Below are 231,136 nucleotides of genomic sequence, written 5' to 3' on the forward strand. Positions count from 1 at the left end.
AAATATAAGCCTTCTGAAACCCAAAAAAATCTTTGGATCACCCCGAATCACACACCCCTGAACTCCAGAAACTGTCCCCTACAAGAGGACATGTGCTGGTGCTGATCCAGTCTCTGGTTCTGGACCTAAGTCCTCGAATGTGGCCTCCCTCCAAGCACCCTGTATTAGACATGGCTTTGAATAAGGAAGTGGTGAAAATATAAGCCCCCGTAACCCCAAGTTGGCAACTACTGTAAGGAGGTGCTTCAGACTCCCCAGTTGCCAATACCCAATACCACCATTGTCTCCAATTTAGGTAAAATAGGACATATGAAGTTCAGCTGAAATGGAAGGAGATCTCCAGGTACGGCAATCATAATATGGAGGGTCCTCAGTGGGGTATAATTGCACAGAAGCCACACTCCAAAGCCACCATTGTGTTTGAGATAATTTAAACTTGTCATTTGAAAGTCATTTGTAACTCTCAGAGTTCTCTAGGTTGGTTGACATCAATTGTCAGGTAGTACCTATGTGGGGTATAATTCCACATAGGCCAGCCTAAAAAGCCTCCATGTCTTGGAGAATGTTAAAATCTGTCATTTGGAGATCAGTTGTAATTTGTGGGGATCTCCAGGAGGGTTGGCAACCACAGTGTCATCAAGACAGGTGGCCTTAGCATGAACCTGCCTGCTGCCAGACCTGCCACTGTCTCCCAAAGAACCCCAGGAGCAGCGAAGGCTGAGGGTAAGGGCAGAGGCATGGACCAAGCACAGGAGCGCATGCCTGGCAGCCCACGGCCTTCCCCCTGCTGAGGAAATGTCAGGAGAGCCAGTACAGGATCTGATCTACTCCTCTTGAGTAGCAGACATGAGCCAGCTTGGAGAAAGAAGCTTAATGAACCCAGCCTCACCTGTAGGAGAAACTCCCTTTATAAGGCTGCAGCTAGCATGGGATTAGCTAGTCACAATTGTGGTATTCCGGACTTGGCTGTTGGTGAGCTCTTTGGTTCTGGCTGCCTGAGCCTTGGTGGGTCATAGTCTTTGATTTGGGAATCTGTTACTTGACCATGGAGTTTGACCTGAGAATCTTTGTTGTTGGCCCTGTTGTTGTCAGAACTTGCCTCCAACCTAGTGAGCAGGATACTTTTAATCCTTCTGCTCCTATTTGCTGCTCTTCATTATACTCTTAGGATATGTTGCTGCTGTTTCTGTGGGTTTGTCATGAAAATATGGTTTCGAGCACATTATACTAAGTGATACATGTGTATTCTAAAGAACTTTGTTTTAGAATTTCATTAGGCTGTCTTGGCTTGGGGCATAAATTTAGCCAAATGTGTAAGTTTGGTTTTCTGTAGTGCCTTTAATAAATATGAATCTGCATTTCGGATCTCTTAGTGTATCTTTACATTGGAAGGGTAAATATTTTTATTTTGCCCTTCCAACATAAATCTTAAATTTCAGGCATGGGAGAGACGGAGCTCTTTCAATGTGCTATCATTCTCTTCAACACCGACACCACACCCTCCGCTTTTCTCCATTTCTCAGCTTCTTCTGGTGGTAGCTAGGATAATTCACCCCATGAAGTAGGTTCAGGTATTTCTGCTGTTCTTAGTGCAGAGGTAGTCAAGTCAAGTTTATTATTACAGTCTGTGACCAGTACATATAAAACCATTTGCAAATCAGTTTAAAAACAGTTGAGACTGGATACAGGGGAAGAACGATGAATAAATATAAGAGTAAAAAAATAAGATCATCATACATTAGTTGTTTAAAAGGTTAAAATACATTCAGTCTGCCTTATGCGATTTACGTTGCTTGTAGACCTGGCCACAGAATCTTGCTACTTGATGTGTTGTCTGGTGATTCCGATCAGACAAAAGATAATCAAGTTTGATTTTATTTGAACTTCCAGGGCATCTTTCTACTAATGGACTGATGGTTTCCGCTCTAATTTTACTATGACTTGGGCAGTTAAAGAAGATGTGCTCCATTGAGTCAATTTCTCTTAGGGGATAGGAGCAAAGCCTAAGAGAGTAATGGACAGCTTTAAACTTTCCTTCCAGAACGGCAGAGGGTAGAGTTGAACTTCTAGCCCTTCTGAAGTTACTGGATTCAAGAAAGTAAAAGTAGGCTGCAGGAGCGGCAATATATTTAGTAGTATCTGAAGAAATAAAACCTGGTGCTCTAAGTAAATCTGTTTGTCTTTCAATGTCTGTCGCTCTCTGCTTAATGAGTGATTTTGCTCGGTCTAACCCCATGACTAGCAGACTTTGAGGGGAAAGACCCAATTTTCCCAGGGATTTCAGAGTCGCCTTTTGTCAATTAGATTGAAATTTGTCTTGGAATAACAGAGGGAGCAGACCTTGCGGGTTTAGACGTCCTGACAGCCATTTGAAAATGGAAAGGATGGTGATTCTGGCCTCTACCCTTAACATTCCTGTTTCCAGTCTAACCCATGAGTTAGGCATGCATTTGGGCACTTGTAATAGGGCTCTAAGGAATTTGGACTGCACTCTCTCAAGTTGAGAGAAAGAGGAGGATGGCAGCCCTAAGAATGATCCGTATACTAATTGGGCCAATGGTTTGGCTTTAAACAATCTGAGTGCAGCCGGTACATACTGCCCCCCTTGTGATCGATAGAATTTCAGTATACTGTGTGCTGTTTTTTCTCCCACATCAGCAATGAAGCTGCTATGTGTTATTTTGGTACCTGAGGCTTGCAAAACTACACCCAAATATTTGAAGCTGGTAACTTGTTCTAACTGATGCCTCTGAAGCTCCCATCGTCTGATCTTTGGATTTTTACCGAAAGCCAGGATCTTAGTTTTTTGGTAATTAGTTAGAAGGTGTTCAGTATCAGAGAATTGGGAGAATTTTTTTAGGGCTCGTTTCAGCCCTATGGGGGTCCTAGAAAGTAATACAGCATCATCTGCATAGAGCAGTATGTGAATGTGCCTATTTGATAATTTGGGAGGGTGCAATCCAGGGTCATTCAAAACGTTTACCAAATTGTTGATGTAGAAGATAAACAGAAAGGGGGCTAGAAGGCACACCTGCCTGTAAGTTTGAATGGGGTCAGTCAAATGCCCAATTCGGCTGCACCTTACTCAGGGCAGTTTGCTCGTGCATAGCCCCAAAAAGGAACAGCAGTCGCCTATCAATAGAGGAGGCCTGCAGTTTCCTCCAAAGTCTATTTCTAGAGACTGTGTCAAAAGCTGCTTTTAAATCAACAAATGCCTGGTAAAGTGATGCTTGGTCTCCTGTAGCATATTTCTCTACAAGGTGTTGCATTACTAGGCAGTGATCTATTGTTGACCTGCCAGCTCTAAACCCAGCTTGCTCATCAGCAATTATATCCTCCTGTTCTAGCCAGTCTGAAAATTTCTTCAGCAGATGTTTTGTAGACAACTTGCTTACAATGCTTAGTAAGCTGATGGGCCTATAATTGGATGGATCCTCCTTCTTTCCCTTCTTATGGAAGGGGACTACTATAGCCATTCCCCAATCATTGGGGATGTAGCCGGTTTCATCAATATAAGTAAATAGGGAGGCTAGGAAAGTTGCCCACCAGTCCTTATTTGTTTTTAGTAATTCTGGAGATATTCCATCAAGCCCAGGGGCTTTTGCATTCTTTAACTGGCTAATATAAGCGTTTACCTCTTCGGCATGAACTGGGGGGCATTTGGCCAGATTTTCTATTGTTAGGGCAGGAGGGGGTTGAATAGGATCATTATACATTTTTTGGAAAAAAGAAGTCCATTTATCTGGGGGGATACAGGAAGCCAAGGAGGAGGCGGCTGTGGAGGCGCGGTTTGACACTAGTTTCCAGAACACCACTGAGTTTTTGCTCGTAGCTGCTTCAATTATATTGGCCCACAGTTTTCTGGTATGTTTTTTCTTACAGTGGGCAACCAGTGATTTATATTTCTTTTTTAAAAATGAAAGAGAACGATATGCATCCTGTCTGGTCTTTTCATCAGCTCTCAGTGCTAGCTTATAGGCATAGATTAAAGCATTTTTAGCACAAATACAGCTTTGATCAAACCAAGGTTTAGATGACAAATTGGACTTGACCAGTTTTCCCTCTTGAGCACCTACCGAAAGTGGCCTTAAAGATTGGACGAGGTCATCATAACTCTTTAAAGGATTTTCAGATTTTGAGGAAACCTTAAAAGCTTGACTATATAGTTGTAGGTTCTAGTGCAGAGGTATTTTTCCCTGCACTTGTTCCTCTGCAGCAAGTATGCTCTGCGCATTGCTACAGTAGAATTTCCCTACTTTCCTCCCTTTTATTGCAGCCATGAAGCTGACTTTCTGCCCATTTCTTTCCAGACACAGCAGAATAGCTGTGAAGATTTAGTGTTTTCCACTCTGCCGCTTCTCTTGGTGTTGCTGGGATACAGTTTGCTCTATGAAGTGGGGTTTTTTCTTAGCTCTGGAGGCAGTTTCCCACCTTTTCCCTTTTGTTTTCCTTCTCACTTCTTGCTTGGCTTCCTCAAGTTGCTGAAAAGTTTCTTTTTGTAGCATTGGAAGCTATTTCCCCACCTTTTTCCTGGCTGGCACAACAGAGTGTCTTCTACTCCCACACCCTTCTCATGTTTGCTGTGAGACAATGAGAGAGAGAATTGTGTTGTACTTGAAAAGGAGATACTTTTGTCTGCAGTTACTTTGTTTGTTTGCTTTCTTCTTTTTAGCTGGCTCTCTGGAGAGCTAAAAAGGAGTAGTTTCAGTAAGGATTGTTCCTCTCAAGTTGACTGAGACTTCTGAGATAACTTTGAGTCTCCTAGACTATTTTGAGATGCAGCAATGACTGGCAGTATTATCTGAAAGCAGGATGATATAACTCATAAGGTTTGCCTTTTTTGAGAGTTAATGATCTCATATTGCCTATCCAAAGCCATACCATACTGCTGTTATTCAAAGAACAATATACACGAATCGCTAGCATCTTTTTCACCTTAATAATTACTTCAACTGGTCCAATTGGTTGGGGGAAAAGGTTAAAAAATAGCTTTTCTTCAGAGGTGCAATGGATCTTGAATCAATAGAGAGTCAGCACACGAGTTTAGCTTTTAAAATCATTTACTTCTAAAGGGAAAAGGTTAACAGGATTGCCTACAAAATAACAAATGCCTGGAGCTACATTCTCACTACTGGTTACAAACAAAGAGCTGGGATAACTGAATGGAGAATCTTCTTATTCCTCTGTCTTCTTGACCCTGAAAGAAAATCACCTGACCTGTTGACCAATAACAGTTTACAAACACTCTCAAGTTTTCCGGGCTTGCAGATTATTGGCTTTGAGCCAGGTTCCCCTTCCAGGTCAATCTAAACGATAGCATGGTAGGTAAACACATTAACCCCATAATGACTGAATCTCAGACCTTGCAACACACATATATTCCAACACATTTATGGTACAGGTTTCTCATATTTGTTTTACATATTGGGAAATGTCTTGTTGGGGTAGTGGTGCTCATTTGAGAGTCTTTCTCCATCAGGCTGCTCCCCTTGCCAAAGATTGCTGGCATTGATTGTGTGGGCCTGGTGTGGGATGCCGAGGAGAGTATAGCCATCTGTCTGGCGTACCGATCGCCCAGTGCACCAGCAGATGCTGTGCCAGGCCTGTTAGAGGCGTTGGCTGGCTGGGCCTTGGAGTACCCCAGGCTTCTGGTCTTAGGGGACATCAGTGTCTATGCTGATGATGCTACCTTCTCACAGGCCATGGACATGATAGCCTCCATGGCAGCATTAGGACTCTCCCAGTTTGTATCAATGCCCACACATCGAGCAGGACACACACTGGATTTGATCTTTGGGTTCGGGATACAGGTGGATCTGGATGAAGCTATAGCAGTGCCATGGTCAGACCATCTCATCCTGAGGGCTTGTCTGGGCACCATGACCCCCTCCTGCTTGGGCAACGAGCTGATTTATGCTCGCCCGTGGAGTCAAATGGATCCAATTGAGGGGGTGTCGTGCGAAGATGGCAGACGTCTAAAACCTCGCTCCGCACCCTAACGGCCTACCGCGGCTTTTTGCAAGCGCCTATACAGCAGTAAGCTTCTAAAAATTATGGGAAAAACAGGAGGAGGAAAAAACAAGCCCACAGATCAAAGCGGCCCTTCCCTAAAATCCTTTTTAGAGCAGATAGAAGCTAAACAAGCCCCGGTGGGAAATTGACAAGGGCCAGCTAAAATGGAGACCGCCAAGCCAGCAAAAGACCCTGATGAAGCTCAGGCTCTAGAGGGAGAAATAACTACTGCCCTGGAACGGCTTGAAAATAAAATAGTTACAAGGCTTGAAAATGCAATTAAAAATCAGACTTGTGAACTTAAAGAGTCAATTGATCGGGTTGCACAGACTGCCGAAAATGCTAAGCAACTAGCTATAGACAACCAAAAAGAAATCCATGATCTACATGCAATAAATGAACAGCTTCATGAAAAAATCTTAGATCTTGATAATAAGCTAAGATCTAATAATATAAAAATCAGAGGTTTTGATGAACATGAAGAACGCAATACAGATCTCTCTATATTTATAGCAGAATGGCTTAGAAAAGAACTAAGACTGGAGGATGGTATAACCCCCCTAATATCTCATGCCTACAGAGTGGGGTCACTAATCAATACAAGATCAAGACAACAGCAAAGAGATATAATAATAAACCTCCCTGACTACAGATCAAAAGAAAAGATCATGAAGGAAGCTAGAGTGAGAGGATATTTCTCCTATCAAAATAAAAAAATATATATATTTCAAGATCTCTCTGCAGAAACACTAGCAAAAAGGAGGGAATTAAAGCCGATCATTAACAAACTGAATGAGGCTGAAATGAGATACCGCTGGGCTCCATCAACAAGAATTCTGGTACATTGGCAAGGGAAGACATACCAAGCTCACGACATGGAAACTGGCACCAAACTACTTAAAGATCTACAACTAGACTGGCAAACCACCTCTCCAAGCAAAACTGCTGTTTACAACGCAAGAACTTCACTGAACAACTGGAGCAAAATACCAGTAAAAAAAGATGATAGAGGTCCACGAAAGGAGTCACCATGAACAAACCAAAGAAGAGTTGCAGAAGGTGGCAAGACTTTCTGTTTTCTGCCGGAATACTACTTTTTCCCACAAATGAAAAAGAAGCGAGAAGTTTCCTTATAAACAATCAACCTTTCTTAAATGTCACTCAGAAAATTACTTACTTTCTCTCCTGTTTCGCTGTATGGTCTCTGATTTAGCTTAAAATGCAGCCGGGTAAGGTGGGAGGGGGTGGACGGAAGTGAGGCCTAGTTGGCTCTCTAATTTAGTTTAAACCCTGGATACTGGGTTGAAAGACCAAAACCCAGTTTCAGTGCACACGATTCTGAATATATTGTTAGCAATCCCTTTCCTACTAGGGAAGGTTTCCGGTGGTTTCCTCCTTGAAAGTACTAAGGAGGTTAGGGTTCTTATACCTTGTTCTTTTTTCCCTTTCTTTTTTCTTTTTTCTTTTTCTTTTTTTTTAAAAAAATCTTCTTTCTATTTCTTTTCTCTTCCTTCTCTCTAAGAATTTTCTCTTCTCAAATCTCTTCACATCTCTCAGCTACTCTCCATTGAGGTTTTCTCCTCATTTTATATTCTAGCAAATTGCAATTAATACGTAATAGTTGACCAGTTCTTGTTATAGTTGGGGTAAAACCTTGAAATTCAAAAGATTGTTTGCACCTTACAGTCATATAAACCCTGTTTTATTGACTTCTTTTTATTTCGCAGGAAATGGAGTTTAAAGTTCTTTCTCTAAACTGTCGGGGTCTAAATAATGTTATTAAATGCAAAAGGGTCCAGGCTACACTGCTGAAACAGCGTCCAGATTTTTTGTTACTCCAAGAAACACATCTTTCAGCAAAGGTGAAACAGGTATTCAGATCTAGCTGGTGGAACCACCAATACCTAGCTCATGGTAACTCCAAATCCAGAGGGGTGGCAATTCTTATTTCGAAGAATGTTAGATCTGAAGATATAGTAGTAGAAAAGGACCAGGAAGGTAGATACCTATTCCTTAAGGGTAATTTTGACACAAAGAAACTGACACTTGCGTCAATATATGCTCCCAATTCTAATCAGATTTCATTTTTAAAAGAGACCTTTTTCAAACTTAAAAGTGTTTCAGGAGGGGGACATTTTATTAGGGGGGGACCTAAACTTAATAGCTGACCCTAAACTAGACCATTCAAAACAAAACAAAAAAAGAAAATCCAAATCTACTTCACTTGGGCTAAATTCATCTAAAAATAGTCATCTTGCTAATATCCTAAAACAATTAGATCTAGTTGATGTGTGGAGAAATCAACATCCTACTGAAAGGGACTATACTTATTTTCCCCCCAGATTTGAAACATATACTAGGATTGATTACCTGCTGGCATCTCCAAATCTACTACAATATATCTCAAATTCAAAGATAGGCCCAACGAGGTGGTCTGACCACTCATGGGTAGAATGCGCATTAAAGCCCTCAGAACAAAAAACCAAAACACCAAATTGGAGTCTTAACAAATTTCTTTTATTTGATGCTGCAGCTCAAAAAGACATATTAGAAGAAATACAAAACTACTTTAAACAAAACTTAAATTGTGGTGTTCCAATTGAAATAATCTGGGATGCAATGAAGGCTGTGGTTCGGGGCAAGTGTATTGCAATTGCTTCAGCCTACAAGAAAAAGAAAGAAAAAACTAAATTGGACTTAAGGGAGAAAATATCTTACTTGGAAAAGGCCCATAAAAAAACATGTAATAAGAAAATCTATAAAAAACTTTTAAATGAAAGGAAAAAATTGGAAGCCCTAGAAACCACAACTATTCAGAAAAATCTAATCTTTCTAAAACAAAAATATTGGCAAAATAATCCCAAAAATCTGAAATTACTCTCTTGGAAAGTGGGGGGGGGGGAAGAGCCACAAGACTAATAAATCAAATAAGAGATGAGGATGGTCAAATTCAAGTAAAATCAGAATCTATTCTTGCAGTCTTCCAAAATTTTTATAAAAATCTATATAAGTCAGACACTCCAAATTTAGAAACTGTCAATAACTACTTGGGAAAAGCAGGGCTGCTTAATAAGATTACAACAGCTCATAAATAAATGGTTGATCAGCAAATCTCAATTACAGAAACTCAAGAGGTGATTAAAAATTTGAAAAATAATAAGTCCCCTGGTAACGATGGATTTCCTGCTGAATATTATAAAAATTTTTCACAACAGTTGGCCCCTCATCTTACTAGTGTTTGTAATGCAATATTAGAATTTGGTGTAATGCCTCCCTCCTGGACTGAATCACAAATGGTGGTTCTCTTAAAACCAGGAAAGGATGCTACTAATCCTGCTTCGTATCGCCCTATAGCTCTATTGAATCAGGATATGAAAATATTCACAGCCATCCTAACAGCCAGATTAAACAAAATAATTTCTAACTATATTAAGGAAGACCAATCTGGCTTTATACCAAACCGCCAACTAACAGATAACATAAGAAAAACACTGAATATCATTAATTTTGGGAAGCAAAATAAACTTAACTCTCTTATTTTGGCGTTAGATGTGGAAAAAGTTTTTGATCGCGTGGAAATCCCTTACTTTATGGAACTATTACGGAAAATGAATTTTGGAGATACTTTCTCAGAGCAATTCAGTCATTATATGCTAGCCCCACTACCTCCATCAAAATTAATGGTCATAAGTCGGGGAAAACTAATCTACTTCGAGGCACTAGACAGGGATGTCCGCTATCCCCACTTCTTTTTGCTCTGGCTATTGAACCATTTGCAAACCATATTAGATCATCTCCCAACATAAAAGGCGTTAATATTAATAACAAAGAGTACAAACTTTCTCTGTTTGTCGATGATATGGCACTTTACCTTTCAGACCCTGTGTTTTCAATGTCTGAATTAGAGACAATTATGAAAGAATTCTCAAAAGCCTCAGGCCTAACCATCAATAGCAACAAGAGTGAAATTTTCCCAATATATTTACAGTCAGACTTGCCCAATCTCATCAAAAGCAACTATCAATACAAACGGGTTAAAAAACATTGGAAGTACCTAGGAATTAAAATACCTATAAATTTAAATGATCTCCTGAGCATCAACTTTAGCGAAATCAATCAGTCAATCAACACTATATTAGAGGAATGGGGGGGGAAATTACCTAACCTTGCTCGAGAGAATTAACCTAATCAAATCATTTATTTTCCCAAAATTTCTATTTATGTTCCGGGCAATCCCTATCGTAATACCAGACAAAAATGTTGATCAATGGCAATTTAAAATTAGTAAATTCATTTGGAATAATAAAAAACCCAGAATATCATTGGAAACTTTAAAAAGAAAAACCAGCAGAGGTGGACTAAATCTTCCAGATCTGAAAACCTACTATGAGGCTAATCATTTGAAAAATCTGGTGGTAATAGCAAATGATTTAATTGGACTAGATTGGAAAGACATTGAACAGTTACCTGCAAGGAAGTCGTTTAAGTGAATGCATTTGGAACACGAATTTAGAACGCCCCTCTACATTAAAAAGCAATCCCTTTTTATTAAGCAATATTAAAATCTGGGACAGAATGAAATCTAAATTAGTCCATCCATTCTCTGTAGTCTCATCGTTTGCAGGACAGCACTGGTTCCCACCAGCTCTCAGCACCCACTCATACAGATGGTGGAGGCTGAACAATAAAACTAGAATAATAGATATCCTTGATAAAAAACAATTACAAGAAAAAGCAAAAATAGAACAAGGCAACACGACAAGAGCCCCATGGTTTGAATATCTTCAGATCAAGCATCTCTTTGAGTCGCCAAAACTCAAAGAATCTATAGGCAAGCCACTAACAAGCTTTGAAAGAATCTTAAAAGAAAGATCAGTAAGACAGAAGGGTATCCTGTCTAAAATCAATTCAATTCTATTGGAAGAAAAACAAAAATGCAAAATTTTGTCTTATCAAAATATTTGGTTCAAGGAATGCAAAATTGACCCTTCAAATGATACATGGAACATGATTTGGAACTCAAGTAATTTCCGTACAAATATAATAAACATCAAGATGCAAACCATAAAACTGATTTCACATTGGTATATGACCCCAATCAAGCTCCATCATGTCAATCAATCTCAGTCAGCCACCTGTTGGAAGCAATGCGGTCAGCTGGGCACATATTTTCATTGCTGGTGGGAATGTAAATACATCAGTTCTTTTTGGGATAAAATAATTAAGGAAATTGAGGTCATAACAAGTTATGTGATACCTAAGTCTCCAGAAGTAATATTATTAAGCTATTGGGAAAATCCTGGGATTCCTACTTCTAGCCTTAATACTATATTCTCACTTCTGGCACTAGCGAAATTATCAATAGCTTCCTTCTGGAAACAAAAATCAATCCCATCCATAAATAACCGGAGAAGTCGCATATGGGATCATTTTGTCATGCAGAAGATTTCTGACCAGCTGGCACAGAGAGAAAACCCGAAACGTAAGTCTTGTTTTCTTGAGCAATGGCTACCAGTACTTGATTATTTAACCAAAGATGAACAATGGTCTAACAACAAGGTGAAACAAGACTTCTACTATTCCTTGGCCTATCTTTAAATATTACACAGTTTTATTTACAAAAGCGTTATCTGACCCTTACACCACTAGGCAATTTATAACCTGGTCACTGCAAATCAGAGATGTGTTTTCAATAATTGTTACATCATTTTATTTGTTTTAATTAACGTTAATGTTCTTGTCTAGACTAGATAGTAGTTTAGACGTTGATAGTTGTTGGCTGTTACTGAAAAGTACACTATTAATTTGTTTAAAATTGAAGTTGAATATTTTCTGTTAATAATTTCCAGATGTTGTATTATAAAAAATTTGAAAAACTTAAATAAAATACAATTTGAAAAAAAAAAGGATCCAATTGAATTGCAGAACGCTCTGCAGGATCTGATGCCCCCTGGTGGCTCATTGGATGAGCTGATAGAGGACTGGAATGCCCGTTTCTCTGAAGCTATTGATGAGATCGCTCCCCGTCGCTCTCTCCGCCCCCGAACTAGAGTAGCTCCTTGGTATACTGATGAGGTACAACAAATCAAATGGGAGCTGAGACGGCTAGAGCGAGTGTGGCGGCGACTTCATGATGAAATGACAAGTACATTTTATAGGACGTTTATGAAGGCCTATGAGATGGCACTGAAAGCTGCAAAGAGAGGCTACTATGCAGCTTCCACTGCGTCCACTAGTTCTCACCCGGCACAACTCTTCAGAGTGATTTGGTCTTTAACATCCCTCACGCATGGGACAAATAAAAATGTAAATTCGGTAATAAGCTGTGAGGCTTTTGGAGACTATTTTGCGGATAAGATCTTGTCACTCCGCCGGGATCTGTCCACCACAGTTGATGCAGTATGTGTACTGGAGGCCCCTTGGTTGTCCTCAGGGTTGATATTAGATCAATTCAGGCCACTCTCCCAGGAGGAGGTGGGCAGGGTCCTTCATGCTGTGAAACCTACCACGAGCTCACTGGTCCTATGCCCATCATGGCTGGTGAAAAGTGGTGGTGATGGGATTTGGGCACCATTAGCTGACATCAATAATCTTTCTCTGAGTTCTGGGTTTTTTCCAGACTCACTGAAAGAGGCAGTGGTGCAGTCCTTATTAAAGAACCCATCACTGGATCCTGCTGATCCAGCCAATTATCACCCAGTTTCGAATATTCCATTCCTGGGTAAGGTAATTGAGAGGGCGGTAGTGGAACAGCTGCAGGTATACCTGGGTGATGCCTCTATCCTGGATCCATTCCAGTCCAGCTTCAGGCCTGGCCATGGTACAGAGATGGCTCTGGTTGCCCTCACAGATGATCTGCAGCGACACCTGGACCGGAGTGGTTCGGCACTGCTGATACTTTTAGATCTTACAGCAGCATTTGACATGGTCAGTCATAATCTTCTGACCCACTGCCTTGCCGATGTGGGGATTCATGGAACAGCCCTGCAATGGCTGAACTCCTTCCTTCACAATCTAGGACAGAGAGTGGCACTCGGGAAACAGATGTCTGCTTACCGTTCTTTGGTATGTGGCATCCCTCAGGGGGTGATTCTTTCCCCGATGCTATTTAACATCTATATGTGCCCCCTTGCCCGGTTAGCCCGCAGCTTTGGGCTAGGTTGTCACCGGTATGCGGATGACACTCAGCTCTATCTGCTGATGGATGGTGTTATGACTTTTACTTTCTTTAGGGTAGATTTTTCTTTTAATCTATCCCTTAACCCTCTGGGTAGTCCGCTGCCACCAGGAATATTTTATTCCAAGATATTTTATTTAAATTTTCCCTTTGGTAACGTTCCTAAGCGTCAGGCTCCTTCGTGGTACTATGTGGCCCTGAAGATAGGAATGGGATATAGCAATAACAGCTACACTGGGATATAACAAAACAAAAATAAACGTTTATTTAGTCAAGAAGCGTATCGGTTTCATAAACGTAGTTCTTGGTTCTTAAAGTTACTTCATTTACTCTCATTCACACAGCTGGCCTCTCTTTCCCTGACTGAGTGTCCTTTCACAAACATGCTCAGTTCAGGTTCCACACAGGTTATATTTCTCTCATAAACACTTCAACATATTCAGGCAGCACACAGCTAGCCTGTTTTCTTCTGACTAAAAATTTTCTCTCTACTCTCAGTCTCAAACTGCATTCACTCCGCCCACCCTCTCAGTCCTCAACCAATCATATCACTCACTCATCCATCTCCTTCACCCGCCACTCTTCACCTGTCTCATCAAGGATTTAAAGATACATTTACTTGGAATCATTACAGATGGCCAGTCCAATCTTGCTTTGGATTCCTTGGTCAAGGGTCTTGAGGCTGTGATGGTATGGTTACATCAGAGTCACCTGAAATTGAATCCCCTGAAGACAGAGGTTCTGTGTCTGGATCATGGGGCAATCAAGCTGGGAACCGGCTCCCAGCCCTCGATGGGGTAGAATTGAAACCTTCACTGATGGTGAGGAGTCTGGGTGTGACCTTGGATGCCACACTTTCAATGGAGGCCCAGGTCATGACTGTTGCCAGGTCTGCCTTTTTTCATCTTTGACAGGGCAGGCAACTGGCGCCCTTTGTTTCACCCCAGGACCTGGCCACAGTAATTCATGCAATGGTCACCTCCAGGCTAGACTACTGCAACTCACTCTATCCTGGACCGCCCTTGGGCCTGACCCGGAAGTTACAGCTGATCCAGAATGCAGCGGCACACGTTCTTACCGGAACGCCCATCCAAGCGCACATTCATCATGTGCTGTGCCAGCTGCACTGGCTTCCAGTGGAGTTCCAGATCCAGTTCAAGGTGTTAACCTTGGTATTTAAAGCCCTTCATGGACTGGGACTTCCATACCTGCGGGACAGCCTCCTCCATTACGTCCCCTGCAGGGTGTTGCGCTCTGCAGACAAGCAACTCCTGGTGGTCCCTGGCCCAAAGGACATCCATCTGGCCTCAACCAGGGCGAGGGCTTTTTCTGCCCTGGCGCTGGCCTGGTGGAATGCTCTCCCGCTGGAGATCTGGGCCCTGTGGGACCTGTTACAGTTTTGCAGGGCTTGTAAAACGGAGATGTTCTGCTGGGCCTTTGGCTGAGTGCCAGCGAGTGTCCTTCTTCCATCTAAGACCACCATTTCTTCCGGAGCTGCCCTCAGCCATCTGCCATGCCTGTATACGGACTCCCAATATTTGTTTAAATAGCCTGCTCCTGGACTATTTTAATCATTTAAAAAAAAAATTATTGATTTTATGTTTCTGTGATTTTAATGTATTTTTTAATGTTAGCCACTCTTAGGCCATCTGTGGGGAGGGGAGGGTATAAAATAAATAAATAAATAAATAAATAAAAATGTTACCGTGAGCTTTTGAGCTGCTTGATGTCTGTGGACAGGACCATTTAGGGGGTGCTCAATAGGTTTTCTCAGTTGCATTTTTTCAAGAAAGTAATTTGTATAAAACTATGCCCCTCTTGAGGTCTGTGCCCAAGGCGGCTGCCTAGTTGGTCTAATGGTAGCACCAGCCCTGTCTATAGTTATGGCAAAAAGAAGTTGGGAAAGGGGACAGCGATGGAGATAAGTGTCACCACTGATCTCTATCCTTTGGTGCTACACCTCTGAAGATGCCAGCCACAGCTGCTGGCGAAACATCAGGAACTACAATGCCAAGACCACGGCAATACAGCCCAGAAAACCCACAACAACCACCATTCTCCGGCCGTGAAAGCCTTCGACAATACAAAGGGGACAGCCTTGTCTAGTTCCCCTTGCTATATGGATATCTATCAAATGTACATTGCTGGTCCTAACTGTAGCTTTTGTAGAAAGATAAAGAGCATTAATGGCATTTTAGAATTGGTCGCCAAAACCCATTTTTGAAGTAAAAGTTTTAGATATGGTATTTCCACTTAATTGAATGCCTTCTCTATATCAAAGGCCAGAAGTAATGCAGGGATTTTGTATGCTTCACAGAAATTAATTATAGTTAAAGTGTTACGTGCATTGTCAATAAGATTCCTTATTGGCATAAAGCCAGTCTGGTCAAGGTGAATGTAGTTGGTTATTTAAATTTAGACAATCTTTTGGCAAATATGCTGGTAAAGATCTTTTGGTCTTGATTCAGTAAGGGTATTGGTTGCAAAGATTTAGTATTTGTAATATGGTTGTCCTTTTTTGGAGTAACTACTATTTCAGCCTCTGACCCAGATAGAGGGATGCTACCTCCTAACATAACAGAGTTGCATGTGGCAGTTAGTGGAGTTGAAAGTAGGTGAATGTATTTTTTTGTAAAAATTTGGCAGGGAATCCATCCCTGTCTGAAGCTTTGTTATTTTTTTCAAGGATTTGATAGTGACTGTAACATCTTCTGTTGTGATTGGTTGGTCAAGATATTGTTTATGTTCTTGTGAGTATTTTTGCAAATAATTTCCTGTGACGATAAATAATTTAAAATATGATTAGTGTCAGGATTGTCTGATGTACAAATGGTTTGGTAGTATTTACAGAATTAGTTTGAGTTTTTCCTGGGCGCCTTTAATAGCTTGTATAGAATGTGAGGAGGTTTTTTCCTTTAATTTTCAAGCAAGTAAGTTTATAGATTGGGTGGCCTTTTTTGTGTTCATCTTCTAGTTTTCTTATTCTAGATATCATTTCATTTCTAATGTTTTCTTTTTGCTCTTCATGACAGGAGGCAATGGAGATGAATTTCCCTCTAAGTACCACTTCCATAGCATCCTAGACGTGGATTTGAGGAATGCCACATAGTTTGTTTCTATTGTTTAATTTCTAAAGAGACTTCAGAAGAAATTTATTTATTAAATAAAAGTGATTTATTTAGTTTTCAATTTGTTTGATGTCATTTATTCTCAGTGTACATTCTGTCCAAGCATAGTCTGTCTACAACTTGTCACCAATCCTTGATGTAAGAGTTTGACTAATTAATTTAGGAGATAAGAATATGTCATTTAAATATGTAATTTAGAAGATAAGAATATGTAATTAATCCTGGTGTATATATTGTGGATAGAAGAGAAGTATGTATAGTCTGTTACCAGTGGGTTTTGAAGATGTCACTAGATCAATAAATAAAGCCTAAGAGCCATTAATTGATCTTAGCAGCTTAGTAACTGTATTGTTAATTTTAATTGCTTTGACACAATAGGAAGTAAAATTTAAAAGTTCATTCAGAGAGGAGTGATACAAATGTTTACTGCTGCTGACACATTGATTTACCCATGCTGAACGAAAGCAGAATTGAAAGCCAAGAGAATCAAGTGCACTCTACATGAAGACAGCTCGCCAGGTTGTTTTGATCTACAAGCAGCTCTCCACACTGAAAGCAGTGAAAGCAGCTTTCTCAGTAATCATGCTTTGCGGTATTATCCAATAAAAGTTTGTATATGTACACTCACACATTATGCAATGCATTTATATTTTGTATCACTTTCATATTTATCAAAATACTTAATTTCACAGGTCAAGGGATGGCGTCATGGAAATATAAATAATAATAATAACTGTGCTTATATACCGCTCTTCTACACATATTAGTGCCTCACCCAGAGCAGTGAACAAGTTAGTGTTATTCTTATCCCCACAATGGAGCTGGGGCTGAGAGGAGTGGCTGACCCAAGGCCACCTACTGAGCTCATGTCAGTAGTGGGATTCAAACCAGTAGACTGCTGATTATGGTTTAGAACACATACTTAGTGAAACATATGCATTCTAAATAACGCTGTATGAACTTCACTGTAGTTCTTTTTCTAGTACGGTGTATAACTGGTGCTTCTTTATCTTTGACAGCCAATTAAAAATAGTGAACAGTATCAGATAAATGTTCTGTAATTGTTAGCAGAGACCAAGGATGACCTGGTCATGTAACTTTTCCTGTCATTTTTACTATCCATATCTCTTACCTTGCAGCTGGGCATAGTGGTACTTTTGGCTAGGTAGAATGTCACATGATTGGAAATAGTAAAAAAGAATTAAATTATGATTGTTCTTATATTTATCTATGTTATCATATGAAAAGATCTTAGATTTCCGCATAAGATAATATATAAGAATGGTAATCCAAATAGCAGATAAGGGTTTTGGCCAAAAGAAATCTCATGAAGATCTAGGCAGGAAACTTACCCTTGTAATATGTGCTACAGTAACTTGAATGCATTTCATCGTTAATCTGACTGAGTTAGATTTCATTAAAAATGTTAGGAAACATAATTCTTGTGTTTATCTGTTCTATTTTTCTATGTTTTATTTAAATAATCATTTGTATTTTGATACCTCACTTAATGAAAAAGACTAGCATTTGTTAATGAAAGAAGCCATTAAACTCTTAGGAGAAGTCTGTCTCCTGGTTGGGAGAGTGCAACAAAAACATCCATCCTGTTTATTTTGTACTGACAAATAGTTTCTCTAAAACAGAGAAAAGTGTTTTCAGTTATCACTTGAAGGTTTCAAGCTGCTCAAGATTTAAGATAAAACTACCGAGTATATAATACTCTTTATTTAATGATTAAAATTTATGTTTAATATTTATGCCTAATATGATTATAGAAGCAATACTGTTTGAATTATATATATACTTATTTGAGTTGGATTGTTAGTAAAATTACAATTTTATGAAATTTTAACCTTTTTATAACGGTGGGTGGCGGGCAGACGAAGACGAAGACGAAGACGAAGACGAAGACGAAGACGAAGACGAAGACGAAGACGAAGACGAAGACGAAGACGAAGACGAAGACGAAGACGAAGACGAAGACGAAGACGAAGACGAAGACGAAGACGAAGACGAAGACGAAGACGAAGACGAAGACGAAGACGAAGACGAAGACGAAGACGAAGACGAAGACGAAGACGAAGACGAAGACGAAGACGAAGACGAAGACGAAGACGAAGACGAAGACGAAGACGAAGACGAAGACGAAGACGAAGACGAAGACGAAGACGAAGACGAAGACGAAGACGAAGACGAAGACGAAGACGAAGACGAAGACGAAGACGAAGACGAAGACGAAGACGAAGACGAAGACGAAGACGAAGACGAAGACGAAGACGAAGACGAAGACGAAGACGAAGACGAAGACGAAGACGAAGACGAAGACGAAGACGAAGACGAAGACGAAGACGAAGACGAAGACGAAGACGAAGACGAAGACGAAGACAAAGACAAAGACAAAGACAAAGACAAAGACAAAGACAAAGACAAAGACAAAGACAAAGACAAAGACAAAGACAAAGACAAAGACAAAGACAAAGACAAAGACAAAGACAAAGACAAAGACAAAGACAAAGACAAAGACAAAGACAAAGACAAAGACAAAGACAAAGACAAAGACAAAGACAAAGACAAAGACAAAGACAAAGACAAAGACAAAGACAAAGACAAAGACAAAGACAAAGACAAAGACAAAGACAAAGACAAAGACAAAGACAAAGACAAAGACAAAGACAAAGACAAAGACAAAGACAAAGACAAAGACAAAGACAAAGACAAAGACAAAGACAAAGACAAAGACAAAGACAAAGACAAAGACAAAGACAAAGACAAAGACAAAGACAAAGACAAAGACAAAGACAAAGACAAAGACAAAGACAAAGACAAAGACAAAGACAAAGACAAAGACAAAGACAAAGACAAAGACAAAGACAAAGACAAAGACAAAGACAAAGACAAAGACAAAGACAAAGACAAAGACAAAGACAAAGACAAAGACAAAGACAAAGACAAAGACAAAGACAAAGACAAAGACAAAGACAAAGACAAAGACAAAGACAAAGACAAAGACAAAGACAAAGACAAAGACAAAGACAAAGACAAAGACAAAGACAAAGACAAAGACAAAGACAAAGACAAAGACAAAGACAAAGACAAAGACAGCCGGGCCCCCGGGGGTCGCGGCTGCGCCGCTCCCCCCGACGCCCCCCGCCCCGCCTGCGGCGGGCCGGGGGCCCCCGGGGGTCGCGGCTGCGCCGCTCCCCCCGACGCCCCCCGCCCCGCCTGCGGCGGGCCGGGGGCCCCCGGGGGTCGCGGCTGCGCCGCTCCCCCCGACGCCCCCCGCCCCGCCTGCGGCGGGCCGGGGGCCCCCGGGGGTCGCGGCTGCGCCGCTCCCCCCGACGCCCCCCGCCCCGCCTGCGGCGGGCCGGGGGCCCCCGGGGGTCGCGGCTGCGCCGCTCCCCCCGACGCCCCCCGCCCCGCCTGCGGCGGGCCGGGGGGCCCCCGGGGGTCGCGGCTGCGCCGCTCCCCCCGACGCCCCCCGCCCCGCCTGCGGCGGGCCGGGGGGCCCCCGGGGGTCGCGGCTGCGCCGCTCCCCCCGACGCCCCCCGCCCCGCCTGCGGCGGGCCGGGGGGCCCCCGGGGGTCGCGGCTGCGCCGCTCCCCCCGACGCCCCCCGCCCCGCCTGCGGCGGGCCGGGGGGCCCCCGGGGGTCGCGGCTGCGCCGCTCCCCCCGACGCCCCCCGCCCCGCCTGCGGCGGGCCGGGGGGCCCCCGGGGGTCGCGGCTGCGCCGCTCCCCCCGACGCCCCCCGCCCCGCCTGCGGCGGGCCGGGGGGCCCCCGGGGGTCGCGGCTGCGCCGCTCCCCCCGACGCCCCCCGCCCCGCCTGCGGCGGGCCGGGGGGCCCCCGGGGGTCGCGGCTGCGCCGCTCCCCCCGACGCCCCCCGCCCCGCCTGCGGCGGGCCGGGGGGCCCCCGGGGGTCGCGGCTGCGCCGCTCCCCCCGACGCCCCCCGCCCCGCCTGCGGCGGGCCGGGGGGCCCCCGGGGGTCGCGGCTGCGCCGCTCCCCCCGACGCCCCCCGCCCCGCCTGCGGCGGGCCGGGGGGCCCCCGGGGGTCGCGGCTGCGCCGCTCCCCCCGACGCCCCCCGCCCCGCCTGCGGCGGGCCGGGGGGCCCCCGGGGGTCGCGGCTGCGCCGCTCCCCCCGACGCCCCCCGCCCCGCCTGCGGCGGGCCGGGGGGCCCCCGGGGGTCGCGGCTGCGCCGCTCCCCCCGACGCCCCCCGCCCCGCCTGCGGCGGGCCGGGGGCCCCCGGGGGTCGCGGCTGCGCCGCTCCCCCCGACGCCCCCCCGCCCCGCCTGCGGCGGGCCGGGGGCCCCCGGGGGTCGCGGCTGCGCCGCTCCCCCCGACGCCCCCCGCCCCGCCGCACATGCCCCCTAGTATCTGCAGTTCAGGGGTGTGTGATTTCGGGTCATCCAAAGATTGTTTGGGATTTCAGAGAGCTTATATTTTACCACTTCCTTATTTAAAGCTATGTCTAATACTTATATCCAGACTTATATCCAGAACCAGAGACTGCATCAGCACCAGCACATGTCCTCTTGTAGGGGACAGTCTCTCCAGTTCAGGGATGCATGATTGGGAGTGATCCAAAGATTGTTTTGGGTTTGTGCTGGTGATGATCCAGTCTCTGGTTCTGGATCTCAGGCCTCACATGTGGCTTGCTTCCAAGCACGCAATATTAGACTAATACAAGGTTCTTGCCAGCATGCCACATAGGAGGGCTCAGCTCCAAAACTAGAGAATGGATCAGAAACAGCAAATGAGCTGCGGCGGGAGACAGTCTCTGGAGTTCAGATCTCAGTGATTTGATCCAAAGAATATTTGGGGTTACAGGGGGCTTATATTTTCACCAGTTCCATAGTCAAAGCCATGTGTAATAATGGGTGCTTGGAAGCAGGCCACATGCAAGGCCTTAGGTCCAGAACCAAAGACTGGATCAGCACCGGCACATGTCCTCTTGTGGGGGACAGGCTCTGGAGTTCAGGGGTATGTGATTTGGGGTGATCCAAAGATTATTTGGGGTTGCAGGGGGCTTATAATTTCACCATTTCCTTATTCAAAAAAAGTCTAATATTGCGTGCTTGGAAGCAGGCCACATGCGAGGCCTTAGGTCCAGAAGCAGAGACTGGATCAGCACCAGCACATGTCCTATCATGGGGGACAGGCTCCGGAGTTCAGGGGTATGTGATTTGGGGTGATCCAAAGATTATTTGGGGTTGCAGGGGGCTTATAATTTCACCATTTCCTTATTCAAAAAAAGTCTAATATTGGGTGCTTGGAAGCAGGCCATATGCGAGGCCTTAGGTCCAAAACCAGAGACTGGATCAGCACCAGCACATGTCCTCTTGTGGGGGACAGTCTCTGGAGTTCAGGGGTGTGTGATTTGGGGTGATCCAAAGATTATTTGTGGTTGCAGGGGGCTTATATTTTCACCAGTTCCATAGTCAAAGCCATGTGTAATAATGGGTGCTTGGAAGCAGGCCACATGTGAGGCCTGACGACCAGAACCAGAGACTGGATCAGCACCAGCACATGTCCTCTTGTGGGGGACAGGCTCTGGAGTTCAGGGGTGTGTGATTCGGGGTGATCCAAAGATTGTTTGGGGTTGCAGGGGGCTTATAATTTCACCATTTACTTATTCAAAAAAAAGTCTAATATTGGGTGCTTGGAAGCAGGCCACATGCGAGGCCTTAGGTCCAAAACCGGAGACTGGATCAGCACCAGCACATGTCCTCTTGGGGGGACAGTCTCTGGAGTTCAGGCGTGTGTGATTTGGGGTGATCCAAAGATTATTTGGGGTTGCAGGGGGCTTATATTTTCACCAGTTCCATAGTCAAAGCCATGTGTAATAATGGGTGCTTGGAAGCAGGCCACATGCGAGGCCTTAGGTCCAAAACCAGAGACTAGATCAGCACCAGCACATGTCCTCTTGTGGGGGACAGGCTCTGGAGTTCAGGGGTATGTGATTTGGGGTGATCCAAAGATTATTTGGAGTTGCAGGGGGCTTATATTTTCACCATTTGCTTATTCAAAAAATGTCTAATACTGGATGCTTGGTGGCAGGCCACATGCAATGCCTGAGGTCCATAACCAGAGACTGGATCAGCACCAGCTCATGTCCTCTTGTGGGGGACAGGCTCTGGAGTTCAGGGGTATGTGTTTTGGGGTGATCCAAAGATTATTTGGGGTTGCAGGGGGCTTATATTTTCACCACTTGCTTATTCAAAGCCATGTCAGGGTGCTCGGAGACTGGCCACATAGTAGGGCTTAGGTCCAGAACCAGAGACTGGATCAGCACCAGCTCATGTCCTCTTGTGGGGGACAGTCTCTGGAGTTCGGATCTGTGTGATTTGGGGTGATCCAAAGTTTTTTCCTGCTGCAGTTGCTGCCCCTTTCTTCTTATTGAATTGTTCTGGGGGGATCCTATTTTGAAGCTGTTTACTCAAGAACTGGGTTTTGAAGGATGACCCAGCATAGGTCCACTTAGAATGCTGAGTCTTGTGAATATGAAGGTGTATAATATGTGCCCCTGCAAACTTCATTTTGGAGTGTAGAGCTTTTCAGTTTTCCCACAATATTTTTCTTTGGCTTTGCGAATAACGAATAAGGAATAAGGAAGTGCGAATAAGGAACTGGGAATAAGTAACCAACTTCAGCTTCGTGTCTAGTGAGTTGAAATGGCCTGTGAGGAACCCTTTGGCTTAACTTCCGGTGTGACTGCTTTGTTGTGTTCACGTCCGCTTTCCGGAAGTTGCCCGTCCCCATTCAATAATTCAGCTGCTAAGAAACCTATAAACCAAGAGGCTGTAGGAATATAACCTGGTGCCGCTCGCTGATAGTAGCAGACAAAGAGTCTTTACATAGCAAAAGCGTTTGCAACACTGGAGATCAGTGGCCTCTGAGCGGCCCTGACCTGATTGATCTGTTTGCTGGGTTGGTGATGCCTGAAAAGTTCAGAGGCAGAGCCCGGGTGTGGGAACTCACAGGTCCTAGGCATTGGGCAAGAGCCTCACAGAGCTTCACAGCATATTGTAGATGCCCCCCCTCCATTTTCCTCCCACTCCTTGGTCCACATTCCTCCACTAGCACTCTTAGCATGTTGCCATCTCTTCCTTCACCAACTGGCCAGCATATAGCATCTCCCTGGAGATACAAAATTTCTGGAAAATTAGAAGCCGAAGAGGTTTTATTTGTGGAGGAGGGGGGAAAGAAATTTCAGGGGAAATTTAAATATATGCAATACTTACTTTCCTAGCACAACTAAACTTATTCAATATCCTAAAATGCGTTATTTATAACCTCATTAGCATATAAAACTATACCATTTGGCATACTTGTGGAAGTTAAATGTATAAATGGCTTAGTTTTTCCTAAGAAAAAGATAGAAATTTACACAATACCTGAGAGTTGCAAACTGCTCTATCCTATGTTACCTCAGTAAACATACCTTAAATTTCTGCCAGCTGAGATGTACAGAAAAATTAAAGTTGAAGGTAGTAAACAAAATAAATTGTATTATTTGGATAGAAACACTCTCATACAGTCACTATATATAGGACTGCCAGCACATTTGGATATCAGTCCATTTATATCACTGGAGACACAGCTCTTTAATAATACATTATAATTAAAAATAAATAAATGAAGCAAATAAACAAAGATGTATTTCTTATACCAGTTTTTCCTCACAGTTTAATTTAGTATAAATACATCAATGGTTCCCCAGATGCCCTTCCAATTAATCTCAATTAGTACTAACTTTAAATATTTTCCTCATTTTTAACATAGTTGGGAATCTCAGTTTCACTACAATGTTCCACATTTTAATGAGTAGAAAAGAGTAAGAGTGCAGTAGTATCTATAAGACTAACAAAATTTGTGGTAGGGTATGAGCTTTCACGAGTCACACAGCTCACTGAAGAAGTGAGCTGTGATTCACAAAAGCTCATACCCTACCACAAATTTTGTTACTCTTATAGGTGCTACTGGACTCCTGCTCTTTTCTACTGCTACAGACAGACTAACATGGCTGCCCATCTTGACACATTTCAATGAATCTATGATAGTGAATGTGATATTGTTGTTACCATAAATCCCTCAATCTTAGCAAATACACAAAGCAAACCTCCATTTGTCCTAACCTGTTTTTTTTTATAAAAGCATTGTATCTAAAAAAAATCAATGGCTAACAATTGCCCCTCCTGTCTTGAAAACAATGGTAACCTGTGTATCCTTTATCCAATTTATTTGTACCATTTCCCTGTTAAAAAAAAACAGTTCTTTGCTTCTATTATAATTCATATTACCCATCCTTGGTCATCACTCCCTTATTGGCTGGGTTAACTTGCCATATCCATGTGGGAGAACGACGACCTTGGATTGTTTGGGCCTGTTTAGTCCTCCTTGTGGTGGAGGAGTGGCTGGTTGCTTGGAGGGGTTTGTTTACACCCACTCTGGTGGGGGGGCACTGAAAGGCTCCCCTCTCCTTCCCTTGGGTCTTCTGAATTTATCCCAGGTGTTTTTGAGAAATGAGCATCAGCAATGGGCTCAGAACTCAAGCAGACAGCTGTGAATTTTCTAAAGTATCTGTGGGGCGCAAGATCTCTCTCTCTCTCTCTCTCTCTCTCTCTCTCTCTCTGATGAGAAGGACTGAAGCTCCATCTTTTGCTTTGGCTATTTTGTGGACCCTTTACCAGGGATTTTTGCTTGCTGTACTTGAGAAATCAACTTGCTTTGCCTCCTAAGAATTCAGTGTGGTATGCAGAGCGTACTGCTGTAGATCTTTTTTTGTTTGTACTCACCTTGTGTCTTATATGTGATAACCTTGCACTTTGATTTAATAAACCTTTATATTTTTACCTTGTGTGGGTTATTAAGACTCTGAAGCCTCACTGCTATAAAACCTTTGTTGAACTCATCCTGCGTATGCTTGAGATCCACCTACCAAATAACTCTTCTTTGGCTGTGAACACTGCCTGCAAGCTTACCCTTGCAAGGTAGACTTTGCTTTGGCTAAATTCCCTAATAGGCTCTGGAGCTTTGCTCCCTAACTCCTTAGCCTAGGGATAGACTGGGGAGCTGTTGGCAGCTTATCTGGTTTGCTATTTGCAACAGGACCTTCCAGGCAGCCTGTGTCCCTTCCCCTTGGCTGGGCTGAGCCCCAGGGGTCTGGAACTCCTTGACATGGATCTGAAGTTTGGTGACATGGATCTGAAGTTTGGTGGCAGATTTAGTACCCCACAGGTGTGCCTCCACCTGTGTTCCACCCACATATTTATACAGAAAGCCACCCACGCACTCTCAAACATCATTTGCGGACCTTCCCTGTGCTTGAGAGAAGTTAGCGGCATGTAACCATATTACATACTCTTTTCACGCATTCTGCTGTATTGCACTTTTTAAATAGAGACTGGAAAGTGTGTTTCTTTAAATGCTAAATGAACATATTATTGGTATATGAACATGGGAGGTCAGAACCGAGGCAGGTAAATTATTAAATGCACAGAATTAGCATGAAATAAGGAATTTGCATCTTCTGTTTGTCCATCTGTTTGTTGTTTTTGAGGATATGTGGCAAGGTTTTGTTTGTCCAAGCCTTATTTGATGGAGTGGGCAAGCTGACTTTGTTCTTTGGCTTCTTTATTTAGTTTAGTGACAGCATTCGAAATTTTCTGCTGGTGTCCCAAAAGACTCCTGTTTCTTCAGGAGTTTTAGAGTAGAGAGATGTTCAAAGCAAATCTAGGGTTGAAAACCTTCCCTTTTGCCAACCTAGAATTGGTAGGAGAGACGGATGGGCCATTCTGATAGTGTTGACTTGGCAAACTCAGCTTTCTAGCCCTAATGCCTCTGTAACTGCAGCCTTCTCAAACAGACTGCAGTAGTTCCTTACTCACTGGTCTGCAGTTGACTGCCACATAGGATAGAAGTTCCCAGTTAGAGATGGGGGCAAAAACGTAGAAGCTCGATCTGTTTATTATGCAGTTTTTAAAACCTAACGCAGGTTCTTTAACATTAGAATTGTAGGACATCAGTCCGATCGTCATTTCTATTGGTTTCATTTCCAGAGGTAACTTTGCTTCACCCAATTAACCAGCTGACTCAAAATTCTCAGAGATTGTTCCTCACACCAACGCTTGGGGTTCATAAGAGAAAATGTCTCTGTTTATTTTAAGTTAATTAAAATTCATACTTGCAAAGCAGATACAAGGTGAGTGAGGAGTGTGTGTGTGTGTGTGTGTGTGTGTGTATGCCTTTCCCAGGATTCACAAGCAGGGACCAGAGAGCTTGCGCAAGATGGAGGGTGTGGGCAAAATAAACTAATTGCTCCCATCTTTTGTGCCATTCCTTGCCGCGCTTTCTTTTTCCCAGCTTTTTTCTCCTAGCTGGACTGATGGTAGGTATCTTGGAACCTTGCTGAGGGAAAATATGCATTGCACAGTATAGTGAGGTGAAGTACAATTGATGACAGGAAAGCCCTTGCCCATATACTTCCGTTTTGGTGAAAAATAGAGCCCTCCAATTTACGCCTGAATTGGACTCATGCATATCAGAGAGGCTACACATCTGTAGTTGGCTTAAATATAATAAAGAGCCTAAAGAGATCTCTGACCCTGAATCAGCAGCTCCCTGACACAGAAAGAAGATTGATTCTGCAGACCCCTGGTGGTGGGGGGGATCCCCCACCCCCGCTCCCCACCCCCTGCCTCCACTTACCTGAGCAGTGGGGGGGGGTGCACCTTTCTTGCACGTTCCCCCACGACACGGCGTGCTCCTGTGTGCTGCAGCCGCTGGGATTGGGCCTGTTTTGGCCTGGATCGAGGCTGCTGTGGAGCGCGGAAGCGCACCTGCACTCTGCAGCGCTCAAAATGGGCCTGCTCCACAGCAAACCAGGCCCGTTTTCAGCAGCTGCAGAGCGCAAGAGTGGTCTTGCACTCCGCAGCTCTCAAAACGGGCCCTTCGGCTCAGATTGGGCCAGTTTTTGAGCTGCTGCGGAGTGCAGGAATGCTCCTGCGCTCTATAGAGCCCAAAACGGGGCCGTTCTGCCACGGATCAGGCCCATTTTGAGGCACTGTGGTGTGCAGGAATGCTCCTGCGCTCCACAGCGCTTCAAAAACATGCCTGATCCACGGCAGAATGGCCCATTTCTGGTGCTGTGGAGCGCAGGAGCGCTCCACAGTGCCCGAAAATGGGCCTGCCCAGGGGGTGCGCAATGACGTCACTCCTGAAGTGATGTCATTGTGCCTGTGGGGGCACGCGTGCACGCGGTCTGCACGTGCACACACCCCTCTCCCCAAAGGTAAGTGCCAGGCCCCTGTCCCCCACCGGGAGGTTGAGGGGGCCTGGCAACCCTACTCATCACTTATCCTTCTTGTGTCATCTTAGCATGTGTAATTGCTGATTATTATTGTATGACTGTGGGGAGCTTTCCATGCTATCAGGACAGCATAGCCCCCTGCCTCTGCTCCCCCCTGTCTCTGCTGTTCTCTGCCAGTATGTGCAAGCAAAGTCTCTGCCTCAGCCACCTGTAGGGCACGCAAGCTCTCTGCCTACTATGAGAGAGGCAAGCAAAAATCCCCAACAGTTATCAGGGCATGAGCGCTGTCTATCACTGGAAAGGTCAAAGCCCAGTAACACATGCCAGCAGAGTTGTGCTGCTTTGCCCTGCTGTATATTTGTTTGTTTAAAACATGTATTAGCCACCTTAGAGGAGAGCAAGGCGGCTTACAATATAAAGAAGAAACAAACATAAAAGTACATCAAAAACACAGTTAAAATTAAAGTGGCTAAACAAAAGCCATTCCAAGCAAAATGTCTTCGGCTGCCTCCTGAAGATAGTGAGGGGGACAAGTGCCTTTCCCTGGGGAGATTGTTCCATAATTATGGGGCTGCCACCAAAAAGGCCCTCTCTTGTGTACCCACCCACCAAACTTCATTGGCTGATGGAACAGTCAGGAGGACCTTTCCTTGTAGATCTTAATTCCTGGGCAGGAATGTATGGGAGAAGACAGTCTTTCAGATCCACTGGTCCCAAGCCATGTGGGGCTTTACAGCTTCTTATTATTGAGGGGTGGGGGTGGAAATGTAGCCTGATGCTTAGCATCTATTTTCTCCTCTGCCCACCTGTCTATCCTATCTTCCTGCAAAGCCTTTTCTCTTGCCTAACAGTAAAAGAATTAATTCGCTTATGAAATGCATTTACAGACTGTAGAATTGCAAGGCAGTTTCTGCATCTGCATGACAGCTGGTCAGCAAATGGCCTGTTAAGCAGCTTGCAGTGATAGAAAAGCTGGCCTAGAACAAGAAAGTGGGAAAGCAGACCTGGCCCAGCACTTGGTCTCTCTCCCTTTGGGGGTGGCTACTTGCAAAGGCCACAGAGAGACACAAAGACCATAATGAGTAAAGGACTGCAGTGAGCAGGCTAAAAACACTCATTGAGTTCCTGTGTTTCCCACATCCCCTTCGGGTGTTTCCACATGAAGTCCGCCTTTCTTGTGGAGACTCGGAGCAGCTCAAAAACAGTGGAGTAAGAAACAGTGTAGTGCATCCTAAGAGCATGTTAACCAGATCACAAAATTAGAGAAAGAAAAAAAAAGTTCCGTAGTATAATTGGGCTAACCTCCACCATAGTTGTGAGTGTGTTCTGGACCCATCTACGCACCCTCAAACTGCACATCTGAGCCCCCTTCTCCTTGCCACGAAGTACTGGTCATTCAAAACCGCTCTTCTCTCTGGACACCCTCTCCCTTCTGGACTGTTAACTATCACCCAACCCTATACTCCATATATATCCATCTCTCTCTATATATATTTAAAGACAAGTGTCCTGACTGACTCATCAACGCCCAGCCCAAACCCCTGGACCTAGAAGCGTGAAATTTGGGCAGGATGTTCCTTTTGTGGTGCTCACTAAGAAGGGATTTTAAGAAATTTGCCCTCTAAGGTGGTAAAAAAGGGTAAAATGTGTTTTTCTATAGGGATACAGTTTCCCTGTGTGGCTGGCAGGGTCCTCCCCCCTGCCCCAACTGCCACTCTTCCCTGAGGTCATTTACATATGTGGCCTTGATTGGTCATCTCTCCAACATTCTAAAGAGTATATACTTGCTTTTGGGAGTCACTGAATGTATCCTGAGGTAAAAATACACCTCTCAGTCTAGGGTTGCCAATCTCCCTGTGGGGCCTGGCTTTCCTGTGTGGCTGGCAGGTTAATGGGTCAGCTGTGGAACTCTGTGTTCTGAGGTAAAAATTAGGTAAAGGAAATTGCAGACAGTTGAAGAAAGACAGTACAAGACTCCTGAAAAGGGATTTTATATAAAAGTCAGTATGGCAACTGAGTTTTTAAATGTTCATGGGGAGATGGTGCACGACCTTTCTAGGGGCCATTTCAATGTGAACTGCTCACATGAACCTGCCAAAGTGCCCACCACACCACCCCTCCCTCAGTCCAACTCTACCTCACACCCCTTGCAGCCATCATCTCTTACTGCCCCCAAGAAGCCTCCTGGCAGATGTTGCGCAAGATATACTGATGCTAAAAGGAGGAAGCAACTTAGAAATGCGGCAAAGAAATATGCACATGGTACTCATTTAATTAATTAATTTATTCAATTTATACTCTGCCCTCCCCACACAAGTGGGCTCAGGGCGGATCACAACCAGGCTTAAAACACATTGCACAATTCAACCATTATTACCATTAAAATCATAAAATACTACATACCACAATTTAAAATACCACTCATGAGGTGCACTGAGCAGCAGTGGCCAAGTACCAGCAAGTCCCGAGTCCAAGGGAAAGGTGACGATCCCTGCAGGCCTGGGCAAAGCAGTGACGGCCCTAGCAGACCTAACAGCCACAATATACCCTGATACCACCACTATCAGGGAGTAGTCCATGGATGGGCTGTGCAAGCATGCCATTCTGACCCCCAAGAATGACAAGGCTGCCATATTTAATGAAACACAACTCCCTCAAAGGGGCAGAAATGGAGTACAGATCTGTGGACTCAGTGGTGCAAATGGATGATGCGGTTCCTCAACATGCTCAGCTCTCCTGTCTTCCCAGCCCACAAGCTTCTCCTCAAAGTGGGTGGGGGGCTCCAGTGATGCTGGTCCAGAACCGCAGCTCACCCAAACTCTGCAATGGCACCAGACTACGAGTGAAAGCCCTCCACGGGAACATCATTGAGGCCACATTGTTCATCAGCAGTGCTCAGGGGGAGTCAGTGTTCATACCACACATACCATTCATACCATCAGAGAACCCCTTCGCATTCAAGAGACTGCAGTTCCCCCTCAAGGCCTGCTTTGCTATGACAGTCAACAAGTCCCAGGGACAGATACTGAAGGTGGCAGGAATTGACTTGAGGGAGGACTGCTTCTCACACGGGCAGTTCTATGCGGTCTGCTCCAGAGTGAGCTCACCCAGCGGCTTGGTGATCCTGAGGGGAAAACCACCAATGAGGTGCTTCAGTAGAAAAAAAAATGTTGTATGTATTTTTCACTTTATTTCTTGCATTACAATCTTTTCCTTTTAAAAATCTCTTCATTAAATGTTACATTTTGAAATTCACTTCATCAGTTTTAGGCATCAACATGCTTCGCTTTGTTCAAACACTTTTGTAAAGCTCGGGTACTATGCTATCATACTACAAAACCAACTTAACCCCCCCCCCCAAAATGTTACATACCCAAACTGGATTTAAAGTAGTTAAATCCTGTAGCAAAGCACGGGCATCAAGCTAGTCCATATATATATCCACCCGATATATATCCATTTTCTTCCCTGTTTTCTAGTTAGCTCTGTGTGTATGCTGTGTGTTCTTTGTGTATTTTCCTTGCTATTTCCCCTTAATAAAAAAAACTCTTTTAGTTGAACATCTGCTTGTTTATTAAAGAGTTCTCTGGAGGAATAATCCCTGTATACATTGGTGGAAGATCTTGCTCAGTTACCCCCTCGCTGCCTCTCCTTGTATGCTAATTCCCCCAATTCGCAAGGAGACCATCCATTTAGGTAACATGGGAATCTAGATGCCTATTCAGACACAAGGACTGTGTAATAATATATGACTGTGTAATGTGTAATAATAAAGTCTTGACACCAGAGTGTGCTAGCACATTTTAAACCAAACACTGTTTCATTCTCAGACTTCACTCAGAAATCAGATTGAACCCAAAGATGAATAGACAATTTTTATCTTTGTTGCTCTTTCTTCTCTTTTTCAGTGTTTCAGATACGTGGTGATAAAGTTGTGTAATAAAAATGTAGCACCTGTAAATATTTGTTTAAGTATATAAATATGTTTCTTTGCTTGACTGTATATACTCTCAGTAGTAACTAGCAAAGGTCCCCTATGTTAAATTTAAACCGTAAATTGGTCTCAATAAGTCCTTTTTAAATTCAAAGTGCAAAGTGTGCAAACATTACATCCAAAACAATTAATTACAATTCATTACTATTAATACAATAACATTTCACGAGCTCACAAACGCATATAATCCATCAGCGCCGTCTGGTGCAATTTGGAGCAATAAGTACAAAGTTAATGTCCCGCTGTAAATATAAGCACTAAAGTGCAAGAGGTGCTGTGCAAAAAGCAAAAAACAAAAGCCAAGGCTTCTGTTTGTGCTGTCTACAAATGATGTTCCTGCCCTACGGACAGTCGGCCACCTCCGTTTCGCACGTGATGCTCTCACACCGTGCTTCCTCAGGGGCAAAATCCAATTCTAAATAAGAGAAAACAAGCACCCAAATACACAAATATCAACACCTTTCCCTCCCACACTTGGCTTAGTAGCAGTCATTCTTACTTACAGTACAGGTTACAATCAATTATGCCACTGCGTTACTCCATTGGGTTACTCCATTTCGGCTCCACCAATTCATTAAGGTCAGCGTAATCACATGTATCAATTCTCTGGCTTAAATCCCATTCATTTCAATTAGAATCTGTATTCTTAAAGGGAACCTGTTCACAAGAAACATGATAGGTCCCATTCATTGTTTAAGCCCAAAGGGCTCATTGTATTCAGATCAAAGATCCATTTTGCCTCCCTCTGCAGCAGCATCCTTTGGGACGAATGACTCCCCTGTGTGCTCATTACTTCCAAGACTGAAAAATTAAGATCCTCCACAGCGTGTTTCTTGGCTAGCCAATGTGAAACCAGTGGAGCCTCTCCAACTCCCCTCCTGATTTTTGACACGTGTTCTTGAATTTGAATCCTAACCGATCGTATTGTGCTGCCAATATACCATAGAGAGCAGGGGCACTTGATGATATAAACTACCCCTGCCGTACTGCAGGTGGAGAAATGCCTTAATTTGATCATGTTATTTCTAGACACTGTTAGCACCTGCCCTGCAATCACCAATTTGCAGACATTGCAATGACCGCAATGGAAATGTCCCGTAGGTAGTGTGCCGGTGGCCCTGTTCTCCCTCATGTCTGAGTGCACCAGGACGTCTCTCATGTTTTTGGTTCATCTATAACCAATAAACGGCAAAGTTTCACATCTCGGGAGGTGTTCTATCAGATACCAGTGCTTCCTGACAATTTCACTAATGGCTGGAGCCCTGTTTGTATATTCAATGGCCCAAAACAGTTTATTGCTCTGATCCCTGTGTCGGTCCTGCAGCAACTCACTCCTGTCTGTTCCTGCTGCTCTCCTGCTCTCCTGCTCAATAATCCTCTGGGGGTATCCTCTCTCTCTAAACTGTTCACTTAATACCCTACTCTCCCTGTCATAATCTTGTGCCATAGATGAATTGCGTTTAATACGTAGGAACTGACCATATGGGACATTGTCCCTCAGCCTCTTTGGATGATGGGATTAATATGACAGGTAAGTGTTGTGGTCAGTTTTCTTCTTGAAGGGTCTAACTGCCAACTTCCCCTCCGAGCCACCGTTACATCAAGGTAACTGACGCACCGCTGGTCAATTACATGAGTGAACTGAATGTTAGGATTGAGTGTGTTAATCCATTCACAAAATGATTCAGCACTAGCCCTGTCTGTCATAATCACCAAAAGGTCATCAATAAAGCGTTTATACACCATGATCTGTTGGTGAAAAGGATTTTTTTGACTATCCAATATCAGTTCCTTTTCCATTTGCAACATGAATAGGTTCGCAATGCTGGGCACCGCTGCACAGCCCATGGCAACTCCACTAACCTGCATGTAGAAATCCTGTCTATACCTAAAGTAGTTCTTTTCAACCACAATGTCGAACAGTGATAGCAGAAAGTGTGTAGGTGGATTTTTTATGCTCCTTGTGTCCAGAATGCCCTCCACGACTAGCCTAGCCTCCTCCTGAGGGATCGAGGTGTAAAGGGAGGCTACATCTAAAGTAACTAGAGCTGCTCCCGCCGGCACAGCCAAACTCTCAATTAGATTAATCAAATGTGCTGTGTCTTTAAGATAGGCTGGGGTGCCTTGTACTAGGGGTTGTAAAAAATTATCAATATACTGGGATAAGGGCTCCAGTAGGGAGTTATTCCCAGAGATTATAGATCGCCCTCTGGGTGGGCGTTCTGGTTTATGAATCTTGGGTAAAACATAAAATATCGGTACCTTGTAATCCTGTTTTATCAATGTTTTATGCAAAGCAGGGAGTATTTGTCCCAAAAGCAGTGCTTCATCAACCACCACCTTGATTAGATGTGCAATATGTTGACTAGGATCCTCTCTGATTTTCTTATAATGTCTCTGGTCCCCAAGTTGCCTATAAACCTCTTTATCATAATCCGTCATATCCATAAGTACAATCCCGCCACCCTTATCCGTGGGTTTTATGACTATGTCTGGGTTGTCAGCTAAAGATTTAAAGGCCCGTTTTTCCTCCCTAGTCATGTTGTACCAGCTTGCTCTCTCATCTTTTCCCATACCCTCCACTTCCTTAAGGACCACTCTTTCAAAAGTTTCGATACTCGCATCTGTGACTCCAGGGACAAAGGAAGACCGAGTCCGGGGAACAAATTTATTGCTTTCTCGTGCCATAGTGTTGCCAAACAATTTTTTAAGCTTAAGCAATCTGACCAATTTATAAATATCCACCCTGGTCTGCAGAGGGGAGTAGGAGGGTGTGGGCACAAAACTTAAGCCCTTATTCAACACCCTCTTCTCGACCTGACTCAAGACCCTCTGCGAGAGGTTGAAAACTAGAATCTCCATCACCCTCTCTGGTTGGGAGGGAACCGTTGCTCTCGAGGAGGCTCTAAAAAAGGCTTCCTACTATGTGGGGCAAACCTACTCCTCAATTCCCTACCTGCATAGTTCTCCTCACCAGAAGATTCTGGTTCTGATGGTACAGATGTCTCTGTATCTGACCCCCCCCCCCACCGGAGCTTTTGTATAGGCTTTCCTATCCAGTTTCTTACGGTCTCTTCCCTCCCACCACGGGTAGACTCTACCGGTGGCGTCGTCCCTGGAGTCCCGCTGGAACTTGGACATCTTGTATTCATTAATCTTTTTTTCAAACTCCACCAACTTATTGTCCAAATCCTCAGTAAGTCGGGTATATTCTTGTTCAGTATGGGCATTTTTCAGGGAGCTGGACACCTTTTCACTTTCCGTATTCAGCAGTGCTATCTCACTCTTAGAGGTTCTCATAATGAGCAACATGAGGTCCAGTGAGCATTTGTTGAGGATCGCCATCCATTGTTTTTTAAAATCCTCATCGTCATTAAACATGCGGAGGCTTATACATTCTTAAGCCCCTCGGGATCATGTTGTTCTTATAGTATTCTCCCAAGGATGCCACATGCAGAGTCATTCTGATACGTCTCTGATATAAATTTTCTAAGAGATTCCAATCGTCATTTGCTGACGGTCCCTGATGTCCCTTGAAAGTAGGGATATCCGCCAATATCTGGTCTCTCTCTGCGTCTGAGGACGCAAGGACACTTTTAAAGTGACTCATTATGGCCTAAACCACGTAACCAAATACAAAAAAGGCCAAAGAATAGGGGATATATATGAGCTGCTAAGAATGCTTTTTTGAGTTATGCCATGTTTGCAAGTTGGTCCCTTATTTAGATTCTTCAGACCTGGCCACACTGATCCATGCCCCTACAACCTCCAGAATGGACTATGTGGGGCTACCTTTAAAGGTGATTTGGGAGCTTCAATTATTACAAAATGCTGCAAGAATCCTCTTAGAGAACAAATTACACTAGAGCTGATTCCGCACATGTTGGATAATGCACTTCCAATCCTCTTTAGAGATCATTTGGAACTGAATTTTTCAAGTGTGAAACAAAAAAACCACTTCCAAACGATAGCTAAAGGGCATTGAGAGTGCATTATCCAATGTGTGCGGAATCAGCATAGGACTAAGTCAGTTGCACTGGTCACCTATTTGCTTCTGGACTGGATTCAAAGTTACCTTTAAAACCCTTCACTGCCAGCTGCCCTCATATTTATCAAACTGCATGAGCCAGGGCACTCCCTCATGCCAGGTAAGCTCTTCAGACAACTTGCTCCTTGTACCCTCTATAGGTACTCAAAGAAGGAGTGCCTAAGCACGCAGTGGCAAAGACGCTGTGTTATAATATCAGACTTCAAATTACTCCCACATTTCAATACCATCTTTTACAGTCAAAAATAGATGGAAATACTTACATACAAATTTCAACAATTCTTACATGCCGGACAAAGCCTTATATAGTTTTATATAAAGGAGACAGGCAGAATCATGTCTTGTATGAAGAAAGAGCATAAAGTGAAATAACCAGAGGCCTACCATCTTATGCAAGGATAAACACTTCTTTAGCAAGAGAGACCTATGGAGCGCTTGTAAGATTATAAATGCTGGAATTCCTGTGAGGCATTATAAACTATAATAGATGTTCTGAACACCCAGAGACTTCAAAAAAATTAATTAATATTAAAAAAATACACAGGTTCCTATGTATTTATAAACATTCCATGAAGACTCCCAACAGTTGTCAAATGAAGTTTCTCATAATAGGTTAGAAATTGTGAGTTAAATTTATAGAAGTTTGAAAAGCATTCCTTCAATTAATTAAACTTGTTGCAGGTGTACATGAACAAGCTCCAACCAGAAAATGTAAAAGATTAAAGGGATACTGCTACATAAAGATCCAAGCTTCACAATATAAATACTATTTGATAAAGATCCATGATTTACAATGTAAAGTTACAAAATTAAATTAATTTAACTATGGCATTCATAAACATCCAGTACTCACAACATGTACATGTAAATAATATGCAGACAATATACTTACACCAATTTTTTTTAAAGGGACAAGCACTACTTATTCACAAATCAGTTCTTTTTCAAAGACATGTTATTACAGCCAGTTTACTACTGTGATGATATCAGGAATTCATCTTTAAAGAGTTGATTTAGAAAAAAAAAATGCTTAATTCAAACTTGAATTGAGACCGTGTAGCTCATATGATTTTCAACCTATACATCTGTGTTGCCTCCCTGCAAGTTATAAATATTCTGAATATAAAAAAATAAAATGCTTGATCAGCACCACGAAGTGTGGGTTACAGCTATGTGGCATCCTGGTTGCCTCCGCTGCGGATAACCCCATTTTGGCAGCAGCCATGTCCAGTGTTCTGGCCAATTTTGTTGATCTTCGTTTGCATATTAACTGTGTTGATAGACATCAAGCTGCTCCCCCTCCGCCAGTGTGCCGTTCCAGTAATTAACACTGCAGTCCTAAAACAGAGTTACACCCTTCTAAACCTATTGACTTCAATAGATTTAGAAAGGTGTACCTCTTTTTAGGATTGTATTGTAAGAGTTCTGATAGCATCAACTGAGAAGTTCATCAAATATGAAGTATGCTTCCTTCCACTTGTTTTTAAAACTGAGCTTGTCCATGCTGTACAAACATCAACCAGTTTAGTTGTAATGAGGGCTTTTTTTTCAGCTGGAATGTGGTGGAACGGAGTTCCGGAACCTCTTGAAAATGGTCACATGGCTGGTGGCCCCGCCCCCTGATCTCCAGACAGAGGCACGGAGGGCAATCTAAACTCCCCTCTGTCTGGAGATCAGGGGGTGGGGCCAACAGCCATGTGACCATTTTCTCTGAGGGCAACCCACTGAGTTCCACCACCTCTTTTCCCAGAAAAAAGACCTGCTTGTAACATCTTCCCAGCCTGGGCCATGGCTTTGTTTTGTTCATTTTGAAGTTTTGTTAGGATGCAAAGAACTTTCTGCTGGAGTCTCCCATGGCTTAACCAGAAAACCACAGTGCTCGCTTTTGTCGAAGGAAGTTGATCATCCTTATGTCCTTGGAGCACTTTAGTGTGTGAGGTGTAAATCACATTTCAGGCTGTCGAAAGCGTTGTATGCAAATCATGGCCAATATAGATCTTACATTTGCATTGCTAACTGATTGCAGCATGACCTACTTAGTGGAGCAGGCATTATTTCCATCATGGCTCAGGGCAACCCTAATAGTTGCCACAGAGAGCGATAGAGAGAGAAGTTTCATGTCCATGCCCCCACCCAGTGCCCCTCCAAATCTGGGACTTTTGAACTCAGTTATTCATCCACAAATAGCTGACCAGAGCAATTATTCTAAACTGCAGAAAGAGGATGTCAAGTCTTGCCAGGTATTTTCCTCAAGCACTTCACTGCGTCACTCAGGTGTATGAGTTAAAGTTACTTTATTAAAGAAGAATACCAGTATCAAGATGGTCTAACAGGATCATTGGCTCAAGTGACTCAAGGTAGCAAAGCAAGGTTAATTATAGGACAAAGTCCATGCCACCCAGTGGGAAAGAAAGTCTGTTAGGATTTTGGTGCACTGAGCCAGGGAGCCAGGAGAGAGGGGAGGAGGGAAAGGATGAGCTCTGCTCAGTCTCTTAGGAGGTTGGTGCGGTCTCGGCTGGAACTTCAAGGCCACGTTCTCAGGCTGGCCAGGAAATGGTAACCAAAACACCTGCAAGATAAGCAGCTAGCAACCAGTCAGCAAAACAGGTTCCCTCTGCATGTTCTCAGAGGTACACTACACATTGCAGCAAGAAATCCAGAGCCCATGACAAATATGCTTGAGGCGTATCTGACAGAGGACAAGACGTTTTATTAATTCATTTGTTATTTGCCTTGACCTGGATGGCTCAGGCTAGCCTGATCTTGGAAGCTAAGCAGGACCAGCCCTGGTTAATATTTGGATGGGAGACCATCAAAGAAGTCCAAATCTTGGCTGCTAAGCAGCATCAGCCCTGGATAGCACTTGGATGGGAGATCACCAAAGAAGTCCAGGTTTGTTTTGCAGAGGCAAGCAATGGCAGACCACCTCTGTTCCCCTCTTGCCTTGAAAACCTTCTGGGGTTGCCATAAGTTGGCTACAACTTGATGACACTTTATACAAAATATACAAAAGAAAATCAATTGGGCAGCACAAGACATTCAACCGTCAATGCAATAAAGGACTAGGATTGTGTGTAAAGTGTTGTCAAGTCACAACTGGTTCATGGTAACTTCATAGGGGTTTCAAGACAAGAGATGAACAGAGGTGGTTTCAGAAGTACTTAGATGGCGAAGCTGTCGTAGTGGAGTATAGCAGGAGAGGCAGCCCTGCACATATGTGTGTCCAAGGCAATTAAGGGCTTTGTAAGTGATGACCAGTCCTTTGAATTCAGCCTTGTAGCTGATTGGTAACCAGTAGACTTCCTGCAAAATGGGAACGGAATGTGTGCACTGCCTATCTCTGGATGGTAACTGCAAGCTAAACTACATGTGATGCCTGGCACATGTAAAGTGATGCAATTTTACCTGGGAAGTGTAGTTTTAAAAGAGCTGCTCGGGATTGCTGTGGAGAGGAAGGTTGAAAATACAAGCAAAATTAGGTTAGAGGCATTTTTATAGAGTACTTAATGGGCATAAGCCTTTAGTCTCCTACCCCATTCTAGGTGGAATATGCCACGTCTTAAAATAGAAGTTTTTACAGACAGAGCAGACAGAGCCGAAAAATGCTTCTAACTTAATTTTGCTTGTATTTTCAACAACAGTAGTTTAGCAGCTAAGGAAGGAGTTAAGGAGTACACTAGCCAAAAGATTCTTTTCTTTTTTCATCCCTCCCTCCCAACTCCTTGTTTTACGAAAACACATCATCACAGCAATCCCAAGTGGCTCTTTTAAAACTACAATTCCCAGGTAAAATTGTGTCACCTGGCACTTAAGGAACACGTGCCAGGCGTCACTTGATGTTTAGCTCTAAGCTGCAGGTATTTTGTACCAAATGGAGTTTATGAGTTGACTTTAAGGGCAGACTCATGTAGAGCCTAATATAACAGTCTAGGCTAGAGGTTACTGTGGTATGGATCTATGTGGTCAGACTACAAGAAAGAAAGGAAAGGGACTTTGTTGAGTGACAAGTTCTCTAGTACTGGGAAATCTTAAATGCAGGATATGGCAAACTGCAATCTTTTCCTCTCCTTGGAGCAACGTGTTCACAAGACCTTTGCCTCTCTAGAATTCTTGATGTTTAAAAACAGCTGTGTCGTTTTCGCCTTTAATGCATCTTAACTGAGTGTGCTGCAGTGGTTAGAATGTTGGATTAGGATCTGGAAAATTCAGGTTCAAATCCTCACTCTGCTGTGGAAGCTTGCTGGATGAACTTGGGCCAGTCTCATACTCTCAGCTTAGGCTATCTCATATGGTTGTTGGAAGATAAGATAGAGGAGAATGATGTAAGCTGTTTTGGGTCTCCATCGGAGCATCCAAAAATAAACCAAGTAAACAAGTAGATTGCTTGGACTCATTGCAGTACCACCTCTTAAATATTATCTATCACCAGCAGTGCTGAGTTCCTCATTTTATAAATTTATTTCAATTAACTCGTGCTAAATCACAAGACTTTATTCCTCAAAATCTCACCTTTTGAACTATTGGAGAGATATTCCATAATCCATCAGAAAAGCTTGCAGAAGGAGTTGGCAGAGCAGACATTTCCTTGCCTCCTGCATCCCCACGCAGCTGACTTACTACCCTACATTCTCCTACAAATGGACCTTGAGCTTGTTTGGAGGTTCTAGCAGGGGAGTGCAGCTATCGTATACCCTTGACCGAAGAACGGTACACTCCTTCTATCTGGGATGGTCGTCCTCTTCCACCGAACGCGCAGCTTTGGGAGGGACGCACATGGAGCGGTGAGGGAGGAAGGGGAAACCTGCCTAGCCAGCCAGATCAGCCGAATCAACCCTGGCGATCAATGGGGTGACAGATGTCGCAGCCAGATTGCCCTCACATCCCCACACAGCTGACTGTTTGGTCTGAAAGTCCCCTAGGGACATCAGGAGACCCTTATGATGGAAATGGGTGGGGTACTGCCTCAATGAGAGGGCATTGGGGGAAATTGCTGGCACTTGCTGTCCGCAGGCAGTTTGCCTCAATAGAGGCAGTATCTATTTTACCGCAGCACCCTGTCCTGTGGTGGGTTTTGTTAGTGAGGCTTTTTGGGTCAAATGGCCGGCTGCTGGAAGAAGAGTAAGTGAGGAAGTCTCTGCTCTTCCAACTCCTGTAAATTTTTCTGCTGGATCCAACCCGTTTTACCATAATCGATGGGGCTACTTGCTCATTTTTTAAAAATCTCTCATCTTTTATCTTTTCTGGTAAAACACATCTAGAAACATTTCTCTTTCCTTTTTTGAAAATACTTCTTTATATAGCTTCTTAAGAGAGTATCCTACCTTAGGCTGGAGGAACCGTCTGGAACTTACCCTCGCCTAAGGAGACGTCTTCCACTGCAAGAGCCACGTAAATTGGTGGAAGCCTTCTAATGTTGCATAGTGGAATGGCAGGATTTAGGTCACTGAAATCTGTATTAAGGACAGTATTGCAGACTACATGGGCATCATTTTCTACTGGGTTTATAATAAGGCTGTTATAAATAATTTCATTTTACTTGTGTAGTGTTATTCCTGGTGGCTTTATTTACACATGTAATTGAAAGCGCCAACATCCATGCCAAGGTATCCCTTCCAATCCTCTCCTTTCCTTACAGCCCTACAATTTGATGGATGTAAATGCATTCCCCCATGGCAGGATATGACTGGGTCACCCCCCCTGCATTGCTGGATACAGTGAAGTTGCAGAGATACGTTTTTAAAAGGCCTGAGTGCTAAAAATGTTGACTAACAGAGAAAACTGAAGAAGCTCCTAGGATATTAAATAAGACATGGTAAGGATGCATATTGTGGAAGATATACATGTATAGAATCCACGTGTTGACTAGAAAAGCATAAATATCACTTCTATCCAGGGTTTTATTCTGGGAAAAGAGGTGGTGGAACTCAGGACCGCACAATGACATCACTTTGGGTCAGCTGGAACAAGGGGGAAGTTTAAATTGCCCTCGGCGAAAATGGTCACATGGCCAGTGGCCCCGCCCCCTGATCTCCAGACAGAGGGGAGTTTAGATTGCCCTCCACGCCGCTGGAGCAGCATGGAGGGCAATCTAAATTCCTTTCTGTCTGGAGATCAGGGGGCAGGGCCACCAGCCATGTGACCATTTTCAAGAGGTGCCGGAACTCCATTCCACCACATTCCTGCTGAAAAAAAGCCCTGCTTCTATCTTTGTATTTATGAAGTGACCAAACGGTTTTCCACATAGGCCTTTGTCGGGGGTGAATTCTGGCCCCATATGCTTTGGATTATTCTCTGATTTCAGCACATTTTCTTGTACCTTTAGTATTCAACCTGCACCTCATCCCTTTTCTGGGTCTTCTAGAACTACATTTACCCCAATCTTTTAAAAATATTGATTGGAGTCACCTTTTAGCAAATGGGTAGGTGTTTTGGTATGCAGTAGAAGGTGTGAGTCCAGTAACACCTTAAAGACCAACCAGCAAGAGTTCCCAGGGTATACATTTTTAAAAGTCAAGTTCCCTTTGAAAGATATGAATACGAATGGAGACTGGAGTCTTTTTTAGCCCCGTCAGAAGGTGGGAGGGATGTTGCAAAGAAGTAAGATAGGATTTGGAGGTACAATGTGAAATATAATTTACTTGATTAGAGCAGGGGGGGGATGCAGATGATTAGTGTCTATAGTGAGAATCCTATGTCCCTATTCAGCCTCAAGGGTTCCATTGTTCTGAATTATTGCATGAATTCGGTTTCACCAGTCTCATGCTGTAATCTTCCTTTGAAAGTTCTCTGTTTGAGGACAGTTACTCTTAGAACAGCAGTAGAACCTTCTACTGAAAATGTTCTTCCACTAGTTTTTGAATCTTATGATTTTTAATGTCAGATTTATATCCATTTACTCTTTTGTGCAGGGACGGACCTGTTTGTCTAATGTAGTGAGTGTAATAGCATTGTTGGCACTTGTTGGCATATATAATGTTGAAAGATAACAAATGAATGAACCTGAGATGGTATGGCTGGTGTTGTTAGGCCCAATTTTTGGGTGAAGTTAGGGTGAATATGGGGACAAAGTTGGGGTTTTTCTGCAGGCCCTGTTCCCAGAGTCTGTGACCATGTTAGGATGTGCAATATTGAAAGTGAGTTGGTGAAGGTTAGGGGGCTGTCTGTGGGCAAGAAAAGGTTTGCCTCCCAATGCCTGTGAGAGAGGGATATCATTGTGCTGCATAGGCTGCAAAGTATCAATGACGGATTCAACTGATTTAAGGAACATGCACCTGACAGTTGTGTATGGGTTGGAGCTGTTCCTGAGGGTGCTTCGTTAAGCCTATCAATTCCAGATCGAAATGGCAACCAGATGAAATTGACAAACCAAATCATTCTGCAGGGGAATTTTTAAAAAAAGTCTTGTTTTGTCTTTTTCAGTAAATTTAAAAGGCACAGCAAGAAGACAGCAGTCCAAACAACAATTACAAGGGACACAGAGGGCAAGACATAGGGCTGGGATTAGCCCTTCTCTAGTGTTATATCAATATTCTGATATAACACATGCCCAAAAAATAAAAAAAGAAAGGGTTTGTGCTCTGATGACACTAATGACAATACCAGTGATGACAGCACCCTTGGCTGGATTATTTAAGACCCGGATTATTTAAGGCATATCTGGAAGAAAATTAACCAATTCCACACCTGGAAAAATGCAGGAGGACAGATGTGTGGAAGGACCATGTCCAAAATGATTTTGATGCTTATGGATCAACTGCTCAGAAAACCAGGAATAAGTAGTGCATGCAGAAAACTCCCGATATGTGAAATTGGAGATAAATGTTATCTGGAATAGTTCACATCAACGTTAAACAATATGGGCCACTGCTGTCTTTTGCAACACTCCAAACATTAGTCATTTTGTGTAGCAAATGCCTGTATCTGCTGCACTCTGGAAGAAGCTAAACATAGTGTCCTTGTGATGAATTATCTAATTCATATTCAGTTTGGGAGTCTGCACCATTCAGCCCTGTGAGATTTTTCCTCATTAGCTGAATCACTGTAGAATCCTTATCAGATCTATGTAAGATAAACTGTCAACGGGAGATTTACCTTTTAGAGCACAATAAAATTTGAGGGGTCTAGGTGTCTGATTTTTAACCAGCAGAACAAGCTGAGAACTTTTTCGAGTTTATTTGAAATAAGAGATAATACTTTGGGGGGCAAGAACTTGAAAGGTAAATTCAGATGCGAATGGATCCTATTATCAGAAAAAATACATGCAATACAAATCATTTCTCTAACTTTACTAAATATATAAATTTAAGACAAATCTGGTTTTATCTGAATGGCAGGATGCTATGCAAAGTTTTGATGACTCGTGCACACACGCACACACAGGTATCTCACTTGAAATCTTCTCTGACTGAAAGCCACCAGCAGAATCCTCATATAAGCCCTTCACATGTCACTTTTTATAAAGAAGGTGACAGGAACAGAAAAAGTTTCCTAACTTTAATGAGCGATTGTTCTCTTAATAAAATTATTGGTCCCCAAAGTGATATAAGCGAACAGGCATCTTGATAATGCTGTAATTTCTCAAAACCAAGTTATAAGGCTAAACTTGGTACTTGTTTGCAGTTAAAAGAGCAAGAACAGCGCAATCCTAAGAAGAGTTACTCTAGCCTAAGCCTATTGATTTCAACAAGCTTACACTGGAGACACTCTTCTTAGGATTGCGTTGGAAATCTGCTATTTCTTCAGCTACATTAATGAATGATCAGCTTTAGAGGCAGTTTTGAACTTTTCCTGCCCAGTTGCTGAACTCTACAAAGGTTTTGAAAACAACATTGGAATGAACATGATTTACATGAATATCTATGATTAAATGCATGTTTATGCAACATCCAGAGAACTGCAGAAGAGAGAAGGTTGGAAGCAGGGTGACAAATGTAAATTAGATTTAATAATGATTGATTAAACAATCTTTCCAGCTGCCTTCTTATTGCTTTCACTGTGAGGATGGCATTTGATCTCCCCTGTTACTCAACGGGCACATCTGTGTCGCAACAAACAAATCTGGCAAGGAAACAGAAATGCAGGCACGCCTCTTACACAAGAGGTAGTGAGTTGTAAACTCGGGATGAGAGTAGGACTGACTTGGACAGCTAGTTAAGACACCATGGATGACACAACCTTAGCCCACTCAAAAACTTTGACTGTTGCCATACACAGACTCATGAGTAGAAACTCTACTCTGTGGTTCATATCTCTGTCTGATGATCTCTTGAAAGTGTTTGTGAAAGATTGGCAGGGGAAGGACTAGCTGAGGGACTGTGGGTATTAATTACTGTGTTTATATACTGCTCTTCTAGACAGATTAGTGCTCCACTCAGAGCGGTGAACGAAGTCAGTGTTATTATTATCCCCACAATACAGCTGGGGAGCTGGGGCTGAGAGGAGTGGCTTATCAAGCTTATGGCAGTAGTGGGATTTGAACCTGCAGAGTGCTGATTCACAACCCAAACATGAATCTATGAATCTATGACTGCGAACTCTCCTGCATGTAAGGACAGCAATGTTTGTAAATAGGTTTGCTTGCAAAATCTCCATCCCCACCACTGATGTCTTCTAGGGGGCTGCTGACAATGGTGTAGTGGCTCTCTCAGTAGTAAGACCAATCCCCGTGGAAAGTTGGTTGCAAACATGATTGTTGCATGAGCCTCCACAGCCCTGGCACCTGTGAAACATAAGTTTTGGGTGCCCTCCAGCTGATCACTGGTTTCTGGACATTCAGCTATTTCATGAAGCCAAATCAAACTCTTAGGTTGGTCAAATCTACCTATCAAAACTCTGGCTATCCCACAATTCCATGGAAACATCTCAAGACCTTACTCCTTTGTTCTTTGCTTACCATGTCAAAGTTATACCTCAGTGTGTGCAGTTCATGGATGTAATTGTGCATATTTACTTTTAGTTTTCTAATTTTTAAGGAAAGATAAACTTTGCTGTATAACCTTGAGATGGTGCAGTGTGTCTGTAAAGGAAGCTGCTGCAGGGTAGAATTGAGGCAAGAAGGGGAAGCTGAAAAGGAAAAAAATGGACTTCTGGCTTGGGATCCATGAAGGTCTAATGCAGTTCAGGGAGCTGAGCTGTCCGTGCCGCTGTTTGTAGGGGCTGGAGGGGCGCAAATTGCCCATAGCCCCCTGTTCTCAGGCAGAGAACAAGCAAGTACGCTCAAGACCTCGAGAGTGCATTGATCTCGGGTGTGAGGGGGGGTCTACGCAATGATCCCCCACCCACCCTTGAGGTCTCACTCAAAGACAGGCAGCCAAGATCTCTGCAGTGGCTCTGGAGTCATTTTCTGACATAAGACCCTCATGACCAAGCTTCAGCAACACAAAGAAGCACTTTGAATCGATTGGATAATTGAAGCAGTGATTACAACCCAAGAGAAACGTCTAAGAAGGTAAAGATTGCTATCTCTCAGTACGGGACAGATTACAATAAGAAATAAAGTGATAAAGAGAATTAGAAAGCTGCGAGAGACTTAATAAATAATTGAGAAAGTTCCGGCAAATAAATTGCTAAGAAGTGACTTTTTAAAGAGAAGTTAGAGTGGAGAAACGAATATTGTTTACATACCTGCGGCTTGGAGGAGATAGTGGACTGTGAGAAAGTTTCAGTATCGCAAGAGCTGCTGTGCAACGGAGAGGAACAGGAAGTGTGTCACAACCATAAAGAGACGGGCGAGAAGCGGCTTGTAACCAACGGAAGTGGCATATCGCCATTTTGAAGAAGGGCAGAGTTTTGACTTCAAGGAAAAAGGAAGTAGGACATCTTGGACAAGGGTAAGGGCGGCTGCCTCAAATAAGATCATAGAGAAAAGACGCCCGGCATTTTGGATTTAGTAAACACTAACTTTTGGAAAAATAATTTAAATTCGGACTTTTAAAAATAAAATAAAAGAACAAATTTGCGCCATGGAGTTAAGGAAAAGAGTGGACTTGTGGGAGTGAAGTAAAGCTAGCCCCACAATGTCAAAAAAGGACTGGCAGATGGCGCTGGAAAATTTAGATAGAAAAGTTACAGAGGGAAATAAAGAGATGGAGAAAAAAGTCATGGAAGGAAATAAAGAGCTTAAAGATATGATGCAAGAGATGGCAAAAAATTTGAAGGACTTTAAAGAGGCATTTAAATCGGAGATGGCAGAGCTATCTAAAAATATGGACCAAGTCCAAAAAGACCTACAAGTCACACAGCAGAGAGTTAATGCAGTAGAAAACGCGGCTGACACTTTGGCAGAGGTGCACAGAACGGAGATGAGAGGAGTGAAGGGAAGAATGGCCGTAGCTGAATGTAAACAAATGGAAAAACAACTCAAATTTCGTGGAATCCCAGAAGTTTTGGAAAAATCAACCCAAGAGCATATTACAGAAATTTTGGCAGGTTACCTGGACAAAGAGGAAGTGGAAATAGCAGCTTTTCTGGATGTGGCATACAGGATTAATTCAAAATTTGCGGCTCAAAAGAACCTACCAAGAGATATGATTGCGCAATTTACAACTAGAAGCATCAGAGAGTCAATCGTGAGTAAACAATTTCAAGATCCATTAGAAGTCGATGGGAAAGCAGTGAGAATCATGAAAGAGCTGCCCAGATTGGTGTTGCTGGAGAGGAAAAAGTACAGAGAGCTGGTCCAGATGTTAAAAGACTTGAAAATTAGATATAGATGGGAAATACCCGAAGGGCTGGCTTTTGAATTTGGTGGAACTAGGAGGAATATCAGATCTGGTCAGGAGATGGAAACGTTTATTAAAGACAATGAAAAAAACTTACCAAAGAGTGCTAAAATTTGATCATGGAGTGTAAAATTATATCTTGGAATGTAAATGGACTAAATTCACCTTCTAAACGCAAGATTATATTCCACTGCTTTTAAAACAAAAATGTAATATAGTGTGTTTGCAAGAGACACATATTAAAAAGCAGGATGTAAAATATTTAAAACTTGCAAAACTTGGAAACGAATTTGCAGCGGCTTCCAAAAAGAAGAGGGGAGTTGTATTGTATATAAAGGAAGAGCTGCAGCCTAAATTAGTTTTATGTGATACAGAAGCCAGGTATATAGCAGTGGAAATAATTTGGAATTCAAAGAAGACCTTGGTGATTGGAATTTATGCGCCTAACGGTGCAAAAGAAAATTTTTTCAAGGATTTACAGAAACAGTTAGACGAACTGACCTATGATCAAATAATTCTGGCAGGTGACTTCAATGGAGTTACAAACTTGGAAGAAGACAAGAAATCTAAAAGTGCACATAAAAAAAGAGGACTTTTGCCAAAATCTTTTTTTGCGATTAAAGAACAAGAAAGTCTGGAGGATGTATGGAGGAGACAAAACCCCCAAAATAGACAATATACATTTTATTCAGTAAGACATTTTACATTATCAAGAATTGACATGATCTGGGCCTCCAAGGAACTGGCGTTATGGACTAAGGATGTGGAGATAATGCCCAAGGTAGGTTAAGATCACAATCCAGTTATGTGGAAATTTGGGGAAAATACTAAAAGAAGAAGATGGAGGATAAATGAGGATTTGCTGCAGATAGAAGATAATAAGGCGTTGCTACGAAGAGAGACCAAGTTCTTTATACAATATAACGTGATAAGGACGTGCCAACTCACAAGGTATGGGATACATACAAAGCTGTGACAAGAGGAATATTAATGGACTTAAATGCAAGAGACAGAAGGAGAAAGGAAGAAAAGAGACATGAAATTATGGAAAAAATTAAAGCCAAAGAGATACAACTTAAGAAAAGACCAGGGAAGAAGAAAATATACCAGGATATAAAAATTCTGCAAGAACAACTGACGGCAATGAATAATAAAGAATTGGAGTGGAATTTGAAAAAAATGAATCAAAAACTATTTGAGGGTGCAAATATCTAGCTTGGCAATTAAAAAAGAAAAAAGAGAAGAAAACTATAATTAAAATCCGAGAAGAGGATAAAATACTGTTGGATCAACCAGCTATTAGTAAAGTTTTTAAAAATTCTATGCAAAATTGTACCAAAAAAAGGAGGTGAACAGAGATTCAATAGTGGAATATTTGGAGAAACGAAGCTTCCAATGATGTCAGAGGAATGGAAAGAAAAGTTAAACAGAGAAGTGACAGAGGAAGAAATAAAAGAAGCTATACAATCAACTAAATTAGGGAAAGCACCAGGTCCGGATGGAATAACGGCAAAGTTCTATAAAATGATGGCTAATGAATTGGCACCTTTTTTTAAGAGAGGTAATGAATGAAATCTTGCAAGGCGAAAGGATTCCTGACTCATGGAACGAAGCCAACATATCGTTGATTCCGGAAGACGGACAAGATCTGACTAATGTTAAAAATTATCGGCCAATTTCGTTGTTGAATAATGATTACAAGATATTTGCAAAAATTTTGGTGGAGAGGTTAAAGGGATGGCTGTTGGAATTTATTGCAGAAGAACAGGCTGGATTTTTACCTAATAGACAAATTAAGGATAACCTAAGGATAGTAATAAATGCTATTGAATACTATGACAAGCATTATGATAGGGAAGTTGGCTTCTTCTTCGTGGATGCGGAAAAAGCATTTGACAATCTGAATTGGGACTTTATGTTTGCCACTATGGAAAAGCTGCAAATGGGAGAAAACTTCATACAAGCAGTGAAAGAAATTTATAAAGACCAGTGTGCAGCGATTGTAGTGAATGATGATTTGACCAAAAAACTGAAAATAAGCAAAGGTACAAGACAGGGCTGCCCTTTGTCTCCATTGCTGTTTATTCTGATTTTGGAAATATTGTTGATTCAAATACGAGAGGACGATACAATTCGAGGCATAAAAATAAAGGAATTTTCCTACAAAGTCAGAGCATTTGCGGATGATGTAATGGTAATAGTAGAAGATCCAATAGACAACATGCCCAAAAGAATAGATAAAATACAGGAATTTGGAGACTTGGCTGGAAGAATATGACAAAGCAAAAACAGCAAGAACTAATGGAGATAACGGATTGTGAGGTAACCAATAAAGTGAAGTATCTAGGTATTGAGCTGACTGCGAAAAATATAGACTTATTTAAAAATAATTATGAGAAACTGTGGTTACAAATAGAAAGAGATTTGATAAAATGGAATAAATTAAACTTGTCATGGTTGGGAAGAATAGCAGCAATCAAAATGAATGTGTTACCACGTGTGATGTTTTTGTTGCAAACAATCCCAATTATCCGAGACTTCAAACAATTTGATAAATGGCAAAGGAAAATCTCAGACTTTGTGTGGGCAGGCAAGAAACCCCGTGTGAAAATGAAAGTATTACAAGATTCGAAAGAAAGAGGTGGACTGCAACTGTCATATATAAGATTATACTATGAAGCAATATGTTTGGTATGGTTAAAAGATTGGATAATGCTAAAAGACCGTAAATTGCTGGCTTTGGAGGGACATAAAAAACTGTCTGGATGGCATGCATATCTATGGTATGACAAAGTAAAAGCGGACTCTATGTTTTTGCATCATTATATTAGAAGAAGCCTTTTCACAATCTGGAAGAAATACAAGGACTATATGGAAGATGGTATCCCCTCATGGGTGGTACCATATGAAGCAATAGATCCGAGAGCTGTTTATAATGAACAACAATGTTTAACCTATAAAGAGATAACAATAATGGAACATAAAAGATTAAAAATAAAAATGCAAGAAGAGTTATCTCCTCATTCTGGATGGTTTCAATATAGGCAAATAAGAAATCTTTACAACTCGGACTGTTCAAAAGGAGGAATAAGACTGGAAAAGTCGGAATTAGAAGAAGTGATTTTACAAGAAAGTAAAAAAGAAATTTCAAAAATTTATAAAATACTTCTAAAATGGCACACGGGAGATGAAACAGTTAAAGTCCAGATGGTGAAATGGGCAATAAATTTTCATAAAGAAATAACAATGGAAGCTTGGGAGCATTTGTGGAAAAATACACTGAAGATTTCAACTTGTACAAATATTAAAGAGAATGTATATAAAATGATGTACAGGTGGTATCGAACACCAAAGAAAATTGCGCGAGGAAATTTCAATATGTCAGACAGATGCTGGAAATGTAAAAAGCATGAAGGATCATTATACCATATGTGGTGGACTTGTGAGGTAGCTAAGCAATACTGGGGAGATATAATTGAAGTAATTAATGAGGTTTTGCAAACCCAAATAAGTAAGAACCCAGAATTGCTGCTACTGAACTTGGGAATGGAAGATGTTCCAATGCAGTACAGAACATTGTTATTTTACATGACTACAGCAGCAAGACTTTTATATGCGCAGAAATGGAAAGTACAAGAAATACCAACTACAGAAGATTGGATCTACAAATTGCTGTACATGGCTGAGATGGACAAAATGACAAGAAAACTCAAAGACCTTAATCCAGGAGAATATATTGCAGATTGGGGGAAATTGAAACAATATCTAGAAAAAAAATGGGATGTGAAAGGAGGACTGTGGCAGTTTGAGAACTATTAATTTGTGATTTCTTAAATAGAAGAGAGAAGTAACTTTACCATTAATGGGAAAATTTAGCTATTAATTAACCTAAGCTAGTACTACTATTAAGAGAATTTATCAAAAATATACAGTTTAAACAGTGATGTAGAGAATGGATATATTAGTGGATTTGATAGAGTATATATAAGAGAATTTGAATATGCTTAGAGTAAGAGATATAATACATATATGATTTAGAAGAATTTAATGGAAAATAAGTTAAGTAATAAAATAGGTTAAGGGTTGGAAAGCTGTTGGAAGTCTACAAGGAGGGGGGAGGGAAAGGGTGGGGGTTGAAATAAATTAGGTATGATGGGGAGTGTATGTAATAATTATGTACTCACCGATAAAAATTAAAAAAAAAGAAAAGGAAAAAAATGCAGCAGCAGATAGACATTCCTTTTGAGTTGGAACTGACTTTCACGGGAGTCATTCCTTATTACAAGGGGCTTACAAAAGGGGTCACATCTGGTTTGCACACACAGAGACATCAGAAGTGTCTATTTGTGATTTAGAGGGATTTATTTTATTTTTTCCCCTTTGATAATAGAACGTAGGTCCAGGAAATAATGAAAAAAACAGCAATCGCTCCACACATCCTGCCCCCGCCCCCCAACATACCTACTAACATTATAGAAACATGAGGTTATCCTGGGTTAAGTTTAGTTGTTGTTTTTTCAAAATGACTAATATAATTTCAGGTAATCAGTTTTATTCTCCCTTGTTAAAAAAAAAAAACATTGTGCACAAACTGTCAGATAACATTGTTTATGTTGTGCTCATCGAGGAACACAGAGTTGGCCTCGCTTATTTTTGGCTCTCCGCGCTGCGGTATAATGGCGTGGCTGTTATGTGCTTGAAGAATGAGAGTCCAGCATTTCACAACGAAAGTTCAGCATGACAGCTGGTGAGCAAACTACCCAATATCGCAACACTCTCCTGACTTTACAATATCCCGCAAAGAACAGCCGACTGACGTTGCTGAAGGAAAACTAGTTATGGGGCCACGAATGGCAGATTGGCACGTCACAGACCTGAGTTCCGAATTTGTTAAGAAACTGTAATCTTATATTACCTTGCAGAGGAGTTAGCCGTGTTTGTCTGTGGTAGCAAAATCAAAAAGAGTCCAGTAGCACCTTTAAGACTAACCAATTTTATTGTCGCATAAGCTTTCGAGAATCAAGTTCTCTTCATCAGATGCATGGTACAGAAACCAGTTTCTGTACCATGCATCTGACGAAGAGAACTTGATTCTCGAAAGCTTATGCTACCATAAAATTGGTTAGTCTTAAAGGTGCTACTGGACTCTTCTTATATTACCTTCTCTCTGAAATGGTGTATTGGACCAAATCATATATGATTTTGTGTTTGTTTCAGTTTTTGCTATTTTTGCGAGACAACAATAGTGAGTTAAGAGAAGCTGTTAGCAATGTGCTCTGGGTTTCACCTTCCTTCTCAAATGAGCCTGAATCAGAAATCAGCACAGCCCCTCTGGTAACGGTGCTCAGAAAAGCCTTCGAGCAAGACAGGGCCCCTTGAATACAGGCCAACCAGAGTCAAGGCTGGCGATAGCAAACTCTATTAGAGCTGTTCATTCCAGGAAGGACTAGGGCTATTTATGGAGCCAAGTTAGGGATCCCATGTCCCACAGTGGGAGCGGATGATCTCCCACTCCCAGCCTCCACCCCTGCCACCACTCACCTGACCAGCTGGGGGTGGGGAGGGAGAAGGCAGGGCAATAGGCTTCCTGGGCATGCTCCCGGGACTACTTGATGACATCACTCCCAGCAGTGATGTCATTGTCCCACCCCAGGAGATCTCCCGCACCCTTGCAGCGGGCTGATTTGGGTCCCAAACAGGACAAATCGGGTCCATTTGGGGCCCAAATCATCCCACGGCAAAGCACTGGAGTACTTCTGGCTTCTGCGCAATGACATCACTTACTGGAAGTGATGTCATCATTACACCACTCTGGGAGCACATGTGCACTTGGCACACATGCAAAGACATCTAAAAAGGTGCGTGTCAGGTCCCTCCTCCTACTGGGAGGGTAAGAGCATCTGGCAACCCTGAGGCGAGTGCACACAGCATGCACCAGGGCCAGAAGCCTGCAGGTACTCACAGCTGGCCTTATTTCATCATCCTGCACAACCTGATGATGTCTCTCGAACGTCGCAAGGCTGGTAGGAGGAGACGCCCTGAGCAGCCAACCGGGTACTCTGCCTCCGGGGATGAGCCACTTCTTGAGCTCTCTGTCTCCTCCTCTCTCGGGGCCCTGGAGGTGCCCATGGGATCCCTGGCAAAGGGCTGGTTTCAGTGATGGGCTTCCATGTCTGCCTCCTGTTCACGAGCCCTTTGGGTTTCTGGCCTTGTGGTCTCAGCAGGTGATCTATGCCAGTTCTGGGTGTCTGAGGGCCCCGAACCTGCAGGGACTTCCAGGCCCTTTATCTCTTCAGGGTTTGCTGCTACGACCCACTTGCCTTCTGAGGCAGAGTCACGAGGCCCAATCCTGGCATAAAGAGACGTTCGTGTTGTCCTGTGCTACTGAACTTTGTATTTAGCCCCCGATTCTTTTCAGATATCAGCAGAGCTGATCCTGGTTGGAGGTCCGCTGTCAGTATTATTGAACTCTTGGGTGCCCTCCCTCCATCTGCCTTCCTAGAATTACTTAGATGTCTCTGCTGTAACAGAGGCAGGAAGGTTGCCTCCCTGTGAGGTTTGCCTGATGGTAGCATTTTCCTTCACTTCCTTTGCCCTGTTTATAAGCCCTTTTGAGGGAATACCAGTTTGCAGCATCAGTGCGGCCGCTTCCAAAGTAGGTTGGAAGTAGGCAGCTGTTCCTTTTGCTGCGAGCTCAGTTCTCCTCATGCTGAGACATGCTTGATTCTCTTTGCCAAGGGAGACCTACAGGCAGCTCAGCTGTTTTGATGTCTGTTAATTTGGTGCCTGCCTCAACGAGACAGTTTTCTGCGTTTTCATTCATCAGTTAGTGAAACGTCCTCTCTACTAGACTGGACAGCTTCTTGCTATGGTTTTAAAAGTGACCCTGAGATTGTCTGGAATGGGATGGTAACCAGGGTGGAACAACGGCACCTGCAGCTTTCGTTTGCCCCAGCTATCAATTTTCTGGAAAGCAAACTTCAATTCATTTCATGAAACTTACATTGAAAGCAGGTGTTTCTTTTTTAACATAGAAAAATGAAGGTTAAAAAGGTCACTAACAGCTACTCTCCCCCCCCTCCCCCGCATCCACCAACCTGGTTTCCACCATGGCATCTTCATTCATCTGCAGGTGCCACCTTACACGTTCAACAGCTGCCTGGACCTGTGCATTCTCTGTGGTGGCCCCACCTTATGGAACAACCTCCCTGAAGAGGTCAAGAAAGCTCCCACTCTCCTGGCTATCTGCAAGCGATGCCAAACTGAATTATTCAAGAGGGTCTTTTTACTGAAATAGGAGGGCTGTACTGCAAGGAAGTGGTCTCAAAAAGATGCATCTGTAAAGAGACAGAGACCATAGACTTTACTACTGTGTGCTACTATGTGCTTTCTGTTGCTTTGGGTATGATCCTACTGGGTAGTTCTATATTGTTTAATGTATACATCTTAGAATTGCTTATGCTCTGTTTCCGTATTTCTTCAGCTCTGTAATGGATTTCTGCTGGTTTTAAATCTTGTAAATATGCATTCGTAGACCGACCCTATTCCATTGTTTATTCAAATGTCCTTGACTATACTAAAGGACCACTGTGTAGTCCACCTTACTGAGAAAGGTGGACTGTAAATAACATAAATAAATAAATTGTCCAGATTTGCCCAAGACTCCTGTTTAAAACTGGATTTTGTGAAAGATAACTATCACTCTTCTCATGCTTTAAATGATCCTCTGGGAAAACAGCTGAGCGTGGAAACATCCATAAAGGAGGAAAGGAACACCTTCCTTTTGACAAGGGAGATAGACATACTAGTGTCGAGGATAGCCAACTGTTTCTTTGGCCAAGCTGCTCAGGGCCCAGATGTTGGTTCCTCCCATGAACTGGGAAGGCCTTCCCCCATCCCTAAACTGAAGATCCTTATAGTGCTAAAGGAGGGGATGCCTGGCTTCTCACAGGCAACAACATTCAATTTATATACCGCCCTTAAGGACAACTTAATGCCACACTCAGAGTGGTTTACAAAGTATGTTATTATTAGCCTCATGACAATCACCCTGTGAGGTGGGTGGGGCTGAGAGAGCTCTGCGAGAGCTGTGACTGACCAGTAGAGGAGTGGGGAATCAAATCTGGCTCTCCAGATTAGAGTCCTGCCACCACTACACCAAACTGGCAAGGGGCCCAGTCAGCTGGAGGAGCTGACCAAGGTTTCATAAGGTCCTCTGTTCTATGTGGAGCTCCAGCTGAAGGTTGTTTGCTTGAAATGCAAGACAGATTCAGGTAGAACAGGAGAAGGATGTTAACTATAACAGTATGGTTTACTAAAGTGAAATGATGGGCAAGATTATGAAATTATTGCAAGTCCTAGTTGCTTATGAAGCATTTTTCCATTTCTTTCATAACAGAATGTCATGCAGGTTCTGTTGGCTGGTCTGTCTTGGTATTAAAAAGAAAGAGTATCTTTCAAAAATAAACGGTTGGAGCAGGAAGACTGCCACTGCCTGTCACCATCAAGATACGGAATGAATGCAGAGCTGGGATGAAAAACATATTAGCGGCGTCCATGCTTGCTTCTAACTTGCTACACACAAGTAAATTTTCAAGTTAAACTGTGAATAATTTTGGTTGTTGTGGATTTTCCGGGCTGTATCGCCGTGGTCTTGGCCAAGACCCGGAAAATCCACAACCACCATCGTTCTCCGGCCGTGAAAGCCTTCGACAATATGTGAATAATTTTGTCACAATGGCTTTGAATTTTGAGCCATTTTTTTCCCTGGAAGTTAGACCCTCTGGGAATCAAAGGCACAGATTTATGGTGGTTTTAACCAAGTCAAGAGACCAAGGTAAGGAATTAAATGAATTAATGTTTGTAGACAGAATGTGGATCTTTTCCAAATCACCTGGTCTGCCCCTGTCTGCCTTGGGGGCAAATCCTTTCCCTGCTGTTTTTGCAGCTTGTAAATGTTTTGGGACAGAATTCAAAGCTAGTGGTACTTTTTTGTTTCCGTAGCAGCAGGTCCTTTCTCCAAATTTCCGGGGCTGTTTTTCTCACACAGGACAGCAGAAAGGTACAGTTGAGTAGCACTCTTTCTGGCCTAGAGGGCTGGAAGATTCATTTCCTTCACAGCAGCGGGACTGAGAAAGTCAAGGAGCTCAACCACATGGTGTTCTGCCAAGACTGGTTTTTGTACTACGTGCTTAAGCAAAATGGTAATCACGTGGTAGATAGGTGCCAATAAGAACTCTGGGGAAACAAAACCCAGAATAATTTATCAGTTTAATCATGTCTTGCAAGGACTGTGCAGACATAGCACTTCATGGGCACTGTGTTATTAGGTTATCTCCTTCTAATATTAATCTAATAATAATTAATGCAAAGCTAAGCCCAAACCACAGAAAGGGTAAGGAAGAATCCCTCACAAAGCAGGGTTTAGGATCACTCTGTTTCTTGATCCTAGCCAGTATTCCTAAGTAACAGCAAGCCAATCTGCCACAAATATCATAACAGGAGGCATTCTGAAACAAATGACCTTTAATTAGTTTTTAAAGCAAACAAATCTTTGTGCTTTTTCACAGATTGTAACGTAAGGTTACCTTCCCCTTTCTCTCTTGTTGTGCAATTGGAAAGCCAGACATTCTGACTGAATCTCCAGCACTTGACTGCTTTTCCTTTTGTGATGTGGAACAAAAAGAAACCTGTAAAGGACCACACATTCCAAACCTTGGTGTGCCCCTGAAGAAATTCCAATCCTGTCTGGGGTGTGTTACTAGGAAGAATGGAAGGAAAGAAAAATCCTGTCACAGATTATGTTGTTCTTAAGCCATGCAGGTTCTTCATCTCCATTTTGGCTCTAATGAAAGACTTGGCCCTCATCTTCTATACCTGGCAATACAGTAGGTACAATTTATTAAATTAGCAGGATATTTATTTATTAAAGTATTTTTTTTACCCTGCCTTTCCTCCTGGCTCAAGGTGGCTTCCTTTTGTGGTAAATATAACAATTACCTCAAGATAGTGGCACTAAGCCAGAACTCGTTTTTAAATCAAGCATTAATTAAACCCGGGTGCTGCCTTAGCTCAGCAAATAATTGAGGCAGGATGAGCATTGGTATAATTTATTCCATGATTCCTGGACTGCTTAACACAGAGATGTCTTTTTTATATATTCTATCTACTGAATTGAGGGGTTCCCTCCTGAGCAGAATACGTTCAGGGAGTTGGATGGCTCCATTACCAAGCCAGCAGTACCTACAGACCTTCATCTGGTTTTTCCTTCACCTCAATCCAGCACCAGTGTACTGTTACCACAGCTTGGTTACATACATTCTACTGTGCTGGAGGAAACTTTTATTGCCTCTGTTTGTGTTAAGCGGTCCCCCTTCTCTCCTTGTCTGAATAATAAATCAAGGCTTCGAACTGGGTGACCTTAGGGTCAAACCACACAAGACAAAATACACTTGAATTACACTCAAATTACACTCAAATACATTCAAATTACAAAATACACTCGAATTACCCATGTAATAGGCCTGACGCACACACTATTACAGCAGGGTGTATGCCAACAAACAGGTGGCACCTACATTTCTACCGTCACACAGCCATGATGCAAATAAACAACAATTGCTTATTACAAGATGTGAGGCCCCTCCTCCTCCTGTCATGAGCCCCTGGCTTAGCGAGACCCAGTGGGGCATCCCAAGCCTCAGATAAAGAGAGTAGGGTGAGTTGTCATTCCACCCCTTCCATCTGTCTGTGCCCCTTCCCCTTACGCACTGGGTGGCCGGGAGACTGCTCCCCTGGTGCTTGCAGCTGGCCCCTGCCTCGGTCGGGTTGGAGGTACCACAGCCGGGCTGCTGGCCGGGACTCTGCTGCACAGGCAATACAATAGAGCGGGCCCTACCTGTTCCTGTACCGGGGCGCTGCCCTGCTCCCATGCTGGGGTGCTGTCCTGGCTTTCCACCCTCCTCTGTCTGCCCCCTGGGGTGGGGATGGCCTGCCAGTGCTGCCTCCTGCTCCCTCCGAGCTGTGGGCCCTGTTGGTCAGCACGGCGGTGGGGCCAGTGGTCACAGGGATCCTGCAACTGCCAGGAGGCTGGCCTGCTACTCCACCAGTTGCCACCCCCTCTGCTCTCTCAGGTGCCACTGGCTCTCCACCCGTTGTCACAGTTTCCCCAGCCCTTTCAGGTACCACTGTCGCTGGGTAAGTATCCCCCTCCCCCATGTTGGGCCATGTTGGTGAAGCCACTTGCGGGTTGCCTAAGGCACATGACTCCGAGTGAGTTCCTACGGCTGGTCCTGACATTGGACACAAGGGCCGTTTTCACAGTACTTACTTGCTTCCGGAACATGGCGAAACATAGCGCAAAACCCGCGGAAGATAGTGTCTTCTCGTGAGAGTTTTTTTTTTTTTTTTGAAAAATTTTTATTGGGTTAGAATCCATTATTTCCACATTTACATTCAATTTTCCCCAATTTTTTCATCTCTAACCCCCTCCCTTTCCCCCCCTTTTTGTTGACTTCCAACAGCTTTCCAACCCTTTGTCCCCTTTCCCTTACTTTTATTAACTTCCTCTATCTAAAACAAATATCTCGTGAGAGTTTTGTGCGACATTGCGCAAAGCACTTGACTGCTTTTCCTTTTGTGATGTGGAACAAAAAGAAACCTGTAAAGGACCACACATTCCAAACCTTGGTGTGCCCCTGAAGAAATTCCAATCCTGTCTGTCTAACCCCCTCCCTTTCCCCCCCTTTTTGTTGACTTCCAACAGCTTTCCAACCCTTTGTCCCCTTTCCCTTACTTTTATTAACTTCCTCTATCTAAAACAAATATCTCGTGAGAGTTTTGTGCGACATTGCGCAAAACTCTCACGAGAAGACGCTATCTTCCGCGGGTTTTGCACTACATTTCGCCATGTTCCGGAAGCAAGTAAGTAGTGTGAAAACAGCCAAGAATATATAAAAATCAAGTGAATGTCACATGATATTCAGAACATGATAGGTTGACAGGTTGAGATTATGGCTGATTCCGCACATGTTGGAAAATGCACTTTCAATGCACTTTATCAATCGTTTGAGGTGGATTTTTTGTTCCGCACACAAAAAAGTCCGTTTCAAATTATCTATAAAGAGGATTAGAAGTGCATTATCCAACGTGTGCGGAATCAATGCATGTTTCCTTTCAGGTCATGTAATATAAATTATCAGAAAAAACTTTGTGGTTATCTCTACATTGCTGAGGAAGAACACACCCAAAGCTGAGAACAGGGCAGGAAGGAAACATATATAGCCTTCATTTGTTCTCAGAGTGCACTGCAAACTGACTGTACACAACAAGGCCTTCATGTTATTACAACCAAAATACAGGATGGAATGAGGGGTGATAAGCACACAGAGAGAAGAGTTTTATTCACAAATTCTATAGTCAGTTTAGACCACAAGAGTCACATATGGAAAACAATGGAGCACCCCCAAAATTCCCTAGCATACTGCTGTATCATCATATAGCATAAAGGCTGAGGGTATTGACAGATAAATGGCATCTCTTTTCAGAAGAGCAGGAGTCTCATTTTGGAGGGCTTTAAGAATTCTTGGGAGTTTACCATCTTCCAGCAATTTGTCAATTTTCCTGAGAATTACTTCTTCAGATCCCTTGACATACCAGACATGCTTTTCTAAAGAGTTGGGTTCTCCACAGCAGCTGTGGGGAATGGCTATTAAAAATAAAGCAGAGCTGTTTGGGCTTGGAATGCTGCTTTGAGTGATGAAGGACTCCTACTTGGAGGCAGGAGCCATGCCTTCCCCAATAACAAGAAACAGCACCATGCGGAGCAGGAAAAAAGGGAAATAACTCCCCCCCCCCAACGGACCCAATTCTTAAAAAAAAAATAAAGCAAATGTCTAGTTTGGCACGGTGGGGCTGAATGAAAAGCCACCTTGTCTAAAGTGCCTCGTGAGAGCATAGCTTAGTTGAACTTTAATCAATAACATCTAGTGGAAGGTCTCCTTCTTCTTAGTCCCACCTTTTTGCCTTGGAGATAGGAGTCCATTGGGGAACTCTATCCCCAATCTTTCCCATGTGTTGAGGCAGCCCAAAGGAAACTGAGAGCCAAGCTACAAGTGATCTCCACTTGATCAAGTGGAGCACAATTGAATGGCAAGTGAACAGGGAGGAATACACGTGAGTCTGTTCACTTGCCAGGTAAGTGTAATTCATCACTTGTAGCTTGGATCTGAGGTGTGAGGAAGCCTACCTACCCTCTGCTCTTCCCTCCATCAGTCTCCCATTGGTCCCTGCTATCGCTGGCCTGCATCTCTTTCTAGCTGTGGCCCTTTCCTTGCCCCTCTCTTCGCCCGTTCCTTTCTTTCTAATCTGTGCTGCCGTTTTGCATATTTTCTTTTGACTTTAGCAGGAGATACGCCTTGCAGTTCAGGTCCTGCCGCTTTATGTTTTGTGTACTTAAAAATTTAATTCCCCTTTGAGAGTTTCTGATTCATCTGTTTTCTCTTAATGTGTGTTATTGACTGAAGTTGTTGCAGGCATTTCTTTTACCCATCTTACGTGGACTGAAATGTGGATCTCTGTTTCTAATATGGTAATATGGGATAGTCCCCCAACCCTCTGCCAGAGCAATTAGTACTGTTTTTAGGTAGAAAGACCAATTGGTTTGGTTTGTTTATTCTATTCCTCCTCTCTCCCTTTATATTTATTTAGTTTGTTTAAATACACACACAGTGCTGCCTTTACGGTGTTCAAAGTAGTTTAACAGGTATTAATCAAAAGCATAAAACCCCAATACAAGCAGTAACCAGCGAGTTAAAAATAATCTCAACTGCAGAAGAGTCAAATAAGCCTCATTCAGTGAATGCCAAGCAGAATACAAATGTTTTGCAGGGCCTGTGAATGGGTCATAGAGTTTTGCCTCTGTACCAGAGAGGGAACACATGACTTGTGATTTGGATTTAACAAAGCCACAATTTTATTGACAGAACACTGCATGGTCCAGAAGCGCCCCCCACCCCGATACATTACAAGAGAGGTTGTCACCTTTTTTGAGCCTGTGAGCACCTTTGAAATTCTGACACAGGCTGGTGGGTGCAACTACAAAGTGGCTGCCACAAGAGGCGAAGCCAAACACAAAATGGCTGTCACAGGAGGCAGAACCAAAAATAAAATGGCTGCCATGAGAGGTGTAGCCAAACACAAAATGGCTGCCATAAGAAGCAGAGCCAACCAAAAAATGTCAAGGAGTGAGGTCATAACTCTAATAGTAATCCTTCAGCATTTCAGGCAGAAGCTCTGTTTAACGGGATGCCTTTCTAAATGAACATATTGTTTGAAAATATTTTCTGGTGTACACCTCTAGTCACACAGTGAAAATCCTTGTGCTGTGGTGGCAGCTGCTGCCCACGCAACTTTTTAAAAATCTACACAGCCCGTCAGATCTCCAGTGGCCTATCAGAAGCCCTGCCAGGCAAAAGCCTCACTTGGCCACACTCACTTTCTAAAACTCTTTGGCAGGCTCCCGGAAAGGTGCTGGTGGGTACCATGTTGCGGACCCCTGCATTACGGCATTGTGGAGATTAGAGGCTCACATCTGCCTCTTTGGGGCAGTCAGAACCAGCTGCCGTAAATGTGTTAGAACATTGGGTCCCTGATCAATGGGACCCAAATGCCCATATGCCACATTGGGCTTCCCTCTGACCCATCGGGATGTCTGGTGGAAGATGGGTCTGGTGAAGCACCCAACCTGGACAGGGGCCATATTCAGTGCTCCTCTGCTCCCCAGCGGTCTGGTAACACACAGCAAATCCTGCCCCACCTTTGTTCTTACAAACGTGCCTCAAGGCAGCCCTTTAGCCTAATCTAGCATCCTGATCAGCTTCCCTCCTGGCTCTCAGTTCTGTGATGGGTTCTAATCAGCTTGTCTGGCAACTGAGAAGGAGGAGTAGCCCAGCTAAACAATACAACTTTCCAATGGAAGGTATGGGATAGTCCCAAGCAATTAGTACTGTTTTTTTATTGCTTCTAAGAGAGAGATGCAGCTTCTTACTATCCAGTCCTGATTCACTGCTTAGGTAGAGAGATCAACTGGTCACAAGTAAAGAGGATGATTACAAGAGTCCCCCTCCCAGGGCCTGCAAGCAAAGCCTCCCCAGATCCCAAGTACTCAACCAGTTGTGGTATCCTTCCACTGCTATGTTTGCATCGAGTGTCAAGCTAAATGAAACATCTTACATGGGTTTGAACCTGTGCCTGTATTCATACGTACCTGCCCTCCACTTGCTCATGCAGTTACACACATCACCCAATCACATGCCTCATAGTGATTGCTTCATTGTGCATCCCATGGTTAACCTTGTTTCCCTGCATGTGTGGATTCCCCACCCACCCCCGTTTTTAATTTCAATGAAAATGTTTACTTCTACAACGAGTGGGTAAACCACTCAGAATGCATCCCAGGAAATAAAGGGCAGTTTTTTTGTTAGCTTTGGCTAAAATACAACAGTGACATCTCCAAGTTGGCCTAAGAAAAAGCAAGTGACTGAGAGGAAGAAGAAGCTGGGTAAAATCAATGCTTTGAGCAAATGACTCTGTGTTTTGCTCACTGAGCGCTGAGAAATAATACCATACATGCTGGAGAGCAAGTGAAAAAAAGAGCCATGTGCAAACCCCAGAGACCAGCAGGCATAAGAAAGTAGGCCTACACATGATTTTGAACATGTGATCATTCATATGTATGGTGTATCGCCTGGCTTGACCTTGAGTCTTCGCTCCTTCCTAGGCTGAGTCCATTGGTAAAGTGGAACATGTGGAGTGTACCCAGATGTTAAATGCCCTCTGGCTCTGTGCCCCCCCCACACTGCATGTCCTGCCAGCCAGCCTGACAATTGCCTGTTCCTCCACTGGAGGCAAGCAAAGCAACCTTCTCCTGGCTCATTAGCTGAGAGAGCATTCACATCTTCGCAGGAAACAGATGCCACAAAACAGAAGGTGTGGCAGAGTTGTTGCCGCCAGAGTTGTTGCACAGCTGCTTTATGAATCTTGTGATTTCTCCTTCTTTTGGATTCCAGGCCACGTGATTGTTTTGTTCAGCTGCTATTTTGGGCTACTGTGTATCGTCCTTTATCTAGTTTTCTAATGTTGAGGTTTGGATTTCATCTTTTTCAGCATCTTCTTTGGATTTTATATTATTGGTCTGATCCTGACACTTTTCAGTTTCTTGCTTTTCCTGGTGCCTTTGGACTTTTTCTTTCTGCTGCAGTCAAGTCATTGTGCATTCCTCCGGATTTTTCGAATCCTCTCTGTTCCCTTTAAGATCACCTTTTCCCTTTTATTTTTCTCCTTCATTGACTCTTCTCCTTCATTGACTGTTCTGTGTGTTGGTATGAAGTTTCCACTTCTGCTCGCATTTCTCTGCTCTGCCCCTTCTACAGAATCCCCTATTGATGCTCCCCTTCTGTACAGATTCTCTTATCTTTCTTCTCCTACCGAGCCTTGGCCTCATGTTCTCTTTGCTCAGCGACTGTTGCTAAAATAGCATCCAGGTTCTCATTGTTATCATTCTGGGCTTTTGACTTTTTCCTCTGGCTTCTTTGGCTAACGGAGTGTTATCTCCCCCCTCCCAATTACTGTTGTTTTTGTCTTCACTTTGTCTTCTTCTCCTTCTTGTCCTCTGTTTCTCTGCCCTCAGGTTCTTGCACAATATGTTTGGGATAAGTCAGTCCGTCAGTTTCTTTTCTAGGCAGTTTTCCTCCTCTGTCCATTCCTTGGAAATAAACAGGGCCTGCTGTAGCATAGTGGTTAAGAGACTGGACTGTGAATGAGCACTCGGCTGGTTCACATCCCACTACTGCCTTGAGCTCAGCAGGTGGCCTTGGGCAAGCCACTCCTCTCAGCCCCAGTTCCCTGGCTGTATTGTGGGGATAATAATAATACTGACTTTGTTCACTGCTCTGGGTGAGGTACTAATATGTCTAAAAGTGATAAAGAAGCCGTTATTATTAGCCCTGCTTGTGCAGGAATCCCATTTGTACTTTCAATTAAATAAGATTTAATTTGAACACTGTTTGTAGTTTTCAGATCCACACGGCGTGTGTCATCTCTATTGCCGTCATAGCCTGGCAAGTGAACAGACTCACGTGTATTCCTCCTTGTTCACTTGCCATTCACTTACTCTCCACTTGATCAAGTGGCGCGCAAGTGGAGGGCAAGTGAACAGGGAGGAATACACGTGAGTCTGTTCACTTGCCAGGCAAGTGTCATTCGTCACTTGTAGCTTGGCCCTAACAAACTGAGCAGTTCTACTTGTAGGTCCAAATTTCACTTTCAATGTGAAACGAGGCTAGCTCCATTCTTTCCCTCCTGGCCTCTCCATAGTGGTGGAAAATGGGCTTGACTAAACGAACCAGGGGCAGCTCAGGCACTTATTGAGCGTGTCCGGGGAGGGCCCAACATATCCTGCCCATCCATTAGGCCCACTTTACAGCCTTTTTCATCAGACAGAACCTTAAGTCTTTTCACCTTTCCATCAGTGGCTCCTGTTGCTGCTTTATATCCCTCCCAGACAATTTGTGCATATGAAAGTGGGGAGTCGGGGGGGGGCAGGGAACCAAACTGGCTCTACCGGCTTGACAAGCTGGCGCTTTGCTCATTTCTTTTTTGAAGCTTCATCTGCAGGCAATATGTGTAGGCTGTTAAGGAGTTTCTCAATGGGGAAAGGCGTGCTCCTTTTGCTTCAGCCGAAGCATCTTTTTAGAATGCCACCCATTTTATCACGCTCGGGAAGGGGGAAAGGCAGCATATTATAATTAACACAAGCCGGTACAGGCTGCAGCGGCGGCGGCTGTTCCGGTTCCTTTGTCGCTGAAAGAATAACCTGTTGCATTTGCTAGGAGCGATTAGAGTTGGGAAAGCATCTCGTTGTGTGGAGGGCAAAGCAGGTGGCTGTCCTGGCCGCCTTAGAGCTATGCTGCGGAGAGTTTGCTCCTACACCAAGTGCTGCAAGTCCTGCTGGGTTCCAGCTTAAAAGTTTTGGCCAGAAAGAGGAGTCTGGCTTGATTTTACCCGAGCTCTTCCAAGGATGGCTTCGCTCTTCCAGCACTTGCGAGTGCTGCTGTGGAAGAACTGGCTGAGCGTCAAAAGGCAGCCTGTGAGTATATAAAGGAGGAAAAACTTTACATCTTATGAGGTTCAGGGTGGGAAATTTTGCCGTTTGATACCACGGAAGGAGAAGACTATGTGCCAGAACCTGACAACTCTGTGGCACCATCAGCCAGAGTTCGGGGATGTCCTGTTCCTAAGTAACCAGCCCATGTGCTGCTCTTGCTTGCTTGAAAGGGGATGCTCCACGCTGGCTCAGTGCCGGAGCTGATCAAGGGACTGTCTCAACTCAGGCCTGGTCTCTTTAACAGTTTTGCTGATGTCTATGGAAACCTGCAGCTGAACGAGGTCATCAAAAGCTGGCATGATAGAATGGACTGCTTTATGGCAGGCTGCAAAATGCATTTTCAAACACAAATAGGAAAACCAGCATGGCAGGCAAAGAGATGGGCTAGAATGCATCTCCCCGATACAGCCCATTCAAAGAGGCTTTATTTGCAGGGAGTTTTTGATACGGGGAAGCCATTCGAAATTGATGTTCTCCATCTGCATTCTGGAGTGGGTAGTGGTACAGCTCATCCTCCCACCTCATTCCACTGCATGTGAAAATTAGATAAATTGAAGATTTTAAAAAAATTAGCAGGTTATTGAGACAGTTCCTGGCAGATGCTTCAGTGAAATAAATCAGCAACTAAATAAATCAATAGTAGAAATGTACATGAATTTAACACGGATTCTTTTTAAAAAGCCAGAGCCTTGCTGCCTCTGTTTCATAGGTGCAGTACAGTACCACTCTAACACTGTCCCAATCTGTTTCTGCCTTCTGCAATAGGTTTGTGCAAGAGTCTGAAACAGGTTCGTACAATAGCCTGCTTGAGAACGGTAGAATCCGAGCAAGTCCAACTCTTTAACAGTTTTGCTGATGTCTATGGAAACTCTATTTTGTGTGACCTCATGTTCCATGTATAGCAACATATCCATGTATGTTTGGATATTTAAAGGGCTTTGTTTTTAAGGGAATAATTCAGCAATACCTTAGAAGCATTTCAGCAAAGAGGCTTGTTTGATTCTTTTGCTCTTGAGTTTCCGGACTGATCTTTGAGATCTGGGGAGTAGACGATCTTGCCTTATGACACAAGGGTGGGCTTCAAGTTTCTTCCGACTCTGGAAGTTCTAGGAAACCTGACTGTTAGAAATGTCTCAGTAGTTGGTTGCCTGAATGTTTAGCAGAGCATTATATCAACAGGAACATCATATTCTGTATTGTTCAGAGAAAGGAAGGATGCAGAGAGGCAGGCACTAGGACCCAAAAGGATGAAAGTATGCATTAGGGCAGGGATTCTTAGGGATTTTGGGGTTACCCTATTTTTGTAGTCTTAGGAGTCTTCGAGCTGCAGTCTGGACATTTCCAAATGCAAGTCTTATATAATCACTGAGCCTTTCTTCCCACGGTCTACATTAATGTGTGATCCTAATTAAAGTAGGCATTTGTAATGCAAATGAGCACTTTGGCCAGCATAGGGTTTACATTCCCGTTACAAAACCGGCTGACACATGAACTGTTTCAGCCTCACTTGTGAAACAGCCCATGACTCAGGGATGAGTCACTCCAGAAGCCATTTTGTTTCCCCCTTGCTTTCCGCTCCTGATGCCCAGTCTGTATTCTCCACTGAGTTTTGGTTTACTGGCATCTGTAGCGATCATTTATGAATCTTAGAATTTTATGCATTCCTTGTGTAAAAGTTTTACATGGCTGTGTTGTGGACCCACACATCAGACACATTTTATTGTTAATAGTATCAACAATTTTTTAAACTTGTATTTATTCAGCAGTTGCAACTTGTATCCCAATACCTTCAGTATGCCTGCATGGGAAACATGACTTCATGCACTTTTCCTTGAGGTATCTTTACCTTAAAAAACATTCTCAGTTTTTAACCTCTAGATCTCCTCCCTAAACACACACACCAGACATATATTATGCTGACCAAAGAAATAAAAGGTCAAAATGCAGCACTGCTAACAACAACAACAGCAACAACAACTGTTATTACCACTCTTCTAGACAGATTAGTGTCCCATTTAGAGCAGTGAACAAAGTCAGCGTGATTATTAACACAGCTGGGGAACTGGAGCTCAGAGGAGTGGCTTACCCAAGGCCACCTGCTGAGCTCAAGGCAGTAGCGGGATTCAGCCCAGCAGCATGCTGATTTGTAGGCCAGCCACTTAACCACCATGCTACAGCAAGGCATATCCTTGAAAAACACCTGTTCACATTGTCAATATGCTGCTGCAGTGCCATTTTAAAGTCTTTTTCTCCACCATGTGATTCTGTAATGATGTGGCTGTCTTTGTGTCCCCGTCTCCCCACCAAGATAGTGGAGCTGACACTCTCTGAGTCTTTCTACACGAGACACCTGAGACATGAAGAACATGTGTCAGGAGATGCAATGGTAGCTGGGAAGGGTAGTTTAAAAACAGAGGCAAAGGCTTTGCTATACACTGGGGCTGTGTAAAGGGGGTGTGAAATGCCAGAAGGGAAGCTTCATTCCATTTTAACCTCTCCAGGTCTAAGCCCGGCTCTGATAGGCAGCTTCAGCCCGTTTCCATTCTTTGCTGCCCTCTTGCTGCCCTACACAGTTTTAGACTTGAGAGGTGAAATTGACAGAGACTTTGGGGAGGCGGAGATGAAATTAACAAACCCTCTGAGGAGCGATCTCTGCAGGCTCTGTCTTTTAAAACTACGCTTCCTGGCTAACATTGTGTCTCCCTACACAAGATGAACACGAGTCGAGGCATCTCGTGGGGAGAGACTCTCTGCCTTTTGTCCTGGTGGTTTCATTGCCTGCTTGTACTTTCAGGTGAGACTTTTGCCCCTGATCCAGTGTAATCATGCCTTGGTTCCTTATGACTTATTGCAGAAAGGTGGGTGTGTGCTTAGGTTTGCGTCTGAAGGCACATAAAGTGTGGATGGGCAACATCCGCCTTGAGATGCACCCCGGGACGCTGATGTTATCCTCCTGCCTGCTCATTCTCCACCCCTATTCTGTTGCAACTAGCCAAATATAGGGTGACTGAGTCAGGTAAGGGAGCCTCAGCCCAACTGCCTTGGCAACAGAGACATGTCCCATCTTGTGCCTCCCTCAAGCACTTCTGTGTCACAAATGAGGAGAAGCTTTTGGTTAGGGGGGGGGGAAGGGTTCATGAAGAAGCATTCTTCTTCTCTTCCCTCCACCATCCTCTTTAATTTCAGCACCAGCTTCAGCGGGACCGGCAAAAACATGTCAAGGGATTTTTAAAAAAACATCCTGAGTAAAATAGAGATTTTTTTTTGTTAATTGAAAAAGCCTCTCACGTTACCTTCCACTGTCCTCAGCCAGAGAAGAAACTCTCAGAACTTGCACGTGGGAAGTTCTATGGACTCTGAAACAGCAAGACTATGACAGCTGTAATCCATTCACACGTGACAGTGCTTACCTGAGTCACTCACTCTCTTGTGCAAACAAAGTAAATATGGGCAAAGCATTTCTTGATTTATTTCTGTATAGACGGCTATCCTTCTACTTTGCAGAGTGCAGGAAGACAGATTGCTTCCCCCAATAGCTCCCGTTCCCAGGAGGTGGAGGCAGGGATGAACAAAGAGGAAAGAGTTCTCTTCCTTTCTAGACAGTTTAGGTGGGTGGCCATGTTGGCCTGCAGTAGAATACTATGATCTGAGTCCAGTGGCACCTTGTGAAGTATAGATTAGTTTCACCCATTTTATAAAAGTCTCTCCAAAATTCATATCTTCTAAAACCTTAAACAGAAAGATCCAGTTCAAACTGTCAAACACTTTCTCTGCATCCAAAAAGATCAAGGCAGCTTGTTTTTCATTTATGTTTTCCAAAAGACTCCAAAATGTCTAAACCATTTTAACATTATCCTTCAGCTGTCTTTTAGGTAAGAACCCACTTTGATCTCCATGAATATATTCTTGCGGAATCATTTTAAATTTTTCAGTCAAAACTGTTGTGAATAACTTATAGTTGTTATTCATTGATGATATTGATTTGAAGTCAACGTCAGGTCTTGTCCATCCTTCGGTATTAATGCTATGTTAGCTTCTTTCCACATTTCTGGCGTTGTTCCTCCATGTAAAATAGAGTTCATTGTATTTTGTAGATGTTGTAAAATGTCATCCTCAAAACATTTATAATACAAACTCGATTATCCATCTGGTCCAGGAACTTTTCCAGGTTTAATTTTTTTTATAGCTTCTACAACTTCTCTGATTGTTATAGGTCCATTCATAATTTGTCTTTGTTCTTCTGTCTTGTCTTTTATACAAACTGGAATAGTACTTTGTGAATAGCAGTTATTTCAGTATCTCCTTTTAGTAATTTCATTATAATTTTTTTCTTAATTTTCTTTTTCTTAGTTTATATGATAATTTCATTATCATTTTTTTCTTTTTCTTAATTTTCTTTTTCTTAATTTATATGCCAACAGTTTTCTTGGTTTATTTGTAGATTCAAAATTTCTTTGTTTTACATAATTTAATTTTATTTCCATTTCTCTTATTGTTAACATAGATAACTGTTGTTGTAAAACTCTTATTTGATGAGAAATATTTATATTCCCTGGAGAGTTTTTAAATTCCTCTTCTTTTCTTTTGATCTCATCCAAAATATTTTGTAATTCCTCTTTGTCTCTTCTTTAAATCAAAATTATGTTGGCTCAAATGGTCTCTGATAAAGGCTTTACTTGCATCCCAAACCATTCTGAAATCAGTACTTTTATTTAAATTAATTTCAAAAAATTCCTTTAGTGTTTTCTTTCAGTCCTCAACAATTGCTTCTTTTTGCAACAATGCTTCATTTAATCACCCTCTAAAGGTATTAGATTTCCTTTTAACAACCAGCTTTATAGAATTATGGTCTGAAAAAGTCTTTGGCAAAATCTCTGCTTTAGATACTTTAGTAGCGAAGATCCAAAGGAGTTAGCTGTGTTAGTCTGTAGTTGCAAAATAGTAGAGTCCAGTAGCACCTTAAAGACTAACCAATTTTATTGTAGCATAAGCTTTTGAGAACTACAGTTCTCTTCATCAGATGCATCTGACAAAGAGAGCTGTGGTTCTCAAAAGCTTATGCTACAATAAAACTGGTTAGTCTTTAAAGTGGTACTAGATTAGTAGCTAAATCTCTAGAAGTCCAAATCATATCTATTCTTGAAAAGAATCTATGTCTTTCTAAAAGAATAAGTATACTCTCTTGAGCTACCATTTTTCTATCTCCATAAGTCAACCAATCCCAAATTGTCCATCAAATCAAAAAGAAACTTTTGGCAATTTACCTTACATAATTTAATTTTTTTACCGATAATTTATCAGTTTGCGGAGAAATCACTTTGCTTCAATCCCCCATAAAACATCAACTTTCATAAGAGAGATCTACTATTTGTAAGTTGTAAAGTTGTAAAAAGATCCTTTATCTTCATTCAGCGCATAAAGTCCCCAAGTCTTTACTTCAAGTAAATTAATTTTTGCCCCTATAAATCTACTATGTTCATCTGTCAATACCAATTTCAGTTTCAATTGAGGGTTAATACAACTCCATTTTTCTTCTTATCTCTCAAAATAAATTATTCACCTAAAGCTTTATATGCCAAGAACAGTGAGAGTGTTGAAAAGTTTTGGTGGCAAGGGGTTGAATAAAAGTGCAGGGGTCAAAGTTCAGAGATAGAAGGTGTTCGGGACCTCACTTTTGGAACGGTCTTCCCTCTTGAGGCATTCCTTCCTTTTAGGTGCCAGATAAAAATATTTCTCTTTACCCAGGTTTTTAAAGAAAGGGGCTTTACTTGTTCCTAGCTCTTTTGTTATCTACATTTAGCCTGAGGACTGTTTTATCAACGTTATTTTAGACTGCTCTGTTTTATGTGGTTTGGTTGTATTTATTGTCATATATTTTTATTATTGACTTGGATTCTTTATTTATATGCTTTTGTTGTTAGGATTTGTTTTATTGTCTGCTTGGTTTGGTCCTGTTGTGAGCTGCCCCGAGCAGGCCTGAAGAGATGGCATAGAATCATAGGGTTGAAAGGGTCCTCCAAGGTCATCTAGTCCAACCCCCAAATGCCCGTTTTTCAAATAAATAACAGAGCAGAAAGAGCCAGTTGCAGAAATCAAAGCTAGAGGAGGCCAGACCACGAGCAAAAGTTTGCATGGAGAACAGGAAGTCCCTCTTTGGTTAAAGAAAGAGGGATTTGACAGCAAACTGAATATGGGGAATAAAGGAAGACTTGCACAAGATCAAGGTATGACTTTGTGTCTGTTGGTTTGAAAACCAGATCCTGCCACTCAAGGCAGCTTACAATAACATTAAAAACAGGTAACAATTAAAAACAATACATGCAGCAAAAATAAAAATGCCCAGAATTTGCTCATCAGCTCAAATGGGCAGTAGTGCTCAAATACTAATATCTTGAGCAACTGAATGTCCTTTGAGAGTTGTCATACTAGGATATGAGAGACCCAAGTTTGAATCCCCATTCTGCCATGGAAATTGCACGGCGATTTTGGACCAGTCACACAAACTCTCAGCCTAACCTACCTCAAAGGTTTATTGTTGCCAGGATAAAACAGAGACAGAGATTGATTTTTAAAGGGCTTTGCATCTCTAACCGGGGAGTAAACAAGATTATTTTACATAGCCTTATTTTTTTTAATTTTTAAAATTTGTAACTCAGTTTTTACCCTGATTGAGGACCCAAAATGGCTTTTCACATCATTTCTTCCTCCGCCACTTAATCCTCACTACAACAATCCTGTGAAGGTAGGTTAGGCTAAGAGATTGTGAAGGGCCCAAGATTACCTGGTGGGTTTTCATGGGTGTCCCAAGTCTTAGAGTTAAAACACACGAGACAAATTACATGAGGGAGACACAATGTTAGCCAGGAAGCCGAGTTTTAGAAGACAGATGGGAAGGCTCTGTCAATTTCCCCTCTCAATAGAGCCATCCAGATCGCTCCTCAGGGGGCTTGTTTATTTCATCTTCATCTCCCAGAAAGCTCTGTCAATTTCACCCGACAGAACTTTCTGATTTGTCTTTTAAAACTCGGCTTCCTGGCTAACATTGCGTCTTCCTTCACTTGAGCATCCTCATGTAATTCATCTAATGTGTTTTAGCTCTCAATCCAACACTTGAACCACTATGCTACTCGAGCTACTCAGCCTGCTGAAGATCATGAAGGAGGGGACTTGCATATGCCTTCCTAAACCATTGCATCAAAATAGAGCAATGATGGAGAAGGCCCAGTTTGAAACACTGGTTCAAGACTGCAATAGATGCTTCTGGAGGCTTGAACTAGATGTCCTTAGCATATTGGCGACACCCAGCCTCAACGTAGTGGATGGCCTCATTTTGTGCCCTGATGTAATTATTAAAAAGCCAAGTGAATGCAAAAAGCCCTCGGGAACACCACACTAACCACAGTGTTTAGGGCTGTATTGTTAAGATCTGAAACAGATGACCTAACATCCCCGAAGGAAACTAAGTGAGAGTGAAGTAACTCCTGTGGCCATTTTTTCTAACCAGGGTAACAAAATGGAGTGATAAACCCAAAATGATCAATTGGAAGGAGAATATCTTAGACCTTTGTCAACAGAGATCATCCACAGTGCTGAGATCAGGTTGGAGGGTGTCAAGGGCAAAAGTACTCCACCCCTACTCACTCTGTCATCTTGCCCCCAAAGCCTGCAATTGTCTGGCTGATCCTTGACAAGGGCAGGATTACGGGAGGCGGGGATTCCATTCTAATAACAAACCTTTAAACAATTCTGGCCAAGGGCTTTTTTTTTTTTAAATTATCCTGACCAGATTTAATTAGCCAGGAAGAACAAAGATCTATTTGCAAGCGGTGGTTTTCACAATCGCAAGGGCCCATTAATTAGGCAGAGCCATCTAAGACAATCCATGCAACTCTAACAAGAGAATATTTCTGTTATCCCTGGCACACTATATCCCCAGTACAGTAGAAAACTTGAAATCCAAGTCTGACCAGGTGAGCAAGCGAGAGAGATTCTTAGCAGCTAAGGATTTAGCGAAAACATCACAATAACAAGGCTAAACACCTTCCTCTTCAGGGTGAGATCTACATGTTAAGAGATGCTGGACCACCACTGGACAAGATTCAGTGGATATAATGGCGGTAGAGTAGTGTCCAAGTTTATGGAATGTGTCAGAAATGTAGTAGGACATACTGAGTTTATGGTGACGAGACATCCAAGTAGAAATGTCAGACAAGCAACTGGAGATGTAGGATTGCACACAGAGAGAAAGTTTTGAGATAGAACTGCACGTCATCATTAGAGTAGATGGTACTGAAAGCCATGGATTTAGTGAAGTTTTTCGGGAATGCTGTGTAGAGAAAGAATAAAAGTGTGTCAAAGCTCAATCTCTGGGAAACCAGAGTGGTGAGAGGAAGAGTGGAACCACACGAGATGCACGGGTGCATGTCGGATCCTGCAAGGATCCCTGGGAAATGTAGATTTAAAAACAGCCGCTCAATGTGATTCTCAGTGGGGAGAATCGCAACTGAAAGGACTTTCTCTTTAACACTCACACATTCTCTCTCTCTTTCAAAAATCCTCTGGGAGCTTTGGATGGGGGTGGGGAGGTGGGGAATGACGTAACAAGAGGCAAGAAAAAAGCTGAGGTGTTTTGCAAGCAAGAGAGAAACCCAGTCCCTCCCATTCTTCTTTTCCCAGCAGGGAATTGCAGTGGGGATTTCTCCCCCCCCTTACCCCTATCTCTGAGCTCCTGAAGGAAAATCAAAGTGAGTGGATTTTTGAAAGAGAGAATTTCTTCAGTCGAGCAGCTGCTCTTTGTAAGAAAATCCACTTGGATTTTTTCCTCCAGGAGTTTGGGGAGGGTGGAGGGTAAGACTACCACTCCCAGGGAAGCTTGTGCGACGCAACCCGTGCTCTTCACGTGTAACTTGTCTCATGTGTTTTCACCTTAAGAGCTAAGGAATCATTGAATGTAGGCAAGTAGTTTTAAGTATAGAGGAGTAGGAAAAAAACAAGCTGAGCCTAGACAGGCACCTCAGATGTGAAAAGAGGCAAGCAGGTCTGATTAAGCATATCAAAGGCAACAGAGGGCAGAGAAGAAACAGGAAGAGTAGACACTATAGGCGTTGGCAGTAAGAGTTTGTAATTTTGATGAGGGTAGTTTCAGTGGACTGCAGAAGAGTAGAGAGGAGATGCAGGCCAGAAGTCTGGAGACAAAGGTGGAAGGGAATTGGGCAATAGTCAGAGAGGGGATAGAGATCAAGACAAAACTTTTTGAGAATGCAAAAACCAGTTGATGTGTTTGAATGCAGCAAGGAAGGAGTCAGAAGAGAAGGCTGAGTGGATCCAGCTTTGAGTCTCAGCAAGAAATAAAAGTAAATAAATAAACCATGTGCTGCAGAGGAGGGAGATTGGTGGGGAGGGGGAGGGCAGCCAAAAATTAGAAGGGAATAGGATCAAGGGAGAACTGGGAGGGTCTAGATGAGATCAGCAGCTTCAGTGGAGAGAAGGGAGACAAAGTTAGTTAACTGTTTGTGAACATTCTTTTGGCCTTGTCTTGATATATAGATCAAGGAGAAAATGTTGAGGCCTCCAGGAGTAAGGAGAAATAAAGTGTTAAAATATGATATTTTCCTTCTTCTAATTCCATAGACTTTTAACAGGATTCTTGTAAGATATGAGTTGAACCTGTAGGAGCAAAAGGCTGGTACTAAAGTTCTGTGCCTGCCATTTTGTGCCTGCCATTTTGTGAGTCGTGATATAGATGTGGTGTGGTGGTTAGAATGTCAGACTAGGATTCGGGAGGCCCAGGTTCGAATCCCTACTCTGCCATGGAATTTTGCTGGGTGACCATGTCACATGCTCTCAGAGCCAAACTAAAAGTGACGTCTTACACAAGTTGGACACTAGTCGGCTTCCCTCAAGTTTTGATGGGAAATGTAGGCATCCTGGTCTTGCAGCTGTAATGGAGAGCCAAGCTGTAAAACCAGGGCACCTACATTTCCCATCAAAACTTGAGGGAAGCCGACTAGTGTCCAACCTGTGTAAGACGTCACTTGTAGTTTGGCTCTCAGCCTCTCCTGCCTTACAGATTTGTTGAGAGGCTAAACTGGCAGAGAGAAAAATGATGTGAGGTGCTTTGGTTCCCCACTGGGGGAAAAGAAGGCAATGAAGAAACGAGAAAAAACAATCTGGATAGCTTGTTATGTCTGTGCTTTGGGACTCAGTGTGTAACTTGGAAAATTGTTGTTTATATGAATGGATTAATGGATTAATTAAATGTACTATTGATTGCCATTCTCTATTGGCTATTAACAGATTACAAAACTATTGCTGTGGTATTATAATCTGCGTAGTGAATATTTTGCAAAACAATCATTATGAGGCTTTATTGATATACACACGTAAATATGAACTTTCATTGAATTTGTACACAGTAGCACTTTAGTGTCTTTATTATCACTAAGGCTATAATGCACCAGGGATCAGGTTCATCAAAGACTTCTTGGGGAATCAATGGTACATTTTTCTTTGCTGATGTGATGGAGAAATCTGGCTCATGCTAGGACTGGGACCCCAGTTGCCTTCAGTGTGGGATACCAGCACAGCTGCACTCATGTTGCCTTTCCTCTTATTATGAGGCACAGTGGTGTTGTTGTCAAGTGCCCACTGGGGGAGTTCTGTTCCTTTGTATGGCATAGCAAGGAGTGAGACGGGCTTGCTGTTGTAGCACAGTGGTTAAGTGGTTTGGCTGTGAATCAGCACTCTACTGGTTCGAATCCCACTACTGCCATGAGCTCAGTAGGTGACTTGTTCACTGCTCTAGGTGCGGCACTAATCTGTCTAGAAGAGTGGTATATAAGTGCAGTTACTACTACTACTACTTGCTAGGTTAGCCTTGCTCAGCCCTTCTCTCAGTAGCTTTGGCTGTCAAAGCAGCGCTTTTAGCCATTGGCGCCTCCTATCCCATTCACAGGCAGATTTACTTCTGGATCTGCACCCACCTTGTGAATCTTTCCTGTGCAGCATCCCCTTGCCAACCTCCAGGAGGTGGCTGGAGATCTCCTGGAATTACAACTGATCTTCAGGCCACAGAGATCAGTTCCCCAGGAGAAAATGGCTGTTTTGGAGTCAATGGCATTATACCCTCCCCAAACTCTTCTGTCTCCAGGCTCCACCCCCTCCCAAATTTCACAAGCTGGAGGGTAGGACCTCCCCCTTACCTTGGACAGAAATGCAGCATTTGCACGGCTCTTACATCTGATACCATCCAAGCATTTTCATGAGAGAAGCTTCACTTGCTTTCAGCATCTTTTTTCCTGGTTGTCTCTTCCTTGGTTTCTGGAAGAGAAAGCAGAAGAAACACATTTCTAAATTGGAAGGAAATTATTACTACTACTACTACTACTACTACTACTACTACTACTACTACTACGACTACTACACTTCTAGACCGCCCTCCCCATCAGACAGGCTCAGGGCATTTCAAAGCGTTTCAGGGCATTTCAAAGCATTTGAAATGTGCTTGAGAAAAATCTGGACCATATTTGTTTTATGTTTGCAAGCTGGTTGACACACAAATTGTCTTATATATGAAGACTTTAGCGGTATCACCCTGACCCTCACATCTGTAATAGGTGACAGTCGTGTAAATCTATTCTTCCATTAAGGGATATAGTAAAGCCACTTCAGGAAGCAAATGTGCTATTTTCATATTTAAAAGCCGAGTTAAGTATCGTAGTGAGGGTGGGGGAGGGCTGTTTCTGTCCACTGGCACTACTGTTTATATTATTTACTTATTTTATTTCTAGCTCATCTTTCTCATTGACATTCAAGAGGGGTTCCCAAGAATAGAACAGTCAAATAGCACTACAGCGTGAGGTGTCTAACAACAATTGGACTAGGATCACCAAAAATTAGGGAAAAAATCAGACACAATTTGTCAAACAGTCCAGAAAATGGAATCATAGAATTAGAACACAGTGCAGTAAGAGGGGCATAATACATACTGTAAACAGTGGTGTATAAAAGCTCCTTCTCAAACCATTCTGTTGTACTATAGCCTTATCCCCTTTGTAAAAATGTCCTTCTGAGCAATCCTGTTTTCCATAGGAGCCAAGAAGCTGCTTCTCCTGCCGGCCTCCCCTCCCCCCACTTCTGCTTTCAGGTGCTTTCACTCCTACCCTGAAGGCATGGCTGTTCCACATGCTGTTCCACACGCGCCCTGGCTGCCACATGTTGGCCATGACAGTCAGAATTGGCTAAGGCTTTGCCCGCGATCATTCTCTCTTTCTGCTTGCGTGGCTGTACATTAGATAACTGTCACAGGCAATCAGTTTGCACTGGTTGTGGTTCTGTGACAGAAAAGTTTTCATGTACCACAGTTCCAGATATAATATTGTACATTGCCATAGATACAAGTGCAGGACAGCGGGAAAGGATAGCAGCGGAGGGGCAAGATGTGACTCCTTGGCATGGAAGAGATGAGAATTGCCTATAATATGTGTTTGCTTCTACAAACAGATAGGACAACAGAGCACTATACTAGAGGAGAATGGCTTTGAAATCTTTTTTGAGGCATGGACTCAGGCCTAGACTAAGGCCTAGACCTCACTGTCTCACACCTGTGCTTTAGGTATCGTTTCAGATATCTGTTAGAAACACTCCCACAAATACACCCTTATGAAAACTTTCTTCCTGGAATACTAGTTTTCTCTCTGCAAGGTGGCTGCGTTTGTACAGAGGGGCACACATAAGTGGAACTTCAGTCTGATTCAGGCACAGGGTTTCCCTCTCAGTGCGAACTAGGCCTCAGCAGGTTTGAAGCAAGTGACTATCTCTTAATTTCCTTTTACATCTTGCCTTTTGGCCACCTAAACTTGGTTATAGCAGAATTAGGGTTGCCAGCCTCCAGGTAGTGGCTGGAGATCTCCCAGAATTACAACTGGTCTCCAGGCCACAGAGATCAGTTCACCTGGAGAAAATGGCTACTTTGGGGTGTGTGTGTGGGGGGGTGAACTCGATGGAATTATGCCATGCCAAGGTCTTTTCCCTCCCCAAACCCCACTTTCTCCAGCTTTCTCCAAGTTTCACCCCCCAGATCTCCAGGAAATTCCCAACTTGGAGCTGGCAACCCTAAACAGAATAGGGAAAGCAAGTAAAATATCCTGTTCAAATTTAATTTAATTCCAATTCTTCAATTTAAACTAGGATTGCCAACTTCCAGGTGGTAGCTGGAGATCTTCTGGAATTACAACTGATCTCCAGGTGACAGAGATCAGTTCCCCTAGAGAAAACGGCTCCTTTGGACAGTGGACTCTATGGAATTATAACCAGCTGAGCTCCTGCCCCTCCCCAAACCCCACCCTGTCCAAGCTCCACTCCTCCAATCTTCAGGAATTTCCCAAGCCAGTGTTGGCAACCCTAGTTTAAACACATTGCAAATAATAAATCTCTCTGTCCCTCCCCGTACATACCTTGAAAAGCAGCCTGAATTTAAACAACGATGCTTAGAGCTTTGGCCTGTTTCCAGGAATGAGTGGGTTAAAAACGCTGAGGGATTCTGGCAGAAACCATAGTTGCCTTTGTGCCTTTTCTGCTCAAGCAGGTTTAAGGTTGTGAGAAGAGGGCTGGCATTGGGCCCCAACACACTTCCTGCCAACACAGCATTGGCAACTGTTACTGTACTGGCAGAAACAACTCTGAGGCAGAATACTCACATTTTTGGACAGTGCAGTATCACAACAATGATGTGGAAAGCTAGAAGCAGACAACTTCCACCATGTTGGATTATCACAGAAATATTTATTTAGATAGGGGATGTATGTGCCTCCAAAGACCCTGCTGAAGGCAGTTTGACAAGTAAGAAACTGTAAGGAGCTCACTGGATAATTGAAAGAGTTATTTTCTTTGATATTCTAATTGTTTAACTAGTACAGTGTCCAAATGATCGCCAGAGATTAGTTCCCACGGAGAAAATAACTACTTTGAGGGTGGACTCTATGGCATTATATCCAACTGAGGTCCCTTCCTTGCCAAACTCTGCCCTCCCCAAATCTCCAGGAATTTCCCAACCCAGAGATGGCAACCCTAAGTCTACCTTACTGACTTTTAAGCACCAGTCCAAAACATTTATTTTTATCCAAGCTTTTAATTGAGGGGTTTGTATTTTTATCTGTTTTTATGGTCTGCTTCTAGCCTAAGAACTGTTTTGTAGCTGGGCTGCTCTGAATGTTTTATGCTATCTTTAGCAATTTTTATTTTGTGTATTTTATGCCTTGATTTTATGCTGTGGTTATATGATTTTTATCCTACAGTTTTATTTTGTGAACTGCCTCAAGCAGGTCTCTGGAAAGGCAGCGTGTACATTTTCTAAATTAATATATACAGACATAAAAACTGATACCGAATTTGTTTCAAATGTATTTATCTCTTCAAAGGCTGACATTTTCTAGAGAACTTTATATGGAGCCTTTGGATGTTTAATAATAATTACTTAGTAAGACAAATGGAAGGATGGCAACAAATGAATATTTTTCTTGTCGTTATTTATGGGATATTTAAAAAAGAAGATATCAGCAGAACTTGAATTAGACATTCTGAGATATGCGCATGACTCTACTACTAAAACTTAAACTGACTTGGAGAGGGTTTTTTTCTACATCGTTGATATTTATTTTAAATTTTAAGGAATAACAGTAAAACTAAAGCAAAACCAATCTCCCATTTCCTTCTCTTCTCTCCCACAGCTCTGGTCACTGACGTTAGTTGCTTGGCCGGCATTTACATTCATCCTTGTGGCCATTATTCGACTCAGTTTCCCCCCTGAAGCTCAGCCAAATTGTGAGTAATGGTTTTCTTTTTATTTCGTTGGGTTTTCACTGCCACTTCAGAGAGGAACGCATATCCTAGAAACAGTATCTTCCTATGGATTGTTCAGTGGACTTTAACAAATATTTCTCCCCTGCTTCACAGTTATCTCATTGTTGCCCCTTTGCCTGCTACTGGTGTGGGCTGCACAAAGCCACTTATTTTGGGTGGGACAAATTGCCCCTCTGTCTACCTGCTAGATGGTTGTGGGGAAGTGGTACCCTGAGGCATTAAAGACACAGGATATCATTGTTGGAAGAGGAGGATTCAGCTGTGTCCCTTTCCTCAGGTTTCAGAGGGGGACAAACCAAAGAGGTAGAAAAATAGAGAGGTCAGGGCACTCTGTTTACTGCTCTGACTATCCTTTGATAAGCAGATTGCTATTCTCAGGATTTCCTCCTCCTGACTTCCTTCCTCTTACTTCTTCTCTTCCTGACATTGTTCCAGGCAACATCTCTCTCCTTCTCCTCCCTCCGTCTTGGCAGGATGGATGCAGGACTTGTCCTAGCATCCATGCCCATCCTTAGACTAGCTAGGTAGTTAGGATCTATCTCTCCTCCTTGCCTATCAGAGTATGGAGTTCCTACAATAAAAAGCTCTTATTTACTTTCTAAGTATAAGCAAGTGTATGCTTTGTTATTTTTTCTCCTGCACACACACCAGCCAGCAGAACTAGCTCACCTCCACCTATAATCACGCTTCTACTGCTAAACGATAGACTCTGCTAACGGCCCAAACATGGAATCCTTTAATTAGGTTTCTGGGGCCAACATACTATTTATTTATCACTCATGAACACATTACGTTGTCTTATACTGAATCAGACCATCAGTCCATCAAAGTCAGTATTGTCTACTCAGACTGGCAGCGACTCCCCAGGGTCTCAGGTCTTTCACATCACCTACTACCTGAGCCTTTAAACTGGAGACACTGAGGATGGAACCTAGGACCTGCTATGTGCCAAGCAGATGCCCTGCCACTGAGCCATAGTTCCTCCCCCCAGATTCATCTCTGGGACATCACAGGGCAATGTGTGAAGACAAAGTTGCCAATGGGAGTTAGAGCGTTATCCTACCTGTGAACTGCATATGAGTTCCAACTTCTAGTCTGTAATGGTGGCAGAAATCTTGGGAGCTCGTCTTGGGGGAAATGCTCATGTTTTGGCAGTTACGAACCCATATTCTTGCACAGGTTGTACAGTGAATAATGTCTGTGAGTAGTAACTGGATGGAGTGGGTGTTGTCTGGAAATCCAGTCTTTAGAAAAATGGATGGAATTGTCCCCTGTTGATATAGTAAAGGCTGTAATTTGCTTCACTGAAAAAATAAATTTTGGCATGTCGTTGTCTTGTAGTGACTTCCATGGTCATAGAAAGCAGAAACCAGAGTTAATTAAAGCACTTTCATCAAACCAGACCAACAAATATTTACATTCAGATGACAAAACTATTTTCTCTATTTTTATTTTAAAACATTTTTATCATGCCTTTCCACCCAAATTGGACCCCCCAGGGCACTGAACATTTGAAAAGTCCAGCCAAGTTGCAGAAGTTATATGGTAGCAAGTTGCTCAGGTGATCTGTGGTGGCTACTGCTGAGCTTGGCCAAGTCACACAAAAGTTGCGTGTAGGCTGCCACTAGGCCCAAGCAAGTTTCATGGCATTAAGACATCAATTGAGATGTTCAAATTTCATGGGCAAAAGTAGCCCAGTGATTGCTGCTGTGCCTGTCCCTGATGAGTCTTTTCTCCAGGGAAGAGGGGTGGGGGGAGAAAAGGGTAGACTAGAAGGTCCAAGTAGCACTGGAACAGGCCCTCCGCCCTGTCTTTTACTGACAGAAACCAAGGTTTGAAAGCAGTCAATATTGTTGTGGTTTCCTAGCAACCCTCGAAATGGCCACTCAGATCTCAGAGTACATTTATATTTTAAAGCTACAAGTGCTGCTTCTATTATGGGGGGCGGGGTTAACTCCCCCATATATATATATTTTTTTTACATTTCAGATTTTTTTGCAAACCTGGGGCTCTTCTCAGGATTGTAGAAAGATCTATCTTGTGTGTTCATAGCTCCAGTCTCCAAGTATAAGTATGCACAAAATGGAGCCATGTTGAGAATTAAATATATTGATATGCATCTCAGTTCAGCAGTAGTGAGTCCATCATGTGGAGCTACCATTTTTTCCTTCTTCTATTCCCTGGATGGCCCAGGCGAGCCCAGTCTTTTCAGCCCTCTGATCTATAGTGTTCAGGGCTTTTTTTCAGGGGGAACGCAGGGGAACGGAGTTCCGGAACCTCTTGAAAATGGTCACATGGCTGGTGGCCCCGCCCCTTGATCTCCAGACAGAGAGGAGTTTAGATGGCCCTCCGCGCCACTGAGCGGCACGGAGGGCAATCTAAACTCCCCTCTGTCTGGAGATCAGGGGGCGGGGCCACCAGCCATGTGATCATTTTCTCTGAGGGCAAACCACTGAGTTCCACCACCTCTTTTCCCAGAAAAAAAGCCCTGATAGTGTTCATCTGTGGCTTTAGCCTGCCTTTCCCCTTAAAGGATGGTGAAAGGAAAGACTCTCGCTGCGCATTAGTGGTCACTGCCCCAGGCAGGTTGTTTCCTCATCCCTGCCCAGAACATCAGTATGCCCGTTGTTTTCCCCAACCAACCTACGATCAGCATATTTAAGAACCAGTTTTCAGAGAGCTTCATGCTCAGTTTATAAGCATGACTTGGGAGGCTCAACCCCCACACCCTCCCTAGCTCCTTTTTCCAGGAGATACTCGCTTGTTTGTGAAATTAGGAATGCCTAAGAGCTAATCTGAATTCACTGTATTCATGGCCAAGTTGGTGGAACCTGTTTGCTTGGAATGTTAATAGTTGCTTCAGCATCTTTTAAAAATGGTGCTCATGGAGAACAAGCAGTTTCCAATGTTCTCTTAAGAACTATGGAGGCAAGCAGCAATGCTTGTAGCAGTATGAAACTCGTTACACAAGATACTTCTCCTCTTGGCCAATATTCTCTGCTCTGCAAGATATTAACAAAGAAAATAAAAGTGAAGCCTTTTATTGGACCAAATTCAGATAATGGAAGAGAAATGCATGCAATCTAAGTGGACAGAACATTTTATGAGGGTGAATGGAAATTCTAAAGTACATGGAGGGGCTAGTCAGAGTTGAGCTTGAACAGGTTTTAGGAATAGGCCCCCCACGTGTATGTTCTCCACCCCTTTTCTGTCAGGAAGGATCTCATGAGTAGGGCCTCCATACTTAAGGATTTATGTCTGTATATGTACATGGAGTATGTATGAGTCTATATAGAGAGCCAGCATGGGGTAGTGGTTAGAGTGTTGGACTAGGATCTGAGAGACGCAGGTTCAAATCCCCACACTGGGTGATCTTGGACCAGTCGCATACTCAGCCTAACCTACCTTCCAGGATTGTTGTGAGGATAAAATAAAGGAGGGGGGAACGTTGTAAACTGCTTTGAGTCCCCATGTGAGAGAAAAGTGGGGTTTAAATGATGTAAGCAAGTAAATAAATAAATGTCTAGACAATCTAGTTTACATTCTAGGCATGGTGTGTGTGTGTGTGTGTGTGTGTGTGTGTGTGCAGGGGTGGGATGGGGGTTCTGACCAAAGACTCGCACCTATACTTCTTAATTCCCCATGTCAGGCATGGAGGCCCCCATGGAGGCCCTTAATCTGGGTTTGTTTGGCCATCAGTTGGGGATCCTATAGTTGAGAAACCCTGCATGGAGCAGGGGGGTTAACTATTTATTTATTTATTAATTGACAAGACAAGACAGAACCTTTATTGGCATAACCGTAACAGTGTCAAAATGAGTACATAATTACTTATTTAGAAAATTTCTGTGCTATCTCTCCAGAGAACCTGCTCGAAACGACCTACAAAAATAAAGCAAGTCACCTAAAAGTGGCTAACAATTAATACACTATTTAATATTGAACAACAGCTTAAAACGAGTCTCTTAATACAGTTCTCGAGCTAGAAAGCAGACTATAAATATGATGTTAAAAAATAAAGCCCTTAATCAAAAGCTTAGGTAAAAGGAATGTTTTGGCGTGGCACCTAAGAGAATAGGGTAGGTGCCAGGCAAGCCTCTAGGGAATGGCATTCCACAGGCAATGTGCCACTTCTGAAGAGGCTCTGGTTGTCACGCACCTCCCCTCTGAAGGTATAGAGAGCAGGGCTGTGAAAGAGATCTAAGATGGTGGAGTGGGCTAAGTGTTGCCGGGTCATGGCCGGCAACTACTGGGAGAAAGGGGGGGGGCATGAGAAGTGTTGGTGTCATGTGCGGCGTGACATCTTTTCTGGGGGAAAACAAAAGTTATGTTATGTTGCTCTAGGAGTTACCAGAAACTCTATGGCAAAAACAGTTCCCCCTAAAAGTGACATCGCAGCAACCACAATTCTGGCAGGTTTTTTTAAAAAAATTCTGCCACTGCTTCTCTGAGTGGTGGCAAGCAGTGAGTAGCTACTGACTGGAGGTCACTTGTGGTGGGGAACCTGGCAACCATTGCTGAGCAATATGAGAGGAGGCAATATGACTAGATGGCTTCCAAAATCTCTTCCAAATCTATGACAGCTTGATGCTGGTTAGAAAGGTAGACTCAGTAAGGGGACTAGGTTTACCTCCTTTGAATGGGCAAAGTTATCTCTGTTAGGATAAAGATCTTAGGAGTAATCCTTGATCCAGCTTTGCTCCTGGAAGAGCAAGTAGAATAGCAAGACATACCTTTTATCGCTTTCATATGGTTTCATAAACTTGTCTGCCTTTTAGATGTTGATAACCTTGCCGTGCTAAGCTATACATCTATAACTTCTCATTTGGATTGTTGCAGTGAGGTGTAAATGGGGCCTCCCCTTGGAAGTATTTCAGAAACGGCTGGCAGGTGGCTGCTCGAGACAGAGTTGATGGGAGCTTTGTGCCACAAACAAATTTAGCCAATATCAAAGCAACCTCATTTGCGGCTTGTGTGTTTTCCAAGCTCAGTTCAGGATGCTGGTTATGACTATTAAAATTCTTCATTGTCTGGGACTTGTGTAATTGAGGGACTGCTTCTATCTTCCTACTCGCCAACTGAACTCACTAGATAAATTATTGCTAGCGATTCTGTTGTATGCCATCAGCTACTCGGTGGAACAGCTCACCAGGGAGGGTCTGGCTCTTCTCCCTCCTTCTGGGCCTATCAAGAGGTTTTCTTTTGAAGGGACTTTGGCTGAGAATCTGCTGGAGAAACTTTGCTGGGATTATGCTGTTAGTTAGTTCTATTATGGCATTTTTTTCAGGCTGTGAATTTTGGGTTTATCTTTGCCTTTTATTGTAATTTTCAACCAGTTGTTTCTTGCCAGCTGCTTTGGACAAATGTGGAAAATCTAGATATAATTTTTTAAAAATAAATTAATAAAATGTACATTGCACAGGAACTGTATTGAACCAACAGGCGTGTGTTGATTTGATCTATCTATCTATCTATCTATCTATCTATCTATCTATCTATCTATCTATCTATCTATCTATCTATCTATCTATCTATCTATCTATCTATCTATCTATCTATCTATCTATCTATCTATCTATCTATCTATCTATCTATCTATCTATCTATCTATCTATCTATCTATCTATCTATCTATCTATCACTGCTCTTACGACTATTGCCTTAAGCAGAAATTAAAATGGGAAAAACCTTACTTAATGTCATTTCTCTGGTGTTTAATTATTGCCCCTACATATTTTGCTACAGAAAGAGTAACGGAATCATTTGTATCCAATAATAACCATGTCACCTGTGCTCTCATATTGGGTAGTTCCATTGATTTGAGTCAGTTCAGCTGGTAGATGGTGTACTTAGACACACTTAGGTAGAACGGTGCACTGGAACAGAGTGTTGGGATTTGAATTTCTAACCTCAGCTCATCTCTTGGCAGCATAAATTAAGAAAAATCACTCCAAACACCAAAAGGAATGATAAAAATTATTCATATGATAAAAAGTATTCATATGATTTCAGTGGCTGATTCCACACAGCTTACCTGAAGCCGGGACGTTGCGGAACATTGCGGATCATGTGGGAAAAAATGCGGAAGATCGGGTTTTTTTTTTTAAAGATTTTTATTTTTTTTATTAGCTACATTGACTAACAATACAGAGGGAAAGAAGGGGGGCAAGGGAAGGAAAGAAAAAAAACAGCAACATATAACAACACTACACTAGACATAATGCTTTCCCTTCATACTGCCATTATTAAAGAATTAAAACTTTGTATGATATTGATGGAGTGGTTGACCTTGCAAAATACAAATTACAATTCAAATTAAGTCTTCCTCCCCCCCCCCCCGGGCCTTGGACGCAATTCTCTCTGAGCAACTGCAGCCGCAGTGCTCGTTCCCTCCCCCCCCTCCCCTTCAGACTTCGCCTTTTCTTCTTGCTTGGTGTCTTGCTGAAATTCTTGATTTTTGTCCTCAAAGTCCCTTAGTTGATCTTCTGATGTTATCTTGTAAGCTTGATCTTTGTAACTGAACCAAATACCTTCCGGAAATAGCCATTTGTACTTTATTCCACGTTCCCTCAGAAGAGCTGCGAATTTTTTATACTTAAATCTTCTTTTCCGAACTAAAAATGGGACGTCCTTCAGTATCTTGACTTTATTACCCAGAATGTCCAGATCCGCATTATATGAGTTGTATAGGATAGTGTCTTGGATCCTTTTAGATAAAAAATCGATGATGATCTCGCGAGGCAGCTGATGCTTCGTTGCATATTTTGAAGAAGCCCGACGGACTTCCAAACTGGCGCTTTTTACCTCTTCTTTAGTTGCCCTCGCGGGTGTCGCCAATAGTTCCGAGGCCAGACCCCATAAATCCTCATTTTCCTCCTCTTTCACGTTCTGGAGGCGCAAAATTGTCTGTGTTCGTTCCACTTGTAGCCCAATCAGCTGGTTCTCCACCAGCTTTAACTCTTTATTCATTGCCCTCATGAGTGACGCATTTTCCCGGGCAGACTTCTCTGCCCCCCCCCGCTGCTTCCTTAATGGTTTTCACTTCGCTCTCAATTAAGCCCACCCTTTGATCTGTTTCATTCAGCTTTATGGCTTCGATAACCGACCTCTTCACCAAGTCCTCGAGCGACTCTCCTTTCCCCTGCAGGGCAGCCGAAATTGACTTGCCCAAAGCGGGACTCTGCTTTTTCACTGCCATTTTAGGGGGGGGCGCCAACCAAATTCTGAAATTCAGCGAGGGGGAAGAACAAGCCTTCTTAGCTTCAGATCCCACCACTCCTTCGCGTGCGCTTGTAATAACAGAAGGGATTCGCTTACTTACAGGCTTCCGCCTAGTTCTGCTCTTTGCCGTTTTCCATGGCCCGGCAGCACTCAAGGTGCCACGCACGTCTGCCGGCCTCCATAGGGACAAACGAGCAATTTACCCCCCGCATCAATTTCAGGGGGCTCTTCCCGCCGCGTCCCGGACCCTGCCTCCCTCACTGGGAGTCCTGGGGGCTAATCTTCGCAGATCAGCCGCCCGGTCAGGCTGCTCGGGTGCTTCCTCCCGGACCTGCGGAGAGGAGCGTCCGACATGGCCGAGAAAACGAAACCGAATCCCCGGAAGATCGCGTTTTCTCGTGCAAAACTCACGCGACGTCACGCAAAACTTGTGCGAGAAAACACGATCTTCCGCATTTTTTCCAGCATGACCTGCAATGTTCTGCAATGTTCCGGCTTCAGGTAAGCTGTGTGGAATCAGCCAGTGTTTGTGGCTGTTGAAATAATCAGTTATTCCTATTTTGTACCCATTCTTGTCCCTCTACCCCCCAAAGGAAACTCAAATTTATGGTCAAAGTTAATCAAGGTAATTTATGTTCATTAGTTTCAGTTATTTGAAATTGTGGAATTTTTAGTCGGAGAGTGCCAGGATAGTGTGTGGTGAGCACATCAGGAGTGGCACAGCTGTAAAGGAAAATGTCTGGTTATGAGGTAGACTTGGAAAGTATTTGGGCTCCATCTTTATGAAGAAAGTTGTTAAAAACAGCCGGATGAGTCCCCGCAGAAGTTAAAAACAAGCACAAAATCCATGCAATACCTTTTATTAGGACCAACCAAACTGACATAAAACATTATGCAAGCTTTTGAGCTCACAGAACTCTTCAACAGCTGTGGCCTTGCTAGGCCTTCCTGGCACAGCCAGATTGTGACACAAACTGATATTACTATCTTACAAAATGAGTATGTGTGGTCAAATTATCAAAATATTGTGAAGCTGGCAGTTTACTTAACATCCCTAGAAATAAATGGTTTCAGAAGAGCGTTTACCCTTGCAAGGTGCCTGGCCCTTCCTTCTGCAGTATTGGAACGCAGATATAATAGAATCCCTTATCTCGAAAAGGCCTGTTCCTATCCATTAAGAGAGGTGGAAACTATAGAGTGTATGTTTTTTAGCCGACCATATTATAAAGAAGCACTTGATGAGACGATCATACCATTATTAGGAAACATTTCTGGTCTCACTGAAAAAGCTAGACTTGATTATCTTCTGTCTGATAAGAATGCCAAGATTACCTGTCAAGTAGCCAGATATTGTTTGGAGATATTCAGGTCTTGGAAATCATATTTTACTGTAACTAGATATTCACTCCAAATTGTTTTATTTGTTCTATTCTATGCTTTGGACTCTCTTTTTAGTGCAATGGTGTTACTTGATTGGTCAAATGATCGTAAATAAAGAAATGAATGAATGAATGAAAGGGACCTCCAGGGTCATCTAGTCCAACCTCCCCTGCACAATGCAAGAAATTCACAACTACCTTCCCACCACACATACACCCCCAGTGACCCTTGCTCCATGCCCAGAAGATGGCAAAACACCGTCAGGATCCCGAGCCAAACTGTCCTGGGGACAGATCCCTAGCCAAACTGTCAGGTAAACCTGACCCCAAGGTGGCAATCGGCATTATCCTGGGCATGTAAGAAGGAGCTGCGAGAACTAAGCACTGATGTAACCCTTCCAGCCCTCCTTCTCATGATCTGCCTAGGTTCACAGAATCAGCACTGCTGTCAGGTGGCCATCTAGCCTCTGCTTAAAAACCTCCAAAGAAGGAGAGCCCACCACCTCCCGAGGAAGCCTGTTCCACTGAGGGACTGCTCTGACTGTCAGGAAGTTCTCCTTAACATTTAGACGAAAACTCTTTCAGCACATATAAAATGTTTATCATTGCCATTGAGTTAGTCTGTTATGGCAAAATAAAGTCCTGTGGCACCTTAAAGACTAACAGCTTTTATTTCAAAATGAGCTTTTATGAGTTATAGCTCACTTTCCCAGATACGTGGACGTATGAACATGATACATTCTGCAGCCTTAATTTTCATTTTGTGTTTAGTAGACAGCTGTCCCCCAAAGAAGTTCTTATTGACAGGGGCCGTTTTCACATGGCTTACCTTATTCTGCAAAATAGCGAAATCTCACGAGAAGATGCTGTTATCGCGTCTTCTCGCATGATGACAGCGTCTTCTCGCGAGATTTCGTGCGAGATTTCGCTATTTTGCAGCATAAGGTGAGCTGTGTGGAAATGGCCAGAGAGTGAGAGGCCCTGTTTTCAGGCCCTTCACACTAAAGGGAATGAAGGGATGATGGGTCAAGTATGAACTTCGGAGAATTGCCTTAGTTTGCTACATGCTAAGGGTTAGATCCAGAAACCATTAGAGAATGCCATCCTTCCCAGAATTTTGCAATGTTCTGCTGTCATGCTCCAAGTAGGAACACCTGGCTTTCTGGGATGCATGAGAAACTTTGTGCAGGAGGAAGCAGAGGGTGTGGGATGAAGTGGGAGGAAATTGCAGCTTTCTGATTGTTCTACAGCATCACAAATAGAGATGAAGAAATTGTGAATATTACAAGAGTTTAAAGCACAGAGATGAAAGACTGGGAACCTGAGCACATTTCTAAACTGCGCCTTTAATTCAGTGTGTGTGGTAAGATGGCAGAGTGCAGTAGTTCAGCAATAAAGGAAGTGCATTGTGCACAGAAGTTATTTTTGTTCATATATATGCACTAAATTGGGGTTAGGAAGGCTAAGAGAAAGCCTACCTGTTACAAGAAGAGGGAAGAGATTTGTGCAGAATTGCTACAAGCAGGGCTTTTTTTCTGGGAAAAGAGGTGGTGGAACTCAGTGGGTTGCCCTCGGAGAAAATGGTCACATGGCTGGTGGCCCCACCCCCTGGTCTCCAGACAGAGGGGAGTTTAGATTGCCCTTTGTGCTGCTCGGCGGTGTGGAAGGCAATCTAAACTCCCCTCTGTCTGGAGATCAGGGGGCGGGGCCACTAGCCATGTGACCATTTTCAAGAGGTTCCGGAACTCCGTTCCACCGTGTTCCAGCTGAAAAAAAGCCCTGGTTACAAGGAAAGATCCAGGGGACCAATTCTTGATTAGATCCTAGCGGCAGAAGGAGGGAATTGGGATCATCTTTGCCAGCCGGTGCTCTGATTTTTCCCTTCATCTCCCTCTGTAAAGCTCAGGCCTGGCTGGAGGTGAAAGTTCCTTTGGCTTCTGTTCCTTTGGCTCTTAGCCTGCGGCTTGCAAACCGTCACCCTTGATCATAATTGGCTCAGACTATTCAGGGCCAGGTTATCATAGTTTTGTTTATTCTAGGGGCCCATAAGAGAGAAATGCCTAAATAAATCTAAATAAATAAATAAATCTAAATAAATACCAAAAATAAATAAATAGAATATTGTGTATTAGAGAAAAAAATATTTTGTGGTTGTAGCTCTCTGGCTACATAGGCAGGTATACTATTTCTGGGTCCACAAATAAAGACTATCAGAATGAGAAATGGCTTAAAACAACTTTACTATAAAGAGCAACAAAAGCATCTTGAACAGCAGTATTTAAGCACTTATCTAGGGGTAAAATTCTCTAATCCGGTTCAGGAAGACTAGAAAATCCTAGATTTATTTGGCCATCATTTTCTATGGGGAAACGTATCTAGGGGCTATCCAGAGGCCTGGAGGGGGGCTCAATTTTCAAGCAAACACCACCAAATTTGCTGGGAACCTACTTCTGACTGTCCTCTAAATAATTCACATGTTTCAGGAAGATTGGACCTGGGGGACCAATTCTCTGGGTCCTGAACAAGGTGCCCCTAGCCACTCTCCATTGTTTCCTATGGGAAAAAAGTCAAAGCTGACTCCCACTGTAGAAACACACTGGGGCAAGGCTAACATGTCCAAGGCACATTCCCAAAATGCAAGCTCAATGCACAGAAAGCCTCCTGAGCAAGCTGCCCAGCCACTCTTCATTGTTTTCTATGGCAGGAAAGTTTCCAAGCTGGCTCCCAGGGAGAAACACACAGGGGCAAGGCTTCCACTGGCGAGAGGCACACTCCCAAATGCAAGCCCCGAGAAAGCCCAACAGAACCAAGCTGAAACAATAGAACAGAATCCCCCCTGAATCAAAGTGATCAAGGGAACGAACAACCAATATCAAACCAGAGAATCATGTCAAAGCAGCAATTTCCACCCAAACTGAAGCAGGGGAATGGATGGAATCCTCCCAGAACCAAAGTGAAGCAAGCAGACCAACCTCAAACCAGAGAATCATGTCAAAACAGCAAATTCTAGCCAAACCATACTGAAGCAAGGACACTGTTGCATATGAACGAGAGTCACTCACAGAAGCTAGGCAGACAGGAGAGCTCATACAGTGATTGACCACTCGCTCCCCCGCCTCTCTTGCCACTGCCTCCTTCCCCCTCCCTCCCCCTCCCCTTTTGGAAAAAAATGTGGGAGAAGCCCAGGAAGGAGCCAACCTGGGCCAACCTTATCCAGGGGTCCGGATCCAGGATTCTCTGATTTGATTCAGGAAAGCTGAATTTATCCAGATTGGCAAAAATCTGGCTTTCCCCCCAAATCTCAGATCTGAATCACACACCCTTACACTTGGCACTGTAGAGTTTAAGAGAAGTTACAATTTAGAAGCATCACATCATTACATCTTCTTCCTTAACTATTATTCAATAACAGAGTAAAATATTATATACATTAAAAATAATTTTTTCGTATGTAAATTGCATAATTAAAATATCTTGGCTTGGATCCCTCCTAGAAATTCTGTAGGTATATTTGGGGCAATATTTGCTGATTTCTCTGGATTCCTGTTAATTATTCCCCGAGACCAGTATTTGGGGTGGTGTTTTGTATTGGCCACATGAGGACATATCAATGATAATCCTTCACCTTGGCAGTATCCAAGCATCCAAACCAGAGTCACTCACAGAAGCTAGGCAGACAGGAGAGCTCATACAGTGACTGACCACTCCCCCCCCGCCATTCTCTCTTGCCACTGCCTCCCTCTTCCTCCCTCCTCCCCCTCCCCTTTTGGAAAAAATGTGGGAGAAGCCCAGGAAGGAGCCAACCTGAGCCAACCTTCACTATGATGCTGTGTTCATACATTAACATATCTCTTAGTCATTCTGAAGGTTTGGTCTTTCTAATTGAACACCTCAATATTTGTTCATCATGGATATTTAATGGGACTTCCTGTTGATAGTCAAATTCCTCTTGATTGCACGTATTATATATCAGTTGACTGAAACTAGAACCAGTGCCTTCTGAGACCTCTGGGGAACACCCTGGGATAGGTCTTAAGTCACAATGGTTACAGTTTCCATTGGCAGTCTGGATCACGCAAGACCTTGGATATGGCTGTACCACATCTATCTCTTTTTGTTGCAGCGATGGTTTAAGTGCTACTTGATCACGTACTTGCTTGTCATAATATTTTTGTTTCAGCTCCTGAATTCCCTACATCCTGCTCATTATTAGATTTTCGTAAATCATGAGCTATAGCCATATTAGGTCTAATGCACCTTCCAGTTAAAAGCTGAACACAGAAGGGACCTCTAAGGGTGCATTCCTGCAAATCAAAAGTTATACCAAATCACTACTACTATTAAAAGCTTTCTTCATCAGATTTTTGATGGTCTGGACCAGAGTTGCCAGGCCTCCCCTGGCAACTGGTAGAGGATGGTTGCAGGAGGGCTCACCAGCCATGTCCTCTTGTCACCAAATATGAGCTAGTGTCACTCCAATGGGCCCTGAAGTGACATTAGTGTGTTGCAAGAGGACACCGGGGATGCTCTGATGTTTGGTAAAACTCTATGATTTAACCATAGATTTTTGCCCAAATACCAGCATGTCCCAGACAACATGCTGATGTCACTTCTGCCTCATGCACCCAGAAGTGACAACAGTGTGTCAACAGGGGACACTCTGGTATTTGGATAAAACTCTATGGATTAACCATAGACTTTTGCCCAAATACCAGAGTGCCCCCAGTGGTGTGCTGATGTCACTTCTGGACTCATGGGAGTGACATTAGCATGTAGGGATGCTGCTGGTGTTCCCTTCATTTCCTGCCACCCACCCCCACCCCCTGGCAGTTGACAAGTGGTGAAAAACACCCCCTGGCAGCAGGAGGTGCCAGGAAAACTGTGGGGCATTATCACTGAAGACTCCCTCTGGAATGTCATGTCATGCAAATATTCCTGTTAGACTTATAGTAACTGGTTTTCTGATGTTCATTGTTCTGGGTATAGATAACAGTTTGCAAATATTAAATAATCTAAATCAGTGTGTACTTTCTGGAAAAACGTGTGTACCCCGTGGGAAACTGGGTGTGGATTCCATGGCTCTGGTTGTTGACGTAGCAAGTACAATTGTTTTATACGATATTTGCTTTGTGCTGATTAACCCCTAGCCAACATATCACCCCAAGCTTATTTTTTTACACTTTTCAATTTTTAGGTAATCATAAGGGATTTTTTGCATTTTCTGTTTGGATGCTTGGTAGCACCACCTTGCTTTCTTCAAAGACAACTCCATCCATCACTGTAAACTCATGTCTGCACATTCCAGTTGTATCTGGCTTTCAGATGATAGGCATCTTTGGTTTGCGGCCATTGACCTATCACAATTTGCATTGGCATCAACAGTTGTTCTTGAACATGTTGCAATTTTTATTTCCATGGGGAAGTGATCATCATGTCCACATAAACTTTCATTTCATTCTTCAAAGACTTTTCGATCACCATGAGAAACTTTGCCTTGTATAGTTCCCAGCTAGATCAGATGTTTGTAGCATGTTCATCATAATTTGGACCTGTAATATATTTGGTAATGTGCTGAATAAAGTTTTAAGGGCCCTGTGATCTGTTTCCATAGTACTGTCTGTCCATAAACATATTGATTAAAACGTTTATAAGCAAATGAAAGACTGAGTAGCTTTTTCGCAATCGGTGTGACCAGGTTTCTGCATCAGTGAGAGATTTGGATGCATATATCATTTGCCAACACATGTTGTTATTTTGTAAGAGACTGCACCAATCTGGTTTATGAGGCATCTGCTGAAATGTTGATGGGTCTCTTTGGAGTGTGGAATTTAACACTGGCAGCTGCATCAAGTACTGCTTTAAGACTTTCCAGGATCCCTCCATTTCTGCATTTCAGCACTATTCTTTTTTTTTTTCTTTCTGATCACGAAGTCTCTGCAGAGGGGCTGCTGTTGTGGACAAATTAGGAATACATTAAGAACAGATCACCCTAAAAAACACCAAACATTTTTCTTGGACTGTGGCCATGGCATCACAGTTACAGCTGACTTTTTAAAATTTGGTTCCAGCCCTTCAGCAGAAATAACGTCTCCTACAAATGTCAGCTCTGTAGCATCAAAATCACATCCCCCCCCCGTTCAGTTTTTTACTTTGCAGATCTTATAGCAGTCACGCTCTTCTTAGTCACCCCCAATCGATATTTCATCTGTGGATGTACCCACCCCACTGATAAGCTCATATAGCAAGGGTATGTTCTTGTGATGGATATCTAGGCCATAAGTCATGCCAAAAGGCAAGAGTGAATATGCATACCATCCAAATGGAGTATTAAACATACATGGGTTTGGGTACTTTAATCTTAACTTCAACTGCCAAATCCTGATGAAGCATCCAGCTTGCTAAAAAATTGGCATTTGCAAACTGGGCCATTATTTTCTCTCTAGTTAGTGACTCTCTCTTAGACATGGGCACGAACAGCATTACGAACAGAAAAAACCAATAAACAGCCTAATCTGCTGTTCTCAAACAAGCTGTTCGTGAGGCCCCATCCTAAACGAACAGGTGGTCGTTGCAAGCCTCATTCGTTGCCTTCGGCAGCTGTTCGGCAAACCAGACAGTCTGGCACCTGCTGCAATCAATCCCCTTGGCAACCGGAGGCAAGGAGGGACTGAACTCTGTCTGAACTCCTTCTGGCTTTCCTTCTGGCTTTAACCCTTCAAAGTACTTCCAGCAGACAGTCCCATTTTTGCCACTGTGAATAGAAAATGGCAGCCAATGGGGAGACCCATGGATCATGCTTTTCCTGGGGTGCAAGCTCTCTGAAACTTGGGGGGTCTTCAGAGGACAGTGAGGACTATGCCCCCTGCAAATTTGGTGGGTATTGGACATTGGGAAGGTCAATTTGTGGGGTGTTTAAAGGGCCCTGCCCCTTGCACGTGGCAGGAAATGGCCCTTTAAACTATCAGCTGGCAGGCAGCAGGGGGGAATCCCCCCGCCACCTGCCAGCTGATAGTTTAAAGGGATCTTTAAAGGGCCAGGTATGTGGGTTTGAGGGGAGGGATGGCTAAGTGGGGTTGGTGGGGTGGGTTCTGGCCCCCACGAACAATGAACAATGAACATGTCCGGGAACAGTTCATGTTTGTCCATGTTCATTGTTCGTGGATGGCACCGAACGACATACAGGGTGTTTGTGGGGTTTTTTCCGTTCATGCCCATGTCTACTCTCTCTGTTTGCTTCTTTGATCCTTATGCACAACTGGCCATTAAGCTCTAGAAGTTCTGAATCGCTTATCCAGCCTGTCAATTTCTTCAGTTGCTTTTTAAAAAATTACAGGCAAGTCTTCCATTCTTCTGAGTTCAGCACCATTTTTTTTTAATCCAATGAGCAAATGGAACTTTCCTGCATGGGTAATTCATCTGAATGAGCTGGCACACAGTCCAGACTTATTCACGAATACTGGGATTGTGTGACTGCCTCATACCCTTGGTTACTGTAGTCCTGCAATGCAAATGCACATTTGGCAGATTTAGTTTTTCATAAGCTGCTAGGCCCAATATGGGTATCATATTTTTGATGTGTAACACTTACACACAGAAATTTTTACATGTGACATTAGCAGTGAGGCTTGGGATATTTGTACCAGCATTTTTGATTTTTTTAAATCTCTTCCTGGCAAACTTTTCTCCTCCTGTTCAGATAATGGCCGTTTTCTCACTGCTTACTGGCCATGGAACATCATGCCGAGCTTCTGGAACAACAGCGTCTTCCTGACGCGATTTCGTGCGAGAACTGCCGTTCTCGCACGAAATCATGCCAGGAAGACGCTGTCGTTCCGGGAGCTCGGCACAATGTTCCGTGGCCGGTAAGCAGTGTGAAAATGGCCAGCATGTTCACTTGAACACCAGTGTCCTGTTTAAATGGAATAACTGCCTCGTTCACAGATTCTCTTGAACTGGCAAAATCCAATCATCAGTTTTCTTGTGTGTACTAAATCATCATAAAACTCCTGATTCAGAGTATCTATCACGGTGTGTGCATGATTTTTTTTTTTTTTTGGGTTCTCTGACTTGGAAACATCTTGCAAAATGATTACGCTTCTCATAATTAAAACAAAGTTTTCTAAATGCCTTGCGCTAATGAGGAACACGCAGTCCACACATTTTTTGCATGCTTGGTTTTCTTTTCCATTTCTTCCCAGCAATGATTTATGATGAAGATATTTCTCTTTTTGAAGACAACTGTCTTGCACTTTGCTACTTTAAGTCAAGGGCATGGATCAGGTGAATTCAGATCTTTGGCCTGCACCTTCAAACGCTCTGAGGCCCTGCAAATCTGAACAGCTTTGTCTAGGGATGAAGTTCCCCATGAAGCAGCAGTTGTTCTCTGAGGACATTTCTCAGATGCCACAGACAATTCTGTCCCTTATCAGAGACACTTTCAAGCTACCAAAGCAATTTTTATCGAGCCTTCTTAATGCTATAGCATTACTGAGCCTTCTTAATGCCATAGCATTACCGAGCCATAATTTAATCTGCTTATGGCATACTTCTAAAAACTTATTTTATAAATGATGTGGAATTGCTTGGGGGGGGGGGGGGCGCAGTATCGTGGCCAAGTTTGCAGATGAGACCAAGAATGGTGTAAAGTGCTCCAGGAGAATTTCTCTGAATTGGGTGAGTGAGAGCAACAATGCGGCAAATGAAATTCAATCAAAAACTGAAAATCAAAGAGATCTAGTGCTGTAGTGTGGAGAGCTGGATTAAAATGTCACATCAGTGGGAAAAGGCAAGCTCCACTCAGGGGATTATTAGGAAAGGGACTGAAACTAAAATGGCCAATAATGTAGTGTGTTGCTTCAATGCACCACAAAGCTGTGAAGAAGGAGGAAAAGCCTATATGGCTTAGGGCTGCCATACCTTAAGGACCACCTTCTCCCATATGAACCTAGTCATCCATCCTGGTCGCCTTCAGAGGCCTTGCTCAGGAGCCCCCACCATCTGAAGCGGCCACCTGAGAAAGGGCCTTCTCAGTAATGGCGCTGAAACTTTTGAACTCTCTGCACAGGGAGATTCGTCTGCCTTCCTCTGTCACTGTATTCTGCCAGCAGGTGAAGACTTCTGTGTTCATTTGCTGTACCCCCAGTAAACCTTTTCAGGTTGTCAGACTAGATGGACCGCTGGCCTGATTTAGGAGGGCACCTCTGATTTTCTTATGTTCTTCCACAAGTTTCATTCTTCTTAGGCGTGCAGTTTTTTCCCTTCAGTCTTATTCATTATTTCTTCTTACTTTCTGCAAACCCAACATTATTAAAAATGCCCCAAACCTCCTCTCTAGCAATATGTAGAAAAATGAAGTACTTAATTTTATCATTTTTCTCTTTTGTTCCTATTGGAGCCAGGTACAGCTGATACCTTTGTCTAAACAAATATTTATCTAAACCACAACATGGTGGGCACCATGGCGCATGCAGCACCTTTCCTGGCGCCTGTCAAGTGGTTTCAGAAAGTGGGTGGGGTTAGGTAGGGCTTCTGAATGGCGACTGGTGATCTGATTGGTTACGCCCACTAACATCACATTGCTTCCGCAACAGCCGCCACCACAGCATTGGTTTCATTCTCTCACTCATCTTTCCTGGTCCCTGCACTTGGACTTCCTTTGGAAGTGTGTGGCTCTGCCTCTTGTGGCAGCCATTTTGTGGTTGTGCCCACTACCCTGTGTCAGAGTTCTGAAAATGCCCACAGACTCAAAAAGGTTGGGGACCCCTGGTCTAAACAAACAGGAATAGTTTCCCTCAGGAGATGGTGGATTCTTCATTGGGGGAGGTTTTTAAGTATCAATTAGATACCTGTTTGTCAGGGATATTATAGTTGCAGCTCCTTCGTTGGTAGGCAGTTGGACTAGATGACCATAGTGCCCCTTCCAATCCTCAGGTCAAATAAATAAATATCCCCACCCCCATTATCTGTAACATCTGCTGATAACTGCCAGCTTGTGTTTGTAACATATCCATATTTGCTATGTTTCTTTCTAATTGACTTTCTTGCTTTTGTTGGGTATAAATCATAGCCCTTCCCTTTCTTCTGATTCTAGCTGTACAGGGATCATGGTGTCTTCCCTTCAGGGTAACCACAGTACTGTACTAACTGTTCAGTTCAACCCAGTGCACTCCCATTCTTCACATCTGACACCATATAATATTTCCAGATCCACTGATAAGGGTTACCAAAATGACTTAAAACAACTGTACTAGCAATGGAAATATCTTGTACAGCAGTCTTGAGAGCTTGTTCTAGATCAAATTATGGTCAGTCCATTCTATGTGGCTTTGCTTAGGAAGGCTTCTTGAGTTTTCTGCTTTGCACACATTGCATTACATCCTGTTTGCTGCATGCTAGTAGACCAGAATGTTGGCCCATCCCACAGTCCTATCTTGTCAGTCAGGCCATACCTTTGCGTCATCAGCAGCTCTTTGAAAAACCGTTGTTCTAGAGAAAGGAGTTCACGACATGTTGCATAAGAACACGTGCTGATAAACAGACCATAATGCAGAGCTAGAACAGATCCCTAGTGGATAGAATTTGGAAAATAAGTTAGGAGCGAAGCTGGCAGACCTAAAGTAGGATCCATGCAAAAGAAAAAAATAAATAAAGCGTGGCTTTGAAGTTTCTGATACTGGTATCTTATAAGAATGTGATTGGACAAGTAAAATAATGGATATTTGGCAACAGCACTTGCTCGGAAGGGGGCAGAAGGCTTCCCTGTACTGGAATTTCAGTCATGCTAATGTTAATCTCAGCCAGTGATGTTTATACTTTCTTCCCCTCCTCCTCCTCCAGTAAATGTTGACTTATTTTGTGCACATGTGAGCTAACACTGTAAGTTAGGCATGGTCGTCAAACATAGAAATAAACCTATGTGTGGAAGGGAAGCTCTACATTTTCAAGTTCATATTTGCACAAATGTATGTAGGCTCTCTGTAGGTGATACATACTCTCAATTTTTACAGTGAATGGAGTGTGCATTCTCAATTTATGCTTTTATGCTCCTGTTTTTCAGGTTACCTTGCCCCTCGGAATCTTCCTAGTGCAGGTTTCTTCCCATTTCTCCAAACGGTGCTCTGTAATTCAGATGCCATGTGCAAAAGCACACCATATACACCAGAGGACCTCCTGCCAAATCTGACTGGCCTTTCACCCGTACGTCGGTAAGGAAGTAAATGGCACTGTGGTTTCTGAAAAGAGTTTCCCAAACCCTCTCTAGACCTCCACAATGTGCAGAATCGCTGCTGAGGCAGGAAAGGAGACTGTGTCGCACTCTGTACCCCGATATACATGCCTATGAAGCCTTTGTACATACAAAGTGAACAAAGCATGCTCCCTCAGTGTGATCGGTAAACTTGAAAAAGCAGGATTTGGTTATACAGAAAAAAGTTTATCCACTTCTCTGTTATGGGCTCTGGAAAAAAGCATTGCCATAGACCAAGAAAATAAGCGAGCTCTTTCGTAATCACATCTGTACCCTTACTTAATCACCCACAAACTCGAAGAAATAAGGGCTGAATTGCATGTGACTCTAGAATTTTATAAATGGAAGTAGCCAGGGCGGGGCTTCATCTGAGCAAAGAAGGATTTACCATGACCCCCCTACTTTTTCCACACTCAAAAACGTCCCTTTTCAGCAGGGGTCATTTTGTAGAAAAAGAGCTGGAGGAACTCATTAGCATAACTCATTAGCATAACTCATTAGCATATGGCACGCCTCTTGCCATCACTGGAAGTGTGTCATTAGTATAACTGATTTGCATATGCCACACCCCCTGACATCACCTATTCTGGTTGTTTTGGACCCAATCCTAGCCATTCAGGGCTGAAATTGGGCCCAAAATGGCAAAAAGGGGCTGAAAATGGCTGAAAAGGAGCCCAAAATGGTCAGGATTGGGCCACCGATGAGCGGGAGAGTGATCCACCACCCATCAGAGGCCTGATGTGGGCCATTTTGGCCCCAATCCAGACTGAAACAGGCCCAAAATGGCCGAGAGTCAGGTGGGCGGGGCCACCTGACATGTGACCTCTTTAGGGGACTGCTGGAACTGCGTTCCATCACGTTCCCCCTTGAAATGAGCCCTGCTCTTCAGTCAAATTTAAGTACAGTAGGGGAAAAAGCAGGCACAAAACAGTCTTTTTCCCTACCCAACTTTAAAATTGCCGAGGATGGCCATTTTTATTTAGAAATTGATCTGCTTGAGCCCACCACTTCAGGCTCTGTGAAGAGCTGTAACTGACCCAAGGCCACCCAGCTGACTTCAAGTGGTGGAGTGGGGAATCAAACTTGGTTCTCCAGATTAGAGTCCCGCCGCTCTTAACCACTGCACTAAATTTGCTTTCATTATGAGCTAAGCTCATAATGTTATACTTTTTCATTTAATTGCAATATGTACATGTGGATTTTATGGCCCAATCTTTTCCGATGCCATTAAAGTTGTTTCAACTGTGTATGGCCGTAAAGGCTCAGCCATGCCATAAAGATGCTGTTTTGCTTTTCTTCTTCTGAGGAAATTTATTTTAAAAGTGCCTTTATATTTACTGGAAATAAGTTCAAGTTATGTGCAGGAACTGGCCTAAATAAAAATTCCATGCTGAAATAAACTTTAAAGGATCCATATCCTGATATGAACTCAGTCTGAATTGGTTTAATGTAAAAAAAAAAAAACAACCCACCTTCAGAGGGAAGTAATGAGGATATAAGATTCTTTTCACTCCTTTTTTCTTATCAGAAAGCGGAGAAGGTCAGCTAATCTGGAGAAGGACAGAAATCCATCATCCCAGAGCGCTAATGTTACAAAAAGGAGAAATGGTTCACTGGGTAGGTGATTTAACTCTATTTGCATTTAGCAAGCTTTCTCAATTTTCTATAAGAACGGCACAAATTTCTCAGCAAATGTTTTTGGCAATCAAATTCCCCCTGTTTGATACTCATGATTGGACTGTAAACTGATCAGAGATATGTTGATTACATCAAGCGACTCATGCAGCTGAGGAACAAGTTTGCAGCTGCCTGTTGGCCAGAAGCCGATTCTGGGGGATCGGCTGGGAGTCGGGTTTTTATTTATTTATGTTTTTATAAACCACCTTTCTCACTGGGATTCAAGGCAGATTATATAGTATAAGTCAACACAGTCAACAGCTGGGACATTCTACTAAAATGTGCAAACAAGCAGTACAAGCAGAAATCCAGTAGAAAGAAAAACAATGTTTTTTCCAGCGCAGACAGTACAGTGTAGTACAGTCTACAGTCCTATCCCTGTACGAATGCATCCCACTGACCTGTTTCCTTATTGCTTGAGTAAAAAAGCCTTATGAATAATTCAGTTTTGCCCAGTTTGTAGAAAACTAGGGGAGTGGGAGCTTTCCTGACCTCTTCAGGCAGGCAGGTCGTCCCATAGTTCAAGGGCCAGAGAATGCACATGTACAGGTTCTGATCCACACCACCGCTTCAGCAAAATAGCTACTCAGTGAAAATGCAAAGGGGAGAGATAAGAGCTTGTTTCTCTTCTCTCCCCTCCAGGTTAGTAGGAACAGAATCAATCTCTGCATTGCAAAAAGGAGGCTGGAAAGAGCTGGTTTCTTTTCCCACATCTTTTAATGTCTGCATTGCAAAAAGGAGAGGAGAAAAAAACCTAATTTTCCTTTCTCCTTCCAAGCTGGATAGGGACAGAAGCAATGTTTTTAATCTCTGCTTGGCAACATGGGGAGAAGAAAGAGCTGGTTTCTCTCCTTTTCTCAGCAACACAAGCTGTTATGGGCGGGGCTAGCCCAAGCAGAGTAATCAGAGTGCGGTCCAAAGTCAGAGCACGAGTCCAAAGCCAGGAGTAAGTCCAAAGTTCAAAAGCCGAGTCAGGAGGTCCATAGGTCAGTTACTGGTAAGGTCAGATCTAGATGCAGGCAGAGACCAGGTCCAAAAGCTACAGGAGCAAGGCAGGGTTCCAGGGAGTGGCCGCAGCAGCAGCAGCGGCAGGAATCCAACACATTACTTCCACACCTGGCAGTTCCTCTAGACTGGCTTTTATGGACAGGCGTGGTTTGCAGCCAGCTGCTTGGGCTCTGTCCTGATGTTAGTCATTATCATTATCCCCAAGCAGCTGGTGTCAGCTCAGGAGGTGCGCAGTGTGCCGTCTCTCCTGCAGCTCCACTCTCTGCCTTCGCCTGCGGTGCTCTTTGGGTGGGGGTGGAAGCCCCTCGCTGGGCTTCACCTGTGATGTTGGAAGTCCTTGGCTGAGCTTCCTCTGTGGTGTTGGGGCTGGAGGGGGCTGGTGGCTCTGCCCCAGCTGCTGGCTGTGGACTCTGATTAGCCAGAAGGTATTCTTCCTAATCACCAGCTTCTGCTGCGTCGGGGCTGGCTGCATGAAGCTCCTCTTCTCCAGGGAGGAGTCCTCACTTTCACTGAGCTCAAACTGGCCCATGACACAAGCCACCATCTTAGGGCCAAGCTACAAGTGACGAATGACACTTGAACGGCAAGTGGATTGAGTGGAGAGCAAGTGGAGGGCAAGTGAACAGGGAGGAATACACTTGCTGTTCAAGTGTCATTCGTCACTTATAGGTTGGCCCTTAGAGAGAGGAGAAGAAAAGGCCTTCTCATCTCCCCTGCTAATTTTGCTGCATCTCAGCAAGTCTGGGAGGCAGCAAAGTTTCCATGATGGGTGATCAGAAGAACCAGACTTCCAGGTGATTAGCTGGGAGCGGAGTCCTGCCCCCGCCCCCAAGCTTTGCTGCTTAGAGAGCAAAATTTCTCCAGTAGGAGGTAAGAAGACAATTCTTATCTGATCCTTCACCACCAGGGAGTCAATTTCTGACCCATAAACAGGTTGTAAACAAACAGCCCATCAATTTACTAGCTGCCTGATTCCCCCTGGCAAACAGGAAGGGAGCTGAACTGGCAGGTGTTTGAGCATCCCTACTTTTCTTCAGGTGAAATCATGGGAAACTCTCAAGATGAAAGCCCAGGACAGTTTTACTAAAGCATTTGCTTGGTTTTCTATAGATGCGCGGTTGAATTTTCTTAAAATGGTAAGAACAATTACAGATACGTAAAAATAAAACAAAAGTAAAGTAAATTAAATAAAAGTAAACAAACCCAAATTTTAATCTTTTTAAATCTACAGCTGATAGGTATACAGCATCCTTCCTCCTCCTCCTCCTCCTCCTCTCCGCAAGGCCTGCTCCTTACAGCAGAGAACTGGCTTGTGATAATCCCCCTTGGCTACCCTACAGCCCTTGAAATAGGGCGTCCTTGGTCTCTTGCTGGAGCTTTCTGTCCAAAGGAAGGTTAGGGGTTGGATCCAAGATCCATGTGACCCTTTCAGGTCCCAGCTGACAGCCATCAACCCACTGGCTCGCTGGGTGTTTCCTGCACCATGCTACTCTCGGTCCTGTCTTTTCCACTTATTGATGGCCCGCTGAGCAGACTTGGTGGCCTCAGCAGCCTGTCATATCACTGTCAGGGCTCTTCTCATTGTTGATACCACTTCAGAGGCTTCCAAGGCTTTCCTGATTGTTGGTACCACCCGTACTAGTTTGGTCCTTCCAGAAAAGCTTCCAGGTAAGTCACCGTCCCCAGACAAATGGGTTCTGGAGGATTAGAAAACTTCTCATAAGTCTGATTTCCAGGCACTTGCCCTGCTTCCAGATACCCAAAGGCTGGTTAAAGTTCAATCAAAATGGGTCAAGAAAACCCTATGTGCTCTAAGGTAATCTAGTAATTAAATATGTTGTATTTAAGGAGATATACTTAATAGTTATATCTTATATCATTACAGGTGTGTGTTTGGTGGGGTGGACCACAGGGCATACAGTAATCGTGGTTCATGAGGATGATAGTAATTGCAAATGTGGCTTTCTGCAAGCTGTGGTCTAAGGACATTTGACAGGACAATCATTCTGAAGCTAAGCAGGTCTGTCAATGGACAGGAATCTGCTTGGGAATCCTATACACCTTGAAATCCATGGGAAAAGGCTAGGATACCATGAAATAATTATTATCTAATCTGAAATGTCTGAAAAGAACACCAAGGCCGTTTCCACATGCTGTTAAAGAGATGGCCCACTCACTGAACTCTGGTGTGTGTTTTTTCACTCACTCCATACGTCTCCAATTTCAAAGCAGAAGCAGGCAGTTTGGCTTCCGGATATTGGGGGGTGGGGGCGTCTTTTAGCCAGCATAGGAAAGTGTGGGAAATTCCATTCTCAGAAAAGAGAATTCAGCCTCCCATTTCCACTTCCCACAATCTACTCTTTGTTAACTAGAAACCTTGTGGGCTCCATTCAACCAAAGTGATTGCAATTGACTGCAATGGAGAGATTTAGTCTTCACTCTGACTGAAATCACTAGGACTTGAAAGTGTTTGATTCCAGATGGATCATTCTCTATATTTGTACTTGCTCTTTCTAAAAGTATGTTTTAAACAATTGGATCTAGTCATTTGTAAAATAGGTGAATGTGCCTGAAGTATGCGAGTGAACAGGAAAGTAACGGGGGAAACATGTGTAAGGGCAATCACATGCTCTACACGTGTAATTCGTCTCATGTAGTTCAACTCCATATTTGCCTGACTCAAGTGACATCTCCAACCTAAGTCCTGTTAATCAGGATTTGAGATAATCTATAGGGTGTCAGATACCAACAATATATAGTATTTACAAATTGTTATCTTCAGCTGAAATAAGTGTTTAATATACATGTGTCCAATTCTAAAGATAAAATCTTATTCCAAATTTCCTTGTATTTCCTTAACAACTTAAGATATCTCATATCTTATTTGTAGAAATTGCAAAAAAATAAGGTCTTAAACCATTCATTAGATGAGTTATCTCCTCATAAAACTGCACCGTAGCTTAAAAGAACCTCTATACTATAAAGATTAAATTGCCACCAATGTGTAGTATTGTGATGTCCATATATAAAGGGTTAGTCATTTTCTCATTTGAAAAAAAAAACTGGAATCAAATGGGAGAGTCTGGGATTTACATAAGTTTTTAATTAATGCTATATTTTTTGATCTTCACTAAGGGGAGGAATTTCCTAACTAAAATTCTTTTGCTCGTACTATAGCAAATCCATAATTTTACATTTTAATTTCTTAGAAACAGCTAAAGAAGCTTCCCCTAGAACAAGCTGTTCTTTCAATAAAGTTAACTTGCCTGTAAACCATAGTTTATCCTTAGTTAACATTCCAACCCTTAAGTCTCCTTGAGAAATAGCTCTATACAATATTTGCAGCTAGTCTTGATTTTCATTGACATATAAAATTTAAAATAATTTGTAGCCACTTATTTAAACACTTCAACTTAAAAATGGAATGATGTATTGTCGAAGGCTTTCACGGCCGGAGAACGATGGTTGTTGGGGGTTTTCCGGGCTGTATTGCCGTGGTCTTGGCATTGACAATGCCAAGACCATGGCAATACAGCCCAGAAAACCCCCAACAACCATCGTTAAAAATGGAATGTTATTATATTTTTATTATAGTTATTCTACCTAACAACAAAATAGGAAGATATGACCAAAAGGATAATAACTCAAGAATCGTTTTAACATGATTCTAATACATCAAAACCATTCAATACCAACTCCTCTTTAGATCAAATCTGATAGAAGATGATATCAAATTTGGTGACATATTCAATAAAAGAACCACCCCTCAATGTTTAATGAAAGTGTATTAATTCTTGGGAGAGCCAGATGCCTAGGTATTTAATAGATGATATCTTATATTCAACACCAGGAACGTGGTGGAATGGAGTTCTGGAACCTCTTGAAAATGGTCACATGGTTGGTGGCCCCGCCCCCTGATCTCCAGACAGAGTGGTGGGGAGGGTGATCTAAACTCCCCTCTGTCTGGAGATCAGGGGGCGGGGCCACCAGCCATGTGACCATTTTCACCGAGGGCAACGCACTGAGTTCCACCACCTCTTTTCCCAGAAAAAAAGCCCTGTTCAACACATAGTAGGTCAGACACTTCCACGGAGAAGATGATAAATTATTTATGCATTAAATTTATTTATACCACCTTTTCTCCCCAATGGGCCCCCAGAGTTGCTTAGAACATTCCCTTCAGAATGTTTTTGAAGATTTATTTTATAATTCGCTAATTTTTGAAGATTTATTTTATAATTCGCTAATTTACTAAATATTTGAAGAGTTGAATAACTAGCAGATAAACATGGCTGACACAAAAAACAACCATTTTTCCTCTGCATAAAATTATATTTTAAAAATATTATCATCAAACTACGCACCTATAATCTCACTCTTATTTTTAATACCAACTACAAGTGGCTCAAAAGCCAAAACAAATAGAAAACGGGATAAAAGACAGCCTTGTCTAGTACCTCTTTAACCCACATTCTCTTGATCAAACAACCATTCACTAAGACTGTTGCTGGAGGTTTGTCATATATAAATTTTAACCAATTTTAAAATCAGCCTCCTAAACCAAAACAATCCATTACCTGCCACAAATAATGCCAGTGAATGTGATCAAAGGCTATTCCGCATCCAAAAAGAACAAAGCTAAACTCATCTCCTTTTTTCTTAGCTGCACTAGTCAAAGTCCCCAGCCTCTTCAGATTTAAAGACCATATTCTCCTAGTGATAAAAACTTGATTGTTCTGCCTCAGTGTGCCTCGAGATCATAGTCTTCAAACAATTAGGCGTCTTGGAATCTATCTTGATTCAATAATGAAATGTGTCTGTATGAATCACAGGACAAAAGGTCTTTTTCCTGGTTTCAAAACTAAACTGTACAGGCTTCCTCCCAAGAAAAGGAAATTGAAAATCTTCATCATTAATCAGAGAGATAAATGTTATAAAATCCTGAAGGACAATCATCATATGATATTTGTTAAATATGTTAAATTGCTACACGTCACTCAAACTAAGGTAGTTACGATATATTGTTGAAGGCTTTCATGGCTGGAGAACGTTAGTTGTTGTCGATTTTCCAGGCTGTATGGCTGTGGTCTTGGCCAAGACCACGGCCATACAGCCCGGAAAATTGACAACAACTAAGGTGGTTAACTTGCTTAACTTTAATCATAAGCTATACCTGGCTGTTTAGTATCAGTAACTAAATTCAGAACACGGTGTCCACTAGTGCTCCAGCTGATTGGCATTAACTACAGTGAAGGGTACCACCCACTGAAGGAGCTGAGCGCTCTGCTTCTTTCATTACATCAGTGGCACCTAGGGTTGCCAGCTCCCTATACCCTCCCAGCGGGAGGGTGACGGGACCCTGTACTTACTGGGAGGATGATCCTTGTGAATAAGTGCTCCTGGCATTGACGCGATGATGTCACTTCTGCCCTGGTTGTGGGCATATTCCCACACTTTGTGTGGGGCCAATTCAACCCGTTTGGGGACAAAATTGGCCCCTGTGAAGTGTGGGAGCATGCCCACCACTGGTGCTATGACATCATATCTGTAAGTGACTTTGCACCCCACTGGGAGCGTGCCCGCTGTGCACTTGCCTGGATTGCCTGCTGGTGACGGATGATCGCCAGGTGGTTTGCACCTGGGAACCCTAGGCACCCCAAGGCCCCTGGAAGGATTTTAACCCTCCATTCCTGAAGCTAACATTTCCCTTTCCTGCCACATGCCCCTTTGGCATATTTCTCTTTGCAGCTGAGTCAGCCTGTTCTTTTCTCCATGGAGAGTGACCAGCCCAGGGCTGGTTGAAAATGCAGAAGGAGATTTTTGTTTCTCCTCTTGCTCTGGAAAGACAGTGATCCCTGTCTGTACTGCTTCCTTCACCTTTGAAAACTTTAAAAAAATGATAAATACTGTAACATTCAAATGCATATTTTTAAACACATGCTGGAAGAATTTTGCATCTTACCGTGCTTTTGGAAAAACAGTAAATTGTAGTATTCCCCCCCCTCCCCGCATTTGTAAATTGTAATCATGCCATGCTGAGGATAGGTTGCATACAATGAACTTTGCTACAATGAACAGACGCTACATTCAATAATGGCTTACGCTTCCAGACAGTCGGGAAAAAACATAGCTTAGAAGCTGCTTGTCTGCTTTCCTCTGCCATTTGCCTTGCCTTCCCACTTCTACGGAACAGGAGCTGTGGTTTGTCCATTCACGTGTCAGCTGTATTAGAGCTAGCACAAACCATGGGTTGCAAATGCACCTGAACATTTATTCTGGTTTGTGGGATGATCCTGAACTATGGGGTTTAGGGATACCAACTCCAGGTTAGGAATTTTCTGGAGATTTGGGGGTGGAGCTTGAAGAGGGAGGAGTTTGGGGAAGGGTGGGACCTCCATGGGGTATAATACCATAGAGTCCATCCTCCACAGTAGCCGTTTTTTTCCAGCAGAACTGTCGGCTGGTTCATTCTTCCCTGCTGTGCTGCTGCAGTAATTTTAACTGCTCTATTGGTCTCCAGCCCAAGGATCATTATAGAGAATCTGTGGATAAACACCTGAGGCTATACATCCTCTAATCCCGGCTATCTGCTCATTAAGACACGCTGATGAGCTGCTGTAGCACAGTGGTTAAGTGGTTTGGCTGTGAATCAGCACTCTACTGGTTCAAATCCCACTACTGCCATGAGCTCAGTAGGTGGCCTTGGGTAAGCCACTCCTCTCAGCCCCAGCTCCCCAGCTGTATTGTGGGGATAATAATAACTCTTATTTGCCGCTCTGGGTGAGGCACTAATCTGTCTAGAAGAGTGGTATATAAGCTCAGTTGTTGTTGTTGTTGTTGTTGTTGTTACTGAATGTCCACAATTTGCTAATGGTGGTGGGAAGTGCCATCTAGTCACATGCAATTTATGACAGCCCCTTAGGGTTTTCAAGGCAAGAGACATTCAGAGGTGGTTTGCCGTTGCCTGCCTCAGCTCAACAACTTCTTTGATGGCTTCCCATCCATGTACTAATCAGGGATGCCCCTGCTTAGCTTCCGAGATCTAACAAGATCAGGCTAGCCTGGTCAGGGAACTTTGTTAATACTGGGAATTATCAGGGTTTGCTCAGTTCAGGGCGGTCAGTCGCAGTCCCTGTCACAGACATCAGGTATCAAGGAGTGTGATTTGGAGAACGTGCTGCGTAGAGGGAGAATGAGTGGGGTTCTCTCCTTTCCTGCTGGGAAGGCCTCCATCAAAGTTGTTCCATTCCAATCACTTATTCCCTCCACTAGAGGAGCAGCTATTCTGTTTCAGTTTTTCTGGGCACATCGCACATTGATTGCCAGTGCTGTAGGTGAAGCACAGTAGAAAAGGCGAGGAGGTCAGGAAGGCTCCCATTCGCTCCCATTCGCCTGGCATTCCTCAGATTGTTTAAAACAGAATTAGGAAAGAGCAAGAGTTTAGTAGCACCTAAAAGACTTAACAAAATTTGTGGTAGGATGTGAGCTTTCGTGAGTCACAGCTCACTTCTTCAGATACCAGATACTAGACTCTTGCTCTTTTCTACTACTACAGACAGACTAACAAGGCTACCCGTCTTGATTTAAAACAAAATTGTTTAGGAAGGTATTTTTTATGAAGGGAATAGGGCTATACTATAATGGAATGGTTTAGGGAGGCACTTTTTAAAATAAAAGGAACAGGGTTGTCATCTATTCCAAGGTTCATTGTATGTTGCATTCTGCTCTTACTGCATTGTTTTCTACTTTTGCATTTCCCTTTTTCACATTGTTTATGATATATCATGTGTGTGCATATGCACACATAGGCACAGAAGTCTATTATATCTTTTTATTCTGTTTTTCTGACTTTTGTAATCCTAGTCCTATTGCATTGTTTATTGGATGTCTTATGCTACCAGATTACATTGTTTTATATTGTGTGATCCGCCTTGAGTCTCAGAGAGAAAGGTGGACTGTTCATGAACCGTGGGTTGGATCCAAAGGTCATTTTCTGCCAATGTAGAGGGTGGGATGTTTGCTAATTCCCCAGCTGTGAACTCCCCTCCACTTCACATTCACACAGCTCCTAAGGATCTCCTATTTCCCAGGAACAGTATTGCAGAGAGTTCAGTAGGCTGCTTGTATTTCTCTTTTAGGATGTTCGTTGGAACATCTAAGAAAGGTTATGATAACTACAAGCATCCATGCTAAATTTTACTTCCATTTATTTATTTCATTTATACCCTACCTTTGTCCCCAATGGGGACCTAGAGCAGCTAATGTCATTTTCCTCTCCTCCAACTTATCCTCACAACAGCCCTGTGAGGTAGGCTAGGCTGAGAGTGTGTGACTGGCCCAAGGCCATCCAGCAAGCATGCATGGCAGAGTGGGGATTCGAATCTGGGGCTCCTATCCTCACACGCTAACAATTACACCATGCTGGCTCTCAAAAAGGAAATTTTCTTGAGTTCTTCCAAGAAGTCATGAGGTCATACGTTTCAGTACAATCAGCAAAATCAAGCGTTTAAAATAATTATTTATTTTTTTATCATTGCAGAGTTGATTGATTCAATAGCCAATCTGAAAAGCATCACTGAAAATATTTCATCATTGTCCAACCACACCAGAACTCGTTTGTTCAAAAATATTCTCAGGCTGGGAGAGGTAATTTTCAATGATTAGTTAATCAGATAACTTTTAACATCCTGTTTCCTGTAACCTAATGTCAATGTGGGGTTTTTATTTTAATAAGAAAAATAGGGTTGCCAACTCCAGGTTCGGAAATTATTGGAGATTTGAGGGTGGAGTCTAGGGGGGGGTGGAGTTTAGGGAGGGACCTCAACAAGGACTATAAAGTCCGCTATCCAAACCAGCCATATTCTCCAGGGGAACTGATCTTTATTGTCAGGAAAGCACTGAGAGATCTCCAGGTCCCATCTGGAGGTTGGCAGCCCTACATAAAAACCAAGTATGCTTCTAGTAAGTGCTCCGTATCTTGTAACAGACTCATCCTCTGCTTAGCCCTTCTTCTGCTGGATCCCAAAATATGTGGAGAGACAAAAACATCTACTGTTGTTACTGCTTTTGGTCTGGTAGAAAGCCCCATAAGCGGTTCAGTGAGGGTCAGAAACTTTCCACAGGGACTACCACAGTATTCCACACAACTTGAGGTCCGAATGTCCCTTAGCCAGTCATAATAAGAGACAGACACGGAGTCCTGCAGATGAAGCAATCTATAACCGTTTATTAAACGATGGAGGAACGAAGGTTACACAGGGAGTAAAAAGTCTCTTCGTGCCCAATGCTCATCAAAGCTACAATAGCAGTACAAAGCAATTAATACCTTTTGGTTAATTATAATATTTGTTATTCTATTGGCTCAGAAAATACAGTGGCCCCCATTGGCTCAAGTGGGCAACCACCTTTCATGATACAAGTGTCTAAGGGTATTCTGGCTGGAAGAAACAACTTAGGTCAACAGCATAGTTACAGCATTACCCGATTGCAATTTCTTATCTTACCTGTCCTTGGTTTTATCTCTGGAAGGAACATCTTCCTTCCTTTCTCACACATCTCTTTCATAGGCTTTTCATTCCTGCCCATTCCTTTGGTCTATGTAACATTTAATAGAGGCGCCCCTATGTCGCTTCTTGCAACCTTGTGGGCTTCAAGAGAGGAATATTTCTCTGGGTTCCGTGGGAGGGGAGCACTCTCCCTTCCCTAGGAATGTGCTTAGAATTACATTCAGTCCTCCTCCGCTTTGTGGTTTCCTCTCTCAGCCTTGAGAGATGTTGCTAATCTAGCTAGTGTTCATTGCAACATTTTGCATAAGCAGTTCCACAAAGGGGTTTCTATATCAAGTCATAAACAGGTGTCAAGTCATAAGTTGGTGTTTATCAAGCACAATCTACCAGGTAGCAAGCTTCACGGTGCTTGATCTCACTTCTCACAGTGATTTACATGTATAACATAGGCTGAATCCACACTTACCTGGCACAGCGCTAAGCAGGCGGAGTGAGAGCATCTTTCTGGTGCATTTTATGACGTCATCGTGCCACAAGAGCGGCATCATGGTGCGATGATGTCATAAATCGCACCAGAAAGACGCTCTCACTCCGCCTGCTTAGTGCTGTGCCGGTAAGTGTGGATTCGGCCATACATTCCGCTTTGGTCTTTTGTTTCAAGTCTCATTTTCTTGCAAGTTGCGTTACAGATACTACTTTAGCTCCTGAGAATAGTAAAAGTGCATAACAGTAGTAGAAGGCACATAAAGGCATATACAATCTCTTTCATTAAATCTACTTCCCACCACAGGAACTGAGTTAGGATGGTTGTCTGTGGCCGTTTTAGACTTTCTGTTCCTTCTGATACCTTCAGCCCTGGTGCTGGCTTTGTGGATGGGCACAACGGCTGTTTTCTGACCTTTAAGCCACCAGTTTTGTCTCTTCAAAACGTGTGATCAGGATGCTCTAGTTATTGTGTATTTGACTAGACTTGCTAAAATGATCTGGTCGTTTCCACCTCTTCTAATGCTGGATTTAGTGTTTAAATGGAAATGCAAAAAAAAATTATCTGCAGCAAGCAAATCTTGGGGTATTTAAAATTTTTTACCATTCTAAATACAAAATATTTAAACATATAAAATGAAAATGAAGAATAAGGTAAAGCATCAAAGGATTTGCGTCAAATCCAGCCAGACCATGTTCATGTTGTTAGATGCTGATGTAGCCAACATTAAAGAGACCAATTTTCAGTAAGCTTTCCAGTCTTCGTATTAGATTACAGCCAGTTTTGCTATTCATAATGTCTTTTGAAACTATTTTTATTTGGAAGGAGATTCATGCACAATATTATAATCTATTTGATTTCATTCAGATTACCATAATAAACCAGGGTTTGTTTAAACTGCTTTCTTTCCATAAATGCTGTTTAGCCTACCACACTTTTGTTTTGTCTAGCATATGCCCAATAACTGTCATTGGCCCTCCCTGTTCCTCATGCTGTGTGGTTTTGTGTGCATTTACTGAATTGTTTTTAAATACTATTTTCAATGTTGTTTTAAATTTAAATTGTCTTAAAATGTTGTTTTACATTGTTGGTTAAAGTTTTAATGTTCGCTGCCTTGGGGATTGTACAAGTCGGCATACAAATGTTTTAAATAAAATAGTAATAATAACCCTCTTGAGTCGCCTGGCTGCTAACCAAGCCTCACTATGTACACACAGTCAACTAGCTATTGGTTGATTGCAATAAATAAGCAGGCTAAGAAAACCACTTTAATTGATATAGCCAATTTTTAAACCGTAGCGTCTGTTTCTTCAGTACTGGAGATATATTTGTTTGTAAACCAACCAGGTAGTCTGTATTCTTATTATAATAACATAAAACTCCAGTGGGGCATTCAGCACCTGGGTTAACAAAAGCTACAATAGATAAGTAGAGAATAGAAAACAGGCTGGTGCAGTCAGCTATAGATGTGGGGGGGTGGGGCTGGAATAATCATGTTGCCCAAAGAAGGTTGGCAAATTCATATGAGAAGAGTGCTCAGACTTACCAATAATCTTTGCATGCATATTTAAATAAAGAAAATGGCAAACAACTAGCCTATGGTGGAAGGCTATACAAGAAGGTTGATGCCCTTCTAGAGTTAGGGCTTTTTTTCAGCTCTTAAAAATGGTCACATGGCTGGTGGCCCCACCCCCTGATCTCCAGACAGAGGGGAGCTGAGATTGCCCTCCGCGCCACTGGGTGGCATGGAGGGCAATCTCAACTCCCCTCTGTCTGGAGATCAGGGGGCGGGGCCACCGGCCATGTGACCATTTTCTCCGAGGGCAACCCACTGAGTTCCACCTCCTCTTTTCCCAGAAAAAAAGCCCTGTCTAGAGTCATCCCAGTTATGACAGTGTCCAAGGCACATGTTTACTTTCAGCAGCCTTGCTGGTCATCTGGACAGCTTCTTGCCTCTGGTTTTTCTCTGTACTGCCCTGTAGACCTGCTCTGCCCCTCTCCACTTCCCTTCTTCCCCTGCAGTTGTGCAGCCTCTACTCCAACAACACTCCCGTCTCTTGACCGAGCCCTCCTAGGTAACATGTCTGTAAGAAGCAAAGGCCTCGTCACCATTTCTAATGCTGGGCTTTTATTTTATAGATGCAAATGCAAAACCCGACTGTGGCAAATCTTAAAGCTGGTATCTGTGAAGTTTTGTCAGCGTACGCTTCTTCTCATAATCCCCTTTGGAAAGCTATGGGTGCAAACATCTACCAGACGTTTTGCTTCTCCGAGTTGTCTCTTGTGGAGTCATTTTTTCAAGAATTCAGAAGTCAGATTTCTAAAGTGAGTATCAAACTCTATTATTCTATTTTTTCCTTAGCAAAGAAAAAATGCTGAATTATGTCCTCTGAAGCAATCTCTGAAGAAACACCCTTCCCCTGCTCCTGAGCTCCTGGAGAAAAACTGGAATGAGGGCATGTTAGAGCAGCGGCAGATTCTTCCGCTGTTGCTGCGGCTGGAGCTTCACCGACATGGTGGCTTTCTCCAGAGCAGCTCCCCAGGAGCAGGACGCCCAGGGAGAAAGTAGCAGCTGCCCGCCCCCAAACGATCATTGAGAGTCCTCTTGTCCAGCAGGCTTGTGACTGGAGGAATGATTTGCAAAAGCTGCTGCTGCTGCCAGCTTTCTCCGGCTCTTCAGGCAGCGATTCTAACAGAGAGGGGAAGGACACTCAGACTTCACTTCCCAGGAAAACTTGCAAGAACGATCAAGTGTTCTCCACGTGAAAGAAGTCACTTGTGTCATGAAGCTGCCTCACGCTGGGTCAGACCATTTGTCCATCCAGTCCAGCATGGACTACTCAGGGAGGCATTAGCAGCTGTTCAGGATCTTGGACAGAAGCTTTTCCTACTGAGCCCTTCTACCACAGTTCCTTTTAACTAGAAAATTCAGAGATGAATAAAGGTCCTTGCACAGGCAAACCAGGTGCTCTGCCACTGAGCTACAGTCCCTTTTTATTTCAGGCTGTGGGCATGTCAAGGAAGAACAGGGGAAAGGCCTGAATTGGAGGCAACAAAGGCAAGACAGACTCAGTAAGGGTTTAGGAAAATGTGACTAGTGAAGAAACAATGCACAGAATACATATGGTGTGCAGAACCCCCAGCATCTGTGCAGAGGAAGTTTTTCCTCCAACTATATGTTTTCAAATATACCTTCCCAGTCACGAGGATAGATATAATTTTTATGGCAAATCTCAATTCCATAATCACTGAATTGCAGGATGTAGAAGCAGTTCTTTCCGTGAACAGGCTAATACGAAGGATGTTGTGTGTGTCGATTCTGTGCACAGACCTCACTTTCGTGTTGGAAAACCTACCCAGATGCTCGGGTGTCCGTTTCGCTGCTTGCGTATGCCGTCTTCCAGCATCAGCAGCCTGAATGCAGGCAATGGAACAGATTGGTTAGGCTGCCAGCTAGGGAGAAATCCCCAAAGGAGTGTTATTTTTAACAAATCTTTTTCTTCCGTGTTCAGTTGCAGGATGATCCTCAGTACCAGGTGGCATTCGTCAAGGAAACCGTCTATTTCCTGTCACTCCTCTCCCAACTCCAGAATGAAACTTCTGTGTGGCGCATCCTCCTGCTGGCCCCGGATATCACTCAAGGGGTAATCCATGTGAAGAAGATGGTGGCCGCCCTTCAGAATACAAGCAGGTAAAAGGAATGCCATAGACGGCTCAACTGTTGGGCCTGTCCTTTTGCAGAAGGTGATGGGATGTGTCTTGAGCCATAGCAAATGAAGATATTAAGCATGGTGTTTTCAGTGGCTCAGGAGGAGCCTTCAGTTCTCGGAAGGCTTAATCTCAGAACATATTAAAGACAAAATATACCCAGGGCCGGCCCGCCCATTGAGGCTGGGGAGGCTGCCACCTCAGGGCACTAAGACACCGGAGGGGTGTGCACCACAGAGCTGCTGCCGCCCCCGCTGTCCATAAGCGCGTGCTGGTGGTGGCAGCATGGGGCAGCTGAGCGGGCAGCCTCCCATTCAGTTGCTCTACAGGCCAGGTGCAGCCGGTGGCCTGCTGCGTCTAGCCCACAGGGCAACTGAACGGGAGGGCTGGAAGGCCCCCGTGCACGTTCCAGCCCCTGTGTGATGACATCACACACAGTGATGTCATCACATTAAGCTGCTTCAGGTGCCAGCAACGCTGGAGCCGGCCCTGAATATACCTTCATATATAGTCAAAATTTCTCACACAGTCAACATAATATTGCAAGGTAAATGTCAAACTATTACAGTATCATGATGGTGCAACACAAATACAGTCAGGGAGAACATCCCACAGGTAAGCGTCCATGAAAGATTATAAGGTAAGTTGTAAATATAGTCCTTTTTATAATAAAGTGCCGTGTTTATTTTCAGGTGGAGCCGGTGAGAGCCAAAGGCACGTCAGATCGCCCTACGCACAGCGCCGGCTTGACTCCGGTGTTTCATCAGATGGCCTCCTCAGGGGCGAAAGAACATCCACCGTACAACGAGTCAATAAATAATGTTACTTTCAAGCACCAACCAGTCAATTATCCCATACAGAAGTCAAGCGAGTTGCTGTCGGCGTTGTTGACTTGTTGTATGGTGGATGTTCTTTCACCCCTGAGGAGGCTATCTGATGAAACACCGGAGTCAACCCGGCGCTGTGTGTAGGGCAATCTGATGTGCCTTTGGCTTTCACCGGCTCCACCTGAAAATAAACACTGCACTTTATAATAAAAAGGACTTTTTTACAACTTACCTTATAATCTTTCATGGAAGCTTACCTGTGGGATGTTCCTCCTGACTGTGTTTGTGTTGCACCGTCATGATACTGTAATTTTTTGACATTTACCTTGCAATATTATGTTGACTGTGTGAGAAATTTTGACTATATATGAAGGTACATTTTGTATTTAATATATGCCTTTGACTTCTTAGATTTGTTAATTGGCTATTGCTTCCTACTCGTGCGTTTCACTTTCTAGCTGTCGATTTTGAGTAGGTACCTCCCTTTGTGGTTTGTTAATCTCGGAACATGGCTTTCTGTACACAGAGGCCAAGTTGGTAGCGATTGTGGCCTTGAGGCATAGGGAACAAACTGCCAGTCAACTCTGACTGGATGCACAGGCTTCCTGATAAGCTTTTGTACACATTACTGAACTAAATCTTTGCAATGAAAAGTCTGCATCCAGTTCAGACCCAATCTTGTATTATGAAGAGCCACAAAAAGAGTTCTCACAACACTCTGATTAATGTTGCCGCTGATGACAACAGGGGCTTGTTGCACGAGAATGCTGCTAGTGCGGATTAGGAACACCGCTTGCTCCTCTTGCATTCCAGCTCCTTCTTGGATCCTTCAAAAGAAACCTGCTTTGCAGCTGAAAAGGGTGGGAAGTGGGCCAGAGGACTAGGCTGTTGACTTTGCCTTGCTAGAGCCTGTTTGCCTACCGCTCTGCTCTCCAGTTTCTAGATTTCTTCAAAGAGATTGTGTAAACTGAATTTAGCACTGTTTTAGAAGAAGCACTGCTGCCAAGTGGAAGAGGTCAGACTCTTTGAAGATTTTGCGCTATAAATCTTTTGTAGATTGAAAATCAAGAGATGGGAAGAAATCCCCCAGTCCTGAAAAGTAAAGCGGAGTGAATCGTTATAGTATTTTATTGTGATGAAACCTCATGACGGATAGGGCATAGGCAAATATTGTGCATTGTTTTTGGCTTACCCAAGGAGTGTACCCGCTTTGGCAGGCACCCTTGGGAATGAGAAAAAAACTATTTCAGATTTCAATCTCAATACTACTATCAGATGAAGGGGGTGGCCATGGGATGTGCGGCCGCCCCCAGTATAGCCAATCTTTATATGGCCAATTTGGAACATCGGTACATCCTGTCCCCTGATAGTAATCCTTTCTTTCACCATATAGGATATTACAAGAGATATATTGATGACCTTTACCTTGTATTTAAAGGGGCAGACTATACTGAGGAATTTCCCTCATGGATGAACAATTTAGACCCCAACATAAAATTCACCATACAGACGAGTCCTACCTGCATTAGCTTTCTAGACGTGGTGACTTATCGAAATCAACAGAATGAGATTGGTGTTAGACCATTTAAAAAACCAATAGATAGGAATTCTTACCTGTCTTATGGTTCTTTCCACCCCAGGCATATGGTCAATAATATCCCATGGCCAATTTTTGCACCCTTGGGAATTAGACAGTGGCTTCTGGGAGAGTTCCATACTTGGAGAGACCCAACAGCCGCCTTCCCTCCTCTCCTACTTCCTCCTCCCTGTCACCCACCCCCTCCCGATTTCCCCCCACTGCCTTCCCTTAGCCACTGATCTAGTCCTTCCTTCTTCCTGCCCCACATGATTCCTCCTCTTGCCAGTTCTTCTGCCTCCTTCCACTGGTCCCAAAGGCTCCTCCCACCCACTCCTTGTAGTAGAAAGCTTGATGCAAATTTCAACTCAATGTGCTGCAGCAGTGAAAAGTCAAATTCTCCATCCGTGGCCTGGAAGGTATCCTTAGCATGGGTTGTGCTTTCGCCTTCTTCCATGCGAAGGGCAGATGCAGATTTTTTGCAGCATTGATGCCCTGCCTACTCCACGGCTGGATGAACTTCCTCAGATCTGCCTTAGCCCACGATGCCAAAACAGCCTAAAAAGTCATCTTCACCTTTGTATTACTGGCAGCTGCAATAAAGACACACACAAAAACGGGGGGGGGGGGGGGAAATCCCTGTGGGATTGCCTCCCTCCCGTGGCCACAACCTGACCCTTGTGTGAGCCTGTGATGGGTGCGCCATCCACCTGAGAGCCAAGCTACAAGTGACGCCTGACACAGGTTGGACACTTGTCAGCTTCCCTCAAGTTTTGATGGGAAATGTAGGCGTCCTGGTCTTGCAGCTGTAATGGAGAGCCAAGCTGTAAAACCAGGATGCCTACATTTCCCATCAAAACTTGAGGGAAGCTGACAAGTGTCCAACCTGTGTAAGGCGTCACTTGTAGCTTGGCTCTGAGACTCTGGAACTTGAGAGCCTGCATCAACTGCCTCTTCTGCTACCACTCTCCTCCCTGGTAGGAATGGAGAGTGAACAGCAAGTCCTGTCCCATGCTAAGGCTTCAGCAACAGATGGGCCCCCCAGTGAGACTGCGTCCACTGCCTCCCTACAGCATGCTGCCTCTCCGGCTAAGCATGTTAATCTGGCAACTTCCATTGCCATGAGGCTGCTTCTCCTCCTCCCCAGCCCCCATGGCCACAGATGGGGCCTCCTTTACTGATGGGGTGGTGACTTTTCAGTGCCACTTTCAATGAAGGGGGCTCGTCTCACCATTCTTCCCCTATTACTCTCAATGGAGTGTCCCTCCACCCAGACCTATGTACTCAGATCATCCAAAAGATGGTTAAAGCAGATCTTCACCCATAAAAGAAGGGGGGAAAGCAGAAAAAAGGAGACTGCATAGGTGGAGGGATGTTTTTTCTTCTTCCCCATCCTCTTTTAGCCCTCTCCTTCTCCCCTCCCCAACAAAAACAGGTGGAGAAAGAGCTCCACAAATAGGCAACGTACCTTTGAGGAACTTGTTTCCGACTTCCCCGGTCCTAGGGCCAGCCATCTCAGCTCTTCTTCTAGGCCAAGCACAAAATGAGGCTCCCGTCTGACTCTTTCTTCTGCCCCCAGGCTCAATCAGTCCACTCCTTTGGGCCACCCTGAGCCAGTACATTGCATCTCAGCTTCAGATTCCTTAGATAAAAAGGCAGGGGAGTGGTCAGGACAGGAGAAGACACTGCCTCCTCTGGACCAGTGTCTACCAGGCAGTTCCAACAGGGGGACTTCCCTCACCTCTTAGGGAAGATCACCTCAAGGTATCTGCTTGGGAGGACAGCCAACCCCAGAGGCCCCTTGAGATGCTTTTACTAGGGAGCAAAAAGGCCAAGAACACAGCTCACATGGTGCCTTTTATTGGGGCCAACCCAACGACAAAGCTTCAACTATAGGTATTTTCTCAAGAGGAGAATTAATGGGCTTTTATTAAATTATGGGTGGTTTTAAGTTATAATTGTAAGTTATCTTGAACCATAAGGAAATGCAGGATATAAATATTTTAATAAATGAATAAATAAAAATGATTTAAATTGTGATATTTGAGGAACCATTTCTCCATTGGAAGTAAGCTCATTGTGTCTCTTCTGTTTTGGTGTATTTGATTTCCACTTTTTCCCTTTTTTAGGACTTTTATAGATATGAGAAATGGTTTTCCACCAGAGGATAGTGAGAGTGGACTGCAAGCTCTTCAGAACATGATCAGCAAACTTATATATTCGCTGAACTGTACAGAACCAGGTAATCCTATTCAATGTCTACCTCTACTAGGTATCTGTGTATAAATGCTGAAAGGGGGGAAATGTAAAGTTTTATAAAACCTTCCCTGATACAGACTGAAGCTTAATGCAAAGACTTGTTTCAATTTATAATAGATCCAAAAAGTATGTTGTCCATCCAGTTCATTTTAGTTACAAAAAGGTGTATCCAACTACCTGCACCCTTCATGGAACATGCAGTTAGAGAAATTCCAAAATATGTCCACCACTTGTGAAAATAATAATTTTCTTCTTTTGGACATTTCCAGAGATAAGCATCACATGTATCTAACATTTCGTAAGGTACCTTCAGTGTAATATACCATCTGGGCTTTAATTTAAAGCAGATTCTCTGAAATTAACAAATAATGCAAAACTAGTACTGTAATTCCAGATTTACTCCCAAATATCAAGTTACAGATTTGTCTTATCTTCTATTTCTCATTCTGTATAATATCTGAGAAGATGTTTTCTGCTGTCAGCTATAAACCCCCCCCCAAAGTGGTGAAGTTGCTTAAATAACCCTAATGCTGCTCTTCTAAGTGTAAGCAATCATAACAAGGAGAAATTTCATTTTTCTTCAGGTTTTTAATATTTTCATCTGACCAGAATTGTTTTAAATAATGCTTTATAATGAAGCTATTTTCAGAAAGAACATAGCAGCGAGCAGCTAATTTGAGAAAGGTCTTTGTTACGCCCCTCTTTCTTTTCCAGTTAGATTTCACCTTTAACCCTAACCCTCTGGGTAGATTGCTGCCATCAGGAATTATATTCCATAATAGTTAATTCAAATTTCCCCTTTAATAACATGCCCAAGCATCAGGCTCCTTTGTGGGACTATGTGGCCCTGAGGAAAGGAGTGGGATATATATGAATAACATATACTCTGGGATGGAAACCCCCCCAAAATAAACTTTTATTTTTATAAGAAGCATATTGGTTTCACACTATTACTTAAGCATGATGGTTTCAAAGATCGTTCTCAATTTTTAACGTTTATTTACATAGCCTCAGTCACACAAATATACATAAACTTTCTCTCTCAGATGCACACACACAATTTTCCTGATTCAGATCAATCACTCACTCAAATGTACATAGACTTTCTCTCAGGCGCACACACAGTTTGCCTGTTTAAGCCAGAATCTATATTTCTCTCAGCTGTGCGGAGGGCAATCTAAACTCCCCTCTGTCTGAAGATCAGAGGGCAGGGCCACCAGCCATGTGACCATTTTCAAGAGGTTCTGGAACTCCATTCCACCACGTTCCAGCTGAAAAAAAGCCCTGGTTGGGCTAGCAGCTGGGAGACCCAGGTTCAAATCTCTGCTCTGCCATGAAAGTTTCCTAGGGTGGTTCAATCACACACTCTCAACCTAACTACCTCACAAGATAGTTGTGAGGATAGAATTGAGAGGAAAATGACAAACTGCTTTGGGTCCCTGTTAGGAAGAGAGGCGGAATATACATAAAGTGAAATAAAACGTTTTAAAAATTCACCTATCATCCCAGTTAGAGTTTAAATGCAGTCATATATTTTAAAGTTTATCTTGAATATTTTTCTGTTGTAGATGAGAACAATTCAGAAATTACTGATCTTTGTAAGCTCGCTCTCTACTGGAAAGGCAACAATATTTTATTGGCTCAAATGAAAGATTTTTTGAGGTAAGGCGGAGTAAATGTTCTTTATGGAACCCCCAAGTGCATCCTATCATGTGGAATTATACTTCAGAATTGGGAAGGGGGGCCACAGCCACAACTGGGTCACCTTCACCAGGCTCTGTGAGTGTTTATTGAGGACGTTCTGTAATGTTTAATGAAACATAGGTCCATCACTGCACTGGGATAATGTGAACTAAACATGCATAAGAACTACTATTTATTTAGCCTGAAGACTATAATATCTATGAAAAAATGTGGATTTGAGCACAAATGCAAGCATGAGAAAATCTAGATTGATAATGGAAATGAGAAATTGCTAAAAAGTGAAAAAAAAGAAGTGAAATATCTGAAAGATGAGTGGATATTCTACACATTTTTTAAGTGGAGGGAGATTTAGGTACTGTTATTTTATTTTGATTTTAACAGTAAATGTTTTAAATCTATTATTGTAAGCCACCTTGGACCACAAGGAAAGATGGGGTTAATTTTTTAAATAAATTAATTAATAAAAGAAATCTCAGTCCATCTTGGAGAGAAAGTAGATTTCATTTCATCTCACGGCATAAATACGCTCCTGGTTAAGAGAGCCCAAGGTACAATGTGTGTTTTTTGCTCCAGATGGCCTTTCTATGTGTCATTTATACTAAATGTTTGTTTGCTTCTCTTTCCTTTTAGTGAAACAATATCTCCAGATTCTGATGGTGTGAATTTCAAAATGGAGAATCTCTCAAAATATGTGAAAACTATTAAAAAATCTCTGGCTCTTTTCAAAGATGTACAAGACGGTGACAAGAATCCTGAACCGAGAAACCTAAAGCTGTTGAGATTGATTGAACTCCTGTCATGGCGAATGAGTGGTGACAAAGTCAAGATGTTAATGGATCTATTTAGTAAGGAAGACATCTTTGAAGACCACAATTTTACATCCCTGCGGTTTCAAAATGGCAACAACACCTCACCCTTATCCCATACGATGGCTTACTTGAAAGAAATACAGAACATCTGTAACTTAACCAGGAATATTTGGAACGTAGTATATTTAAACAAGACTAATTTTAAGGCCACAAAGTTATGGCAAACCTTGAAAACGATAACTTCTCACAGGTTTATTAATGTGCCTGAGAAGGTTAGGAAATATTTAACTGCAGTGCAAGAGCTGCCATCGCTGTTTGCAAATTCTCTACTTGAACCTACTACAACTACTGAAAACTTTCCTGAGAAGATCTTAGTGCTGCAGAAAATCTTTGATATCATTGCAAATGTTAACGTAAGTCACAGTTACCTACTGATCTCCTCCTTGACTGACATGATGCAGAAAATTCAAAATTCCATTAATGCCTATCAGTGGAATGAATTCAATACCTATTGGCATATTGGTGAAAAATTAAGATCTGCAAAATGGAACGATACAGACATAATTGCTTATGGGCAGGTTCTGGATATACTCCACAACAATCTGTATACTCATCACAGTGGCTCAGACCTTCCTTTGAAGAAAGAACTGGACCAACTGACTACTTTTGTGAACCATTTACTAGAAGACTATGGTGGAGAAATCATAAGTGGAGGAAATGTCTCGATGGTTTTAGACACCATCTTGAAAACCCTAGATGTGTTAGAAGACCTGGAAGAAAAGTACATCAATGAATTGATCACTACTAATCCACTAACGAATGTTGATAATGAAACTATCCAAAGATTGTTTGAAATAGTCAAGGAAGGAGTGGATATACTTTCTGATCCAAGATTGATGGAAGCATCCAGTATTAAAAAAATAGATAACCTTTTCAGTTTCTCACGCTTGTTAAATTTGCAGGACTTTTATAGGACTTCAGTAAGGCGTAATGCATCAGTGGGAGGAAAAGTGTTAGAACTCTGGTATTTAACCTTGAGCCCTTTTCTAAGAGAAGATATTCAAGATAATGAAAGGCTGCTGAACTGCACAGTCAAGGACTTTCATCTCATTGCAATTGAAGTCTTGTTTACTAACACCACACTAAATGAGGCCTTGACAGGAAGCAACTGCCGTTTCCTTTTTACTTCCATGAACACTGAAAACAGGACAGAGATCAACAATAAAACATTTACTGAAGTGTTTCAACTTGCGCTAAGAAATTTAAAATCAATGCCAACTTTTGCTATGCTCCACACAAACAAATACTTTTCAGATGAATTTCAGTGCTTCGTCAAATCATTAGAATTTTCATCAGGGTTTCTTTCCAAATTGGACATTCTTAATAACGACAAGAATCCATGGATACAAAAGATGCATAGAAGTCTAGCAACCATCTCGAGCCAACTCTCCCAAAGTAATCTAACCTGCCAAGTGTCATTGTTTGGCAATATGGCTGTCATAAATGAATCTATGGCATTTCATATCTTGATTCCTTTTATGATGAATGATACAGAAACTTATTCACAACATTTATCCATCAGTCAATTCGTCTGGGAGCAAACACTTTCATCTTTTATGTCTCTGCTCAATGAACCTGACAAGAATACTAGTATATCAAAGCTGTTCGAAAACAGGGGGGAAGCTGTCAACCATCCACAATGGAAGAATTTATCAGCTGTCTTGAGTAAGGTTGCAAATATATTGAACATTATCCAAAATGTGACAGATTTGAATCTACTAGACATGATTAGAAAAGCTCTCATTCTTGTTGGGACTAGATTACCTCCAAATACAGCAGAAAGTCATCCATTTTTTAAACTCTTAAATCAGGGGGGGAATGTTTCCTATTCTGAAGATCTACTTGGTTCATTAAAATTGTCCAACATAACTTCTGAGGCATATTATAGAACTTACTTAGAAAGGAATTTCAATCATTGGTCTCCACAAGTCAGTGCCCTAGCTCAAAGGCTTTTCTACCTTAACCCTCAGTGGGAAGGCACCAAAAAGGCAGTAAATTTAACTAGGATGATTTGGAATAAGTTGTTTTTAAATGAGACTAGTTTTAGTTTAGCGGTGATATGGGAAACAGTCAAACAGGTGATATCTGAGGCAATGCCACTGTTTCCTAGGGACCTGAGAACTGATCTCCATTCAGCACAGGAAGCCCCATTGGAACTTCCAGATTTGCTGCTTAAATCTATTGCCACAAAAACCATTCTGGAGCAAATTTTATCACTGCAGAATGTCTACAACATTACAGCAAACATCAACATGAGCGAAAATGATCTTTTCATCATTTCAGGAATAATTCAAAGAATCCAAAATGCAACAAATAAACTCTGGTGGAATGAGCTGAGTGTCCTTGAACGTGAACAATTAAGATCCATTAAACTGAATAGTTCAAATCCTGATGCTTACAGGCATTTTTTGAAAATTCTGCACAATCACTTAATTACACCGCATAATGTTTCCAGTCTTCATTTCAGTCTAGATCTGTTTACTAGCCTTTTATCCCATGTACTACAAAAGGGCAGTGAAGAAAACCTCCAAAGTAACACCATCTCAGAAGCATTAAACACTGTCCTCAGGAATCTGTTATTTCAGGAAAACTTTGCACATCGATTTAACCTTAGCCAATTAGGAACAGTGATGAATGAAAGTAATAAAACCCTCCAGAGAATATATGACACGCTGAAGAGAGGGACGTTTATACTTTCTGACAACAGATTGGAAGAAGCAACTGATAAAGAAAGAATTGCCACCCTGTATGACTTTTCGCGCTTTCTGTTTCAAAGGGAGTTTAACCAGATTTTGTTAGGGCACAGGACATCATTGGAAGCAAAGATAGTGGACATCTTGCATTTATCTCTGAGTCCTTTCTTAGATAGTAGGAACCATGGTGGAAGGCTACAGAACTGCATTGTCAAGGATGTAATTCACATAATACTTCAGATGTTGCATAAAAATGCCACACTTCATGAGTCCTTCAAACAAAGCCATTGTGAAATCCTTTTTACTTCCCAGGACTCTGAAAACAGAACAAAGCCTAATCAAACATTGGCTGAATTGTTCCACTTCTCAATAAGAAATTTACAGCTGAGTCCAGAATCAGAAAATCTTTACAAAAATAACATTTCTAGCACATTGTTATGCCTCATCAGATCCCTACAGTTTTCTTCAGGCTTGCTTTCAAAAATGGACAACCTCTTTAATTTTAAAAATCCTTGGATACAACAAACTTATAAATCTCTAGCATCAGTTTCCAAAGCGCTGCCCTCAAATAATTCAACATGCCTAATCCCAGTCCTTGATGGAATAAATGATGTAGTCAATTATTATCCTTTAAACATCGTCTCAGCTTTCGTTGCTAATGAAACGAACATTCGTTCACAAAATTTCACTGACAGGTTACTGGACTGGAATAATTTGTCAGTGTTCTTCAAGTTATTGCAGGGTAACGTCCACCAGTATTCTTTCATGAATGAAGCTCTGCAGATGCCTGAGGATGTCTCTAGCCATTTTGGAGAGGACAGTTTTCCACAAATCTGGAACTTGGTCTCCAAGTGGAACCTGACAGAAACAGAGTATGAAAATCTTGGCTTGAAACGAATGGAAAGGGCTCTCACTCACAATGAGTCAAACCTTGAGAAAGCGATGCTCTTAGATGTGTTGAAGAAGCTGAAAACAGACCGAGATCCAACTTTTCATACAAACAAACCTAATGTGGAATATCCTTTCACCATGACTGCTGAAATGCTTTTCAATAAAATCTTACTTCCGAATGAGCTGGGGAAAACATCATCTCCAAACAATTTGATTGCACAGTAAGTCAACATTTTCATAATTGCACAATGTGTTGTAGAACTTAGCATATTAACACGTATCAAACTTTGCCTCCATAGGTGAAGAAAAATAATTACACGTTGAAAGACAATGGCTTGGATCCAAAAATCGCATGGCACTAGCAAAATTAACCTCCCTTCATGTGAGAGGAGGTTGCTTATTTTCCCATTTCCCAGCCCCCTGTGACCCCAAAAACTGGTTCTTGAGGATCAGGGGACTTTCCAGAGCAGCATTTCAGGGGGCACAGGAGACTGCAGAGAGGAAAGAATATCATTAGACCTCACCCTGTATTAGTAGGGCTTTGGAGCTAAGCCATTTTGTTTTCTGAAACTGTTCACTCTGATCCTAATCAAGGAGAAAAGAATAGAAGAGAATGTATTGAGGCATATGGGTTCATAGCTTGTAAAAGCAAAGCAGTTTTGAGATTTTTAAAAATATTGGTAATTAACAAAAGAGGCATAAATATTGAGCATGGCTGCTGTCTGGGAGGTGTAGCGCACCAAACCCAACTTTCACCGGGCATAGTGGTAGGACAAGAGGGACCACAACACAGATGATGGTGTTTGGGACCCACAGGCCAGACAGCCAAATTCTGAGAGATTTATGACAGCTCATGCCAACAATTTCTATCCTTTTAATGTCTAAATCTGTAACGTGCTAAGAGTTTGTTGGGCTTTTGCTGCAGTTCACTCTGTAAAGCTGAGGCCTTGCTAAACCCAAGCTCATGTCACATATACTTTCTAGGGGTCCAAAGACAGTAAGTCTTGTGTTTCAGTGGACTTAAATCTTAGTAACAGTATTTAGGATTCTTGTCTCAGACCCTAAGCTATGTGCTTAACTAGCAAAAGCATCCCATTGAACTCAGTGAGATTTATATCTGAGAAAAAAAATTGTTTAGAATCCTGCAGCATTTGAGCGCAATGCATGCATAGTGCTGATAATTTTCTGGGTTACAGAGCCAGGGTGAAGCCTCAGCCCTGTGACCTGATCAATGTACCTGAAGGGCCACAGAGATTATGGCTTTTTCTGGCTGTAGAATCTGTGCCATCAGGAAGACAGTTGGTACAATGTTACACCAGGAATGTCTAAAAAAATAAGTACCACACTCTCAGGGAGAGGAAATCATATTTGGTTTTCTGAAGTCAGCTGCTTAAAAACATGTTACCGTAGTTACCAGGTATCTTACCTTAGTTGCAGGTGACTTCAGTGTTTTTTCTTGTAGGACTTTGCTTGTCAGTATTGTTTCATACTTGGAAGATGATACATTCTTTTTTATATTCCAGGTTTTTGTTTTCGGAATTTGAAAATACCTTCTTAAAAACATTGCCTGATAATGGTTTTCGATCATACATGCTTTGTCTGATGAATATGACTAAAGTGCTCGACAGTGAATTATCAGGTAACATTTACTTACAGAAGGGCTTCCTTGATCCTGAAACATTCCTTTGGGGGCAGCTTAATATTTTCCCATGCGTCCCTTGTATGTGGTACAACAAGGTATTTTCCCAACAAAGCTGTGAGCAGATGCCAGGAAGAGCTGTCCCGTGCCTGTCTTCTCCGTACTTCCATGCTTACCACAGCCAGACAGCATTGTAGCTCTGGCCCAGTCATGGCAAACATAATGATGATAACCAGGGCTTTTTTTCTGGGAAAAGAGGTGGTGGAACTCAGTGGGTTGCCCTCAGAGAAAATGGTTACATGGCTGGTAGCCCCACCCCTTGATCTCCAGACAGAGGGGAGTTTAGATTGCCCTCCATGCCACTTGGCAGCACGGAGGGCAATCTAAACTCTCCTCTGTCTGGAGATCAGGGAGCGGGGCCACCAGCCATGTGACCGTTTTCAAGAGGTTCCGGAACTCCGTTCCCCCACATTCCAGCTGAAAAAAAGCCCTGATGATAACAAATATTTTATTAGTAAAATGCAGTTCTCTTTATGTACAACATACATTGTACAATAAAACCCAGTACAAATGACGTAAAATAGCATAAAATCTCTTTCTTGCTGGAAAATAAGCCAAGAAAAGCTTGAAAATCAGCTCGGAGGAAGGGTTCGTTTTGATCTTATTCTGCCCATTTTAAACTCTTCCCTTCCTCCTCCCAGTCCAATCCCCACTCAAGATTGCACTCAGCTGCTTATGCTTCTGGACAAACAAAGTCCAAGTCATGGAGGGTAAGAGGACATGGCAACCCATTAAAAATGCACCGGGACTAGGGGAAAAAAACCCAAACCATAGAAGCAATGCCCACTTCTTTTGAAAAAGTGTGCCACTGAGATTTTGTAAGACTATTTTGTGAGATTTTGGAGGTTGCTAGGCAACCCTCGGCCAACATTCCTGAGGATTCCAGGCAGCCGGGGTAGGGGCGTGGCAAGGAGAGACAGGCCGAAAAAGGTAAAGGACAGGAAGGAAAAATAAAGCTGGAGCCTGAAGGTTCAGAAAGGAAAGAGGGAAAGCAGAACATGGGGAAGGGGGAGAAGAAAAAAGTGGTTGAGTGTGTGAAGGGGGGAACAGAGGCTGCCAAGGGGGAAACAGAAAAGGTACGTAGGTAAGTAGGTGTGAGGTGGTTGTTGTGGGTTTTCCGGGCTGTATTGCCGTGGTCTTGGCATTGTAGTTCCTGACGTTTCGCCAGCAGCTGTGGCTGGCATCTTCAGAGGTGTAGCACCAAAAGATAGAGATCTCTCAGTGTCACAGTGTGGAAAAGATATGGCAGGTCATTTATATCTACTCAGGAGGGGTGGGACTGAGCTGAGTCATCCTGTAGGAGTTTCCCAGGGTGTGGAATGCTAATGGCGGGAGGCTTCACTGTATCCTGAGGAGGTTCTTTTGCATATGGATTGGTGCTTGATGTGCTAATCTTCTCTGCAGGGCTATTGTCGGGTGTGGAGTGTTTTGTTAGCCTGGTGTTTTTCAGAACTGGAAACCATGCTCTGTTCATTTTTAAGGTTTCTTCTTTCCTGTTGAAGTTTTGCTTATGCTTGTGAATTTCAATGGCTTCCCTGTGCAGTCTGACAAAGTAGTTGGAAGTGTTGTCCAGTATTTTGGTGTCCTGGAATAAGATACTGTGCCCTGTTTGAGTTAGGCTATGTTCAGCCACTGCTGATTTTTCCGGTTGTCCAAGTCTGCAGTGTCTTTCATGTTCTTTTATTCTTGTCTGGATGCTACGCTTTTTGGTCCCGATGTAAACTTGTCCACAGCTGCAGGGTATACGGTATACTCCTGCAGAGGTGAGGGGGTCTCTACTGTCTACTGTGAAGCCTCCCGCCATTAGCATTCCACACCCTGGAAAACTCCTACAGGATGACTCAGCTCAGTCCCACCCCTCCTGAGTAGATATAAATGACCTGCCATATCTTTTCCACACTGTGACACTGAGAGATCTCTGTCTTTTGGTGCTACACCTCTGAAGATGCCAGCCACAGCTGCTGGCGAAACGTCAGGAACTACAATGCCAAGACCACGGCAATACAGCCCGGAAAACCCACAACAACCATCGTTCTCTGGCCGTGAAAGCCTTCGACAATACATAGGTGTGAGGTGTTAGAAGAGGAGGATCCAGTGCTGTCTCTCTCCTCAAGTTTCAGAGGGGGACAAACCAAAGAGTTAGAAAGATAGAGAGGTCAGGGCACTCTTTTTACTGTTTACTATTGTTTACTGCTCTGACCGTCCTTTAATATGCAGATTGCTATTCTCAGGATTTCCTCCTCCTGACCTCCTCCCTCTCACTCTTTCTCTTCCTGGCTTTGTTCCAGGCAGCAGTTCTCTCCTTCTCCTCCCTCCATCTTGGCAGCATGGATGCAGGTGTTGTCCTGCCAATCCTTAGACTAGATAGGTAGTTAGGATCTATCTCTCCTCCTTTCCTATCAGAGTATGGAGTTCCTGCAATAAAGAACTCTTTTTTCTTTTCTAAATATAAACCAAGTGTATGCTTTTGTTATTTTCACTCCTGCACACACACCAGCCAGCAGAACGAGCTCACAGCCACCTATAATCACACTTCCTATGCCACATGATAGACTCTGCTAATGGCCCAAATATGGAATGGTTTATTAGGTTTCTGAGGCCTACATAGCGATTTATTTATCAGGAGCGAGAGAGAGAAGGAGAGGGGAGGGACAGAAGGCATTTCCACGGAGAAGCAAAGAGGAAGAAGGGGTGGGGAAACAAGATTCCTCATTGCAAGTCCTTGTGGGGCCCCACTTGTAAAGTTCTAATGCTCATTTGCCATAAAGGCCATTTCCATACTACCTTTAAAAAGCGGCAGGCTCCCGAAACGCTGGCGGCTTCTTTGTGTGATGTTTTCTTTAAAACAGATGCAGGTTGTTTTTTCAGCTCATCTTGCATGAAGAAGCTGCCAGCATTCCAGGAGCCTGCCGCTATTTTAAGGCAGTGTGGAAACAGCCAAAGACAGGGTACAATCTCCAATGCTTCAAATCATCTGTTATGAAGCCCAAGTCACAAGAAAGGAAATCCAGAAATTTTATGTGCAAGGTTTATAAAAGTGTACGGTGCCTGAGAAGAGCTTTGTGTAATGATGGTCTTTCTTAACAGAAAATGCAGCTCTTCCTTTGGATGCAGAACTGTTGCAAAGCATTCTTTTTGCTCACAGTGACATCTACAAGAAATATTCATCCATTCCAGAAATCCTGGCGTTTAGAGTAAGTAGAGATACACCATTATGTGCCAGGGGAACTGAAAGCCTAACTACAAATTACACATAAAAGCGTGCAACAAAAGCTGGATGGCTGCTTTTTCTAGAAAAACAGCAGCTATGGGCATGAGATTTAGAACAGAAGGATGGAGGGGAAAGGGGAACTTCACACTTTGCTACCTGCTCCTCCTTTAATGTTTGAAACTTTTTCTTGCCTCAGTTCACATTTGCAAACCCCCAGAGTGAAATGTGACTTTTGGAGGGGCAATTTACAGTAGAGACTCCATGTGTGGAAAATGGGTTAAGCTCATTCTGCCTACTAAAGATGGGCACGAACCAAAATACGAACCAAAATTAACCAGCGGTTCATCAGATCCCATTGCTGATGAACCGCCATGAACTTTAGGCTGGTTTGTTTGGTTTGTTTTTTGGTTCATCACTGCAGACAGCCTGGTGCCAATCAATCAGTTTCCTAGGCAACAGGAGATGGACTTCCTGCATACCTTCTGCTGACCCAGAAGGGAACTTCTGCTGACTGGAAGTGATTATTTTCTGACCTGGATGTGACATTTTCACAAACCAAATGAACCGGTTCGCGAACCAGGGGCGGGTTTATGAAAGTTTGTGGTTCGTGAAATTTGACAAACCACGAACCACATGGTTTGGTTTTTTTCTGGTTCTGGTTTGTGCCCATCTCTATTCCCTACTGCTGCATCTCTGTTCAAAATATCCTCCTAGAACTGCTTTTCCCGGGGGGGGGGGATGAAAGCTGGGAATTCAGAGATCCTGCTGCACTTTTTATTACGTTAAGTTGATCTATAGATATGAAATTGCCAATTTTACAAAGAAAATTTGCAAAAGCCCTGATGGCCCAGTGCAGGTTGTGGTGGCCACTTCCAGCACCAGGAAAAGAAATAGTAAGATGTGGTGGTAAGGACCTAAGGAACACCTCAGTAGCATAGCTGGATCTGAACTTCCTCTCTTCTGAAGACATTCAAATGTCTTAAATATATTATTTAAATGTATACCATCCAAGCTAGAGCAACCTTTAAAAGCAGGGTTCAGAGGAAATGAATGGCAGATGACCTGAAAGGGACAGGTCAGTGAATCAGAAGCCGTGGTTCCAAAACTGTGATGTGAGGGCTGCTGCTGGTTGGCAGGGACCATGAATGTTGGGGGAAACTGCACAGGCTCAAGAAGCAGGGAGAAAGCACAAGAAAGGCAGGGTCAGGCGAGTGAGGAAGGGCATCAGAGTAAGCAGGGCTTTTTTCTGGGAAAAGAGGTGGTGGAACTCAGTGGTGGAACTCAGGACCGCACAATGACATCACTTTGGGTCAGCTGGAACAAGGGGGGAGTTTTTTAAAGTTTAAATTGCCCTGGGTGAAAATGATCACATGGCCGGTGGCCCCGCCCCCTGATCTCCAGACTGAGGGGAGTTTAGATTGCCCTCCGCACCAGTGGGTGGGGAGGGCAATCTAAACTCCCCTCTGTCTGGAGATCAGGGGGCGGGGCCACCAGCCATGTGACCATTTTCAGGACGTGCCAGAACTCCGTTCCATCGCGTTCCAGCTGAAAAAAAAGCCTTGAGAGCAAGTGATCCTCATGGGAGACAGTTCTACTTATTTCTGGAAGCATCGAGGATCCAGGGAGTCAGACCATTCATTCATTCATTCATTCATTCATTCATTCATTCATTCATTCATTCATTCATTCATGTCATTTATAGTCCGCCTTTCTCACTGAGACTCAAGGTGGATTACACAGTATGAGATTAGTACAAACATTAACAAGTATATTTCAATACAGGATCAAGGACATTTCCACAAACAGTGCCACAGGGTAAACAGACACAAGTTTAAAAGACACAACATTAGCAAAAATAGAGTAGAAAAAATACTGAAACAGAACATAATCAATTCTAGGATTGACATTAGACAACATGGAGCACAGGTGGTACATAGGAGAACATATTTAAAGCAACAGATAATATGTAAGGCAATATAATGATGAAGTCTACAGTCCCTAAATCATTAGCGAAGCATCTGAGACCCCATCCCTACAATACAGCCCTCCCATTTCAGTAAAAAGCCTTTATGAATAGTTCGAGTTTGCATCGTTTGCGGAAAGCCAGGAGAGTGGAGGCTCTCCTGACCTCCTCAGGCAGGTCATTCCACAGGGTAGGGGCCACCAGAGAGAAAGCCTGTGTACGGGCTGCTGTTGATTTCACGCATGTGCAGCCTGGCACTGGCAGGAGACCCTGTTCAGATGAGTGAAGCTGCTGTGGAGGGACATAGGGAAGGAGGCGGTCCCGTAGGTATGCCGGACCAAAGCCGAGAACTTTGTATATAATAACCAATACCTTGAACTGAGCACGGTAACTGATGGGTAGCCAATGGAGTGACTGTAGGATGGGAGTGATGTTCACGCTCCTGCTTGCTCCTGATAACAGTCGAGCTGCAGCATTTTGCACTAATTGGAGCCTCTTAGTTAACTTAGATAGGAGGCCTATGTATAGAGCATTACAATAGTCAAGCCTTGATGTTACCATAGCATGGATGCAAGTGGCCAGGTTGACTGTGTCGCGATAAGAGGCCATCTTCCAGGCTAGAGTGAGGTTGTAGAAAGCATTTTTTTCTGCTGCCTTGTTTTTCTAGTAACAACTAGATCCAGGCCCTTGGGTCCAAAAATGGTTTGCAGGAAGAGCTTTTTAGATCGTGGGCAACAGGCACTTGCTGGTTACCATCTGAAATGTGTTGAATCCCTTGACTGCAAATTTTGTGCACATGTAGCCCAGCCAAGGGACTCTCAGATTACAAGTGGAAAGACTGGGGGGCTTGGTTTGGTTAGGGGTTTTTTTGCGTCCCCCCATTGCTTTTTATGTTGTGACTGTGTATACTTATATACTTTTGGGTTTTATATAGAAATGCCACCAACTGTACCTCTTGTCTTTCATGGTCTTTACAAACGTACTGTTCAAAAATGTCCCCCTTCTGTGTATATATCTGCTGACTGAGAATTCACTTTGACATGGAGCTGTAGTACCCCAAACTTTAACAACAACAACAACATTAAATTTATATACTACCAGGGCTTTTTTCTGGGAAAAGAGGTGGTAGAACTCAGTGGGTTACCCTCAGAGAAAATGGTCTCATGGTTGGTGGCCCCGCCCCCTGATCTCCAGACAGAGGGGAGTTTAGATTGCCCTCTGGGCTGCTCTGTCTGGAGATCAGGGGGCGGGGCCACCAGCCATGTGACCATTTTCAAGAGGTTCCGGAACTCCGTTCCGCCGTGTTCCAGCTGAAAAAAAGCCGTGTATACTACCCTTCAGGACAACTTAACGCCCACCCAGAGCAGTTTAAAAAGTATGTTATTATTATTTACCTTGTGCTCCAGAAAACTGTTAGTCTTTTAATGGACCCTCAGATTCCTTTTTTTTTTTTTTTTGGTGATAACAGGAGATTTTCCTTCCATGCCCAAGAATATTTCTCCAACTTTACTCAGTCTTGTCAGAATGCTTAGAATTAAAAATGTGAGATCAGAAAGCTCAATTTAAAGCAGTTTCCTGGATTTCTTGGGTATAACCATTCATTTTAAAATAACATTTACGCCTTTCTTGTTTGTTTTGAAAGCTTGCACGTCTCCAAAACTTGACATCGGCCCTCTGTGACTCTGAGCAGTTCAGAGCATCACTGCAAGCCTGCCAACTCCCTGATGCCAGTTTTGTGAACTTGTGCAAAGAAAGTGAGTTTCACAAGAAGATTCTTCATAGTGTTGCAAGAAGTGAGCACGTTGTGGCCAGCCTAATTAATCACAGAAGTGTGCCTGGAGAACTTCGACAAATGCTTGTTGGAGACCCCAGAAGACTCCAGCAGGAAATTAACTGGTAAGGCCTCCTTAAATGTCCCCAGTAGAACAGTATTGTTGTTATATGAAAAACACAGACATTTATTCATGTATTTATTTTGCAAGGTTTCGAGAAAATGTGCCGCAGTTTAATTATATCCGAGACATCCCTCAATATGTGGCTTCTGTGAATTCTATAGTGAATCACACAAAGAATGCGGCATATCCTAAGGGGCAAGGTAATTTTTTCATGTACTTCCTCCTTTAGAATGGTTAATTTGCATTAAATTTGGTTGGAAAAGTGTATCAAACTATATCCATAATCATAGATCCAGAGGAGTTAGCTGTGTTAGTCTGTAGTCGCAAAATAGTTCCCATCTGACGAGGAGAACTGTGGTTCTCGAAAGCTTATGCTGCAATAAAGTTGGTTAGTCTTAAAGGTGCTATGAAACTATATCCAGTATTTCAGAAACTGTATGTATGAGTGAATTCTGGAAAAGGAATTTTGTACCTTCATCTCCAGTGTACAAACACTACACTGAGACATTTAGGACAGTGTTTTAGCCCCCCACCCCCACCCCCCACACCTCTCACAACCAATACATTTATTCTTCTTCCACCCCCCTCAACGCAGCAACAACTTCCAGAGATGGCAGTTGGGTGAATGCAGACGGCTGTTATGTGCAAAGATCTGTGAACTGTGTGGACCCAAATCTATTCCTGTAGAAAAGGAGTCCGGTTCTCATATCATAATGGCTATCTTGCAGCATATATTTACTCTAGAGTCTAGAAAATACATATTCTGTTGGAACTAGTAAACTGAAAGAACTCACACAGTAAGAGAAAAAAAATAATGGGCAGATTGTTGAAGAAACTACTTCCACTGAAAAAGAGTTACTTTCTATGATATCAAAACAGTTTTGATCAGGCATCTGATGAAGAGAACTTGATTCTCGAAAGCTTATGCTATAATAAAATTGGTTAGTCTTAAAGGTGCTACTGGACTCTTTTTGATTTTGCTACTACAGACTAACACGGCTAACTCCTCTGTTTCTATGATATGAGAATAGTTCAGTTGCTGCCTGATAATTGTATTTGATGGGCCTGGCTTAGAAGTGTTACAGCTAGGAAGACTAAAAAAGTAAGAGGGCAAGAACTCATGTGTGGTCTTCTTTGGTATTTAATCAAGGATCTTATAAAACAGAAAAATAAAGAATTTGTGATTAATTTGTCACTAATAGCCCGATTTGAAACAGATAGAAAATTGATGATTAGCAAAAATTGGCTGAGAAGTAGATGGCATTCATTCAGGCGCCAAAATACAGGAGAATACAAAATGAGAACAATGCCTCTGAATTTTCATGTCTCTAAATGTACCACATGGTGATGCTCTTGAGACATTGTTTTCATTTTTGCCTGGCCTGCTGTAAATATTCTGTGCGAGCAGTGTCTCTAGAAGACGGGATAAAAATATAATATCTAATTTTTGTTTTGTGATGTTTTCAAGACATGGTAATAGATCTGTTCAGAAATGTTGACCGCCTCAGGGAGGATCTCAGGAATATGGTGAGAATGTCAACGGAAAGTATAGATGCTCTACTGGAAATGCCTCTTCCGGAAAACAGAACAGAGGTAAATGTATTATGATGTAATACCCTTAGTTTACCTTTCACACTCAGGGCTTAGAGACTAATTGTGTGTGTGTACACCTAAGCATGTACATGTACAAACATGAATTCCAGTCATTTGGCTGAGATGAGTCAGTGAGGTATTTCTGACTGAAATGCCCACCTGAAATGTGTGCCTCATTTCCTGACTGGTGGTTGCTCCTGTGGAGGGAGGAGGGCTACCATGAGGGAGGCAGCGTTCAGCATGAGGTGGTATAGTGAGAGCAGCAGCACCCACCCAACCTCTTGAGCTCATGAGATGCTGAGAGTCCTGATAGGTCCATGTGTGGCTTGTTGACCTTTTCCCCTCAGGGTCTGAGAAGCAACTGAGGACACTCTGGGTCTCACCACATAGTGACGCCTGGCACGTGCTCTTTAAGTGTTGGGTTTTGCAATTTTACCTGGGAGCTGTGGGTTTTAAAAGAGCTGGTGGATAGAGAACGATTCACTCTTTTTGCAAAACAAAGAGTTGGGGTGTGTGTGAAAGAAAAATAAGCTTTTGGCTAATACCCCTAACTCCTTTGTTGTTGAACTACAGAGTCTCTCCCGCCCCCACTCTGGCAGATTCCATCCAAAGGGCTTGTTGAACTACACTGTCTCTCCCTCCCCGTCCGCTCTGGGGCCTGCCACTGTGTCCTCAGCTCTGTTAGATGGCTTTTGCCCACCATCGTTACTTTCTAACTTGCTTTTCTTCTTGGCCAATACAGCTGATCTTTCAGATGTTCCAGCTGGAATCTTGTAAACATGTGGATGCTGACTCTAAGATGGAAATCATAGCAAAGGACTTCTGCAGCCTGTCTCTCACAGAAAGGGCCCACAAATCTTATGTTTTGGGGGTCACGCTTCTGCATTACGTGGATATATACAACTTCATGTACAAGGTTTGTCTTGAACTTTATGCCATTTTTATATCTTTCTCTGTTTTCTAAGCTACTTTGCATACACGAAGAAGTTCTCTGTCAGTGCTGCCCCACCTACATTTGCAGAAAATTAATAGAGGGTTGGAATGACACCCCCCCCACACACACACAAAGCCTTCAAACAAAACATAATAGACCAGAGTTTCAAGGGGGTATTTCCCTCAAGACACTCTGAGTCCCAGAGAGTATCGCTTTAATAAAACATCTGGAGTCACTGCGTGGTGGAGTATTTTTATTATTCCAGAAAGTCTTTCCAGAAAAATCAGAACAATACTCTCGATATTTTATTAAAATGAATCATGACCTTCTTGACTCTCTCGTGCAGAACTGACATGATTGGGGGAAGGACAAATCTACCATTTTTATTTTCTGTGGGCCGGAGACCTGACCTTCAGAGTCTGGAGGACAGTTCTACCACCCACTGGAAAATGCCCGGAACTGGCCCCGGACTTACCTGTTGGGTGGGAACCCATGCCACATCCAGGTTTGCAGCTGTTTACAACTCTGCTGGTGGCCTGGGGTTGCATTCCAACCTGCCAGGTGCAACTTTGGCCCACCCTCCACCCTCTGGCTGTTCTGCAGGATTGGCTGAGCTGCCTCCGATGCCAGGGGCTCCTTAGAAGGCTGGAACAAACAGCCCGAAGATTGGATGTGGCGCAGTCTCTTGCCCAATAGGCAAGTCTGAGCATTATTCAGGACATTTTTCGATGAGCACTAGACTCTATAATCTCTATAATCTGGAGGCCAGGTCTATCCCCCATTGTTTAGAACCCCCCACCCCCAAACTTGTCAGCTTCACATCTCTTAACTGCAAAGCTCCATTATTTTCAATGGGGTCAGACTCGGCCTTCCCACTGAAAAAGATAGCCATTTAACGTTTAAAGGTCTGGTGCTCTGCCAACTGATCGGGGAGCTCTCCCTCTTCCATAGCCTCTCCCGCCTCCCTGACAGGATTCCTAATTATGATATTATCCACAGTAGGAAAATTGACATCATATTAGGGAGGCAGGAACAATACTGAGTATTGCTGATCCGATCCTCAAAATATCTGGCATCTTGTTGGGTCAGCCGTATCCAACTGCATACCCCTAGCTTCCTCTGAGCTGGTCCAAGGGGGAAAGAATAAAAAATTTCTTTTGCATCCCTTTTCCCTCTTACGCAATTCCTTATAAACAATTCTACTATAAACTCACACTTTAAAAAAAAAATCAACAAATTGTAACATATGGAAATCTATTTTAAAACTATACATTGCTTAAAGCCAACACACTTCTTTGTTTCCAACAAATCTGCTGTTGTGCTCCCATGGAGTATGCATTTTTAAGACATCGCTGTTTGAAAATTTTTAAACAGATGCTTTTATGAAATCAGACCTGCCAAATCAATAAGTATTGAAGCACACAGTTATAACTTAAATACTTAAAGTTACAACCGTCTTGTTTCATCTATGCTGGCTCCCAATTTGCTTCCAGCCCAATTCAAGGTGCTGGTATTGACCTTTAAAGCCCTATATAGCTTGAGACCAGCATACCTTAAGGACCAGCTTCTCCATATGAACCTAGCTGGTCATTCCAGGCAGGTGGCTGGCAACTTAAGAAAGGGGCTTCTCAGTCGTGGCACCAAAACTTTGGAACTGTCTCCCCAGGGAGATTTGTCCATCCCCCCTCTTTTGCTGTCTTCCACCAGCAGGCAAATACTTCTTTGTTTTGTCTGGCATATCCCCAATAAATAACTGGTATTGGCCCTCCTCCCCCTTTTTTGTGTTCTGCGTTGTATGTTCAGGGAATTTTTTAATACTATTTTAAATATTTTAAAACTTAAATTGTTTTAAAGTGTTGTTTTAAATTGTTTTTTAGTGTTTTAATGTTCGATGTACAAATGTCTTAAATAAATAAATAAAAGGAAATAAATAAATAATTGCTAGATAACTTAGATATGTAATGTTTTATCTCCCTCCCATACCCCAGTAATGAATTATTTCCTTCACCATCTGACCCAGCAAGATTACAAAAGCACAACCCTTTCAAAATCCCATATTAATCATGGTCCACGCATCAAAGGGTTTATTGTAGGAGGTCATATTCCACATGTAAAATGAAGGTACAGGGCTACTGTTCCAGCTACAGCTTTGAAGAGTTCCAGCCGTGGCAGATATCCTCCAGAGGGAATTAGAGTTGCCAGGTTTTCTGGGGCTAAGAACCTGAAAGAGGGGGCAGGGACTTGTATCTTAAGGATGTTGCTGCTGGCAGATGATGAGGTGGGGTGGAGCTTACTGGAGGCAGGTGATGGTGCCAGGTAGGTAAGGGAAAGAAGTTGCCTGGGCACGGTACTTCAGGTGGACCTTGTGTAAGATGAAGTGCTTAACAGATGCTCTCAAGCCGTGCAGGAAGTTGCTTGTGCCCTTGCCTGGTCCCTGAGACCTGGCTTCCTAGCAGCATTGCTCTGTGGAACTTCCTCAGAGCTATGAAGTTGCTTGGTGACCTGACCACAGGCTTTTATGCATTGCTTTAAGTGTCCTTTGGTGGATGGTGAAAAAGGCAGAATTTGAGCTGCTGTTGCCCAAAGGAGGAGGCTAGTTTTAACCTCTCGACTCTCCTGCCTGTCTTGCACAATGTGTCTTTATTTTATTGCTCTGCAAAAGGAAGTGGTCACCCAGAAGCTTTAAATACCTTTGAAATGGTTAATAATGACCACAGGCCAGTCCTGACAAAGTGAAAGCAAATGCTTCTAGGGGTGTGTGCTTCGGGTTCCCGGTTTGGAAAAAAAACCCAAACCAGGCCCAATTTGTAAAGATTCAGTACTTCCGAATCAGGGCCAGTATGATGGCCTTGATTTGGAAATACTGAATCAAAGCTTCCCGAAGTGATTCGGGTTGCTTCAGGAAGCTTTGGAGCCTTTTTAAAGGGCTCCCTCCCACCAACATCCCACTTACCTGGGACATCCTGGCGCTGGCGGAAGTGGCGGTGCAGGCAGCAGTGGTGCTGGCTGTGGCCTTCTCCACCGCCCTGCCAGCCGCCATGCCGGCCGAAGCAGCGGTGCATGTGGCAGAGGTGCTGGCTGTGGGCTTCCCCACTGCCCTGCCAGCCGCAGCCTTCCCCACTGCCCTGCCGACTGCTGTGGCAGCTGAAACAGCGGCACGGGTGGTGGAGGTGCCAGCTGCAGCCTTCCCCACTGCCCTGCTGACCACTGCGGCAGCAGAGGCACCTGCTCCAACCTTCGGGAAAGGTAAGTGGGTAGGGGTTGGGGGAAGGGGGGCTTCGGGGGGGACGTGGGGGTCTCACTTCGGTATGCTCCAAACCATTACAAAGCATACTGAAGCAATTCTGATAAGCTGAACCTGAAGCGGCTTGCCGCTTCAGGGGTTATTCCGAATCGTTTTCCCACTTTGGGTTTAAAACCAAATATTTCCCCTGTGCACATCCCTAAATGCTTCTATGGAAACATTGCTTGTTTTCTGATCCCAGTAAATGGGGTTGGCCATGGCCCAGGACAAAGGAACAGCTGCAGAGGTTACCTGAAGGGAGGGATAATGGTTAGAAAATGGCTCCACAATGGCTCTGTCCAAGTACCCATCAGTACTTGAGGAAGATGATCCCGCAGTTCAGCCCAGAATGGACATGTGTGTGCAAAGAATCTCTTTCCCTCTCCCTCTCTCCCCCCCCCCCTCTGTGGATATGATACGGGCTTGTGGTTCTGCTGCCCTGCAGGAAGTCCTAGAATCCTCTGAAATCTCCAAAAAGCTTGGAATCGCCAAAGACCCTGAAGCCAAACTGTGATTTTGCTTCTTCTGATCTGTTCTAGATGTTTTTCCCTAAGAAACTACAGTCTTCTCTGGATAAGGTATTTGGGCTCCTCGAAGATTTGGATCACTTCAAGAACCAGGTTGAATCTGATGTACGCCCGCTCCTGGATGCAATTCATTCCCTTAAAAAGCTACGTCAGTCAAGAAATGCACCACTTTCCAAGGTTTGTTTTCTCTGCCAACAAGTGATAGGCAGGATTTTTTCCCCTAGTAGTTAAGTTTCCCCCCCTAGTAGTTAAATAGTTATCACTGAGCTTCCAATTAAAATAGCAAAAATATTCAAAGATTAACATAGCTTGTAGCATTCATAAGGAGCAGATAGACAGTTACAGCATATAGTAGGAACAGTTCCCATACAGAATAACAAAAGGCATGGAATTCCAAGAAAGATGAGCAGGAATAGCTAGTGTTATTCCCTGTATTTAGGACAGCAAGGCCCTTCATCGACTAAAACCTTGCACTCATGGAAGTCTGCCTGCAGAGGAATAAAAGTGTAGGTGTTAGATAGACAAAGGAGTGGGTAGGAAGGGGCTTGGTGGACATCGAAACGGTTATGTGGATCATGTAGAGGACTTGGGAAGGTGTCAGAGGACAGGGCAAGGGAGAGAGGAAGGCCAGTTGGGGTATTTTGTCAATCCAAGCAAAGTACAATATTGCTGCCTCTCCCTCCATATTCTGTATTCATTTCTAAACGGAGGGGGCTTGATTTTCACTGATTCCCCCCTTTCTACTGCAAACCACTGACTCCCCCTTAATAGTCTTTCTGGGGTTCCCCCATTCCCAGGCCTTTTTTTCTGGGGAAGGAGGTGATGGAACTCAGTGGGTTGCCAGCAAAGGGGGCAACTTTTGGCAGGAGGCGGTGCCCCTGGTACCACATGTGTGTGTGCAAAGTGCGTGCATGCTCCCAGGACCAATGATGTCACTTTGGGTCAGCTGGAACAAAGGGGCAGTTTTTAAAAGTTTAAATCACCCTCGGCGAAAATGGTCACATGGCTGGTGGCTCCTTGTCTTCCATGCTCCAGCGGCAATCTAAACTCCCCTCTGTCTGGAAATCAGGGGGCGGGGCCACCAGCCATGTGACCATTTTCAAGAGGTTCCGGAACTCCATTCCACCACGTTCCAGCTGAAAAAAAGCCCTGCCCATTCCCCAGGAACAGCACTTCAGGGGGCATTTTAGATTGCAGTAGGAGAGAGAAATGAGGAAATCACACACTGGGTGTTACAATTGCTCTCCTTCTTTATAAACAGAAACAAGTTTTATGGCACCTCAAAGACTAATGTATTACTGTAGCATGTGTTTGTGTGTGTGTGTATGTGTGTGTGTGTGTACAATTTGGGACAGAGAGCATTCAGAAGGTCTTCTTCAACTAGTATAACCTGATTTTCTCCAGCCATTCAAGCACCATACTGGCTTTCAAAGTTATACAGCCCCATAAAAATGTTATGCCATATATAAGCTGGAATGCTGCCATTACCTTACGTGCCAAAGTGTCTCCTTAATATGTTCTTTATTTTGTCACTGTGCCTTTGGTTTGCTTCTACAGGCACTGTCCAAGGCCAGCAATCTAACAGTAAATAACAAGACATTTAAAACCATTTCGAAAACTCTCTGCAACCAGGAAATCACCCCTCTGTTTTTCGAATCCCTGCTTCCTGATTTTGAAGAGCAGAACATTCACCATTCTTCTATACATGATGAGGGTGTGAAACACATTATGAAGAAATATGGCATTCCACAGGATTCCAGTGAGTGAATAAGACTGTAGCTTGTTGCAGAATATGGCTATAGTCCGGTGAAACCATGCAACAACCATGAGCCATGACAAGCCCCTTATGAAATCTGTGTATTTAAAATTAGCTGCAACTAAGTCCCATTTTTTAGTTCCAGTAGAACTTAGCCTTGCTACAAGTGACATTTTACACGTGAAGGATAAAGGATCATTTTCGCAAGTCTTTGTGGGAACTGAAGTTCCTCTCCCCAACCCCTTTTCCTTCTGTTCCTTCCCCTCGCTGCCTGAAGAGACAAAGAGAGCCTACGGCAACAGCAACTTTTGCAAATCGTTCCTCCAGTCACAAGCCTGCTCTCAATGATCTTTGGGGGCAGGCAGCTGCAACTTTCTCAGCTTTCTCCAGAGCATTCCCCTCCCCCCCCCCCAGCAAGACGATTTGCAAAAGCTGATGTTGCCGTAGGCTCTCTCTGTCTCTTCAGGCAGCAAGGGGAAGGAACAGAAGGAAAAGGGGTGGGGGAGAGGAACTTCAGTTCCCAGAAAGACTTGTGAAAATGATCCTTTATCCTTCACGTGTAAAATGTCACTTGTAGCAAGGCTCTTAGAGATATACAAAACCTGTCCCTTTACTTCTTAACCTTTCCACTGTGCCTCTCCAATTCTCTCAGATGTCCCTACATTGTTGATATGCCTCCGGACTCAGGAATTCCAGTATACATTTATCCTCTCTTCACATTTCTTTCACAAGAATATGTGCAGACAATCATCAACAGAAAGTAAATAGATAGACTCAGACGTATACTGCCTTGGCCAGGTCGCACCTGGAGTACTGTGTGCAGTTCTGGAGGCCTCACTTCAAAAAGGATGTGGGCAAAATCGAGAGGGTGCAAAGGAGAGCAACGAGGATGATCAGGGGTCTGGAGACTGAGCCCTATGAGGAAAGGCTGAGGGCCCTGGAAATGTTTAGTTTGGAGAAGAGGAGATTGAGGGGGGGACATGATTGCTCTCTTTAAGTATTTGAAAGGCTGTCATTTGGAGGAGGGCAGGGAGCTGTTCCAGTTGGCAGCAGAGGGTAGGACCCGAAACAATGGGCTTAAATTACATGCACAAAGGTACCGGCTGGATATTAGGAAGAACTTTTTCACGGTCAGAGTAGTTCAAAAGTGGAATCAGCTGCCTAGGGAGGTGGTGAGCTCCCTTTCACTGGCAGTTTTCAAGAAGAGGCTGGATGAATATTTGTCAGAGATGCTTTAGGCTGATCCTGCACTGGGCAGGGGGTTGGGCTAGATGGTCTGTATGGCCCCTTCCAACTCTATGATTCTTTGATAAGAACAGTTCAGGAATTGCCTGTATCAGGGAAACAAAGATATCTGCATCCATCACACCTGGTGGATACCTCTGGCATCCCTAGTCAATGCTCACTTTTCCTGGATTATACCTAGTTTGTCACCATAGGAACTAGTTACTGATTAAATATGTCAGTAGGAAATGATTTTGAGGAAATCATTGGCACATGATACACCTGTGAAAGCAGTGTTGCCAGCCTTGGCCACTTTTTTGGAAGGAATTCTGGTTCAGAAATAACTCCAGTTCTGTACATGACCCAGTGAGGTTGTTGAGGAGCATATTCCCTTCTGCAAGACAGCAGTACTTTTAAAATAGACATGTTGAAGCAAAAGAGTATCTTTGTTTATTTTAAAGTGATTGTTCAACCAATATCTGTTTCAGACGAGTCGGCGACAAGGTCTCAGGTATTCCACTGGCCCCAAACAATCCAACATCCCCCAAAGCAGTTGAGTGGCCCACTTACATCTCTTCCGTCTTGGCTACATTCAACTTCATGAAGTTAACCTTCTGTGTTCCTAGCCCTGAGATTCTGATGTAGGATAAAGAGAATGTTGGCACTCCTTTCTCTTACAGGGAAAAACCGTTACTAGTACTAAATCATTGCTGCATTTATACAAAAAGTAACTGAGACACATACAAGAGAGCCATTGAGATTGTCAGTGATATCAAGTTAACTGAGCATGGTAGTCCTGAACCAACAACTCTTGTTCACAATTGAGTTTCAGAGTCTCTGTACACAAGATATCTTACGTGGGGACACTCTAGTGAAGGGAGATGTAATGTTAGCTGGGTAGTGTAGTTTAAAAAGACAGAGCCAAAGGCTCTGTCAATTTCACCTCTTTACACCAGGGTAGTTTAAAAAGACAGAGCTGGCCAAGATCTCAGAGGGTTGTTAATTTCATCTTTGCCTCCCCAAAGGCTCTGTCAATTTCACCTCTTTACATGAGGGTCATTTAAAAAGACAGAGCTGGCCAAAGATCTCAGAGGGTTGTTAATTTCATCTTTGCCTCCCCAAAGGCTCTGTCAATTTCACCTTCCCTTTGAGAGGGGGAGATGAAATTAATAAACCTGAAGGCTCTGTTTTTTTTTAAACTACCCTTCCCGGCTAACATTGTGTTGCCTATACTTGAGCGTCCCCATGTAAGATGTCTTGTGCAGAGATTCTGTGTTACAGGAGATCTTTGGGGACTATTAGCTTTGTCAAAAGGTATCCCATCAATGTGTGGAGGGAGGGTTTCCAAAGGATTCTGCAACAGGTTATGACAGCATTTGTTTCCTTCTTCATGCATCTGTTTTATGTGTGTTAATCCCCCCCATCCCAATCTCTTTGCAGCTCCTTTCTGCTTATCATTCTATTTGGACCTGGTTAGGACACCTACTGGGGCGTTAATTTGGTCTTTCCTCAAGCCCATGCTGCTTGGGAAGATTTTGTATACACCAGACACCCCTGAAACAAGAGCCATCATGGGAAAGGTAAGGCCACACTCCTTAAAAGCAATATTCTCAATGATTAGGAGATGCTAACTACTGGCAGCAAACACCAGTTAGAAGGTTTCCCCCACTCTGCTTTGTTGTGGAAGCAGCAGAATCCACAGTGTTAATCTGCCCTCAGACTATGTGGTATGTCTGGGGAAGAGTGTTACAGAGACCGCAGCTCATGCTCATAATTATTAACCACTGAAAGGTCCTTGCAAATTCAAAGATTTAAAAAGTTTGAAAAATAATTTACTCCACTATATTCGTACTGATATTGTAATGGCAACATTAGCTTGTTTTTATAACTTCACTACTGTTGAATAGCATTGATATGTTTGTGCAGAAGTCATCAATGCATGCAATCTTGATACTAAGAATGGAACTTCGTATTAAACATTTCCCCTCTTTAATTCTTTTAATTGACAAGACATGAATTTCTCACTATTAAATTTATGCTGTGTGTGTGTGTTTTTTTTTTTTAATCCTTTAAGTCTAATTCAACTTTGAAGCTGCTGGCTGACCTAGCACATAAATCCCAGGAGTGGCTAGACAATTCACCATTGATCATGAATTCGCTGACCGCATTAAATCAGACCATTCCCATACTGAAGGTATGAAAATTTTACTCTCCCTCCTGTTAATGTATTGGGTCTTGAGTGTGTGTTCCAGTTTGCGCTAATTTATTTGCAAGTCTGATGAATCATTATGTTAAATATCCTATAGAGTAAGATTCCAGCTATGCTGAGCTTATCTAGGAACTTACTAGTATAGAGAATAAGCTCCTTGCACTGAATTACCTTAAAATGCATGTGGAAGTGGGGAATAGTTTCCTCTTGACATGGAGAATGGAGTTACAGAATGGATTAAGTTTGCTATTAGCATCTCATTCCACATATGTGGAAGACAGCCTCCAGGCGAATGGCAGCTATAAATAGAAAACTGGTATCAAAATTATTTGGCTGGAGACTTCATGTCCTTTTATCCGGCCTTCCTTATTTGAAAATTGAATTTTGTACCATAGATCTCACAGGAGCAGGATTTGTACGTCAACCCACATTAATTTCTCAATACAGTGTTGGCAAGTGAGACATTCCATCAACATTTTTAGAGTATACTCCTCCCTTGTGTCTCAGGGCTAAGCGGCAAGTTACACCAGACATGTGTCAGGGACGCAATTTTACCTGGGAACTGTAGCTGAAAACAGCGTTATGTCTCTAGTGCAGGAAGACAGAGGAGGTGTAGAGCTTTCCAAAGAGAGTTTTCAAAGACAGACCTGTGCGGGATCGCTGGGGGAGAGGAACTTTAAAATTGTTTTTTTACAATCTCAATGGAGAGACCCTTTCCCTAGCCAGGGGAGGCAGGGGAGGGGAAGGGCGGGTAGTTCATCTCTCCGTTGAGATTGCAAGAAAATGATTGCAAAATTCCTCTCCCCCAGTGATCTCATGCAGCTCTTTCTTTGAAAACTGTCTTGGAAGAGCTCTTCCCCTCCCCTGCTGCCCTGCACTAGGGATATAACTCTATTTTGAGCTACAGTTCCCAGGTAAAATTGCATCCCTGACATGTTAAAAAAAGTGTCTGGCGTCACTTGTAGCTTGAGAAAGGTGGGCTATAAACAAAGTAAATAAAAAAAAGTCCCCACTCGCTGTTCTAGATGGTAAAGCCTCCAAGGTTATCCTGGCCCTCTAAAGTTATATTTCTTTATCGATTAGTTTACTTTTTTTTTTTAATAAAATTTTTATTGGATTAGATATCATTTGATTATACATTACAATCAATTCCCTTTTTCCCAATTCTAACCCCCTCCCTTCCCCCCCTTTTGTTGACTTCCAACAGTTTTCCAACCCCTTGTCCCTTTTCCCTTAATCATTTTAAATTTATTCTATCTATCAGACATAAACTTTCACTTTCTTCTAAGCTTATCTATATAGCACAGTGTTCCTTCTGTCTTCTTACTTACTTTAACAGCTAAATAATAATAATACATAACTAAATAATACCTTTCTTTTAACAATAATCCTTTAACTATTTTTGGTACTCTGTACTCTATTTTATAATCCCATCTTCAATATGGGACAAACAATTTATCCCTCATTTAGCATAATTTCAAATACTTCTATAAACAGTACATTCAATATAAGTCAACCAATTTAACTTATACTCTATATATTACTTTTTCTACATGTCTTATCTTCATACTGTTTTAATTATATAATTATATTGATCTTTCATTATGCAACCAAAAATAGTCAACCAATTTGACCCATATATACCTCCAAACCAACTCGATCAATTTAGTACATTGTACAATTTTTACCAAAAATAATATTAGTTAATCTATCCTTATAATTAGTTATTTTCTATCATTATAATTCTTATAGTAACACCTATTATACTTAATACTATATATAGTAGTCTAATAAAATATTTGCTTAGAAATTCTCATTTAACTCTTCGCCCCCCAGTAAAGTCACCTCCCTCTACTTTTGTTATATTTCAGTAATTTTCAAACTGCCACAGTTCTCCTCCCACCTCCCATTTCTTCACTAAATATTGTTTCAGCTTCTCCCAATCCGTGTTGAACTGTCCTGGATCAAGGTCTCTCAGTTTCCTTGTCATTTTGTCCATTTCCGCCATGTACAGCAATTTATAAATCCAGTCCTCAATAGTTGGCACTTCTTGCACTTTCCACTTTTGCGCGTACAAAAGTCTAGCCACTGCTGTCATGTAAAATAGCAATGTCCTATATTGTGCTGGAATGTCCTCCATTCCCAAGTTCAGTAGCAGGAGTTCTGGGTTCTTATTAATTTGAAATTGTAAAATCTCACTTATTACTCTTATTATTTCCCCCCAGTACTGCCTAGCTACCTCACAAGTCCACCACATATGATATAAAGATCCCTCATGCTTTTTACATTTCCAGCATTTGTTAGACGTGTTCAAATTCCCTAGCGCAATTTTCTTTGGTGTCATATACCAACGATAAATCATTTTATAGACATTCTCTATAATATTAGTGCATGTCGTGATCTTCATTGTATTCTTCCACAAGTATTCCCACGCCTCCATTGTTATTTCCTTATTGAAATTTATAGCCCACTTCACCATTTGTACTTTGACTATTTCATCTTCAGTATACCATTTCAACAGTACTTTGTATACCTTAGAAATTTCCTTCTTGTCCTCTTGTAAAAGTGTCTGTTCTAACTCCGAATTCTCCATTCTTATCCCTCCCTTCGCACAGTCCGAATTATAAAGATCTCTAATCTGTCTATACTGGAACCAATCATAATTTGGAGATAACTCGTCCTGTGTCTTTATTTTGGGTTTGGAAAATTCTATTCAGGTTATCTCCTTATATGTTAAACACTGTTGTTCGTTATCGACAGTTCTCGGATCTATTACTTCATATGGAACCACCCATGAGGGGATTCCTTCTTGTAAATAATTTCTGTACTTCTTCCAAGTTGTGAATAGGCTTCTCCGAATATAATGATGTAAAAACATAGAATTCGCTTTTACTTTGTCATACCATAAATATGCATGCCATCTGAATATTTTTTTATATCCTTCTAAGGCCAGTAATTTCCGGTTTTTCAGCATCATCCAGTCTTTCAGCCACACTAAGCAAATTGCGTCGTAATAAAGTCTTAGGTTGGGCAGTTGCATTCCGCCTCTTTCTTTTGCATCTTGTAACACTTTCATTTTCACTCGAGGCTTTTTGCCTGCCCAAACAAAGTCTGATATTTTCCTCTGCCATTTTTCAAACTGCTTGGAGTCTCGGATAATTGGTATTGTCTGTAACAAAAACATCACTCTTGGTAACACATTCATCTTAACTACTGCCATCCTTCCCAACCATGACAGATTCAGTCTATTCCATTTAATCAGGTCTTGCTCTATCTGAGTCCACAATTTTTCATAGTTATTTTTGAACAAATCTATATTCTTTGCAGTCAGTTCAATTCCCAAATATTTCACCTTGCTTGTTACTTCGCAGTCTGTTATTTCCATTAACAATTGTTGTTTTTGCTTAGTCATATTTTTACATAGTATCTTTGATTTCTTTTTGTTAATATAAAATCCTGCCAAATCTCCAAACTCCTTAATCTTCTCTATCACTTTTGGCATATTCTCCATTGGATCTTCCACAATTAACATTATATCATCCGCAAATGCTCTGACCTTATAGGAAAAGTCCTTTATTTTTATTCCACGGATTGCATCATCTTGTCGTATCTGTATCATCAATATCTCCAATACCAGAATAAACAACAACGGAGACAACGGGCAACCTTGTCTTGTTCCTTTACCTATAGTCAGTTTCTTAGTCACCTCGTCATTCACCACAATTGCTGCATTCTGGTCTCTGTAGATTTCCTTTACTGCTCTTATGAATCTTTCTCCCATTTGTAGCTTTTCCATAGTGGCAAACATAAAGTCCCAGTTCAAATTGTCAAACGCTTTTTCAGCGTCCACAAAGAAGAAACCAACCTCTTTATCACAACGTTTATCATAGTATTCAATAGCATTTATAACTGTCCTTAAATTATCTTTAATTTGTCTATTTGGCAAAAAACCAGCTTGCTCCTCCTCAATAACTTCCAAAAGCCATCCCTTCACTCTTTCCGCCAGTATCTTCGCAAAGATTTTGTAGTCATTGTTAAGTAACGATATAGGTCTATAATTTTTCACATTAGTCAAATCTTGCCCCTCTTTAGGGATCAATGATATATTAGCTTCATTCCAGATATCTGGGATCCGTTGATCCTTTAACACACCATTGATCACCTCTTTTAGGAATGGTGCCAGTTCATTAGCCATTACCTTATAAAATTTAGCTGTAAGTCCATCCGGCCCTGGCGCCTTTCCCAGATTTGTTGACTGTATTGCCTTTCTTATTTCTTCATCCGTTACTTCATTATTCAGTTTATCTCTCCAAGCTTCCGAAATTACTGGGAGCTTCATTTTCTCCAAGTATTTCGCTATTGAGTCTTTATTCACCTCTTTTTTGTTATACAATTTAGCATAAAATTTGTAGAAGGCTCTACTAATGGCTGTCTGTTCCAGGTACACTTTATTATCCTCACATATTTTATTTATTATTTTCTTCTCCTTTCTCTTCTTCAGTTGCCATGCCAAATATTTCCCAGGTTTATTTGCGCCTTCAAACGCCTTTTGATTCATTCTCTTAAGATTCCATTCCAATTCTTTGTTATTCATTGCTGTCAACTGTTCTTGAAGAATTTTAATGTCCTGGTAGATTTTCTTTTTCCCTGGTCTTTTCTTTAATTGTATTTCTTTGGCTTTTATTTTCTCCATAATCTCCTGTCTCTTCTCCTCTTTTTTTTTTCCTGGCTCTTCCATTTAAGTCCATTAATATGCCCCTAATTACTGCCTTATAGGTGTCCCATACCTTGTTGGTTGGTACTTCTCTATTCATGTTGTTTTGTATGAAGAACTTTGTTTCTCTTCTCAACATCTCCATATTTTCTCCCTCTTGCAGCAAATCCTCATTTATTCTCCATCCTTTCCTTTTACTCCTTTTCCCCAACTTCCACATAATTGGGTTATGATCTGAGCCTACCATCGGCATTATTTCCACCTCCTTAGTCCATAACGCTAAGTCTTTTGAGGCCCAGATCATATCAATTCTCGATAGCATAGAATGTCTTGCGGAGAAAAATGTATATTGTCTGCTTTTGGGATTTTGTCTTCTCCATACATCTTCTAAAGTTTCCTGTTGCGTCAATTCAAAAAATGTCTTTGGTAATAGTCCTCTTTTCTTTTGTGCAGTTACTGACTTTTTATCTAATTCCAAATTTGTCACTCCATTGAAGTCTCCAGCAAGAATTATCTGGTCATAAGAAAGTTCATCTAATTGCTTCCTCAAATCCTCAAAGAAGCTTTCTTTTGCTCCGTTAGGTGCATAAATTCCAATTACCAGTACTCTCTTTAAGTTCCATATACATTCCACTGCTAAAAATCTGGCTTCCACATCTTTCATTACTAACTTTGGTTGTAGCTCCTCTTTTATATACAACACCACTCCCCTTTTTTTCTTATTAGAGGCCGCTACAAAATCACTACCCAATTTGTTCAATTTTAAATACTTTGCATCCTGTTTTCTGATATGAGTCTCTTGCAAACATACAATATCACATTTTTGTTTCAATAGCCAGTGGAAAATGCTTCTTCTCTTATTCGGTGAGTTAAGTCCATTTACATTCCAAGATAAAACTTTGCACTCCATGATCATAATCTTGTTACTGGTAAGTCCTTTTCATTGTCCCTTATAAACTGCTCCATCTCTGATTCAGATCTAATACGCTTTTTCACTCCTCCAAATTCAAAGGACACTCCTTCTGGTAATTCCCATCTGTACCTTATTTTCATGTCCTTCAAAATCTGAATTAGAGCTTTATATTTTTTCCGATCTAACAACACCAATCTAGGTAATTCCTTCATAATAATAATCGTCTTGCCATCAATCTCCAATGGGTCTTGAAACTGTTTAGTCACAATCTTCTCTTTCATATTTCGGGTCGTGAATTGCATAATCACATCTCTTGGTAGTTTCCTCTGGGTCGCAATTCTTGAGTTTACACGATATACCACGTCTAGGATAGCCACAACTTCCTCCTCCTCCTTTCCCAGGTATTCAGCTAACACCTCAGTAATCTGTTCTTGAGCTGTCTTTCCTTCCACTTCCGGCAAACCGCGAAACCTCAGCTGCTTCTCCATATGTTTACTTTCCGCAACCGCCCTTCTTCCCCTCATCACCCTCATCTCTGTTCGTTGCGTATCAGCTAAGTTCTCCACCACGCTTTCCACTACCTTAACTCTTTGCTGTGTTCCTTGCAAGTCGTTTTGCATTGTTTCCATACCTTTCTTCACTTCTGCCAGCTCGTTTTTCACTGTCTCTTTAACCTCTTTCACCAATTCCGGTTTCATGTCTTTAAGCTCTTTAATCACTTCTAAAAGTTTTTTGTCCAGGTTCTCTATCGCCGATTGCCACTCTTTTTTCGACATCGTGGGGCTTGCTTTGGCTCGCTCCCACGAGTCCGCTCTCTTCCTTAGCTCCGTGGCGTTTAATTTAGTGTCCTTTTAGTTTAAATATCCCGGTCTTTTCCAAAAAAAACTTTTAAAGAGTCCAAAATGTCGGGCGTCTTTTCTCTATGGTTCCTCTATGATTTTTGTAATCCAATATGGCTTACTTCCTCTTTCGCTGAAGCCGCGGCTCTTCCCCTTTCAAAGATGGCGATTCCCTTCTTCCTGCCCTCTGGCAGGGGCCGCCTCTCTCCAGCAACTCTATTGTTACTACGTACTTCCTGTTTCCCGACTTCCCACAGTAGCTCTCGCGATGATGAAACTTTCTCACAGCCTGATATCTCCTTATAACCGCAAGTATTCAAAACAATAGTCCAATTTCTTTAATAACTTCGTTAAACTTAGTCCTTTTTCTAATATAATTCTTGCCGGGTCTTCCCCTCCTTATACTTAATCTGTTGCAGTTTAAAAATCTACTTTAATTCTTCTTTACTTTTAGCCATCTGTCCCGTTTCAGAAGATAGTGATCTTTACCATCTAATCCACTTTCCAAGGGTTGTAATCGCTGTTTCAATCTTAGATTCCCATCCACTCTTCCTTCCCCTGTTGAAGCTTGGGCATGTAGGTCTTATGCCAACCGCATTGGCCCCAGGACTGCCGCAGAGATCGTAGCCGACCTGTCGTAGGGTGGGACCTCAAGGGTCGGGAGAGGATCCGTTGCGTAGGACCCCCCTTCGCCCGAGATCAACGCGCCCTGAGGTGCTCGAGCGTTCTTTGCCTGTTCTTTGCCGCCTGAGAACAGTCGGCCGCGGGCTAAATTTGGCCCCACCAGCCGCTTAAACAGCAGCCCGGTCAGCTCCGCGATTGGAGCTGCGTCAGACCTTCATGAATCCCAAACCGGAAGTCCTATCGATTAGTTTACTTGATTTATCATCTGCCTTTCCCATTGAGACTCAAGGTGGACAATACCATTAGTATGCCCTTACCACCAAGCTTACTTTTCAGGATGCCACAGAAACGGGATTCTCTCGCTAGCAAACCCATTGCAGTTACTATTAATTTATATATGCATTAATTGTTGATTGTGATGTATTTATTGAAGGCTTATTGCTGAGACTGAAATCTGGATTATTCTGTATTTTGCTACTGTATTTAGTTCATGAAATTATTGTATGAAATTATTGTATGAAATTTATGTGATTTAGGAAGGTGTGGTTCCTTTAAGCTAGCACTTGCACTTTGAAAAAGGAATTTATAAGCACTTCTGCACTTTGAATTTTTGAAATTGTATGATGCTGCTAGCTGCTTTAGATCTTAGGCAAAGGTAAAGGTAGTCCCCTGTGCAAGCACTGAGTCATTACTGACCCATGGGGGGACATCATCTCATACGACGTTTTCTTGGCAGACTTTTTACGGGGTGGTTTGCCATTGCCTTCCCCAGTCATCTACACTTTACTCCCAGGAAACTGGGTACTCATTTTACTGACCTCGGAAGGATGGAAGGCTGAGTCAACCTTTAGCTGGCTACCTGAACCCGGCTTCTGCCAGGATCGAACTCAGGTCGTGAGCAGAGCTTCGGCTGCAGTACTGCAGCTTACCACTCTGCGCCACGGGGCTCCCTTGCTTTAGATCTTATACCTTCAAAAATTGATTCTTGTTAGAGAAAGAATTGCTTTAGATCTTATATTCTCTATAAATTGATACTCGTTAATGATACAAAGGAAACTTCTGGTTACTGTGTTATATTCTAGTTTTGAAATATGGCTAAACACCCATGATTTTCTTTGCTGAAGGGAATTTATCTTGTCATTTGGTAGAATACATTGCGGAATCCCTTTGTGCAAGTTTTCATCAAACTCATGGTGAAGCTGGATGCCGTTGACCTTCTACACCAAATTAACCAATTGGGTAAGTTATTGTACATGTTAACTCACTGATGAATTATTGATGTGTGGGAATGTAAGAAGATCTGCGAGTGAAAGTATATGAAAAAATAAGCGGATCAGCCTTGGGCTTGTCTTGTAAATGTGACAAAAGGGCTGGCAATGCATTGAGAAAAGGGACAGGAATTATGAATGGCTCTTTAGTGACCAGGGTGAGACATTGAGTGATTCCGCACATGTTGGATAATGCACTTCCAATCCTCTTTATAGATCATTTGGAACGGATTTTTTTTTTGTGCGGAACAAAAAAATCCACCTCAAATGATTGATAAAGTGCATTGAAAGTACATTATCCAATGTGTGCGGAATCAGCCATTTTCTTCCAGAACTCCCCAAATTCCCTAGTGCCTGCTCCTACAGAATTATTTTCAAGTTTCTGCCATGCATGGATTCTATGACAAGACAGTTTATTCCAGAGGCATTTGATGGAGGATAACCATTTGGGCAGATTTAGCTGCACTTTTAACTTTGTGTTTTAATTATGTATTACTTTTCACTTGTTGCTGGACACTTCTGATTTTTTTGGTGTCCTTGCAGCTTTTACTGCTCTGAATTTCAAGAGATGGAATATAAATACTTTCTAAGAGTCAATTAAATTTCTAAGAGTCAATTTCTAAGAGTCAATTATCTCCCACCCTCCCCGCAAGCGGGCTCAGAGCAAGTCACAACATCATACTAACAGCAATTACAACAATATATAAATTCCATAAAATACTATAAAATATAAATTAAAACCATATAAAACAGTAAAACAATAAAACACAGTTCAACAAGGACCTCTAAGATGTAGCAGGGTGGTAACTTCAGTACCTACCACTGTGGGTAGGCACAACAGATTTCACTTAGGCTTTGGAAGTGGAGCAGACCAGGCAAGGGTCCAGCAGCTACTCTACCGTTCTCGTAGACCTGGCAGAACATCTCCATTTTGCAGGCCCAGTGGATCCGTGGCATGCTGCTATGAAAGTCAGGCCACAAATGTGTTCTGAACCTCATGAAATGTCACAAACCTTGACTGTCTTCTTTGCCTCATGTGCGTGCACTGGAGAGAGCAATTGTCCCTGGGTTCTCGAGTGTGTGCTTGCAGAGAAAAAGTGATATTCATACGTAATGGCTGCTCAGAGAGAGATTTTCCTGCTATAAAACTTGGATATTTGTAGATAAACATCCTGAGTAAAACTAGCCCTGAAACATTTACATAAACACTGAACAAATGAAACTGATCTCAGGATTGTTTTACTGACTCACCAGAGCCATGATGTTATGTGGCCTCCCACATGCCAGCAGCAAAGATTTGCTCAGCTGTGGCTTTATGGACTGCTTAAACCTGTAGTGTGTTCCTATTATGTTTCTTGCCTGAGAGCCAAACTACAAGTGATGTCTTATACAGGTTGGACACTAGTCGGCTTCCCTCAAGTTTTGATGGGAAATGTAGGCATCCTGGTCTTGCAGCTGTAATGGAGAGCCAAGCTGTAAAACCAGGGCGCCTACATTTCCCATCAAAACTTGAGGGAAGCTGACAAGTGTCCAACCTGTGTCAGGCGTCACTTGTAGTTTGGCTCTGAGTAGCTTACCGGCAAGGGTGAAAGAGGCAGATGAAACTCAGGTCTGAAAGACCTCTTGAGTAAACATGATCAGGATTGTTTAACCTTCGCTCCTGTGTCACTTTACAATAAACTGATTCTGGATGTTCCAAACAAACGTAGCAAAGATGCATCTGCTGCGTATTTCCTTAATTCTTCTGGCTCCTGGATCGGACCGTTCTGGCCTCCTCCTCTAATAGGCATGAAAAGAAATACATAAACTCTATCATAGGAGCACAGCTTTGAAGAGTTCGAGGAGACCTTCTGTTCTATGAAATGAAATCCACAATTAGACAAGAGAGGAGGAAAAAAGAAAGGCTAATCATCAGCACCAGTGGTTTGCCAGTTCTGAGGTGTCAATCTTTGTCCCATCCATTTACATACTCAAACGTGATAAATTAAACCCTGGGTGGTACAGATAACAAACAGCTAAATAATATTAACAACAACAACATTTCTAGAGCACCTATATTCTTCCTGTGTTTTGCATCATTCACAAGATTTGCATCATTCAAAGAGGAGACCAGACTGGACACTGTAAATTCTAGTATTTTTCACCTTGAAATAGAAAGCGCCCTGGGCCCCAGTTTGTATCAGGGGAGCAGGGTGAAGGAGACAACAACTAGGAGTGCTGAGATTATGCAGATAGTGGAGATGGGCCTTACACGCCTTCACTTGGGCTTGGTCTCAATCTGTTTAGGGCTGGCCAAAGGAGCAGGAATGGAGGGATGAATGATGGGAGGGCAGGGCTCATTTTGAGGAGGAACGCACAGGAACGCAGTTCCAGTAGTTCTCCAAAGAGGTCACATGTCAGGTGGCCCCACCCACCTGATTTTCGGCCATTTTGGGCCCATTGCGGCCTGGATTGGGGCTGAAACAGCCAGGATAGGTGATGTCAGGGGGTGTGGCATATGCAAACCAGTTATGCTAATGACACACTTTCAGTAATGTCAAGGGGTGTGGCATATGCTAATAAGTTATGCTAATGAGTTCTGCTAATGAGTTCCTGCAGCTCTTTTTCTACGAAATGACCCCTGTGGGAGGGCATACAGTGGGATCCTTCTTCAACCAAGAGTTCTGTTGTCATGGCATGCCCAGCTACAGCCAACATCCTCTCCCCTGGCTGGCATTCTGGTTGAATATAGGTGGTGCCGCTGACTAGCAGCAGCTTCCTGTTGTTCTTCACATCTGGGTTCTTCCTGCCTTTTCTCTGCTCAGTGGAGGGACCCAGGCTAGTCTTTCCCTAGTGTGTGGCTATTGGTTCTTCTGGCTGGGGATGGGGCTAGAGTAACCTTTTTTCATGCCTCTGCAGTCACAGGGTGGTGGTGGAAAGTGCTGTCAAGACACAACTGACTTACGATGATACCGTAGGGGCAAGAGATGGACAAAGACGGTTTGCCATTGCCTGCCTCTGCGTAGCAACCCTGGCCTTCCTTGGTGCTCTCCTATCCAAGGACTAACCAGGGCGGACCCTGCTTAGCTTCCAAGATCTAACGAGATCAGGCTAGCCTGGGCTATCCAGGTCAGAGCCATGATTCTGTCCTAGAATCCTAGTAAACTACCTCCTATTAATTTTAAGGATTTCTAGTGACTTCCAGAGGAGGGTTACAATGGGATAACACAATAGTTACTCGCTTCTTGCTTAATTGTTTTTTCCCAGATGATATACGTTTGGAACTGCAAAATAATGCTGACATCATAAATCAACTTGACATCTTATCGGAACTAGCAGTCAATGTCTCCTCCTGTGTGCTGTTTAATCGCATCCTACCTGCGAGGTCTATAGACGAACTTGAGATGGTGGCGAAAAAGCTATTTTTGAAGAACGAGCTTTTTGCAAGTAAGTAAGGTCACCTAAATTTTAATTTCATTTGCTGAAATGAAATAATTTTCTGCCAGAAAGAAAATTAGGTGTTTAAATAAAGGTTGTTTTTTTTTACTGCAACTAATTTACAATGCCTTTGTGATATAGGACTTTTCTTCCAACTCAGGGAACCCACACATCCTCCTATAATTCTGGGGAACTAGGTTTGCCTTGAAATATAAACATAAACTTTCCCCTCAGTTGCTAGATGTTCTTATAGGAGTGAATGTAGAGGCTTTGGATTTGCTGCCATGAGAAGAACTGAGACATCAGTGAAACAGATTGTTTATTTAAAAAACCACAAAGAAGATTTATGTATGTATGTATAGGTTGCTTTTAAAGAACAAATCAGCAGCCCAGATCTCCCAGCATTCAATGAAGAAACCCGGTTGATGCACATAAATTTAAGCTAGTTATGTCTTCAGATTGTGATTTTAATTCCCTGTAATGCTTTGAAATGCAAACAGGCTTTCACTTCTGAGCCACTAAATTAGAACTTTTCACATGCACAGGATTCCACCCACGTCAGCCTGCCATTTAACAAGAGCCAGATTAAAGTGTATGTAAACCACTCTGCCACACTACCAGTCACAGCTGCCCTTGATACCATCTGCTCTTACCAATCTGCTGCATTTCCCTTCAACATTCCTTCTCCCCTCCCCATTTGTCCTCTCCTTTTTAAAATAGAAGCCATTCCCTGGAGCGGCTATGTGACTTCGCAGAGCGTGGGTTGGCTCTGTGGTGAACTCATAAAGAAGTAACATCTAGATTGACCCTCAGACTCCCTCTGTACCTGGGCCTTAATACATTGAATATATTGTATGACTTAAACAACTCTTCTAATCTACACAAGTGTTACTCAGTGTTACTCCTCTGTTTCATGCCCCTCTCCAAGATTCTCCTGTTGTAGGCTTCTAGACTCCCTTTGTTTCATGTCATGTTGTGGGTCCAGGTTAGCCCTGTTTCTGTCTGCAAATGCATTTTCTATGATTTTCTTAGTCATATCCAGCAACTTCTATAGTTCTAGCACTATCCATGACAGGACTCCTGTTGAATTTTGATGGTGACACGGCTATCCCTCTGGAATTACAACCCCTTGTGCTAAATGTATTTTATTTAGAGATGGGCACGAACTGAAATATGAAGCAAAGTTCAGCATGAACCAAGTTGGTCTATGGTTTGTGAACCGGTGGTTCATCAGAGCCCATTTCTGATGAACCGCCATGAACTTTAGGGCAGTTCGTTTGGTTCATTTTTCAGTTCGTCACTGCAGACAGCTTGGCGCTGATCAATCAGTTTCCTAGGCAACAGGGGATGGGCTTTCTGCAGACCCGGAAGTGGTGATTTGCTGGCCTGGAAGTGACATTTTCACGAACCAAATGAACTGGTTTGCGAACTGGGGCAGGTTCATGAAAGTTTGTGGTTCATGAAACGCGATGAACCACGAACCACATGGTTGGTTTTTTTATGGTTCATGCCCATCTCTAATTTTAATTAATTAGAGATCCTAATGAATTATATACAGCTAGGCCTGAAGCAGCCTTTGTTTTCCAGTGAATTCAATGGGATTAAGGTGTCTTATGTCTGATCCGGGAGGTTTTCAGCTGGTTTTCAGTCTTCTTGTAGAGATGCTTGAAAACTCCCCCTTGGGGGATTGATAGGACTGGCCTTCGTCTTGATGCCGAGACGGAAATAGGATTGGGCGAGAAGGAATCAGGGTTGGATTTTAAGGCAATTCCGTATATCATTTGAAGGGCAAAGTTCCATGGGAAAGCTGGAACTTTCTGATCAGCATTAAGAAAAGCATCCAACCTGTTTGTAGGTACAGCTGCAAAGCTTTTAAAGCCCAAACCTTTCTCCTTCGAGCCTTAACAATGTCCAAGTATAAATTTGTAAAAGGCAAATGTCAGTCTTGTTTCTCTTTTAAAAGGTATTATTTTCAAGTTGCCTTCAGACAACCAAATGAAGAATGGAGCAACCCCTGGAAATCTTTCCCTCCCACCCTTGGTCAATTACACCATTCGAATGAGCAGCAAAATTTCCCAAACGACAAAAAGGATCCGAGAAAAAATCTGGACGGTGGGTCCACATAACTCAGCCTCACAGAGCCAAATCTACAGCCGGGCCTTTGTCTATATGCAGGACAGCCTTGAAAGAGCAATCATCGAATTGCAGACAGGGAAACGGGCAGAAGATATAGCGGTACAAGTTCAGGCGACTCCCTACCCTTGCTACAGTAAAGACATGTAAGTACCTAACTCAGTTAGGAACAGCAAAAGGAGGAACCTTTTAAAGACAAGAAAAAGCGCTCGAGTTTCCCCAGTAGTAAGAGGATTCCTTAATCCAGACTGTCGAGAAAGATAAATGACCAACAAACAGGAGGTTTTATGACACTACATGATGACATTCTTGTCTAAGGGTTAACCAAACATGGCTGTTTCCAGATGGCTTACCTGCACCCGGAACGTCGTGCCACGTTGCGGGGAAAACGCGAAATATCGTGTTTTCCCCGCAACGTGGCGCGACATTCCGGGTGCAGGTAAGCCATCTGGAAACGGCCCATGTCTCTTTTTTCACTGTACCAATGACATTTGCTAAAAACAGGACGGGTTTTTTTTTACAGATTACAGTAAAGGAGTAAAGTTATACATATCACTGTGTAAAAACATAACCATATATTTTATGCTTTTATCATCCTTTTTACCAAAAAAATTGAGAAAATGTGTTCTTTTTCTTATTTCAGAATGGGACATTGTTTGACCAATTGAAAATGAATGCTACACTAATTGCTCATCTGTTCTTATAAAGTCTGTTCCCCATCTTAATGAGCCATTTATTCGCAGTTGGCATAATGCTTGATTTCCATTGTTTGTCTACTATGACTTTGGACATTGCTGACTCGTTCACAATCAATTGTCTCTGTTGAGACCCTTTAAGTAACCCCAAAACATCACTAATGGATCCTGTGGCATTAATTCAGGTTCCCTAAAACTCCCATTGGGAGGGAAGGTGGCATGATATAGCTCCCTCTTGTCAGACCTGAAGCTAAGCAAAAAGGAAAGACTCTGCAGAGGAAGGCAATGGCAAACTACCTCTGCTTCTCACTTGCCTTGAAACCCCTTGCTGTGGCTGCCATAAGTTGGTTGCAACTTGACCGCACATATGTACATGCATAAAAGACCCATTTCAGTGCACCTTATTTCCAAGGGTGTGTGATGGTGTTTGCAGAGTGGCAGCTGTTTCCTAAGCCCCAGCTCTGGCTTGCCATGGCATACTCTCAGCAAGGAAAAAGAGCTGAGATTGCTGAGTGGCTTGCAGAATTCCCCCCCTCCCCAATATGGAAGCAATCAAGCAACTTGTGGCCACATGCCTCTCTAATCTGCACTTGCCCCCAACTACACAGGAACCTGACAAGGGACAGAGCTTAGGAAATGCAGCCTCCTTTGCCAGAGGGGAGAGTGATATTCCCAGGAGGAGCTGAAAAACTAACACACTGTTGGGAGCTCTGCAGAGGGAAGCATGAATTCCACTCCTGTAACCACATTCCCCTTGGAGTGGCCAACAGACTGAGAAGGAAGCTGGTCCACCCAGTCATCCCCCCCGAAGCTCCTCCACCGCTCACTTGGCAGAGGAAAGGCCTTGGCTTCTCCCACACAAGGGTTCAGTTTCCAGGGGGTGGGAGGGGGCAGTGAGGAGCAGGTTTTTGCCAGGCAAGGGTGACACAGAACCTCAGCCTGCAACAAGAGAACAAATTCAGGCAGTATGTCTGTTAGCTGCCCAGTCACTCACTAAGGAAAAGCAGTGCTCTCGCAGTACTATATGCAGCAAAACGGAAGACAGAATCTTGCCCTGATATGTCTGAGTAGATAGATAAATTGTACAGTTATGCGTCTATGGCTAGATTAACTCTTATGTGCGTAATAGACCAATACTGGAATTCCAGAAAAGTAGAAAGATTTCTTTGATTATGTAGCTTGAAGCTAAGAAAAATTAAGAGTAGTTAATATGGAAACAGATTAATTGTAATATAGGTAAAAGGTAAAGGTAGTCCCCCTGTGCAAGCACCAAGTCATTACTGACCCATGGTGGGACATCGCATCGCGACGTTTTCTTGGCAGACTTTTTATGGGGTGGTTTGCCATTGCCTTCCCCAGTCATCTACACTTTACCCCCAGGAAACTGGGTATTCGTTTTACGGACCTCGGAAGGATGGAAGGTTGAGTCAACCTTGAGCCGGCTATCTGAACCCAGCTTCCGCCAGGATCGAACTCAGGTCGTGAGCAGAGCTTGGGCTGCAGTACGGCAGCTTACCACTCTGCGCCACGAGGCTCTTGTAATATAGAGATTGTAATTGTAATATAGAGATCTTTAAAATGTTGAGCATAAAATATGGAAGAGATGACTGATTAAAAACTATTGATACTAAATTTTAGGTATAAGTAATTAAGGAGAAGAGAACCATCTCATAAGCGAGTTGTGTTGCCACATATTTTGAATATACTTTTCTGTTGTAGTACTTGTATTTTGTTTAAGTTTCTATGCACTTTCTATTGTCATTTCTATTTTTCTTTTCAAATAAAACTAAAAAAAATCCTAAAGAAAAGCAGTGGAGCAAGAGCGTTCAGATCCTCCATTTCCCAGGGAATAAAGAAAAACTCACCTTTGGGTTGGCAACCAAATAAATGGAGGAGGCAGGACCAGAGCCTGCTGCTCACTCGCTGTACAGTGCTCCTCTAACCACACATCCAAGTGGGCACACACAATAAAACCTCCTGGGGTATTTGGCATCCTCCACTGGCCCTGGTATCGGAAGCAAAGACTAGAGGGAAGGGCCTCACCCTCTGGAGCTGCACTGCTTAACGTGTATGAAGTGCCCCTTTCAAGCAGTGATTCCGCACACGTTGGATAATGCACTTTCAATGCACTTTATCAATCGTTTGAGGTGGATTTTTCATTCCGCACACGAATAAATCCATTCCAAATGATCTACAAAGAGGATTGGAAGTGCATTAACCAATGTGTGCGGAATCACTTAAGATCTTTTTTCACATAATTCTCAGCACAGTCCCATCTGTGTATTATTTGGAAGCCCCTCTGAATTATTCAAGGAAACAGTTGCCGTGTTGCTGGCTAAGTCGCATAGGAGTGCTTGTTAGGAGCTCTGCTTTGTTCAGACTCCTCTCTTCGGAGAGCTCAGGTGCTGTATTTTCCTGTTAGTATTGCTTGCCAGAAGAGCAGTCAGTGTGCTACCAAATGGGGAGAGATTGAATACACTGGTTCAGCAGAGCGACAGGGCATGCTGTTCTGCATTGAGCTGAACTGGGGAAATGTCCCTGTGTGAATCTGTGTACAGGCAGGGAAAACAAACGGTTCAGCATGGGGACTGGAAGAGCCTGTGCTTCCGTCATTCTTCTGACAAAACATCCCTGGAAAATGTTTACCAGTTTCTAGAAGTGTTTTTAATGATATGCCACGATTCAGAGAAAACACGCATTTTCAGCTTTTGTTTTGAAAATCATGTTAATTATCCCTCCCTAATGCAACACGCTTTTCATGTAACTAGATCATGATTTTGCTTTTCGCAGGTTCCTGACTAGTGTGACCTACTCGCTTCCATTTACTCTGATGGCTGCCTGGGTACTTTTCATTGCCGCTTTTGTGAAGAAGCTTGTTCAGGAGAAAGATCTGCGGCTTTATGAGGTAGTCTGAAATGTGATGTGTTTTACCGTGCCCTGAAGCGATATTATCTGATTTGCATTGCAGATCTGGATTGCCTTAGGGTAGATCATGGCTACCTGTGAGTTTGTCTACAGTCTTAGCTGGCAGCACCAGCTCCTCCGTGGCTCGCTCATGCTCACTGGCAAACTGTGCTCTTCTCCAAATAGCCCTGACAAGCAAATAAGCTGGGAATTGCCGCTGGATAAGCCTCTCCAAACAAAGCAGAGACGAGCCAGGTATGCCCCCCATCAGGGGCATACAAAGCCTATGGGGAGTGCCGTGAAGATACAGGCTAGTCTCCTCCGTAAAGGCCTCCTTTCTCAAAGTGGGAGGTTGATGCTGCAGGGGGCCAGGAGGACCCCAAGAGTGTAGAACCAGTAACCGAGCTCCAGGATTTGCCATTTGCCAATCTCCAGATTAATCTCCCTTAAAGTCTTACAGTTCAATAGACACATCGCATTTGGAAAACCAATACAGCCGTGAAATTTAAAATGATCCCTAGTTGAAGAAGTTGGTTAAACAATTTCAGTGTGTGATAGTACAAAACATTTGCTGGTGGCAAACTCAGAGCCAAGCTACAAGTGACGCCTTACACAGGTTGGACACTTGTCAGCTTACCTCAAGTTTTGATGGGAAATGTAGGCATCCTGGTTTTACAGCTTGGATCTCCATTACAGCTGCAAGACCAGGATGCCTACATTTCCCATCAAAACTTGAGGGAAGCTGACAAGTGTCCAACCTGTGTAAGGCATCACTTGTAGCTTGGCTCTCAGGGTTCAAGCAGATGGTGTGCTGGGAGGTTTAAGCCCACCCCCTGTGCAGTATTGCCCACCTGAAACTGCCTCAGGGTGTCAGTGTTTGCCTTGCTGGAAAGCACATACATGCATTAACACGAAGCAAATAATGTCTCTCTGGTGCATTTCAGGTTAGGTTGATGGTGCAGAGAGAGGCTTAAGCCCCCTTCTACTTAAGCCATAGTCCTGGTCCATATTGAGTGCTCACGCACTTCATTTTCAGAGGGGGGGAAATTGCTGGAAGCCCCATGCATGATGATAGTTTCAGGTGGGTAGCCGTGTTGGTCTGCAGTAAATCAGCAGGATTTGAGTCCAGTGGCACTTTAGAGACCAACAAAATTTTAAGGGTGTAAGCTTTCGAGAGTCAGAGCTCCCTTCTTCAGATACTGAAGAAGGTGCCACTGGACTCAAATCCTACTGATCTACTGCTGATCCGTCCATGATGGATCTCTCCACATCTCCTCTGAACCCTCCTGGTGGCCAGGCATTCCAACATGGCAGTTTTCCAGTTTGGCTAGAAATGGTAGCTGATGCTTCATTGGGCCTTTCCTTACACAGTCCCTTTTTGGGATCTAAAGCAACTTCTCCCATTACTTCTTCATAGTATGTCTACTATGTTTTCGAGATCTGATGATGCACAGTGTGTCGATTCTTGCCATTGTTTTTGAAACTGTGCAGTTGTGCTCAGAAAGAGAAAAATGGGGGAGTTCTAGAATTCCCTTGCTAAGGCACTCTTTGGATTATGGTTTCAGCTACTAATTATAGATAAAAACAGTATTATGTAGTGGTTAGAGGGTTGGCCTAAGACCTCAGAGAACCAAATTCAAGTCTGCACTCTGCCATGAAGTTTGCTTAGTGATCTTGGGAGAGCCAGTCTCTCTCAGCATAACTTACCATACTGTTGGGTGGGTAAAATGGAGGAGCGGTGACAGGTGTGTACACCGTCCTGAACACCTTGAAGGAAGTCACAACAAAAGACCATGATGTGAAAAGAACCAGTTGAATCAAAATCACTGTGTATGAACTAATATAAAGCCCACCAAGTTTCTTAAAGGATATTTTTGATGGCTGTACTAAATCTCCAGTGTATAATGTCTGCTACTGTATAAGACTATTGCAGTGACGTGTATTAATGAAATATTGCTATGAAAAAGAGTTTTTTAATAAACCCAAAACAGTTCATCAATCATGACAAGAATAATAATGGTGCAAGATACTCCAAATAATCAATGGGTAGCTGGTAGCTTTCCTTTTTCAAGAAGAAATCATCAGGTTCAATGAAATATTTTGCTTCTGAGTAGTTATCCACAATGTACAGCACAAACAGATTCTCCAGAAGGGAATGAGTTGCATACTAAGTATGATACTCATAGAGGAACTGAAAGGATAACACAGGCTCTTCCCACAAATAGAATCTATACTAAAATCTATGCTAAAATAACAAATTCAAAAATTATACTTAGTATGTGACTTTATTAAAAGATAAATTTATCATGAAATTTATCACATCTCCAGAAGCCCAATAAAATATTATAAAACAATAAAATACGATACAATGACACAAATCAGTAATAAAGCAAAATGGCACATGGAAACAGGAAACAGGAAGGAAACAGGAAACAGGAAGGAAACTGGACCCAGCTTTCCTCTGCCTGCCTGTTGTGCTGATAGAGGGGAAGACGTGGTGACTGGTGAGTGAGTAGTTTCAATAAACATTTGTTTTTTTCTCTGCAGTACATGAAGATGATGGGCGTCAACTCCAGCAGCCATTTCTTTGCTTGGTTCCTGGAGTGTGCCTCCTTCCTTCTCGTCACGGTCTCCTTCCTCATCCTGATTCTCAAAGTGGGGAATATCCTTCCCCACAGCAACGTTGCGATCTTGTTCCTGTATCTCACCAATTACAGCTTTTCCGTCATCGCCATGTGCTACCTCATCAGTGTCTTCTTCAACAACACCAACATTGCTGCTTTGGTCGGAAGCCTCGTCTACATCCTAACCTTCTTCCCCTTCATCGTGTTGCTTGTTGTTGAGAACCATGTCAGCTTCTCCGTGAAGAGCCTACTGGTATATTTTCTGCTTGAGTTATAATGCTGGCCCTAGGACCTGTCTTCTTTCTTTGGGCAGTCTAAGCCCACAGATAAGACATGATCAAGATGGGTAGCCATGTTAGTCTGTCTGTAGCAGTAGAAAAGAGCAAGAGTCCAGTAGCACCTATAAGACTAACAAAATTTGTGGTAGAGTATAAGCTTTTGTGAGTCACAGCTCAGTTCTTCAGATGTAGCTACTGGACTCTTGCTTGTTTCTGTTGCTACAGATAAGACCCAGGTATTGTTTTGGCTGTCCCCAGGGTTTTTTTTCTGGGAAAAGAGGTGGTGGAACTCAGTGGGTTGCCCGCACAGGGGGCAACTCTTGGCAGGAGGTGGTGCCCCTGGTACCACGTGTGCACGCAAAGCGTATGCATGGTCCCAGGGCCAATGATGTCACTTTGGGTCAGCTGGAACAAGGGGGGAGTTTTTAAAAGTTTAAATTGCCCTTGGCGAAAATGGTCACATGGCTGGTGGCCCCACCCCCTGATCTCTAGTCAGAGGGGAGTTTAGATTGCCCTCTGTGCCAGCGGTGCGGAGGGCAATCTAAACTCCCCTCTGTCTGGAGATCAGGGGGTGGGGCCACCAGCCATGAGACCATTTTCAAGAGGTGCCGGAACTCTGTTCCTCCACTTTCCAGCTGAAAAAAAGCCCCGGCTGTCCCACACTGAGACCTCATCCAGAACTGGCAATTGGTTCTTGTGAGGCCTCGGGCAAGAGGCTGTCACTTGCCTTTCCTGTCCAGAATTCAGTGTTTTAAGAATGTGCAGGGTGCAGAGTTATAACCAGAATCAAAATATCCAAGGGCATGCACTTACAGAGCAAAGGCTGTTAGTTCCAGGATATATGTGTTGTGTATTTATGAAACCTACAACTGTAGATCACATCAAAGATGTCTACTGACCGTGTGACTGGGAGCTCACTGCACAAGTGGCTTAAATACGGGGTGCCAAGTTTAAATCCTGGCTCACCAATTGAGCTCACTCTGCAGCCAATTGAACGAATTCCTTTCTCCCTAAATAGCCCACCTCCTAGGATAGTTTTGAGAAGAGAATGAATTCTGCTTTGAGTTCCTGGGAGGAACAAGAAAGGAAGAGAGAAATAATATTGTTGTAGTACTTCCCTGTGCTCTTGTGAAAGACCTCTTCCCCCTTCTTTACCATAATGTTTATATCTAGCTGAACTGCGCGGCATGATTTTATTTCTCTAATTTATATTTTTGTTGAACATACTGTAGTATACTTGGGGTAGCCGGGGGTACGTGTCCGCACAGCCTTTCAGTGTGTTCCCCCTGCCTTATTTTTTTAGAGCCTTTTGTCTCCAACTGCGTTCAGCTATGCCAGCCAGTATATCGCCCGCTATGAAGAGCAAGGTGTTGGTATGTGTCTTCTGTTTAGGCATGAGGTGGGTCCCTGGGTAGCCTTGAAGCAATCACTGTCATAAGCTAATGCAGTTTTTGTCCTTGGTATTTTTTGTAGGTCTTCAGTGGCATAATGTGTATAAATCGCCTATGACAGGAGACAACACTAACTTTAGCTGGATGTGTTGGCTAATTCTGATCGATTCTTTTATTTATTTCATTCTGGGATGGTACATTAGGAATGTTTTTCCAGGTAAGCGGAATAACGTGAGAGCTCTTTTTTTTTTATTAAAGGAATGTATCAATAATGTATGCTTTATAATCACTGCAGAGACTCTTAAAAAATTACTTTTAGGTGGGTAGCCATGTTGGTCTGCAGTAGAACAGCAAGATTCGAGTTCAAAAGTGCCTTAAAGAACAACAAGATTTCCAGAGTATAAGCTTTCAAGGGTCAAAGCTCTGAAGAAGGGAGCTTTGACTCTTAAAAGTTTTAACCACGAAAATCTTCGTCTTTGTTTTATTTATTTTTATTTATGTTATTTATATTCCACCTTTCTCACTGAGACTCAAGGTGGATTACATAGTGTGAAATTAGTACAATTAGTGGCAAGGACAAAGGCAGGCATTTCCATACAGTGTCAAGAACATTTCCATAAAGAATGTCATGGGGTAAAAGAATATAAGTTTACAAAGATATGGTATTAGCAAGGATCCAATATGGGGTTGAGGAATTGCTGAAACAGAACCTAATCGATTCTAGGACTTACAATGAACAACATAAAGCGCAGGTAGGATATAGGAGTACATATTTAAAGCAACAGATAATATGTAAGACAACATAATGGTGAAATCTATGGTTTCTAACTCATTAGCGAAACATCTGGGATCCCTTTCCTACAATACCACCCTCTTAGCTGAGAAAAAAGGCATCACTAGATTCAAATCTTGCTGTTAAAAAATTACTTTTACCTATCACCCAATGAGACTGCATGCCATGTAGAGGGGCTGTTTCCACACAGCTTACCTTGTTGTGGAAAATAGTGAAATTCCGCGTGAAATCATGCGAGAAGACGCTGTTATCGCGTCTTCTTGTGCGATAACAGCGTCTTCTCGCGTGATAACAGCGTCTTCTCGCGAGATTTCATGCGAGATTTCGCTGTTTTCCACAACAAGGTAAGCTGTGTGGAAACGGCCAGGGAGTGGTTTGCACATGTGAGTGAACATTCACCTGTGAAATGACCTTCCTCTCAGGTTGCATTCGCCAGTGTTATTTCCAAGATGGATTATAAGCGTTTGGTGACACCCAGTGGTGACTGCAAAATGTGCTCTGGCCCTTAGCTGTAGTTCCCCCATATTTCCCCACTTCCCTAGTGTGTTTCCATAGGCAGTATCCTATAGAAATCTAGGACTGCATGTGTGGGGTTTCCATTCTAGGACACTGTTGAGACATCCTGATGGCTTTCTCAGAATTAAGACTCCTGAAAACAGGGGCTCTAGCCAAGTAGCCTAAACTGACATCATCCTGAGAGCTTATGAACAGATAAACACACCTGGAAACAGAAAGGTGATGTAAGGAGCAGATCTACTTGGAAGGAAGCCCTATTTATTCAATAGCGTTTACTCCCAGGGAAGTGTGGTTAGAATTGTAGCAGTACTTGCACACTATTCTGTCTACTCCTTGCTTTCTGAAATGATAAAGGTACAAAGGTAAAAAATGTTTAGAACCAAAGTGACCCAATCTGCTGTAGACTTTGAAAACAGGACCTAATCGAGATATCACCCTCTTTCTCACAAATCCCAGGAAAGTATGGTATGGCAGCCCCATGGTATTTTCCACTGCTCCCATCTTACTGGGAAGAGCGCTACGGTTACATCCCATTATGGAATGGAAACAGAAAAGGCCTTCATTTCACCAACTTCTTCTTCAGAAAAGAGCCGGCATTCCCCGAGAAGATGTGTATGTATCTTCCCCTTTAGCACAGAGAGTTGTAGATTTACTTACCTTAGGTCTGTCCTGAAAGGGTGAAGGCTGGTATTTGCCAAAATATGAAGTTCTGCTGTGATCTTGAATGAAAAGGTAACACGATGCATGAACTGAAAGGCCGCTTCTGACAACCCAGTATATGTTTGCCTTCAGATTCTTCTCACTTCGGGGGCTAATTAGGTTTCAGATTGGAGGCAGTTCATAAGCCAATCTTCTCATGAAATCCATCTTGACATCTGATGGAGGGCCAGATTCAGATTGCTAGATAAATATGCTTCTTGTTTAAAGACGTAAAAAAAGTTGCCGCAATATAGATAGATTGTGTGTGTGTGTGTGTGTGTGCGCGTGCACGCACGTGTGTGCATGTAGAAGCTTAATGTGTGAAAATAAGTAGGAAGCTCTTCATGTCTTGGAGGTAAATAGCATTGCTGGTAAACAACATCCCATTAAGCCTCTGTTAATGGGATTGGATATGTTGTCTCCAGGCCTGTTGGCTACCGTAGCACGCATCTGTATCTCTGCATATTTAATTCAGAGAGCTGACTTGCTACTGTGTTTTTCCTTTCTTAGAGACACATAAAAGTGGCAGAGTAGCCAGCATGTGCACCTGTCCCTTCCTAGCTGTAGAACAAAACTCAAATGCACAACTCCACAGGCCAGCCAAATCATATTCAGATGCTGCTCTCTTTTCATTTCACACAGTTACTGTCTGTTGTGTCATCCTGCTGTAGCACAGTGGTTAAGTGGTTTGGCTGTGAATCAGCACTCTACTGGTTCGAATCCCACTACTGCCATGAGCTCAGTAGGTGGCCTTGGGTAAGCCACTCCTCTTAGCCCCAGCTTCCCAGCTGTATTGTTGGGATAATAACAACACTAACTTGTTCACTGCCCTGGGTGAGGCACTAATCTGTCTAGAAGAGTGGTATATAAGTGCAGTTATTATTATTATTACTATCTTCTCTTTTTAGCTATATATATTTCATGTGAATGTTTTCTGTCTCTCAAGTTCCAAATAAGAGATTAACTTGCTCTTGTTGTTTCCCAGATGTTCAGAGCGCTTTGCCTTCTAACCTTGAACCAGAACCTATCAACCTAACAGTGGGAGTTTCTCTACACGGAATAACAAAGATCTATGGATCCAAAGCTGCGGTTCAGAATCTCAACTTGAATTTTTATGAAGGAAACATTACATCATTGCTGGGTCATAACGGAGCTGGAAAAACAACAACAATGTAGGTTGCTTTTGAAGAGGGGTTGTTCGGAACAGCAAGAAAGGGGGCTTTGTAGTGAGGCACAGCTTTGGAAAGGGCTTATCGCTTGATCAAACACTTCTTTTTGAGGTCTGCTTTTGGGAATTATCTTGCCTCATATTCCAGTGTGGTTTACCTACCTCGGCAGGGGTCCCTCTCCTTTACAAAAGAAGGCAGAGTTCTGCTGTTGAAGGAATTTTTCTGCCTCTAGGCCAGCAGATTACCTGAACAGTAACGTCTCTGGATGCTAAAGATTTTGTTGAATAGTAAAGCTGTGCGTTGCAGCACTTAGGTTTGTTTTCTGATCTTCCTGGTGGGTGAACGGCCCACAATACAGCTTGTATTTAGATTATACAATAGCAGCAGGATGCTCGTGCCCTTTCAAACAAGACCCCGCAAAGGGAGCAGACAGAATTTCTGGAAAACCTTCATGCCCTTTCAGCTGCACCTGTCTGGAGCACTGCTCAGTACAAAATGTTGTGGCATGCCCTTAGAAGAAGACGAATTTGTGATTTTAAAAAACCAAACACACTAGAATGCTTGTCAGAATGGGAACTGTACTGTGCAAGAGCAAGTTGGCACTGATTTTCTTTAATGGGGAAAACTGAACCACAGAAACACAGCTGAAATTAAACTTGCCACTGTTTCAGGAGCTTTCCGTAGCCAAAATGAAGAAACATTCCAAATATGATAGGCTTGTGATTTATTTTTTACTTTGAATTAAAAGGAATGCAAGCTTACAACACGCTTTTCAGTTCCTACAGGGAAGGCAGCATTCTCAATCTCATTGGCTCACCCAACCGTGGGTGAGGAAGACTCCCTCAGATCTCACATCACACCAGGATGGAGAGATCCATCGTGCATGGATCAGCTGCAGATCAGCAGGATTTGAGTCCGGTGGAACCTTCTTCAGTATCTGAAGAAGGGAGCTTGGACTCTTGAAAGCTTAAACCCTGAAAATCTTGCTGGTCTCTAAGGTGCCCCTAGACTCAAATCCTACAATTTCACCTTGTATTTTGTCAAACCCACGTTCTGGGATTCAACAAATCTTCTGTGGAACAAAGCTTTTTTTGTTTTAATTCTACATGTAATCCATTTTGAGACCCAGTGAGAAAGGTAAACTATGGCTGATTCCGCACATGTTGGATAATGCACTTTCAATGCACTTTATCAATCGTTTGAGGTGGATTTTTTGTTCCGCACACAAAAAAATCCATTCCAAGTGATCTATAAAGAGGATTGGAAGTGCATTATCCAACATGTGCGGAATCACTCTATAAATGATTGTTGATACTGCTGCTGTTGCTGCTACTGATGATGATTTGTCTAAGGCTGCCTTCCGTGTTTCTTTCCAGATCTATTCTGACAGGTTTGTTCCCTGCTACATCAGGCACTATATTTGTTTATGGTAAAGATATCAGAACTGATCAGGATATCATCAGGAAAAACATGGGGATCTGCATGCAGCACAATGTGTTATTTAGCTACCTCACCACCAAGGAACATCTGCTTTTGTACGGCTACATCAAGGTGCCTCACTGGAGCAAGCAGGAGCTACGCGAAGAAGTAGAAAGGTACACCAGGGCAGCTATCAAGAAATGCGCAATGTTCTGTTCATGATTCGGCACCAGTTTTTGCTTTTGTGGGTGTGTTCTGTTTTGTGTCTGTGTATGTGAGGGTAAATAGTTGGCCCACGTAGGACTGCAACCTCTTTCAAAGGAGGAAGGACTCCACTGGTCATTTCTAAATGTAAAGGCATTTTAAGGTGTGAACCATTATTGCATACCCTGACCTGGATAGCCCAGGTGAGCCTGCTCTTGTCAGATCTCAGAAGCTAAGCAGAGTCGGCCTTGGTGAGTAATTGGATAGGAGACCTCCAAGGAAGACCAGGGTTGCAGAGGCAGGCAATGGCAAACCCCACCTCTGTTAGTGTTTTCCAATGAAAACCCCACTAGGGGTTGCCATAAGTCAGCAACGACTTGAGGACAGGCTCCACCACCATCATCACTGCATATTGCCTCTCCTGGAGGGCTTAGCAGCAGGGGATGGGCGTGGGGGAGATTCGGAGTTATTGAGATGGTTTTTTTAATGTTGGAATCTCAGTTAATCAGCTTGATATTCATTCACCTCTTGATTTTAACAGGCAACCTATTTCTGTGTAACTTCCACTTCCCCCATTGGGATGAAATTCTCAGACATTGGCTGATTCTGCACACGTTGGATAATGCACTTCCAATCCTCTTTATAGATCATTTGGAACGGATTTTTTTGTGTGCGGAACAAAAAATCCACCTCAAACGATTGATAAAGTGCATTAAAAGTGCATTATTGCTGGTTGCTAAATTACTGATAGAACACCTCGTTACAAGGCAGTTAAATTCTTTCTTACCTAAGGAGCTTAAGCAGGTGTGATGACCTTAAGCAGGGGGCTGAGTCAAGCCCAGTTCACATTCGAAGGAGAATGAGGTGGTCTCAGAAAGGACAGCATCCCCTCAGATGGCTGGAAGCTGGAGTCTTCATTCACTTCCAGATTTCTATGCAAACAGAAAATGAATGTCATGGAGGAACATTCTCTCTGTTTGCAATGCTGGATTTCTTTTTGCAGGGGATTTTTGAAATAAGGGCACATCCCCAAAATTTCCCATAGTGGCCAACCATATGCCAACCACCTTGTTCCACAGGAAAATTGTTCAAGACTTTTGATAATTTTGAGTGCCTCTTTCAGCCCCTTTTCCAAGGTTACAATATCCTTTTTGAGAGGTGGTGACCAGAACACTACACAGCCTTCCAAATGCCAAACCTTTCCTAAAAATTTCCAATGTAGAATTTGTCTTTTTCTTTGCTGCTGCTCACTGAGTTGGCATTTTAATTAAGCTATTTTCCACCAGCTCTTCTCTTTCCTAAGGGATTGAAAACAAATCAGCCGGTATCATAATGCCTCTGTATAAATCGATGGTGAGGCCTCATTTGGAGTACTGTGTACAGTTCTGGTCGCCACACCTTAAAAAAGATATCATAGCACTGGAAAAAGTACAGAGAAGGGCAACTAAAATGATTAAAGGGTTGGAACACTTACCCTATGAGGAAAGATTGAGGCGCTTGGGGCTCTTTAGCCTGGAGAAAAGACGACTGAGGGGAGACATGATAGAGGTTTACAAGATAATGCACGGGTTAGAGAAGGTAGAGAAAGATGTGTTTTTCTCCCTTTCTCACAATACAAGAACTCGTGGGCACTCTATGAAATTATTGAGCAGTCGGGTTAGAACAGATAGAAGAAAATACTACTTTACACAAAGGGTGATAAACACATGGAATTCGTTGCCACAGGAGGTGGTGGCAGCTACAAGCATTGCCAGCTTCAAGAGGGGACTGGACAAATATATGGAGCAGAGGTCCATCAGTGGCTATTAGCCACAGGAGATAGATGGTATTCTCTTTGTGGGGAGGTGGTGCTCTGTTGTCTTGGTGCTGGAAGGAAGGCAGTGGGAGGACTTCTGGTGTCCTGGCCTCACTGACAGTCCTTTAGATGGCACTGGATTTCTAGCCACTGTGTGTGACAGAATGTTGGACTGGATGGGCCACTGGCCTGATCCAACATGGCTTTGCTTATGTTCTTATGTTCTTATGTTCTTAATTATACATATAGTTAGGATTTTTTGATCCCGTACACGTTGGATAATGTACTTCCAATCCTCTTTATAGATCATTTGGAATGGATTTTTTTGTGTGCAGAACAAAAAATCCACCTCAAACGATTGATAAAGTGCATTATCCAACGTGTGCGGAATCAGCCATAGTTAGGATTTTTTTACCCTGATGTGCATCACTTTGCACCTACCTGCACTGAACCATTCGTCAAGTAGTCCCTCACTTGCTGGCTTGCAGAAGTCCTTTTGAAACTCTTCACAATGCACTTTGGTTCTCACCATCTTGAATAACTTGGTGCCATCCATACAGCTGGCCACCTTGCTGGTCACTCCTGATTCCAGATATTGAGCTTTATGGAATCACCTCTGCTTACTTGTCTATTTAGTCCTGTTCTCTGACTCCTGTTATTTAACCAGTTTCTAGTCCACAAGATGGCCCATTTTCCACTTATCTTATAATTGCTAAGTTTTCCTAGGTGTCTTAGCTAGGTTTTGGATGATATTTGTCCATGTTTCTTTTTGCAAAAGCCATGCTGATTCTTTCTTAACAGGTCTTGTTCCTCTATGTTCTTTTTAATGCTGTCTTTAGTAATAATTTCTGCTAATTTACAAAAAAAAATACTTTAGGCTAACTGGCATGTGATTTCCTGGATCTTTTCTGGATCCCTTTTTTTAAAAAAGTGTTTTTGCATTTCTGCCTTCCATTTCTCTGGAAGGGATGCTAGTTTTAGGAAAGTTGCATGTTCCTGGCCGTTTCCACACATGTCGGATAAGGAACTTTCAATGCACTTTAATTTAATTAATTTAATTTATTGTATTTATATTCCGCCCTCCCCGCTTTCACGGGCTCAGGGCGGATAACAGAATACAAATATACACATCATTAAAAACACCTTAAAAAACTTTAAGACTAACCAACTTTATTGTAGCATAAGCTTTCGAGAATCACAGTTCTCTTCGTCAAATGCACTTTAGGGATCCATTGGAAGTGGATCTTTTGTTTCAAACATGAAAATCCAGTTCCAAATGATCACTAAAGAGCATTGAAAGTACATTATCCAATGTGTGTAGAAGCAGCCCCTGTTAGGTCATTAGATTTTTTGTTTTTGTTTTTAATTTCAGTCCCTTAAGAACCCTCAGGTGACTTTCAGTTTTTAAGTTGTCTGTTAGTTGGATAACTTCACCTTTTGTCATGTGATGTCTCAGAGACTCTCTACACAAGACATCTTAGACGGGGATGCTCAGTCGATAGATCTTACACTTGGTCTCCCATTGTGGAAACACACGCACTGCAAGGGAGGCAGAGTACACTCGAACATAAGACCACACAGAAAGTAAGTCACTTGAGTGTCACCGTGTAAGATGTCTTGTGTAGAGAGACTCTCAGTTCTCCCAAAAACAAGAGCTCCAGCAGGGAACCTGCCCCCCTTCTCCACAGTATAAACTGACACAAAGCATTCATTCTGTTTCTTGGCAATCTCACTACCTTGTTTGTGGGATCCTTTCACCCTTTTGTCGTCCAACAGTTCCACGGCTTCCCTGGCCTGTTTCTTACTTCTGATGTATTTTTAAAAAAATCTTACTGTTTATTTTGATGATTTTAGCAATCTGCTCTTCATAGTCCTTTTTCGTTCACCATGTTGCCACTTCTGCTTACCTTTGTCTGTGCACCTTCTCATTCACCTGTTTGAGCATTTAAAGGAAACCTTCTTGTCTTTTATGCTCTTTGACTTTGCTTGTTAACCATACTGACATTGTCCTAGAACTGACAGTACCCTTTCTAAACTATCTATTCTAGGAGTGCTTCCATTAGTGTAGATTTACATAATCACCAGTCATCGAGAAGGGATTTGACTCTCCCATAAGTGTTTGATTCATGAGAATTTTCCTCTTCTAAAATCAAATGCAGAGGTGTTGGATTTCTGGGCAAAAGAACCTAATAGCGCTGGGGTCATTGTTTCCACTCTGGACAACAACACTTAAATATTGTATCAGGTCCTCAGCACCATTCAGGGACACGTCTGCTCTCCATGACTAACTTCGCCAAGGCTCACTTATTTACAGTATCTAGGAGTTTTACTTCTTTCTAATGACCTGTGTACATATTACCTCAGCCAATGATAGGATGGTTGAAGTCACCTATTATTACACAACTTTCTCCTTTAATTGATTGACTATATTTAAGCCATGCCTTTCTCCCCAATGAGGACCCAAAGCAGTTTATATCATTCTCCTCTCCTCCATTTTATCCTCACAACAATCCTGTGAGGTAGGTTAAGCTGACAGTGTGTGACTGGCCCAAAGTCACTCAGAGAGCTTTCATGGCAGAGTGGGGATGTGAACCTGGCTCTCCCAGATCTGAGAGCCAAGCTACAAGAGACAAATTACACAAGAAGGAGCACGTGAAGGAAGTCGCAATGTTAGCTGGGAAGCGATCGGAAGGTTTTGTCAATTTCCCCTCTCTACAGAGCCAGGGAGATGGCTGCTCAGAGGGTTTGTTAATTTCCTCTTTGCCTCCAGAAGGCTCTGTCAGTTTCACCTCCCCTTCTAAGAGGTGAAGAGGAAATAAACAAACCTTCTGAGCAGTGATGTCCCTGGCTCTGTAGAGAGGGGAAATTGACAAAGCCTTTAGCTGTTAGCCCCACACTCGAACACCTTTACCACACTGGTTGCCTTCTTTATTTCTTTCTCCATTTCAAGACCACCCTCAGAGGTCAGATAGGGGGCACCTTTGTTACCTTTCAGGATGGCATTCCTCTTTTAGCAATTCTGTGGGGGCATTTATTTCTCTGTCCTCCTGCTCTAAGGCTTCTCTGCTATCCTGTTACCCTGAATGTGCACACATCTCCCTGTGGCTCTCCGTTTTCCTTAGATGGCATTTTCCACCACATTCAACCCAGACCAATTCACCCATTATCCTTTAGCAACAAGGCATCCTGAGCCAAATGCTCTCTGTTTTCCTTCAGCTTCCCCACAGGAGATAGTTTAAAAGCTTCTCTGCAACCATTTTCATGTTTACCTACCTTATAGGGCTGTTGTAAGGAGTTCAGGAAAATAATATATATGAAGTGATCTGTTTGATCAGACAAAGGGACCACCTGATCCAGTATCTTGTTTCACTCTGTGGTCCGACAGGTCATGGCCCAAGAGATCTCTTTTCCCTTCCCACTGTTTTGTTTAAAAAACCTCCAGCCTGATAACGAAAACTCAGAAGCTTGACTCTGTGTTGTGTTATTTTGCTTGGTCTTAATGACAGATATTAACGTGACTTTTGTTTTCGAATTTTGCTGAGGTCTACACACCCACCACCTTTCCCCCCTGTCGTTTCTTAGTGATACATAGTATAACCAACCCTTTTTTTTTTGTGGGTGCTGTTTTGAAGGACTCTGAAGGACACTGGCTTATACAACCATCGCCACAAGCTTGCGGGCTCCTTATCGGGAGGGATGAAAAGAAAGCTGTCAATATCGATTGCCCTCCTCGGAGGGTCGAGAGTTGTGATTTTGGACGAGCCAACCACCGGGGTCGATCCGTGTTCAAGGAGAGGCATTTGGGAGATCATATCGAAGAACAGAAAAGGTGAATAGCAGCAATGATCGCACTCTAGCTTTCTTTTTCAGTGAAAGCCCCCAAAGTACTAGCATGCTAGTACTTTGGGGTTCAGGGAATGGCAGGTGGCTTTGTGATGAAATTATTGCGGCATTGTGAGGCACCTGAGGAGGATTAAAATGGTCTCCCACCAACCACATTGCAGTACCTCCTCTTCCCTCTAGGTAGCATCACAAGCCCCTTGGAGAGGGCAACTCTGCACTCCAGCCAGTCTAGGGAAACAGAGCAAGTCTGCCTAGTGCTGCAAAATGCCCAGCCCCAGTCGGACAGGGGCTCTGCTCCCTCCTACCCTGAAAAGTCCTCTTCAGTTGCCACTGGGGGGGGGGGCAGTGTCCAACCAGCTCTGCCAGTTCTGTTGTGGTTTCTACATAAAGAAAAGTATCCCCCCCCCAGTTTCCAGCAACCATTCCCCTCCCTCCCTTGTGAAGTTGATTCAGCTGAGGAGAGGAGATACCGGAGTTGATTCTTCCTCTTGGTTACTTTCACCACGCTGCTCCCCCCCCCCCACTCCTACCTAACAGAATGGATGGTGATATTTCATCTTAGATATGGAGGAGCAGCACTCAAAGTTCAAATCTCTACATCCCTAGAATACCCAGAGGCCATAGCCTGGGCGCTGTTCTTCCTCAGGGGTAAGAGAATTGGAAGCCCTCAAAGTATTGGGCGTGTGTGTGTGTTAGGAGATGATGAAAGAAAAGCAATTTGTGTTTGTCCTTCCATTATTACCTTCACTGCCTCCTGCTCCCCCTCCTTTTCATCTCTGCCATGGCTCTGCTTCTTCCCTCCACTTCTTCACTGGTGTATTTGGACGGCGTGCATCCCAGGGCCTTTCCCCTGGAGGATGCCTGCTGCCGCCCTGAGTGGCTAGTGGACTCCTTTCCTTAGCCACAGCACGTGAAGAGCCCTCAGTGTACAAACACAGAAACAATTTCCTTTGGCCATAGATCCAGAGGAGTTAGCCGTGTTAGTTTGTAGTAGCAAAATAGAAGAATCCAGTAGCACCTTTAAGACTAACCAACTTTACTGTAGCATAAGCTTTCGAGAACTGCAGTTCTCTTCGTCAGATGCATGGTCACTGTAGTTCAACAGAAACCTTTCAAAACCAGAATCCAACGGGAAGCTGCTGAATTGGAATTCATATGTAAATTTGACTCAGTCAGGCTTGGATTGGATAGAGACTATGAATGGTTATCTCATTATCAGAAGTAACTGATTTCATTATCAGAAGCAAACTGATCCCTTTATCAGAAGCCACTGATTGCATATACTCCCCCCTCCCACCACCTATATATATCTGTGCAGTTTCTTCATACCTTACATGCATCTGATGAAGAGAACTGTGGTTCTCAAAAGCTTATGCTACAATAAAGTTGGTTAGTCTTAAAGGTGCTACTGCACTCTTTTCTATTTTCCTTTTGGTCTGTCTCACCCACTTTCATTTATACCATGTCCTTTGGCTCAACTTCCTATTGCAAGGTATACATAAACATGCTGCATTTTAATATTTTGTCTCCAGGCAGAACCATCATTCTCTCTACCCATCATTTGGATGAGGCAGAAGTCTTGAGTGACAGGATTGCCTTCTTGGAGCATGGGGGGCTCAAGTGCTGCGGATCCCCTTTCTACCTCAAGGAGACCTTTGGCAGTGGATACCATCTGACCCTCACGAAGAAAAAGGTTCATTCACAAAGATCCTTCTTGCTATAGGTTATGTCTAATGAGTACTGCCAAGTTGAGAAGCATCTCCTGAAAATATGGTCCATTCCAGGAATGTGTTCACATGGGGGAAATGAACCCACACATTTAGGGATATGAACATGCAGAGTCCAGGGCTTTTGCCCCTTTCGTTGCCTGATATTTCTCTGCTTCTTAATTAGCTGACAGATTTACAGGTGGCCTCTTGGAAAGTCAACTGGTCAAGCAGACTCCAGTTGCTAGAGAATATGGAAGCACCAGGAAATTTCATGGCAAACTACCCACTCCGTCATTTGGATGGAGGTTATGCATTCAGCAGAGTTCTGGGATTTTCATCCTTTCTTATACCCCAAGTTGGCTGCGAGGCAGAATGAAGAAAGGTTATCTGGAAAGAGGCTGCTCAGCCCCCCCGCCCCTCCTTTCCTCCCCAAACTACTTCTTGTTTCCATGTAAGCAAAAGTGGGGGAGCAGGCAGAGGGCAATTCAAAGGTAGAAAGGACAGTCGAAGTAGAGCCTACAGTCAAAGTAGAGGAAGGATCCATAGCTGGTGGCCAGTGATGTGGGGTGGAAAATTTCCCAGAAAATTTTCTGATGTTGTATTTTTCTCTAGATAATTTTCTACCCCACATATGTAAATATAGTTTTGTCTGCTCAAGACTTTTAGTCAAGGAGCTTTAATTAGATTAAGGTAAAGGTAGTCCCCTGTGCAAGCACCGAGTCATTACTGATCCATAGGGGGACGTTACATCATGACATTTTCTTAGCAGACTTTTTACGGGGTGATTTGCCATTGCCTTCCCAGTCATCTACATTTTACCCCCAGGAAACTGGGTACTCATTTTACCAACCTCGGAAGGATGGAAGGCTGAGTCAACCTTGAGCTGGCTACCTGAACCCGCCAGGATCGAACTCAGGTCGTGAGCAGAGCTTGGGCTGCAGTACTGCAGTTTACTACTCTGTGCCACAGGGCTCTCTAGTTAATTAGATTAAAGGAAAGGAAAGGATATTTAAATACAGTCTGTTTAGTGGTCAGGGCTTTTTTGCAGCAAATCAGTCATGTCAGATGGCCGAAATGTGAGATATGAAGTATGAACCAACCTCTGTGCTCGTACATAGACCGGGCCTGAGATGGTATATTTGCTTTATTTTGCTAACATTATTTCAATAATTAAATTATTTATTTACATTTGAGTTAGAAAGTTCCCCCAGAAAATCCACATCTCTGCCAGTGGCATTTGAGCCTGAGGCAAAGGGGGGGGGGGGGCTTTTTGTGTGTTTGTTTACTGCCCCAAAGCTGTATGGAGGTGGTGGATTACAACTGTGTTAATTTTTCACTGCCCAGAAGAAAAAGTTATTAAACAAATGTGGTCAGTAGTTAACTGGAAAAGCCAAGTGCTTTAATTTCTTGTTTCTTATTTTGAAATTAGATTATGACTCAGTGCTTTGTGCTGCATCTGATTGTATGACTTAACAAGACTTCAGTACTCTTGTTTATTGGTTTATATGCCTTCCTTCCTTCATGAGAAACTCTGTTGTTACCTTTAACATGACCCCTCCCCCCAACTGTGTTCTTTTTACAGATGTGACATCAGGGAACTAACATTCCCAAGTGGGCCAGGGCCCATTTCAGCTTGGGGGTGCATTACAAGAGGAAGGACTTCGGTCTTCCCTCCCCCAGTGTTTTCCTGAGCCATGGGGAATGCACTGTGCAGGCGCATATGCGCTGATTGAGACTCATGTTAGAGGTTACATCTAGTCTGGCCCTTAGTAATTTTTGTGTGTTTGTTTGTGTTTCTGTGCTGTTTTGGTCATATCTTGAAAACTTTTCATTAACAAAAATTCAAAAGATAACTCGGAGCATGGCTTTTGGTCCTCTTAGGCCTAATTTAGCTTTCCTGTGGAAATGTCATGTGCCGGTAGCTAGAAGCAGGGCTCATTTTGAGGGGGAATGTGCAGGAACGCAGTTCTAGCAGTTCCCCAAAGAGGTCACGTATCAGGTGGCCCCGCCCACCTGACTCTCGGCCATTTGGGGCCCGTTTCGTCCTGGATTGGGGCCGAAACGGCCCGGATTGGGCCTCTGACGGGTGGTGGATCACTCTCCCATTCAGCAGCAGCCTGATCCTGACCATTTTGGGCCGCTTTTCGGCCATTTTCAGCCCCTTTTTGCCATTTTGGGCCCAACTTTGGTCCTGAATGGCCAGGATTGGGTCCAAAACAGTCAGGATAGGTGATGTCAGGGGTGTGGCATATGCAAATCAGTTATGCTAAAGACACATTTCTGGTGATGTTAAGGGGCGTGGCATATGCTAATGAGTTGTGCTAATGAGTTCCTCCAGCTCTTTTTCTACGAAATGACCACTGGCTAGAAGTCTCTCACTGGACTGTTGTATTGTGCTGTGGTTTCCCCATCCCCAGAGCACGGCTTTAAAAGTGGCAGAAGAGTGTGACACCTCTGCTGTGACGGCCATGATCCAGTCTCACCTCCCAGCAGCCTATCTCAAGGAAGACATCGGGGGAGAGCTTGTCTATGTGCTACCCCCGTTTAACAGCAAAGTTTCCTCAGCCTATCAGTCTCTTCTGAAAAGCCTGGACAATGGTGCAAGTGACCTTCATATTGGCTGCTATGGAATTTCAGACAGCACAGTGGAAGAGGTGAGCATCTAGAGCACCTGTGGGATAAAAATGTGAGGCCGCCATGTTGAAAATTTGGCACTGACTCAGAAATACCTTAAAATATGAACATGGGAGGTAGGAGGGAGAACTGAATGAGACTCTTCAATCTACTATATCTCTCTGGGCATCCCTCTGGCAGGAAATGTCCCAGAGATCCTTCCTCCCAGTTTCCAGCCTTCATCTTACAAAGAGGCCCAAGGAAGGGTTGAGTGGCATCACTAGGCCCCCGATGGGTCTGGACGGGTCTGCCCGTTGTGCCCTGCTCACTTCTCCAGGGTGGAGAGATGTCCAGTTGCACGTGAGGAGGGAGGGGGCATGGGAGACCATTTTGCTCATCACCTCCCAAAATCTAGTGCTGGCCCTGGGTGACAGAGTGCTGTTTGTACACCGGAAACTGCTTGTGCCTCAGCATGCTTTGTTGAACAGAAGATGGGTCCATAAAATGTGTAGCTGCTCTGACACAGTCCTCTTGGGACATGGATCCCACCAAAAGAAATGCTTTGTCTAAATGCCTCCTCTGTGATTACAGCTCAAGGTCCCCGCTGCAGCTTCCTCCCCCACCCCTTTTGAGTCTCTGCCTGGATTAGGGCTTCTTGCACCTTCTCTACCTCTAAGGAAAGCGGCAGGTAAAGTGCCAAGGCGCTGACGAAACAAAGACGCCATGTTGTTTTTTATTCTGCAGGTATTTCTCAATTTGACCAAAGACTTATCAAAAAGCGAAGAAGCGGATTCAGAGCTGCCCCAAGAGGGGCCTGGCGTTCTGGAGAACGATGAGATGTCTATGAACTCTGACAGCTTCACTGAAAGAGATGGTACTGCTTTGTTCAGGAGTGGGTCCCAGATAGACAAAGAATTAGAAGCATGCTAAGCATCTGCCATCGGTTGGGCTTTACAGGAGGAGGGAAGGGCATAGTGAGGAAAGCAATTTTCAGAGACAAATTTCAGAAACAAATGAGACAAAAAAATCCGGAATGTTTAAGAACGTTGGTAATCAGATGCACGGTGAATGATTTGAGGGTAGTGCTGTCCGTGCTGGGGAAGTGTCCTGTCCTTTTAGATAGTGCCAGGTGGGGGATAACTTCTTCTGCACAGCTGCATCCAGAGTTTAGAGCATCTGAACCAGTCCTCTCGAACACGGAAGGTACAAAAATCAAGCTGTGAGAGTTTTTGTGGAGCTTTGTGAGAATGAGCATTCAGAATGGAATGGCACTTGACACATACCAATGAAAAGGATTTCAAGGGTTCGGGGAACTGTTGGTTCAGATGAGAGCAAATAAGAAGGCAAGCACATATTTGTCCATCTGGGAGACAATGTTCTCTTCTGTCTTTAGGAGTCCTGTATAGATCAGAGAGTCAGAAATATCTGCTATGAATACTGGCCAATACTGTTATCTTGCATTTGCTGCTGGCCTTATATAACTCATAACGGGCCAAGCTACAAGGGACGAATGACACTTGAACAGCAAGTGAACAGATTCACGTGTATTCCTCCCTGTTTACTTGCACTCCACTTGCACTCCACTCAATCTGATCGAGTGGAGTGCAAGTGAATAGGGAGGAATACACGTGAGTCTGTTTATGTGCCGTTCAAGTGTCATTCATCCCTTGTAGCTTGGCCCTACCTTACCAACATGTCTTCATTTTATTTCATTAGAAATTGTAACATATTATTGATATGCAGAGGTCCTACTCAGGCCAAGGGCAGGGCATTCCATTTCCCCAGATGCAGACCTCAGGTGACATAGCCTGGCTCTGGGGCAGTCCTTCTTAGATTGGAAACAAGGTTGGCATGGTTCTGTAGTGGTTCAAGTGTTGGACTAGCTTCTGGGAGACCAGGATCAAATCCCCATGGAAGCTTGTTGTGCAACCTTGGGCCAGCCACACACTGCCACCTAACCTACCTTACAGGGTTGTTTCCTGGAGAGGCAGCATAGGAATAGTCTGAATAAATAACTGATCCCTTTTTATTGTCTCACAAGTTTCAATGGGGTGTACTGGGTTAATATAAGTAACAGGGATCTTTTCAGGGGGCACACACATATCGGTACAGAGTGCCAGTACCTCTTGGGCACTCCGGGTTTGGGCTGAGAGGGGAGAACATCATGAGAACCAGCCTCTCTCTCTCTCTGTCTGTCTCTCTTACAATAAAAGCACTAAAGAATGTGCCAAGGTGGGTGGGTGGAAGAGGACATCCCTCTCATTCTTTCTTTGATCCACAGACCAGGCATTAGTCAAGCCCGTGAAGCAGAATGACTTCTGCCTGTTGCTGAGGAAGGCCTCAGCCTTGTTCGTGAAGAGGTTTCATCACACCCGGCGCAACGTGAAAGGCTTCATCGCTCAAGTCGTCCTCCCCGTGCTCTTTGTGACAGCCGCCATGGGCCTCGGCACCCTCAGGACGGAGGTGGCAGAATACCCGGCGCTCCATCTCTCACCATCCTTGTATGGTTACTCTGGCCAGACAGACTTCTTTGGGTAAATCTCTTTTTCATAGGACTGGAGCAGCGTTTGCCTGATTCACTTTTGGTGAGGGGAATAATTGTCTTGTACTGAGCCCCGTGGCGCAGAGTGGTAAGCGGCAGTACTGCAGCCCAAGCTCTGCTCACGACCTGAGTTCGATCCTGGCGGAAGCCGGGTTCAGGTAGCCGGCTCAAGGTTGACTCAGCCTTCCATCCTTCCGAGGTCGGTAAAATGAGTACCCAGCTTCCTGGGGGTAAAGGGTAGATGACTGGGGAAGGCAATGGCAAACCACCCTGTAAAAAGTCTGCCAAGAAAACGTCATGGTGTGATGTCCCCCCATGGGTCAGTAATGACTCGATGCTTGCACAGAGGACTACCTTTACCTTTACTGTGCTGTACTAGTAACTTAACTTGGTGCATGTGTTAGGGGGGTTGGTGGGAGGACAACTGGAAACAAATGAAGGACTGGGAAGAGGAAAGAAATGTGGTGGGAAAATAATTGTAAGGGAATTGGCTAGGGGAGGAAATGCATTATTTCAGGCAAGAGGCTTAATTGAAGGGGCAATTCATTTGGGGAGGAACCTGAGGGAAAGGGAGAGCAGCTTGTGGGGAAATTAATTGACAGGAAATTGAATTTATGGGAAGAGAGATCTGTGATGGTCTAAGAGGACAACAGAGAGGGGTCAAAAGTAGTTTAAAAAATGGCTCCAAATCCTGTTTGTGTGTCAGTGAGAGTTAGAGATCTCACAGGGCTCAACAAATCTCAGGTGATTATGGTGTCTAGAAAGTGAATTGTGGTACCTAGTATTTTCAGTGATTTTATTGTAGCATCTCTCAACAATTGTCAGTGGAAACACATATCATTTCCTATCAGAATATTTTGTTGTATAAGTGTTCGTGAAGTTCTTGTCATTGTCTGTTTATATCTAAGTTTAAATATACACCATTCAGTGGTGGTGGATGAATCCATTTCTTAACCATTCACTTTCTATGCTGACTCAATAATTAAGGGGAGCTTTATAAAGCAATAATAGAATTATAAGAAATTGGAGCGAAGTTAGGCAAGTGTTAGAAGTTTTTTTTAAAGTTAGCTCTCTATTGTTATCTAATTCTGAACTGGACCATAGAATGTGGCTCAAAAAATCCTGTGCACAGATTGTTCGCACTGAGCTCCCAAAATGCTTTTCCAGAATCTGGCCCCAGATCATTTTTATACACAAACATTCCAGTATCATTCTGGTGCATATTTCTAGCACCTACTTTAAGTCAGAAAAGTCCCCTACTGAAAAAGACGCTGGAAGATCTGGAAACTCACTTCTGAAACAGAAGCGGACAGCAGACACTAAACTTCTAAACAGTCCTGTTGCACCTGTGGGATTTTTCCTAGATAAGGAGAAGGTCCGTTCAAGATCACAGCCTCAAGTTTTCATCAGGCAAAGCATTTTAGTCTGTTACAGAATGCTGAACGCAGGAGTAAACTGTGAATAAATGTCCGTATTTCATGGTAAAATTTCACATCTGTGCCTTTTTTTTTATTACTGACCTGGGGCGTTTAATCACGTTTGGTTCATGAGGTCTGTTTCATGCAGCTTCTTTTCTTTGCTGTCTCTTGAGGAAAGTGTCGTTAACCATCCTCCCCCTCCCTTTCCCCCTTTCAAACCTAGAAACTATAATGAGAGCACGGAGCCTTTGGTTGCTTCCTTGCTTTCTTACCCTGGAGTGGACAACACTTGCCTGAACAGAAGCAATCCGTGAGTAATTTTTCCTTATTGGGGAATGGCAAACCCCTCCGTTCAGTGAGGCTTCCTTCCAGGTAAAAGTCCATAGAATTGCAGGGCTAGCTATTCGAGTCATATCTATTAAAAGAGGCAGGAGGGCCTTTATCTGCATCAGCTGATTCTTTCTTCCAAATTGTCTGAGCTGTGCGTGGGAGAAAGGGAGAGGTTTACAAGGGGTCCTAAATGGATTCAGCACAGTTTAGGGATGCCTCTGCGTAGACTGTACACAGTCCAGCCATTATTCAGTTAAATATTTTACCCATGCGAAACCTCTGGGCATGGCACTCCCTCCTGCCTTCATGATAATGTTCTTATTCCAGTGGTCATGTCTTGGCTGTCTTGCTAGGGAATTTGAAGCAATCAATATCACAACTCAACAACTACAAAGAAGTTGACAGGGCAATAGGCACCCACCTTCCATAGCAATCTGGCACCAGATCTGACGCTTACCTGCCAGGTAACGTCTGTTTTCTTCCAGAGGGTGTTTCAAGGAAGATGTGCCTGCTGAGTGGCTATCCAGTGGGAATCAGAGTGCCCAGTATTCTGTCTGCAATTGCACAGACAACACACAGGTAATGTTCCATTAGATCTCAATGAGGGAAGAGGCTCAACTTTAGGGACGGGATGGTCTCAAGGAGTGTTTCCCATGTTTCCCAAGCTTGTTTCTACAGATGGTAGCAGATGGCACCCTGGAAAGTTGGTTCATGCTTGCAGTTTTTAGCTAACAACTGTCTGTGGGGTGAGCACAGATTTGCTTCTTTTTAGTGTGATGTTTACAGAAACCAAAGAGCACGGAGATGCTAAATACTATACAAACAAGCGGCTGCATCATCCGCACACCAGGAAAGCTAGATTTCCGGGGTCTAAATTGCTATTCAGCCCAATCACACTGTCACAGGCTCCCTGCTTTTCCAAGCAGTGAGAAGGCCTGAGGGCAGCAGCGCTTTGGAGGAGGAAGCAATGGAGACTGATTGCATTTCTTGCAGCACTCACTGTCTCTACAAATATGCAGGTGGAAGCAAAATAGCTGATCTGCTACTTCCCATCAAATCCCAGGAAGAAAGAGATCTTGCATCCTCCAGGCGCTTCCGTCAGTACTCTTTTTTCCAAAATCGAAGTACCGGTTCACACATTCAAATGCTCTTGTGTTCCCCTTGCAAGCTGCCAGCAAATGTAATCGGGGGTTCCCCTCCTGGAACTTAATTCCCAACCATATGCAGGCCCAATTGGGATCAGGACCATGGAGAGGGGGGGAAAGGAGATGGGGCTTAAGCATTCTCATCTGTCCTGTTTTCCTGAAGTGAAACAACCCGGGGGAGCCACTGCTTGCCCTACAGTAGAAATGTATCATCAGTACATGCAGAGCCTCAGGGTCTGGGAGTGAGCAGTAGAGTATCTGCTTGGCATGCAGAAGGTCCCAGTTTCAAATCCTGGTATCTCCAGTTTGAAGGATCAGGTCAGAGGTGAGACGAAAGACTTCTGCCTGGAAATGGGGAGATCTGCTGCCGGTGTGAGAAGACTGTAGTGACTTGATAGACAGTGGTCTGATTCAACTGTGATCCTGTAACAGCGGTCCTGTCGTCTTCCACATGAGCCTTTCGCCATGTGAATCAAGCTGTCCTTCTTTCGCACAGAGGCACACTTCTGCTTCCTCCCTTCAGCAGGGAGAAGAGTCACTTCTTTCCTGCTCTCGCCGGTGCTTGAGTAGAGCCGTTTCCCAACCATTAAGGCCCATTGTGGCAAGATTGGCAGTCATCCAAAAACGTCCCTTTCCCTATTTCCCCAAGCCTGCTGCTTTAGACCAAGCCCATGTGATCGATCCAGTCATGGTTAACCAGATTCCAAACTCACAGCATTATGCGTGCTTACTCAAGTGTAAATCCCACTAAATTCAGTGGCACTTACTTTAAAGTAACTGTGCATGCTGCTTTGTGCATGTACATTGCAACCCCACCCTTCCCCTAAGGGTCTCAGGATAGCATACCTGGTTGGGGAGGGTGACTGGCGCAGGGCAGCACAGTGGTTAGGCTGATAATCATCACTCTGCTGGTTCGACTGCCACTACTGCCATGAGCTCAGCAGGTGGCCTTAAGTAAGCCTCTCCTCTCAGCCCCAGCTCCCCAACTATTTTGCAGGGATAATAATAACACTAACTTGTTCACCACTCTGGGTGGGGCACTAAACTGTCTAGAAGAGTGGTATATAAACACAATTATTATTATGATAGAACGGAAATATGAACATGCCCCTCCTAGACAATGATCCAACACTCTCACCAGTAAACCACGCTAGTTGCCAAGTCAGCTGGATTTAAGCTGCCTACCTGTGTACAGATTAGTGGTCTTACAGCCCAGTCCTATCCATATATCTACTGGTTTCAGCGGGGCTTAACCCAGAAGAAGTCCACACAGGATTTCTGCACTGGGGTGTCCAAAAGATTTCTTGTGCTGAGATTTGGGCTCTCATCGCTCCAGCGCCGCTTAATATCCTTGGCCAAAGGAGAATGAAAGCAGGTTGTCTAGCAAGGGGGATTCTACACAGGCCAGTCCTCTCAAATGGCTCTCTTGCCCTCTGCAGGACAGTGCAAGAGCCACTCCAATTGGGAGGGCAGGGTATAGAGGAACATTTTAGTGGCATCCTGAGTGCTGTGGTGCATAGAGGTTGTAAGTGTGCCAGATGGCAGCCTCAGTGGGCATGTGCATGAATGTGTGAAAGAGCCAAGCTACAAGTGACGCCTGACACAGGTTGGACACTTGTCAGCTTCCCTCAAGTTCTGATGGGAAATGTAGGCGTTCTGGTCTTGCAGCTTGGCTCTCCATTTAATTGAAGTTTACAGAGCAGTAGTCTAAAGGAGGGAGAACATGCGGTTAGGAGGGGAGTGCAGGCATTGGACTCTCACCGGGCGCCCCCCTTCCCCTCCGTTGAGTGTGTGTGGGGGGGTTTCTGTAAACTTCAAGAGAGCCAAGCTGTAAGACCAGGATGCCTACATTTCCAATCACAACTTGTGGTAAGCTGACAAGTGTCGAACCTGTGTCAGGTGTCACTTGTAGCTTGGCTCAAAGTGATAGCATGCTCCACACAGATGGCTTGCTTCCTGTGCTTGCTGTGTGGAAGAGAAGCCTTGTCTGGCTTAATAGCAGCCACATTGACCCCCGTGGTATGGCCTAATTGGAGAGAAAGTACAGTACTTTGTACTCGACTGTCAGACTTGGATCTGCAGAGAAGAAATGAATAGAAGTCTACACGTTTGTTTTTTAAAGAAACTGACACAGAGACATTTAGAATAAATGTTATCTAAAGTACAGGTTGTGGTGTATGTTACAGTGACCAGTTGCCTGTGTCAGAAAAATGTAGTGAGTTTTACATATGTATTCTTTGCTTTATATAAAAAATTCTTTTTACATTTTATTATCTTCTCTTTTTTTAGACTTGCCCAAAGGTTGGTTTTTCTCCTCCTCACAAAAGAACTTTCTCATCCCGGACAATTTATAACCTGACTGGCCATGATTTAGAGGCATACCTTCTAGTAACTGCCAAGGATTTTGTGCAGAAGAGGTACCACAGCTATTCTTTTAACCCTCACTCACATTCCCCCTCTGTAGTACTATCTTAGAAGTTTGATTCTTTTTTCCTCTTTTTATAACACTCTGTGCTGTTGTCCGGCCACTAAAGTTAATTTATAAGTGTTTGAAGCCTGCACATGTTTAGGACAGAAGCTTAGATCCTAAGGGGCTTTTCCACTGATATAATGGCATTTACACTAGAGGAAGAGCACTTCCACGAGTAGAGGGAGAGAGCAATTTTTGGTTATTTCTTCCTTCCCCTGAAAACCCTCACACTGACCCTTTTCACGCTGCTTACCTGCTCCCGGGACGTTGTGAAACATCGCGCAAAAACCGCGGAAGACAGTGCACAAAACTCTTGTGAGAAGATGCTATCTTCCACGGGTTTTGCGCGACATTTCGCAATGTCCCAGGAGCAGGTAAGCAGTGTGAAAAGGGCCACTGTTTGAGAGGGTCTAGTCCTGACCCCAGCAAGATACAGAGAAGTCTCATTCCAGTATCTTTACTCCACTCGCAGAGAAGTAGCATCTCCTGAGGTAATTCCTACTCCTTAATCCCTGTATTATTCCTCCTGTCTAATAAATTCAAATAGCCAGTTTCCCTTTATCTAGCTTCTACCCCAAGCTGGCCCTCAGAGAGCCTTGCGACACTAATTGCAGAGGAAACAATCGGAAGGTGTAGCTTCATAACCAATCTCCAGTTAAATGTTCATATCATCCTTTTCAAATATGCACTTCTATAACAAAAGTTTTCATATCTGGTTCTCATTCTCTGTGTCTGGTTATCATGTGCCTGCGGACAGTATTATTTACCGGGCTATTTTATCTTTAAGAGTAAATGGTGGGAATGGAAAACAAAGGGGTAGAGTGCAGAGAAGACCCCAGTCTTCCCTTAGTAGTGATCAAGTGGAGCGCAAGTGGAGTGCAAGTGAACAGGGAGGAATGCACGTGAGTCTGTTCACTTGCCGTTCAAGTGTCATTCGTCACTTGTAGCTTGGCCCTGAATCACGTCTGAATCACATAGTGATCAAGTGGAGTGCAAGTGGAGTGCAAGTGAACAGGGAGGAATACACGTGAGTCTGTTCATTTGCTGTTCAAGTCACTTGTAGCTTGGCCCTGAATCACGTAGTGATCAAGTGGAGCGCAAGTGAACAGGGAGGAATACACGTGAGTCTGTTCATTTGCTGTTCAAGTCACTTGTAGCTTGGCCCTGAATCACGTAGTGATCAAGTGGAGCGCAAGTGAACAGGGAGGAATGCACGTGAGTCTGTTCATTTGCTGTTCAAGTCACTTGTAGCTTGGCCCTGAATCACGTAGTGATCAAGTGGAGCGCAAGTGAACAGGGAGGAATGCACGTGAGTCTGTTCACTTGCTGTTCAAGTGTCATTCGTCACTTGTAGCTTGGCCCTGAATCACGTCTGAATCACGTAGTGATCAAGTGGAGCGCAAGTGGAGTACAAGTGAACAGGGAGGAATACACGTGAGTCTGTTCATTTGCTGTTCAAGTCACTTGTAGCTTGGCCCTGAATCACGTAGTGATCAAGTGGAGCGCAAGTGAACAGGGAGGAATACACGTGAGTCTGTTCATTTGCTGTTCAAGTCACTTGTAGCTTGACCCTGAATCACGTAGTGATCAAGTGGAGCGCAAGTGAACAGGGAGGAATACACGTGAGTCTGTTCATTTGCTGTTCAAGTCACTTGTAGCTTGGCCCTGAATCACGTAGTGATCAAGTGGAGCGCAAGTGAACAGGGAGGAATACACGTGAGTCTGTTCATTTGCTGTTCAAGTCACTTGTAGCTTGGCCCTGAATCACGTAGTGATCAAGTGGAGCGCAAGTGAACAGGGAGGAATGCACGTGAGTCTGTTCATTTGCTGTTCAAGTCACTTGTAGCTTGGCCCTGAATCACGTAGTGATCAAGTGGAGCGCAAGTGAACAGGGAGGAATGCACGTGAGTCTGTTCACTTGCTGTTCAAGTGTCATTCGTCACTTGTAGCTTGGCCCTGAATCACGTCTGAATCACGTAGTGATCAAGTGGAGCGCAAGTGGAGTACAAGTGAACAGGGAGGAATACACGTGAGTCTGTTCATTTGCTGTTCAAGTCACTTGTAGCTTGGCCCTGAATCACGTAGTGATCGAGTGGAGCGCAAGTGGAGTGCAAGTGAACAGGGAGGAATACACGTGAGTCTGTTCATTTGCTGTTCAAGTCACTTGTAGCTTGGCCCTGAATCACGTAGTGATCAAGTGGAGCGCAAGTGAACAGGGAGGAATGCACGTGAGTCTGTTCACTTGCTGTTCAAGTGTCATTCGTCACTTGTAGCTTGGCCCTGAATCACGTCTGAATCACGTAGTGATCAAGTGGAGCGCAAGTGGAGTACAAGTGAACAGGGAGGAATACACGTGAGTCTGTTCACTTGCTGTTCAAGTGTCATTCATTGCGTGCAGCTTGGCTCAGAGCAGTTTACAGAGAATGTTATTATTATCCCCACAACAATCACTTTGTGAGGTGGGTGGGGCTGAGAGAGCTCCTAGAAGCTGTGACTGACCCAAGGTCACCCAGTTGGCTTCAAGCGGAGGAATGGGGAATCAAACCTGGTTCTCCAGATTAGAGTCCTGTCGCTCTTAACCACAACACCAAATGGGGTCTCAGGGAAGATCTAAAGACTATGGTTTTTGACCATAGCGTGTGCTTCCTCAAGTGCTTTTTCTTCTTTCCAGGTATGGTGGTTGGAGTTTTGGGATGCCTTTAACTAGCGACCTCCAGTTTGATATCTTACCTGTGCCTGCTAACAGAACGATAACTAAGGTAAGCTTTGGAGGATACATTTTTGTCACCAGGGAACAGTGACAAGCTTTACGGTTTATCTGCTAAGTATTATTAGTAGCACTTTTGATGCTAAAGCCTGAGAAAAATCAAGGCCTTGAGAGCACTCAAGGATCTTTTCCTAACAGCTACTTCACAGTTCGTACACTGGGCACTTGAAGCATCTCTGTGTGTGATATATGCACCCACGTCATATAATTATGTGTTGCATGGCTTAGTATGCATAAGGTACTTAAGCTGTACTCTCTGAGAGTGCAACATGTGAACATTTGGAGCCTCACCGCCTGTCAGGACGAACCATTAAACTCTATCAGTAATCTGGCTTCATCACTGTGGTTCAGGATTGTAAATTGCCACAGGGCCAGTTCGGCCTGTCCTGGGAAAGAAATGTGCTTCCTTCCTAATTAGTTGTTCCTGGAATCTGCTTGTTCCCAAGAGAAACGTCCGTGGGAGGCAGGAAAAATCAGCCTCCATCTACACTCCCTAGTTTCTCATGCTAGCACTGCCAATTAGCCGAGTGAGCTCTGATTGGTCAACCGTCTTTGAAAAGATGGGGATCCTCTCTGTTCAATATTAATCTACCAGCATGTGAGAGAGGTTCTTTCCTCCATGCCAGATTCCAAGATGATGAGATCTGCCTGGCATGGAGCAGGTAAGAACAACGTTCTTGAATAGGGTTGCCAGGTCCCTTGACTCCCCCAGCAGGAGCTTGGGAGCCTGGCACTTACCTTGCTGTGCCCCTGGGTCCTGGTTTCTGGCAGCCAAGGAAGGCTTAGTGGAAGGCTTGCGCAATGACATCATTTCCAGGAAGTGACATGATCGTGTGGGTCAAAGGGCGGCCTGGGAGCACACCTGCACTCACCAAGGGGCTGGATTGGCCTGCTGCAGGGCATGACTCAGCCGGAAACAGGCCCACTGTGGGGCATTTTGGCCTGAATTGGGCTGCTGTGTGTGTGGGAGCATGCTGCGCCACCCAGGGGCATGCCGCCCCACCTGGGGGGCGCCTCGGGAAACACACCTGCCCCGCTGGCCAAGTAAGTGTGCATGGGGAGAAGGGGGAGCAGGGGATCCCCCACCCCGGGCAAGGGAATGGCACCCCTATTCCTGAGAGCTACATCAGAGATGCAAGTCAGCAAGCTTTTAACGTCTAGTTAGGTAGTCCTAGCCAGCATAGACAAGTGTTTATTATTTTCCTTTGCCTATTGCTTGTGCTTAACTAGAGATGAACCCAGAGGCCGAGGAGTCTCAAGCTAAGTCCAGACCCCTGTAAGGCTACTAGGGGTCTCAGGTAGCTGTTGGTTCAGCACCTGGGAAGGGTAGCAAGGGATCTTTAGGTCTAGACACCACCTTTCAGAATCACTACAAAGAAACATTTCAGTGCCTTGGTGGAGGGGCTGGGATTGAGCCAGGAGCATATTACTGCTAGGCTATGGATTGAGACCATTTTATTTAGCTGGTTAGCTAGCCTAGTTTAGCTAGTTTTGACTGGTGCATTTTGAACCGAAGCATCACAAACTGCTGGGCTGTATTTTTCCGGATATATTTATTTATTTTATAGTCTGTCTTTCTCAATGAGACTCAAAGCACATTTCTCGGTGTAAGTCAATGCAATCAATAGGATGTGACATCTGATAAACAACATAATTGGACTAAGATTGCAGAAATTTTGAAACAAAGCAAAAAGTATTAGATATGAGAGTCTGTGAAAGGGAAAGGAGTAATGGAGAATAGTAGCCACCCCTCCTTCCCGATCACCAATGCAGGATTGATGAAGGGCCACATAACCAAGCAGAGTTAATTAAAACAGACACACCATATCGTTTTCTTCTAACCACACCTCTGTTATATATATAACCTGGGTCAATTGTCTCTTCCCATAACAACCTGGACAGAGGTGCAGTTTTGTGTCTCACTGATCTGATTAAACAAGAAGTAGAAGAAATAGGGGCCCTTGCATTAATAGCTCCCAGGATGCTAAGGGAATTAGATAAGCAGCAAGCATTCTCGACACATACTGGCTATCTTTGAAAATCCCCACCCTCATATCTACCAGCTCCCATCTGCACTGAAACAGTATGTTCATCAAACATCCTATATCAGGAAAAATCACTCCCCCCAGACCACTAAGAAACCCCCCATTCAGCTTGCCGCCATCCACAGAGTTGCAATTTCTGCTTACGATCTATTGTATTTTTAATTATTCAGATATTTATGCCCAGTGCTTTTCCCCATTGGGGACTCAAAATGGCTTATAACAATCCTATAACATAATTGTCTTAGCGTCTTTCCGACGATGCACATGGATTCTGCAGCACAGGCATGCTCTCCAGCGCCCCTAGCGGAGATAAGCTGGGAGTTAACCCGGCATTGAAGCCAAACCAGGCTGGGTACAGGAGTTCGCCGGGCACCTGACTCCTTCTCTCTCCTCCGCGCTCCTGGCCTTTCCAGCCCGATTGGGCCCAGGAGCAACAGGCATCTGCCTCTTCCCAGGGCTGGTCATGGAGCTGTTGGGCTGACTCAGCTAACGTCACAGGCTGAAAGACAAAGGCCAGGAGCCTTTTGCCTCTTACCATTCGCCTTGTGCCTCTACCCATTCCCAAGCCTTAGATAAGCTCAGCTGTTCTGCAACTGGCAGAGATGTTTCTTTCTCTTCCTGCTCAGGCTGTGAGTCCAATTGACATGAGTGGGACTCATTGGACATAAAACCCAAGCCATACTGTTGAGCTAGAAAGCTCTCCCAGATCCGTGGCACTGAACTTAAAAGAGGGCAGGTTAGAAATAAACCAGTAAAGAAGGGTCTGTTTGCTCTCTAATGTCATGTGACAATGAGAATCCGTTTAAATATTGAAGTGTTTCACAAAATACGGTAAATTCCTGGGCAAGAAATCCATACTGTAACTGGTGGGATAATGAATTGCAATTAATCTCAACCTCTCTTCTCGTGGCCAGCCTTCTTTTCTCTTCCCACGCTCTCCACCTCACATCTCTGCTGCATGTTAGAGCAACCTTTTGTAGGGAACGATAAATGATAGAAGATGAGACCAGGAAGCAGCCTACACTCTTCTTTGCAAGTGCACTTGACCTGTTCCTGTAGCTGCCATTTTTTTCTTGCATCAATACATATTTTATAACAAATAAAATATAGCGTGTAAAGAAATACTTAGCTGCAGTCTGTGAGTCTCCGTGCCCCGACCTGGATTGCCCAGGTGAGCCGGATCTCATCAGATCTCAGAAGCTAAGCAGGATCAGCTTTGGTTAGTAATTGGATGGGAGACCTCCAAGGAAGACCAGGGTTGCAGAGGCAGGCAATGGCAAACCACTTCTGTTAGTCTCTTGCCATGAAAACCTCTCCAGGGGTCGCCATAAGTCAGCTATGACTTGAGTGTGCTTTCCACCACCACATGAGTCTCTACATGAAATATCTGACATGTGAAGAATATGTGTCAGGAGATGCAATGGCAGCCAGGAAGGGTAATTTAAAAAGACAGAGCCGGCAGCAGGACAAAGGCTTTGCTATACACTGGAGCTGTGTGAAGGAGATGTGAAATGCCGGAAGGGAAACTTCAGCCCATTATAACCCCTCCAGGTCCAAGCCCAGCTCTGGAAGGCAGCTCCAGCCCATTTCCATTCCTTGCTGCCCTCTGGTTGTGATCCCACACAGTTTTAGACTGGAGAGGTGAAACTGACAGAGCCTTCGGGGAGGCAAAGATGAAATTAACAAACCCTCAGAGGAGTAATCTCCACAACTCTGTCTGTTTAAACTACCTTTCCCAGCTAACATTGCATCTCCCTCCACTTGATGAACATGGCCTGAGGTGTCTTGTGTAGAGAGACTCCCTGTGAGGGGCACTGGATGGGAAAAACCCCTTGTCAAGACACCCTAAATTTATTTTTTAAGATGTTATTACCTCCACAGTCTACTGTCAAGTGTGGCTCTATTCTGCCAGTAGCTCAATAAAAATAGACAGGGGTCATTTCGTAGAAAAAGAGCTGGAGGAACTCCTTAGCACAGCTCATTAGCATACCTCATTAGCATATGCCACACCCCTTGATATCACTGGAAGTGTGCTATTAGCATAACTGATTTGCATATGCCACACCCCCTGACATCATCTATCCTGGCTGTTTTGGACCCAATCCTGGCCATTCAGGGCTGAAATTGGGCCCAAAATGGGGCCAATTTCAGCCCCAAAAAGGGGCTGAAAATGGCCAAAAAGAGGCCCAAACTGGTCAGGATCGGGCTGCTGCTGAGTCGGAGAGTGATCCACCACCTGTCAGAGGTCCAATCCAGGCCATTTCGGCCCCAATCCAGGCTGAAACGGACCCAAAATGGCCAAGAGTCAGGTGGGCGGGGCCACCTAACATGTGACCCCTTTGGGCACCTGCCGGAACTGTGTTCCTGTGTGTTCCCCCTCGAAATGAGCCCTGAAAACAGGTATTTCATGTTTATAAGTTTACCATGCTTTTGAGTGTTTTTTTGGAAGAAGGTATTATTTTTCTATTTTACAATGCCATGGATTATGACTTCCTTTTTGCCTGGCCCATGTTTTCTAAAGTGGGGCACTTCACCTCATCAGGAGACGGGGAAAAGTTTGCAAACAGGTTCTCAGAACAAGTACTTTCAGCCTTTCATTAGCATCACATATCTGAGCAGGCATCTGACTGGAAAAGGCAGCAGGATTGGGGACTCCATACTCAGGTTAACTGGAGATCACATCTTCAGCCTCATCCTATGCACGTTGACTCAGAAGTGAGCCCCACCAAGCTAAATTGGATTTTGCTTGTACAAGGGGAAATGTGCTAAGTTGCTTTTCCTTGCCGCTCACACATCACTGGACCCAAGCCCTATTCCCATTCATACGGCAGAAGAAACAAAGAGCAGCCAGCTCCTGGTTTTATTTTTATTTTCACAGCAACCCTGTGAGGCGGATGAGGGGATAATATAGTGATTGGCTCAAGACCGCCAAGTGAGTTTCCTAGCTTAGCAAGATGCCTTCCTATGGCACAGACACTTGCATATTTGAAATGAAACCTCAGCAACGCCTCTTGCTTGGGATTTGTGGGGTGTGGGTATTGCACATCTGGGAAAACACAGGAAGACATGCAAACCCAGACTTTCCCCAGTAGCTTATCACCAAGACAAACTAATTTTCTAAAACAAATTCCTCCCTTTTTTCTTGTCTCTGGAACGTCAATACAGGTCTGGTATAATCCAGAAGGTTATCACAGTCTCCCAGCCTACCTGAACAGCTTGAATAACTTCATACTCCGAGCAAACTTGCCGAAGGAGAAGTCTTCCAATTATGGTAAGTGCTTGATAACCCTCAGCAGCCTCCTTCACCAAGGCAGAAGTGTTGGCTTTAATGCCTCATGGCGCAGCTCACAGAATGGCTTTGCATTCCTGTTAAGATGATGATGGGCCTCATCAGGGCTTTTTTTCTGGGAAAAGAGGTGGTGGAACTCAGGACCGCACAATGACATCACTTTGGGTCAGCTGGAACAGGGGGGGGGGAGTTTTTTAAAGTTTAAATTGCCCTCGGCGAAAATGGTCACATGGCCAGTGGCCCCGCCCCCTGATCTCCAGACAGAGGGGAATTTAGATTGTCCTCCGCACTGCTGGTGCAGAAGGCAATCTAAACTCTCCTCTGTCTGGAGATCAGGGGGCGGGGCCACCGGCCATGTGACCATTTTCAAGAGGTGCCGGAACTCTGTTCCACTGTGTTCCAGCTGAAAAAAAGCCCTGGGACTCCTACAGCAAAATGGCTTGTCTGACTCATAGATTTATCAAGACATAAATTATTTTTTTAATTGTGTTTCCCACTGCATGCTACTGGATTCAAAAGCAATTGAGTAAACTGGGGGTCCCGAACAATTGAGTAGATCAGGATGCCCATAGATGCCATGGCACCCTCTGGTACCTTTCCTGGTGCCCACCAAGTGATTTTAGGAAGTAGGTGGTATTTTACCCAGCAGGGCTTCTGATTGGGCATGGGAGAAAGGATTGGCGGTACAGATTTTTTTTTAAAAAAATGTATTTATTTTGTTAAAATAAAAAGGGAATACAGAAAGGGAAAGGGGACAAGCAAGGCAAATATAAAGCTGTGTGCTACAAGTATTATTAAAATACGGAGTACAAAAATCATAACCTTTATAGAATAAATTAGAATAATAATTAGAATAATAATTAAGCCTATTTAGTGTATATTTTTCCAAATAAACAACACGTACAAAATTCAAACCTGTTTCTACTCCTTATTTAAAATAAAATAAAAAGCTCATTATTTCATTATTACTCCATCTTATCATTACCTTTTCTTAACAATAACAATTATTAACAATAACAGTGCTTATTACTTAATATAACTAATTGTCATAACCTTTAAAAATGTTAAGGTAGAGTAATATTGGGAATTCCAACCTGTTTCTACTTAAACATGAACAAATCGGCAGTGCCGATTTTTAAAAACTGCTTCAGCAGCCACTCGTGCCCCAGTACAAGGATCTTCACTGTGTGACTGAAGATGAGTTGTGTGTATGCAAGAAATTATTTTTAAACAATATGTTCATTTTTAAAATATCCTGTTAAACAGAGCTTCTGTGTGAAATATAGGGTTACTATTAGAGATACACATAACCTCACTCCCTGACATGTTGTGATTGGCTCCACCCCCTGCAGCAGCCATTTTGTGGTGTTCTCCACCTCCTGCAGCAGCCATTTTGTAGTGTTCTCCACCTCCTGCAGCAGCCATTTTGTGGTTACGCCCCCCAAGTCAGAATTACAAAGCTTCAGGCTCGAAAAAGGTTGCCCCCCCCGGAGTAAAAATTGTCTTAAGACAAGATAGGCTATAAACAGGACAGGTTTGGTGGCACCTGAGTGAAGTCGCAACTGATGGGACTGTCTCCTCAACACCTTTCAGGCTGCCAAAGCCTTTTCTTGCTTTGACAAATAAATGACAGCTTAAGAACCCTTGAAACGGTCAGATCAAAGTAGTCTGTCATTTTAGCCATTTGAAATAGATGGCAATCCTGCTTTTGAGGTCTGACTTAGGTTTCGTATATTTAAAAAGGCACATAAAAGAGCTTTCCCCACTGTCACTAAGCAAATCATAATGGCTTTAGACTTATGTATATTGTGCTGCTTCATCTTCCGAGCCTCAAAAAATATGTATTGAAATGGAAATTTTGACTTCTAGCCTAAGCTGCAGTCAAGAGAAAATAGCTTTATAGTGAAAGGAGCATTAACGGCTTAGGCAAACTGTATCTCCTTTATTTCTGAGAAAAGAAAATGCTTTCTAGTTGTTTGTACTTCATTGTTACAGCATAAAGAGTTTTTTCATTCATCAGTAAAGAGGGGGGGAAATCACAGCATTTAAGGGAAAACTTTTTTCTTTACAGCGAACTGTGAGAGGCATCTTGCTATTCTGCCTCTTTTCGATGGTCTTCTCATATTCTTATTACTACCTAACAGACAGGCAGCCTGCTTTTAAAAGATCACCTGCAGTAGATAAAACAAGGTGTTCCTGCTAAAGAAACAAATCCCTGGAAGGGTCCCTTGGGGATGGAATTTAAGCACTAACATGCTTTCCAAATTATATGGAGTCGGTTTCAGTTTTGATGTGGAGATTCAAGCAATACATTTCACATTTTCAAAATTTTTATCTTATCATTGGAATCTGCCACATGGTTTTAATCTTGGAGCATATTCGCCTATATTTAATTCCGAACCTGTCCCCAGTGCCAGATAGAAGAACCCAGAGAATGGGACCAGGGTACACACTTAGAGCAGAACCACAAGTGACAAAAGGCACAGATTGGACACTTGTCAGCTTCCCTCAAGTTTTGATGGGAAATGTAGGCATCCTAGTCTTGAAGCTTGGCTCTCTGACTGCTGTCCAATGGACTTTTCAACTGTCACTGGTCCAACATTCCACCAAGCTGCCTACATTTCCCATCAAAACTTGAGGGAAGCTGAGAAGTGTCCAATCTGTGCCTTTTGTCACTTGTGGTTCTGCTCTTAGATGTTTTCCCATAGATCTGGACAGCTGCATGATCCAGGCAGAGAGAGACCAGGGTTTGCAGAAAAATCCCGAAGGCGGGGTGGGGGGATTAATGTTTTGGTTAAAAGACTGAGATCATGCAATGCTACGCTGTCAGATCTCAGCCACCATTTTAAACAAGGGAGGAACAGTAGCCTGCTGCTGTGTGAGCCAGGCAGGCAGAGGAGGAGGAGTGGAAGCTGCTGCTGCTGCCCCCATCACCACCATGAGCCAAGCAGGTAAGAAAACAGATGGGAGAATAGCAGGAGCTACTCCCCCACCACTGCATGATCCAGGCAGAGAGAAACCAGCAGTGCTGCAAGACGATAGACTGGCCTTGATTGGGAGATCCAGAGAGCAGGGGAAAGATGGACACCTCCCCACACACACACTCCCACATGAAACCTACCAGACCCCCCTTGATCTAATAATATTTGCATTTGTATAGCACATCAGTCTCACTGGTGCACACAGGTCTTGATCCCCCCTGGAGTCACTTGCAAGAAACAATGAATTTAGAAGTGCCCAGGAGATATATATATATTCAATTTTAGAACTGTAACAATAATCAAACAACAAACCAATATAATACATTGCATTTACAAATATTAACACAGTGCTTCAACTTTAATACATCAACAATGAGTGGTGTGAAGAGGGAGGTTGCAGATCTCTTGCTTCTATGAATTTGTAAAATGGGATCCATTTTTCCCAGAAGTTTGATCCCGAAGATTGATATTCCGTCTGATGTAGGTTGTCAGTTATTTTTTCCATTATCAAATGGTTCCAGATTTTTGTAAACCAAAGTTCTGTAGCAGGTGGAGATTGGTCTTTCCATTTGGTTGCTATTGCACTCCTAGCCGCCACCAGGAGAGAGTTGATAAGGTCTCTTCTAACGTTCGGGATTGATGTCTGATCCCACAGTCCCAAGAAGATTACTTTTGGCGACGTAGGGACACTGTACCCTGTTATTTCCTTAATAATATTTAATATTTCTGACCAAAATTGAGACATCAAGGGGCATTCCCGCCAACAGTGAGCAAAATTATCCTGTATTGTCGAAGGCTTTCACGGCCGGAGAACGATGGTTGTTGGGGGTTTTCCGGGCTGTATTGCCGTGGTCTTGGCATTGTAGTTCCTGACGTTTCGCCAGCAGCTGTGGCTGGCATCTTCAGAGGTGTAGCACCAAAAGACAGAGATCTCTCAGTGTCACAGTGTGGAAAAGATGTAGGTCATTTGTATCTACTCAGGAGGGGTGGGGTTGAGCTGAGTCATTCTGTAAGAGTTTCCCAGGGTGTGGAATGCTAATGGCGGGAGGCTTCACTGTATCCTGAGGAGGTTCTTTTGCATATGGATTGGTGCTTGATGTGCTAATCTTCTCTGCAGGGCTATTGTCGGGTGTGGAGTGTTTTGTTGGCCTGGTGTTTTTCAGAACTGGAGCCCATGCTCTGTTCATTCTTAAGGTTTCTTCTTTCCTGTTGAAGTTTTGCTTATGCTTGTGAATTTCAATGGCTTCCCTGTGCAGTCTGACAAAGTAGTTGGAAGTGTTGTCCAGTATTTTGGTGTCCTGGAATAAGATACTGTGCCCTGTTTGAGTTAGGCTATGTTCAGCCACTGCTGATTTTTCAGGCTGTCCAAGTCTGCAGTGTCTTTCATGTTCTTTTATTCTTGTCTGGATGCTACGCTTTGTGGTCCCGCTTTGTGGACAAGTTTACATCGGGACCACAAAGCGTAGCATCCAGACAAGAATAAAAGAACATGAAAGACACTGCAGACTTGGACAGCCTGAAAAATCAGCAGTGGCTGAACATAGCCTAACTCAAACAGGGCACAGTATCTTATTCCAGGACACCAAAATACTGGACAACACTTCCAACTACTTTGTCAGACTGCACAGGGAAGCCATTGAAATTCACAAGCATAAGCAAAACTTCAACAGGAAAGAAGAAACCTTAAGAATGAACAGAGCATGGGCTCCAGTTCTGAAAAACACCAGGCCAACAAAACACTCCACACCCGACAATAGCCCTGCAGAGAAGATTAGCACATCAAGCACCAATCCATATGCAAAAGAACCTCCTCAGGATACAGTGAAGCCTCCCGCCATTAGCATTCCACACCCTGGGAAACTCTTACAGAATGACTCAGCTCAACCCCACCCCTCCTGAGTAGATACAAATGACCTACATCTTTTCCACACTGTGACACTGAGAGATCTCTGTCTTTTGGTGCTACACCTCTGAAGATGCCAGCCACAGCTGCTGGCGAAACGTCAGGAACTACAATGCCAAGACCACGGCAATACAGCCCGGAAAACCCCCAACAACCAAAATTATCCTCATTATTGCATTTCTTCCAACAAGAGGGCGATGCTGAAGAGTAAATTAAGGAGATTTTTTTGGGTGTTAGGTACCATCTGTGTATAATTTTATAGCTTTGTATTTTAGTTAATATAGTTGAGGATTTATTTAATTTTGATGCCCATACTTTTTCCCAGTTGTCTAATGTCAGTACTTCATTAAGATCTTTATGCCATTTAGTTTGATAATTAAAATTGTTAGGGATGTTAGAGGACAATAGCAGGCCATATATTTTTGAAATCATGCCCTTTTTTTGATATTTTTTAGCATCCATGAATTGCTCAAATCTCGTCTGAGTTGCATTCATAACCTTTCTTATGAGGATATATTTTTTAAAAAAGAAAAAGGATGAGTTAAGTTTGTGTTCTGTTAAACCCTGCATCCTATTGGAAAACCAGTGGAGTCAGGGGTGTGCTCTTTTCCCCAAGCTTCATCTTGTGAAGAAACCGGCTCCCTTTTTAGACAGTTCTTCTGGCCATGGTAATCTTATGTAACCTTGAAGATAGGCTACTGTGACATCAGGCTACACTTGAAAGCAATCTAGAAACTGCAACTGATGTGAAATACAGCAGGCTACCTGTTGGTCGGTAGAACCTGTAGTATACACATGGCACTGAACTGGCTGCCGGTGTGCTTATGGGTCCTATTCAAGGTTCTGCTCTTCCCTCTAAAGCCCTTCTTGGTCTGGGACCCACCTGTTTGGACTCTCTTGACCCATATGGACCCATGTGGAAACTGGACTTCTCCTCTGATCAGAGCTTGTTCGCTTTCCCTCAATCTAGTTAAGGAAATCAGCTTTTGCCCAGTCATAGGTCACTTCTGTTGTTGCCGTCCCGAGCTGGATTTCTGTGTTGGTCCAGTTCAAAGGGATGTGCAATCTGGAACTTCTTAACAGAGCTTCTTGGATAGTTAGTTATGTTATTTATTTATATATGGACTTTCGTCTGCCTTAATGATTTTAACTGTTGTGAGTCGCTTTGGGTCCATTTGGTGAAAGGTGGGATAGAAATCATTTAAATAAATTAAGTGAATATCAAAACACGCAATCAAAAAAGCCTTCAACCACTACTTTTGCTCTTTGTTTAGGTATTTCTGTCGTTGCTCATCCATACCCTGGTGGAGAGAGTCAGGAACAAGTCATGTAAGATGTTGGTTTTACTTTTCCTCTCTCTAGAATTTGATGGCAAAGAAAAACACTAGCAGACCTTTGACTATGCGTGAACAGCCTGAAAAGAGCACTGCCCACATTCAGCAGTGGGCCAGCCAACCGCAAGTGGCAGCCACAGCCACATAGAACATAGAATGCTTCTCATTCAGTGCAGGCAGGGCCGGCATGCCCATTGAGGCCAGGTAGGCGGTGGCCTCAGGGCGTGGGGTGCTGGAGGGGGCGCCGGAGGAGGCGTGGGGGGCGGGAGCATGTGCCACGGAGCTGCAGCCTCCTAGCCCTCCCACCCCATGCTGACACCACCACACGCCCCCAGGCCGGGCGCAGCAGCCGCGGGCAGGCGTCTACGGCGGCGCAGGGTAACCGAGCAGGAGAGCTGGGAGGCCACAGGTGCACCGTCCCAGCCGCCCGCTGCAGTAATCGGGCTGGTGGTGCGCGTGCGCCCATGATGATGTCACACATGACATCATCACACAGGCCAGTGCATGTGTGCATGCGCGTGTGGGTGCCTGGTCCACTGGCTGGCCACAGGCACCGAACACCCTGGCTCCACTGCTGAGTGCAGGAGCTGAGTTCAAACAGCTTTCCACTTCTTGTGCGAGCTTTACAGTGCCAGAAGAAAGCCCTGGAATCTTTCTGCACAAGTGTCTTCCGCACTAGATGGGGTTTTGTGGTTTCCCCAACGCTGTTACAGTTGCAGATAAATTACAGCAGCAATGGGGATTCTACATGGCAAGTTTCCCTGCACCAATCCTCCAGCAGAGGGGGCTATAGGGACCTGACAACCCTAATGGTCACTCCCTCCCCCGGGCAACCACGGGTTTTCTGTGTTTTTAAAAACTGGCACAGGAATATCATTTTAGCAATATACTTTTGTAACAATAAGAGTAGCAGATTCTCTGAATTCTCAGCTTTCATTTTTTTGAAAAATAAGTCTCTACCCCCTTTAATTCAAGGCTATATCTTGTTCCTTTGGAGCAAGGTCTTAGAAGGATCAGAGAAAAGCCAGGGCAACTCCAAGAGATGCACAAATGTACCACAATGCTGTGGGGAAGCAGAAGAAAAACCTGGTTCCCGAAAGCAGCAGTCGACATAATACAGAAGTTGAGGAATTGTGTGCGATATAATTCAAACTGATGGGGACTGTTAAAACTTCAACAAGCAAGTCCAGGGGCTTCAGCTGGCCCAGAATCATCCAATTATCCAAACTCTCACAAGTTTTTTTGTGCTCGCCTGTGGGCTGCCTAGAGGGGCCTGTGCCATGCCATTGATCAGTGAACTACCAGTTGGAAACTGTGGCCGTGGCCCGTGACACACAGCAGAATAGGACCGCCGGATCAAAAAATCCCAATGAACATTATGAATAGTATCCATAAAAGAAAGGAGAGCTGCATATTTATTTAAAAAAAAATGTTTTCCTCCCCCAGGCTTAGTAGTCTACTAGACATCATCGTCTCCATGTGTGTCCTGATTGGCTACTCCATCACAACAGCAAGCTTTGTGCTTTATGTGGTAAAGGAGCACCAGAACAAGGCCAAACAGTTGCAGCACATCTCAGGCCTTGGGGTGACAAGCTATTGGGTGACCAACTTCATTTATGATATGGTGAGTAGTTGATCTCTTAAATGTGTGTGTGTGTGTGTGTGTGTGCAAAGTGCTGTCAAATAGCAGCCAACTTATGGCAACCCCTGCTGAAGGTTTCCTAATTAAGAGACTAACAGAAGTGGTTTTCCATTGCCTACCTCTGCATTGCCTCTGTATTGCCTACCTTTTCCATTGCCTACCTCTGCATTGCCTACCTCTGGACTTTCTTGGTGGTCTCCCATCGAAGAACAAACTAGGGCCAACCAAGGCTTAGCTTCCAAGATCTGATGAGATTGGGCTAGCCTGGGCCATCCAAGTCATGGTGGTCTGTTAAACGCAATACCCAAATTATACCTGATGAAGTGATGTGTGGAAACTGCACCGTGAAATAGAACATTTGGTGTGATCTTGAACTTTCACTAATTTATGATGTGCAAAATCTGTGATGTGATTCTGCAGGATCTTGCTCTTTATTGACTTGGCTGTCGCCACTATCCTCATGTTTAGTCACCATGGATGTAAATTAGAAGTGCATTGGGATGAGCAGCAGAATGAACATCCAAAAGCGGACGCTGCATCTCTCTGTGCTTGCTTTCAGTAGGAGGCGTTCTGATGCACATCAAATGCACATAAGATAGTGATGGTTAAATCCCCCGATGCCTTATGCATGAGCTTTCTTCCTCCAGGTAGTTTGTGCAGATATCTGCACCTGGAGACCCTGATAATTTTTCCCCCACTGGCAAGTTTATCCGATAGAATCTGACATAAGAAGGTTCAGAATAATTGTCTTCCCCAGTAGAAATTAAACTATCCTGGTTGGAATCAAACTTCTGGACTTATCGCTGCATCCCTACTAATTAGTATTATCGTTATTCTGAATCTCACAGGACATGCTAACTTTCTGCAAGGGCATTTTAGAATATTTAGAATGTCAACCATCATAGCTCAAGTTTGCTAAAACATTATGTGCCTCTATGTGCATAAAGCTCAGCACATTTATAAAAGATCAGCAAGCCATTAAGGTCAGGACTTCAATTTATTTTTAACTTGTAGGCACAAAAAATGCCTTTAGGTTAAATTGCAAAGAGGCAGAGAGGCAAAAGGCAGGTTTAAATGCCACCCAGCACTATGTGTTTTGCTAAGAGCTATGAGTAATGGCTACTCGCATCAGGGCTGCTGCCTTTGACCGTGCCTTCAGAACTTCGCTGCAGAAGAATTCTGTTAATAGTAAGGCTTGGCAGAAAACATTTTCAACCAACTTTTTCTCCAGAAATATTTTCTGTCATAATTGCCACTCACTTCTGAGGGGAAAAAATGGAGGCACTTTTTCTTTTCTCGTGATTTTGTTGATGTTTTCCCCAACAATTGCTACGTTTTTATTTTTTAGAAAAACCTAAGTGTTTTCTAAAAACAGAAAGCATTTGACAGATACAGATTCAAACTGTGGTTAGCATTTTGAGGAGGGAGAAAGTGATTTTGAGCTCAGCCCAATAAGAACACACCCAACACAGAAATTAACTAGTTTCATCCATCCTGTCCGAGAGATTTTTCCTCCCTCCAGGGGTGGATTTTAATCAGAACAGTGACCTGCCAGGTCCCTTCCCTTGCCACTGCTGTGATCATATTTGCAGCCCCATGGCCGTGTTTCAGTCAGAAAGAAGCCCATCGCTCCCTCATCTCCATATTGTGTGTAGTCTGGCATACAGCCTTTGTATTCAGTCAGCACAGCAGGCCCTTAGCAAGTCTTGACAATCAGACAGAAGGTGTTGTTATCACTTGTGAACTAGGTCTTGATCATGTACTAATGAAGCAGGAGATGCTCTGTTGGAGACAAGAGAATTCTTCTGGTAGTAAAGAATCCAGGTATTTTGCTATAGTTACCTCTTTTTTAATTTATGAAGTTCGGCACTTTCAAAAACAGGAACAAAAAAACCCACAAATATACAATAATAGTTAACATTTTCCAGTCCAGACAGAGCAGTAAAAATGATAGAAACCAAAGTGAATTATTAAAGTAAACCATAGAATACTAGACACAATGAACTTGTAATTCTGTAAGAAAAATGAAAGCTAGGCCAACAGTGACTTCCTCTAAGCCTTCCTTGGCTGCCAGAAATGAAACCAGTCATCAGACTCAGAGCCAAGCTACAAGTGACACCTGACACAGATTGGACACTTGTCAGCTTCCCTCAAGTTTTGATGGGAATTGTAGGCATCCTGGTCTTGCAGCTGTAATGGATAGCCGAGCTGTAAAACCAGGATGCCTACATTTCCCATCAAAACTTGAGGTAAGCTGACAAGTGTCCAACTTGTGTAAGGCGTCATTTGTAGCTTGGCTCTCAGTAAATTCTCTTGGTGAACTGCCAGGACAATCCTAGTCATCATAGTTACTCTGGTGGGCTTAGAGTGGAATAACTCTGCAGTCCCTTATGGTAGAAAATTTCAGTGAAATCCAGAAACAAGGTTTTCTGGAGTGGAATTCAGCTCCAAAAACTTTCCCTACTTTAGAATATGTGATAAAAATAATTTCCTTTTAATTATAACCTTGTTGTCCATATTACTAGGGTAGAGGTAGTCCCCTGTGCAAACACCGAGTCATTACTGACCCATGGGGGGACGTCGCATCACGACGTCTTCTTGGCGGACTTTTTACAGGGTGGTTTGCCATTGCGTTCCCCAGTAATCTACACTTTACCCCCAGGAAACTGGGTTCCCCTTTTTACTGACCTTGGAAGGATGGAAGGCTGAGTCAGCCTTGAGCTGGCTACCTGAACCTGGCTTCCACCAGGATCGAACTCAGGTCATGACAGAGCTTGGGCTGCAGTACTGCAGCTTCCCACTCTGCGCCACAGGGCTCTTATGCATGGGGCTCTTACACACGGGGCTCATATTACTAAAGAGGATGGTAAGAAATAATAGCTTTCTCTTTGTATACAAATCAGGACAGTTATATAGGATGGTTGCTCACACATTCCTTTTCAGCACAGCTTTGTGTAGAAATTTTCATGTGATCAGTGTACAAAGCAACAATTACTCAGAAGTTAAAAATAAATATATAGTGACGGCAAAAATAAAGAATAAGATTTCTGGCAAAACTCACTTCTTTGCCCTGTTGGTAGGGTCATAGACGTTTGAGCAGGCTAAGATATGATTGTAACAAACTTGTACATTTCAACATAAAGATCAAGTTTTTAAGTATGAAGCTGAAGTATAGAATTTTTAAAAACTTGCATTACATGCCTTAGAATCCCAATTTGTTCCTTAAATAGTCTGTACGTATTGTTATAAGAAACTGGCGTATTTGATAGAGTCTTGTCATTATTATCATTCCACAGGTTTATTTTATGGTTCCTGTTACACTCTCAATAGGAGTAATTTCAGCTTTTCAGATACCAGCTTTCTTCAACAACAATAACCTGTTGGCAGTGTTCCTTCTTCTTTTTCTTTTCGGGTAAGGATATAGTACAGTGCCATTCAACTTGAATGAAAAACAACTGTACAGAGCTGCTTGGCTTTGTGATTGACTCTTCTATAATGATTATGGCATTCTTGGATTTCATGTAGGAATTTAAGAACCGAGGAGGGGGGGCATATGTCCGGTATCTTGATCCCCAGCATGGCCAACCAGATGTCTCCAGGAATGCCACAAGCTGGGCATGAAGGCAATTGTTCCCCCACCCCCAAAACTGTGCTCTGTATTCCAGATGCACTGAAAATTATAGAATTCAAAGAGCTGATTTCCCTTTCTCTTGCCTCTGCCCCAAGCTAGCACTCCCAAATACTTGCTTGCATTTCTCTTGAGTCTTCCCATTAGCCAAACTCTTCCTGGGTTTGTTCTGTATCCTGTTTGCAGACATATTTATTCGTCCTCGTCTTCTTGAGTGCTAGAACAGCGCTGGGCAGGGGTTGAATTAGGCTGTTCTGTGTCCTGGGCTCAGTTTAGCAGCTCCTCCAAATATTGCCCGTGGCCCTATTGCCAGGTGCTGAAAGCAGCCAGTCTGACTGTTTTGCACATTGTATTGGGATAATTTGGGGGGGGGAGTATTTTTTTATTTTTACTCCATTTATACCCCACACTTCTCCCCAAAGGAGACCCAAAGCAGCTTATATCATTCTCCTCCCCTCCGTCTTTTTCTAACAACAACCCTGCAATGTAGGTTTGGCTGAGAAACCAGCCCAAGGTCACCCAGTGAGCTTCCAGGGAAGAGTAGAGAATCAAGCCTGGGTCACCCTGACAGTCTAGCCACCCTACCACATGGAGGTTTAGAGCTTTGTGTTGGATTGATTAGATTGTTGGATTCTTTGGTTTTAAACCATCTTATTAAGCTGTTTGAGTGGACAGATGAGAATAAGTAAACTGAAATAAAGCTAGCAGGGGTTGAATCGTGAATGAACAACTCGCCAGCACTTCAGCTGTCTGCCATTAATAATGACCAGAGGGTCAGCCAGTGAATGTCACAATCCGATAGTCATCTTTTACGTATTTCATCACAGCTCAAAGTTTACTCCCGGTAGTCTTGTTGTTTCTGTTCTTTTTGCCAATAAAGAATTTAAAAAGCTCTTTCCTTGATGGAAAATAAAATGTTCCCCTTTCTCGCAAATGAACAGGACTAGAAATGTTAGCCATTGAATGTTTTGCTAGTTCTGATGGTCTTTTCTTTTCCCTGTGCTTTTCTGTTCTCGGTGGCGACGATGTCCAGATATGCAACGTTTTCATGGATGTATTTACTGGCTGGGATCTTCAAGGAAACAGGAATGGCCTTTATAGTTTACGTCTGTATCAACCTGTTCTTTGGTATCAATACCATCATCACTCATTCAGTGGTGTTTCTGCTTTCCCAAGAAAAGGCCACCGATAAGGTAAGAAGCCTGAAAGCAGATTTTTAACTCCTACCTAAAATATCAGGGTGCAAAATCCATTTTGTTTCATAGACAAATCTCTCGTTTTAAACTTCGAGAGAGTTAGGATTGAGTACCACTTTATTTTCACTGAGGACAAGTAAGACTCTGATGTCATTGTATGTATCAGATGATTCCACTTTGGAATGAAAGCAGCTTCACATGCATACAATCAGATAGCCTGCAGAGAATGACTTCTGTGTATATCAGTTACAAACGGCAGGAGAAGGCAAATAGGGGCTGCTCCTCCACTCAGAAATTATCCCGTTGATGCCAACATGGGCTGGTTTCTTCAAAACCTCCAAGGGCAGCAAGTCCATGTTATGGGCTTTTCCTTATTAAAGTCCTCCCTGGAGCTCTCAGATCCCATAAGTGCAGCACGACCGGGACATTAAGACCTAAAGCAATGGGATTCTTTGGGATTTTAGCATGAGCCCTAATAGGTAACAAACCCATAAATAGATAATGAACATACCAAAACCTAAACTGTACATAGGTAATCAGCGTAGTTCCTCTGGGTTTTTTTAAACAAATGTTTATTTTAAATGTTTTTAACCCTCTTTTTACAAAAAAAAACTCCCCGGAGAACTTAACAAAAGTATAAAATATGAATAGCAAAATCAGAATAAAACCGCTGGCAGCACCAAAACACCAACAACTGATAAAAGCTACAGCATTCAACAAAATGTAAAAATCAGAGCCATAAAACCATCATCAAAAAGGTGAGGACCAAAACTAAATACTAAAACAGCAGGCATAAATAGAAAAATCAGAGCAGGATCCAACCCACCAGAATAGAACCAAACTGCATATAGCGGCTAGAGTGATGGACTAGGATCTGGGAAACCCAAGTTCTAATGCCTGCTCTGCCATCTAAACTTGCTGGGTGACCTTGGGCCAGTCACACACTCTCAGGGCCAAGCTACAAGTGGTGAATGACACGTCATGATCAAGTGGAGCGCAAGTGAACAGGGAGGAATGCACGTGAGTTTGTTCACTTGCCGTTCAAGTGTCATTTGTCACATGTAGCTTGGCTCTCTACCTTAAGGGGTTTGTTGTGAAGAAAAAATGGAGAAGAAGGAATGATGTAAGCAGCTTTGGGTCCCCGTTGGGAAGAAAGTTGGGGTATAAATGAAGTAAAATAAAAAAATAAAATAAATAGATGTTTCCAATACCGTGCTTAAGAGCACAACTGGACTACTTTCATGGTACAGAAGAAGTAACTTTATGATCTCTGCTGAAAATGAGAGGAAGAGTGAGACAAACATCCCCCCCCCAAAAAACCACTGCCTTTACAGCTGGCCCATTTCTCAGCTTCCAGTATTGACACACGCTTGGGCTTAGTTTGTGTTCCACCTTCAGCTTCCCTGCTGGGGGCCATTTCAGCTTCTCAAAATGGATCGAGGGGGTGGCACGAGCTCCCTTGCCCAGTTCTACGCCAAAAAGGAGTCCCTCTGATCTTTAAAATGACATTCCCTGAAGCTGCTGTGTAGCTGCAGGGAACAAGAGTTCAATCAGAAAACCTAAACATGGTGTGCCAAAAAGTTAATGAGTGATTCCGCACACGTTGGATAATGCACTTCCAATCCTCTTTATAGATCATTTGGAATGGATTTTTTTGTGCGCGGAACAAAAAATCCACCTCAAACGATTGATAAAGTGCATTGAAAGTGCATTATCCAATGTGTGCGGAATCAGCCACTGTCTAGATTGACCCTTAAAGACATGTGATCAGGAAAAGACACAAAAAGCTTACAACACATTTGTCACCAAAAGGAGGCAAGCCTTGTTGATGGGCACTGACTATGATAATGGACTTCACATCTGAGAGCCAAACTACAAGTGACGCCTTACACAGGTTGGACACTTGTCAGCTTCCCTCAAGTTTTGATGGGAAATGTAGGCGCCCTGGTTTTACAGCTTGGCTCTCCATTACAGCTGCAAGACCAGGATGCCTACATTTCCCATCAAAACTTGAGGGAAGCCGACTAGTGTCCAACCTGTGTAAGACTTCACTTGTAGTTTGGCTCTGAGTTGCCTCGCTGAAAGGTCAACTGCATTACTCCATGCAGGAAAGCTAGGCTTCAGCTACGAAGATGAACTTTGCACCTCCTTGTCAAGTGATGCTTTCCCCACGCACCCTTCTTTGAACAGTTATATGTAGGCTGGGGTGGACTGCAGCCAGACGGATCTTGCTGTACCAGATTGCGTTGTCCTGAAACATACCCGGTTGATGAGCCAGATCTTGCTTCTTGCAGAGCCTGCATGACCTTGCTGAGACCCTGAGGCACGTTTTCCTGATGTTCCCACAATTCTGCTTTGGAAGCGGTTTGATCGAACTCTCGCAGCACCAAGCCCTGATGGGTTTCCTCAAAGCTTATGGCGTGGTTTACCCAGACAAAACCTTTGAGCTTGACAGGATAAGTTCCAAGCTGCTCGGACTTTTCCTCCAAGGGACCCTGTTTTTCTCAATCCGCCTCTTGGTCGATGATGGAACAGTTCAAAAAGTCTGGTATAAAATATTAGAGTAAGTGACCTTCTGGATAGCTCTAAAATCACAGACTGAAGCTGAATAATGTCTTGCCGGGAAGGGAGTTATGGGAAGGTTAATTTTCATGATGCATTGTTTTACATTAACTCAGTAGGCTTGTAAAATGTTTTGGTAAAGCAGCTAAAAATAACACGGGGCCAATATCAGAAACCACTTATGAGTTCAGTAATGGCTGATAGAGTTGCCCTGCTCTGCTTTTCCCCCATTGCAATTTACCTACTGTCAAATGCAGGGGATTAAAATTGTTTTATCATGGAATTCTCTTATTATATAACGGAGAGGGAGTGTCAATAAGAGGGAAATCCAGAGACTCAGAGAGCAGGTGGTTAGAATGGGTCCCACAAACCCTTTTAAGCACTCAATGCAATTTGGTCTCATTGCCTTCAGTGGAGAGAAAATGATAAATCTTCTCAATTTGGGAAAATGTTTGTCTCCTGCAAGTCCATTTAATAGACGAGAATAAAATTGTTTAAAGGCATGAACATCCCTGCTTAAACTGGTTTGTGGATCGGGCTGGAGGATTAGAGTAACTAGTACCGGCATCTCCAGCAAAGAGCTGCGTTCTTCTGGGATGTAAAACTTGACACTGTTTCCCGCGATGCCAGATTCCTCTATGACAAAGTGCACGGCAAACTGCCGCTTCAGCTGGAAGCGGCTGAGGAAGAGGAAGACAAGGATGTCCTAGCAGAAAGCGAGCGCGTTGCAGCAGGTCGAGCGGACTATGACATGGTGCAGCTCCAGAACCTCACCAAGATCTACCATCTTCTTCATCGAAGGATTGTGGCAGTCCGGAACGTCAGCATTGGAATCCCAGCAGGGGAGGTAAACCACCGAACGCAGCTGCAACTTCGGGAAGACCTTTCAAGGCTGACCCAGGCTGGCAGAAGCCCAGGCCTGAGTGCCACCCTGACTGAAGTATGCAGTGATGAAGAGGAATTGGGGTTATTTTATGGAAATAGTCCTAGTCGGACCGAGAGCTCAGGCCCCTGTTCGTGAGTGACAACTCATGAAACAGAGTTGGTGGGGGGGGGGGGTTAACTCTGTCAGACTTCAGAGTCCAGAAGGAGGGAATGTCTGTCCTGCCTCAAACATTCCCTGGGTGTGAAATGTTACCACACAGAGAGAAGTGATCAGGTTTTGTTTTGTGCTGTCTGAATTCCAGGTTTTAATCCTGTTATTTGACTATTAAAAAGATCCAAATGCTCTCATCCTTTTGCTCGGAAACCCAAATACCTCAACATGTCACAGTTTTTGCTTTAAAATTTCTCATTTGAATTCTCATGTTTTTCCCTGTTTAGAAGAACCACCTGCCCCTGCAAAAATTTCACATTTCCAATCCACTTTATTGCTAGCTGTTTTATCTTCTCAAGGAAACCATTCATGCTGCATAATGAAATGTCTTTCCCCCTTTATGTTCTAGTGCTTTGGCTTGCTTGGCGTGAATGGGGCTGGAAAAACCACCATCTTCAAAATGCTGACAGGGGACATCGGGCCGTCTCATGGAAGGCTCCGGGTGCGAGATGAAAACGGGTATGGAGGAGTGTGGATTTGCCGCAAAGCAGCTGAGGAAAGAAGTCCGGTGCAGCCTCTCTTTTTCCTGTCACGGAGTGCAACTTTCTTGCCTTCTCCTGCCTTGCAGTCCCAAATGCCCCCTCTCCAATGCTGCTCCAGAGGGAAAGAGGATAATGAATCAGGGCCGTTTCCACACTACTCACCTTCTTCCGGAACGGGGTGCAACGTCATGAAAATAACGCGGAAGATAGCATCTTCTCGCGCGAGTTTTGCACGATGTTGCGCAAAACTCATACAGGAAGATGCTATCTTCTGCATGTTTTTCGTGACATTGTGCCCCATTCCGGAAGAAGGTGAGTAGTGTGGAAACAGCTGGTGTGGATTTCAGGCATCTGGAGAAGTGCATTCTGACTCACACGTGCTTTTGATGAATAAATTTTGAGAGGTTTACAGCACTGCTGGATTTCTGCCTAATCCTATTCAGAAATGAATGAGTCTGGAGAGGAATGACTCTGCCTAATATTGCTGTGATGATGATGATGCTAAACACCTTTCAAAAGGTCACTCATCAAAGTCTGTAGAACCTGATGCAGACTGGACCCATGATGATTCAGAAGGAGTCGGAGATTTTCTTGTTAGAAACAAACTCTGTTAGCCGTGGACATGAAATCAGGATTCATAATCCTGAGTTTCCCATGTGGTGCCCTCTCCTGCTATACCTACCCTCCATGTGTTCAGTTAACTGTATTTGTTTAAAACCACAAGTCATCATAGAAAGAAACAAGCTATACATGAACTCTGAGTCCATTTACTGAAACATAGAGAAACTACTAAATATATGCGTAGAATATTCAATATAACAAAGAGCAGCAGATTGTATATTGTATATTGCTCTACTTTTTCCAGCTGCTGTGGCAAACAAGAGTCACATATTTGTCCAAGTCTGACAATAAATAGGAGATGATTTCAAAATCCATTCGCCTAGCATTTCATGTGTTTGAAGTTCCACCTGCACAGGAGCTTCTACCTGTGCATTGCAAAATGCAATCAGTACACTCAGGTTTTTCGTCCTGTTTCGAGGCTGTGTGCACTCATAGGCCCCTTTCTAAGTGGGATTTTGGGTGCATGGGTTTAGGGTTAGGAGCCAGGACCCTCGGCTGCCATTCTGACCCCTCCTCCCCCCCTTGTATATTTCTATATACTGACTGCACAGGACTTAGAAATCTGTTTTCTGTCTTCCTGAATTTTCGTGGATGGCAGTCTTTCAGTACCCAAATGCATATTTAACTTTTTGCAATTCAGATCCTTGAGTGATGTTGATGATGCACACTGGTCGCTGTTTGGCTACTGTCCTCAAGAAGATGCCCTTGATGATCTCCTGACTGTTGAGGAACACATGTACTACTATGCTCGGTTGCACAGCATCCCAGAGAAACATATTAAAGGGGTAAGTAAATGGAGGCCCTCATAGCACTTTGGTCAAACATAGGCTGATTCTGCACATGTTGGATAATGCACTTTCAATGCACTTTATCAATCGTTTGAGGTGGATTTTTTGTTCCGCACACAAAAAAATCCGTTCCAAATGATCTATAAAGAGGATTGGAAGTGCATTATCTAATGTGTGCGGAATCAGCCATACTGTAGATTCTCTGGATTGATCTTGGAGGAAACACGTTCTTCCTGTTTGCTGCAGAAGATGCTGTGCACAGACTTGATCAGCTGGAAATTTGGGAGCTCATTAAACCACTGCACCATTCTTTCCCAAAGTAGTTTTCAACACTGGAAAAAATTGTTCTGCTTTTTAAAAAGGAATGGAGGTGGGAATGAATGTTTAATTGAATAAATGTATGTGCTCTCTCTATGTCAAATGGATTTCATACATGGGAGGATAGAAGCCATGTTCAAGAGGCACACACACAACCCCCCTCATTTGGCTACTCCTGGGCCGTTTCCACACGGCTTACCTTGTTCCGGAAAACAGCAAAATCTCGCATGAAATCGCACGGGAAGATGCGATAACAGCGTCTTCTCGCGAGATTTCCTGCGAGATTTCGCTGTTTTCCAGAACAAGGTAAGCCGTGTGGAAACAGCCCTGGTTTAGATGTATGTATGTCACATGCCAGTGTCTGAGATTTGAGGCTGAGCACAGCAGATTTTTGAGGACCATTATATCTTGTCTCCCAGGAATATCAGATCTGGAGAAATTAGTTTTATTATTGACAGAAAGGAACAAATTCATTGCTCTCCAAATGGCAAGGTTTGCCATTGCCCTCATAAAGGTTAAAAAAAGACAGTGAGGTGTGCTGACCCAAGTATGGTTGACTCGTACTTGCTCTACTCTGGGTTACTGGCCTTTGAACAGTATGGTGCTTTTATTAGCAGGTATTAGAGTTTTTGTGATTAGGTAGTCAAATGATGATTTTGTATCTTAATCCTTTCTGTGAAAATGCCCAGAAATTTTATTTTATTTTTAAATTTTATGGTGATGGACATTTTTCTCTTGTATTGTTGCTATGGCTTTTTGTTAATGAAGTAAAGATTGATGATGAGGATGTTTGTACACACCCTTAAAAAACAGCCTTGTGAAAACTGACCCCTTAGTCCATCCATCCTGTTTGCCAACTCCCAGTGGGTGAAGAAGCCAAGCAAAGAGGCATGCTGCAAGAGAGGAAAAGCAGGAAAGAAAGAGGGATACAGTTTTTGTTACCTAAAAATGTAACCAAGTTTGATTTAAATGTATGGAAGTTTAAAATGGCTAACCTCGACAAAATTTCAGTGTCCCATTTTTAATTCCCCCCCCCCTCTTTTTGTAACAATTGTTTCCGCAGATTGTACTTCAGCTTCTTTATCGACTGAATCTGATGCCTTACAAATGCCGAGTCACATCTATGTGCAGCTATGGCACCAACAGGAAGTTATCAACTGCTCTGGCTCTTCTTGGAAAACCATCAGTTTTACTGCTGGTAAGAAATCGAAACTTGATCAGAGGGGGAAAATAATGGGGATTCTGCATCCTCTTTAAAGGCTGGCGGAGCACACTGTAGCAGCCGCCGCTGCAAGAGCAACGAGAAAAGCAAAATGTTTTGTTACAGCCGGAGAGTGTGCTCAGCACGCTGAGTTGCAGAATTTATATTCTGAAGAGAAATCCAAGCATCCATTACAATAATGTGGGTGCTGTTATTAAGCATTTTGAGATATTCATTGTGACCAAACTGACCAGCTACCCCTCATTCTGCTGCTACATGCTTCCTTGGGTTGTGGGTCTATTTTCATTTCTGCTGCCACCATCTTTAAGCTGAACCTCTGAATATAAAGTATCAACTTGACTGTTCCACTCCCTATGACATTAACAAGCTTAGTATGAAGTCCCAGGTTAAAGGCAGATCATTTCCAGATTTACCCCTGAGCTGTGAAGAGATGTGAAGAGATGTGAAGAGATGTAGAGGAGATTAACAAGAAACTCATAACTAGTTTATTTTAAAAAGAAAAACACATAATATTCAAACATGGCCTATGGCCATATGCAATAAATTCATTCATTCATTCATTCATTCATTCATTCATAATATTCAAACATATTCAAATAACCTGGACAACTGGATTTATTTGGAAATGAATGTACAAACTTCTGTTTTCATACTTCCCAGCATTCCTAGGAATAGGAATAATCAATTGTAATTAGGAACTCCAAACTTTTGGGGGGGGGGGAATATCTCTCCCTCTAGGAGGAACAAGCAGTTTTCTTGACTGAAGATCATTTTCACATTATGTTTTAAGGATACCAGCGCCCTCTCATTAAATCTCTCCATTATCGGAGCATGTATGCAAATACTAGTTGGTGCATGATGGCTGTACGCGGCAAGATTGGACAATAATTTGAATGCTGCCTGAGCTTAATCCAACAATCAGAAAATAATAAAAAACTCCAGTGGGCACATAAAAGTCCTTTTGTACTCCCAAAGGATTGTGGCAGCTGTTTAAAAACCTCACTCATGATTTTTTAAAAATGGTATTCGTGGAGGAAATGGCCACAATTACAGATGACAGGAGATTTTTTGTTTTCAATAGCAGAACTGCAAACTCAGCCTGATTTCTATGTATCAAGCTGTGTTCTTTCTGTCTGATCACCAAACAGCAACAATTCAAGCAATCATTTTCCTGATGATGCTTGCAGTCGGACAATAGCATATGGTAGTTCATCTGCGATCTTTTGTCCATGTAGCACTAAAAGCAGAAATCTTGTTTTAATCGGTCAATAAATCAGGCAGTGTTGCAAGAGCAAGAGTGTGCACTGACCATGAACCAATTTGTTAGCATTGCTCTCTCGAATATAACGGCCTTTATCGTACTTCGTTGCGAAAAGAATACAATTTGAAAATCAAAGTAATCTCTATAGCACCCCGTCCTAAATCTCCTCATCTGCCTTCAACATCATAATCTCTCTCCAGAACTGTTTATTTTTTCCTCTGAAATGAGAAACAACACCCATTCTTTTTCTTTGTATTTACTGTCCAATTATTCTGTTTTAAGGATGAACCAAGCTCTGGGATGGACCCTAACGCCAAGAGGCATTTGTGGAAAATCATCTCTGAGGAAGTACAGAACCAGTGTTCAGTGATCCTTACTTCTCACAGGTGGAAAGTCCAGTTTGATAACTATCCATTAAGCCTTGTTCATGGTTTCCTTCTTCAGATAACCCTTGTAATACGGAGGATATATAGGCCGATTTCAAACTGTTTACCGGCCACGGAACATCGTGCCCAGCTCCCGGAACGACAGCATCTTCCTGGCGTGATTTTGTGCAAAATCGTGCCAGGAAGACACTGCCGTTCCAGGAGCTTGGCGCGATGTTCCATGGCCGGTAAGCAGTGTGAAAACGGCCATAGTCTACGTCCACACCTAGTGATGCTCCTCTGCAGCCTAGCAATAAAATAACTGTGTTTTAGTCACTGCCATGACTGAAACCCTCGCAGAAACATCCATAAAAATATCTCCACGTTCCAAAGGGTAAACCATTTTACCACACCAAGGGCTGTGTTTTTAATCTCTGTATTTTCATTTGTGTGTTTTGAATCCGTGTGCAGTTTTTATTTTGCAACTGGAATGTTGTGTTTTTGGTCTTTGCAACCTGTTGTTACGTTGTTCGCTGTCTTGAGTCTGACAAAGCAAGATACCAGCATTTTAAATAAATAAATAATAGATCTCCAGGAGCCGCAGCAGCAGTAGAAAAGGGACTCCAATTAAACAGTTTAGACTAGCCTTCCTGAAACACCAGGTTTTAGTTCTCTGTAGAGAGTGTGGAATAGCCACCTAGTGGCAGCCTGCTCCAGAAAATGAGGAGCTGAGCATGGAGAAGACACACTTCTGTGCCCTAATAACAACCACACCCTGGAGCAATTCTTCCTCTGCAGACGTGGACAGAAACACAAAGAATATTCCATGAGAACAAAGGAAAGATTCTGTGGCTGTAGGCAATTGGGGGTGGAAGTAGTTGTTCTTAATCAATAATGGCCTTTCTTGGTTGCCCAGACTGGTTACACCATCAAAACAATAAATTGGCACCTGATTGCCCTTATTTCTCCTCCTAGGGTGACGGCACTGAGGGGCACCATGGTTTGATTCCCCTAAGGGAGGTAATATGCTAACCTGAGTGGCCCCAGCAGCTTTGCCACCCCTGTTACCCTCAGAGCCAAGCTACAAGTGACGAATGACACTTGCCTGGCAAGTGAACAGACTCACGTGTATTCCTCCCTGTTCACTTGCCCTCCACTTGCTCTCCACTTGATCAAGCGGAGAGCAAGTGAATGGCAAGCAAACAGGGAGGAATACACGTGAGTTTGTTCACTTGCCACGCAAGTGTCATTCGTCACTTGTAGCTTGGCTCTCAGACAGGATCCCCATGAGAAAGGAAGAGCTACAGAGAATGCCTGTGGCCATGCTACTGAGGATTGTCCAGAAAGCACGATTGTACTAGGAAGTTGCTTTCTGGATAAACCACCAGGAATCCATACTGCATTTAATGAATAGCTGTGAAAAACCACGTGTGGCTTAACCACCAGAGATGGTCTGTGTTCTTCTTGCTGATGGCTGCTCTATTTCCTTGATTTTCAGCATGGAAGAATGTGAGGCTCTCTGCACACGACTGGCTATCATGGTGAACGGATGCTTCCGGTGCCTGGGTTCCCTGCAGCATATCAAGAGCAGGTTGGTTGAGGGTCTCATGCCATTCCCCTCGGGTTTACTACACAGCCTGGCTAAGCAGGCAGCAGTAGTGTAACGGAATGATTTATTAGGGTCAAAGACCCAACTAATAATAATAATAACATTCGATTTATATACCGCCCTTCAGGACAACTTAATGCCCACTCAGAGCAGTTTACAAAGTGTTATTATTACCCCACAACAATCACCCTGTGAGGTGGGTGGGGCTAAGAGAGCTCAAGAGAACTGTGACTCGCCCAAGGTCACCCAGCTGGCTTTGTGGAGGAGTGGGGAATCAAACCCGGCTCTCCAGATTAGAGTCCTGTGCTCTTAACCACTACACCAAACTGGCTCTCTAGAGGTACATATAATAACAGCACTGATAGAAAATGAAGTTATGTAAATAGTGTTAAAAGGAGCAAGTACAGTACTGTAACTGAGAGTTTCTTGCTTTGTAAGAGGCATAAGGAAAAATGTAAAAACAGCAAACATGGTGTCCATAGCACTGTCTATTAATGCAGTAGTAAAAAGCAATAGTGCAGTAGCACCTATAAGACTATTTGTTGTAGGGAATGAGCTTTCATGAGTCTCACAGCTTATGAGTCACAGCTTCTTGAAGAAGTGAGCTGTGACTCATGAAAGCTCATTCCCTACAACAAATTTTGTTAGTGTTACAGGTGCTACTGCACTCTTGCTCTTTTCTATTGCTACAGACAGATTAACATGGTTACTTCATCTATTAAAGCAAGTACAGGAAAATTTAAGGGATGAGCGCTGAGGCTACATAATTTCTTCTGTGCCTGTTTAACATATTACGGTTATGTTAATCATCTTTATAACCATGAAGGGCCAGGAATTCTCTCTCCTACCACTACAGTAACCCACTGGAGATACCAGCATCAACAAAGCCATATTCATCACACACCAGCATTCAGTCCATTAACAATAATAATAATAACATTTGATTCATATACCGCCCTTTAGGGCAACTTTATGCTTACTCAGTGAGGTTTACAAAGTATGTCATTATTATCCTCACGACAATCACCTTGTGATTCGGGTGGGGCAGAGAGAGCTCCGAGAAGATGTGACTGACCCACGGTCACCCAGCTGGCTTCAAACGGAGGAGTGGGGAATCAAACCTGGTTCTCCAGATTAGAGTCCTGCTGCTCTTAACCACCAAATCAAACTATTTTGAGAACAAAAGGACTGTGCTTGCTTTGATATCGCATCTAGTCTAACCCTTTATGCTCTCTAAACCTGAATTAAAGAGACTCATGGACTCTCATTCCCGGTAATGGCATGGGTGCAGCAATGTGCTTGTGAGCTTTTGCTGGTTGATGGTAACTCTGCAAAGCCCTATCTTCAGGACAGGCACAGACATTAGCGCTAGGGTGGACTTCTAGAAACAAAATGAGAAGTCTTGAGATTTGGCCCAGGCACTGGACAATCCCTGAATGCCTGAAGTTTGAAGATGATCCAGGCTTTTCCCAAATGGGTATCCCTTGAGCATACCAAAAGAAATATGGGCTGTTTCCACGTGGCTTACCTTGTTCCAGAAAACAGCGAAATCTCTCAAGAAGACACTGTTATCGTGTCTTCTCCCGCAATAACGTCTTCTCGCACGATTTCGCGCGATAACAGCATCTTCTCGCGTGATTTCATGCGAGATTTTGCTGTTTTCTGGAACAAGGTAAGCCGTGTGGAAACGGCCCACGTTTCCACTTGGATTTCTGGAGGGACTGCTTTATTCTGGTGTGCTTCTCTTGTAAAAATAAAATGTGTATTCATTTGTTTTTTCCCTCCAAGATTTGGAAAAGGATTCACTGTGAAGATGCACTTGAATAATGGTGCTGCTAGCATAGAGAAGCTGACACAATTTATGCAGTCAAGCTTTCCAAATACACATCTAAAGGTAAACAGAAAAGGAGGAAGTTTAAATTTTGGTCCTTAAACTGTTTGTGTATTGAAACAGGAAAACATGCAATACATTTTACATGGTTTTTGATCAATAACATGCACAATTATAACCATTTGTGTTTCTGTGATGCAAGTGTCCAATACACACAACTTTCTTCTCTTGCAATATACATGAAACAATGAAAATTATCTCAGACCATTTTATTAATACTATTGTATGAGCTGGGGACTCACAAAACTCATCTGGGAAAGAAATCCCAGCCTGCAAACTGCACCCCTCTCTCTGAATTATCAGCTCTTTCTCCCACCCCTCTTTCTTTCTCTTATCACATTTCTCCCTCAACCCTGCATTTTTCATTCTCTCCTATCAGTTGACTTTCCCTTACCCATTACACTCTCTTTCTTTCACCGGCTTTCTCCACCCCCCTGATTTTACTCTTATTTTTTTATTTACATCAATTATACACCACCTATCTCTTCAGTGGGGAACAAAAGCATCTTATATTGTTTTCCTGTCCTGCATTTTATCCTCAGAACAACTCTGTGAGGTAGATTAAGCTGAGTGTGTGTGACTGGCCCTCGCTCCTAGCAAACTTCCATGGCCAAACGGGGATTTGAACCTGGGTCTCCCAGATACTAGTTCAACACTCTGACCACTAGACAACACTGGCTATCCTACTAGTTCTTTCTTTTCCTACCCATTGTGGATTCTCTATCAGATTTCTTTCATCCATTCTGCTTTTCTCTTTGTCTCTCACTTGAGTTCCCCATCCCTCTTTCTTTCTTTCGTTCTTTCGTTCTTTCGTTCTTTCGTTCATTCTTTCTCCCACACCTATTCCTCACTTTCTTTCCATCCCTTTCTGGCTCCAACCCCCCATTTTTCACTTTTTCTCTCCCCTCCAGCTCTCCACTTCATCTAATTCCCTTGCTGTTCTGATGCTTTCCCCTGTGCTGGAGTTCCCCAGGTCCTACTACCTCTGTTGCTACGCCACTTTACAGTGCTGCAGTGAGATCTCAATCAGTATTCTCCCTTTGGAGTGTCTGTGAAACATGTCCAATTATTTTTATTAAGTATTTATTAATTTGGGGAATATCTCCCCTATCTGTACATGACCACATTATGTGGTTTTTTTGGTCTGAGATACCCTGCAAAAATTGTTTTATGCAGCTTAATATTGTTTTTATACTTTTAATGTACCTATCAAGGCTCTTTTCTTGTTTTATTGCTCGTTTTAATGATGATGTTTGTCCTGTTTTATGGTTTTGTTGTATTGTTTTTACCTTGTGAGCCACCTCAAGCTGGTCTATATATATATACATTTTCTAAATAAATAAATAGATTTATTAAATGTCCCTTTATCACTGATCTAATTATCACTGAGTTGATAAACCTGCAACACATCTCTACTACTTTAGACAGTCACTAGGCACCATGACTGAATGCTACTCCACAAAGAAATCCAGCATATAAGGAGGAAGTATTCTAGTCTAGGCTTTTTCCTGACTTACTTGTTTTTTATATTCAGTGATCCCCCCCCCCCCCCCGGAGGTACATTCAGTCACGTTCAGCACGTTCCTCCATTCTTGTTGCATTGAGCCTGACATCTTACCCCCTCAGTGAGAACTAGGCACAGTTGTGAATGTATTTGGGCACTGGTACAGATTTGAATATTGTTTTCAATAATTTTTGTTTGTTTATATTTATTTCTTTATTATACTGCTCTCTCATTGGGAACTGAAAGCAGCTTACAGCTTACAGCATCACTCTCCCATCCTCCACTTTATCCTTACAATAACAACCTTTGTAAAAGGTTGAGTTGCAATCACTTATTCCCTCCACTAGAGAAGATGCTCTTCTAGTTCAGTTTTTCTGGGCACATTGCATGTTGATTGCCAATGCTGCCGGTGAAGCACAGTGGAAAAGGTGAGGTGTTGCTTTCAAGATAGCCAACAAGTGGAGAACCATCCCCGTCCCCAACTAGGTTAGACATGTGCCGGTGATGGGGATGTTTCCAAGGAACGTGGCAGCTAAGCTTCTCCTCTGCTTGAGGAAGTCAGGAAGGCTCCCATTCTCCAGGCATTCTGCAGATTGTTTAAAACAGAAAAGAGCAAGGCCGTTTCCGCACACATTGGATAATGCACTTTCAATGCACTTTAGCAATCCTTTGGAAGTGGATTTTTTGTTTCACACATGAAAACCCAGTTCCAAATGATTGCTAAGGAGCATTGAAAGTGCATTATCCAACATATGTGAAAGCAGCCCAAGAGTCCAGTAGCACCTATAAGACTGGTATCTGAGAAGTGAGCGGTGACTTACGAAATCTCACATCCTACCACAAATTTAGTTAGTCTTATAGGTGCTACTGGACTCTTGCTTTTATCCACTGCTACAGGCAGACTAACTTATCTTAACTTTTGTAAAATTAGGCCGAACGAGTGTGACTGGACCAATGAGCTTCCATGGCAGGGTGGGGATTCAAATCTGGTTGTCCTAGATCCTCGTATGATGTTCTCACCACTATACCATGCTGCTATTGTTATGGCAGTCTTGTCAAAGTGGAAGACTACCTGATAAAGCAGTATTGGCTAATTATTATTGTTCTGGCTTTACATTCCTTTTCTCATTCACCTTCACAAATTTAGGAGGGCAAGGGTGGAGGCATTACAACCTTTGCTTGTTTTTGTCAGATTATGGAAGCTATGATATGGCAGACAGATCCCTGGATCATTTCAGCAAGACACAGGTCCTTGGTGAAATGACTTTTATTCAGAAATTCAGATCTTTTCCATATGCACAGGCCCATAAATTTACTTGGAGCCAAAGAAGCATCCAAGCAGTACAGCTTCTTTGAAAGGAATAGAGGCTTGAGGAAAGTACAAATACTCAAACATTTCCCTCCTCTCTAGCCCACAGTTTTGAGCAGGAAAAGTCTTTTGCTCCTACATCAGCTAGACAAGATAGAGAGGGATGTTAACATTTCAGACATCCAAGGTCATTTCGGTGAGCTTCAGAGAAATACATAGATTACCAGCTGCTTTCTCAGGCAGGGAAGAAGAGAAACAAAAGTGATGCACCTAACATTTGTAATATGAAAGCAAGCCACAGGATTGACAATTAGCATTCCCTAGAAACATGACATGGATGGAGGGGTACAGACATACATGACAGTTTCCCTTTCAAGTTCATGTCTTGCATAGGACAGAATCTCATACTGGTATCATCAGTATATAATGCTTTCAGCTGCTCAAAGCACTTCATGTGTCCATCCACATGCTATAACCCTTAAAACCCTGTAAGACAATCAGCATTATTATCCCTGTGTTGCAGACGGCAGGGGCAGTCGAGGCTTGTCTCAGTCAATTCTGTATCTGTAACATCCCTCAAAAGGAGGGAACAGACCATTGAACTATTTTCCTGATCGACAGTGGCCAGCCACCCTTGACATAACTCATTCTGGTTCTCTTTGCACTATTACTGACTGAGTGGACCTCCGAGGTCAACAGAGACACTAGAGATCCGACTGTTAGGAAGAAACTGGCACACTTTTGCAGGCAGGGACCAGGCTTGTGTATCTTAGCATTAGCTGTTCAGTCGCATTTCCTTTCAAAAACGTGTTTCCTCCCTACTGCTTTTGTCCTTCACCTCCAATAAATCCCCTTATTCACACAGGACCATCAACTGAACATGGTGGAATACCACGTCCCAGTGTCGGCTGGAGGTGTCGCCAATATATTCCAGCTGCTGGAAGCCAACAAAGCTGTCTTTAAAATCAGGCACTTCTCTGTGAGCCAAACAACTCTAGAAGAGGTAAGAAATTGTAGTTGTCCATTCCGGACCTGACTTACGGAATAGTTTTACTACTACTGTGTATAAAGAGAGCTGAATTTAGTTAAAGAATGGTAGGATTTTCTAACATTGACAAGACATCCAGCCCATCCCCATATTCCTATGTTCAAAGTGTCCCTGAGATACGCCAGTCAACCTTTTCCCTTGAAATTCTGCAAGAAAGAAAACCGTGTTCTTTGCAGAGCTGAACTGCTGTAAAATCAGCTACCATTACCAGCTAAGCCAGATATTTCCCCTCCTTCTATTAATAAACAGAGAGACTGTACGTAAAATCGAAACCTCCATGACATGCTTGGCTGACATAAATTAGCAGCTTATTTATTCTGAGGTCCAGGCAAATCAGCAGATGCTTAGCTGATTCACGCACTATTTTCCTGACTTCAATGTGGAAAAGCTTCATGTTTCTCCATCTACAATAATCATGGGCGAAGGGATGTGCGGGAAACAGGAGACTAATAAAATGTCTGGAAAATGCACATCTGTGTTTCGAAGGATTGCACTTTCCTACTGTGAAGGCATTCATAACAATCAATAGTCCATAATTATTATCAATCAATAGCCTGTTTAGATTCATATAATATTGTTTGTTTCACTTTAGGTTTTCATCAACTTTGCTAAACATCAGACTGGCCCTGAGGTTTTGGAAGCAAGTTCAGACCACTCTGGTTCAAGCAACTGAGATCCTAACATCGCAGCTATCTTTTAAGATCATGTTTTCATAAGATTTTGTATTTACCTGTTTTGTAATCTTCAACACTAAAGCCACAAATGGTGAAGTTCACTATCAATTTAGTCTATTATTTGTTCTTCAACTTTTGGTTAATATGCAAATGAATTGTTTGTGCCAAGGATGTGGGGACCCATTTTAGTACAGGCACAGTGGTCTCATGCGCTCAGGAATTTCTGTTCCCCCTCCCCTTCCCCCATGTAGTGTTTATGCACCATATTTAGTAGGAGATGGCATCTGCTCTGTATTCAGAGTCATAAGCTAATGCTGTGCTGTGTGTACAAATTTTGTCAGTATTAAAGGAAATGACTTAAAATCCAAGGTAGTTACAGATTCTGTAAGTTTCTTAGGAACTTTGGTAACAGAGATTGTCCTTAGCAAGAGCTCAGGCTATTTAATTGTGGGAATACAGCTTGGTGTCCTCTGAACTATGAAGCAGCACTGACATTTAAGAAGAAAAGCAACTTTTCTGCCCTTAAAACATCAGTAAACAGAGGCTCCGACGGTGTCACTTTGTGTTTTCCTAGTGGAACTCCCATCCGCAATGCCACTCTTCTGTGTCATCTACCATAATATTCTGTAAAAACCCAAATACTGAAATCAGAATAAATTATATAATGTAAATATATGAACACTTGTATGATGTTATGTCATTTCTTCAAAATGGAAACCATCAGTCCATTGGTGCAGAATTTATATTTCCTTTTATTTTTTTACACAAAATTTGACGGGCCCTGGAAATATTTTTTTTTTTTAATCTTGGAACAATTTGCTTCCTTTGTGTTATTTACATATTCTTCTAATGAGCCATTTTCCAAGTAGAGGACAGAGAGCAACCTGATGCAGGGAGCAGGGAATAGGGAATAGGGAAGGGGAGAGGAAAGTGGGCATTGACAAATTTTGGAGGATACGGGCAAAAGAACAGCAACATAAATATGGTACCTTTGTGTGGCCGTGACAGGTGATAAGAAGGGGGGCCAGGAAAAGAATGTTTAGTCAGAAGCTCTAGATTTGGCATCACACTTGCGGCAAAACTATTGGTGAAGTCGGAAAGGCCTTTTCTTCTTGTTAGTGGCTTGGGTTTTTCTTCTTTCCCTCCCAGAAGCGTCACTTGTAGATCTAGGCAAAAACTATTTTTGCTTGTAGATCTAGGCAAGCGTCACTTGTAGATCTAGGCGAAAACTAGGCAAAACTATTGGTGAAGTCGGAAAGGCCTTTACTTCTTGTTAGTGGCTTGGGTTTTTCTTCTTTTCCTCCCAGAAGCGTCACTTGTAGATCTCATGATCTGAGGAAATCAGTCCCTCTCTGGCATATTTTTCCCTCTCTGGCATATTTTT

At 43.2% G+C, this 231,136-nt stretch overlaps 1 protein-coding gene across 1 annotated transcript; it reads left to right on the forward strand.

Moving 5' to 3' along the window:
* Nucleotides 1–65,320: 65,320 nt before the first annotated feature.
* On the forward strand, nucleotides 65,321–230,425 carry ABCA12 (ATP binding cassette subfamily A member 12). The gene is made up of 54 exons (XM_054971557.1): nucleotides 65,321–65,534; nucleotides 80,279–80,372; nucleotides 100,068–100,215; nucleotides 101,785–101,873; nucleotides 111,481–111,587; nucleotides 115,071–115,256; nucleotides 116,444–116,622; nucleotides 121,172–121,284; nucleotides 122,870–122,963; nucleotides 123,636–127,679; nucleotides 128,982–129,097; nucleotides 132,245–132,351; nucleotides 135,974–136,227; nucleotides 136,314–136,426; nucleotides 137,695–137,819; nucleotides 138,562–138,735; nucleotides 142,576–142,740; nucleotides 144,121–144,322; nucleotides 146,984–147,123; nucleotides 147,618–147,737; nucleotides 155,991–156,081; nucleotides 159,357–159,536; nucleotides 161,491–161,806; nucleotides 165,146–165,260; nucleotides 167,807–168,136; nucleotides 169,465–169,534; nucleotides 169,635–169,769; nucleotides 171,318–171,473; nucleotides 172,546–172,732; nucleotides 174,106–174,324; nucleotides 179,780–179,976; nucleotides 181,523–181,683; nucleotides 184,117–184,353; nucleotides 185,057–185,186; nucleotides 186,594–186,846; nucleotides 188,496–188,582; nucleotides 189,088–189,181; nucleotides 192,037–192,164; nucleotides 194,889–194,976; nucleotides 200,195–200,300; nucleotides 206,477–206,531; nucleotides 207,983–208,160; nucleotides 211,475–211,590; nucleotides 212,840–212,999; nucleotides 215,297–215,565; nucleotides 216,195–216,411; nucleotides 217,010–217,119; nucleotides 218,404–218,548; nucleotides 219,933–220,067; nucleotides 221,635–221,738; nucleotides 223,216–223,308; nucleotides 225,115–225,220; nucleotides 228,896–229,033; nucleotides 229,671–230,425. The coding sequence occupies exons 1-54, from the start codon at nucleotides 65,466–65,468 to the stop codon at nucleotides 229,749–229,751; spliced, it is 11,826 nt and encodes a 3,941-aa protein (XP_054827532.1). The 5' UTR covers nucleotides 65,321–65,465; the 3' UTR covers nucleotides 229,752–230,425.
* The last annotated feature ends 711 nt before the right edge of the window (nucleotides 230,426–231,136 follow it).

The sequence above is a fragment of the Eublepharis macularius genome, chromosome 2, assembly GCF_028583425.1.
Source record: "Eublepharis macularius isolate TG4126 chromosome 2, MPM_Emac_v1.0, whole genome shotgun sequence".
Taxonomy (NCBI): Eukaryota; Metazoa; Chordata; class Lepidosauria; order Squamata; family Eublepharidae; genus Eublepharis; species Eublepharis macularius.

Coding starts and splice junctions, on each gene's coding strand:
- ABCA12 (XM_054971557.1), top strand. CDS start 65,466: ATGGCTTCGCTCTTCCAGCACTTGCGAGTGCTGCTGTGGAAGAACTGG. Junction 156,082..159,356: donor ACACCAAATTAACCAATTGG/GTAAGTTATTGT, acceptor GTTTTTTCCCAG/ATGATATACGTTTGGAACTG. Junction 225,221..228,895: donor TTCCAAATACACATCTAAAG/GTAAACAGAAAA, acceptor TTATTCACACAG/GACCATCAACTGAACATGGT.